We start from the raw sequence: 278,872 nt of genomic DNA on the forward strand, positions 1-278,872 counted from the left end.
CAGGTGTGCTGCAGAGACCTTTGCTGCTGGAAGCCTGGCCTGGGACACCTTGGAGAGATGAGGAATTGGGTTGGGTTCTTTTGTTATTCCTCAAGTAGTAACAAAAACTTGAACTTAAAGGTTCTTGCTGGCTTTGGTGTCCCTGGTGCTGACCCAAAGGCTGCTGACAACCCCTGCTTTCCTTACAGGTGTCTGCTGGCTGGGGGTGACCCAGCTGGGACCCCAAAGCCTGGAGGGTGAGTGAGAAAGGGGTGAAGTGTCCTGTGGTGCTGCAGGAGTGAGTGCCAGGCTCTGCTCCCCACTTCTGCAGAGCTCAGAAGGGAAGGAAAATCTTTCTTTGTGGTTGAGCCAAAGCTTCAGTGGCACTGCTGTGTTGTGAGCAGCTGCCCAGCATCCTGCCAGGGCCCCTCTGCAGCTCTTCTCTAGAAGTGCAAAAGCTCAGGTTTCTGAAAAAAAGATAGAATGTGTCTCTGTTTCTTGGTTACCTCCATGTGTGTGGTTGGGGTTTTTTTGGGGTGGTTTTTTTTCGTTGGTTTGGTTTGGGTTTTTTTGTGTGTGTGTGTTCCATGTGTTGGTTGCTTCTGTGCAAATGATTTGTTGCTGTGGAAACAAAGGAATCTCTTTTTCCTTAGATCCAGTGATAAAACCCCAGTCCTGATGAAGCCCCAGGGAGCTCCTGCTCTGGGAAGGTCAGGATTTGTCAGGACATCACCAGGATGTCCCAGCTTGGCCACCCCCGGGCAGGATCTCCCCTTCCTTTGCCTCATCCCATGGCCATGCTGGGTGTTCCTGGGGGTGGTCAGGAGGGAAGGTGCTGTGTCCCCAGCTGTGGGGACAGCAGGAGGGACACAGCTGGTGGCAGCAGGAGGGGTCTGTCCTGATGGGAATTGCCACCAGGACCTGGCTCTGGTGGGATGGGCACCAGGATGGGCACCAGAGCCTTGGAGCATCAGCCCAAACCTGCTGTGAGGGAGGGGCTGCAGTGTTTTGACATTATTTTACACTAGTTTGACTTTATTTTGACATTATTTTTACAAGTAGCTCTCCTGTGTCTCCAAAGACCTCGAGGTGTCCCTGTGTGCTCACTAAACTCAAAACCATCCCAGCTGAGGACCTGAGGGACCTCAAGTATCCTTGCTGACCTCCAGGAGTCCCACGCTGACAAAGCTCAGTAGCTGAGGAGCATCTGGTGCTTTTTGGTTCTTTTTACAGGAACCCTTCTTGTTGTCTCTGCAGGATGTGGTGGTGGCTTTGGTGACCCTGCCATCTGCATGTCACAGCAGCAGCTCCTCCTTGCAGAGCAGAAGCCATGGCTGGAACCCTCAGCTGAAGGACACGGGCAGATATCTGATATTTTGGTCCTTCCTCTCGGTGGTGCCAGCATCCCCAGCTCCCTGGGACACATCCTGGCTCAGGATCTCCCCAGATGGCCCCAGGAAAAGGTTTGCTGAGTGCCAGCAGAGCAGATTGTGTCCTGCTGGGGTGGCAGATGGCACCCAGGACACAGCAGGAGCCACAGCCCCATGGTTTGGAGACATCAGAAGGGCTTGGTCTGAGAGCCAGGGGCTGTGGAAGCCTCCAGGTGCCCAAAGTGGAAGCAAATCTTTTGGTGAATAAATGGGGTGCTGAGCTGGGGATGTGGGAGCTGAGGGGTGGTGGCACCTCTGGGACCCAGCGTGGTGTCCCCAGTGCCTGCCCCATCACTGGGTGCTGCAGGGGGGGTTTGCTGGGTCCTGCACCCCCTGACACCACAACTGGTGCTGGAGGTCCTGGGGTGGAAGCACAAATCCTGCCAGGGAGCTGAGATCCTTCTGGAGGAACTGGGGGGAAGTATTCCTGCTGCTGGGAGCTGCTGCTGCTGCTGCTCAGGGTTTGGCTGCATTGGGCTCACAAGAGGTGAAGCCTTGTCCTCAGGAAAAAAGGTTTTGCTCAGGAAAAGGAGCTTGTTCAGTTTTGTTTCTTGCTGTTCACATTTTGTTCACTTTTTTTGACTGATGTTTCAACCACACCATGCAAATCCCTGGGGTAAATTCAAGCTGTTGTGGCTGCCTTGCAGACATTAGTAAAGGGGGGGAGTGTGGACCCAAAGCTTCAGATGCCATGGCAAGAAAAAGATTCTGAGGAACCCAAGAAGATTCTTGATGGAAATTGCCTCAAGAGGGAGGACTTCAGCTCTGCCCAGTGCCCCCAGGTGAGTGCCAGCAGAAAGCTGCAACACAAGGTGGGAAATCCTTTTCTGGGGGATCCTTTTCTGGGGATTCCTGCCCTGGTCCCTGTTCCTGCAGGAGATGTTGGTGTGATCCCTCATCTCACATCAGCCCCAGCATTCCCAGCCCCTCCATTCCCTCCCTTCCCAAGGCACAAACCCATTGCTTGAGAGCTCTTTGGGGCAGGAGCTGACCCTGGCTCAGCCTCCCCCTGCTCCCCTCTGGAGAAAATACTTTGGGGAAAAAAAAAAAAACCAACCCAAAAAACCCCACTTGTGTTAAGGAAATTACTTTCCAGGCCCAGGTCCTGCCTGCCCACAGCCCAGAAGAAGAAGAAAAAAATTATATTAGAGTGCAAGAGGGGAAAAAAAATAAAAAGGAAAGGGGAAAGGGAAAGGGAAAGGGAAAGGGAAAGGAAAGGAAAGGAAAGGAAAGGAAAGGAAAGGAAAGGAAAGGAAAGAAAGGAAAGGAAAGGAAAGGAAAGGAAAGGAAAGGAAAGGAAGGAAAGGGAAAGGAAAGGAAGGAAAGGAAAGGAAAGGAAAGGAAAGGAAAGGAAAGGAAAGGAAAGGAAAGGAAAGGAAAGGAAAGGAAAGGAAAGGAAAGGAAAGGAAAGGAAAGAAAGGAAAGGAAAGGAAAAGGAATTTTTTAAAACGAGCATTTTTGACCCAGGAAACCAACTCCCTGTTCCCAGGCTCCAGCTTGTCCCGGGTCCCCAGAGCAGTTCTGGAGTTTCTGCTGTAGGTGGAAGTGTTGCAGAGCAGACAGGAGCCTCCCTGGGACACCCGGGCTGCAGCAGAGGAGGAGGAGGAGGGGAGAATGTCCTGTCCCAGGGCCAGGAGAAGCCACCCCTCATCCCTCAGGGCCCAACACTCACATGAGAACCCAACGGGAAGCAGTTGAGCATCACCCATTGCCCCCCGCTCCATCCCTGGGTCCCTGGAGCTGTGGGCTGCCCATGGCTCAGCCAGGAGGGAGCAGGGAAGGTGAGGCTGAGGGGGAGCTTGGAGATGGCCCAATTCTTCTGGAAATACAACCACAATCCCACAGGCATCTCCCTGCCACTGCTGAGCTGTCACACCTTCCCCCTTGCCCTGAGAGTTCACCTGGCCTGATGCCACCTGGCAGGGTGATGGGCAGAGAGCACAGGGTGGGGGAGAGAATTCTCAGAGGTTTCCCTGTTCCCATGAGGACAAACTCAGTGCTCTCCCATCCTCTGTTCCCATCCTCTGCTCCCAGACCCTCCCTCCAGGAGTTTTCTCCTGTACCAAGTCCCCAAGGGGCTGTTTGGAGATTCCCCCCCTCTCCTCCCTTCCCTCAGATGCTTCCAGGCTGTTTCTTGCCTCATCCTCAGCCCCGTTTCCTGGGCAGGGATGGGGCTGCTCAGGTTTGCAGCATCCTGCATGGATCTGGGATGTGGCCACTGCTTCCTGCCTTGCCTCCCCCCTTGCTTTTCAGGAGGTTTTTACTGATGAGCTCAAGGCTGGGCAGGGGTTTTACCCCCAGGTGCTGGTGATGCTTTTGCTTGGTTTATTCCTCAGGGAGCAGAGGGAATGACCCCAAAGCAATCCCAAAGCTGCTGCATGTGCAGTGAACCTCAAGAGGTTCCTCTCTGAGGGCCCTGTGACCCCCAGAGCTCTTCAGGGACTCTTCCCCCAGAGCTCCAGGCAAGGACTTGCCAGCTGGGCATTATTCATGGCAGGGAGGTGGTGGAAGGCCCAGATAAATCACTTCCCACGTCACAGAAATTGGGAGATGGAAAATCCCAAGGAGGTCACACAGTCCCTGCTCCCCACAGCACATTTTCCACAGCTTTTTTCCTGTCCCCTTGGAATGACTCAAGCCCAGGAGCTCCACCACCCTTCCCCCGAGACCTTCCGTGGCCTTCCAGGGCCTGAGGACATTTTCCTCTGCGCTGCCCTGAAACTTTCCTTTCCTAAATGTCAGCCCCTGTCATCCCCCCTGGAATCCTTCCACCCTTTTGCTGATTTTAACCAACCCCAGCTCTCACTCTGTGCCCATCACCCTTGTGTCTGGGGCCTTCTGAGCTGCAGGGCTGTTCCTACTTGAGAGGAAGAGGAAGAGGAAGAGGAAGAGGAAGAGGAAGAGGAAGAGGAAGAGGAAGAGGAAGAGGAAGAGGAGAGGAGAGGAGAGGAGAGGAGAGGAGAGGAGAGGAGAGGAGAGGAGAGGAGAGGACAAGAGAAGGTAAGACAAGACAAGGCAGGGTGGTGCCTGGTCTTGTGCACCTCGTACAAACCTTCTCCAGCCCCTGCCTCCCACTGACAAGCCCAGGAACCCTCTAAATGAAGGCCCTGAAGCAACCAGCATTGCATGGCTGGTGTAGAGGAGTTCAAACACTTGATACCCACCAACATTCAGCAAAAAAAGAGGTTCCAGGGATGAGCAGGGACCCTTGAGCAGGGTCACCCCCAGCTTTCAGCTGTTTCTCCTGCTCAGGGCCTGGCAGTGATGGGGCTGTGCTGACAAACCCCATCCAGGGGTGCTGGAGATCCCATTCCTTGCAGATGTGGCCTCAGGAGTCAGTGGCTCTGCCAGGCAAAGCTCCCTGTGAGCTTTCACTCCAGGGACCCAGCAGAGAGGGGGTTGGGGTGTTGGGTTCCACTGCTCTGCCCACGCTGGGTACCACACCCTGAGGTCTCTGTGAAATCCTCAGAGCACCCCCTGCATCCCCTGGGCTTTGCACCACATTTAAACTCCCCCGAGATGTTGACCTGGCAATAAAACCTCCAGAGCCAACTTCTAAAACCTCATTTCATCCCATTTTGTGATTGGTTTTTGTTGTTTATTTAACAATGAGGATGGCAAAGGGCTGGACCTCACGGTGTTGGTGTGATGGTGTTGGTGTGATGGTGTTGGTGTGATGGTGTTGGTGTGATGGTGTTGGTGTGATGGTGTTGGTGTGATGGTGTTGGTGTGATGGTGTTGGTGTGATGGTGTTGGTGTGATGGTGTTGGTGTGATGGTGTTGGCACCCAAACTGCTGCCAGGAAGGGACCCCTCTCACCCCCTCCTTGCTGACCCAGCTGCCTCCCCAGCTTCTTTTGTACTCTCTCCAAAAACCATTTACATCACTCACAACCTTTTCCAGCCCACTGACCACCGTTGCTTTCAGTCCTCAGCTCCTGGGTTCTACAGCCCCCTCTGAACACTTACATCAGCACCTTGGGAGCTTTGAAGGGTTTCCAACCAGAGCCCCAGGGATGATTTCCAGCCCCAGGGATGATTTCCAGCCCAAGGCAGCATTTTTTCTGCCCTGGCAGAGTTTAAGATTTCCACAAACAAGGAAAGGAAAAGTGAAACTTTCCAGCTTTGCTGCAGGAGCCTCCAGTTTCAGTTTGCATTCCAGCTGCTCCCAGCCCTGCCTGAGTCACTCACTGAATTCTGGCATTTTTTTATTGGTTGGTTTGTTGGTTTTTTTTTCCAAATGGTTTAAAATAGATTTTAAAATATCACCTATAAATCTAATCCATATAAATGTATCATCCAGCAGGGGCCAAAGCAGGGCATCCTGTCAGCTTGCAAACCATTCCAGATCTTTTTTTGGAACTAGGAGGCTCCCCCCAAAAACAAAACAACCAAAAACCAACCCCAAGCTTCCCTGGATATTTGTGGGTTTGAGGAAAGAGCCCATCCAGGGTTTCCAGGCTGCCAGGCCTCTGTGTCAGCTCTTGTGTTCTTGCTGTTTAGGGTTGGGCTGATGGCTGGAAGGCCCCCAAATCTCTGCAGCTTTCTCAGCATCACTCTGCACCCCATGAAATGAAGGGAAGAGGAGAGCAAGGGCCAGCTGGTGCCTGCAGTGGGGCTGGGGACTGCTCTGTCACCCTCCTGGGTGGCACTCACACCTCTCTCACACACACAGAGTTCTTAAATCTGATTTTTGGGGATTTAAGCAGCATCCCAAGCCAGGGCTGGAAGGGCTGGAGCAGGCTCTGTATGGCCACAGCCAGGAGGCTCCTGCAAAGGGAGGAAAATCAACACCCCCAGGAGAAGATCTGTTTGCTCCTGAGCTGTGGGGAGCTACAAACCCACCCAGGGATGTGCACAGAGCAGGGACACCCCAGTACCATGCTGCAGAACCCCCTGCCCAGCCCTGAGGGGGTTGTTGGACCCCAGCAGTCCCAGTCCCTACTGGGATGGGGCACTTGGCATCCAGAACCCTCCCCAAAGAGCCTCAGAACTGCCCTTGTGTCCCACGGAGCCTTGGCCAGCCAAGGACAGGAGGTGCCAGGCACAAGGACAGATGGGGACAAGGTGCAGTACACACTGCAGACATTTCCCCTCTGAATACATCTTAAAAACGAAGGTTTTTAAGAGCTCTGCATGGTTTTGAGGGTTTATTTCCCCAGGAAGCACCCTGAAGGTGCAGCAGGAGGAGGCAGCCTGACCCTACCCAGGGCTCCCCAGCTGCTGGAGCCTCCTGGGGAAAACAGCAATGGGCCAAAAAATGGGCAAAAAAACCAGTCTGCTGGGCCAGGGAGAGAGAGAAGGAGGGCACCTCTGGGGAGAGGAGCAAAAACCATCTGCAGGAGCTGCCCTGCTCCCTTGGAAGTCTGGTATTTTGATGGTTTTTTTCCCATTCCTTGGTAAGGGTTCAGGGTGCAATGCCAGATGCTCACAGCTTCCATCACCCCAATTCCATTTCCAGTGTTCAAAACCCTCTTCAGCATTAATCTCTTGCAGGACCCTTTTTATTATCCTATCAAAATGAACTTTGTGCTGTGCTTTGAGGATGAACAACCCTCCCCAGAAGTGCTGAGCTTGCTGCTCTCAGCTCCAGGTGTTAGCTCCTCTGCAGAACCAGGGACTCAGCCACCTACATACACACGCCCTGAGATCAAATCTGAGCTAAAAAAGAAGCATTACCTAAATAAATCCCCTTTTTTTTTTTAAATGGCAAAAAATAAAGATGCATGTGTGCTGTCTGAGGAAGGAAACTTCCCCCCCCCTGCCCATCTCATTCTTCCCAACTTCCTTTTTGTGTTACCCAAGCCCGGGGTTTCTGCAGCACACCAAGAGGAATCAAGAACTATCACCCAGCACAAGTGTTTCTTTAAATGAAAAGGGAAAAAAATGAAAAGGCAGACAGACTAATTTTTTCCTGATTAATACATTTTAATGCTCTATGACTTTGGGGCTGGCTCCAGGTTCTATTTTCATACACTTGCAGCACTGCTAGGATACTGAGAGGCATTGCTTGCTTTTCTTTTCGGAAGTCTAATTTCTTCCTTGCTGGAAAAAGCCTGAGGCTGGGATCCTGGAACACACACACACACACACACACCCCAGCTCATCTGGCAGCTTTTTGTCATTTTTTAATAGATGAGGCACATTGCTGCTTTATTCTGTAACATCCCATTAGCAGTAGAAGTTGGCTACCTCTGGTGAGCACTTAGAGCCAGGATGCAGCTGGCAGGCACCCCCAGACACACAGCAAGGAAAAGCTCCATCCCCTGCCAAAGGGGGCACAGAGAGAGAATCCCTGGATTTGGAGTCTTTGGGCACTGTGGGGAGCACAGAAATCTGGGGCAGCTGTTAGTGGGGTGACCCCTGAGGAGGCAGAGAGGGCTGGAAAAGGGGGGACTGCTCCAGGGAGGGCAGCAGGGAAGGGGGAGCGTGGGTTACCCCCCCACACCCCTTGGAGAGGGGGATTGAGAGTGGGATTAATCCTCTATGGAAAGATTTAGGGCTGCACGAGTGACTTGTCCCTCAGCAGGCAACAAGATGAGCTCTGTCAGAGAGGAAACAGAAGTCTTGGCAGGGGAGAAGAACAAGGCAGCCACGGGACGTTTGCTTGTCAGCTGGAGTGGCAAGAGGGTGGCTGAGTGCCCAGCCCCACAGTGCTGGTGCCAAGCTCAGAGATTTTATTTGTTTTTCAGTGTTCCCTGGTGCTGTGAGTCCTGGGGAGCAAGGTCCAGCACATGAAGAACTCACTTCCAGCTGCCCCTGCTGGGAGAGATGCCTCCAGGAAGGTGAATTTCCTGCAAATGTGGTGAGACAAGCAGGCATCTGCCCTCCCCAGGGTGCTTTCTGCTGCTGTGTTCCATGCTCTGACAGCTCTCCTGGGCTGTCTGAAATTAATGCAATTGTTTTGAAAAGGTTTCCTGACATTTCTCTATTTTGCCTATTGCTTAGCAGCAGGCTGAGTTCAGGGCTTGTGTGAGGGAAGGGAATTATTTGTTCTTGACCTGGATCTGAATTTGTTCTTGGTTGGGATCCATGATTTATGTTCCATCACAGAGAAACAATATTTCTGGGGCTGCTCTCATGGTTGTTTGGTTTGGTTTTTTTTTTTTTTTTTAAATGCTATTTCTTTCTTTACAATTAATGACCACACAGTCACCCTTGACTACCACAGCTGCTACAGGACATAAACACCAGAGTGGTGGCCAGGCAATGGCATTCAGTACATTTACACCAGTTTAAAAAGAAAAAAATCTCACCAGGCTGCAAAAATACAACCCAAAACTGTCATACAACTGAATTTTTTCAACTTCAGTTGAAACACAACTAAAAGCTGCAATGCTACTGAAGCTCATCTAAAAATTTGATGGAAAAATCTAGTTACTGGAGCTCTGACCCCATCGTGCTGAGAACTGCCTGAAAAATCTGCTGCTTTGGCACAGGGGGACAGGGCTGCTACCCACAGACACAATGCCCAGGAGCAGAGCCCCTTATCCCAGGAAAAAGCTCCATCTTATCCCAGGAACAGCTCCATCTCATCCCAGGAACAGCCCCACCTCATCCCAGGAACAGCCCCACCTCATCCCAGGAACAGCTCCACCTTATCCCAGGAACAGCTCCACCTTATCCCAGGAACAGTCCCACTTTACCCCAGGAACAGCTCCATCTTATCCCAGGAACAGCTCCATCTCATTCCAGGAACAGCTCCATCTCATCCCAGGAGCAGCCCCAGTGCTGCCAAGGATCACCAGGACTTCTCAGGACTTTTCCTGCCCCTCAACAACCCCACAGCTCCACAGTTTTGGCAGGAAAATAAAAATATCAATCCTCCTGGGTAACAATTTGACAGAGAACTCTGGCACTAAAAGTCACACAACACAAAGACACTTTTTTTGGTGAAATTCAGGAAGCAAGAGAGCTTTGGGACAAAACCTGTGAAGCCTGCAGGTGATGGGCAGAGGAAGGGGTGGCCCTGCCAAGGGCTGGGCTGCTGGGCATGCAGGGCTGCCCCAGGGTCATGCTGGCTGATGTACACCCCACAAGCAGAGAGTCTCACTGCCCTAAGCAGCAGAGTTTGCCAACAGAACATTAAATAGTGGCAAAAAACCTTAACTGAGCAAAGGCTGCAGTTTTCACACCAGAAAAGAGCAATTACGTACAGGGGAAAACACACAAAAACCCCAACAACACCCAAACAGGACAATTCCAACAAAAGGGGTGGGGGAGAGGGGGTCTGCAGTTGGCAGGTGTTTGGATCACACCTGCTGAAGCTGTGCTCCTCTTGGTTTCTATTTCTCCCACTTTTCCTGTGGGAAAGGCAGGCAGCTGTCACGACACCGAGACACAAGGGACGAGGAGACATCATTGCACCAAAACCACACCAAGCTGACTGAATTTGGAGCTGTAGCAACACGGGGCTGGGGGTTGGGGGGCTGCCTGCCCCTTGCCCCCTGGGCTGGGTCCCCGGGTGTTCCCCTGGCTCTCAGAGTTGGCTCAGCTGCCTCCTGACTCCCGCAGCGATGCTGCCCCGGGGCTCGGTCAGCGAAGCCGCTCTGCCCCGGGATGGAGCCGGGGGGCTGAGGGCTGGCAGGGCCACCCTGCCACTGCCTGCCCGTGTCCCTCGGGATGTCCCAAGCTGTCCCGAGAGATGGATTTCCCTGCCGGCAGAGGGGCTGGGCCGGCTTTTCTGCCCGTGGTCAGGCAGGCGGGGTGCGGAGGAGGTGAAGGTGCCCCGAGGCAGGGATGAGGCGGATAAAGGGAAGTTTCCACTCAGCTTTTTCAGTTCCAGCACTTGTTCCCTGGCTCGGCTCAGAGCTGCGGTCAGCTCGTAGCGTTCCTCGCACTCCCTGCGTACGGTTTCCTGGAGAAGGGTGTTCTGCAAACACAAACAAACACTGCCCTTCAACAAACGCCTCTGACCGGGGAAAAAAAAAAAAATCAGCCTCAAACCTTCCCCCCAACCCGGGCTGCAGCCACACGGAGCCCTCCAGACCCCAGCTGGGGGGTCTCACAGCTCACCCAGCACCTTTTGCACACCCTGCCTGCCCTGGGGACAGATCTCTGAGGGTATTTCTCATCTCCTGCTCGGGGGGGAGTTGGGAATCATAAAATCATCATCACGGAATGGAAGGGTCCCCAGAGATCTTCTGCTCCAACCTCCCTGCCATGGGGATGCTCATCCTGACAAGGATGCTCAAATGATGGTGCCTCCTTCCCCTGGGAGGCAGGGAGGGATCAGAGGTTATTTCTCAGCTCAGGGGGAGCTGGGAATCATAAAATCATCATCACGGAATAGAAGAGACCTCAGAGATCTGTGCTCCAACCTCCCTGCCATGGGGATGCTCATCCAGACAAGGATGCTCAAGTGCTGGTTCCTCTTTCCCTTGGGAGACAGGGAGGGATCAGAGGTACCAGAGGTTATTTCTCAGCTCCTGCCCACCCTCCAGCTCAGGGGGAGATGGGAATCATAAAATCCTCATCACAGAATGGAATCATGGAATGGAAGGGACCCCAGAGATCATCTGCTCCAACCTCCTGCCATGGGGATGCTCATCCAGACAAGGATGCTCAAATGATGCTCATGGAGAGAAAAATGGAGCAGCACTGCTCCCCTTCCTTCTGGGAAGGTGGTCAAGGAGCTCCCACTCCCCTCCTGCTTAAGGAATTGTGCACTGATTATTTTTTTTTATGCCAGCACTCTTGGTTGCTAATGGCTTCCCAAGGAGTTGGGATAAATGCTGGTCAGGGTTGTGGTTGGCACAGAAAAAGAATTAATTAAAAAGAATAAACTTTTTGCCTGTGTGTTCCCCTCAAAACTTGAAAAATGGTGGAGAAATGAAAAGTCCTTTGCTGACTGATTTCTTTAGACTTTTAAATTTTACTTGGGTCAAAGCATCTCTGGGTACAGAGTGACAGAACTGGACCTCAGGCTGGACCTCTGAGCCACCTGCAAGCAAAGAACCTGGAGAAGGAACACAGCTATGTGCAGAGGTAGAGGTGGGAGTGATGTAAAGATCCAAAATCAATTATTGTCCAAACACCTTTAACTCTGCAGACAACTCAGTGAAAGGAAATCAGATGTTTCTCTCCCTGCCAGCTCGATGGTCACTGATAGCCCAGGAGATGGTCTGGGAAGTCTGGGAAGTGTTACCTGCAAATCTGAGGCACTTCCCTGGCAAGAAATTTATCTTCAAACCCAGTTCCAGCTTTCCACTGCTCTTCTCTCCCCTTTCCAAATCTGTTAGAGGAGGAACTCTGCTCCAGAGTGGGGAAAGACCTCAGGAGTGAGGGAGTTCCTGACCAGGAGCCCTTTTCCATCAGCACAGAGCAGAACAAGTGCCAGCAGAGTGTTCCTGAACCTTTCTGAAGAACTAAATATCAAGCCAGGCCCTAACTCAGCTCCAGGAGTTTTATTTTCACTGTTTACCCTTTTTTCCTTCTGCCACTTCATTACTTTGGACATTCCAGCCCGATCTTATCTGCAGAGCTGGCATCACATTCCCCATGGAGCAGCACAGCTTGCTCTCCTCCCTTCCCATTACATCCCAAACATTCAGCAAGTGCTTGTGGCAAAAACATCCATCAGTCAAGTTTCTCTTCCAGTCTGATTGGGTTTTTTAGGTATTCCTGTGCTAGAGAAAGTGGCTTTGCTGGTGGGAGGTGTGACCAGCCATTCCCAACAGGATTACTGCCCTAGGGACAGCATGGAAGGGCTCCTTCCAAGTAATTTCCAAAAGCAGTGGGATTACTGGGAGGAGTGCTGCTGTGAAAGGATGAGGAATGTCCATGTCCTACTGTACAAACGTGGAAACTGCTTTAGTGGTGACTGATGCTTCTGGAGCAATGTGTGAGGCTACAGACTAAGAAATAAAAGTTTTGCAGGACCTAAAAAGTAGATGTATTTTCAAAATAAAACACTAGTTCCAGTGCCTGCTGAATTAAAGCTTTCACATGGTTTGTGGTGTATGATATTTATGTGATTGGGATGGGTAAAAACCTTTACATTTCAGTGGTTTTTTCACTTAAGAGGCTCTGAACCCTACGTGCTTTGGATGACTGCAGAACTCCCAAGTCTCTAAGGAAAACCATCTCCTCAGTCATGCTCCTACCTCCTCTTGAACTTGACTCAACTTGTGAAGCAGCTGAGTCCTCTCCTGGGTTAATTTTTCCAGTTCATCTGACTTGTGCTTGATTTCTTTCCTCACATTATCCCGAAATGATTCATTATTGTTCTTTTCCATCGTCAGCTGAAATTCAAGTTCTGTAATCAGTCTTTTAAGACTCTGAATTTCTTTTTCCTTGTCTTCATCTTTCTCTGCAAGTTTGAGCTGAGCATCTTGGAGCTTCTTCTCCAGAATCTCTGTCTCCATCCTTAAGCTATTGGTGGCACTGGATATTAATCCTGGTATCTGCAGCATTTGACAAAAATTGCACTGGTCTGGGTTCAGTGGGTATTGTTAGATACGTAGGGTTAATGGCACAAATGTTGACTTTAGGAGGAAAAAAAAACACAAATGCAAACATACCTGTACTTAGAGACCAAAAATAAATTCCTTTCATTTGCCATCATCCCCTGAAAGGACCCCTGGGAGCTGGGAGCTAATCAAAGCTCAGCCAGGACAGAAAGGTTTGTTGGTATGCCCAAGATCAAACAGAGAAAAAGAAGTAAAAATGGCAAAAACTCAACTTCTTTACAGCAAGCCAGGATTTCCTCAAGGTTCTAAAACCCCAGCCAAAAACCTGTGCAGTGACCTAAGGCAAACTGCTGGCTGCAGCTCTCTAAAATGTAATGTAACAGAATTATAAATAAAGCCACAATTTCTTCAGATTTCTTTGTTCCTGATTTCTCAAGAAATGTGTCAATTAATTTGAAAACGAAGGCTCTAGGAACATTTTTCTATTTCTAAATGAAACTTCCAAACCTTTAGGTCTGGGTGGCAAGAGCCACCAGTACAGACATGAATGGAGCTCACTGGGAACCTCTCTGGTGCTGAGTGAATGCTGAGGTCATCAAATTAATTATTAAAAAAGCAATTAATTAAAAAAAACCCAGCAGTGTGGATGGTTTTGTGACAATTTGTCACTAGTCTGAAACATTCCCAAGCTTTTAAAACCTGTATCAGCTTAAAAATAACTAACAATTACAGCCTGTGGGTAGAGATGGACTCTGGGGAGGGAAAATGTCAGAAAAGGAAGAACTTCCACAGCATTTAACTTCAACTAGAACAGGTACTTTTTAGCCTCTTCCATTTTAAAACAAGCAAAGAAAAGCAAAGTAAAGCAGAAGTAAAGCAAAAGCAAAGCTCCATGCCATGTATTAATACTGAGAAAACCACTGTCTCATCTGGTTTTTATTCCTGCACAGAGATTTGTCACTGTTTAACATTATCTGCTGCCACAAAACCTCCCTCTCGTGTCACCCACCTTCTTCTGGAGCTCCTCGTGGTCTCTCTGGTATTTTGTGATTAATTCTTGCTGCTTTTGCCTCTCAGTGTCCAGTTCCACTCTGGCCTCCTCCTTGACTTTAAGGATTGCTTCTTTGTGTCGTGCTTCTCCTTTAGCCAGATCGATTTCCATCTAGAAACAAGTTGAGAGTTATTTTTTTTTAATGAGATGTAGCAGTGGAGCTTATAATACTGTTCATGTTCCACAGGGAGCAAGGAGAGCTCCTGCCCCAGTGCTGGGAAGATGCTGTCCAGGTCATCCCAGATGCCTACATTTAATTTAGGTGGTTGAACCTCCCAGTACATCCCTATGAGACCACTGAATTCCAAACCCCTCAGCTGGTTCTTAAAACAGAGGATTATTTTGCTGGAAGCATTTGAACTGGAGCTAAAACTCAGCTTGTTGTTACTTTCAAATGCAGCAAAATGATTCAAGTGACATTTGCAGTGCTAGAAACAAGCCCTGAGCTCAATATTACAATATAAACTCAGTATTAAAATATAAATAAAATGCATTAACTCTTAGAAAATCCTTTTTTCATTCATGCTCTTCCCCCCAGTCTTGCCAGTGAATTGCAACTTCCTATGCAAAGTGTTCTGGACCAAAACCCTGGAGAAAGGTTAAAAAGAGAGCTGCAAATTCTGGGTAAAATATCCCAAACCTTAAGGCATCTCCCACCTTGAATATAATAAACTCCACTTCAGGAATTCAGCCACCACCTCCTGAAAAGCAAAGCCTGGGAGGAATGCTGGGGGCTGGAAAACGTTCCTCCTAAAAGCAGGATGCTACTGTTGGATCTCTGCAGGCTGGATTCTAATGGGCTTAATTGTAGCATATTGAGCAGGCACAACACTAACCTCATTACTTCAGATTATTAAAAGCAGAAAAGCCCAGAATGAGCTTGATTACGATTATCTCATTTCATACACCACTGATGAGCAGAAACATAACAAATGCCTTTAACTCTTTTTGGGGAAAAGATAAACTGGAAATATTTTTATTACTTTTTGAATAAAAATAGACCAAATTATGGCAAAAAATCCCCCCTGAGGCTTAGCTCAGCACTGGTGTATGTGTGAGCTCAGAGCAGGCTGGTATTGCTGTTGTTATTACAGATCCATCTTCTCCAGTGCTAGATAGGGGAATCAGGATCCTAACAGCAGAAAACCACATTTATCAGCTCTAACACAGAACCAGATCATATCCTGGAGGCTACTTGACTACAAAGACAAAAAATAATAAAGGCAGAAAAAAACCTGAGCTCAGCTTGAAGATTTTACAGACGTTTTCCCCACTTGAAGCTAACAAAGGTGACACCCAGGAAATAAACTGCCAGGTGTCTGCACAGCAAGTACAGCTGCAATTAATGGCTCCAAAACCACTTTTCTGTCCCTTATTAGTTAATACTTTTACAAAATAATCCATAAACCAAATGGTTACATCAATCTTAAAGTTTTATAACAGCTATTCTTTTGTTTTGCTTTGTTTCATTAAAATAGCTGAAGCTTCATCTGTGTTTTACAGAGAGAACCAGAACACTTGATCCTTGTGCAATGGCACAGTGACCCCCACACAAGAGAACTTTGTCTCTTTGTCACTTTTCTGGTTCTTTTTGCCTGATGAGAAGGTTTCTAGAGCAGTTTAGAGGCTATGAATCCAAAGCTCTCTCACCTGTAGCAGCCTTTATCTGGATTTAATGGCAGGATGCACAAAGAAAGGGCTGGGACCTCACTCCCAAATCACAGCCTGGGCCAGAGAGGGGAGGAAGTTTGAAACCAAACCTACCTGATGGTCACTGCTGGTAATCCTGAATGTTTTCCTGAGACTGCATAAAGCTCTCAGCCACTGATCATGAACTGAACCAAAACCCAGTCATTTTAGTCACAAACTGTGTGAGGCTGAGATCAGAAGAGTCAGAGCTATTGGTCAGCATCATTTGCAACTTTTCCTTCACTGATTTTTTTAAATCTTACTTAAATGTAACAGTTTAAATAATGTTGTAATTTAAAATTTAATTTTAATTTATTTATTTTTAATTTTTAGAGAAATTCAAAAATCAGCTGCCCACACCAGTGCTGACACAAACCAGGATGCTGGTGGCCACCCTGGCTACTGGGGCACATGCTGGCTCATGATGAACCCCCCCAGGTCCTCTTCAGGACCTTTTCAGCTTTCTGTGATGCTGCATCCCACATCCATGGACCAGGATCCTCTTTCCCAATCTCTGTTCTCCAACCAAGCCATTTTTTCCCTCGTCCTCTTGTTATTTCTTTTACAGACCTGGTTTACAATTAACAACTTCAGGTTCAGCTCTGCCTTCCCTCCATCCTGCCAGCAATGCCCAGCCTGATTTGTCCTGGGAAACTCCCTCAGCATCCAACAGACCCTTTCCTTGGAGCTTGTCTGGACATCAGACCCCAAAGCCTTTTTTTTCTTGCTGCTCCCCCCTCCTGCAGAGCCCCTGGGAAGCCTGGAGCTGCATGTTGGCACTTCAGGAGATGGGTATCAGGCTTCCTGACAGCTAACTACAGCTGGAAAAACTAATTAAAAAAAAAATAAAGAAGAAAAGGGTGCCCAGTGTCCACCCAGCCTCACCTTTTCCCTCCAGTTATCTTCATCCCGCATCTTCTGCCGTAAGGATTCCTGCAGCTGCTCTGTTCTGTTCTGATGAGAAATCAGCATTAACTCCCTAGAAACCACAAAAACTCATATGTCAATGCATGCTCTGCCCAGCCTGCTGCTCTGCCACTTCCTGGCCATGAAATCCTTGGTGCCAAAGGGTTGGTTTATCAGCATCCTGAGCCCCCCTGCCTGCAGGCACAGCAGCAATCACTCCTTAGCACCTGCATCACATCCCCACAAGCTTTCCCAATTCTTTTACACATATTTAAACCTTGTTTTTAGTCTTTCCCAAGTCAAATTTTGCAGAGCACTGAATGACTGTTGTAACATTCAAACCAGAAACTGCTGTGTTGTGTGAGCTTAGGATATTACTATTGTTAATTAACAACAATGTCATGGGGTTTGAATTAAAATCACCGAGTGTTAGAGACACATAGAGCAAAAAGCCCTGGGGAGTTTTAATTCTTGTAACTTAGATTACTGGCAGTGTACCACCTGGAACAACAGCTCACATATCTGGGGTTCCAGGAGAAGGGAAGTACTCTGAAATTAACAGGGAATATCTTCTCTTGCAGGTACACATGGAATATTCACACAGGGAATATTCAAACCCCTGCTAATATGAGAATTACTGCCTGCTGGGGCACATCACTCCCCAAACCCCCTGCTCTGCTGCAAAAGCCACTTCTCAGAGCCCCTTTTCCTCTGCAGATCAGAGCAGTAAGGCCCTGGTGTGCCCTAAGCAGGGGACAGCACTTTCTGTCCTGCCAGGGACAGGCAAGATGATTTTCAGGAAATGTCCTGGTGGGAAGCTGCCCAGGCACTGCTCCTGACCCACACCCAGGATGGGCTCATCTGCAGGCTAAGGATTGCAGCCCTGGTACCTTTCTTGCTTCAGCATCACCACCTCTTCCTCAGCTTCTCGAAGAAGAACTTTAAGTGCTTCCAGTTCACTTTCTGAGCGACCAGTTCTTCTTTTTAGATCTTCTTCTTTCCTTTCTTTCTCAGCCATTTCTTCCTGCAAATGTTTGCAGACTTGCTGGCAAATCTGAAGAGATTCCTCCTTTTCCTTCAGCTCTTTCATAAGTCTACAAATGAAATAAAGAAGTTGTTGTTACTATATTCTTATTTACAGCTGGATACTGAATAGAAATAATTTGCACCTGGAAAGGAAATAAAAAAAAAGAACTATGCATTCTTTGTGAGGTTAAATCTAGTGACCTGAACACAAAAAATGGAAACTGAAACAAGAGAAAAATGAGTGCATTTAAGCTGCATTAAAATAATAAAAGAATGGTTTTGCTCTCACTGCTCAGAAATCCCCAGGTGATGTTTGGGACACACAACTTCAGCATTTACCTTGACTCAGTAACTCCATTGTCATATTTCATTTTTTTCAGCTCATTTTGACAGGCATCAAGTTCAGTTGATTTCACCCTGAGAGAACACCAAACACACACACACACATTTGTCCAAAGGAATTACAGCCTCTCCTCAGGCAGCAACCCGAAACTCAGGTTTATTGCCACATTACCTAACTTGCATTTTCTCTTTTAGCTAAAAGGCACCCAACAGAACATTCTGGCAGCTTTCAGTAACTGGAAGTTACACTTGCAGCATCAGCTCAGCCTAACCAAGGATCACAACAAGCTGAACGTGGCAAACCAGAAAGGGAGATCTTGCAACACTGATGAAAGTTTCAAGATAAATATGATTAAAAATGAGCAAATAATAATTTAGTGGCTAAGAGGGCTGGAAACTTTGCACGTTTCTTGTCATTATGTCACTGTTCCACCAGCTAATAGCCATGGTTAAGCTTCATATTTACATTTAAACAGCTACAGACTGTGTTATTCCCTTAAATCCTACACAGTATGTTGAAATGTTAATACTTCATTTGGAATCCTGTTGCTGTTTGTTTAACTGTGTCCATGAAATCCTTTTTTCACACTCAATACTTGCATTATCATCAAAATACTTGGTTGCTAAGCATTCCAAATATTTGCAACTTCATTATGATCAGTTCTCCTGCAGGCAGGAACAGAAACCAGAAAGCACAGAGGGGTAAAAGAATGAACCCTTGTTTAAATTTCAGGAAAAGAGACAAAAAGGATGATGAGAGCTGGTGGCAGCACCATTAAGCTACTCTGCAGCTTAATGTGGTTTTTATTTCCAGTGGGGAATGACAAAGGTTGCTGCTGTTCCTGCTGTTCCCAGGTCCCAGTGGGTGCTGGATGGGACCCTGGAGGTCACCAGCCCTGATGTGGGAGCCCCACACAGCCCCAGGAAGGGCACCCCAGAGTCAGACTGAGCTGACTTCTCCCTGGTGCTCATTAATCCTTCCCCAGCCAGCTGGTTAGGAACACAGGCCCTTTAACTTGGGGATAAAATGTCTTCTCTGTTGGTCATAACCTCCTCCCATCACCCTGAGAGGCAGTGCTCTGACAAAGTGTCTTACAGCAAAGCAAAGCAAGCAGAAATCTTACACCAGCAGCTTCTTGTAGTGATCCATCTCTGCTGTCACCTTCTGCAGCTTCAGCCCGATCGTCTCCACTTGGTTTGTTAAATCTGCAAACACAGAAACGTGGCTTTAAACCTGAGAACAGAACCCATGGGCTTTGTGTCTGTATTTACACCCCACTGATGTCTGAGGTGCATCTCAGAGCTGTAACTCCTTGCCCCCAGCAGGCAAAGCAGCCCAGCCTCAGAACCACACAGACCTCCTGCCCAGGACTGCTTTTATGATTTGTTGTATTTGAATTTGATTTCTCAGTGCTCACCAACCCTGCTGCCAGCTGCTTCAGCTTAAGGAAAACAACTTGCTTTTCTTGAGAAGCTTGGAATGCTGTCACAGCCCCACAGGAGACCCTTCCAGGAACCTTCAGATTCAGAGGTAAATATGAAATGCTTGAAAAGGTTGGATTTGTAGGTTCTGCTGAGAGCACAGTTATGCAGGAGGGTGGACATGTAAAGACCCTGCTCATGCTACAGAACCAGCAGTGCCACTGACACCTGGTCCTGCAGGTTTGCCTTGGACACCCTCAGCTAAATGCTGATTTCAAACCACACCAACCAGTGTCAATCTGGAGATGGAGAGACCTGCACCTCCTCTTTTCCTACTTGGATTAGGGGACATTCCCAGGGGAATGGGGACTCTTCCCAGCTGCAGCCCTGTTCTGATGCTGGAATGATGTCCAGAAGGCAGCTGGATGCCCCAGTCCTGCAGTGCCCAGCACCCAGCTCCCCTCCCAAAAACTGCAGAGCAGACAGGGACCCAAGCCAAACCTTCACCTTCCCCACCAGCAGGACTGGTGGCCAAGTCCCCAGGGGATGGATGAGACCCCAAAATAAATATTAGACCCCAAAATAAACAGTCACCTCTGTTTATTTTAACGTCTCCCCCTGAGCATCCTTCCCCCAGGTACATGTCCTGTGCCTTTCCCCAGAGTGAAATAATTCAGCTCCAGTCTCCTGTCCCTCCCCCTGGTGGGGTAACAGCTCCAAATGTCTGCAGAAAAAGGGGAGATCTGGGGGTCACCCAGGAAGCAGATGGGAGACAGCCCCTGTGGGAAGCAGAGCAGCACTGGGGGACTGTTTTGTCTGAGCAGATGAAGAGCAAATTGTGGGAGAAGAACCCCAGGGAAAGGGGAGCTCTGTGCCTGTCCTCCCACCAGGAGCCTGCTGCAGAGCAGCTTGCTGCTGACAGCCCCTCTGGACAACTGTTATTTAAAATGTTTAATTTAAATTAAATTAAATTAATTAAATTAAATTAAAATTAATTAATAACAATAAAAAAATTATTATTATAATAGAAGTTCTCTGATAATTATTAACTGTGGTCTTTCCTCCCCCCCTCCTCTTCCTAGACGTGGGAGTATGGACACAAGTTGTGGAATAAAGGAAAAGGACAATGCACATTTGGGTTCTAGTGTGTTGGGTGGTCTCTTTCAGCTCTGTTTCCTCTTTTTGAAGAGTTTCTTGTCATGACTGAGCACTGGACAGGAGTTTTTCATGAGGGAGCAGATGGGTTCAATTAGGTGCCTGGTTTCTGCAAGTTCTCTGGAGAGATTTCCCACCAAGTCCAGGGGAGGTGCTGAGGGGTCAGAGCCCAAACAACACAGATCCCAATCAGGTTTGAAAACCACAGCAAAGTGAAGCTTTATGTATAATAAGGGAAGTGGTAAGACAGGCTGAGACTGACACTGGAAAACTTGCTGGAGAAAGAAAACCATATTCATGTGCTTCTGGAGAAACGTTCTCCAGTAATGAGAATGAAGCTTATTGCAAAACACACAAACCCAACAAGAAGCATTCATGCTTTGGAACACAGAGTTGTTTTGAGAAGTACCACATTTTAGAGACTCTTCAGTCCAAATCCATCTCACTGTTGCTTACAGAATGAAGTTTCATTTGGTTTATCTTTACGATTCCCACTGGACCCAAGCACAGCCACTCTTGGGCAGCAGATGTGACAGCTCTGCCTCCAACAGGGACATGGGGTGGCCAAGGCTGAGCTGCCTGCCCACACCTCTGGGTTTGAGCAGCATCATTTTCTCCAGAAAGTGAAACTTGGGAGGATAGAGAGCAAAGGGCAGAGCAGAGAACACACAGAAAGAAAAGGCGTGAAGAACCAAAGAGCCACCACCCAAGTTTGGGACTGTTTCTTCTTCATTTGGGCAAATTCCCATGGATGCAGCCCATGGTGTCTGCTAAACACCAAGCATGGAATCTGCCCAGAAATGGGTTTCAGGAATGCAGCCACCCAGTTTGCATCCTCTCCAGCTGGCTGATGGCACGGAGCTGAACAGAGGCTCCTGCTTCCTAAATAGCAACAAATGGAAAAGTTTTCAGTCAGGGGGAAAAAAAAACCAACAAAAAACAAAACCCAAAAGCACTGTAAACTACATTCCCATTGGGCAAGCAGCCCCTCTGGAAACCATCAGTTCTGCAGCTAATTCAGAGCAGCTGCAGTGATAGCAGCTCAGAAGCATGCCTGGGGAACTCCTTGGGCCTTTGCAACTTTTCCTTCAAACCCCCCAAAGAGCAGAGCTCTGGTGACCTCAGAGCCAGGTACCTGTTCTGTACCCCCAGGTACCCCCAGGTCCCTGCCCTGCACTGCCTCTGCCTCCCTAGGAATAAATAAATGCCTGGCTGCAAAGTGCCTCTGGGCAGCACCAGGGCATGGGTCTCCTTGGGGAGGGAACCCTGTGGCTCTGCTGCTTTGCCACATCACCCTGGCACCCCAAAAACAGAGCAGAGAGACAGCAGTTTCAGTTTCCCTTCAGCCTGGCTTGGGGAACAAGAGGCTGAGAGTTTGGTTTGCCCAGAAGTTCTGAGTCCTGGCTGTGGGGAGCACTGAGGAGGAGCTGGGGACAGCCCTGAGCAGGCTACCAACAGCTCTGGGAAAAGACCTGCAGGAGAATCACAGATTGATTGAAGTGTTCTTCATTTTCCTCCAGCTTTCTGGAATTCTCACCATGCCCCAGCTGTGTGCAGTTCACCCAGTTCACCCTGGCTGGAAGGAGCTCTGGGCTTGCAGAGCACAACCCATGGTGCTGGGGTCCCCTTCTTGGCCAGCTGGGACCAGCCCAGCTCACACCATCATCTACTTCTCTTTGTCCAATTCATCTAATTTTAGGGAAAATGTTTTTAGAGACTTGGTGCATGTTTACATGAACCCTGTGGGGTGCTCCCTGTATTACCTAAGCTGAAGATAATACTTGTCACCTTGGCCAGCTGAAGGACCCCCTGAGACCTTCACGTCCTTCATTAGGAAACTGTAAGGAACGATTAAATTCCTTTGGGCATGGAAGGGACCAGCTGGAACAGAAGCTCAAGTGCAGGAGACACAATACTGGCATGAGGGAAGAGAGGGAGAAGGGGAGCAGGACAAATGCAGCCCAACAGTGTTCCAGAGCAGAAAGAACCAGAGAATCCAAGGGGTCAGGAGAATGCTGGCAGCTCAAAGCTGGGAGATGGTCAGGAGGTTGAAATGGAGACAGTGCACAGGCCCTGGACAGAACAGAGAGACCAGAACCCACCTCCTGTTGCCAAATCTCTCTGGTATTCTGAGAAGGAAGTAATTATAGGTATCCTTTAAAACCTCCTCCATAACTGCTCCAACCTACGTGGACCTTAACCTTGGCTGATGAGCTGTGCCAAAAGGAGTAAACAAACTGCATTTTTCTTAGAATATTAATGCTAAACCAAACGTTGATGTACACTTAACAGAGATACTTTCAAGCACATTTCTTTTAAAAGCATGTTAGAGAAGCTGTAAGAATTGTGAAACACATACGTGAAAAACCAGGAATCATTTGCCTCCTCTGTGTTTCTAAGCAGACCAAAGAAGTGAACCAAATACTGAGTCCTAGCATGCACAGGACAGAACTCTATTTTTATTTATTTATATATCCAACAGACTATGATGTTGAAGATAAATTGCTTTTTGTACACACAAGAAAATACTTCTTTTTATTTGTGACTCACAAGCCTGTCTGGAAGGAGCCCAGGGACAGACTCCAGCTGTACAGATTTATTTCCTTTCTGGAGAGCTGACCAGTGCCACTGGGAAGTCTGTAAATCACTGAAAGCTGCCAGGAACTGGGAGGATGTGCCAGAAAAAAAGAGTGCCTGCTTCTTATCTCCCCCAGCATATGGTGCTGACCACTGCCAGGACTGGGCTCTCTGGACCTCTGCTCTGAGCTAGGATGCTGCCTCTTTCACATCCATACATCAAACAAGCATAGGAAAAGCAAGAGAAAGGATTCTGATCAGGCTGAGTGGCAGAAATCTGGGTATTTGCTCAGTCAAGACCAGGGGTCACACTTCAGCATCAAAGGATTTGGTCCTGAAGCCTGAATTCTCTGCAGGGGTTGCTGCCCTTCTGCACCTGAGCTGCTTGGGATCTGTCAGAACTGTTCCTACAGCCCTGCTTCTCCTTTGTATTTAAACTGGTTAGAAACAGTGTTCCTTACCTCCTGGCTGGCAGAACTGAAGGTGAGAAAGTGGAGGAGGTTCTGGCCTCACCTTTCCAGGTTTTTACAGATTATAATGTTTTTCTCAGTGTTTAAGGCAAGCAGGTGAACCAAAATGTAATAAATACATTTCCATGAGCAGGGATTCCTGCTTCTCCTCCAGAAGCAAAGTGGGGCCCTTCTGTAACCAAACCAAGGCAGCATTATCCCAGGCCCTAGCTGGGGAGAATCAGGGGGTTCTTCTTGCCAGCACCTTCATTTTTCCTCTTCCCCTCCTGCTGTAAAGCACTAAGGAGCCATCACTTTGTCTGACCCAGCTGTCACATTCTGCTCAAACCCCACACAGCTCTCAACCCTTCAACTTCTTGGTACCACAGCTGGAATTCATAAAATAATATTTCAGCAGTCCTTGGGGCATGAATAGTGGCAATTTGAACTGCAGGCTACCTAGAACTCCAGGAAACTGTTCTCTCATTGGGTTTTCAAAGCTGTCTGTAAAGTGTCATCCCAGGCACTTCACAGAGATGAAAATCCTGCTCCTTCTTTCCAGGAAGAGAGCTTGCATTCCCCTCTCAAATGCCCAGCTCCTCCTCCAGCTGCCTGCATTTTTCAATCATCTCTCATTAGTCTCATTATGTCAGCAGACCACTGCTAAATTTATATTTAGGAGCTTAAGTAGCCTGTAAAGCAGTAGCATCAAAAGATTTAAAAGACAGATTTCAAGTGCATTGCCAGCAACTGAAAGCAGCACAGAGGCAACCCTGCAGCTACAAGTGGGCTAAAATAAAACTGCAATGCCCTTTGTGAAGAAAAAATACTCTGGAGCTGTGGTTAAGTGGAGGAAAGGATTTGGCTGGCAGTAAAAATGAAAAGTGCAGATATCAGCTCCTCTCTTGTTGGAGCACATCCTATCCCAGCTCTCCTGCCACTCCTGACCCTAAGAATACACACAGAGACATCATTTTAAAACTTTTCTATTCAATTAGACAATTACTCACCAGCCTTTGCTCTGTGGTGGGCATTTTTCAAGGCCTGACATCTCTGACTAACTGGGTGATGCATCAGGAGACTGAAAAGTGGCACAGAACCTCTCTGGCAAAATGTACCTCACAGAGATCATCTTCAGAAAGTCATGAGAGGCACAAGAATGAAAAGAAAAACCACAGCAGCAGAGGCCAATGCTCAGCCTGAGTCCTGGCAGATGACTGGAATATCCAGCAATTTACAAATCTATGAAAAACATCTCCAAACATCTCCAAAGTATTGGCTGCAGAGGAGCAAGTTCTTTCAGAATGTGTAAATTACCAATCCAGCTGGGAGGTTGTTGGGTTTTCTGGAGCTCTGAACTATTTCAGCACCAAACAACCCCCCAAGGAACTCAACAAAAATCCCCACCTCCCTCCCAAACCAGGGCCACTCCAGGTCTGGCTGACTTCCTACCCACTGACTTCCTACCCAGCAATCCACCCATGGGAACTGATTTTTGCTAAGATCAAATGAAGCAATAAAAAAAAATAAAAAGTGGGTTTTGTTCCCATTAATTTAATACTCATATAACATCAGCATGGTGCTTGTTTCATGAAGAAAAGCATGGTTGGGATTTAAAGGGAACATTTATCTCATCTGGCTGTAGAAGCTCATCCAGAAACACTTCCCATGTAGCCAGAGCTCTGCAAAGGGATTTGTGGTTTATTCATCTAGTCAGGAAGGGGAGAATAAAAAAGCCCCAGCTAGCAGTCTTCCTGCCTCAACATCTCCTTCTGGATACCCACTGCAAACGTTTTACTGCTTCTTAACAACAGGTTCATTCTGAAGGAACCACTACGTGTTTGTATTCACCAAAATAACCTGCAAAATGCCTCCCACAAACCATTCACTGGGGAGCTGATGATTTACCTGCTCATTAAGAGTTCACAGCATTCCGTAGGGACTCCAGAGATGATGTTTTCCTGGTGTTTTCTCCACAAGACTGCCTGCCATTTCATGTTTTTAATCAAAGGCAGTTTAAAAAAGAAACCTGACGTGCAACCCAAGGCAGGAGTGAGCCAAAGAGCAGAGGAGATGAGCAGGGGTCAGCCTGACCCTGGGCTCCAGGATTACCCTCAGATGCCTGAGAATCCACCCAGTCACACTAAGCACCCAGATAGCTTTCAGTGAACCCTTTATACACACTTTTTTTTTTTTTTAATTTTAAATCCCTCTTCTCTGGAAACATATTTTAAAAGGGTGAGTAAGCAAGGGAGATCATGTGGCTGGGGACTTCAGAGATGTCCTGGGGGGAGGAGAGGCTCTGTAGAGCACTGCCAATTTTCAAATCACTTTACAAAGAGCAAGGAAGCAGCTGGGGTGGTGGGAGGGGTCCCTGCCCATGGCAGGGGGGGAGACTTGAATGGTCTTTAAGGTCCCTTCCGAGCCAAACCACCCTGGGTTCCTATGGGATCTGCTGCATGCATCAGATTAAATTTAGAGTTGGAGAAAAGAAGCCAGGAAGCCATGGAAGCATCACAACAATCTGTAAAACACCATATAATCTCTTCAAAAAGTTACTAAAGAATTCACAGACTGAGAGTGTTGATCTCTAACACCAGACCCAGGCAATTCTCCAGGGAGTTAAGAGATGGGAAGAAACCAGAAGGGTATTTTTACAGTGCACATGGACAAAGCAGGAGCCCCTGTTTACAGGAACCTCTGAAGTCAACAGAACCAAAAAGGGACCTCTAAGCAAGGGCAGCAGCAGTGGGGATACAGGTACTTAAGTAAGGATATTAAAGCACATATTTCAGATCTTAAAAGCTTGCCTTATTAGGCTCCAGGAGCTCTCAGATCAAGAGGAGACATGCCAGGCAGGTAGATTATCCTCTAATTGCTGTTCTAGAGCTCTGCCTTTGAAGCAGACTGTGCTTTCCTGCAGTGAGGACAGGCCACTGAATTACAGGACTTGAGCCTTGCCAGGACAGCTGCCAGGGCCAACATACCAGCTCCACAGAATGCCTGGGAAGCAGTGCCCAGCCCCCAGGCAGCTCCACATCCCCACCTGCTGCCCCCTCCCCAGGAAAACTCAACTCAGCCATCTGCAAAATTGTCCAAATTCAGCTGAACGTGGCACCTTGTAAAAAGGTAACATCTGCAGTTCTGGGAATGGGACCAAGGAGTCTTCCCAAGGAACCACAGCACACCAGCACTGACTGTTTCCATTGGGTCATCCCTCAGCTTTCTATTACATATTAAAAAAAAAAAAAATTAAATCAAAGCACTTCTCAACACAAATGAAATGCCAAAGTATACTTGAGAGGGAGCTGATTGTCACCGAGATTATTTTGAATGATTTCTCCACCTAAAAAATATGTGTGTCAAATTTGATGTTATTTCCCTCAAGGGAGGCAGCTGGTAGAACCATTCTGATAACTACAGAAACTCAGATTCCCAGAGACAAGCAAGTAAGTCCTGAAATGATTCTCTTACCTAGGGTTTCCTTCTGGAGCTCCCGGCACCTGCTCTGTAGCTCACTCCCTTGCTGAAGTGAAGTCTGAAGCTGCTGAGTTTTCAGCTCAACTGAGTCAGCCACCAGTGTCAGGTGTTTTATCTTATCCTGCAGGCACTCATTCTCTCTCTGGGATTTTGCTAGTCTTTGATTCAATTTGGGTATTTCTGAGGATAAAAATAAATAAACAAATAAATAAGTGATCCAGACTGTCAGGTTCCCCTCTTCACTACAATGTGTTCCACCCCAGTGATGTGCTCAGGACTGCAGCATCCTGTGACCCTGGGCTGGGAAAGGATCAGCAACACCTCTGCTGAGAGAGCAGATGCCACAGAAGTCCTTTGTACACCACTGTTTTCCACAGAGGACTTCTACCTACTCAATCTTGGCAGATTTTATTCTATGCAACAAGATGCATTTCCTCCAAGGGCTCCAACTCACCCTGAAATCCATGCCTGGATTCCAAATGCAATGCCAGGAGGGGACAAATATTTGATGCCAAGTCTATCGCTGCCATAGAAAAACTCCTTTTGGAATTTATTTCAGATAAGAAGGGGGTTGTGCCCAGCTACCTCTCTGCCTCTCCAGGGTGCAAGGAGAGGCTTGGGAGAGGAGAAGCCCCAAGGAGGTTTCCCAGGCAGCTTGTACTGCCAGGCACAGCAGTGACTCAGGGGGGGTCAGGGGTCTCCTACATTTTCTTCATTTCCCCCCCAGTTCACTGCTCCTTGATCAGAGTTCTGAACACTTCCAGCAGCAGACACAATTCTTTTCCAGCTCCAGCCCTAAATATCCATTTGTCCAGAGAGCCTCTGTTGCTGTTATTTCCCTCAGCAATAACCAGGTTGCAGCTGGCTGCAGCCCAGCCACCCATTTTACAAACATTTTACATGCTGCCCACAGGCAAATTTTAAATAAATTTTTTCTGGTGCAAATATTTTCATTACCTACAATCTTTCCCAACTGCTCCACACTTAAATCAATTTATTGTTAGGCTACATGATGTAAATACTGAAAGGTTTTAAGTTCTTACACGTCCTGCAACTCACCATTAATTAAAGCTGAATAATGCCCATACACAAGGGGGTTTATAAGCTGTTTGCCAGCTACCCAAGGAAAGCAGCCTGGGCATAAAGAACAGCACCTCATTCAACATTTTTCTTCTCAGTATCCGAATGGAAAACAAGTTCTGAAAAACCTTGTTGCAAAACCAGTATGGTAAAATAAACATAAAGAGTGCTGTGTGTCACCATATGTTAATAATGAGCAACTCCTAAAACAGAACAGAAAAGCTTTTGATTTGCACTCACGGGTCGAAAAAATAATAAATGATGTGTGACTAAATTGTTTTGATTTAGATTTTTTTTTTTTTTTGGTAATGCTTCCAGCAGGGCACCATCCTCAGTGGGCTGTGTGAATGCAGCCAGGGCTAAGGAGCATCCAGAGTGACATCTTTATTCCTCCCTGAGACCTCACTGCCTGCACTTCTGCTCCCACACACAGGTTATGTTTGCAGGATTGTACCTAACAATGGAAAGGAGACTCCAGAGCCTTCCTGAGGTGCTCTGCAGGCACCTTGCACCCAAGCAATGGTTTGCAGGGGAGGTGCCCGGGTTCCAGCAGCACAGTGAGCAGCACATCACCCACCTTGTCCTGCTCCTGTCACCAGCACACAGCATGGCAGCAGCTCACCTACACCTGAACCCTGAGAACATCAGCTGCAGGGCTCACTGACACACAGACAGACACAGACAGACACACAGACACAGCCACACACACACACACAGCCAGACACACAAACACACACACAGACACACACACAGACACACACACACACTGAACAGCTGTAGTTGAACTGTACACAGCCATCCTAACCAAAAAGCAAGAAGCACCCCAGGGGCTGTTTGGGAGCTCTGGCTGGCAGAGCCTGTGATTCCCCCACTGCAGCCCTGTTCCAGCAGAGCTGATCTCTTCACTGAAGCCCAGCAAAAAATGGGATTGAGGGATAAATCCCAGGGTTCAAGCCAAGCCTGAGGGCTGGGCACGACCTTCCCCAACTAACCCTGGGTTGTGATTTGCTCCCAGCTTCTCCTCTCCTGAAGGCTGCCCTTGTCTGAGCAGGAAGCAGGCTGGGGGACAAGGGAATTATTCTCAGCCCAGGGGCTGCTCCCTCTCCCTTTCAGTCCCAAAGACCCCTTGGGCAGAGACAGCTGTATTTGGGTATTATTAGCCAGGAAGGGAGGGCAGGAGGAGCTGCCCATTCCATGTGAGCACAAGAGATGCCCAAGAGGTGCCCAGGAGATGCCCAGGAGATGCTCAGGAGATGAGGTGCCCCCTGCCTGTGTGATGGGGGTGGCCCAGTAGGACCCCCCAAACAGCTCCACAAGAGGCTGTCCCACCAGTGTCCTCCAGCATCCCCTGTGGAGGTGACAAGGGAGATGCAAGACAAATGGAAAGATGGAATTCTCTCCAGGTCTTTGGGCTGCAGGCACAGCCCTGCACTCAGCATCAGTCTATCATTTATTAATCTTTATTATTCTATTATTTATGTTTCAAGGCATGGGAAGCACTTGGGTGACTCCCTGTCAGGCTGAACCCTCATCCAGCAGGAACCAGCCTGAGCTCAAGAGCTGTGTGCCCAGGAGATGCCCAGGAGATGAGGTGCACTCAGCATCAGTCTATTCTTTATTATTCTTTATTATTCTATTATTTATGTTTCAAGGCATGGGAAGTATTTGTGTGACTCCCTCACCCAGCAGGAACCAGCCTGAGCTCAGCTCCACACAGTCCCACAGCTTCTCTAGAGCTGGACAGATTTATGGCAGATTTAGGAACCCTCTAATTAATTTTTTACCTCCTAATATACAGTGTTAGACCCAACTCCCCAAAAGCAGTGTCTCCTGGGCACCACTCTTACAGGATAATGATGTACCTGTCAAAGCTTCTTTGCTGACAGTTTTGATTTGCAGGAAGATTTCCTCCTTGAGGGCAGCCCAGTTCTCCAGGTTAGAGGAGATGGCTTCTTTAATGCTGTCCAGCTCACCCCTGATGAAAGGGAAGAGTGAGACAGCCTTGTTCAGAGTTGAGCAGTGGTGTTCCAAGGTATTCCTGCAAGACACAAAAATGATGCCAGGCACATGACAAAACCTCCTTGGAAACTCAGTAACTGAATCAACCTCAGCTTTTCTGTGATATAATTTATATATAGTGGGCTACAATCATTCAGAGCTTTAAATACTTTGTATGCTGAATATAACTAATTTCTCCCTTTCACATGTTGATTTACAACATAGAACAAATGAATAAAACTTTATAGATAGCTTCACCATCACTTTTTACTGAGAAATTAGAGCAATAATGTTTCAGTGATTATGTCCAAGCTTGTGCTGACTCTTTATAAACAACCTAAATAACACCTCTTGCATTGCTACTGCATCAGGAGTGCCACACACCTGCTTTTAAAGTGTTAATTGATCATTTTAAGTTTGTGAAGAATTTATCCTGTTGCTAATACCATCATCATTTACATTTATTTTGTTATATTTGCAAAGTCCACAGCCTCTCATGATATCCTGGAAAGCCCAGGGTGGCTACTACCCCACTTCTCCCTCAGTCTGCTCCCTCCACAGAATCCTCTTGCCTGACTGCACGTGTCCATTGGCATTTCTTGGGTTTTTTGGTGGCTTTTGGTTTTTTTTTCTGGTTCTTACCTGAGCACTTGGGATTGCTTGCAGGCAGCTTCCTTCTCTTCCTGAAAATACCTCAAATCTTCTTTCACAGTTTTGAATTCATCTTGTTTGGTTTGCAGCTCCAGGGTTAGGGACTTTATCCTAGAGATGTAAAATTAAAAAAATAAATAAAATCAGAAAGTTTTCTCTCCCCTACCACCCAACCTCTGGTCTTTGGTTTTTACATCTAGCTGTAAATGAAAGCCCTGCTGAAAGTCTTTTTAAAGATGAGAAGCACTGATTCCAGATGGCAGCATCAGCTCTTCAGATGGGGAGAACCCAGCCTGCAGCATCTCCTCCAACAAGAGCCATGCCACGTCTGGGACACAGCCTGGGGATGCCAGGAGAGCTCAAGGGATGTGAGGGGAAAGCCCCTGAAGTCAGCCAACAGCAAATACTGAATATTTGGTTGCTGTTACCAGGATATTTTCCATTCAGATTGTTTATCTCTTCCTTAATTTCAGCCACCTGCAGCAGATGAATCCCAGTCAGTCACCCTGCTGCTTCCCTTGGCCCTCACTTTCACCCCCATCATCAGGAAACTGAACTTCTGCACTGCTGGAGTCATTAATGCTGCTCAGAAAAGAAAAAAAAACAGCAAAAAAATACACACATAATATATATACCTATATATATTAATATATATTAACATATATTCCTATCTTTACACCAACTGGAATTCAGGCCTCTGTTCCTTGACAGATGCATTTGAAAGAGCTAAAGAGAAACTTGTCACAGGAAAACACATCCACCAGATGTTCCTCCTCTGTCCTCAGGAGGGGCCATGAGCATCAAAACGTCAAGTTAGATGATTTTCCTACATTTTTCTTGAGAGGACAGGAAGTTCTAAAGCTGGGTTTCCATGGTCCTGGCTTGACCCACAACATGCCAGAGAAAACACAAATTCAGGGTTTTGTACTTCTTCCTTTTCTTTTCAGAAAAAAAAAACAAACAACAAAACCAAACAAAACCCAAACCAAAATAAATCACCCCAAAGATTCTGGGCCAGGGTGGGGAGGATGTAACTTGGTGGCTCCACCTGACAAAGCCTGGCCAGGAGCTGGGTGCAGGAGTGAGGGTGTCAGCTCCCTGCAAGGTTTTGCCTTCAGCAGATGTTTTCCTCCCTCCTCCTCCTCCTCAGAGCCCCAGGATGCTGCCCCCCAGCAGCCCAGGATGGGGTTTCCACATTTCAGGGCAGGTGACAACTTTCAGCATTTTCCTTCAAACCTGACAGCAAAGGAAACCTCCTGAATGTGGGATTGGGAAGGAAGAGATGAGCAGAGCAGAGTTCTCAGGCCTGACAAAGCCCTGGGTACCCTGCCTGCCCTCACAGCCTCTGTTCCCTCTCTGCTCCAGTTCTGGTTATGGAATTTGTACCTCTCAGTGCTTCATCAGGGCTGTTTATTTCCCAAGCACAGCTCTCCCAGTGTAAATAAACACGTTTTAAACTGCTGTTTCTTTGTCCTGTTAATATTTAGACAGCCTCTCCTGTTCTTTCAGCAGCTCAGGACTCATTCCCATGATTGTGATGAGAAGAATGGAGCTGGAGGGGAATCCCAGACACTTCCACCCAGCTCCCTTCCCTGTGCAGAAAACCAGCACCCAGCACATCACTGCCACTTCACAATATCACTTTTTGGGGTTTCCCATGAGCTGTTTGAATACATCCCCCCCCAAGGGTACCACTCCACCCATCCCCAGCTGCTGCCCAGCAGCCTCTCTGCAAGATTCCAGCAACCCCCTGGTTGCAAGCAGAGCAAGGGATCAGTGTGGCTGCTGGGGACTCCTTCTCAGGAGTAAAGAAATAATACTGGAATTGACAAATATTTTACAAAGTGCAGAAGCACTGCAGCCACCTTTGCTTTCGTTTTGAAAAGCAAATGAGAATGGGTTAGTTAAAAAAAAAAAGGATATATAAACATTAAGCCATAATATTTCTGTGCATTTGGTACTGCTAGCAGATAAATCACACATTTAGAGCACATTTGCAGAAAAATGCAAATTTAAAAAAATATTAGGGCTGCTGAAGACACCTGGATCTGTAGAGCTCTGCCAAAACCAGAACTGAGCAGCTGGGAGTTTAAAAGCAAATTGTTTGGGCTCAACTGTGATAACTGGGAAGAGAAAGAAAATCTTTTTAGCACAGATAAAACTTGTGTAAAAATTAAAAGACATTTCTGGCATTTACCCATAGCTACCTGTGACTTTCTTGAGAGTAAAGGGCAGGAGGGGAGAGAATAAAAGCTGTTTGATTGCACCTGGGAGCAGGATCAGCTTGGTGGCAGTGAGCAAACAGCCACCCCCAGCACTCCCAGCAGTGCCAAGCTGCTTTTCTGTGAACTACACCTGGAGCAGAAAAAGCAATGCCTGCCAGTGAGTGAGGGCAAACAAAAACTCTGAGATCTGGGGAAAACTGGATGCTCATTTGCTATTTTTACTCATTGCAGACTGAGCAGTATTAAAAAAAAAACAAAAAAAACAAGAAAAACAAATCTTTTGGCAGTATTTTAAGATCTTTTTGGTTTTAAAAGAGCTGAAAATCAGTAGACTTGTTTTAATTCTTCCCATTCCAGAGATGGGGAGTGAGGAGGTCAGCAGAGGGCTCAGAGGGACAGGATCAGTCTGTGTACCCCAAAGAAGAGGTGGGGGAGGCAGAGTTACACCCTGCCTGCTCCTCACCATGGGAAGGAAGAAAAATAAACAGATCCTGGTGGTGATATTTAGGAAAAACTGGAATGGCTCCTGAATGCTGGCATGGAGAGAGAAGCATGAGGACACACCAGTCCTCTGCTTATGGCTCATGGAATTAGAGAATCAGAATGGTTTGGGTTGGAAGGGTCCTCAAAGATCATCCAGTTCCAGCCCTCCTCAAGTTCCCAGGAGCTGTGAGCATTCCCAGCCCTTCCCAAGGGCAGGGAAAGGGAGGAAGAAGGGGGGAAGAAGAAGGGGGGAAGAAGAAGGGGGGAAGAAGAAGGGGGGAAGAAGAAGGGGGGAAGAAGAAGGGGGGAAGAAGAAGGGGGGAAGAAGAAGGGGGGAAGAAGAAGGGGGGAAGAAGAAGGGGGGAAGAAGAAGGGGGAAGAAGAAGGGGGGAAGAAGAAGGGGGGAAGAAGAGGGGGGAAGAAGAAGGGGGAAGAAGAAGGGGGGAAGAAGAAGGGGGAAAGAAGAAGGGGGGAAGAAGAAGGGGGGAAGAAGAAGGGGGGAAGAAGAAGGGGGGAAGAAGAGAAGCAGCCTGCCCCATTTGGATTTCCAGACCCCTGGTTCTGAGGAGCAATACCCCAGCAGAACCCAAGATTGTCCTCTTTGCTTTAGCACTCTGTGTCACCCCTCCAGAGAGGGCACTGTAAGCTTTTGATCCTGGTAATTTTTTACCATGTTACTAAGAGACAATAAGTAAACATTCCAGAACTGTGAAACTCCCAATACTGTGGAATTCCATTTAAAATATTACAGGTTTATTACAGAAGTGTAAGGTGAAGTATTTGAGCATTTCCCCTTGGGAGTGAGTGCAGGGGCAATACCTCTGAAATGCCTTATGATCTGCTTGGCACTTGAAATACACTGACTGGTTCTAAACTAGTCAGAATTTCAAACTTGCTTCCAGAGAACACCAAGAAACTGATTTAAATGAAGCATTACAGTATATCTGTGACATCTGACAGAAGGCAGACAAATCCCATTTGTATTTTAAACTTCTTTGGAATGAAATTACCTACTAGACACCCAGGAGGATAATGCCAGGCTAGGTGACATGTTCTGACCTTTCTGCTTTTGATTGACTGTCAGCTCTGTAGTGCTCCAGGTCCTGGTACAGAGCCTGCAGTTCTGCTTGGAGCCCTTTTTCCCGTTCTATGCTTCCTTCATAAAACTTCAGCTCCTTCTCCATTGCTTTTACTTTTTCTTCCATCACCTTAAATTCATGAAGGATCAAATAGCTGACTCCACAGTACTTGCACACTGTCTCATCCCGGGACATCTAGGGAAAAAAAAAGAAAAAAAAGGATAAAATTGTAAGAAACAAGTTGAACAGAGAAAAACTGGATCACGTTAAATAATAATAATAATAAATGGGAATAGTTTAAACTGTTTACTGCTCTGGAGCATTTATGATCAGATGATGTTATTGCTTTAACAAATAATGAAGACAGAATTCTCCACTAGCAGCAGGAACTCAAGCTATGGCAGTCCTTTAGCTTCCTGGAAACCTCACCAGATGCAGCAACTCTGCAGTTTCCCATGTGGGAACTCCCCCTGGAATTTAAATGACAGTACCTCTGGATTATGTTTGATGTACTAATTTCAAATGAAATGCTGTGTTTTACACAGTTATCTCCTTAATGAAATCGTGGTCACCTGAGCCAGAAAGATGTTATTTACTGTGGGGTTTTAACAACTCTGATCTAATTAAGAGGGCAAGCTGCAAAGCAGAAAGTGAATAATGATGTAATCCTGCAATCTCTACAGAAGTAATTCAGACAAGTAAGGGACTAATTATGGTGATGCAGTATCCATGGCACTCGTCCATGTTGTGGAAAATGCAGCTCATTTGTTAGGTATGAAGTATTTATTCATCAGTGATTAAAGAAATACAGAGTGCACAACCCATGGCTCATGGAAAAGCCATCTCTGGAACTGAGAACCTGGCTTCTGGGCAAGCCAGCAAACTCAGGGCTCCATAAACATGACCCCAGAGATGTGCTCTGACTCTGACACACACCTGCTACCCCAGGTACCTTCTGCTCCTCTGAATTTCATCATTCTCAGCACCAAAACCAACTGCTCACTTTGCAAGTGATGCACAAGCAAATAAAGAAACCAGGCAGGCTGAGCCAAGAAGGTCCAAGAGCTCAGCAGGGGACACTGTGAGACACTTGGGTAAATTAAAAGAAATGACATTAAGATGAAAGAAAACAGCTTCCAGAAGTTATAAACTGAAGAGCCATGATTCCATGATTCAACAAACTTTAACACTTAATATCTGACTTGATAAAAATGGTATTTTGGATGCCCTGGAATTATGAAACCAAACTTTATTTTCCAGTTTCTAAGTTTTGCCCCAGTTTAGAATACCCCTGGTTACAGCTGCTCTGAACGAGCTGAAAATGCAAGTTTATTTTTCCTGGCAGCTGCAAACTGGGCTTGGAAATGTGAAACTGTTCTTCAGGATAACTACCATAAAATTCCAAAGCACTAAAATTGCTGTATTGAAAAAAAAAGGACAAAATAAGGTGTTGGAAGGAGCACAGGAGGGGGCTCATGTCCCCACAGGAACATTGTGCTCTGCCCCATCACTGCTGATGGCAAACAAACAGTGCCAGAAATGTCACAAACCAAAACAAAACCATTAGGGGGCTGAGCTGAAAATGGCTTGTGCTGGAACCACTGCTTTTTAGGTTTCAAAATCAGTGTTGCTACTGAACTTAAAACTAAACCTGTAACAACAAGGGTTATCCCTCTGGGCTGAGAGGGAAATGGGGCCTGTCCTGCCTCATGTCCACTCCTGAAGGTGAAGGGAAAACTTGCAAGGATCAGGTTGGATTTTTAAAGGACAAGAAAGCCCAAGGGCTCTCTGTTATTGCAGTAAGGAAGGAAAATTCTGTCTTCTTAATCAGAACCTTCCCTCTGTGCATGCATGGTTATCCCACAGCACTGCAAGGTACTGAGCAGAGAAGGAACCACTTCCAAAACCTCCATCTGCATCTCAGTAGCAGTTTCCTAACACCAGCAAAGAACTTGGCAGGGGCTGAGAACTGCTCACAGGCAAACCAACCTGAACTCTGTGCTGCAGGACGTTCACACCAAGCACCAAGCTGAAACTTGGAAATCCAGCCCTGCATGCCCAACAGAGCCAGAATATGACCAGAGGCAGCTGAAAGGGAATAGGTTGGGGGGTTTCCCCTCTTCCTTTCCCGTTCCTTTTTCCTTTCCTCTTTCCCTTCCTTTCCCCCTTCCTTTCCTTTTTCCTTTCCCCTTTCCTTTCCTTTTTCCCTTTCTTTCCTTCTTCCCTTCCTGTCCTTTTTCCTTTCCTCTCCTTTTTCCTCTCCTCTTTCTTTTTCTTTCCTCTTTCTTTTGCTTTTTCCTTTCCTCTTCCCTTTTTCCTTTCTTTTCCCCTTTCCTTTCCTTTTTCCTTTCTTCTTTTTTCCTTTCCCCCTTCCTCTTTCCTTTTTCCCTTCCTCTCCTTTTTCCTTTCATCTCCTCTTTCTTTTCCTTTCCTCTTTCTTTTCCTTTCCTCTTCCCTTTTTCCTTTCCTTTCCCCTTTCCTTTCCTCTTTCCTTCCCCCTTTTCTTTCCCCTTTCCTTTCCTCTTCCCTTTCCTTCCCTCTTTCCTTTCCTTCTCTCTTACATTTTCACCATCACAACCCAGGTCCCTCCTCAGTGATACAGAAAACATCTCCTCAAGTTCCTGAGCTGCTTGGACATTTTTCAGAAGCTCCTGAAGCTCCATGCAGAGAGGAACAGAGAAATGCTGTCACTCAAAATAACAGCAAAGCTATCCTAGAGCCACACCAATTCAATGGGCAGAGCCAGAAAGCATTTTATAGATTAGAAAATGACTTAGAAGTAAAATTAGTTTGGGTTTTGCTCAGCTTCCAAGAGAAATAATATTATTTTGTCTGTGTTCCTCTATTGGCACCTTTGATAATCCCTGAACCAGAATATTTGCTTGTTGGCACTGAGGGAAGAAATACCTAAAAGTCTAAAGGTAGGGAAGAAATACCTAAAAGTCTAAAAGTAGGGAATAAAGGTTTCCTGAGCTCCCTCCTGGAAAAACCCCTGGAGTGGGAGTGCAGTCCTTATCAGGTACCAGATAATCCAGGGAAAGCTTTGTAAATGACCTGTCCAGGAGAAAAGATTCCATCAGACTTTGCACCTCAGGCACCAAAGTTGATCAACCACCATCCAGAGGTCTGGAGGAAACACATTTTCCTGAGTTATTTGTACAGAGCTCCCTTTCCTGGAATAACATTCCAGCTGAGGAACCACCAGGAATGTGCATTCCATACACAAGTGTTCCTGGGTTTGGATTGCATATTTCACTATTGCCATGGGATGGAAAGATTTGTTATCTGCTTAGATGTAAAGCAGGGGAAACAAAAAAAAGAGGGGGAAAAGCCAAGTTTGGAAGGAACTGAAAAGGAAACCATCAGAGCTGTAACTAGAAAGGGGACTGGGGATGTTCTCAGCAATGAGAACAAGCAGGAAGTTGAAAGAAATCAATTAGGAACAAACAACCAAAACTAAACCAAACAGAAAGTAGTTTTTGTGCTGTTTCAACCCCGAGCTGTGTTCCATTTGGGAAGAAGTGACATTATTCCATGGTTACCCAGAGTTCTTGAGGTACTGAGGGCAAGAGGAGAGCTGAGCCCAGATGGACAAGAATTCCAGGTGCAGGGCTGGCTCAGCACCCTGAGCATCTGCAGAGAAGTTGTAAGGGGAAAAAAAAGACAGATTTCTTCAGTGGTTGGGACCATTTTTAGCCTCTTGAATGACAAGACAGAAATTTCTATCATTTCAACCAAAGAGCTGCAGGGAGCATCAGCTTGGGCACTGACAGTCCCCTCCTCTGGAACTGCAGGTTCCACCCACAAGAATGACCATGAGGAAGAGCTGAATTATTTTCACAAGCCAAATAATCTGCTTTCCCACTTAGCAGTGCCTTGGTACCACAGCCTCCAGCACATGGGTGATTTTTCTCAGGAACAGCCTGTTACAAGCTGCCAATAAACAGCCACGACTCTTAAAAGCCAGAGTTAACTCCTAAATTAATGAGACTCTATTAAAAAGCTTTGAATATGTTTCTGTGCACCCTGAAATAAAAAGAGAGCCCTGTGAGCACAGATGTGCCCCTTGTACATTCATTTTACAGTGGGAGGGAGGGATGGAGAGCCTCAGGCAGGGAACAGGAGGAAAAGAATGGATAAACTGAAAGGGAAAAAAGATGATGCTGCAGCTGAGTGTCCTAAATTATTTCTGTGTATTGATTGCTGCAGTCTACCTTATCTAATCTACTTTCTTTTTTGGTTTACTTCTCTGCTGTGCTGTTTTCCTTTTCCTCATGCTCCTGACAAGCTGCCCAGTCCCTCTTACACAAGAAGTAACTCACTGCTCAGACCATGCAACTCATACCCTAGGAAGAAGGTGTAGTCTCCTGCTGTACATGCAACAACGAGGAGTTCTTGCATTTAAATTTCTCTTTTGTTATTTTATTACTCAAAGAACGATTTCAAGAGCCTCAGTACAAACTTCACTTCTTTTAAGAACAAAAAAAAAATGTTTATTATGAGTCAAGTTCCCTGTTAGAGAGTAAGCCAGACTGTAATGCTCAGCCATGCTGCATACAGAAGTATTTGTTTAACTTCCATAAAACAGCAGCTGCAAAATAAAACCCATAGTCCTTGCTTTGAATACATATGAATAGTGCAGAAACAGGCTTGTAGTGAAAACAGAATGCCCTGCTCCCAAAAGTTGCATTCAAACCATGCCCTGAAACAATCAGGTTGACACGACAGGAAATAATACTCAGATTTCAGGTAGCTTTGATTTATTTTTTTTTTTCTTGCCTGGGAGTAAAGCAGAATAATGAATCATAAAATATATATTCAATAATGAATCATAAAGCCTGTGTGACTGCACACTCACCCAAGCCCTGCAAACCCCCAAGGGGTATCCAAGAGGACACTTGCTGGTCCTCACAGCCCCTCTGGGGATGTGTTCCAGCACCCTCAGCAGAGACTTCTTATGAACTGAACCCTTGCAACCAAACAAGAGGGAATTTAACCCATTGCCCACCACCTCTCTGCCTGACAATGACTTCTCACATCTGGCTGCAAATCAACTGCTTGGGATGCAAGGGATGCTGCAGCTCCTGGTACCATGGGTGGATGCAGAAAGAGGAGAGGAAAGCCTGAGGGTCAGGGATCCAGCCCTGACCTTCTGGGAAGAGCTCGAGCAGAGTGCAGACAGCCCTAACCTTGTGAGTACAGCAGGAGATCCACGTCCTTCGTGACCCCCAGTGACTCCAGAGTTGTCACAGTAAGAACAGGATCTGGTGACCCAAGCCCAGAAGCTCTGCTTTCTGTGACACCACAAGACAGAGTGGAAATGCAGCCTGGGAGCTGGCTTTGCCAAATCAGCCACTGGGTAAAAGAAGCAGGTAAGGGTAAAGGGTAAAAAAATAACTTTCCAACATCTCCCAAGCACATTACAGTTGCTGGGAACGTTCAAAGAGCTGGAGCTCAACATCCCAAGAAAAGCCAAATATTAAATGTTCTTGAGCCAAGTGGGCACAGGGCACCAGCATCATTTTGAGAAGCATTTGTAAGGCAGGTGCTAACAGACTCTGGAAAGCCCTCCTGCCACTCTGCATGGAAAGGTTCCTGTGTTCATCTGGAGGGCATGAAGGGAATTGCTGCTGCTTCTGAACCCACATTGCTATCATGCTGTAAGCAGTAAGTCCATAGCTCTGTTGTGGTTCACTTCTGCAGAGCTCAGGGTGGTGGAGAGGACAGATTCTGTAGCTGAGTAACACAACTGAACTAGGAAAGAGCCTACGAAAAAAAACCAGCCCCGGGTTCTAAGACAGCAAGAAAAAGTAAAGATAACATAAAGTGCTCATAAAGATACCATAATGTGCTCAACCTCCAGCACAAGTGGCAGAAGGAATGAGTAAGCACTGCTCCCAGCTCTGTACGTGATGTTTCGTGGATAGCTGGATACCACGGGAACGTTCTGTCCCCAGGGATAACACTGCTCCAGAGTTCCTGCTCTGCTTCCCTCCTCAGGGGCAGGAGAACTCCTCCTCTGCAAGGGGATTCTGGCCTCTATTCATTTTATGAGTCACCTTAAGCAAGGGTTGTTATTTGCCCCTGGAGGAATCCCACAGCTCCTCTGGCTGAGCTGCCCAGAGCTGGAGTTCCGTAACACTCAACCAGAATGAGCCCACAGAGAGGTGAGGATGAAGGAGATGAAGGATCCACCATCCTCCTACACATCTGAGTATGTTACTGTGCCCTCAAGTATTTTCTAGAACAAGTAAACCCAGTTTTATTACACTTTGCCAGAAAAACAGGCTTTTTAAGCTCTTTCTTTTTGCCCTCTCCTGGATTCCCTTCAGTCACTTCATCTTTCTGCAAGCCTGCAGCTCAGAGCTGAAACCTCAACAGCCCTAACCCAAGGATTAACACAGGCCCAAGTTTCACCTGCAGTTCCTATACTGACACATTTAATACTTGCTTCAGTTGTCACATCACTTTTTTTAATCTTACTCTTCTTATGACCTCACTGGAGAGCTCAGTGTTAGGTCTGGCAATTAACAAGGAACCTTCATCAGTTACTGCTCTGTATTTGATGTCTGTGATACCAATGCACTGGACTTCCTCTTTTTGGGTATGTCTTGTTCTTACTAAAAATATGAAGTTCAAAGTTATTCCCACATCCTTCCCTGCCCCAGACTGGCATCATGTATTCCTTACTGCATCCCAAGATCCCAGCTCCATGAAACCCAGCACAGACTGACACTCCTGACAGAAACCATGTCACCCCTCTGCTGTTCCCACTCTGTGCCTGCACTCACACCTCCTTCCTCAACCTCCTCCTCCTCCTCCTCCTCCCAGTGCTTGGATCAGGAACTGATGCAAACAGAAGCCAGGCAGCTGAAGTGGCACGAAGTTACAGCCCCAAGTCATTAATGTTAAAATTCAACAACACTGGATCCAGAAGACACCCAACAAGGTGGCCCAGCTGCTTTTCTGAGCACCTTGCACTGATTTCTGCCAACCACCTTCCTTCTGGTGATGCTGCAACCTCACTTCTAACCAACCCAACCTACTTGGTATCTTCCCTGCTACCAAAACAGCTGCTAAGGAGGCTGTAAATTTCCCAGGTTCTTCCTTCCTTAGGGGCAAGCAGTCCTTTTCCCTTCCTCTGGCAATCCTACCCACCCTTGACTTCTCAGAAATCATCACTGATGGCTCAGAAATTATCTCAACAGTTTCCTGGACTATTCCAGGGAGAATTTCTCTGGGCTGTGCTAACCTGAGTACATAAAGCTTTTCAATTACTTGTTGATTATTAGATGCATTAAAAAGAAAAAACAAATTAAAAATGAGGACAGCAGCATGTTTTATTGCTGAAGTAAAAACTTGAGTGTTACAAAAAGTGCCTGGTGTTCCTCTGGTGTGCAAAGAGCCTCCCCAAAAGTGAACCCCTACAAACAGCAGCATTGTTATAATCTCCCAAACAAAAGAACAGAAAGAGAAGATACAGAAAAGATGCAGGGGAATGTTCTGTTCCTATCCCTACGGACACATCCCTGGGGAACAATCCCCTCTCCTGCTCTGCAGTTATTGCAAACTTGGGGTGACAACACATGCTGAAAGTCAGAGCTCACCTGGCAGTGGCAACACCACCACAGAACCAGTGTGTTCCTACAGCACCAGCACGTGGTGACACTTCACATGGAGTGACACAAATCACAGAACGTTCAGGTTGGAAGAGACCTCCAAGCTCCCCCAGTCCAACCTTTGACCAACACCAGCATCAACTCCTAACCCCTGTCCTTATGGACCAGCTCCAAAAGCCTTTGAAATGCCTCCAGGGATGGGGACTCCACCACTGTCCTGGGCCATCCCAATGCCTGACAACCCTTTCAGTGACAAAATATTTGCTAACATCAGCCTAACCTCCCCTGGCACAGCTTCCATCCCTTTCCTTTGGTCCTATCACAGCTCACTAAGGAGAAGAGGCTGTTTCCCTCCTCCCTCCAAATTCCCTAGATGCAGTTGAAGGGATCCATCATTCTCCAGACCAAACCCCCTCAGCCCCTCAGAGGATTTGTGCTCCAGGCCCTTCCTCAGCTTTGCTGCCCTTCCCTGGACATCCCCATCACCTCTCTGTCCCTCCTGTCCTGAGGTGCCCAGAGCTGAACCCAGGACTCAGGATGTGTACTCCCCAGAGCTGAGCACAGAGGGATGGTCACCTCCTGTCCCTGATGGCCACCAGGGTGCCACCTGGGCACACTGCTGACTCACACTGGGTCCCTGTCACCAAACCCCCAGCTCCCTTTCCAACCACACTTCCCCAGCTCTGTGGCTCCCCATGGGGTGGTTCTGACCCAGCCTTTTTAAACCTCACACCATTAACCTTGGCTCACTGGTCCCACCAGTCTGCAAGGTCCTAACACTGGTCTAACCCTGTAAGACCTCTCTGTCCCCCAGCAGACCCACAGAGCCACCTCCTCCGGTGTCACCTGCAGATTTACTGAGGGGACACTCGGCCCAAATCAATTCTGATGAAATTCCAGAGAAGAGACCCCAGCACTGAGCCCTGGGGACACCACAGCACACCCAACACCGAACCAGGAGCAGGGCACCCCAGCGGGATGCACCCGCACTGCGCAGCACACGGGCTCCGCAGGGTTCGGGTTCCGCACTTCCAGCGGTTCCGTACCTTCCGGATCTCCTGGGGCAGCGGGTGGATGGGGACGTGCCGCTCCATGGCTCCCGAAACTCCCGCGGCGGGCCGGGGGAAGCTGCCAGGGGTGACAGGGAAGGTCAGAACCCGCCGCCGGACACCGGGACCGCCCGGTTCCTCAGCCCCGAACGGGACGCAGCCGGGGCCGAACCGGCGCGGCCTCCCCAGGCCCGCAGCGCCTGCTCGGAACCGGGCCGAGGCTGCCGGCACCGGCGGGGACCCGCGGGTTGGGGCGGAGGAGAGAACGTGCCGGGCCGGTGCCGTGCGGAGCCCCCCGGGCCGGGGTGTCCCCCCGCGGGAGGTGTTGGGGAGCGGGGTGAGGGGAGGCAGCCGGGGCGGCCATTTTCTTACCGCCGCTTCCGCCGTAACCACGGCAACGGCGCGCGGCCCCGCGCCTGCGCCTGAGATTTGGGCTGAATCTCCCCTGTTTCGGTGTTAACACCGCGCTCCTTGGCCTGCCAGAAGCTTGGGCCCCGTTCAGCTTCTGGGCCGCCTTCAGGCACTGGAAGGTGCTCTAAGGTCTCCCCGTGGCATCCTTCTCCTGGTTGAACACCCCCAACTCTCTCCCCCTGGCTCCAGCCCTCCCAGCAGCTCCAGGGGCTCCTCTGGATGCTCCAACAGCTCCGTGTCCTTCTGCTGATGGGGACCCCAGGGGTGGACACAGCTTTCCCCTAGGGGGGGTCTCCCCAAGAGCAGAGGGTGACAATCCTCTGCCTCCCCTGTGGGACCCAGTGACACAGCCCAGGACATGGGTGGTTTCTGTGCTGCCAGCACACATTTTTCCACCTAACAGTACCCAAAGTCCTTTTCCATAGGAATGCTCTCCATCCTGCCACCGCCCAGCCTGCACCAGTACCAGGGGCTGCCCCAACCCAGGAGCAGGACCCCCCAAACCCCAGCTCACGGAACCAAGCGGGTGTGATGTGAATAAATCTGGGAGAGCTGCACTGCCAGGGCTGGAGCTGGCTATTCCTTACTGTAACCAAAGATCCATGGAAAACAGCAAGGACAGACACTCCTCCTGAAAGAAATCGTGTCACCCCTCTGCTCTTCCCACTTTGTGCCCGTATTCCCACTTCGTGCCTGTATTCCCACTTCGTGCCTCCTTCCCTGCCCCCCCTCTGGAGGGGGAGGAGAATGGCACAGGCTTCAGCCTGGTTTCACCCCAAAACCAAGCCTCATTCCTGGCTGGGTTACACAGCACAGCTGAGACACGTGCTCAGCCCCCGTGTGAACCCGTCCCATGCTGCCAGCACCCGATGAGATCCACTCGAGTTCACAGCAAGAAGAAGAAGACCGGGAAAAGACCTGAGAATCGGGAGGTGCCGGTGTAACCCCACTGCCATGGAATTAGTGTCATGTTCTACTTGCCTTCTCATCCCGTGTTATTCCATGTGCAGGGGGCCAGGAACCCGAGTTGCCATGAGATTTGTTTGTCTCACATCCCGTGCCTGGCAGCAGCCATCTGCTTTGTCCCCACTGTCCCCAGCGAGGCAGCTGGCACAGCCCTGCTCTCTCTGCACCTCAACCTGGCAGGGACAGGGACACGGACACGGAGTGCTGGGGATGAGGGGACACGAACACAGCCAGGCTGCTCACCTCACCTCCCAGACCCGATTCCCAGCCTCCCCCGAGCAATTCCCACATGCCCAAAGCATTTCCTAAACGCTCAGAGTGCTTTCTGTATGCCCAAAGCATTCACAGAATTACACAACCGTGGAATTGGGTTGGAAAAGACCTTTCAGATCATTGAGTTCAACCATCAACCAGCACTGCCAAGGCCACCCCTGCCCCATGTCCCTCATCCCCACATCCCCAGGGCTCTGAAACCCCTCCAGGGATGATGGGGACTCCAGCCCTGCCCTGGGCAGCCTGGGCCAGAACCTCACAACCCTTTCAGTATTGAAATGTTCCCAAATATCCAACCTAAACCTCCCCCGGCACAATTTGAGGCCATTTCCTCGTGTCTTTATCACCTAAGTGTGGTATCACCCATCACAACCCTCTGAAAAGGGGGAGTTTAAGATCTCCTCTCAGCCTCCTCCTCCAAGCCTTAAACAAAAAGACAAATGATAAAATGAAATACAATAAAACAAAATAAACTGAACTAAACTAAACTAGAATAAACTAAACTAGAATAAACTAGAATAAACTAAACTAAACTAAACTAAACTAAACTAAAATAAAATAAAATAAAATAAAATAAAAATTAGGGACCGCCACTAAAAACTGGAGAAAGGCCATCCTGAAGAAACGAGGTGACCTTCCCCGGCTTTGTTAACCTGATTTAATTTACGCTTAAACTGCTTTTAGCTGCGAAAGGCTCGGTCTCTGGGGCAGCTGTAGCGATGCTTCCAATTTGGGTTTTGTTGGGGCTTTTTCTGTGAACTGCGTAAAGGAGAGCTTGGTATTGCGGAACACAGGGAATTTTACCGCGGAGGAAAAAAAAAGCAAAGCAGGGAATTTGCATGAGCGGGAGCTGTCGGGATGATCCCAGGGTCCAGCGCGGTCCCACAGGGGATGCTCCCCCCCAGCCCTCGCGTGTGTTGCCGCCGTGACCCCGCTCCCCGTTGCGTGCCGACCTCGGCGCCGCGCCGCAGCCCTTAATCCCCGGTTTGGCAGCAACCGGAGAGCCGCATGCCCCAGCTTCCCCCCCAACCCCCCCGGCCCCGTTAACCTCTTCGTGATCCAACACCATTCTCCACTCCCCCTCCATCCCCCTTCCTCACAACCTCTCCCGCCTCGCCGTGCCGGCGAGGGGGATGCGGGAGGAGGGGGGGGGGGTGTTGCGTGTGAAGGGCTGCTCGCCCACCCGCGGAGGTATTTAATTAGGAGAGGCATTAACAGCGAGACGGGGGAAGGCTTTTGATGGGGGCGGGCGGTGTGAAGGACGGGGAGGAGGAGGAGAAGAAGGAGAAGGGGGGGTGTTTGTGCCTGGCCGCGCCTTGCCGGCATATGTTGCCTCTGCGTGATGGCGGCGGCAGGGGCAGGGGGAGCGGCGGGACGGGCGCCCGGCGCCTCTCACGCGATGGCGGCCCTGACGTGCCGGGAAAGGGTGTCGTGCGATGAGATCAGCGCCCAGCACCGCGGGGAGAGGAGGGGAGAGCAGAGCAGGGAGGGGACATGGGCGGGAGGGAGGCACGCATGGGCCTGGGGAGGAACGGCGAGGGCGGGGGTGGGGGGCGTATGCCGATGCCTCCCCCATCCCCACTGATGCCTCCCCCATCCCCGCCGATGCCTCCCCCGTCCCCGCCGCTGCGGGGAGTGTGTCCTGGGGGAGGCTGAGGAGATGGTGGTGTGAGGAGGGAGTGTCCCTGGGGAGGTTGAAGAGGTCCCATGGTGGAGGGAGAAGGGGGGACGGGGAGAGCGTGTCCTGGGGGCACAGGAGACCCTAGGCTGAGGAGAACCTGTTCTGGGTGCTGGGGGGGCCCTGGGCTGAAGGGATCCTGTGCTGGAAGTGGGGGGACCCTGGCAGGCACCGTGCAGCCAGGATGCTCCTGGGGAAGCCCCGAGGGGAAGAACAGGAGGAGGGGCTGCTGCTCCCTCCTCACTGCCCTCTGAAGTGGCTGCACCCTGGGAGCTGGGGGCTCTGGTGGGCTGAGAGGGGTCGGTCTGTCCCTGAGGGGTCTGTCTCTCCCCAAGAGGGGTCTGTCCATCCCTGAGGGGGTCTGCTTGTCCCTCCCTAAGAGGGGTCTGTCCCTAAGGGGTCTGTCTGTCCCTGCTCATAGCCCAGCAGGTCCCCCAGGTCCGGGTCAGGCCGTGGGTACCAGCCTGAGCACCCGGTTCTGCTGGAGATCAGGTTCCAGGCAGCAGGAGCAGCTCCAAGGACAAAGGACCAGGCCAGAAGAAGGAGTGCGTGACACGCAGCAGCCCTAAGCCAGCGATTTCCATTGTTTTCCAGCAGGCTTTGTACCTTCCCAAACACACGTGGAAAGCCTCCCGCTGCTCAGAAATCCCAGCCCCGGAGGAGCAAAGTCCGTGCCAGCTGGACGCCAGGGAAAAAGGCCAATAAAGTCCAGCACCTTCCTGACACAGAGCAGGGCTGGCCAGGGGGTGAAGAGGTGCTCTTGCCCCTTGAACCTTTCCTGGCTACAAGAGAAATCCCTTTCATCCCACCCCCCCTTGGTTCGGGCTGTCCTTTCATTTGGTCAGTGCAAAGTGTGAGGAGGAGGAGGAGGATTTGCAGCATCGTCAGAGAATTCCTGCTGGCAGTGGTGGTTTTCATAGGGCTGAGCAGAGCTCAAGTGCTTAATGGCTCAGAGCTGGGGGCATGGGGGGACTTGGTGAGGAGCAGGAGGGGTCCTGGTGCTGGGTGACCCGGTGGGGGTGGGCAGGAGGAGCAGAGATGGCAGGAGCTGGGGAGAGGGATGGGTGAAGGCAAGGACAGGGCGTGTGGCAGGGAGGTTCCTTCTGATCATGCTGCACATCTAGTTCCTGTCTGTAGGCTGCATGGGGTGCTGGGCTGGGTGGGTTTCCTCCCCAACCCCCTGACTGTGCAAATGTCCTAAGGATGAGCTGGGGGGTAGGGGAGCAGTTGGTGGAAGGATGTTTGGAGGAGGGATCCGGGCAGGATGGCAGCCTGGGAGGGAAGGTCAGCTGGGTTGTTCTGGGCAAAGGGACAGCAGTAGGATAGAAACTCTGCTCAGGCAGTGTGAAAATGATGGAATTGGGACAAGGAGCAGGGTACTGGTGGTGGCGTGCCAGTGGTGGTACCTGGTGTGATGCTGGCCCCACAGCAGAGTGAAAGATGGCAGGAATAGGGTCAGGAAGGAAGAGATCCCAGTACTCCTGTTGGGACATTGCTAAATGGAAGCCAGGCTTCTGGCTGGAAGAGCACACGGGGTGAATCAGGGAAGGAATCTGGATGATTAAGCAGCAGCTGAGTGCCAGAAGTGAAGAACTGTCAAGGATAATATCAGGAGTGGATGTGTAGAGGACAGGGGGTTTATTTGCCACGACAGAAAAGGATTTGAAAGGGAACACAAGAAGCTCAGTACTGAGTGTGAATTGGCAGCAAGAGGGCTTGGGAAGGGAGCCAGGAAAGTGTCACAGATACAGGGCTGGAGTGAGGAGTAGGAGCACAGAGGCAGCTTCAGGAGTCAGGCAGTCAGGAACGGGGAGGAAAGGCAAGGGACATGGGCAGCAGGAGGGGAGCTGGGGAGAAAAATCACCAAAAAAAAACCACCCTAACCCCCTGGGAGACGAGTGCAGAAGGGTTCAGGGGGTTGTTCTTTATCTGTAAGGCATTCAGAGGCCTGGGCTCAATTTATCTAAAAGATCCCCTAATGCTGTGGGATGAGGATGGTGGTGGCACCTCTGAGAGCTCCTCAGGCAACAGAGAACTTTTAGCACCAGGGTGAGGTTCAGCTGTGCAGGACTCAGCACTTTCCCAGGAGCGTGCTAGGAAACTCCCACGGGAACTCAGAAACCTCATAAATCTTTTTCCCTTCCCCCCACACATCCACCAGCTGAGTGATCTGCTTCTTCCTAATTTAAGCACACAGATCTGTAGGGAGGAAAACATTTATACTGATGGCTTGGAAAAAAAAAACCCAAAACAAAACCAAAACACAAAACAAACAAACCTGAAAATCCTGCCAAAACAGAAACTGCCCCCAAAGGCCTCCCTGATGGGAGAGGGTGAGAAGGGGTGAGACAAGACAGATGTTCCTGACAGCCCAAGAGAGCTGCTGCAAGGGGTACCAGGCAGTGAACTGGAGTCAGGGTGGAACAAAAGGGAGAAAAGAGACACAGGGAGCCTGGCTGTGCAGGGGACAGAGCAGCCCCAGGAGGATGGGGAGGCTGCTGTGAATCCTGGGGGCAGGGGCAGGATCATCAGCAGGGAAAAATGATCCATCTGTCTCCCAGCCTGCAGGGAGGGGAATGGGATCATCCATGTGAATACTGAGGCTTGCAAGCCCTGAGATTGTCTTATATCCACTGACAGAACAGTTGTGAAGGTTTTCTGGGGCTCCACTCCATCTCCTGATGCTAAGGGGAACCGTTTAAAATATTAAATAACAGCACATAAAGCTTTGAGGCAGCCGAGGCTGCTCCTGCCTCCACTTCTCATTATTACTTCATGATTTGCAATTGCAATGTAATGTCCTGGCACATCCTGATGATAGGAAAATGCAAATGTTGCATTTCCATGGCATGCCCTGACAATTTCTATTTCTCTCTCTCAGAAAGAGATAACATCGTGTGGATGTTGCTACAACCTCCTTGTTTAAACTGCAGCCACAGCCTTGTACCTTGCTGCCTGGAAACTGAGATGAAAAGAAGAACAGGATTTTTTTTTTTCTTTCACTGCTTTAGAACCCGTTTCCCCTCAGTTAAATTCAACGACTTCAAAAGGCCAAGACCCCATCCATAATGGGTGGGGGCTTCTAGTTTTGTTACCCAAAAGACAGGTAACTATTTTTATTTTTTTTTTAAGTGCAAAAAGTTGTTATTTCTGGGATCTGGGGTAAGATGATGGCCAAGGGAGTGGATTCTGCTCCCTTTGCCCCTGAGTGGAGGAGGGCTCAGCAGCTGAGACCTGAGGTGCCCCCCATCACCTTGCTGGGGGATGCTGGCAGCTCCTGAGAGCTCCTGGGGTTAAAGGGACTGTGGGAGGTGTCCCCATCACCCTGCAGGCTGGGTGATAGGAGGCCTGGAATAGAAACCAGCAGAAGGGATTGCTCCTGGAGCAGGTCAGGAGAGCGTGGTGACCTGCTCAGCATTCATTCACCCTCCCTCCTTCCCGGGACTTTGCTGTCAGCAAGTTGTGATCTGCATAATCTGTTTGCTGCTTGATTATCCCAAACCCTCTCAGAAAGGAAGCCTGAGACAAAACACTTGCTTTTAAAACATTTCCTCACCATTAGCTTGGAAAATAAACTCCTGCAGGCTGTGGGAGAGCTGTCAGCAGCAAGCCCAGGACTGGCACCAGCATGGTGTGCTGAGGGACAGACCCAAACAAGTGTCCCTGGTCCTGCCCCACAGCACAAGCTGGACTGGGGCTGACCAAGCCCTTCACCAGGCTTCTGGAATGGTCCAGAACCTCGGTTCTGCTGGTACCAGCACTGCTTCACCCCTAGGTAAGGCTCCTGGGAGTGGTTTAGCAGAGCTTGAGGGCTTGGACTGGGTGTCCTTGAGAGGTCCCTTCCAACCCAGATTATTCTGGGACCGGAGGCTCTGGTGTAGGATTTGGCTGCCTGGCAGGGATGCTGAACCCAGCCCATCCTGCTCACCTGGACCAGGACCCACCAGGGGAAGAGCAGGTTGGGAAAGGGCATTTCCCTGTCACCAGGGCAACAGCTATACATCTAGATTTCCTTCCTGTATATATCTCTATTTCCTTCCTGTTCACACAGCCTGTCACTGGCAGCCCTGCACAGTGCACCCCAGGGCTGTGCAGCTTGCCAGAGCTTTTCCTGGAGTTCCTGGGGAGATGCAGCTTTGCTGGGAGACCCCTGAGGTTGCAGCCACTGTGAGGGCAGACTGGAAAGCTGCCTGGATGTGCCAGGTCGGCTGGAATTGCTCCACCAGGAGCCCAGAACAGCAAGACACAACCTGCATCTCATTGCTACATCTGCAAGACCAAACCTTGCTGGGAAGCCAGGCTTGACCTGGGGTTCCACCAGGGTGACTAAGAGGGTGCTGCCAGCCCTTCATGGCCTCTCTAACAGTGCAGCAACTCCTGGCTGCAACCCAAGGGCTTTCACATTTCCTTCAGCACCCTCCACACCCACCTCCCACCACACCGGGGACATCTGCATGGCACAACTCACCTTTTCCTCCCAGCCCTGTGAAAAAATAAAAGCAGAATGGACTCCTGAGTGCTTTAGCAATCCTCCCCTTCACTGCAGGGGCAATTTCCTAGCAAAAGGGCTTTTTTCAGCTGGTGTTGTGGTGGTGAAAAGCAGGTGAGGCCCCAGCTGCAGCAGGCAGAGCAGGAGGCTCTGAGCATGGGGCTGTCCCAGGGGATCAGCCCCATCCCCTGCATCCTGCATCCCACAGCCTCTCACAGCCAGTTGTCCCTCTGCCCTGCAGAGCACACAAAACCCACACAGCACCACAAGCTTCCTGACCTTTACCTGCTGCCCCTTTTTTCCAGAAGGGAGAGGAAAGGCTTTGTTAGGGTTGGGAGAGCCTCCTCTAGCTCCAACCTACCCTTGGCCATCGGGTGAAGGTCCCTTTCCCCTTCCCTCCTCAGCAGGGTTTGAGGTTCCAGGGATCTGGGATCCCCTGCCCAGGACACCCTGTGTGCCACCAGCCTTGCTCTCCTCCTCCTCCTCCTCACTCCTCCGTGGGAGCCCAGCAGCAGGACCACGATCTGAGGATCCCAGGATCCCACTCAGGGGCTCTGGGAGCTCTGCAGCACCTGGGATTGGTGCTGAGCAGAGCTGGGCACTCCCATGCTGCTGTTTGCTCTTTGAGCAATACCCCTTTGAGCACACTTTACAATAGGTAGGGTTGGTAGATACTCCTCGTTGTACCTTACAACCATGAGGCAGCCACAGGGATGGAGGAGCAGCACTGGGATTCAGCTCCCATTCCCCACCCTGAGAGTAAAGCACATGAAATAGTATTGGTAGAGCTGTCACACCCAGAGGCCCCAGCAGGACCCAGGTTCATGGGGCTCTGAAAGCTCCTGCTAAGAGGCAGTCCCTGCCCCAGAGGAGCAGAGCCCCAGCTTGGGGTGGGGGTTTGTTAGCCTGAGCCCCCCTGCCATGCCTGCACCACAGAAAGAGCAGGGGGGTTCCCAGTGGTGCCAAAAGGGGAGGTTTGGGTTTCATGCTGAGTTCTGGCTCCTGGCTGCTTCACAGATGGGGAGACAGCAACCTGAGCTGTGCAAGGGGACCCATTCCTGGGCTGGGCAGGGTGGGAGCTGGGGAAACAACAGGGATGCTCTTCCCATGGAACCACCTTGTGCCCCCTGGAAAAAAAAAAAAAAAAAAGAGAATTTCTGGTAGGTAGAAGCACAGTCCTTGGCCATGGAGACCCCCATCCAATTTCTGATCCTCTGACCTGCTGGGCAAGTGACTCTGCTCCTTCCCTGTGCTCTGGGTCCCTGCTGCTCTCCCCAGAAAAGGGGGATTTGGGATTTGCTGGGGGGGGTTGGGTCCCCCCAAGCATGGTGCCAACCACAGCCAGGAGAGGCCTCAGAAGGGGAGCAGGAAGCAGAACCAGAGCCTGGAAGTGACTAAATCAGGGGGGGAGCAGCAGCTGCTGGTCAGGGCAGGCTGGGACTGAGTGCAGAGGAAATCCTGGCAGGTCAGAGGGATGTGCAGGGCTGGCATTTGGAGCTCAGGGCAGTGAGTTGTCCCCTCTGGGAGCAGAGCCTGGCCAGTAAATCAGGTCTGGCACTCAGCAGGGCAGGGAGGTGTGTGAGGTGCCCCTGACCACCATCCCTGCCCACACCAGGAGGGGTTTTGGACATCTTCCTCTTCCAGCTCAGAGCTCTCCAGCTCCAGCACAGCAAACCCAGCAAGGCTGAGCTCAGCTTTTCCTCCAGCTGGATTTGTGGCTCAGGGAATGCCAAGGGAAGATCCTAACTCGGTGCCCAGGGTGAAGCTGGAAGGCAGAGAGCCAGAGACTGCACATCCCTGTGGGCTGAGCACTCGGGGTAAATCAGAATGATTCCTCCTGCTCCTGCCTGCTTTCTGCTGCCCCTTTCCCATCACCTGCAGCTCCTCAGCCCTGGGATGCTGCAGCAGGATGAGTGAGGAAAGCTCCAACATCTCTGCAGCTCCTGGGCTTCCATCAGCCCCAGGGCTCTGGCTGGCAGGTAACTGGAACCAGCAGCGCACGGGGCTCCTGCCCCCAGTCAGCTTTGATTCAGAGCTGAGCCCAGAGCTGGCAGCTCCCAGCACCTCTGCCCAGCTGAGCTGATCCCTCTGAGCTGAGTCCTCTCAGCCCCTGCCTGCCCCAGCTGCCTGGGCTGCATCTTGGGGATGCTCCAGAGAAGAGCCAGGAGGATGCTCAGAGGGCTGGAGCACCTGGCACATGAGGAGAGGCTGAGAAACCTGGGTTTGTCCTGCCTGGAGAAGAAAAGGCTCAGGGGAGACCTTCTGACCATGTTCCTATATTTACAGGGGGCTACAGAGCAGCTGGAGACTCCCTATGGACAAGGGGAATGGGCACAAGGTGCTCCTGGGGAGACTCCCATGGGACACAAGAGGAAACATTTTCCCCATGAGGACCCTGGGATGGTTTCCCAGGGGAAGAGGTGGATTCCCCCACTCTGGAAGGTTTGAAGTCCCAGCTGGGGATGCTGAGACATCTCAGATCAACAATAATCTGAGAAGGGTTGGAGCAGATGATCCCTGAGCTCCCTTCCCACCTGAGGTTCTGGGATTCTGAGGCATCCCGAGGGAAGTGCCAGAGCCCTGCTGGGTGGGAGCCAGGCAGAGCAGTGCTGGGTGCCACATCTGCCAGTCCCTGAATGTCAGAGGGCTGCCAGGTTTGTTTATTTTAGGGGTGGCAGTGCCCAAGGTGTGGGCATCACCTTTCACAGCTCTTAAAAATAGAAGGTACAAAAGTTGCCTCACCTCATCCCTGCCACGGAGCCCGTCCTGGCTGGAGGAGGGGAACAGGCAGAGCAGCAACAGGACATGGGGGGTTTGGGAAGCAGCTCTGGAGAGGAGCATCATGGCAAGGTATTACCCAGAGCATCCTTCCCTGATTCCCCTTCCCCAGAGCACAGAGGGGCAGAGCTGGGAGAGCAGCCAGACCTCAGCATTCAGGGGATTTCACCCTGCTTGCTCACAGCCTCCTTGCCTTGTGACCACAGAATGGTGGGGGCTGGAAGGGACCTCAAAAAATCCTTTTGGGCAGGAAGAGAGAACCCTGAGGAGGTGCTCAAGGCACCAAACACACAAGAGCCATCATTTTGTGTTTTCAGGCATTTAAAGCCCCTGTGGAACTGCCCCTGCTCCTTGGTAGGGATCACAAAACACTCCCTTCCCTCTCCCTTGTCTGTCTTTTTTTTTTTTTTTTCCCCAATCTGGTGTTTCTCAGCATCCTCAGTGAACCAGAGGCAACCCCAGCCCTTGCCTCCTGTCCTGTTCCATGGCATAAATCAGGAGCCAGGAAAGCCCCAGGGCTGATCTGGAGTGCCAGGGCTGCAAGGGGGGATTAAAAGAAATGCAGATTTATGGCAGAGGGCCCGTTTTTTTGGCACCAGAGGTGGATTTCCTGGCTGAGTGCTAATACCAAAGTGCAGATCCTCTGTTCTAGGTTAGCAAAGGGAAATCCCAGCAATTCATGGCACAGCATTAAAACTCAGGAGTCTAAAAATAGCATGGAAGGCTTGGGCTGGAAAAAGCAAACAGACAAACAGACAAACAAACACAAAACCACTGACAACAATAAAAATTAAAAGGAAAACCTCAGCTTTTTTTTTTTTTCTTGCTTTTTTTGAAAGCAGGACTGCTGCATGCAACCCCAGGAGCTGCTTTCCAAGTGCCAGGGCCTGAAGGGCAGGATGAGAACAGGCAAAGCTCCAGGTGGGATGGCTGCAGGAGCAGTCTCTGTGTGCTCATTTCTTTCCATTTTCCCTGGGATCCTGACAACAACCCCACCTTGGCACCCCTTGGATTCACATCCTGGCTGTCTGACCAGCAAATAATTGAGGTTTGTTCTGCTCCAGCCCCTCATCCCAGGGGGTTTTGTGGTGAGACAGGGATGAGAAACAGCTCCAGGGCTGGACCTGCCTTCCTCTTCCAGTTATATCCCCTCAAATCCATGGGAAGGAGGAGGAGAAACAGGAGAATCCTTCCCCGTGCAGGGCCCTCCAAACACCACTGGGACATATCTGATGCTGTCCCACCATGGTGTGGGAACAACCAAGCATCCCCAGGCCAGGGAAATGGTGTCAGGGGCTGCAGGTTTCTCCCAGTTGCCTTAAATACCCCCTGGATTAACCAGTGAGGTTTCCTTGGGACCCAGAGGATGGCTGGGACACACAGCACTGTCCCAGGAGCTGAACAACCCTTGGAGCATCCTTGTCCCAGGGAGACCCTTTGGGCATTCTCCTCTGCACGAGGCCTCTTTGCAATGTGCCTCCCTCTTTGGGAAAGCAAAGTTAATGAGGATTTCTGGTGGTTTTCCCTTGGAAACGGAGTTTCTCAGGGATTTACACTCTCTGAGTGGAGGTGGTCAGGAGCAGGCAGTGGGATATTTATGCAGCTGGCTGATCAGGTTGCTGTTGTGCAGCTTTGCCAGAGGTCCCACCAATTCATTCTCAGACCTGACTCATTACAGCTCATTGAGTGAGCACTTGGGGCTGGCAGTACCCAGGGTTGTTTTGCCAGCATTTTTGAGCATCCATAAAAATTGAGCAACCTGGAATGAAACCCACACCCCCAGAGCTCATGAGGTCCCTGTCAGGCCTGGTCTCAGGGTGCACACACAGCTCCCATCAATGTTAATTAATGCCCCTTACAGAGGCCCAGCAGAGGGAAAATGCACCCCAGAAGGCAGAGGAAATCTCTGGATGTTTATCAGACAGGTAATGATCCCTGCCCTGCAGCTGGGGATTTATTGAGCACCAGAGCTGGAGCTGTTTGGGCTTCACCTCCCCCTCAAAAGCCAGGAGCTCCATTGCAGACCCAAAGACTGCCAAAGAAATTCAGCCACGTTGTGGCTGTGCCACAGCAGCAGATGATTTAACACACAAAAGAAAAAATAAAATAAATAACCCCCAGCAGCCCCCCCTGCAGCAGGGGAGTGCTCAGCACCTGCTGGGTTTGCAGCACGGATTTAAATACAGCCCTGCCTCAGAGCTGCACGGCCAAGTACAAAGAAAGAAAGAAATAGATAAATCAGGAAAAAAAATCTCATCTGCTGGACACAAGGTGCTGGGAGCCCCCTGGCACCCACTGCTCTGCCTGCAGGCTGGGAGAGGAAGGAGATGCAGAGCTGTCAGGAAGGTTTCTCCTGGATGTGGCACTTTCCCCCTCTGTCCCTGTCCCCAGCAGAGCTGAGCTGGGCAATCTGCTGCTGCTGCTGCCCCCCTTATCCTCCCCAGCATCCCAGTGCTGAGCAAAGAGCATCCCCCTGCCTGCCCCAGCACTGCTGCCCTCAGCAGGGTGAGCACACAGCCCCAGAATGGGTTGGGGCAGGATATTTAGGGACCTAAAACCCACGCAGTGCCCCCCCTGCCATGGTCAGGGACACCTCCCACAGTCCAGGGTGCTCCAAGCCCCATCCAACCTTCAACACTGCCAGGGAAGGGGCAGCCACAGCTTCTCTGGGAAACCCAGGGGCTCAGCACCCTCACCCCAAAGGATTTCATCCTAAAATCTCATCTCAGTCCCTCCTCTTCCAGTTTAAACCCATCCCCCTCATCCCATCCCTCCAGCAGATCCTGCCCATCCCATGGGTGGCTCAGGGATGTGCCACCCCCTCAGGGGACAGGAGATCCCAGGGAAAAAGCAGCTTCTGGACACACAGCCATGTGCCTGGGGTTTACCAAAGGCACCATCAGCCCCTCACCTCCAGGCATCCTTTTCTCCCCCAGCTCCCTGGGTGCTGCCACAGGACCTGGCAGAGCTGCTGCCCCCAGCCTGCACGCTCCAGAAATCCACCCAAGCTGCCCAAGCACCACTCTGGGACAGAACAAGACCTCCCCAAGACTTCTAAAGGTTTCACAACCCCTGCCAGGAACCCAAGCCTCCTTCTGCAAGAGGAAGAATTCTCCTCCTCCTCCCAGCTGAGCAGCCCGGGGAGGTGAAGCAGAGTTCATCCCATGCCTCACTGCACCTTGGGCTGTCTCAGCATTTTCAGGCTTCAGCTGTAGATCTGAGGTGATGAAAACCCAGCAGCAAAGCTTTGCTAGGGGCAGGAGGTCAACTGATGCTAGGAAGCAGCCAGCAAGCTGGGCCAGGCCCAGGTTGTGCTTTTGGTGCAATATTCCTCACGTACCTGGCATGGTGCTGGCAGGAACTGCTCCTTGGTGTGCAGTCTGGGGGGCTCCAGGACGTGGTAAAACAATGGGGACTCCTCTAAACACTCCTGCAGCTTTACTGAGATCTGCTTCAGGTGCTGAGTGCTCTGGGAAAGGGGGAGGCAAGAGGGGGAAGCACCTGAAAGGGCCCCATCAGCAGGAGAGCTCTGACCTCAGCAGATCCCAGCTGGAGATTACCTGGAGGAGGTGTCAGCCCCAGCCCCACATCCCAGGGAACATTCAAGGATGCAAACCTGGAGTTCATGGGAAAGGAGCAGGAAGCTGAGGCCATGCTGGTGTTTACTGCAGAGCTTCCTGAGCCTGTCCTTGTGCAGCCTGGCACACCAGGCCTGCTGGGAGGGGGGTTTCCAATCAAATCCTCTCCTGGTGGGCAGCTGGGGGAATTCCTGCATGGAACGTGGTGGCTCAGGACTTTTCTGAAGGAGCTCCTGGCTCCCACACATCTGCACATGGTGTGTCCTGGCATGCAGCACGATAAAGCCTGGAGGACTGAAACACCATTGCAGGGGGATATCAGGCTTTACCTTTTTCTCCCCTGAAGGGAAGGACATCAAATGCCTCCCAAACCTCAGCGTCAGCCATCCCCAGCCAGGGGCTGGAGTCACAGATTGCTCTGCCAGCACCTGGGGGTGAATTCTTCTACAAACTGAGCATCCAGGAGGGCAGGACAGGCCCCTGATGAGAACACTGGTTTAGAAATGATAGAATGGGTTGGGTTGGAAGGGACCTTAAAGCTCATCCAATTCCAAGCCCTCTACATGGGCAGGGACACCTCCCACAGCCCAGGCTGCTCCCAGCCCCATCCAGCCTTCCAGGGGAGGGGGGCAAATGGAGTTTGATCTCTCACACTGGCCAAAAACTACATAAAGGTGATGTAAGAAGATATTGACACTCTTCTGGACCTCTGTTTTCCATCTTCCAGAGCAGACTTGCTGCACCTTGGATACAGCAGGGTTTGAGAGGGTTGTGCTTGGAGATCTGCTGCATGTACCCCAGGCAGAAACAACTGAAGAGATGCTCAGAGCAAACCCCCAGTGTGAAAAAAAGGAATGCACGATGGACAAACCACACAGAAGCTGGGGCAGAAGAGGCCAGGGGCTGGGAGCAAAGGGCTGCTCTGCCCTGGGAGGGATGGGTGCTGGGTGCTGCTCTGGGAGGGATGGGTGCTGGATCAGCCCCAGCACTGCTGCAAGGGGTAAACAGGACCCAGCCCTTTCCTGCACCCATTTCCCCTGCTAGAGGAAAACCAAAACCAAAGCACCTGCAGCAACACCACAGAACTCTCTGGACTTGTGCAGTGCCCCTGCCCCGAGCCCAGGCAGCTTTTTGTGCTGAGCAGGGAGGAATAAACTGAACCAAACCTGCTCACCCTGAGCCAGGCGTTTGGTTCTGCTCCCAGCAGGGATGCTGCTGGTTCCCAGGAGGTTTTTTTGCAGAACAAAACCAAAACCACTGACAAACCACCCAGTGTTTCTCTGAAAAGTCATTTCCAGTTTCACACCATGGAAAAAGACATCAGCAGGAGCCTCTGCAACCCTTCCCATTTCCCCCTGCAGCCTTCCAGAGAAGGCAGGGACAGGGAGGTCCCAGGGGCAGAGCTGTGCCTGGGGTGTGTTCCTGGGGGGCTTGAGATGCACCCCAGCACATCCCACTGGAGACCTGGAGGGGAGGATGTCCACGGGGTGCTGGGGAAGCAGCAGAGGAGATGTGTGGCTGCTCTTGGAAAAATTCCAGCCTCAACTTTTATCCCTCTGTGTGGGTTCACAGGATCAGTGAAGGGTGAGGGGGAAATGAGGATAAACCCAGAGGCACCCAAACTTTGGTCTGTCTGTATTTTGCCAGAGGAGCAAGGAGGATCCTGCTGGGAGCAGAGCAGCCTGGCAGCAGGACAGCCCATCCCATCCCATCCCATCCCACATGGAGCCTTGCTGCTGGCAGGAAGGGGAGCAGCCAGACCCCCCAAACCAACCCCACCTCTGCTGGGTGCTTCCCCAAACACAAAGCTGTCCCCCCAGCTGCTCCCCCAGGGTGTTCTGCAGGGCAGTGAGGAGGGGACAGGGAGCATCCCCCCCTCCATTATCCTGGGAAGGGATGTACAGCCAGCTCCTGCTCATTCTCAGAGCTCTGGGAACACAGAGCAGAGCCCAGAAGGCCCCCCTGGCACACAGCATCAGCACTGCCACCCCCACACCACCCACCAGCAGCTTCCCAGAGTGACAGAGCTGCTCCCACAGCATCTGTCCTCACCTGCCATTTCCATCCTGACACAGCCAGATCTTTATCACCAATACCCAGTTTCACCTGGTTTCACCCTCCAGTTCATGCCAGGTGGCACCCCCAGAGCAGGGCAGGATGACACCAGTAGCTGCTGGAGCCAGGCAAAGCCCCCAGCCCCTGGGGGGGGGGACAAAGGACGTGGGCAGGGACCAAGTTCAACAACAACAACAAACACCTCCACCCCCAGAGTCACACAGAGCTGTGACCATTCCCTCCCTGCACCCAGCTGGGATCCCAACCCAACCTCCAGGGCAAGGGGAAATGGGGTCCTGAGCCCTCCCTGCAGGACCACACCAGGTACTGAGGAGCTGCTCCCATGGTTTGTACACTCAGAAGGGGTTGGCAGGGAAACCATGTAAATATTGTCAGGGTGTTGGCACCACCGAGCCCTGCAGCCCTGCCAAGGTGCTCAGGAAGAAAGTCTGGAGAGGGGTAGGGTCAGGAGAACCACCCCAGGAACAGCACGGGGCTGGGGGAACAGCCCTCAGGCACAGGAAACAGCTCCATTACAACCCCCAAAGAAGAAATACAACCAAAGAAATGCAACCAAAGAAAATGCAACCAGAGAAACACAACCAGTTTCCCCCTGGCCAGCCTGAGAGGGACCAGCCCACACCCAGGCTCTGCAGCCCCCCCATTTCTCCTCCCTCAGCCATGCTCCCACCTCCCCCTCACATCAGTCACCAGAACATCATCACCCTCACCCAAATCTTTGTCTCTTCAGCTAAGTGGGAAGTCCCATTTCTGAAGTCACATCATAGAATCCTGGTACCAGACAGCATGAGAGGGAAGGGACCTTAAAGCCCCCCCAGTGCCACCCCTGCCATGGTCAGGGACACCTCCCACAGCCCAGGGTGCTCCAAGCCCCATCCAACCTTCAGCACTGCCAGGGATGGGGCAGCCACAGTTTCTGGGGGCACCCAGAGGCTCAAGCACCCTCACCCCAAAAACCATCTCCCTAATACCTTCTCCTCCCTTTGCCCACGCTGCGGGCAGCAGCTCTGCACACAAGGACTTTCACCATCCCTCCTCAGCACCACCATGGCTGGGCCAAGGCCACCCGCAGCCCAGCTGCTGGGGGGCCTGGAGCTTGGGTGCCCCCAAAAAGCAAGCCAGAAGGTTTGGGAGGTTTTAACAGGAGCCAAGCTCAGCTCTCCCTCATCACCACCCCCCTTACCTTGCTGAAGCCATCCATCCCTACAGCCTGGAGCAGCTCCTCTGGGCTGCACCCCCAGAAGGTTCCTCCCATACCCCCCCAGATTTAATCCCTCCCCTGTGCTGCCCAGAGCCTCAGAAGGGATTTGGGAGTTAACTGGGAGCAGCTGCTTGGATCTTCCCCTTCATCTCACCTGCAGGAGATGAGGAGGCAGCTGGCAGGACAGCCCCAAGCAGGGGTGCTGGGGGAGCAGGAAAGGATTCTCTCCCATGGCAAACCCTCTCTTAATTAGGTGCCCACCTTCATTAGGTGCAGAGAGAGAGAGGCAGGAGGTGAACACAAACCCCAGGCTCAGCTGCAGGGCCCTCCCCACCCCACTCCTGGAGATCAGGGTGCTGGGAAAGGTGCTGCTGAGACCCCCACCACGAGGAGAGGATCCTGAGGAGCACAGAGCCCCTCTGACCCTGGCTTCAGGGACCACAGCTCCATCCTGCTGGACCACAACCTGCCTGGGACCAAACCTCCTGAGATTTTGGGGGAGTGAGTCAGGAGAGGATGGCCCAGTGGCCACGGATCAATCAGTTTTAAATCAATTTAATATCAAGCCTCCTAAAGGGCTTTAAAGCCCCCCTGGACTCTGTGCTGTACTAACCCCATCCTGAGGGCTGCTTTTGGAGTCACAGGACCAGGAGGGTGAGAAGGGGCCTCAGGGATCCTCTAAGTCCATCTGTCCCACTCCAGCAGGAATATGAAAATGTTGTATTTACTTGTGTGGTCCTGCTTAACAACCCAGCCTAGGAGCAGGGTGTCAGCTTTGTAATCACTTCCAAAATACAGGAATTGATAACTTGGGGGGATCTCTTATTTAATGCACTTGGGGTGACAATGACCTGGTTCTGGTTATTAAAAATGGCCATTCAGACTGAGACCAGGGCATACACGTTTTTTTTAGCCCTTCTAAACATGCACAGGACACAGCTGGAGTTCTATCCGTACCCATTTTTAAACATGAATGTTTACTAACATAAATAAACAGTGTTTTATAACAAAAGGCACAGATTTTCAACTATAAACAATGGAAAAATATTTACAAATTTGCACAGACATAATCAAAGAGCAAGTGCACAATTGGTCAACCCAGATCTTCTTTCCTCTATGTTGAGATTTAGTTCCTTCCAAGCGAGTCAGTTCATCAGCAATGTCCAAATTCTTTTGTTTTTTATTTATTATTTTATTTTCCCCACAAAAGCTGCTAGCAATGCCAGGTAAGCGAGCTCATCCAAACCCAAGAACTTAGCAGCAGGAGTTTTCAGATGGAGACGGTGTTGCTGAGCTCTTCGTACTGGATAATGAAGTATGGGTAGCTCTGATCATCATTAAAAATGACAAAAATCTGAGGCTCAAAATAATTGTCCACGCAGGAGTCGTAGAGGTCGCTGGTGACGCTGCCGGGGTTGACAGGAGGAGGTCTCCTCATGGTGTGGTTGCCCACTGTGTACCTTCCTGTCAGGACTTTGGCCAGGAACATGTAATGAACTCCTCTGGGTGACCTTTTGGAAAAGTTGTGGGAATAGCTGGCTTTCCTGGCAAAGTAACTGCCCTGGCCAAACATGGTGGCGTGCTTCCCGCAGACCCGCGGGTCGAAGTTGTGCTTGCAGATCCCATCCACCACGTCCTGGGAGGTCCCGTGGAACAAGTGCCTTTCATTCATTATCCTGTCAAGCCCTGACATTTTTTTGGACATGTATTCCTTTTTCCTGGAATAGAGACAAAAAAACAAACAAACAAAAAAAGGAAAGTGGAGGTGAGCATTCGCCTCAGGTCTGTGAGGAAAAGGAGAGCTGTGAGAGGAGACAGGAAAACATTTCTGTGTGGGCAGCAGGGTGGCTCTTCCACTTTCTAGTAGAGTTTTTGTGTGAAATAAGTATTTCTTGAGCTGCTCCTGGGAGATGAAGTACTGCTGAAGGTGCTCATTGGACCTACTGGGCTGGACTTACTTTCTGAAGCTCTATGAAGTTGCATTCTACAGAAGTTATCAGCCCAGCATGCATGAAACCTCATGTCAGGGTAAGAGATGCTTCAAATAAAGCTTTCTTTTTCTTCAGAAAATCTGGAGTTTATGTATTCTACTTAATGAGCAATGCCTACCTGGCAGCCCACATGAAACAAATGCTTTAAGGCATTTTCCCACTCCAGTAACAGAACAGTGTTTGCATGGCCTTACCTTTTGTACTTCTCCCAAAGGAACTGATTCTGCACTCGCAGAATTTTCAGAATTTTATATTTGGTCTCTGGCACAGTCTTGTGGAACAGGTTATAAATGGTTCTGTAGCTTTTGTCTTCCTTCAGAACAGGCACTTGGATGAAGTCCTGAGATGGATCCATGTTAATCCAGGTTTCAGGATAGAAGTTTGGAGAGGTAAGAGCAGTGGGAGATAAGCCACGTGAGGAAGGCAGCTCAGCAGGCAGGGATGGTGCTGGGGAGCTGCCACCCAAGGTCCTGGTTTGGGGAAGGAGAAAAACATTGTGTTTGAACACTCACCAGCACCAGAGCTTCAAACCACATTTATTTCCTCACCAGTGCATCTTGAGCAATTGCTGCCCTTTGGTTCTGTTACAGTTTACAGCTCTTTAATGCTGGTTTTTCTTTTAACATGATCAGCCCAGCTATTTCTGCTATTTCAGTGACACCTCCCCCATGCAAACCTGGCACAAAGCTTTGGATTTCAGGGATGCTGTTCCACATCAGGAACCTTTCCTGCTCAGTGGTGTTTAAAAGCCTCCTGTGACCATTATGCACATTCTGGTTATGAACTACAGACAGCAGAATGCTACCAAGTACAATCAGTTTGGCTCCCAGCTATAACCAACTTCTGCTTTTAATTGCAGAAGAGGAGATGCCATGCTTCCAGTCCCTTATTTTCATTATATTCAGTCTCTGATTTACATTTGCCCAGGCCAGATGTAGATTTGAATTTGCAGTTGCTTTGTTGCTTTCCTTTCCTGGGACAGCCCAACATCTCCTGTCCTGGGTGGGGAACTGGGAAGCAGATGAACTGCTGTCCAGAACAGCCCTGGCAAGAAAGCAGCATCAGTACCCAAAAAAGAAGAGCCACCAGTAAAATCCAGTGAAGGACACCAACTGGGGGGTGGCAAGACTTTGCTCTTCTTCTTACTTGCACCTCTGTGGAGTTTTTCACACTCCTGAAGGTGCTAAATTTAGGCAGAGTGTGGCATTTGTGGCTTATGCTCACTTGATCATAATCTGGCCAAGTGAGCCTTACTCAACAGAATAATCCTTCCTTACCAGAGTTCTCCCTCTTATGTCAGGGAAAACACTCTGAACATGGAAAGCCTGCAGGGTCAGGCTCTGCAGACTCCAAGTGCACAGCTCTGCAGCTCCTGCCAGACTCAACCTCAGCTCTAAACCCCACGGGCGACCTTAAATTAAACGTCATTAAATTAAAGTTTAATGCACATTAAAATTCATGACACTTCTTAGGTCACTGTTCTGCTAACACCTCACTGCCAAAGCACGAGGGGAAAACCTGTTCTGCTTCAGAGGAAAAGGGAAGAGGAGATCCTTTGGGTGTTCACCTTGGTTTGACAGCATCCAAGGCCAAATCCTGCCTCCCTGCATCCAGACTCCTGGATTTCTCTGGCAGGAGTGACAGGCAGACTCAATTCCCTGCTTGTAAGGTACCCAGAGCAATCACAGAGCTGCTGCTGGTCCCTCCTCATTAGCCTGCTCTTCCCAGCAGAGCCACCATCATTAGCTGGATAAATACAAAGCCTGCTGCTATCCCCATCTTACCTACACAAATGCCTTTCAGAATATTTCATGCCAATGACACATGAGGCTGCAAGAAGCCTGGGAGATTTTTTTTTGTGTGTGTGACTCAGAAATAATTTAATGTCATTTTTGGATGGCAGGTTGAGCTTCTCAGGTCTAGGAAAAAAAGTGTGTGTGTGTGGGGGGGGGGGGGAAAGTTTATTTCTGAACTGATGCACTTGGTTTGGAGCAGAGAGAGTAAACTGTAAGAGCACCCACACTTCAGAGCTCTTTCAAGAAGTGTTCACATGGCATTCACCTGCTGCTCAAAGCTAAAAAGAGACTTCACCTGATTTGCATGGATTTGACTCAACTCAAACTTCTTCTCTCTGTTCTGTTAAACACAGAAACCCAGAAGATGGATTTTTCAGAGCAGGATGATTAAAACAGCAGTCTGCAATATTACAGTCTGCATTTATGATTTTTTTTTTCTTCCTAAAGGCAATAGCTAAAAAAATATTATTGTAGAACTTCTATTGGTCACACTTGGACTGGAAGCCCAAGCACAACCTAACAGTAAATGAAGTATTAAGGAGTAAGATATAAAACATTAGAAATACTGCAATCTTTTGGTGTGCTTCTGAGCAGTGTAAGCTATTTGTGGGCATTTATTACACAAGTGAAGCCAGCAGGAAATCAGCATTAGTTAACCACTATCACCATCTTCTCACACTTTCTACTCAATAATTCTTTCCCAATTTTATTACCATTTTATAGGCAGGTGTGAAGGGAAGGAAATAAAAGAAGTCTCAGGTAGCACTGTGTGGCCACCATAAATACTGCCTGCTTAAAGACAGCACCCAGAAATACTTAAAATACTCTTTTTGTTCCATGCTAAGAATTTGTAGATTTTTAAGCAAGCATTTCAAGGGCTTTAGATAAAGAAAACAAGAATGATGTTTGTTTCAGAACAACAAACATTTTAGAGCTTAGTTTACAGATCTGGCAGCTGGCATGAATAATTCAGTCAAGCCCTCAGGAGTGCAGACCCCTCAAGGGTCCATTCAATTGCTTAATTTTAGCCTATCTCAAAATTAGAGATGTATACTCTAGTGAAACAGTCACTGGCAGCAAAACACCAGATTACCCAAAAACCTTATTTTTAGCAAGATGAGAACCAAAATTGCTGTAACCAGAGAAGTCCACACTTGGTCACTTTACCCACATCCTCCCACTCTCTCTTTAAACATTTTGGGGCTTCCTTCCTGTAAAACCATACCTAAATATGTTTCCAACACCCAGGTGTTTTGAGGCTGTGCCCAAACCCAGGTTCCCCTGGCAGAGAGCAGTGGTAGCTAACCCAGCCCCCCCAGCTGCCAGGCAGGCTGCAGACTCCCACCCTCCCCTCACAGAACAGGGTGTTCCTCACTACTAAGTTCTGACAACAAGACTTCCAGCTGTGCTGGTGAAATCAGAGAAATGGCATTTTTATGGGCTGTAATCAAAAAGTGACTCCAGAGCAACACTTTGCTCACTCTGCCTTTGATGGGCAAGCGTGCTCCTCTCCCTCCAGTTGAGATGACCATAAAAGCCAAGCAGGCTCTAACTGTGCTTGGAAATGATAACGTGGCTTTTCACACTCATTTTTATGGGACCTGGAGGTGACAGCCTGGCAGCCAGCAGAGCTGGTGAGGTGCTGAAGGCAGGACAACATCTTGGCAAACTCCAAGTACATCTGTGCTTCTGATGTTCCGAGATCCACGAGGTACATGATAACCTTCAAGTAACAAGCAGAGCCCTGCAGTAAGGAGTTCCTCAAGATAAATATTATCTTGAGAAATAACAAGTGAGAGCTGCCAACATGACTCAGATCTTTCAATTATTTTGTTGTTATTTCTCCTGGTTTTCCTGCCCAGCACTGCCTATCTCCTCGCCACGTTTCAAGGAGCAGTTCTCAGAGGCAGAGGACAAATGCAACCTGTGCATTTTCCTGGGATACCTACTGCAAAAAGGGCATCAGCACCACGCAGGAGCGCAGCAGGGGCCTCCTCTTGATCTCTCTCCTGAAGCAGGCATTTTGCTGGAAGCCATCCTTGATGTTGAGGATATACTGATTGTGCCAGGTAACGAACCGAACCTCCTTCAGCCCCCGGCAGCTGGCTTCTTCTATCAGCCTCACAACAGGCTGTTCCAAGGAAAGAAACACAGAGATCAGAAATTACATGGTCAAAAAGTGGTGTTTTTTGCCAGAGACCTTAATGAATCCCTCTCTGTATTCCCTCCCTCTCCCCTGCTCTGAGGCACAAGTACACTCGGACCACTAAGAAGCATTCCCACCAAGGCTCTTGTATGGAACTGGTGCTGGTGCCATCAGATTGTTCCATACCAGATGTTATTCCTAATATCCAACCTAAAACTCCCCTGCCACAAATTATCTACTTTTTTTCTCTTTGCTCTCTGAATGTGAAAAGCAGAACTCTGCTACAGACCAATCTTTATTAACATAAACTCATCATTTTGCTTTCTCTTCTGCACTAGAGGAACCCAGTTCTTCTTGCTTCTCCTCGTGGGTCAAACACCCTCAACTTCTTGTTTGTGGTGCTTCCTTCCTACCCAGTCCCTGCATATTTATTTTCTTTCACTTGCAAAGCTCCAAACTGTACTCAGTGCTGTGCCTCAAGCTTCCAGCCAGGCTCAGAAAGTCAGTGTGACTTTAGAGGCACCAAAGAGATGAACGTGACCTGGCTCACACTGGTGGGGGGACTTCTGCTGCTGCCAAAATTATAAGATACTGCTGGGGTTTTATTCAAGATATTATATACAGCTCTGGTGAGCCAAAAATGAACCCTTAACTAGCACAGGTACTCCCAAGGCTTATTGGAGAGCTTCCTTAAGTATTCTGGGCTGGGTTTGGTTTGATGCAGCATAAAACTGTTTGACATTTGATTGGGATCTGTGTGTCCAGAACTGAGGTTGAAGAGTTGACATGGAAAACTGTGGCAGCTAAAGTCCAAAGGTCATTGGTGGCACTGTGCATAAATCATCACTGAACCCATTTAACCCAGGCAGACAGGAAAAGGTCCCTAAGGAGCAGGGTGGCAGCTGGGGGACCATGAGCTGGAGCAGTGGAAGACCCAACAAGTCATGTCCTGCACTGTGGAGCTTTTGAGGCTGGGTAAATAAATGTAAAGCTGCAAAGCTCAGTGGCAGCAGTAGTAAGAAGGCTGCAGAAAGCTGTCTTAAAACCAGATTTCAAGGGATTAGAAAGGACTTTCTTGGTACTGACACAGGTCAGTTTGGTCTGCCTGTGTGTCTCTGGTGTTCCCAGGGTAACCTGCAGCAGAGAAGAGTTCTCCTTTCATCACTTTTTCAGTTCAACACTGACCTTCTGGACTATCTGCCCCCACAAGAACTCCAAGCAACTTTCCCGAACGTTTGAGGAGGGAGCAGGCTCAAAACACAAAGTCTGCAGTATATATTGTACAAAGAGATTTGAGTTACATCCCCAAAGCAGGATTCTGGAGCGTGTTTAATACCTCAGAGTATTCTCTCCAGCCAAAGTGGTCCCTGCAGAAGTATTTCCAGACTGTGTAGTAGCTGGAGGTGGAGCTGGGGCAGGAAGGTGTGGACAGCCTCCTCATTTGGTCAAACTCAACAGTTTCATACAATTTCATAACATTCAAATCCACCCAAAACTCGTGTCCTCTGGAAAGAAAGAGAAAAACCAGGAATTCTCACCTCTGGTAATCCATTAAGCAAAGCAGACAGTCAGAACTACAGCTGGCCCAGTCACAACCCAGCAGGCTTCCTGCTCCAGTGGCGTTCACTCAGCATGCATGAATGGGACAAAAATCAATATACAGCTCCTCCACATTCTGAGCATACTAAGTAAATACATCACAAAACTATTTGCTGAAAGCAGGCACACACTATTCAAAAGGTTGTTCTTGTGAAAGTTGGTGCTTCAGGGAAGAAAAGAAAATGTAAACGGCTCCAGATGAGGAGCATCTGCTGCCAACCCACCAGAGAGCTGGAGTAGCTTTCATCACATGCAGCAGAGGAGAAGTAGCACGATATGAAAGAAACATGAGTTCACATTTTGCAGCCCACACTGAGGAATACTGGCTTTTTTCTGAGTGGCTGTGTTGCTGCTACAAAACCCAGCTTGCTAATGTGTTTCTAGGGCTGTTCCACTGGTCAGTGTTCAGAGACAGGAAAGGAAGGAGCAGCTTCAAGTGGAGCACAGAGCAATCGCTGCTTTATTAGCAATCAACAGCTGCAGAAACTCAGAGAAACGGAAATAAATGAGAGCAATACTCACTCCCTGCTAAAGGAACTTTTTTTTAGAGCTGGAATGAACACACTTCTACAGAAATACTGCTTATATGATTATTTTTCTGCTTCTGAACTCTCTGTACCAGTTGTCAGCTTGCTGCAGTTCAGGAACAGCCACTGACCACTGGGTCAGTAACTGGAACAACAGCAACTGGAAATGCAGCTTCTCAGACCACATACAAGTATTTCCTTTCCCTTCTTGACAGTAAACACATATCAAGCTGATACTTCAAATCTACAGCTCATTTTTAAAGCTTTGCCACACTGAGAGCAGCAACATAAAAGGCTGCCACATCAAGTGAGAGGTATTCTACACATCTCCATCAGGGGAGGAACACAGCTTTGCTTGGGGAGCCAGCAAAACTCCTGCCAGTTTCACACTGGGACTGCTTGGGATGCTGGAGTTTTATTACTTCCACAGAAAACTACTGCAGAGTTCCCACTTCAAAGAAATGGTGATCAGCTGGAATGATCATCCCTCCCCAGGAGGCAGAGGGGCAAAGCTGGTACCAGCACCAATTAACCACATGTGGGTCTGGGAAGTGCTAGGCCCAGTTTTAACACTTCAAATAAATTCAGATTGCTCTTTGTTTTCAGTAAACATTGTCAGAGACTTAAAGGTGCAGAGCTGTCCCAAAACTCACATCAAAATGTCCTCAAAATGCAACTCCAGGAGATACTTTTAAAATCCTTATCACACAGAGATCATTTTTTCTGCAGCTCCCCCAGCCCAAGCATGGGGTTTGTCCAACTCATCCTGGGGACCTTTCCTGCAGCAGAAGGAGCTCTGGGCAGCTTCCTTCAGTAACCAACCACCCACCAGCAACTTCTCCCCAGCTCCCTGCCTGGGCTTCTCTGAGGAACAGGCACAGGTTAATGCAGAGGATCAGTTTCTGTCCAGAGGATGCTATCACAGGACATCTGCCCAAGTTTTCACAGCGTGTTCCCGACGTGCGTCAACAGCCTCCTGAGCAGAGGGGGGAAGCAGCTTTCCTTCTCATCACCCCTGTCCTCCCAGCCCAGTGCATCCCACTGCCACCAGTTTGCCAGGGGAATGGTAGAGGACATTCCCAGCCCAAGGACTCCATCAGCAGACAGAACAAGAGACAAGTGGGACAGGGCAGAGGGGGGCAGGAGGAGAAGCAGCACCCAGCACAAGAAATGATCTGCAGGGAGGGACTGAAAGTAAATGGGAAAAAAACCCAAAACAAACCAAGAAAACCAACTTAAACACACTTTCCGGAGTGAAAAAAAGTCATGGATCACTCCACCTTCCTGGTATGTGGTCATTTTGTTCCATAACAACAAGCTGCAATCTGTTTTATTTGAAAACAATGTGTGAAACCATGAGGAAATCATCCCCTGCAGTACCAAGCTGTGCTGTTACTTCTGGTCCTCACAGGCACCACCAGAAGGATGATTTTTTCAGGTGGATTTCTTCAGGATTATATTTTCAATGCTGCTTTAGGGACAACTTGCTTTTTCTCGTTAAAACTTAGGTCTTAACAGTTCTGAATGTCAGTGCCTAATAAAACTGTAACTTTTGAGAGAAGTGTGTTTAGTGGTTGGGATGGTTGGTGTTGCCCTTCTGGGGTGAGGAGAGGGACTCACTGAGCAGGGCTTCCCTTGCACCTCCTAATCCCAGCACTGAATAAAGACCCCCAGATGCTGTGCTGCATTATGGTGTGAAACAAATCCCTAAAAAGACATTTCCCAGTGCAAACCCTCAGAATCCCAGCATTCCTTCTCTCTTGGAGGTCTCCTCAAGCCTAATGCCTTTACACAGTTCCCTGTACTCCAAAGACCTGGGGCCTACAAGGAAGTGCCAAGAAATGGACCTTTTCTTGTTGAATAAGTCAGTTGAAATGAAAGGTGGTAAAACCCAGAGAATTACTTAATTTTATTATCACTTTGCACGTTGCATGTGTTATAAGTGAAAACTGATAATGAGAAATGTTTGCAGTAAGTAAAATGAATCTGAAAATCAACATGCACTCTCAAGACCATAAAGATCATGCACCAGCAGAGTGAACTCCCCTGGAAGGAACCATGTGCTGCTCAGCATCCTAAAAGGGTAAGGAGCTGTAAAACTCTGAAGAGTAGAAAGCAAACTGCCCAGGTTTGGATGTGGCTGCTTCTAGCACTGCTGCACCACCCCCCAGACTGCACAGCCAGCTCCAGGCAAACAAACTCGGGTAACTTTCCTTCCCCTAAACAAACAAAACCTGTGCACAGCTGAGAGTGCATCTGTGGATCTCCTAAGATTGTGTTTGAGATAAGGCTGAGAGGCAGTGACAGCTTCCAGGGAGAGAGCAGCCTCTCTGGAAGCCAGGCCTTTGCCTGCAAAACCTGTGGAGAACATGCCAAATGATTTCTCAGTCCTGAAAAATGTAATGATTGTCTGCTGCTTCGGATGTCTTGCATTTTTGTAGCTCCCTCCTTCTGCTTCTGCTTTGTCAGCCTCCTCTGTAAGCACACTGAGGACAGGGTGGCCACTACTCACAGAAGGCTTTGGGCTGGAAGGGACCTTCAAGCTCATCCAGTTCCAGCCCCCTGCCATGGTCAGGGACCCCTCCCACAGCCCAGGGGGCTCCAAGCCCCATCCAGCCTGGGCTGAGACACTGCCAGGGAGGGGGTGTCCACAACCTCCCCTGTTAAGGGGAAAAACGCAACAAAAATCTTAAATAAATGCCTATTATGGATACTGTGTAGAAAAGCAGCTCTCTCCAATGATTTCTCCAAGAAAAACAAAGTCAAGGTGTTTTCTTGCTATTGTATCCTCCACCCATTCCCCTCAGCTGTGACCAAGCAGAAGCTCAGCAGATTCAGGATGTAACAGCAGAATGTTCCTGAAGCTCACACTTTGGTTAAATTGGGTCATTTTTCAAATTCCTAAGTGTCCAGAATGTTACACCCCATTAATTTCAATGGGAAAAAAGTGGCCAAAATACCTAAATACCCTGAAGTTCACACAATTATTTTATCCCTGAGTACTTTGACTAGGAACTTTTAAACTACACATTGTCTACCTAGCAAAAAACCTCTTTGGAATATCACTGCATTACCAACTCCTTCAAGTTCCAGCATTTAAGCTTTGAAATCCTAAAACCAGATCTAGCCAGGTTGTTTAACACTCACCCTTTGGCTAAAGCCTTTCCTCTGTATATCAGAAAGCCAGCTTACATAAAGCAGAGCCAGGAAGGGAAAAAAAAACAACCAAAAACCTAAAAAATGAGCTGTGATCCCAGCAAGCGATTGCGTGATAGCGTTCCTGGCTTCAGCCTGAAGACAGCAGTGATGAAAGCAAACCCGACAACTCTACCTCTCAGCTTCCCTGGGGCCTGAGCACGGGGGAAAAGACAGCACCAGCACCACCCCTCCAGAACAATGAGAACGGGAGATGCTGCTGGAGATGTTCCCCAGCATCACATCACTGCCTCTCCCCACCCCACAGTGCCTGCCTGCTTGTGGGCACCGTGGCCTCTGGGACTCCCTGTGGCTTATGGGCAACGCAGAGGAGGAAAAGCCAAAAAAATAAAAATAAATCAAGAATCAAGGACCCGGTGGGCCTGCTTTGTGCCCTGCAGGGAGCAGGAGGGACCAGAACTGCCATCCCAGGCAGGTGATGCACAGGTAACTGCACCCCTGGGACAGGCTCACGTGGCAACCAAACCCCGGGTACCACGGTGACAGCAGCAGCACAAACACACACACAAACACACACACACACACAAACACACACACACACACAAACACACACACACAAACACACACACACACACACACACACACACACACAACCTGCAATTAAAATCCTTTCTGCTGTGTTGGGGTGAGACAGACCCAACCCAACCCAACACTTCCTCTCAAGCTCCGTGTGTGTGGGGTCTGTGGCTCTTGACCCTTTTCTGGGGCAGTTTTGCAGCTATCACAATTAAACATTCAAAAAAAGATCTTTTGTTAGTCATGGGCTTTGAGGTCTCCACCTGGAAATACCAGTCTGGAGAAGAGGGGGAAGGAGCTGGGGAAGGTTACAGTTTGTCAGCTGCTTGGGAGAGCAGGAAATGTATTCAAATACCTTGGTGGGGCAAAGTGCTGCTCCCACTGCCTCTGCAGCAGGAACAGTCTCCAGCACAGCTTGGAACCAGCCAGGAAAACAACGCTGCCTTTTTCTACACAAAAATGCACTAAACCTCTCTGCAAACACCACAAAACTTCCTATCCCCACAGAAGCAAGATCACCATCCCCACTTTTCCTGGGAAAGACAGATGCAGGAAGAGACTAAAACAGCTTCTCCAAAGAATCTGCTAGGAGATGGGAAGAGGGATTTCTTAAAAATTTCTCTTCAGCAACTAACCAAATAAAGGTCTCTCTATACAAAAATAAATCAGTTCCATGGAATTATTTGTTCTGAACAAACAAGCACACTGAACTCTCAAGAACACAGCACACACAACCCCAAATTTGGTGGAGTACAAGAGCCTGGTTCAAAATAAGATTCCACGAGGGTTCTCAATAGCAGAACCTGGTTCTCTGGTTGTATTTTCTGCAGCTATAAGAAATAACACAAAGACAATCTCTTGAGGACACTGATCTGAGGAGCCACCAGTACTAGCAAGAATGTAGCAGACTAAAATAAGGCTGCTTGGGCTCACTCTTCCTTGCATTCTCCTGAAGAACTTCAAACGTGTGAATCTCCTGTGCTCTTTCCACCCAGCAGGACAAATGTTGGTTAAATGTTGAAACTACAAATACATGACTTGGAGAAGTATTTTGTAAGGGCTATGAGCAGTCATGTGGTTTCAAACTCTTCTCCTAAGTTCAGTTACGTGTCATGAGTCTTACCGCAAACTGGGTTCATAAAAAAAAAAGAAACCCGGTGATCAACAAAGGTCTGTGCAGGAAATGAAACCCTGTTCCCATCAGAACAGCTGTGATACAAAGCACGACTGAGAGGCAAACACCACTGGATGGTGAAACTGTTGATCTTCTCTCTCTGACTAAGCCAGTTCCTCTCTGCAACAGCAACAACCTGAATGCCTCGGGGGAAGCGAGCTTGAAGGATGCAAACAGGTATGAAAAGCTTTTGTACTCCAGGTTGAAAGATTAGTCAAATCCAACACAGCACCTGTAGGTCTAAGTCTGGCATTTATACTTTTTAGTGGCCAAAAATTAGCAGCATTTCATAGTACTTGTGGCAAATTGTTTGAAGCTGGAGGCTCTGGTCCAGCTTTGGATCAGGGACCAAGTGTTTAAGCTCCACTGTACAAAACCAAACTTCATTTAAAGTACATGCTCTTGGCATGATCTTTCTTCTTAAGCAAAGCTGATGAAATAAGGACAGCACAGCTTTGACAACAGCAGCCAAAATTTGCTCCAATGGACACCAAGAGCCATTCCATTGGAAGTACCAGCAAGGACTCAGGTTGAGGGGACACTCTTCAGTTCTAAAAATCTGTAGCAATGAGGACATCAAACACATCCAGATCTTCCAAAGATCAGTGCATGTACCATACTTCATAGTTTTTAGGATTCTATCCACTCTCAGGACTTATAATAAGTACCAAAACTGCATCCATTTCATCAGTGCTTTCCATCAGATGTTCACACACCAGGCTACCACTCACCAGTGATCACCAGTTCTGGATGGTCCACCCACTGCCTCACATCACACCCTCCACACACAGCTTCCCCAAAAAGGACTCCTTCATCCATCTGACTGCAAGTGTCAAATCTTGCTGTTACTGCTCAGTCCAAGTCCCTGCTGATTTCAACAAACACAAGCACCAACCAGGAAGGAACTTCATGACCACAGCTCTTGCTAAGTAAATAACTGTACCAGACTCTTTCTGCCCCTCATCCTTCCCAAAAGGGACAGGCAGACAATGCCACAGGGCTGTGCCTGCTGGATCACCTGTAAGCAGCTCTTCTGTTGCACCCATCAGAAATCTTTGTTTCAGGAAGGGCTCTTTTATTACCCTCAGCACACAGGGAACAGACTGACCTCAACCTGAAGCCAGGTGACAGCTGTTTCCAAAACTGCAATCTGTTTATTGGTGTGAAAGAAGAAAAGGGATCTCTGAGCGACTGCTGATTCCTAGGGCTGCTCCACAGAACACTTCCAGCTTCCCTAGGTTTGTATAGCTGGAAGCCAATTAGCTTTATTTCATATGTAAATGACACTATGAAGAGGAGCAAACAGGAATTCATTGAAACGTGCTATTATCAAGCACAAGGCAAACACTTCTAAAATCACTTCACATGCTTTTCATTGAGTCTGTCTCCAATTCCTTCTAGCAAAGGACTACAAGAAGTTCAGACCCACTCAGCTGTGTGTACATTGAAGAAACACCAGGCACCAAACCAGCAGGCACAAAACCAGCAGGCACAGTGCATTTCAGCTGTCTCCTCATCTCCAGCGTTATCAATAACACATGAGTTATCTCAGAGGCTGTGGCAGCTGTGCAGATCAGAAAGACAACTTCCTAAATTTAACTGTTCCACTGGCCAGCCGACACGCAGAGGCCTCTGAATGACTGAGATGCTTCCACCCTGCATTTTAAGACCATGCAAGCATATTCTAACAGCACCAGAGAAAGGAGTTAACCCGTGGCTGCAAGAACGAAGCAGAACCACTTTCCTTGAGATTTATTTTTGTCCTGGCCTTTCCTTCCCAGGTGCCTGCACACAAGCACAGATAACTCACTGGGGAACACACAGTTCCTCCTCTGACTTCATCCAAGAGCCACACACGCACACTGAGTAATTAGTCAACTGCTCCCAGGCAGAATATGTACCACTGAAGACCCACCTGCTTTTTCCCTGCTTCATTTTGCCCTCTCTCTCCTAGCTAGAAGGAGCCATTTCATAAAACTTGCAGAAATTACAGTAAGAAAAAAAAAACGTAATAAAAAAAGAAGCAAAATCAAAGTAACTCTGAGGAGGTGCTGTCCCACTTGAGATGGGACACTCCAGGGCACACAGAGTTGAACAGACACTGAAGTTCCTGTGGCACACAGGGATGTCTCTTCACCAAGAGAAGGTGTGGGATTTTCAGCCAGAGAAGGGGAAACTGGTGGGTCAGGAACTGCAGAGTTGTTTTAGGCAAATCCTCATGTCATCAGCAATGAGGTTGCTTATTTTGAAAAGCAATGTATGCATGACGGGACAGGTGCCTGTGTGGGGAAAACCTGCTCAGTTCAGCAGCCAAGTATTTCCCCTGCCTGAAGAGCATCTTAAAATATCCCAGCTCGGGTTCTCTCATGCTGAAAAGCAGCACTTGGCACTGTCCCCTCAAATACTGCAAGCTGGACCTTCTCCAGGGCCTCTCCTCACATACATAAAGAAAACCAAGTGCTTCAAAGTATTTTAACCTGCTCAAGTGCATATCTGCCCATTTATTTGGCTCTAAATACTGGCTAAACTTAAAGCAAAAATATAAACAACTGATGACAAAATTGTATATTCAGTTTGAGGCCAAACTGCAATAAGTACCTGAGGCAGATGTATCACAAAGAAGTAACTAAACAAGGTTTAGGATCACATTCCCTTAGGTGAAAGACAACAACTGAACGTATACTTCACATTACTCATCCCAACAACACCGAGATGAAGAAAGACTTCATATAAATAGCTACTTGAAGAACATCATATTTTCATTTAGAGCTCATTCTCTAATTGAGCCAAGAGCCCAAGACTCTGTAGAACAGCCCAGCTTCCTTGGAGCAGCACACAATGGCAGCACTATGCAGGCAGGCTGTAATGATTACTTATGTTTTAAGCAGGGTTCATATGGCATCAAAGGGGCATAAACAACTACCACCCACTGGTTGTCAGGCTGGCGTCTGCACGGCCTTTCTTGGCCAGGCAAACTGCTGAACAGCCATTTCCTTGTTGTATGCAATCTGCAGAGATAGGCCTGCAAAGCCAGTCTGACCACAAGAGATTAATAGCTTTAGCCAAATAATGCGGGAACCATGTGGGTGATGAGCTGCCCCAGCATGTTTGAGAGCCTCTCGGCAAGGCTCAGCACGCTGCTCTCCGCATCTTGTTGCCAGGAGACACAAGAGAGGAACAGAAGGGAAGGCAGCTTACACTCACTGACCACCAGGGAACTCTGTGGAGAGCCAGGCCAAGGCCAAGCAGTCCCCAGCAAAAGGGTTTAGCAGGTTCTCCTGATCCCAGAGGGGCGCTGAGCAAGAAGGGACTGGTGACAACAGACAGCAAAACATTTACCCCCCTCGCTTCAAAAGGGGTTTCAAAACCATGCTAAGCCTAAGTTTTATTGTAGGGGAGACATGATGTTCTTCAGCCTGAAGAAAAGAAGGCTTTGGGGAGGCCTAAGAGTGGCCTCCCAATCCCTGAAAGGGGCCTACAGGGAAGGTGGGGAGGGACTTTCTACAAGGGCTTGTAATGAGAGGAGAAGGGACAATGGTTTTAAACTGGAAGAGAGGAGAATTTGGCTAGAGATTGGGAGGAAATTCCTTAGTGGGAGGGTGGTGAGGCATTGGAACAGTTTGTCCAGGGAATTTGTGGAAGCTCCATCCCTGGAAGCATTCAAGGCAAGGTTGGATGGGGCTTAGGGCAACGTGATCTACTGGGAGGTGGTCCTGCCCATGGCAGAGGGGTTGGAACTGGTTGATCTTTAAGGTTCCTTCCAACTCTAACCATTTTATGATTCTATGAAATTAGAAGCTCTAGTCTTAAAAAATAGGTTCTGATTGACACTTATCCACAAGCATGAAGCTTTACCAAGGGATGAAATCCATGCAGGAGTTACAGAACTTGCCAATATGTCATTCTGTGGTCAGAGGACATTAAGAATTGACAACCATGCACTAGGGCATGAATCTTCAGCACTTGCTGAAACAAAGGTCTTCACAACACCATTTAAGAGAAGGAAGAAGAACACAGGCTGTAGAATTATCAGCTCAGTGTGGAATGCAGCTAGAAGACACTGCAATTTTAAGTAATTTTAGCCTCAGCGGACTAGTTTTACCCACAGAAAACAGCTACCCTCACAGGGCAGGCAGCTGGACTTGGTGAGAGGAAGCCTATTTTGCATGCCTGTCCTTGGAGAGCAGCCTCAGGCTGAGCTCTGGCCCCACACACCTGGGTTTCCTGTGCTCACACTGCTGCTGCCCTCCTTCACCCTACCAGAACACCACCACGTGTCTGGCAAAGCACCCCAGAAGTTTCCTCCCGACCGGTTCAGACAGACAGAAACTCTGTGTACCAGGAGACCAAAATACTCACCAGACTGGAAACCTGCAAACTAAGTGTAAAGGCAGCCGAGGCCACTCAGCCAATTTGCAGGCTGGAGATGACTAAGCAATTACAGAGCATTGTTTCTTTCAAAAATTAACCATTCTGAACTCCAGAACACCGAGATCGTCTGCGGAGTGAGGGAGTCGGTGACACAGGCTTCAGGAAGAAAACTCTGGGCTCATTTGCACAGAGCTCTCATGTAAACTGCTTCCTTACTTGTTCTCTTATTTCTGTACCTGCTGTTTTCTTTTCAGAGATCAAATACTGGAGAAAATGGAAGTTCCTCTGTTGTAAAACACAGCAAATTCTATCTGCCATGCAGTTAGAAGGGGCTTTTTGTTTTTGAAACAGACTGTTCTATAAAATACAATTTTTCCCTATTACATAGAATTCTTATTTCCTACTTCACTTTCATTTGCAGTGTTGGGTAACTCTGCTGGTATTGCCTTCTGCAAAAAGGATGAATCCCTGGGCTGACAGAGCCTGAGTTTCAGTGCCCAACCCACCACCCAGTGAGGTGAAAATGAAGACTCACACTGACCTGAAGCACTAGATTGGGTCTCTGGCACCTGATGAGGAATCTCAGCTTAGTAAATAAAAATTAAAAGACTGAAGGAGAAGGGCTGTACTTCTGCAGGAAGAGGAAGGGAGAAGAAGCAGTGGGAGTGAATTCAGAAGGACTCAGATGGCAGAGGCAATTTGAAGTTTTCACTACACCACCAGGGCAGTGCTGCTTTGAACTGTGATGTTGCACCAGGCTCACAGGTTACGACAGGAGAGATAAGATGTGAGAAACCTGCATTGCACCCTTAAGAAAGAAAGAAAAAAAAAAAAAGAAAAAAAAAGGGGGGGGGAGGAGGGAGCAGGCTACACCCTGCATGGACAAGAACACAAGGATGATATTGATCTGTTGGACTTGCAAACATCAGCACTCCCCACTACTATTCAAAATGGAAGCTGCATCACAAAAGTTGAAGAAGTTTTGTTCTAGATCTCAGGGTGCAGGATCAAGCCTAAACTGGTAGGATAACCAGGGAAACTTAGAAGCTGTTTTCTAACACTACTTTATTGTAAAGAGGAAACAATAACTTCTTTAACATTTTTATGTGACAACAGAAACAGATGATCAGCATTTCCAAAAGTGAAATTAGCCAAACCTTCCCCAGAAATTAGCAACCTCACAGAGCACCCATCTGATTTTGGTTGCTTTGAATACAGTCATGAATACTGGGTTTGGAGGGCAGTCTACCTGGATTACAGTGACAGAAAGCAACTGCTCTATCCTGCCTGTTTCAGACACTTCAAAGGCTCATTTGTCCTGCCCCTGTTTTCTAATCCAGAGGGGAGACTAATTAGGAACATCAAGAACAAGTACAATGTTACACAACAGTCTCTCTCAGCTCTCCATTTCTACAAAACTGAAGTTTTCTTATTTCACACACTTCAAATCCTTCCCCTTACAGGAATACTTTCCAGATGATAAAACAGCAGTTTTAATCCATGTCGTGCCAAACTTGTTCTTCAGGTAATATCATCACAGGGTTCATAAAACACTTACAAACACGGAAAAAGAACACACATTCTGTTACATTTCTGCACCACTGCTCAGTTAAGCACCCTTGACTTTGCTGGTAAGGGAGTAAATTGTGTTACTTACTGGTACTTCACTTTGATCCTATCATTGTCAGGGTTGCAGTAGAGTCTTTCCAGATGCTCCTGGGAATCGTTGGTTACACTTTGCCAGCTCTGGGTTGCTGTCCTTCTCACTTGCCAATGATAAGGCAAAACTGTGTGATGTTTGGGACAATCACTGCCATAAACACAAGTGCCCTGGAGAAAATCCACACAGATTTCTATTCCATCTTCCTGATGGGTGTGATATTGCAACTGGTTCAAGAGCTCAAACACCAGATCAAGAGAAGCTTCTTCACTTTTATCCTGGAATATCCCAGCACTGAATTTATTGCTCGGGTTCAAACTGTATTGCATTGGGCAGCTATTCTCCTGGAATAAGCCAGCTGTGTAGCTTTCCAGAACCTTGTCTGGGAACACAGGAGAAGCTGCACCATCACTGGAAGCTGCGTGCAAGGGGTGATCCTGGAATGATTCATTACGATTATCAGCAGCAGCAGTTCCAGGAGTAGTTTCTGCTGAGAAGCCTTGTTCTCCTGCCTGCACATCCTGCTCAGGGTGCCCAGAAGAAGGACAAGCTACCTGCAGCTGACTCTGCACATCTGGAGCTGCTGGCACCAGCACAGTCACGTTACTTTCTGGCTGAGGGCACGACGTACCCAGGTCCAGAGCCTTTTTCACAGCAGGTTCACATAAATCACTGTGGCTGCCACCTTGGCCCCGGGGCACAAAGACCCTATCCAAGGTCCCAGCTCCCAGCAAACTGGTGAAGATTGGCCTCAAAGCCCGGAGAGTTTCTGTGTTCAGCCTCTTCTGCACTTGCTGCTTCTTCTTGAAGCAAGGCTTCACTGGTGGTATCTTTTCAGACAGTCTTATCTGAGGAGGAAAGTTCTCTGAAGGAGGGCACTTCATTCCTGGGCAGTGAGCCTGCTGCACAACACACGCTGGCTCTGGTTCGGTGTCCATCAGACACAGACTTTGCTCTCTCCAAATCACTTTCAAATGTCCCAGAGCCTCCCAAGAATCAATCTAGGGCAGAAAGGAAAACAAGACAGTTAATCTCTCTAATTGCTCATGGTTGACACGAACAAGATCACCCCTGGAGAGGATTTTGAGCCAGCAACAGCAAACTCCTCCCTTCTCTGTGACTGTGGGTTGCCCCTAGGCACGTAAAGCATGAAACCAACTAAACTCAGGCTAATTAATCCCAAACACACTCATCATCTCCTCACACATGAAATCACAGAGACGCTCAGGCACGCACACACTGTCCCCAGAGGAGGGGCAGGAAAGGGGGGATGGTCTGACGTGCTCCTTGTGATGGTGTTTAATAATAAACAGCACTTTAGGTCGTTATATTCCCCCAAAGCTAGCACTGCATTGTTCCTTTCTGTGCCTCCCTCACAGGCAGACCTGAGAACAGAAGCACTGGCAGCTGCACAGCCCTTGGTGTTCCCACCACACTTCAAACATCCATGCACTGCTTCCTCTCCCAGCAGATCAAGGGGCAGATGAACAGTCCCATCCCCTCCACATCCACCTTCCCTCACACAATCCCCCACGATCTCAAGAAGAGAACTGCTGGCCCCGCTTAAAACAAAGAACAAACACCATCCTGCCTGCTGCAGGGGCTGAATCCAAGTGCTGACACCCTGGTTCCTCCTGCCCAGCATCTGACACTGACAGTCTGGTCCATGTCCAGACCCTCCCACATCCCACACACTCCCCTGCTCTGACTCAGGCTGCACTCCCTCACCCCGCTGTCACACACAGACCTCCCCTGCTCTCCCCAGCCCCAGCAACAGGAATTAAAAAACAGGCAGCAAAGAACATAAATGGGTTCTAGTTACCCAGGAACATGAGAAAAAGTCAGCTTATTTGTAAGAAGGATGGTAGTACTTATTGGCTCTCAAGATAAAAAAAAAAAATACTATGTCTCTCACGTCACCAGAAAGCATGCTGTGTACCTTTTAATCAGGAATTTTTGATTACATTTAATTAAGCCCTCTTCAATCTCCTCACACGTAGCCTGGAAGCTCAGAGTGGGGCACATTAAGGATTACTTCCTGGATAAATACATTCCGAGCAAAGTAACTTCTCATGACAAAACAAAATCCCGGAAAACAGATAAAATTTGGCAATCATTCCTTACTACTGACAATTGCCTGGGATTTTTCTCACTGAGTCTCAGTTACTGTGGAACATTCATTTAGAAGGCTTTTGTGTTATCCTGGGAAACAGCACGTCCGGATCGCCAGGAAAAAAAGCTGTACCTCTCCAGTTTCCCTTTTTTTGACTGAACTCGGAGCAGTTGGTATATTTGCTTAGCAGATAAACTCCAAAATTACTGTTCTCTCTTATTCTTCCACAGACACAGCAGGCAATTTTCTTTTTAAACCACCAAGGGTACTTTAAACCAAGTAACTTCAGAGGTTTAAGAATGCTCAACCCAGAAAGGAATTGGATGCTTCACTTCACCCTGCCCGGGTTTAAGAGCCCCTCTGAAATGCAAGAGGGTTCAAGGAGTCCTGCTGTGCCAAGGAGCTCAATAAGTGATCTCTGGTCATTCTTCTGCCCTGTCTTTAATGCTGTTCCAATACTGGTATTCCTCACACGATTACCATTTAAGTTTTGCTGCTCTTTATAAAGAACTGCCTCGCTGTATGGCATTGAATCCCCCAACAACTCTGCAGATAGAAAGCAGTGGGGATGAGGAGTATCAGCATCTGTTGGCGTTTCTATTTCAGCATTTCAACATCCTAAATCAGTCGCTATTATTTAGAAACAACACTAAGGATCACCCCGAGCAACGCTGTATTTGCACAGTGTGTTTCAACAGAGGGAAGGTCTCTTGCTGGGAGGTTTCAGTTCCCGGGTACTCCTGAAACACACCTCCCCCTCCTTTGCTGAAGAAAGCGAAGGTCCCAAAATTAGTAATATAAAAATAATAAAAATCAAAGCCAAAGAGCCCGAACACCACACAGGCGAGCAGAACCTGACCAACCGACGCAGCCTCACAACTTCCCGCAGGTTTCCCCGCACCGAAACCTACCGGCTCCTGCGATCAGCTTCCTGCCTTCCGACCCGACTTCAGGGCTCTTCTAAAAACCAGATCAGCCTTTCCACCAGGTCATAAAAAAACCCAAAACCAAACCATAAACAACACACGCACCCTCCGGAGCTCCGCAGCGGGGCTCTGGCACTGCAGTACCTCCACCTGAGGCTGTGCCTCCCTCCAGCTGCTTTCAGAGGCGGGAGGGAGCGGGGGCCGCCCAGCCCGGCCCGGCGGGGCTCACGGCCGCCCCTGCCCTGCCCTGCCCTGCCCTGCCTGACACACCGCCCAGCCCTCCCCACAGCTCCCTCCTCTGCTCCTCACATCTTCTCCTCGCTGTTTTAAATATCGTTTCCCTCAGAGAAACCACGGCAGGCAGCTGCGAGACCCGGCCCGGCCCGGGGAGGAGCTCCCGGGCGGTGGGAGCCGATGTTTCCCGCCTCTCCTGACGGGAAGGCGGACACCTCCTCCGCTCCGCTCCGTTCCGCTCCGCCCCGCCTGGCACCGCCGGCAGCCTCCCCCCGGGCCCCGGTAACCTCGGCCCCGGCCCCGATAACCGAAGGGTCCCGTGGATGAAGAGACAAAGCCGATCCGTGCTGAATCACGCCCCGTCCCTCACAGCCGTAGCAAGGATTCGTGTCCTTCCGTGCGCGTTTGAAGTCCTTGTCCTCAATCCTCACCTTTTTTAGGGACACCGGAGAAAACCGAAAGCGCATTGACCAGAGAGATCATTCCCGGCAGCGCGAAGGGATAAGGAAATTCTTTTTAACTTTTGATTTACCAGGCGTTTCGGTTTTCACCTCCGTACACCCCGCCCCACAGTCACGCACAGCCCCACGGCCACGCACAGACACACTGCCCCACACAGACACACAAAGCCACGCACAGCACCACTGCCACGCACAGCACCACTGCCACGCACAGCCCGACAGTCAGTCACACACAGCTACACTGCCACACACAGCTTGTCACGCACAGACACGCAGCCACACGCAGCCCCACTGTCACACACAGCCCCACAGTCACGCACAGCCCCACAGTCACGCACAGCTCCAGTCACACACAGACACACACAGCCACGCACAGCCCCACAGTCAGACACAGCTACACTGCCACACACAGCTTGTCACGCACAGACACGCAGCCACATGCAGCCCCACTGTCACACACAGCCCCACTGTCAGTCACACACAGACACACAGTCATGCACAGCCCCACTGCCACACACAGCTCCAGTCACACACAGCCCCACAGTCACACACAGCTCGTCACGCACAGACACGCTGCCACACACAGCCCCACTGTCAGTCACACGCAGCCCCACACAGACACGCGCAGCCCCACACAGACACGCGCAGCCCCACACAGACACGCGCAGCCCCACACAGACACACGCAGCCCCACACAGACACACGCAGCCCCACACTCACACGCAGCCCCACACTCACACGCAGCCCCACACTCACACGCAGCCCCTCCCTGGCAATAAACAAGCCCTCAGCAAAGCCGAAGATAGCAAAGCACACCCTGCTGCCAGACGGCCCCCGGCTTGCTCAGTGAAGTCTCTGAGAAGAAGGGTAATTAATGAATTAATGACCAAGAAGCAAGGCAGAACGCATCCTGGAACGCTGTCACCCTGACTCACGTTCCTCTCGCACCTACAGGGCTCGCACAGCGCTCGGGGCTCTGTGCTGGGTGCTGCCCGTGCCTGGGAAACAAAGCACGAAGCGGAGGGAATGTACCGAACCCCAGGCAGTTTCTATTTATTCACACACGGGGCACGTTTTACCGGCGGAACTCGTGAGGAGCACGGTTGACTTTCTTTCTCCGAAAGCCATTGTCATGCTGTCACCTCCTGGCCGTGCGTGTGGGAGAGCACGGTGGGACAGCCAGCTGCTGGGGTGACAGCCCGGGATGCCTCCCCGCTGACTCACACCCTGCCGGGATGCAGGAACCTGTCCCCGGGACGTGTCTGTCGCTCACACGCACCCCACACCACCAGAACGAAGGGCAGCCGGCACGGCTAGCTTGGCCACCTCGCTTACAAAGAGGTAAAAACCTGGAGAAGCTAAAATTTATCTTGATGGGACGCCCAATAAAGCAAGTCGTGGATTCCTTGTGCTGGGTGATTTTAGGAGATCACCTCCCCAGGAAACACATTGTCTGGAAAGAAGCTGCCATGTGAAGATGGCACATTTTATGTGTGCCTCGTGAATTTATAGCACGGGGAGGAAATGCCATTTCTACAGAGAAATTACAGAAAGTGAGCTTCCTGCAGCTGGAGCTGACTTCTGGCTGAATGACACAACAGAGGCTGAGTGAAGAAGACACCCGTATCGACAGGAGCTGAAAACAAATTAGCCTCTGTAAATTAATTGAACTCTTGAGTGTCTGAAACATCCGACAGGCACAGCCTTGCACTGCCTGAACTCAACAGAACAAGAGCTTTACCAAGTAGGGTGACTGGCAATGTGTCATATCCTCCCTGAGAAGGAAAGAGCTCTGCATGCACTTATCTTCTGTTACCAGAACAGAAGTCATCTGTTTGGAAGAGCTGATTTCATGCACAAGATATGAAGAAGGAGAACATATGGCTGATGTACACACTCAGGTAGGCAAAACTCCCACGGCACTGGGATTGCAAGGATGGAACTGAGGGAAGGCAGAGGCCTGGAATAACCATCTCACTCCAAACCAATGTATAATTAAAGGAAACAGATCACATACCCATGGGTGTGCAGATCATACACCCATTTCTGAGGCTACCCCACACAAATATATAAAGAAACCATGACCACCGTGAGAGTATGATCTCATTTTTAAGTACACGTTTAAATCTTAAGCAAGAGAAAGAAAGCTTTAATTACTTCTTTCCGAGGGTAAACTGCATCAGTGAATGCAGCAATTTACTATTCTGACTTGCAAATAATGGAGTGATCAGTATGCACACTTATTTGCTGATGAAAGAAGGGAAACGTCTCTGACTTAAATGTTCATGCTAAAAAAAAAAGTTCTCAGGCTCCAACACGTTTTGTTTTTTTTTCTGGTGGCAGAAACAAGACCTCCTGTTCTACCTCCACACTGGCACAATGAACCCTTTTCACTTCCTAAAACACACCCCACTGAGGAAGGCTAAATGTCCTCTCCTGATGTTTTATATGAAATGAAGTCAAACCCTGGGAGGAGCTGGAAGGATGCTGGGAAGCAAGGTGGGACAGAAAAGAAGGGCTGCATCTTCCCAGTCCCTCTGAAGCCACAACATCCCAAGTCACTCTCACTCTCTGCATTTTCAGCAAGAAAAAGGGAGAGGAGCAGTCACTGCCACGACCTCTTGTTTTAACTCACTGTACTTCTCCCAGACAATCCAGCAGAAACCTGTCAGACTCCACATTCTCTGTCTCCCACAACTTCTCCTCTCCCAACACGCCACCATTTTAAAACCAGGCAACAGTGGGAAGGTTCCAGTACAACACAGCTGATACAGGGACCCAGAAGTCAGTGTAACCTTCTCCACAGCTGCATTTCACACCTCCTCAGGATGCCTTCACCTTCCAACCTGCCCTCTTGCCAACCTTTGCTAGGCTGTGCTCACGGAGCACTCTCTGAAAGGTACACATTGTGAAAGAAACAAATCAGAAACTACTGTCAAGTTACTTTTCAAGGAAAAGTTAAAAATTCCTGAAGGAAACTTAAAAAAAAAAAAAGAAAAAGAAAAAGGGGGGGGGGGGCAGGGTGGGGCTTTCTCCACATGGAGAAAGAAAACCTGGGTCTCATCACATAAAGGTAAACCTGAGCTATAGCTTAATTCTGCCCCTGAATTATAGGGGAAAACCTGCTGGCAGTGGCTAGCAGTGGGGGTGGGAAAAAGCTCTCCCATTAAGGATCCAGAATCTCTGCAGATGCAGTTTTGGGCAGTTTGTGTGTTGGCATTTTGGGGAGCAAAACCAAAGCAGTGAAGCAGTGTATAGACCAATGTGTTTCAAACCCTTTTTCTCCTGATTCTTAATAACCAGACAAAGAAGTTAATGGAGCTAAAAATACTTGCCTGCCTTCAGGATATCTTTCTGAACTGCACTATCTAGTTCAGTCAGTTGTGCAGAACCTCTAGTATGCTTTTGTTTTCTCAATTACTGAGCAGGTGAAATAGTTACATATCATTATGACATAAAATATTGAAATCTACAGTTCCAGGCTTTTTTTTTTCATTCTTAATATTGCCATTATTATGTAATAAAATTATATTAGTATTTCCTTAACCTTAATTGTCTCCTATAACAATTAAGCAAAAATACAAAGTTATACATGTCCAAGGTTAAGTCAGTGCCAGCTGGAAAAGGACACAGGTCTCCTGACTCCACACACTGGAAAAACCATTTCATACTTCAAAGAACAAATGTATATGACTCTTTCTTTGCTGTGTAGAGGCAGACACAAAGGCTGAAAATAACAAGGAATGAAAGTTATTATTTGCAGTACAAAACAGACTATAAAGTTACACCACCTTTATTTTAGTAAAAATACTAAACTTTGGTTTAGTAGTGGAGAAACAAATCAAATCAGGTTAGGAAAGCACCAAGGGACATTTTTTAAAAGTTACCATTAGAGCATCTCTGATTAGTTCACCCTCTTAATCAAGATGTTTGAACTCTTCCATAGCTACCAGACTTTTGCAAATAGTCCATTTCCCACCACATGGTGAGTTACCTATTATACACAGATTTCCTTGTTCTACCTTACCAGTTGCCTAACTAAATAATTATAAGGTTTATTTTCTGTCCTCCCTCTTAACACTAAGAATGGTGACTCAAATCCAGATTTTTAAGAAGTGAAAAAAAGTCCTTGCTGTGTTGATAAGAAGGTGAAATAATGCAAGCCAGTTCTCACTAATGAAAAGGGGGAGGGGGGCAGCAGAGGTTTATTCCACAGCTATATTCTCTTGGCCTTTTCTGGAGTGACACCTACTGGGCTACATCCACTTCGGGCCCTCCTGAAGATGATTTATGTTCTCCTAACACACTGAGATGAATTTTTCTATCAATTAAAGTCTCCCTCCACTGGAAACCTTCAATATTGACTGAACTTTGGTCAGTTACATATAAGTAAGGCTTTCTGGGGGGGACAACAATGAGCCCAAACCCACAGTGTTCTTAGGAAAAATTTAAACATGGATTATTCTGCTGGTATTATTCACAAGCAAGTAAAAAAACCCAAACCCTCATCTGCTTACACATGATAACCTAGAACTGGTGTGAATGGAAGAAGGTGGCTAGCTTATAGCCCTTAGAATAACAATCTTCTTGCTAGTTAAATGATATGGTGATTTTTTTAGTAAAACCTCATATCCCTCTCTTTTGCACTGCTCAAAGAGAAGTATCAAAACTAAAGTTGTTCCAGTTCATCAATCCTATTAAATGAAACCTTCTGAATCCAAAGCAACTTTTACATTTGCAGCTATCAGAAACAAAAAGTAGTCATTTCCTTAGTCTTAAATTCACCTTCTTTTAATACCTTGTATTAGCAATTAAAAGTTCTGAAAGCACACCATTCTGTTTCTCCTGCCTCTTACAGCCTGAAAGATTAGCAAAACCAGCATTTCTCAGAAAAATAAAACCCAACATGTATTACACATATGAATATCACCACACTGCTGCTTTATTATCAGATAAGGTTAACTCTGTAAGTGATTTATGGTTCATGTATTTGGACAGGGAATGCTTGATTCAAAAGCAAGCCTTTTTTCCTGGAAAACCTGTTAATCATTTCTGCAGAGATCTCTTCCTAACCTAGCACTGCAGACTCAGAGGAATGGACCTGGAACTTTGGCAGCAGAACACTTCAATGCTTTCAGTGTATCAGTGCAGTAATGCTACATGACTCGAGCTGAAGCATTGCTGAAAGTTTCCACCCACCTCAGGAAACAAGAAGTAATTTTACCACAAAATGGAAACAAATAAAAACTGCAGAAGCCATATTGGAGCCAGCACTTGCTCAAGAAGCCACCTTTCTAGATACAGATTCTTCTGCAGCTGTGCAATCAATCCAGTCTTATACCCAGAGAGGAAAACTAATGATGCTTCAAAAGCAGAACTAATATTACCCCAAAACCTTATTCTTCAAATACACACAGGGCACCAGGCATAAATTAGGAACAGGTAACATGTCTCAGTACACTACAAAACCCCAAATGTCTAACTAGCATTTTGTGATGGAGCCTGAAGGCAGCTTCCAGCACTGTGAGCACGACTGCTGGACACAGAACCTCCCCTTCAGAACCAACCTTCCTGACCTGCTGCCCCATCCATTCCTGGACCTGTTTGGGCTGGAGGGATGCTCTGGAACATTAAACAGGTTAAAACATCCACCCAGTTCTGAAACTGATTTAGACACGAGTTAATACATAAAACGATAGGCTCGAAACCCACAGTGGGGACGGCTGCAGGGGATTTTGTTGAACCTGTGCACCCTCTTGTGGAGGGCTCTGAAATCAGGATTAATTTCACCCTCTATTTCTCCAGTCACACAAAAGGCCACTGCGAGCTGTGAGAAAGCTTACAGCACCTCCAGGTTAGGTGGCACATCCAGAGATCCATGTCTAGGGGAGTCCCCTGGAGCAGATGACAATTCCAGTTGTTCCCCAGTGGCCTCCTGGGATGACACCTAGCTGGGCAGCTTGCCTGTCTGCATCAACCTCCACATACCCCAAACCAAGGGATCTTCTACTTGACCAGAATAAAAAGTGAAAGATACACCACAGGATAACATTAACCACCACAACTTAGCATTCTCCTGCTTTTATTTGGATTATCTGTGGGATGTACCTGCAGATCTCAAAGCAACATGGGAACTAGACCTTGATGTTTGAGAAACAGGTGCCCCAAATCTCTGATATTAGGTTGATTTTTACCTGTAGAGTTCAGTTACTCTCCCAAATATTGCATTGGATTCTGCTTTTCAAAACTGTAGTGAGATTTAAGCTCTCTATATGGGATAAGTGCTGAGCAAGCAGCCCCCTGAGATCTATTTACAGACACTATTTCATTCATTTGGGCTACATGCAGAAGAAGCTGTCAACCAAAACTTAAAAAATGCTAAAGGAGGAAACTGGAGCAGTTGAGATCATTTCAAGACATCAAAAGTGGGTCACATATGCTACACTCAGCTCCCTTCAGATACAGCAAGTGTTGCAGAAATTCAGCAAGTCCCAGCTTTAGAAATGAAAGGTGAGTACAGCAATCCATCATTCCAGTGCAGAAACCCAGAAGATAAGAGAGGATACAGCACTGGATAATGTAGTGCTCTTTTTCACCTCAGTGGCTATCACAGCTATCTTCCCTTTCCCTAACACAGAGAAGGGTAATTCAGATACTCCCTCCCCTTACAGGGTCACAGATTCTTCCCAAACTCACCCCCAGAGAGGGAAGTCACCCTCTCACAGCTGTGTCTGGAGCACCACTGGTTCCAGACAGTGCCATTCCTTACCAGCCCCAGTGTCCCTCCAGCTGTGCTCTGCTGGAGGCCACGTTCTAAACCACTCCAAGGAACTGATTTGGCTGAAATTTAAACCTCAGAATGCTTAAAAAACAAAGCAAAACCAACCAAACAGAAAACCCAACCAAACAAGACAGCACGCAGAAGAACTGGAAAGCTTCTCATCCACTTAGTTCACAAAGAGATGGCAGAAATCACTCTATTTATGAGCAATTATTTCTTTTGTATTGCAACAATGCCCTAGCAGCTGATCCCAACCTCAGAACACTAATCCCTCATGGCATGATACATTTCAACACATCCAAGAAAACATGGGGATTTGGGGATATTAGAAGAGTGCAGTTTTTAACAAAGAGGGGGTTTTTCAGTCTTAAGTATAGTGAAGCTTTCCCTCTACTCTGGTTTAATCCTTGGACATAGCTTAGTCCACTGACTGGAATGAATGTCCCTGAGAAATCAGTTTGAATTGCAAGTTAGATGTGAGTGTGGAAACCTAGCAGTATTCAGAACTATGGGATTTATTTCCCAACTAACAAGTGCTGGGGAAGGAGAGGGGGTGTAAGAGGAAACATGGAAAAAAAACCTGTCCAGATTTCTTCTCAGCAGAATGAGGACAACAATTTCCCCTGAGAACTGCAGCAGAAAGCTGCAAGATTAAGACTCAGCCATTAACATTTTAGGATGTATGTTGGCTACAAGGAAATGTTGCAAATTTCAGTGGATTACTTAAGTTAAAATAAGAGAGCAGACAAAGATCTTTCATGTAACTGAAGTGAAATGATTCAGCTAGAAAAATAAGTGCAAAAGGAAGTGATCATCCCCTGGAGGACCTGGCAGTGAAGTGGTTGCTGGAAGCAAATAATAAATACTGAATCTAAATCTTTTAGAGAAAAAGATTTAGCAAAAAGGCAGCAAAATTAAGGGCTGGAGATAATTTCAGGATGTAGCTTTGGATATAGGTTCCCAATGTAGTTGCATATGGGGAAAAAAAAGGTATTTTCATACAAGTGGGGTCATTCCTCTGGCTGTGTTGTGATTCAAACTACACTCCATGTAGTACTAGCATAGTGATAATGAAGTGAAAAAGATGCAGGAGACTGCAGATGCTTCAGCTCCACAACAGAACATCAAATCCAGAGTGAACACAAGGCCAAAGGCACCAGAGCACCTTAGAGGAGGCAAACACACACCCTCAAGTAGAACAGTATATTATACACCACTGGCACTACTGAAAAAAACATGTGCAAGCCTCTGGAGACAACATCAAAGAAATGAGACTCTCCTGTTCTGAGAGACAGGTGCCCTCACTACTGGCTTACACCCCCTACCCAGCTGAAATCAACAATTTTTAAATATCACAGCTCTCATAAATTGGTCTCTGAAGATTCACCCTGACAAGCTCATGTTATAAAAGCAAAGAACACGGAGGGGGTATCAAAGTCCACGTGGAGAACATTTCTTTTGTTACAGAGCTATTAAAGGGTTGCAGTGTAACTCCACATGCTCTACATTACCCTAATGAACATGAGCTGTACAACCCCCCAGAGATCAGCTGTATTTTAATCACAAATATTACTAGCTGTGGATCTCAGAGAAGATTCTTACCACTCAGTATTTCCTTCTGGTATAACTGTTACTGCTGGAATGTGATAGGGATCACTAGCCTGAAAAAGGCACATTTTTGCCTGAGAGTTTTTTAAGATTTTTAAGAAGTTGTTTAATCACACTCCACACCACAAAGCAAGTTTGCTCAGATGAGTGGAAGGGAGAAATCTGTACACTACCAGAGTCAACTGAATCTTGACACAATCCTAAACTTAACCTTTCCCATGGTTTCCAACTACTTCATGCAACTCTAACAATGAGAAGATTCTTAACATTGCTGACACTGATCACAGTGATGTTCCCTGCTCCACGTTCAGTTTTAACACCTTTTACAAAGAAGCCAAGACTGACCTCCACTCCTGTGGGAGTGCCATCCTCAGGATGGACTTCAGAGTGCCATCAAACTGGTGTTCCTGGTGGTGTTCCTGGTGGTACCTGGAGCTCTGCATTTCATCTGGGCAGCTGCTGTGTCTGCTAACCCAGCCAGGCAATCCCTGCTGGCATTTCCAAGCCATGAAGGATGTTCTCACTAGCATGATCCCCAGAGTTGCCTGTAGGTAAGAGGACATAAGTGAAACCTTTCTGCTACCACACTGTGTTCAGTACACGTTGAATCATGAAAAATCCACTCTCATTTGGGTCTTGCCAATTTCTTACAGGTTCAAAGGGCTGCACTTGAATTTTTTATACATTTCTATCATAAAGAATTATGACTTTTGATCACACAACTTCATTTCCAGCTCACGCTTCCTCGCTGCCTTCACCTCACGTCTTCTCTTGGAAGCAAAGACTATTAGTAGCTGGGGGGGAGGGGGAAGAATGGCTTTAATTAAATTTTAAAAAGCTCGCACACGTTGCTAAATAAACTTTCCTCAGAACAACGTTACAAATATTGCAGAACAAGCACTGCCCCAGGAGACAGAGTGCTGACTGCTGCCTCTGGCTTCCCAAGGGGGAAGGTGGATGGGTGGAAGGGGGGGCTGGAGGAAATATAAACAAACTTGGACGTGTTAAAAATGAACAACACAGAATCCCAGACTGGTTTGGGCTGGAAGGGACCTTCAAGATCATCCGGTTATCCCCTCTCTGCCATGCCCAGGGACACCTCCCACAGCCCGGGATGCTCCAAGCCCCATCCAACCTGAACACTGGTTGGGGATGGGGCAGCCCGGGCCAGGGCTTCCCCCTCTTCCCAGGGAACAGACACACAGGACCGACACTTGGACCCGTTCTGCGGGACCTGCCGGAGCGCGGCTGTTACCGGACAAGCCAAACCTTAAGGGGAAAGACACCGAGTCCCGGCGCTGCTTCCCCTCCTCAGCCATCCCGAGGGTACTCACCCGCCTCAGCCCCCGGGATCCCCTGCGCTGGGCCGCGGTACCGCCCGGGGCAGCCCCCCCGGGATCCGTATCGAGAGACAGAACCATCCCAGGTACCTCCGGACCGCGGCCATCGCCACCGCCGTGTCCGCGGGGCGGTTCCTGCCCGCTGCGGGAAGTGCTGAGCCCTGAGCCCGCCTCCGGCCCGCCCTGACCCGGCAGCAGTCCCGGAGCGCTGACGGTGGCAGCGGCCGCGTCTCGCCATGGCTCCCAAGGGCGGCCCCGGCGGGCGGCAGCAGTCGGAGGAGGATTTGTTGCTGCAGGATTTCAGCCGCAACCTCTCCGCTAAATCCTCCGCGCTCTTCTTCGGCAACGCCTTCATCGTCTCCGCCATCCCCATCTGTGAGCGGCGGGGAGGGGAGAGGAGAGGAGGGAGCGGGGTGGCGGGGAACTGAGGCGGAGGAACGGCCTTGAGGAGGGGGGAAAGGCCCTGAGGAAAGGAGGGAACGGGACTGAGGAGGGGGGGAACGGCCCTGAGGAGAGGGGGAACGGCCCCAAGAGGAGGGAACGGCCCTGGGGAGAGAGGGAACGGGACTGAGGAGGGGGGGAACGGCCCCAAGAGGAGGGAACGGCCCTGGGGAGAGAGGGAACGGGACTGAGGAGGGGGGGAACGGGACCGAGGAGTGGGGGGACGGCCCCAAGAGGAGGGAACGGGACTGAGGATAGGGAACGGGACTGAGGATAGGGAACGGGACTGAGAAGGGGGGAACGGCCCTGAGGAGTGGGGGGAAGGCCCTGGGGAGAGGGGGAACGCCCTGAGGAGAGAGGGAAGGGGACTGAGGAGGGGGGGAACGGCCCCAAGAGGAGGGAACGGCCCTGGGGAGAGAGGGAACGGGACTGAGGAGGGGGGGAACGCCCTGAGGAGGGAGAACGGCCCTGAGGAGAGGGGGGAATGGCCCCGAGAGGAGGGAACACCCAGAGGAGAGAGGGGAATGGCCCTGAGGAGAGAGAACAGGCCTGAGGAGAGGGAAAAGGCCCTGAGGAAAGGAGGGAACGGCCCAGAGGAGTCCCGGGGAACAGGCAGGGTCTCCCCGCAGCCCCCTTCAGGCTCCTGTCCCAGAGGGGTTCCCAGGGGTGCCGGGTCCCTGTCGCAGCCCCCGGGGATGGGAGCACCAGGCCGGGCGGGTGCTGTGCAGATGGAGGAGGTGCCAGTGGAACACTGACGTGTCAGCTCCTCAGCACCCACCCACCCATCCCCTGCACCCCTCTCAGACAAAACCCAAGCAGATTTTCCTGCCCAAAAGTCTCTCTGTACCCAGTTTGGTGACTGCAGGAACTGGCTTTGCTCTGGCAGAGCTGGTGCCCAATGACCGAGTGAGCTGTGCAGGACTCCTCTTGCAGTGTTTTTTTTCATGCAGAAAGAAACCTTTTTTCTGTTTTTTCTCCCTTTAAGGGCTTTACTGGAGGATATGGCATATGGATCTTGTTCAGTCTGCAGTCCTGTATAGTGTAATGACCCTCATCAGTACTTACCTAGTTGCTTTTGCATATAAGAACGTCAAGTTTGTTCTCAAACACAAGTAAGTCGGGGCGGCTGTTTGGTGTAGAGTTTCTTATTAAATAGTTTAACAAAAACAGCACTTAAAACTTTTTCTTTAATGAATTTTAGTCTGAAATTTTAGTCCCAAATGTTTAGTGTGTTTTACACAGAAGTATCTCTTAATTGAGTTTTTTTTCCCCTCAACTTGTTACAATGACTAGTGTCTTGTCAGCTAAGAGTAGGATGAAACAGCAAAACTACCTTTTATTCCCAGTGGATGTTGTCACAAACTGTAGAATCACAGAGCTGTTCAGGTTCCAAAAGCCCTGTAAGAGCACTAAATTTGACTGATGCTTTTAGTAATTTATCACTTGTCCCTTCCAATTGGCAAAACTGTTCAGTGTCTTAGCAAAGTTTTCTTCCTCACTGGAAATTCAGCTTCCTATGATCCCAGATGTGGGGTTTTCTTTCATTTTCCAACTTGACCATCTATGGTGTTTCTTACAGAGTAGCCCAGAAGAGAGAAGATGCTGTTTCCAAGGAAGTCACTCGCAAGCTGTCTGAGGCAGACAACAGGAAGATGTCTCGTAAGGAAAAAGATGAAAGGTAATTCCTTTCTTTCTTCCCTCTTGTAATACTCCCTGGTAGCTTTAAGGCTCTAGGTAGGATATTAGGGAGTGCTGCTTGGGCTTTTGGGGTTTTTTTCTGCATTCTGGAAAGTAGAAGCTGTACTGTCAGCTCTTTGTTCATCTGTGAAGCTCTTTTGAGGAGAGTTATCAGTGAAAGGTCTCCAACATCAAATCCTTTATCACTGAGGCCACCTCAGTCCTTGAGCTGCAGCAGTTACCTGTTACCCCTCACAGGTAGAGATGGTTTTGTCAGCATGCAGGTTTCCAGTTAAATAGCTCAGACTCATCTCCAGGCTGTGCCTGTGGCTATCAGGAAGCACTTGGGATTCCTGTTACACACCAGACAAGGAGGTGAGCTGCCAACTTTTTGGAGGAAAAAGTCCTGTTTTCTCCTCTGATTGCCAGGCACCCTCATGACATCTTAACCAGTTCAAACTCACCAAAGTTCAAAGGACTGGGTTTGACTTAAAGGTGCCTGAAATAATGTCTCTGCTTGTGCCTAGAATTCTCTGGAAGAAAAACGAAGTTGCAGATTATGAGGCAACAACTTTTTCCATCTTCTACAACAATACTCTCTTCCTGGTCTTGGTCATCATTGCTTCATTTTTTGTGCTGAAGAACTTCAACCCCACTGTGTATCCTTTGTCACCACACCAGAGACAAGTGGGGTCCTGCTCCTCCCTGGGCTCACCTGGGTGGGGAGGTTACTGATATGTGCAGTACCTCACCTTAGAAACACTGATTTTGGGGTACTTAAGTAAATAAATACTGATAGTCAGGGCTGCATCTGTTAAGATCTGCAGCAGAACAACTTTTAAGAGAACAGAATTCTGAGGTTCAGTGCATTTCAGGATCCTGCTAAGGCCTGGATTGTAACTTGCATTTCAGATGATGATGTTAAAACCTTGAAACTTCTACAAAGACAGACATTTCATTTCTCATTTTTCCCAAGATGCTGCATACAAAACAAGTTGTACCTTTCAAAGTACACGTCCTTAACCTTCTCCTTACAGAAACTATATTCTTTCTATTAGTGCTTCATCTGGACTGATTGCTCTGCTATCTACAGGATCCAAGTAGACCAAGGGATAAAAAAACCCACAAAAAACCCCACATCAGATTATTCCTATGAGAGGGTTTAACTGCCCAGCACCAGTTTAAGGGTGGAATAGGAATACTTTTTTTTTTTCTTTTTACAGCATGACTGCTTGAGGGCATGGGGGGAGGGCTGGGATCTGAAATGAGTGGATTGTATTTCTTCTGGTGTCTTGCCATGGTATTATTGACTAATTGAATTACTGAGTGGTGTTACTGAGCAGTCCCAGCCCTCACCTTCTGCAGCAGCTGGGCTGGGACCTGTCACAGAACTCCCCTCTGCCTTGGGTGGCTGCTGGGAGAACCAAGCTCAGAGCTCACCACAAGTGACAATCCACCATTTAGCAGTGTAACTTCACAAGTTTTAATAAAAAGGAGGCTTTTTTTTTGTCATTTAATTCCTTGTATTTCCATTCTTTTTGCAAAGGGTATTTCAGTGGGCAAGCACTCTATAGCTTTGTCACCTTCCTGCTTCCAGAAGAGGGGAGCCTTTTACAAGTCAGCATATGCACTGTGTTCAGTGGAAATACTACTCATTTTTAAGGAGTCAGGACAAAACCTAAACCTAGAAAAATGCTTTTGAAGTGGGCTGAACACACTGGGCTGGGTTTTTTTTTTTCCTATTCATCTCTACAGCCATAAATTAAAATAATGATAAATACACAGTAGTTTTACTGGCAGTCATTTGATACCCTTCAATTAACTGAATTATCCCTTAAAATATGAGGATTTTTCCTTAGTGCTTCTGCCTCCTTTGCTACAGCAGGAAGCTTTTCCCTAGTGCAAAGTTGTACTTCCCTTGGCCTAGAAAGGAAATTATTTCTTTGTCTCCAGGTATTCAGCACAGGTAAAAGGAATTTCTAGCCAGCTCCTACAGATGCTCAGAACCCAGCAGGCCCCGTGGGCAGCTGTGTCAGCAGCAGGAGGTGAGTGTTGCTGCTTTGTTGGTCCCTGGTGCTCAGCTCCCCCCAGCTGCGCACAGAACCCCCCCTCAGGAACCCCACACCAGCACCCCAGTGATGGGTCAGTGCTGCAGGAGCCCTGGTGGGAGGCTCAGGAGGTCTCCTGGAAGCCTGCCCTCTCCAGAGGGGTGTTTTGGGGCAGCATTTTGTGTTTGCTGAGCCTCCTATGAACAGCTTTTCACCTTACCTGAGTGGTTTGGGTGTTGACAGAGCAGAGCACGTGTCAGAAAACGTTCTGGAGAGGGAACTTGGCAGTGCTGACAGCCTGAAACAAAAGCAGGTGGGTGGTTTCTGCAGGGAGCCTTGTCTTTTCTGAGGCCTGGCAGGTTTTTTTGGTTGATTTTCTTTCCACTGTTTTAGTTTTCTTTTTGGTTTTACCCTTGCAATCCCCACTCCAAGCTGCACACAGTCTCTTCAGGATGAAGCTGCAGGTTACCCCAGAGCTCATCCCATTGCCCTCAGAGCATGAGGCAAGCTGCCTTGTGAGGGATGCTCCCTGAGGGATGATGCTGTCTCCTTGTCTATAAAAAAGATTGGGAATTAGTGTTTTCTAATCCATTGCTGGATTCCCAGGTGTCTGAGATGGGGTAGAGAGAACATTAAATGGCACCTCTGGAGGTAAGAAAAGGAACCAGTGTGCTACTGGGAAAGGAATTACACTGTTAAAATAATAAAGCTCCATAAGGGTCAGAGCCTTTGTGCTGCCCCAACAGCAGAGTTTTAAAACACTTAATGAGTCAATTGTCCCAGCAAATACTGCAGTGACAGCAAAGGGACAATGCAGTGCTGTGGTGGCAGCCTCCAGCTGGGCACTGGCCAGCCCAGTGGCATCTCCAGTGGTAACTGGGCTGGGATTTCAGTGCTCTGCCCACAGCACATCGTGTGCTCACCCCCAGGGCTGAGGTCTGAGCCCCACAAGTACCTCCTCTGCTCACCCTCCCTTGGCTCCCCTGGGGACAGCTGCAGCTCTTTCTTTCCCTGGGGAATGACCCATTTTCCAACCAAGCTTAGTAAACAGGTCTCTTCAGTATGAAATCAGATGCAGAAAATGCTTTTATTGAGTCCAAGCAGAAGTCAGACTGCATGGCTGGACACAGAGCAGCTAAGTTCACTGACACATACCACAGCCTGGGGGGTTCAATGCAGGGGGAGACAACTCAGGCACGCTCAGCAGACACCCTGGGGGGGACCAGATGTCAGGGTTCCACCAACACTGTCCATAGCTGCACCCCTGGGAAGGGGGTGCCCCCAGGACACAATTCCACACGAATGAGAAACAGGGAAATCATCGGGGTGTTTCACAAAGCAGCTGATGGGAAAGTACAGTCTGGTTCTCAGGATGGGCAAATGATAGAAGTGCTTGCTCTCACCTCCTCTGGAGGGATGAAATGCTCACCAAAACAACAACAAAAAACCAACCCTTACCTGTTTACAATGTGACTCAAAAATCCCATGCATTTACTTATACCTGGTTCCAGAACAAGTTAAAGCAAATATGACCTTCCCCCAAAGTACATACCTGAATTTTTCTGGTATTTTTCAGCAGCTATACATTACATATAAGTATCTATATCCTTAAAAGCTCAGGAATATTGAAATTTGCAGTAGCTATGTCTACAGGCAGGCAGAAGTAGAGGCAGGTTGCTCTAGGTGCAAACCTCAGTATTGTTCTCATGGCTTTCTTGGTTTAAGGTTTCTGCAGAGTTAGGGTTTTGCATTGTTTTCCTTAACCTGATGTGGTTTGGTTTCCCTAAGGGTGCTCTGCTGGCTTGGGCTCAAATGCTTCCCAGGAGCACTCCATGGCTGCAGTAGCTCTATGGTTAGGAGCTGAGCTATCTAATTTCTAACTAATTCTCTGTCTTGCATCCTTTGCTCAACTACAAATGAATTCTAGACCACACATTCAGCTTAAAAAAGAAAACTGAAATTGGGCTTGCCCCTTCTATCCGTTAACCTGAAGAAGCTTCGTAGTTGAGATTTCCCATCTGTGGTTTGATTAAGACCTTAAGTTGTATCTGGCTTTTCTTCGTTGAAAAAAACAATAAAATAGATCTGTCCATCCTTCTGTAATTACCAAGTACCTGAAGGTTAGAAATAATTTTTTGCTTCACCAGTGTTTTTCACAGCACAAAGCATGAGGTGCTAAGAGGAAAAGTAAACAGTAATGGACTCAGTCGAAGGTAAGAAAATAGGAGATTATTCTCAGTTAGAAGAGAGAGATCAAACTGTGCTTTGAAATTTCACTGCAATTAGTAGCAACAGCAGACATCTCCAAGGACCCAGTGACAGCAGACACCGAGCAGCAAGCTGCTGAATGACTCTCAAGGCTGGAGAGGAACTCGGGGCTGGACCTCTGCACAGAGCACTTTTAAACCATGCAGTCCAGGGAATTCATGCATTGCATTATGATCTGTAGTCCTTCTTGCTGTAGGGCTTGTTTCCCAGAATATTATCTATTTCATTTACGATGTGGGATGTCATCTTTGGAAGGACCTGGGAGCAGAAGAAACCCCATGTTTAATCAAGCTTCCTTTAAAAGTTTTTCCAATTTAAATCTAGATTTTACCAACTAACATTCCTCTTTTTTTTTTTTCCCCCTTTTTTTTTTGGTGTGGCAGCTAAACATTCATCTAATACCCTTCTCCCTTAAAGGAAAAACTCCTGGAGTGTCTTCACCCAGGGAGAGAATCACAGAAGTGCTCCCAAACATTATGTGCACAGGAGTGCTGGGCTGCAGCTGGAGGGCAGAACATCAGAGGAAGCTCTTGTTTGTGAAAAGCAACAGAGAATAGTAATTAAGGTGGGTGCAAGTGACACATGCCCTGCAGGAGACCTGGCACAGAATTTATCACAGCATGTCCTGGAATCAGGAATCTTGCTTTTGCAGACACTTTGACCCTGCTGATGCCACCTCTCACCCCTGGTTATGGCTCCAACTACCACAAGCACTGCTCAGTCATGGTGAGGCACCCCAGGGTTGCTTAACTAAGGTGCAGAGCTAGAACTGGAAGGTGCCTATAACAAAAAACAAAGTGGTAAAACTAAATTCAGAGAAGGTGGGTGCTGGGCTAAAGGGATAGTGGTGTTTCCCACCCCCTGTACTTACCTGGATGGCTCCAAGGTTCTCTATCAGCTGCTCAGGGTTGGAAGATCCTAGGAGAACAGAGCTCACCCCCTCGTTTCTCAGGCACCAGGCTGGAAATGAAGTCAGAAAACGGTGAGGAACATGGGCTCCACCACATGACATTCCTCCAGATCCTGATGTTTGGCTTCTATCTCCAGTTGAAAAATAATGACAAACTTTCTTTGTCTGAACCTTCACTTCTGCTACCAGGGAGAAGATGTGGGGTTCAGATAAACCACAGAAAAAGCTCCCCCAGCATCCTGCCTGCCCCTGGGACCTGCCCCAGCCTGGCTTCCTTGCAGGCTGTGGTTCTGCCAGGCCACAAACCGTGGGGATTCACTCACTCACCTCTTGGCTCCTTGAGCCAGGGATCATTTTCCTTAACAGACCCATGGGGTGGTTTTCAGCCCCAGCTCTCAGCAGTGCAAAGATAACTGCTTGCTTGTTTATTTGTTAAAAAAAACCCCACAACCCCGAGGATGCAAGCCAGGTGATGCATTTGTGACAGCAGCCAAGGCACAGGGACATTTGTCCCCCTTGCCATCACCTACCAACAGCCAGCTGTGGCAGCGTGCACCCCAGGCGCTCAGCGATGGGCGACAGGTCCTTCAGCTTCACCTGTTGCTTTCTGCCCTCCTCACTTATGATCTTCTCTTTCAGCCACTGGTAGCACTGAGGATGAATTACACGAGCTTTAATCTTCCACAATAGAAAGTTTGAGGCAATTATAAACAGCTCTTGAGAGGTAAGGGAGGCTGGTAACACCAGGCTCTGCTACCCAAAGTCATGAGAGCAGGAGCAGGGTGTCTCCTGACAGAGCCCAAGGCTGGGTCTCTCTCTGGCTTTATGCAACTAGTAGGCTTGAACCTCCTCAGTTTTATTTTTGGGCCACTGGATCTCATCACAGAGCCAAAAAAAAAGAGTGGAATATTAGTCAAGTCGAGAAGATTTTGACACCCTCCCCCAAAAAGTATTGAGAAGGTCTGGTCTTGTTGAAGCTTTGCTCTTAGGGTTCAAAATTACAAAATTAAGCAAAGCTGAGATTTCAGCTCTTCCAGCTCCAGACTTGAAACTTGAGTCTACCTCACCCTCAGTTTTATCTGGATCCCTCTCTTCAGTGCTCCCTGCTTAGTTAGGTTCTACCAAATCTTAATCATATGGGTTGTGTGGGGAAAAGAATCCCAAATGCAACAAAATGGCCCCTTTGAAAGTGCTGCTTTTTGTAAGCAAATCAGTGCAGATTGCATCTTTCCATTAAAAAGCACCAAGCTGGGCAAAAACCAGCCCTGGGGACATAGGCCAGCCTGCTGGCACTTGCCAGGCAGCCTGAGCTTCTGTCCATCACCTGATACAGGGGCTGAAATACCCTGATTTCCCCAAATCCATGGCATTTCAACACACCACTGTTTTTCAGACCATATGCCCCAGGTATGAGATGGGAGGAGGCCCCATAATAAGGTTAAGATCAGGATAATAATGGGGGAAAACAAGTCCTGTGGTGAGAAAGCAATGCTGAGCCAGTTAGAGTTGATTTAAACCAGTCAGAATTAAACCAGCATCTTTCTAACCCAGATTCTCCTGCACTTTGGAGCGTGGTTGCCAGAGAAACAGAGCTGATCTGTGACAGAGCAGCAGGCAGGCCAGCCTTCTCCTGAGGGATCCACTTCCCCATTGTTACTTTCCTGCCCTCACAAAAGCAGCACACCTGCTCTTCTCAAACACAAAACAACCCAAAAAATACCTTTAGAGCAGCCCTGGAGCTCTCAGGGACCCCGTTGCCATATTTCCCTGAGATGATCCCACAGGCCAGCGGGGACCACGTCATTGCTCCAACCCCTGCAGGGAATACAGAGAAAGAGCTTTTAGGGACTGGGAGGGATCAGAGTTGTGTCAAAAATGGGTCTTGCCATTAAAAAAAACAACACAAAAGCCAAACAATAACAGGCAATAAAGTGCTGCTGGTTTCTCCCTGGCAGTGATGTGCAGACTGTCTCTTCCAGGAAGATGCTGCTGATGGCCTGAAGGGCACCTCAGGGCACAGACAAGTTTATTCATCCCAAACCTTATTGTGAGAGCTCCCAGCTCCCTCCTGGCTCCTGCTGCAGAGAATTACCTGACCTCCTGCCCAGGTGTGTCCCACACCCACCCTGTCTCCCACCTTTCCTTTCCTCCTGTGTTGGGTTGGGGCATCACCTCCCTCCCATCCCTTCTCAGCCTGCTCCTCAGACTCACCAATTTTGTGATAGAGTTCTGGGAGCTGAACCTCCACTTTCTCCCTCTGGAAAAGGTGGTACTCAGCCTGCTCACACACGGGGGGGATCATGTTGAACTGCCTGGCTACAGAGTAGGCCTCCTGAGGAAAGAAATCAGGAAATATGGCATTGAGTAGAACCATGGAATTATCATGGTTGGAAAAGACCTTCAGGATCATCGAGTCCAACCATCAACCCAAATAAAATCCTCTTTGGGACATGAGGTACCAAGGTGCCTGGAGGTTCACTGTCCCTTAGCAGGGCCATGCACACACCTTCAGGGACATCTCCAGCCAGGTGAGTAGCAGAGCCCCATCCAACCTGGTCTGGAATGTTTCCAGGGATGAGGCTTCTAGCTGGGCAACCAGAAATGCTGTGCCAGAGCATTCGGGACAATGCCAGCAGTGCTGGCACTCAGGTGACAGAGCTGCTGCTGGGAACCAGCTCCTCAACAGAGCCACGAGCATGGGCATCACACCAAAGGCTGGGAGTCAGACAAACCTCAGTGAAACAGCCCCCAGTCCAACAAGCCAAGACACCCAGCCCACTGGACCAGCCCATCTCCTCATTAACAGCAGCCTCACCCCAGGACAGGTTTTAAAAACTATTGAAAAAGGTGAAAGTGCAAAAGCTGCCGGAAGGAGTAGAACACAAACATCTCCAGCTCAGAGATTGCTTCAGGTCCCAGCGTGGCTTTCAGCAGGTTCTGCAGCCTGGAAGCAGAATTCCCAGTTGTCACCACTCCCAGAACTGCCTCCAGCCCCCATCCTTACCATGATCTCCATGGCACTCCAGCGGGATGTCCCCCAGTACATCGCCATGCCTTGGTTTATCACATGGGTCATGGCCCTGACAATCTCTGAAAGGGGGAAAAATAAAGTGTGAGGGCTTCACAGAGGCCAATTTGTCAGCACCAAACCCTCCCAAAGACACTGGGAAATGCCAAGGACAAAAGCCCAAGCAGCTTTGTGTCAAACTTCTGTTGCCTTCTCTTGCTGGAGCGTGGAGGAAAAGCTTTGGCAGTGCCAACGAGGGGACTCCTAACCTCAAGTCCTTTAAAAACTGCTTTTACCATCCCCACCACCACCTTGTGGCAGTGTTTCTTCTCCAATTTAACAGAAGAGGGCAGCACGGTTGAAAAATAAAATAACTGATAAATTAAATTGCCCTTTCAGTTTGTTGACTGAAAGCTCCTGGCTGCTCCTGCTGCTTCTCACTGGGAATATCAGGATGCTGGGGGTAAAGCTGGAGATGGTTGATCAGGTCCCCCAAGAGCCTTGCCTTTGGGAAGCTGGAAAGCCTACACCTCCTGGGACATCTCCTTCCGCCCATCAGCCCAGTGCTGCCTTCTTGGAGGGGGGGAAAACATCAAAAACTTCAGGGGAAGAACTGTCAGTCCCTGCTGCCTGCCCAGGAGGTGCCAGAGCTGGGTGTGAGGCCTCTCAAGGCTGTAAGGAAAACCATCTGCAGCTCTTTTGTGTGTTTGTTGTGGTCCTCACTGTGTCTGCTCTTGGATGATGAGCTTGGGCATCACTGTCTCCAGAGCAAGAGATGTTATATCTTGTGGATTCTCAGCCTATTTGTGGGGGGAAAAAAAAAAGAAGAAAAAGGATCTTGGCAGAGGGGAGGTCGTGCTGCCAATCCCTACATTAGTGTGAGATTTCTCCTGCAGGCAGCATCAGGGAGCTGAAGATGCTGGAGTCTCCACTGGTACCCTCAGGGACCCCACAGGAGATGCTGCCTCCATTGGGCTCCTGCCTTCCCCCTGGGAAGGAACATTGAACTGGGGGGAAAAACCCCTCAAGCCAAAGCTCAAATGTCAGAATGTTCCTCCTTCTCCTTGGCTGAAGCCATGCTTACCTCTGTTCCTAAGCATTTATTCTCAATCCCTTTAAAAGCCCCATTACCTGGGGGTGCTTTGGGCACCCATCCCTCCCTCTCTCCCTCCCTCCCTCCCTCCTCAGCAGCTCTGCTTTCACACTGGGCTCAGCTTTCTATTTTTTGCTGCACTACCAGTTGGAAACTTTGCTAAGCATTTCACCAGCCGCCTCTTACACATCTCAGTCCATGGCTGGTTTTGTTTCTCCCACCTCTACGCCTTCAAAGAAAAACTGAATTCAACTCAGGGGAAAAAAAAAAAAAAAGGAAAGAAGAAAAAACCCCAAAACATGTACACTTTCTTGTTTCCCAGCACCTGCTCCTGGGGGCTTGGTGATGGGATGGTTGGTGAAGGGCACATTCCTGGGTGGCACCAATGGCATCACTTAAACAGGGGAGATTTAAAACCCAACCAACCAAACAAAATCACATATAAATGAAGGTTTCAAACCCCAAACCCAGCCCCCCAGCACTGTAAGAATGACATTGAAGTGATCTATGGTTCCCTGCTGGCAATGACATCACCTTGGCTGTGGCTCAGGCTGCCTTGGCAGCTCTGGGACTTTGGGGAAGGGCAAAGACATTTCAGAGCCCCAGATGGAGCAAGGTTTGGTGGCCACCTGGGGGACCAGAGCCCCCCCCCAGTACATAAATGTGTATGGAATTGCATCTTTTCTCCTTAGGTCTCCATCACCTGGAGGTGGCTGGGGAAGAGGGGACCCTTCTGCTCTGGGCCAGGGAGGGTAAAGGAATCCTTTGGGGTGAAGGTGATGAGCCCCTGGGTGCCCAGAGGAGCTGTGGCTGCCCCATCCCTGGCAGTGTTCAGGCCCTGGGCTGTGGGAGGTGTCCCTGGGCATGGCAGTGGTGGCACTGGGTGAGGAGCAGTGTCAGGGCAGGCTGAAGGTCACCTCAGCCCCATCAGAAGGGACTGTGTGTGCCCCTGGGAGAAGGGGAGGTAAGGAGAGGCAGCAGGGAGGGAATGGCTCAGCTCAGCTCAGCTCACTCCCTGAGCATGCCAGGGAGAGCAGAACTGACAGATGGTCCAACAGATGCTCTGGGAGAGAAGTGGCTTAGTAGGTGAACCATAAAAAAAAAAAGCCATGAAGGAGATGGGAAGAATCAACACCACACCATTCATAATAAAAAAGTGTCCCTTGTTTCACCCAGCTCCCAGTCTCACCAGCCCAGCCCCACCACCCTGCCAAGCCCCAGCTCCAGCCAAAGCATCCTCAGAGCTGCATCCAGCAGGGAGCATCCCTGTCCTGCTCTGCCTCCTCAGGGGACACCTGGCAGCAGGGAGGTCACTCCTGTCCCCAGACACAGCATCTGCCTTCACCTCAGCACCTCCTGCAAAGTCTGCACAAGACCCAAGATACCTGCACCCCTCTGCAGCACCCACACTGCCCAGCACCCTCAGCTGGTAAAGGAGGAGCTGAAAGCCAAGCCAGGAGCTCCAGAGGAACCTCTTGTGCCCAGCTGGGTTTGGTTTACACCTGCTGATCCATGGCACTCTCTTTTCCCCCCATTTTTTATTTTATCTATGGAGCTCATCTCCTGCCATGGCCTGAGGGGGGGTGGGAGCTCCGAGGGGAAAAGGGAAGGGATGGGAAGTGGTGTCCATTAAACAGGGCACTAACCCTACAAGACACTGATGGGAATTCCTGGGGAAGTGGGCTGTACCCCCATGTCCCAGGCACGTGCATAGGGTTGTCAGCAATTGTGAACCACCAGCATTGTGACAGGGATAGTCACAGGGCTTGTTCCTTTCTGAGCCTGGCCCTGGTTTGAGCAGCAGGAGAAGCTCTGGGGATGGGGACAAGGATGGGGACAGCAGAGCTGGCACACCCCTTCTCTAGAACAGCAGGGTCATACAGGAGACCTGCCCTCAATACCAACACCACTTCAGCTGCAGGGATCAGGAAAGGGAAATAAAACCCCAAAGAAGTGGAAAGCCCCCCCAGGGACATACAGGAAACTTCTGTTTCCTTCCAAGAGACACAGATTCCTGCAGTGATGGGTAAGAACCCAGGGGACACCAGGGAGCAGGTACCTCCCATTGAAGCTGCCCCACCACAGGGGTTAATTAAAAAAATGTTTTTTCCCTTTCCTCCCATCAGCTGCCTAAGCCCTTAAGCCAGGCTCAGCCAGGTTAAAGCCTGAACCCCAGTTTCCACCAACCTTCCATGGGGGTGTTGTTGTCCGGGCGGTTGGCAAAGACCACGTCCACGTACTCCAGCTGCAGCCTCTGCAGGGAAGCCTTCAGCCCTGGGGACAGCAGGGGGACAAGGACCTGCTCAGACACAGCTCAGGGAACACATGAATACTGATATAATTGATGTACAGACACACACAGCCACGGGGCAGAGGAGCAGCGTGCTGCAGGCTGCTGTCCCACCCCTCTGCTGCCATGCTAAGGAGAAAAATTCCCCCCCTTTTCCATGAGAATTTGCTTTATTTTTGAATTAGATTTGGATTGGAAGGGATGGTGGTCACCAAGTGTGAGACCCCTTCATCCCTCTACTTCTGGGCACAGCTCATTGAATCTCAACCCTATCACACACCACCCCCATCCTGTCCCACCCAGCACGTTTTCTTAACGTGCTAATTAATTTCTAAAAAGGAAAGCAGGGAAGCACTGACTGTAAGTTTGCTAAGCACCAAGACAGAGACAGGTGGACACCCTGTGTTCTGTTTTATGGCTGTAATTCTTATCCTTTGTGTAAAAATCTCCAAGCTTCCTCATCCACTCCCTGGGAATGGTCAGATCAGTGGCACTGAATAAGGTAACACTTCTCCCTTCTGTAAGGTGTAGGATAATGCTCTCCTGCCACTATAGAAAAGCTGAGACACTTAGAGAAAAATAAACATTAAGGCAAAGCTGACACTTATTTTCAAATGTCCCACCCAAAGCTCAGCCCAGGGGACATCCCAGCAGTGCCAGCCTGGGCAGGAGGCTGGTGGCACTTGGGGACACATGTCCTGGTGAGCAGCTAAAGCAGCAGGGAGGAGGTGACCCTGGGGACAGGCTGTGCCCACCAACACACAGCTTCTCCCTGAGCATCTGCTGGGAGATGGCATCAGAAGCCTCCATCCATCCATCCATCCATCCATATATATATATATGTGAGGGAGAAGAGGATTACTAACACTTATTTTCTATGTATCTTCCCAGGAACAAAATGTTTTTATGAATGTTCTTGAAGAATGAGCCAAAATAGAGCAGTCTGAAAACAGTCACTGAATCCTGGGAGGGAGAAGGGGGGTAGAGAAGAAAATATGGCCATTTCTGCCAAATGTATTTATAGAAAGTAGCCAATGTCAACCTGACGTTATTTGCTGTTTGTTCTGGGGAGCTGAAATAACTCCTGACGGGATTTATTCTATCGTTTCATGAAGCAGCTCCACAAGAAAGGGAGAAGGGAAGAGTTTGGGCTGCCTGGGATGTGGCTGCAGCCTCCCCCACCCCCTCTGGGTCTCATACCATCATACCACCACCTCCTGGTGGGATTCATCAAGTCAAAGTCAAAAAAAAAAAAAACCAAACCCAAAAAACCCCACTCCAGCCTTCCCTTGGTATGAAAGCCACATCCTGACACAGCTGAACTCTGCAAATACTGAATAACTCCCCAGGACAACCCCAGGCAGACAAAGTGGTTGTGATGGGATAAACCCAGCCCTGCTCTGGGGATGCTCCTTGTCTGGGAGGAACACCATCCCTGTGGGCTGGGAGCTGAGGACAGCTTTAGCCAGGGTGTGATGAGGGTGGCAGTGATAAGAGAAATAAAATATAGTATTTTCCCTATCATCTATGTTGTCATCTCCACAGAACAGATCCTGGCTGCTGGAAGCTGTGACAAACAGGAGCTGGGGACAAGCAGGTGCCCCCCCCCACCCGGTGCCATCCAGCCCCCCATAATGGAGATGAGCTGGAATTTCCCTTTGCTGATCCCTCCTGGCAGCAGCCACTGGCTCAGCCAGGCCCCACGGGCAGCAATTAGGGGTTCTCTCATTAATTAAGAGGAAGGCTCATTACCTGGGCACAGCAGCACTCACTGTACTGGGAGGGGATCCACGTTGCAGCCCCTCCTGCCTCTGGGACCCCCTCCCTCCCCATCTGCCCCATGGAGCAGCCCAGCCCAGCCCAGCCCAGCCCAGCCCAGCCCAGCCCAGCCCAGCCCATGCCCCCTGGCTCTCAGCAGCCCCTACCTTCTATGATGTGCTTCCTCGAGAGCCCTCTTTCTGTTTCAGCCCTGCAAAGGAGAACAGAGATGTGGCTGGGGGTGCTGACCAGCAGGGTTTTGCCTTCTGGTTTAAACAGCCCCCCCAAAAAATGGAGTTACAGGCTTGAGACCTTGCACCTCCTGGCAGGGTTCCCAGCCTCAGACAGCAGTGCCTGGGATCAGCATCTCTGAGCTTCTGCTGGGGCCCCCAGCAGCTCCAGGGAGAAGCAGAGGGAGACAGAACCCCCAGGCTGGGGCTGCTGCACGATGCAGGCACAGCCCAGCTTACCCCCAGGATCATGGACACTCCATCCCCAGGCAGGTCACCTCCTCAGGGGGACAAGAAACAAGACCCCCAGCATTTAGCTACAAATGAGATTCAGGGGCAATCAGTTGCAGGAGGAAGACTCAAGGGTTGCAAGGCAGAGGGGGTTTTACCCCAGCCCCTTGGGGCCACAGCCCTGGCAGGAGCATCCCAGGCCCTGCCAAGCTCCAACTCTTGGCCAAACCAGGAGAAAGGCAATGGGAAGAACACCCCCCACTCCCCCTCTGAGGTGCCACCCATCAGCTGGGATGGGGGCAGCAGGAACCAGCTGGGACTGACACTTACTTTCCACCCCAGTACAGTTTGGTTGTTATGACCAGACTGGACCTCCTGCCAACAGAACAGAATAATCAGTGGTAATAATAACAATAATTAAGATGACTAATCAGAATAATCATTGTTATTAGATGTTAAATCAAAGATTTAGCACTTGCACTTTACCACCTTGCTGCCTCACTGCACGTGTCCAACCCCCCCTCCAGCTTTTCCTGGACTGAACTGGATTTCTCCCCCAGCACCCAGAATATTTCTGTACCCCTTAACCCTGCTCCCAGCAGAGGGGATACTGGTTCTGGAGCCACTCTGCACTTAAAGGCTGAGCACAACACACACAGGGAAGGTCTTTAATGATTCTGCAGTTGCCCCTCAAACCCCAGACCCCAGCCCCATGCTGGGACTGCAAGGAGCTCTCAGCATCCCCAAGGTGAGGATGACCCCCTGGGCATGGGCTCCTTTTTCACACAAAAGCTGGTGGACACACTCAGAAGTTGTGTGCAGCAATCAGAGGCTGCTCCCTGGTGGTCTGAAACCCGTGTGGACTCCCAAAAAACCAGGAGAATGTTTTAACTGGGCACTTGGAAGCTGTCCTGCTGCAGGAGCCCTGGCTGGCTGCTCCATGCAAGGTCCTGGCACCCACAGGTCCTGTTCCTGGGCCAGCATCACCCAACACACCTTGGGTGTAACACCCAGGAGGATCATCTCCTGCCTGGCAGGGGGTACAGTACCTCCAGCCCTTCTTCTTCAGGATGTTCCCCAGGATCACCTCAGCCCTGTGCAAAGAGAGAGAGAGCTTTGCATGATCTGGGATGCTTGGCACAGGGGACACCAGCACCTGCCCACCACCCCAGGCAATACCCCCCAGCCCTGACCCCTCTCCCTGTCACCCCCTGGGTTGGGGGGTTCACCCCTGAACTGCCCAGGACATCACTGCTGAGCCCCTGGGCTGCCCCCAGAAGCTGTGGCTGTTCCAGCCCTGGGGGTGATCCAGCCCAGCTTAGATGGGGCTTGGAGCAACCTGGGCTGTCCCTGGGACTGGCAGGAAAAGGGGGATTCCCCAGCACCCCCAAAGTCCTCCCATGGGAGCCCAGGGCAGGGGACACCCCGGGCACTCACTTCCCAGCTGCGTACACCTCGGCCGTGTCGAAGAGGTTGACCCCACTCTCATAGGCAATGGTCATCAGCTGCTCAGCCACCTGAGAGCAGAGACACAGAGTGAGGGCTGGGACATCCCATTGCCCCAGCAGGAAAACCCCAGGAGGGTCAGGAAAAAGGGGGAGAGGGGCTGGAAGGGGTCAGCACCCTCTGCTCCAGGCTGGACCCTTCATCGGGTCCCAACCCACAGGGTGGCATCCAGGGACTGCTCCTCATCCTTGGAGGGACTGAGTTCTTCCCAGAGCAAAGTCCTGGGCTTTCTCATTGGAAAGCAGCCAAGAACTTAACAGGGTTAGAGGAGGCACTCTGCAAATCTGGGGAGTTTAATGCAGAAGGGAGATTTCTATAGCAAGAGGTTGGTTATTTATTGAGCTTCTTAGCTACCTGGCAGGCTGTCCTCCAGCTCCCCAGCCAGGGGCAGCACTGGATCTGGTGTTTTGTAATGAATATTGCTGCATTAAGCTCCTCACAACAGAACTGGTCATTACAATCTCGTGTTTAAACTATTGTTAATTTTACATGACATATTCTGCTCATCTTGTAAGAAATCTTATGAAATAATAGCGAGATATTTATGAAATGTGTAATGAGCAATATAGCTTTAATTTGTACCTTCCTCTGCACTGCAAAACAAAACAAAAAAACCCCCCAGTACCCCCTGTGGGCTGAGCCCCCTCCTGTGGGTACCACTGATGCTGCTGGCACACACCAGGCAAAAACAATCCCCAGCTTCTGCCTCAGGAACGGTGCCAACAGCACCAGGGAGGAGAAGAACACTGCACCAGAAGTTGGCCAGGCTATGGGGGAGATGGGGAGGGTTTGGGTTTTGTTGTTTTTTTGTTTTGTTATAATTGCAGCTGCCCCCTGGCTGAGGAGTTGTGGAGGCAGCATCGTGGCTCTCTCTGCGCAGGAGCTCCCAGCCACGGCTCCTCCGCTTCCCGTAGCCATGGTTGCATTTAAAAATACCTCCTGGTGGGTTTGCTTCATGCATTCCATTGCCGCCCAGTTACTACTTACCTCGTCAGAGATCTGGCCTCCAAAAGTCACCCAAGTCCCTAAAGAGAAGGAAACAATCCCGTCACTACCCCGGGCGGTTGTCCAGAAATATCTGCTCGGCCGAAAGCCGGGGTTCAAGGGGTTTGGAAAAGGGAATAACTGGGTGAGGGTATGGGCTTGGGACCAGCACATCACCCCACTCCAGTCACTGCAGCCTGGAGTTCCTCACAAAACCCAATCCCTTCCCCAAAGCTGCCATTTGACAACTGGGAGAAAAAAAATCATGAGGATGCTGTGGCACCGAGAGCTTCGGGGGAGGAAACTCTGCCTGAAGTGGTGCTTCAGCAGTTAGCACTGTGCAAGGCAAGGTCAGGAGAGAAAAAAAAGAAAAAAAAGGATAAAATTTGAAATGCATTTCTGTTGACATGAAGTATTTTAAGCCACCCAAGGCAACTCCATCCCAGGAACTTTTCCCTGCAGCCCATGAGCAGCACCCGGGCTGGGCTGAGGCTCTGACTGAGCAATGGGGAAACTTGGGCATCACTGCTGGGTGGGGTTGAGTTCAGTGCCTGACAGAACAGAACATCCTGTGGTGGGAAACGTGTGGGTTTTACTGGATATTCCCAAACTATAGTCCTATTATTTGCTGGAGACATTTTTAATGTATATATATATATATATAAGGAACATTTTCCCTAGGCTTAATTATGAGTATAAAATAGGAATATTTTCCCTAGATAGAATTTATGTATACATATTAAGGATATTATTTCTTATATATGTATCTCTCTATATATATAAATAAAAGGGATATGTACTTCCTAACCTACAAGAAGGAAGCTTTGCAGCATGACTTCTCCCTGCACTCCCCAAGCCCCACACCCCAGCCATATCCAACATTACCTTTTACTCCCTGAACATATGGGGCTCACACAAAACCCTCCAGAGCTGGAAACTCTGCCTTGGATCATCACCCCCCAGGAAGGGGACAGAGGGGTTGAGACCCCAGAACAGAAAATTCAGTGTGATTTGGGCAAGAGGGAGGAGAGGGAGCAGTGCCAGGCAGGGCTCAGGCTCCAAGGCTGCTGCAGGAGGAGGAAATAAAATCAGAAAGTGCTCCCTGCCTGCTGTGCCTGCCAAAGGGCTGGTGGGAAAGGGGCACGAGTGCTCCCACATCTTCATGAGAAATGGATTCTTTGGCTCAGAGCAAGCAGACAAGGTGAAGCTGGGTGGCTTTGAGCAGCCCTGCCTGGGAGCAGAAGAAGAAGAGTCAGCTGGGCTAGGGGAGGCTTCTGCTTCTGCCCTCCAAAGAAAAAATAAAAATAAAGCTCAAACTGATAAACTGATTTTCTTTTTGTACATCACATTTCTCCAAGTTCAGATAAAGTTACTTTTAAAGGCATGCACTCCCTCTGCATTCAAACCCAGTCTCTTCTTTTCTTGCAGACCACCCCAAACTCTGCAATAACCAAATTTGCCCTGACCAGCAATGCTGCCAAGATAAACGATGAGCAAAGAGCACACAAAGTGTTTCTAACACCCTGTGCTGCTTCCTGCAGCATCTAGATCCTTCCCTCCACAAAATTAAGGGAAAAAATGACATTTTTTTTCCTCCTTCCAGCCTGCTGGTTGTCTCTCCAAGCCCTCCAGGAAGGAGGGCTTCTCTTATCACTGGACTAAAACACTTTGGTCCCACACAATAAAGATAAGAGAACAGGTTTCAGTCTGCCATGAAACTTCTTTATGCAGATGAGAAGAAAAAAAAAAAAAAGCCCAAGCGAAGCCAAATTTCCACATTAAAGCTTCAGGAGTGACATTTTTGTAGGAATACATTAAAATGCATTCCAACTGCAAAAAGTATCATCCAGTATCATCCAGTATCATCCAGTATCATCCAGGCTGTTTAGCCCAGTCCCAGCTTATGGGGGGTTGGGGTTTTTGGTTCTTTTTCTCCAGTGTGCAGACAGGAGCCCAGCAGAGGTGAAGGAAAGGAAGAATTCCCCCTCCCTGGTGGGTTCACAATCAGGAGGTTACACCAGACCCTGCCTGAGCAGCAAAGGGCAAAGCACTCAAGTGTCTGGGCACAGGGAAGAGCAGCCCCAGAGCTCAGGTAAATGCCCAACAACCACTTCATTTTCTTTAAAAATAAGTCAGAAATAGAAGGTATCTGGTTTTATTGCCCTGGGTTTGCCTGCCTGCTCCCCCAGACCTCTGTGGGGGGACCCCTGAAGGGCCAAGCATCAACCAGCACCCCAAAATCCTTGGGGGATTTTTTTTTCCCTTGCTAACTGCAAAAAGGAAGCAGGGAGGGGAGGGTTTGCTTGGCAAGGGGATGTGTAAAGCAGCAGGAAGATGCTGTGAGGGTCCCGGAGGGATGGGAGCAGAGGAATCCCAGCCTGGGGCTCTCAGGATGGTCTCAGCACCAAAGGGGCAAAGCACAGCACCCACTGCTCAGCTCCCATCAAGGAATAGAAAACCCTTTGAGAGCTCAGGCACACTTGGCATCTCAAACCACCAGCCAGGAATGAATTCACAGCCTCAGCCAAGAGGAGTATTTTGGGAAGAAAACACACTAAAAAAAGCAATATTTTTTTTTTTTTCCAAACCCATTAACTTTTCCCCTTTCCCCACTCCAGCCTTTGATCTGCCCCAAGAGCTGCTTGCCCCCAAGCTGCCCTCCCACTCCTGCCCTGCTCCTTCCTTGGGACACAAAATCCCTCTGCATCTTTCCCCTTCCCCTTCCAGAGGGGATTCCTGTATCTGGCTCCCTTTCCTCTCCATCCTACCAAGGTGTGATGGTTGCTGGGTGAGCTGCTGATGCAGAACCCACCAGGCCAGTGATGTCCCTGCCAGCAGATGTGTCACCTCTGCAGGTTCTTTTTTAAAGTTTAAAAAAAAAAAAAAAAGGTTCCAGACTGCAAGCCAAAGCTTTGCCTCCTGCCAGCATCATTTTATCCCCAGCTTGCTCCTGGCCAGGATGAGCCCACATGGAGCTGTGACAAACCTTGGCCACCACCCTGGGCCAAGGGAAACTTGGGGATGGCTTCTCTCTCACCCACCAGGTCTGGAATGTCAGCAAACCCCTGGTTTGTACCCAGTCCTGGGGTGTCCTGCTGCTGGGACTGCTCATCTGGGAAGGCTTTTTCTGTGCTGTTGTACAAGATGTGGCTGTGGGGATGGCAGGTCCCACCCTGGGGCTGATCACCTTGTTGGAGGCTGTCTCAATATTTTCTACAAATCAACAGGCAGCCTCCAGAGGCAGAATTAGCTCTGATTTAACTGCAGAATTAACCATGACCTTTTCTTTTCCCCACCACCTCAGCATCACATTTCAGAGGAAGCATCACAGGAAGATCCTCATCTGGAGTAAGGGTGTCCCAGAGCCAGGGAATAACAGCTTGGGGGGACCTCAAGGCTGATCTGTCCCAAGCTGTGCAGGCAGGAACATGGGCAGAGCCCTCAGTTCAAGCCAGGCATTATTTCACCCAAAGGGAGGGGAGAGCCCAGCCCCCTGGGCTCAGCACTGGGATGCTGGAATCATAAAAATAACATCCAGAGTGGTTTGGGGGTGAAAGGACCTTAAAGTCCCCCCAGTGCCACCCCCCTGCCATGGGCAGGGACACCTCCCACAGCCCAGGGTGCTCCAAGCCCCATCCAGCTGGGCTGAGACACTGCAGGGATGGGGAGCCACAGCTTTCCTGGGCACCCTGGAGCTCAAGGACCCTCACCCCAAAGGAATTTCTTCTAATGTCCAACCTCAACCTCCTCTCTTTCATCTGAAGGCCGAAAGAGGTCCCAGAGGAGCAGTCCCTGACCCCAGCAGGAGGTTCAGCCCCTGCTTTGCCATGGAACCCCTGCAAGCCCCCCCTGCTCAGCACCCCCCAACACAGCAGTGAACTCCATGGGGAGCAGGATGCAGCCCAAGGGCACACATCACATCACATCACCACCCCACTGCCTGCCTCCTACCCCTCTCCTTCTCCACTTTCTCACCCTACAAGGATGCTCCCACCCCTCGGAGGCCTTGGGAGCCTCTCAAGGGAGGTGCTGAGCCTTCAAGAAGCTTTACTAAACCTTAAAAATTAGATTTCCATGCTGCAGAGAGCTCCAGGGAAACACTTTGATCCTATATAGGGAAGGGCAAAGAGAGAAGCTCCTTAGGAAAGCCACCTGAGCTGGTGCTGGGGACACACAGGGGATGGACCCAAACCAGTCCCCACCTGGGTGTTCAGGAGAGGTGGCAGCAAACCCCAGGCCCCAGTGCTCCTGTCCCCAGTCCTGCACTGCTCCCAAGGGCTGGGAATGCTCAGCCTCCAAAGGATGCCTGGCCCCAAAAGTGATGCTCCGGCCCCAAAAACAGGATGCTCTGCCCAAAATGGGATACCCAGCCCCAAAAAAGGGAGGCCCTGCCCCAAAAAGGGATGTCTGGCCCCAAAAAGGTCCATGAGGCTGCTGTCCCCATGCCTGGAGCAGCCTCCTCACCCTGCCCAGCTGCTCTCACCGAGCTCTCCGGGTGTTCAGCATGCTGCTGCAGTTGCACATGCTTGAAATTAAAGGAAAGCTTTGCAAACCCTTCAGGCTTTTCCTGTGTTGGATTTTTTTCTTTTCCTCTTTTTCCCCCCTGCTGCTCCTTCCTTCCCGTTGCTGTTCCCCACCCCAAACCCAGCAGCTCTCAGGGAAGCTGTGGGATGGCAAGTAGAAGCCTCCACACCCAATAAGAAGAGAAGTCCTTTCAAAGCCTGGAGCTATTTTAACCAGAAGAGCCCTTCTTGCCCAGCCAGGCTTTATTCCTGACACTTCCCACTCAGGGTGACTTTCACATTTCCTTTTTTTTTTTTTTTTAAATAATCAAATCTCAAAGTTGTGTTGGAAATAACCAAGCTCAGCCCTGGGGTACCAGCTGGGGGGGGTCCATGGCCACAGCACCCACCCAAGGCATGCAGGGCCCAGCTCCTGCCTTCCCCTATCTGGAAGGGAACATTTTTTTTTATTTATTTTGTTGCAAAAATCCTCCTAAAGCTGTGCTTGGGTGCTGTGGGTGCCACTAACCCAGGGCAGGGTCCCATCCCAGAGCCCCCACGTTCCCCAAACCCCCCAGGGCAGGGAGGATACTCACCCAGACCCAGGCAGGAGACTCTCAGCCCAGATTTCCCAAGGTTTCTGGAAGGATAAGGAAATAAGAGAGGTATTTGTGAGCCCTCCACACAAATAACCCAGGGGGAGCCTGAAGAACAGACCCAACTTCTGCCCAAAGCAAAGCCTCACCCTGGGGCTGCCAGCAATGTGGAACCTTGGTGGCATTTGGGGTCCCCTGGATGAACCCCAGGATCCCCCCCACACTCTTTCCTTATGGCAAACTCAATTAAAGGAGCTGCCTCACCCCAATGGTCCCAACCCATGGAATTTCTCCCCCCAATCCATGATTTCCCAACCCCAACAACTCCTCTGCCCCAGACAGGACAAAGTTTTCCCCTCCCAGAGCCAGGCTGGAGACCAGAGAATCATCCCTGAGGCCATGGGGTGTGTGAGCACAGCCCTGCCCTCACCTCATCCTCTCTCTGGAGAGCAAAACTCCCTTTTAATTCCCCCCTCCTGCTGTAAACCTCCATGGCAACAGCAGGATCTCTGATATTTTTTATTTTTTTTTTCCCCTGCCAGATCAAGGTATAATTTGGAGAGCAGCTCCTCTGCCTTCCACTGCCAACAACCACTGCCTGCACTGTAAATAATTCATTAGGAGGAGCAGGAAGGCAAAGCAGAAATATTGTCAATAAAAAAAAAAAAAAAAAAAAAAAAGAGAGAAAAATAAAAATAATCCTTGCAGACTGCTGGGGAAAGGGGTCAGACAAACCCTCCCCATCCTCACAGCTCCTGCCCTGCTCTTACACCCTGGTTTTGCCCCTGAAGGAGAATTTCCAAGGGCATCCCCAGGCACTGCTGCACCCCAGACACAGCCTGCCAAAGGGGGACTGAAAAATCCCAGGAGAAAGAGGAATTTGTCCTTGAGCAAGCTCCTGGCAATGCTGCAGCCTGCAATTCCAGCACCACAACCCTCAGGCTTCCAGCACTGCTGGGGCAGGCACTGACCCCATTCTTATTTTTATTTTATTTTCCCATTTGTATGGGGTTTTTGTTTTTTTTCTTTTATAGTCTTTTCCTTGTCTGAAAGCCCAGCTGGAGCCCATCCTCACAAAACCCAGCCATGCAGCACATGGCCCAGCCCATCCCCCATCCTCCCCTGCTCCCCAGCACAAAGCCTGAGCAGCCCTCTGGAAGCAAAACCCCAATCCCTGGAAGTAAAAACCCCAATCCCTGGAAGCAAAAACCCCAATCCCTGGAAGTGAAAAACCCCAATCCCTGGAAGCAAAAACCCCAATCCCTGGAAGCAAAGAAACCCCAATCCCTGGAAGCAAAGAAACCCCAATCCCTGGAAGCAAAGAACCCCAATCCCTGGAAGTAAAAACCCCAATCCCTGAAAGCAAAAAACCCCAATCCCTGGAAGCAAAAACCCCAATCCCTGGAAGCAAAAAAACCCCAATCCCTGGAAGCAAAAAAACCCAATCCCTGGAAGCAAAAAAACCCAATCCCTGGAAGCAAAAAACCCCAATCCCTGGAAGCAAAGAAACCCCAATCCCTGGAAGCAAAAAAACCCAATCCCTGGAAGCAAAAAACCCCAATCCCTGGAAGTGAAAAACCCCAATCCCTGGAAGCAAAAACCCCAATCCCTGGAAGCAAAAAAACCCAATCCCTGGAAGTAAAAACCCCAATCCCTGGAAGCAAAGAAACCCCAATCCCTGGAAGCAAAGAAACCCAATCCCTGGAAGCAAAAATCCCCAATCCCTGGAAGTAAAAAAACCCAATCCCTGGAAGCAAAAACCCCAATCCCTGGAAGCAAAAACCCCAATCCCTGGAAGCAAAAAAACCCCTTTCCTGGAAGTAAAAACCCCAATCCCTGAAAGTGAAAAACCCCAATCCCTGGAAGCAAAAAAAATCCCAATTCCTGGAAGCAAAAAACCCCAATCCCTGGAAGTGAAAAACCCCAATCCCTGGAAGTAAAAAAACCCAATCCCTGGAAGCAAAGAACCCCAATCCCTGGAAGCAAAGAAACCCCAATCCCTGGAAGCAAAGAAACCCAATCCCTGGAAGCAAAAAAACCCCAATCCCTGGAAGCAGAAACCCAATCCCTGGAAGCAAAGAAACCCAATCCCTGGAAGCAAAAAAACCCCAATCCCTGGAAGCAAAGAAACCCCAATCCCTGGAAGCAAAAAAACCCCAATCCCTGGAAGCAAAGAAACCCCAATCCCTGGAAGCAAAGAAACCCAATCCCTGGAAGCAAAGAAACCCCAATCCCTGGAAGCAAAGAAACCCCAATCCCTGGAAGCAAAGAAACCCCAATCCCTGGAAGCAAAGAAACCCCAATCCCTGGAAGCAAAAAAACCCAATCCCTGGAAGCAAAAAAACCCAATTCCTGGAAGTAAAAACCCCAATCCCTGGAAGTAAAAACCCCAATCCCTGGAAGCAAAAAATCCCAATCCCTGGAAGCAGAAAACCCCAATCCCTGGAAGCAGAAACCCCAATCCCTGGAAGCAAAGAAACCCCAATCCCTGGAAGCAAAAAAAATCCCAATTCCTGGAAGCAAAAAACCCCAATCCCTGGAAGTGAAAAACCCCAATCCCTGGAAGTAAAAAAACCCAATCCCTGGAAGCAAAGAAACCCCAATCCCTGGAAGCAAAAAAACCCCAATCCCTGGAAGCAAAAAAACCCAATCCCTGGAAGCAAAAAAACCCCAATCCCTGGAAGCAAAGAAACCCCAATCCCTGGAAGCAAAGAAACCCAATCCCTGGAAGCAAAGAAACCCAATCCCTGGAAGCAAAAAAACCCAATCCCTGGAAGCAAAAAAAACCCAATTCCTGGAAGTAAAAACCCCAATCCCTGGAAGTAAAAACCCCAATCCCTGGAAGCAAAAAATCCCAATCCCTGGAAGCAGAAAACCCCAATCCCTGGAAGCAGAAACCCCAATCCCTGGAAGCAAAGAAACCCCAATCCCTGGAAGCAAAAACCCCCAATCCCTGGAAGTGAAAAACCCCAATCCCTGGAAGTAAAAAAACCCAATCCCTGGAAGCAAAGAACCCCAATCCCTGGAAGCAAAAAAACCCAATCCCTGGAAGCAAAAAAACCCAATTCCTGGAAGTAAAAACCCCAATCCCTGGAAGTAAAAACCCCAATCCCTGGAAGCAAAAAAACCCAATCCCTGGAAGCAAAAAACCCCAATCCCTGGAAGCAAAGAAACCCCAATCCCTGGAAGCAAAGAAACCCAATCCCTGGAAGCAAAGAAACCCAATCCCTGGAAGCAAAAAAACCCAATCCCTGGAAGTAAAAACCCCAATCCCTGGAAGTAAAAACCCCAATCCCTGGAAGCAAAAAATCCCAATCCCTGGAAGCAGAAAACCCCAATCCCTGGAAGCAGAAAACCCAATCCCTGGAAGCAAAGAAACCCCAATCCCTGGAAGCAAAGAAACCCCAATCCCTGGAAGCAAAAAACCCCAATCCCTGGAAGCAAAGAAACCCAATCCCTGGAAGCAAAAAAACCCCAATCCCTGGAAGCAAAAACCCCAATCCCTGGAAGCAAAGAAACCCCAATCCCTGGAAGCAAAAACCCCAATCCCTGGAAGTGAAAAACCCCAATCCCTGGAAGTAAAAAAACCCAATCCCTGGAAGTAAAAAAACCCAATCCCTGAAAGTGAAAAACCCCAATCCCTGGAAGCAAAAAAACCCCAATCCCTGGAAGAAAAAATCCCAATCCCTGGAAGCAGAAAACCCCAATCCCTGGAAGCAGAAACCCCAATCCCTGGAAGCAAAGAAACCCCAATCCCTGGAAGCAAAGAAACCCCAATCCCTGGAAGCAAAAAAACCCCAATCCCTGGAAGAAAAAAAACCCCAATCCCTGGAAGCAAAAAACCCCAATCCCTGGAAGCAAAGAAACCCCAATCCCTGGAAGCAAAAATCCCCAATCCCTGGAAGCAAAGAAACCCCAATCCCTGGAAGCAAAAAAACCCAATCCCTGGAAGCAAAAACCCCAATCCCTGGAAGCAAAAACCCCAATCCCTGGAAGGTGCCTGGCAGCAGAGAGGAGCCCAGGTCCCAGGCTTTGGGGATGGGTGCAGCCCAGCAGGCTGGGGTTCATTTTTAGGGTTTTTTTTTTAAGTCCCTGAGCTGTGTGTTGTGGGCTGAGGTTGGCTCTGGCTGCAGGGGCACGGCTGGGCCAGGAGCTACAGATGGATAAATATGTCCATGTCTGTACAGATTTCTATGTGTAAACATAACCAGCCTCCCCCTGTGCATAGAGATGCACATACGTGTGCTTTACATACACCCCATTTAACAGAGATACTCAGATACAGGTTATACACACCCTTTTATACCTATATAGATATAAATCCCCTTTAGCCATACCTTTTTGTCCAGATGTGCAGATAAACACCTTTATCCATACCTTTTTGTACAAATGCAGATAAATCCCTTTATCCATACCTTTTTTGTATACATCTATGCACATAAATACCTTCATACCTACCTTTTGTATATAAATGCAGATAAATCCCTTCAGCCATTCCTTTTTCAATACATATGGAATACACACACCCTTTATACATACCCTTTCCTATAGCTGGCCATATAATACCCTTCAGACCTCCCCTTTTTAACACATATATCACACCCGATAGATCCCCTCCTAGATCTGAACCTGCCACCCAGGGTGAGTGGAGCCCCAGGCGTGCAGTGGGGTTTGGGTTGGGTCCTTTTCCCAGCTCCCTGCTCTCCACCAAAGCACAAAGTGCCCATGGGGAGGGCAGCAAACACCCGTGGGACCAGTGATGCTCCAGAGAGACACACCAGCTCTGTGCACCACCAGAACTGGAGAGAAACCTCCCCTGGGCATTTCCCAAGGTGTCTCTCTGCCACTTGCTGAGCAGGAATGTGCCTGGGACATTAATTAATTATCTGCCTGGGACATTAATTATCTGTCTGGGGGGCAAGAGCCACCCCTGGGGATGCCAGATGTCTGCAGAGCAGGAGCCCTCCTGCAAAAACCAGCCCAGGAAGAGGAGGGTGCCAGAGCCCAGGAGCATCGTGGGGTCCCCAGGTCCCCCCTGGTCCCAGCTCACTGAGATTAATGGGAAAACCCTAAAGCTGCTCAAACCCTCCAGCCCAGGAGAGCTCACTGGTCCTGGGCTGAAAGAGCCCAAGTTGGATCTTGAGACCTGGTTGTTCATCACCCCACTATAAAAAAAAATATATATAAAAAAGTTCAATCCCCAGCAGAAGTCAGTGTGCATTCCCTGGTGGCTGCAGGCCCCAGGTGGATGTGTAGGTACAGCACACAGGGCAAGGTTGCCAAGGAAGCAGTGGGTTGGTTTCCAAGTAACCAGGCACTAAAAACCCTCTCCATTTCCCTGAGCACCTGGGAATCTGAGCTCCACAAGGAAACTGTCCTCAGAAAGGAGCGCTCTAGTTCTGTCCCTGCTTGGATGCCACCCAAGGGGGGGTGAGGGTGGTACTGAAAGTGATAATTTTTGGTTCACAAGAACTGGAGGTGTAAAGCTGAGATTAACACTGGAATGGCTGAGCAATTCCAGACCCATTTAACTCTTCCCCAGGCAGGGTTTTGGATGGGAATTGCATCCTCCAGCCCTGCCCACAGTCTGAAACCCTTCCTGTACCCATCAAGACAGATGCCCTACAAGTCAGGTGGGAAGTTTTTCCCCTCGGTTGCCAGTCTTAAACTTTTAAAAGCCCACTTTGGGCACCCAACAGCCTCCTGGGGTTTAACCAAACTTTTGATTTCCCCAACACCTCTAGGAAAGGCTTCTTCTCTCTGGAGGAGCTGAAGTCAGCCTCTTCCCCAGCCAGCTCTGAGCTACCCACTTTCTTGCAGAAAAATCCCCCTGCCCCCAAGCACCCCAGGAGGGCTCAGTGACAGCCCCAGCATCCTCAGAGCATCCCCAGCCCCTGCCCCTGGGGTGCCACAGACCTGGAGAAGTCTCCATGCCCCACTTGGAGCTGGGACCCCACCAGGCCCCTCCTCCCAGTACCTCTGCTCCTCCAGAAAGTCTCCAAGTGACCAGGGATTCCTTAGGGGCTTTATGGCAATTTTTAGTCTCAAGGACCACCAGCTCCCTGTCCAGAAACACCCCTGGGGTCTCACCCATGGGAACCCCTCCAGGCTGAGGCTCTGAGGATTCTCTTAATTAAAAGGAAAGGGGAGGAGGAGGAGTCAAGGGAAGAAAAAGCCTTCTAAAGCAGCCATATGGCAGGACAGTGCCTGTCTCCTGTGGTACAGGGCAAAAAGCAATTGCAATTATTCACTTTTAATTAATTCTGGTGCCAGGGAACCAGTGAGAGATCCCCCAGAGGCAGCAGAGGCTGGAGGCAGCTGGAACACCAGGCTGTGGGGACCACAGAAACTCAGGTCCTGTGCCCAGCCAGCACTGAGCACCCCCAGGTGCCTTCCCCACCCCTCCAGGACCACATCAAAAAGCAGCAGAAAAAAAGCAATTACCTTCTGCCAGACATCCTCCACCTTCTGCCAGACCCCCTTCACCTTCTGCTTCCCCCTGCACATAGCCCAGGGGAGCACCCAGAGACACCCCCCCCAGGTTCCATAGCTGAGCCAGCACCCACCCCTGCAGCTGGGATTTATAGGCTGAGCCCCTGTGCTGCTTAGTCAGCTCAGGAACCACAGGTGGCTCCTCAGACCCTGGGGGGAAGCAATTATTAACAAATACATCTTGGCTGGGCTGCTCAGAGTGGAGCTGCTCTGCTTCACTGCGGTGTGCTGAGCACACCCTGCCCTAAGCATGTCTGCTGTCAGCATTTCCATCTGCACAACAGGGTTAGGATAACCATCCCATCCATCCACCCATCCATCCACCCATCCAGCCAGCCAGCCAGCCAGCCAGCCAGCCACTTATCCACCCATCCATCCACCCAACCATCTCATCCATCCTCCCATCCACCCATCCATCCATCCATCCACCCAGCCATCCATACATCTAATCCACCCACCCATCCATCCACCCAGCCAGCCAGCCAGCCACTTATCCACCCATCCATCCACCCAACCATCCCATCCATCCATTCATCCATCCTTCCATCCATCCATCTAGCCAGCCAGCCACCCAACTATCCCATCCATCCATCCTCCCATCCATCCATCCTCCCATCCATCCATCCATCAATCCACCCAACTATCCCATCCATCCACCCATCCATCCTCCCATCCTCCATCCATCCTCCCATCCATCCACCCATCCATCCACCCACCCACCCAGCTACCTATCTATCCATCCATTTACCCATCCTCCCATCCATCCAGCCTGGGAGTGAGAAGTTTTTCTCCAGAGAAACAGAAGTTTTACATAAAAGCTCTGCACTAACACACACAATGACTAAACCACTTTTGACTCCACACCCCCAGCAGAACCCTCATGCAGAGCAGAGCTCCCCACAACTCAGATAATGTTGGTTTTTCCCTGCTTTCATTGCTCTGTGTTGTGGGGGTGCCCACAGCAGCCACCCCCCAGCAGAACCCCAGGGGCTGTGGGGCTGTCCTGCAGAAGCCCCCCTGGTGCTGAGGGACCCCCAGGACCCTGCTTCACAACCCTTGGGAGGGATGGGGGGGGGATCCTGCAGGGATGGGGCTCCCACCACCAGCTGGGGGGGTCCCACAGCCTGGGGATGAGGGAGATGTGGGGGAGAGAAACCCAGAACTCCCCAGGAGTTCTGAAAAAGCTGGGGGGAAGGAGGTGGGAAGGAGCAGGAGGAGTCAGGCAGGGCAGAGGCAGCAGCATGGGCAGGGGGCTCCTCATGGGCATCCTCCAGCCTGCAGCACCCTGGGGGGTGGGGAGAGCCCATCCTGGTCAGTATGACTGGCACAGGGAGCCTGGCTGTGGACTGCAGAGAGTTGGGCTTCTTGCTACAAAAAAATGTGAAAAAAAAAAGAAAAAGAAAAAAAGAAAAGGAAAAAAAAAGTGGCTGTTCCTCAAGCTGGTGGTGGTGGGAAAACAACGTTGCTTAGAAACATTCCCATTAGTGCTACAGAACTGTTCCTTTTGCACAGAAAATGAATAAAATATATAATTTGCTCCCCGAAAAAAAATATTAAAAAAACCATAAAGAGAAGAAGGCTGTTTCCAGCTACCAACAAAGCCAGTGGAAGGAGAGACCCTGTCCCAGGGCAGCATGGCCCCAGAGCTCACCCTGCAGCTCCAGTCCCAGCCTGGGCCTCCACTCCTTGCTGGTCCCCAACCACACCAAACCCTCAGGGTTCAGCTGCTTCAGGATCCCTCCTCCTGCCCCAAGGAACTCCTGGTGGAACAAGAGGGAACAGCCTCAAGTTGTGCCAAGGGAAGTTCAGGTTGGAGCTGGGAACAATTTCTCCCTGGAAAAGGTTGTGAGGGCCTGGCCCAGGCTGCCCAGGGCAGGGCTGGAGTCCCCATCATCCCTGGAGGGGTTTCAGAGCCCTGGGGATGTGGTGATGAGGGACATGGGGTGGCCTTGGCACTGCTGGTTTCAGGCTGGGACTCCAGGATCTGAAAGGTTCTTTCCAAGCAGCAGAGCTGCAGGATGGTGTGAGCCTCAGGTGCTCAGCTCCAAGCTGGGTCACTGCCCTTTGTCTCCATCCATCAGGACCTCAGGATGGTGAGGAGCTGAGGATGAGGCAACTTGGAGGTGTCCTGCAATAACTGGGATGCTTCCCAGTCAGCATCTGGAGCCCCAACCCTTGGGAAGTGAGAAGGGGGATGTTCCACCCAAATCCTACCGAGTTTTTTCCCCTTCCTCTCCCACCACCAACCTTTTCTCCCCAGCTTGGCAGGAGCTGGGAGCCCACCCATGGGCCCAGCACAGCCCAGGGGGGTCTGGGTGCCTCTCCCTCCCTGCACCCTGCTGGGAAGCAGTGGGGACAGGAGATAAAAGAGGGGCAACAAACCCCAACCCTGCCACTCCTGGAATGGCTGCGGGGCTGCAATCCAACAGCAGGAAAGGCAGGGGGGGGGGGTCCTGGGAGGTGGGAGATGGAGCCAGCCCCAGGGGACAGGCAGGTGCCTAAGTGTCACCTGCTCCCTGTCCCTTGGCTCCCTCCAGGCTCCCCAGCTCCTCATCTCCCGTACTCCCGGGGTGTGTGGGTGGTGGCTTCAGCTGAAACCTTTGAATTTATTTTTTTCCTTTTCTTTTTTTCTTGTCTTTTCTTTTTTTTCCCCTTTGGCTGCCTCCCGAGCAAAGTTGCAGCTGCCGCATTAAAATGTAAATAAGGCAAAAGAGCTGGGGCTGGAAGCCAAGCACAGGAGCTGTGGCAGATGTGGCTGCTCAGCCGGGATCCCTGCCTGGAGCCAGGCTCTGCCCGGCCCCCCAACCCCACCAGGAAAGGTGACAGAGACCTTGGTGTCCCCAGAGCTGCCCCGGGGCCCCGCTGCATTCCCAAGGGATCAATTCCAGCATCCTCAGCCTGGGAGGATGGGCAGCCCACAGCTCCTGCCCCCCAGCTTCATCCCGGGAACCCGAGAGGAGGGAGAGGAAAAGGGAAAAAAAAATAGGAAAAATCCGTGTTGGTGCTCAGCATTCCTTTGAAGTGCAGGGCTTCAAATGGCTGAGCTGTCCTTGTGAAAAATAATATACATATATGTAAATCCTGAGGGACTGGAATGAATCAGGTGACATCCAGAAATAAGGAGCAGGGAGGTCTCCATCCCAGCACCGTCTGGAAGGATCTGGCCCAGCAAAGTCCTGGGGAACCTGAACCTCCTGCTCAACCCCTGAGCACATCAACCCCACTTTGGTCAGGCAGGAAATCAGGAAGGAAACCATTCCCAGGAAGTAAACCATTCCCAGGAAGGAAACCAGTCCCAGTGCTGGGTGCTGACTGTCCGTCGTCCCCCCCCCCCCCAGGCCCATGAAGAACTGGTGCCATTTTCTGTCGTTCTGTCGTTATTTTGGGCTGGGAGAGACAGAAATGAAAACCTGAAAACCCCATCCCTGGTTTCCCCATCCCCTGGCCCACCTTGGGAAGGGTTTGGTCACTGAGCTGAAGGGACTGAAGGAATGAAACTGGAAAACTTGGGTTTGCTCCAGAGGCTGATCCTGGCCAAAAAGGATCCCAAAAGGGATCCCAAAAGGCCAAACAGGGAGAAGGAGGAGGGGACACCAGGCACTGGGGATGGGGCTGTCATCTGGCAGAGGTGACACCACCAGGAACCCATGGGCATGCTGCAAAAGTTCTGTAACTTCACTCCCAAAATATTTCCATTTACACCCTTGGCACATTTTGGGTGGCAGGGACACCTCCAACCAGCCCAGGGTGCTCCAAGCCCCATCCAGCCCTGGAACACCAGCAGGGATGGGACCTCCCCGGGGGTTCACTCCCCAGCAAACCTGTTCCTGATCCCAGCCCAAAAGGAAAAGAAAACCTGCTCAGAAGTCCTGTTTGGATTTTGGGAAAGCAGCTGGGCTACCAGAACACACTTTTAATGCCCTGGTTTCCTCCTCAGCTCCCCCCAGCACCCTCCAGAACGGGATTCTCCCCGAGCCAGCCCTCCCCTAGGGAGTGACAATTAAACTGCTGGGCAGATGCTTTCCAAATACCTGCTAAAGTTGGAAACATTTACAGGAAGGCTATTAGGAGACTTGGAAATAACAGTAAAAATCCATTTTCCAGTTAACCACTGGCTGTAGGAGCTTCTTGGACTGGCTTGGTCTGCAGGAAGAGAGGGGGGAGGAAGAAATCCTGAGGAGGAGAAACCCTGAGGAGGAGCAATCCCTGTGTGCAGCCAGGGGCAGAAGGATGGAAGCCAGGACCGAGCCCAGCTCTGCCCAGCCCCCGTTTTCCCAGGAGAGTGCCGGGTTCAGCACCACAAGGTCACAGCTTTTGCATCCCTGGGAGGAGAGGAGAAAAACCCATCCCAGCCGCAGCAGCTCCGGCCTCCTGGGGAGCAGCACAAAGCACCGCAGATTTTGTTTGCTCAGCTGGTTCCTTTTCCTCCTCCTTTGGAGTTATTCCTCCCTTCTCCGGAGCCACATTCCTGGGGGAACACCCGCCCTGCTCACCGGGCTGGCCTCAGCAATGCAGGTGGGGTGATGAACCCCTAAAACCCCATCCTGATGGGGAGAGCTGCAGGAGGACTGTGGCATTTGATAGCAAAAGCTCTGTGCTGTTTGCAGAGGAGCACTGAAGGGGACTGATAATTGCAGCAGGACTTCAATAAACCCCAGACTCCTAAAAATACCATGGCTGGTGCTGGGAGTTCAAAGGAGTGGAAGAAGCAGCCGGGGGGCAGGGAGGCCAAAGCCATTTTCCTGGGGGCAGTGCTGGGCTCAGAGAGGGCTCGGGGGGCTCAGAGGGTTTTGGGGTTCCTCCCCCTCTGCAGCAGCCCAGCAGGGAATGGGAATGTCTCAGGATGCTCCCCAGGATCCGGGCAGCACTGAGCCCTCCTTGGGGCATCACTGCCCTGCCCAGGGACAGGGAGGTTTGGAGGTGTGAAGGTCTCTGCATCCCACTTGGGTGTTTCTGTAGGCAGAGAAGTGGGCTGAAGCATTCCTTCTGCAGCTGAGTCCTTATTGTGGCTCTTCATGCCTGGGGTTGGTGTGCAGAGCCCCCCGAGTGCTGCTCTGCCCCTGGCCAAGGCAAGAGGAGATCTTAGGATGAAATCCTTTGGGGTGAGGGTGCTGAGCCCCCCTGGGTTGCCCGCAGAAGCTGTGGCTGCCCCATCCCTGGAGGTGTTCAGGTTGGATGGGGCTTGGAGCACCCTGGGCTTTGGGAGGGGTCCCTGCCCATGGCAGGGGTGGCACTGGGGGAGCTTTAAGGTCCTGCACACCCCTTCCCATTCTATAATTCTCTGATTTTTGTCCATCAGGGTGTAACAGCCTCTGTTGGGATGTGGCTGGGACATCGCCTCTGTGCCACCAGGGACACAAGAAGGTCCCACAGCCTGGCAAGCAGCAGGACCCTGCAGCAAGTCAGAAAACACCCCAAGCAAGGAAAGGATGACCCAGACCCCCTGTATGGGGCTTGCCATAAGCACAGACACCAGAATTTGGAGATGCCCCCCTTGCTCTAGGAGAAGGGAGGGGGCAGGCAGCAGTCCCATGTGTCCAACCATCCCCATCTCCTCCAGACCTTTGGGCTTCGTGTGCTCAGAGGGGGCTGGGATGGGGCTGGGCACCTGCTGGGCTCACCCTGGGGATGGTGCCCATCCTCCCTGCAGCCCAAACACGGGCTGCTGAGCTCCCCCAGCTTGCCCTTGCACTTAGAAACCTTTTTGTTTAGGCTGGTGCTGGAATTAATGGTCAAAGCTGCCACCATCAATTATTTATGAACACAAATAGATAGTGGAGCTTGGCAAATTGGGTCCCCTGTGCCCCTGTGCGGGCAGAGCTCTCATCAAGGGCTATTTCTGAACTGCTGACAGCCCCAAACCAGCAGCACAGCCCCAAGCCCTGCCTGGCTCAGCTCCCTGACACCTCCTGGGCATGGACCAGGAGCTGGGGGGCTCGGGGTGAAGTTCTGTCCTCCTGCCAGGGCTGAGCTGCTGCAAGGAGCTGGGCTGAGCAGCTGGGGTGGCTGTAAGGACAGCTGGCTGCACATTTTAACAAAAAAGAGAAAAGAAAAGAAGAAAAAAAGAGAAGAGAAGAGAAGAGAAGAGAAAGAGAAGAGAAGAGAAGAGAAGAGAAGAGAAGAGAAGAGAAGAGAAGAGAAGAGAAGAGAGAAGAGAAGAGAAGAGAAGAGAAGAGAAGAGAAGAGAAGAGAGAAGAGAAGAGAAGAGAAGAGAAGAGAAGAAGAGAGAGAAGAGAAAAGAAGAGAAGAGAAGAGAAGAGAAGAGAAGAGAAGAGAAGAAGAGAAGAGAAGAGAAGAGAAGAGAGAAGAGAAGAGAAGAGAAGAGAGAGAAGAGAAGAGAAGAGAAGAAGAGAAGAGAAGAGAAGAGAAGAGAAGAGAAGAGAAGAGAAGAGAAGAGAAGAGAAGAGAAGAATGGAAAGAGGAAAGAGGAAAGAGGAAAGAGGAAAGAGGAAAGAGGAAAAAGGAAAAGAGAAAGAGAAAGAATAAAGAAAAGGAAAAGAAAAAGGCAAATTAGAAGGCAGCTTTTGTCTCCAGCAGCTCTGCAAGGCAAGCACAGCCACCACATCACCTCCAAAGGAAGGTTTGAAGTCACCCCAAATATTCCCCCATCTCCCAAGCACCTGGGGCATTGATCCAGAGCATTCCAAAGGCCAAGAGGCCAAAGCCCCCTCCCCGTTTGCTCCTACAGACCCAGGAGGAGCTGCCTGGGGGGGTCCCCTCTGCCTGAGGTTACCACCCAAGAGGGCAAAGGAGCTTTGGGGCTGCAAAGCTGAGGTCCCTGAGCTCCCTGCTGTCCAGATGTTCTCCCATGAACAGATGTGCTGCTGTCAACTTGGGCTTTTGCATTCCAAGTTGGTTGCATTCAAGCCTGAGCTGCAGTGGGTCCACCAGACCCGTGGGGGGGTAAGGAAAAAGCCCCCGAGTGGGCTCCTCCCCTGCCCCCAGCCCTGGCACAGCCCCTGGGCCTCTCTCTCCCAATCTTTTACATATTCCCACGGGCATTAGGCAGCACCAGGGGCCAGCACCATCCCAGCACCCCCTCAGCACCACCCCAGCACCATCCCAGCACCACCCCAGCACCATCCCAGCAACATCCCAGCACCACCCCAGCACCATCCCAGCAACATCCCAGCAACATCCCAGCACCATCCCAGCAACATCCCAGCAACACCCCAGCAACACCCCAGCAACACCCCAGCAACACCCCAGCAGCATCCCAGTAACAACCCAGCAACACCCCAGCACCACCCCAGCAGCATCCCACACAACACCCCAGCAGCATCCAGGAGCATCCCATCACCACCCCAGCACCACCCCAGCAGCATCCCATCAGCATCCCAGCAACACCCCAGCAACACCCCACACAACACCCTAGCAGCATCCAGCAGCATCCCAGCAAGACCCCAGCAGCATCCCAGCAACACCCCACACAACACCCCAGCAGCATCCCAGTAACACCCCAGCACCACCCCAGCAACACCCCAGAGTCATCCCAGCACCACCCAGTGCCATCCCCAGAGCAGGATGGGGGCTGCAGCATTGCCCAGGGTCAAAGGGGGGAGCAGCTCTTGTTATTTTTAGTGTAGAACAAGGGGCAGCTCAGCTGGCATGTCAGTTTAAGCAGCATCAGGGACATAACTCGAGCAGAAAATTAATTGGGAAGGACTTCAGCTGCAAATATGAGGGAGCTGAGGAGTTCACAGGATTATTGCTACAGCCGTTGGGAAAAGCCTCTGGCTTGTCCAGGCACTGGATTTCCCTGGGGATGAGGAGACAGGCCCGGAGATGAGTCTTAGGGAATTTCAGCTCCATCCCTGTTGGCAGATGCCTTCCCCAGCTGAAGGGTTCAGCAGCACAAGCCTGGAGGTCACTCAGCTCTTCCTCCCAATCCCCCTTCCCTGCTTCTCTTAGGGAAGAAACCAGTCCTGGATACAGGGAGCTCTGGGAGCAGGCACAGGGAATTAGTCACACAGATAAAGCAAGAGCCCTGCCACCCCCCAGATGCTGTTCTGGGTGCTGTTCCCCAAGTCCTGGGCAGCCCCAGCCCTGGGTGCTGAAACCTCACCTCGAATTAATCCAGGGAGGATTTACCAAGGCCCAGCCTGGAGCCTGCAGGACAATTTGTGTCCTGTGGGTAGCAAAGAATGGCAATGACCCAGAGCCCAGGGGAGATCAGCAGAGAGAACCCGTGGTGTCTGTCAGCCTAACACCTGGGAGCAGATCCTGCCTCTGGTGACATCACACGTATCCCACAGATCTGCTTCCAGGGGAAACTGAGGCAGGACGGTGCAACGGCTTGGAGAGGGCTGTAGGAGGGGAATTGGGGGTCACAGGGAGCTCCTGGCTGACACCATTCCCCCAGATCTCTGCTCCACTGGGATCCCACCAGCATTCCCCTAATACTGCCCTCCCTGCAGTGCCCAGGATCCCCCCAGGAGCACTGAGCCTGCCCACCACCCCCCAGCACCTGGAGCTGCCTCCAGGAGACACTGATCAGAACTGTGGCTGCCCCATCCCTGGCTGGATGGGGCTGGGAGCTGCTGGGAGGTGTCCCTGCCCATGGCAGGGGGTTGGAACTGGATGGTCATTAAGGTCCCTCCCAACCCAAACCATTCTGTGACTCTGTGATCTCTGCCCTGCCAGCCATGCCAGGGAGCAAGGAGCAGGAGGGTGTGATGCTCCTGATAAAAGTTGGCCATGGCTGAAGTACAGGAGCAGGCAGTGGGAAAGGCCAGGCTGCCCTGCAAGGAAAGCCTCCAGGTTGTTATCAGTCCCTCAGATAACTCCCAGCACCCCTTCCCTTCACACCCATACACCCCAGCTCTGCAGTCCCCAGAAGGTTAATGCTGGTATTTGCAGCACTGGAACCAAGTTGCACACTGGACTTCCATGCAAAAGCCATCCTGGCTTCAGATCACACCCAAGGACCCCAAAATCAGCCTCACCACAACCCTGCACCCTCACTCCCCAAGAGGACACCCTGGCAGGGCAGCAGCCACCAGCCCATGGGCTGGGAGCCAACACGGCTGATGCTGGCATTTTATATTTATTTTCTATGTATATATATCAGCCGCTGAGCCCCCCTACACCCACCGAGACCCCCCCACACACACCGAGCCCCCCTGCACCAAGCTGCTGGCAAGGGGGTGCTGAGCATCCCCAGCCCTGGGCTGCTGCGAGGGACCTGCTGAGCAGGCAGAGCCAGCAGCCCAGCTCCCAGAACCCTTCTCACTCTCAGCTGAAGGCGTGACAGCACAGCTCATCACCTGCCCACACGGAGCAGTTCACGCTGAAGTCACAGCCGTTCATTATTTTTCCTGCCTCGGAAGAATAAACCCCCCCCAGGCGCACGAGGCACTTCAGAAGAACACCCACGCAAAGTGGGGTTTTTTGGTTGGTTTGGGTTTTTGTTGGTTTGGTTTTTTTGGTTGGTTTGGGTTTTTTTGTTTGGTTTGCTTTTCTTTTTTTTTTTTTTTTTTTTCTTCCCCCTTTCATGTCACTTAAAACTCGCTTCCAGCTCCTCTTTGCTCAGTGCACCGGGCAAAAAAGTCCCGGAACCCCCCCAGGATGAGCTGGTACCCAAGGCAGAGGCTTCTTGTGGAGCTGCTGCAGATGAACTTTCCCTGCCCGGCCTCGCTTTGCTGACTGCTTTTCCTGCTCCTTAGCACTAAGTTACAGCCAGCGCTTCACAGGAACCATCTTTACACCGCCGCTGGAAATTCACAACGATCCGCCCGGCCGAGAGGTCTCGGGAATAAAAATCCCACATCAACACGCCCGGCAAAACCATCCCCACCCCAATGCCCGAGTTTCAGGATCGCTCCACAAGCCCAGCAGAGCTGCCCCGCAAAAACCCCGCAGCACCCGGGCCGGCAATTCCGTACAGAGAGAGAGCAGCGTAACAAAGAGCACGGCGACCATACCTATATTTCATGCCCGTTTGCTTTGCGGTGGATTCTTTTAATGAAATGTGGTGCTGAGGGGTGAACGTCCCCAAACTGCGAGCGATAATCGCCACCGTCCGGAATTTTGCCCGGGCTGCATTGACTACGTTGGGGGCACTGGTGTTCTGCTTGCTGATGTGCCGGTCTTCACCATTGCGACTCTTCAAGTTGTGCTCTGTGCAGGCGATGGACACTTGCATCGCGCCCCGGGGACACCTTCAGCCACCCTGCGAGGTGGCAGCCCCAGCCCCCGCCCCGGGGGGGGCTCCCGAACACGCCGAGCTGGGCCCCTCCGGAGCAGAACCGGGTCTCGCTGGTCCCCGCGGTGTCGGCCAGAAAGAAAAAAAAAAAAAGCCTCGAAACGAAGGAGGAGGAGGAAAAAATAAAAAAGCAGAGCAAAAAAAAAAAAAAATCCCAGCGGCTCTCGGCGTTCCCCGGGCAGGATTCAGTCAGAAGAAAGCATCGGTGCGGTCGGGGTGGTGGTGGCAGCTCCGCTCCGCTCCTTCCCCGGGAGCCGCAGCCGCCCCTCTGCCTGCCCGCAGCCTGGCTCCCGGTTTTTCAGCTCCCGGTTTTTCAGCTGGCTGCGGGCATGCTGCAAGCGCTGGCTCCGGGATCTGCTGAGCAGGCAGGACCCGCTGGGGAAGGGGCTCGGAGGGGCTCAGGGACCCGCAGCACCCAGCGCTGCTCCGTCCCCCGGGAGCGGCCGCCTCCCACCCATGGCAGCGGGGAGACCCCCGGCAGGACCCGGGGGGGAGCGGGGACCCGGCCCCCTTTGTGCTCAGGGAGGAGGGGGCAGGCGCTTCGGGAGGATGCTGAGCATAAAAATAGCAGCCGGCATCGCTGAGCAAAGAGAGGACTGCTTAGAATTCCACGGTAAAATGGGTTAATTGTGAAGAGGAAAAAAAAAAAAAAAGGAAAAAAAAAAAGAAAAGGGAGGTGGGGAGGGGATGATGGGGAGAAAAATCGCTGTGCTCCAGCGCTGCGGAGATCTGAACGGTTCTGCCCGTGTTCCGAGCCCCCGGAGCCGGGCTGGCAGCAGGGCAGGGGTAACCCCGCTCCCCCCGGCACCCCCCGGGCCCCACAGCAGGACAAACCGCAGCGCCGAGCCTGCGGAGCAAACCCAACCCTGTCCCTGTCCCTGTTCCTGTCCCTGCTGCAGCTGCACCCCGAGCCCCCCTCGGGGCTTTGGGCTCCGAGAGCAGGAGGCCCCCGGGGACCCCCGGGCTGGGCAGTGGCTCGGGGTGGTGGTGGGTGGGGGGAGGCTCAGAGAGACCCCTGCCCCTCACTGCCACCCCCCAGAGCAGCCCTGGGGGAGGATGGGGGCAGAGCCAGAGGAGGGGGTGCCCCTCGGTGACAGCACAGAGCGGGTGGGTGGGCGAGGGGTTGGCTGCCCCCATACTCCAGTCCTAAGCAGGACGGTGAGAAACGCTCCACAGGGGTTCCTAAATCTGCCCCCCAGGTCCCAGAAGGGCTGGGCTGAGGTTGGGGGTACCTCCGAGGGTCCTGTCACCCGCCCTCTCCTCAGTGACCCCAATCCCTGGGGGGTGAGCAGCCCCCAGCCCCCCGGGGACCTGCCAGGCTCTGCCCTGCTCAGGGCAGGAGGAGGTGGAGCAGGACGGGGTGGCGAGGAGAGGGGAGGGTTTGTCCCTTTGTCCCCCGCAGCGGGGGCACACTGAGGCTCCCTCCCCCCACACACCCACCCCACGGAGGAGGGGAGTGGGAGAGTGGCTGGGGGGGCCCGGCAGCCAAGCCCACCCCCCAGCCCGTTCTTTGAGCACCATCGCAGAGCCACGGCAGCTCCTTCGTGACGTTTCCCCCAAATATTTAAAAGGTATTAAAAGCTGTGGAGCTCTTTCAAGGGGGGGGGGGTCGGTGCCTTGGCCTCCAGCTCTCTGCACCGGTCCCGTTGCAGCCATCAGTGAAAGGTCCTGGGGTCACTGTCACCCATGTCCAGGTCCCCATCCCGGGGCTGCCCATGCCCTGGGGTGCCAGAGGAGGGTCAGGATGGGGACAGAAGGGGACAGCCACGTTCTGCACTGGCACAGCCCTCGGAGCACATCAGCTGAAGCTGCTGAGCTGCAGTGGGGCTGTGCCAGGGGAGTGTGTGTTTAAACACGGGATTGATTTCATTTCCCTGCACAGGATAATCACTGTGAGACGTTAGCACAGCATCCCTTGGTGCCATGAAAATCCCCCAGCTTATGAAACCACGGGAAGGAAGGTGACATCCTCAGTGACAGCTCCAGGCCCAGGCTCCCCGTGCCACTCCAGTGCCACCAAACTGCTGGGGACACACAGCTGTGTGCCCAGATACGTGTCTGCATCCATCCCCCTCACACCCCCAGCCCCACAGCAATTCCTCATTAAATAACTCCCTCAGAATACTTCATCCTCACATCTGGGGACATGCAGATGCTCAGGGCCATTCCAGGAGCTGCTGCAGCCACCCTGGGGCTCAAAACAAACCCAGGAGCCAGGCAGGGACCCTCAGCAAGAGGGATGCTGGAGACACACACAGGAGCCAGGAGATGCTCTTGGGGCTTCTCCACAAACCCACGTTTCATAGCCTGGGTTTCTTTGGGCAGGAGCAGGGTGACCTGCAGCACTGCCACAAGCAGGACAGAGCAGAAACCTCCAAAAAGGAAAAAACCCCACTGTATTCAGGGCAGGTTTGGTCCCTGCAGGGAGCTGTGCAGCTGAGGGGGTGATGGACAAACCCTTCACAGCTGCTGGGATGAGCAGGGGAAAAGATGCCCCTGCAGCCCAAAATATACAAATAAAGTGAGGTCTTTGGGTCTGGGCTGGAGGAGACACCTCCAGCTGATGCACAGCCAGCCCCTGCATGGCTCAAGCTGAAGGCATGGCTTTCTTCTGCCTTTTTTTTTTTTTATATTTCACCTTTTAAAGGAAACTTTGAAATATTGTGCCAAGTCTGGCTGGAGGTTTTTCTGCACAGAAGTTCTCAGGCTCTGTCAATCCTGTGAAGTGGCAGGGCTTAATTTCCTGCCTCTCCTGTGCTCAGCCCTCAGCAGCCACCTCTGCCACAGCCCCATGTATTAATTGAGCACTCGTTAGCTACATTCATTAATCAAACGATGCTGACTGCACCTGCAGGTGAGCCTGGGGTACAGGGCAGAGCAGACCTCTGCCTCCAGCCCTCTGCTGTCCATGCTTTGCCAAGTGAACCCTTTCAGTGCTTTCTAGAAAGTAAAATACTTTTTTGTTTTAATCACTCATTGCAAAGCTCACGTTTCTACCAAAAAAAAACCTCAAAACAAACCAAACAAAAACCCTCCAAACAACAACAACAAAACCTGGAATTTTTCAATTGATCTATATAAAAATATTCAGCTTTTACATAAATAGTCTGAGCTTTTCTCAGCTTTCACCTTCATTTCTCACAGAATTATCTTCTAAATTTGGAGACCTATGGACCCCTGGGGACCACAAGCCCAGGAGGTCCCCAGTGAGCCATAAGATTGGGGCACATTTGCAGGGGGAGAGGATCCTGCTCTGGGGAAGCCACCTCAGGATGTTTGCTGCAGGTTGAGAGCCAGACACCAAGGGCCCCCCAAAATCACTGAGGCTTTGGGCACTGGTCCCCAGGATTGCCCTTCCCCAGAACTGCCCCTTCCCTGGCAGTGCTGAAGGTTGGATGGGGCTTGGAGCACCCTGGGCTGTGGGAGGGGTCCCTGACCATGGCAGGGGTGGCACTGGGGGGGATTTAAGGTCCCTCCAGCCCAACCCATTCCATGAATTACCTTGCAGGAGTGTCCCCAAGCCTGGAGGTGCAGACAGCCCCTGGGGACTGCTGGCAGCACAGCTGGGCAGGATGGGGTCCCAATAAAAGCTTTGGTTGGGCCCCAAAAGCTCTGCTCAGGAACCCAGCCTGGTGCCTCCCACAGCCACTGCCCTCCCACTGCAGGGCTGGGGGGTTTCCTCCTGGGCTAATTACTCCCAGCAGCTCCCTTAATTGGGGACACCCATGAGATAAGGAGTGGGACCAGGTGGGGGAGTGGGGAGAGGAGCCCAGAGCTGGGGATCCCCCTCCCTAGGACTCCCCAACCCATCCCCATCAGGAGGCTGGGAGGCACCAGAGCCCTCCCTGGGGAGGGACCCTGCCCACAGGGGCAGCACCCAACCCTGCAGCCTTGGGGACCACAGCTGCCCCCAGGAGGGACACTTCTTTTTGGTAACATTTGGGTATTTTTAACAAGAGCTGCTGAACAAAGGCCCCCAGGCCCAGCAGCATCACTGGTCTGGCACCCAGAGCTGAGCTTGCATTTGTGATGGCACCTGAGGAAGGCTGAACAGCATTGCCCCCAAATGGGTGGGGTTTTTTACTTAAAAGGGTGTCTCTCTGGCAGGTTTTCAGCCAGGCTGTCCCCTTACCCACCCCCCAAGTGCCACCAAACCAGAGGTGACCCCATGCCAGGAGGGCAAACACACTCAGTGTCATTTTAAGGGGGATGAGGCTGTTCCCCATGGTTTGTATTTCACTTCTCAGCACCTGGAAGGCAGTGGGTTACCAAAGAGCCCCCAGAAACACCCCATTATTTTCATGCCTTGTGCCAGGCTGCTCAGGGCTCCTGCAGAACCCAGCACGGAGCTGCAGGAAGCCGCAGGGATCCCCAGGGAACAGGGTAAGGAAGGCAGAAAGCCACAGAGACACCAAGGCTGGCACACCAGAGCTTTCTTGCTTTGCCACATGTATTCTAGACAGAAAATGCAGCTTTTTCCCAGGTGCTTTGGCAGAACTCAATGAATAAGTGGATCCCAAAGACAGCTCATTGGGGCAGTGCTGACTGAGCAGGAGATTTTGGGTAACTCAGTGTATTGCTGGTATCCATACGTGTCACATGTCACCCAAGCATTACTTGTAACTCTAAATTAACTCTGAATTAAATTTAGATGAAGAAATGTGTTGTGAGGTCTTGCTTTTGGCTGCTGAACAGCACACAGCTCCCTCCTGCCCTTCCCAGGGAGATGCTGGAGGATACGCTTATCACCCAGGAACTCCTGATTCTCTGGGATGAGCTGGTGGAGAGTCAGAATGGAGGTGAGCTACAGGAGACTGTCATCTGCAAAACTTTATTCCCACAGCTACCCCTTCAGCAAACCCCCTGGGAACCCTTGGCTTTCCCTGGAGCTGCATCCTGGGGCTGGAGCAGGGACCTGCATCCCTCTGTGGGCAAGGCAAATGTGTCTCCTCAGGGATTCTGTAAACCAGGACTGAATAATGAGCACTGTTAAAATAGCACCTTCCCAAATAATATTAAAAAATAAATTAATTCTTCTCCTGAGGTCTTCTCTTTTGGCTGTAACATTTCTAATTACTGAAGTGAGCAGCACAGAGCAAGCATCCATCAGCTACATCCACCAAAACTGGCACAAGTTACAATCACAGAATCATTTGGGTTGGAAAAGACCCTTCAGGTCACCAGGTCCAAGTGTTTGCCCAGCACTCCCTCAGCACCACATCTCCATGGCTCTGAAACCCCCCAGGTCTCCCTGCATGGCAGAGAGAGCTTCCCAGGGACCAGCACTCCCAAAATAACAGGAATCTGCTGGAATCAGTCCCTGAGGAGAACATCCCATCATCCAGCAGTGTCACATCACTAAGGAACCATTTCCAGCCCCTTGAATTTCATGGTTGCCTCTGGATGCTGCCAGGAGCCTCTCATGGGAAGGGGAGGCAGCACAATCCCAACAGGTCAGCACTTCCCCTGACACCTCCCTACCACCCACACCCCTGTCAGCTGGAATCACCACTTCAGGCCTTCAGGAATCTGGTTTTTCACCTGGCCAGGGCATCTCCTTCCCCAGGAGGCCATGCAGAGAGGGCTGTGCTGGCCCAGGGTGCAGCAACTCGTCCTCTCCCTCACTTTCCCTCTGCTCCTCGTGGACTCAGAGGGAAATTATTGCTCTCCCCTCTTCCAGAACCCTCTGCAAAGACTTTTCCTGCACCAGAGCAGGAACAGGATGTACCTCCCAGAGACATGATGTCATTTTAGTGAATTAAACACATGGCACTGTCAGGTCTTCAGGTCACCTCCAGGCAGGGCCAAGCCCTGGGGAGCCAAGGAGCTGCTGTGCTTCCCAGAGCCAGGCAGGGAGCTCCCCCAGCACATCCCAACCTGTGTAGAACAACCACTCTCCCACTGGAATGGTGCCCGTTCAATTAGCAAAAGGACTTACAAGAGGATTGTTACTTATTGCCAAATGCATAACCACTCATTAGGTCCTCAGGGGGAAAGAATAATTACTCCACAGTCCCTTCCACAGTAAAAAAAATCTGCATTTTGTACCCCCAGGCTGGGCTGGGCACCCCAGGGCTGCTGGTGGGGAAGATGCTCAGCTGGGGTGTCCCCCAAGACACCCCCCAAGAGCTGCCCCTGGGCACACACCAGGGACTGCCCTGCACTTTGCAAACACCCCAGGAAAAAAATGAGCAGAGGTGCTGGTGGGATGAGAGCAAGGCTGTGCTGTCATCTGGAGCCTCTGGCACGGGGCTGGAGCCAACCAAGCAGCTCTGGAAACACAGACTGGAAATAATGGGGGGGAAATAAAGAGCTTATCAGGCAGCAGCAGGCAGCTCTGGTGTGGGGAAGCTGGGGAAGCAGAGGCAGCAGTGTCACAGCAGGCAGGATGAGGGGGACAAGAAGCAGGACCCCAGGATCCCCCTGCTCCTGTTCTGCCCCTGCTGGGTTTGTTATTCCCAGGGGATTTTTGTATTTTTTATACTCCCTCAGACTGTTACTCTGATTCTCCTCAGCCCTTCCCAACACCCCCAGGTCTCAGAAGGACATTTGTTATCCTGTGTGCCACCTCTGACACCTGCTAGCCGGGACAAAAGGTGGCATTTTCCAGGGAAGTCTCCTCTTTACCCCAATCCAAGTGTTACCCCAGCAGTGCCAAGGCCACCCCTGCCCCATGTCCCTCATCCCCACATCCCCAGGGCTCTGAAACCCTTCCAGGGATGATGGGGACTCCAGCCCTGCCCTGGGCCAGGGCCTCACAACCCGTTCCAGGAAGAAATTGTTCCCAATCTCCAATCTAAACCTTCCCTGGCACAACTGAAGCCATTCCCTCTTGTCCCATGCCTTGTTCCTTGGGAGCAGAGCCTGATCCCCACCTCTTCAAAGCCCTGCCAGAGCCTGCTTTTAGGATCATTTCCTGAAAGATGGAGCCTTGAAACACCCCAGCAGGCTGCCAGCTGGGATCTGCCTTCCCTCCCCAGCAGGGATGCACTTGGTGTCAGCATCCAGCCAGGTCCCAACCTCAGCAGATCTCAAAGTCAGCCCAAAGACACAGAGATTAAAAAAACAAAAAACCAAAAAAACCAAACCAAAACAACTCTTTCAACCAAGACCACACAGCCTCACCCCTGAGCAGCCTGCAGACCTCAAACCTGCATAGAAACACCCCCAGAACTCCATCGTGGGTCCCCCTCAGGGGTGCTGGGTGCTGTGGCAGGGAGCAGGGATCCAGCTCAGCAGCAGCTCTGCCCATGGAGCCAGGGATTTATCCTGCAGCTGGTGAGCTGGGGGCTGACAGGGGCACAAGGGGAGTGAAAAGCAGCAGCAAGAGTGAAAAAATCCTGCGGGGCACCCAAGGAGCTGCTGCTCCCCAGGCACCCAGGGGGGATTTGGTTTGGGGGTTGGGGGAGGGCAGAATTTTGTCTTCCACCTTAGAAAAAGGTGTGAATAACCCTGGGAGGTCCGGGAGGGAGGATCTGAGCTTCCACATGGCCCTCATGCAACAAAAGGACACATGAAGCATCCCAGGAGCTGCTGAAGAGCTGAGCCCAAGCAGGGAGCAGGGCACAGGCTGCCCCAGGCAGTGGGCACCCTTCCTTCAAAGGGTTAAACCAGTATTTCTTACCCTGGGGAGGAAATAAAGGCTGCACACAGGAGTAAATATTCAGTTCCCATCCTTCCCTACACACATCCCCTGTTTTCATCCTGTCCTCCCCCCTCCTTGTGTGGTGTGGGCAAGAACCCTTCAAAGGTAACAAAAATAACTTCCAGAAGCACGTGGAAAAAGGAATGATTTGGACTAAGAGGATAGAGATGGGAATATCAGCCATCCCTGCTGCCTTGGGGAGCAGGCTGGGAAAAAAGGGAATAAAAAAAGAAAAGAAAACAGAAAAAAGAAAAAAAAGAGCCAGCACTTCTGAAAAATTGGGCTGGGTATTAAGAGAAGGCCCCAGCTGGATGTGGCTCTAGAGATCAGTGTGCCCAGGAAGCAGAGAAGGGGAAGGCTGTAAGCTATATCCCAATAAATATAATGCAGCTGTGCTGCAAACTGAGCAGATTAGGGCAGGATTATAGGACCACACCAAGTGCTCTCCTGTATTTTGCCATCTAAAGATGAGATGCTGTAAAGCTGTGATGGCTGAAATGAGGCTGGGAGCAGCTCTGCCAAGGTGAGTGCTCCTCAGGTCCCTTGCTGTGGGGGTACAGCCATGACCCCAGAAGAAGGGACAAGGGACACTGAAGTGTGTGACCTAGCACAGAGCAAAGCACCCCACAGCCCAGCCCCATGGCCCAGGCAGTGCCCACCAGCACACACACACACAAAAATTCAATAAAACCCTTCCCAGTTTATCACCTTGGCTTCTCACCAGACCCTCCCTCTGTAGGACACAGCCCTCGAGGGCCTGGCCAACATCTGGAAGGTGCTGGGGGCTTTCAGCATCCCCCACACCCCACTGAGCTCCCCAGCTCCATCACCAGAGGCAGGGAAATCCTTCCCTGTGCTTTAAACCTTTTGTTCAGAGATGTCATTTGCATCCCCCTGGTTCCTGCCTCACGGGGGGAGGGATGGGAAGCTCCCTGCTGTGGGCTGCTCCTGATTTTTAACCACATCTGCCCTAATCCCTGCCACTCATCTTTTCCCTGGGCTAAAAACCTGTTTAATCACCCAGCACAGGGACAATCCCATCCCTCACAGCCCTCCCTTCCCTACAGCCCAGCTCCCACTGCCCCTTTCAAGCGAGACAGCCAGAGGTTTTTTTAAATAAAAACGTAATTAGCAACACCTGATTGCCTCATTTCACTACATGAAAAAAAAAAACAAACCAGTATTTTGCTGCTTTGCATGTTACATGTTCTTAAAAGGCAAACAAACCCAAAGCTGCAGGAGGTGCTGTGCATCACCCATTGCTCAAAGCAGAGCTCAGGGAAGGGACAGAGAAGCTGCTAAAGCAGGTGACACCTTCACCCCACAGAATCCTGAGGTGGGCAAGGTCCCTGGGCACCCCCTGGCCAAGCTTCCCCCCCCTGCTTGCCCCCCTGCAGTCCCCAGGCCATGCAGAGGTACCTGTACTGCATCCCGCTGCGGGCTGGGATGCTCTCCTGCAGCCACAGCCCATGCAGGTGCAGGAACTGCTCCAGGTGCTTGAGCTCAGTGCTGGGGCTGAGCCTCCTGGGCCAGCCCGGGGCTGGAGGAAGGGTTCTGGGGACAGAACTCAGCTTCCTGCCCTTCAGCAGAGCTTCACTGGCCTTCTGCAGGCTGGGCTTGGGGGCCGGCACCTCCGCACAGGCTGCTTTGTACAGGTGCATGGCGGGGGCTGGGGGGTCCTCAGGAGCTCCCAACCTGCTGGCTGCTCCTTGCTATCCCAGTCCCTCCAGCACAGGACAGGAGGAGCTGGGCTGGGTGTCCTCCCCCCCAGAGGATCACAGGGCTGTGGAGCAGGAGGTTTCTCCCAGGCGTTCTTTCTGCTGTTGCAATTGGCTCCTTTTTAAGTGATGCCCAAGGTGGATTCCAGCCAAGATCAGCAAAGTTGTTCCTCTGCTGCAGCCTCTCATGGTCAGGCACTGGGGGGATAAGGGCTGCCAGTGGGAACAGAGCACAGACCCCATTCCCCAGGCCTTATATTTAGGTAATGAGAACTATTTGTTTGGGATTCAGTTCAAGGCCAATAAAGGAAATCTGAATGCTCTCAGAGGGCTTGTTTCAGGCCTGGGGCTGGGCAGATGAAGGCTGTACAAGCTTCTCTTAGACAAGCCATTAAAACCTTTTGGTTTCCATTGGGAACTCTCACATCATCTGTAAACTTCCCCAGGATCTGCAGCCTCCCGGGGCTTCGATGATTAATAAGGAAACAAAGGCTACAGAGCACTCAGACATCAAGAAGGACAAAACGACCTGAAAACAAACAGACCAGGGAAATACTTGAGAAAAGAACAAATTCTGGGCATCGGGGCAGGGAACAAACACCAGATTTTGGGAGGCTGTGTGTCCCTCAGGAGGCCACGAGTGGATCAAGAGAGGCTGCAGGAGAGGAGCCAACAAAGCCCCTGAGATGCCACCAGCTGCTACCAAACCTCCAGCAGGTGAAGTACCACCCAGCACAGAGTTCATCCCTGCTTAATATTAAATCCAAGCCTCTGGTTCTCAGGGTCTTCATCCCCAGAAGGGTGATGGGAGAAGCAGCACAGGTTTTGTGGCACCACCAAGGGCACCCAGCACCCACAGGTGAAGATGACAACCAGGAGGACCACAGTGACCTTCACAGTGACCTTCACAGCACCAGCCCACAGTGAACAGACCATGATGACATCTGAGGCACGCCGTGGACACAAGTTTCTCTTTTTTTTACGAACCCAACCCATTTCCTTAATGTCATCCTATCCAGAGTACACCAGGAAAAATAAGTTAAATAATCAAGTGATGGATGGATCATTAACTCAAGTAATCCTTAAATCTTTCAAAGCAGATAAACAAAGACTGATCCCAAACCCAGGACATATTTTTAAATGGTTATAAGTCAATGTCACCCAGGGGGTTTGGCATGGGATCACCCTGTCACCCTTTCCCTGCAGCTGCTGTGCCAGGGCCCTGAGGGGACCAATGAACCCCATGTCCCTGATTTCCCATTAAACTGGGGGGCCTGCTCAGTGCTTTTATAGCTCTACTGAACACCTCAGGGGTCTGACCATGAGGAGAAACTGCTCAGCCTTACCCCCTGCCCCACTCAGATTCCCTTCCCTGGCCTTTTCCAGGCATCTCTGTACTCAGGAACTCCTTGCTCCATCTCTCACACGTTTTATCTTGGTTTCCTTTCAGCTCCCTGCCTGTAATTTCTATTCTAATGACATTTTCATTAATTTCTAATCCCAGGGTATCTTCAAGATTGCTGTGCTTTGTGCCAGGCACTTCAGGCATCCCCTGTCTGTCTGGGATTAGGGGAGATTCCACCCAATGTCCCAAATGAGATCCCCCCTGTTACCCAGGCATTTGGGTATTGCTGGGCAAAACACCAAAAATCCCCTTTGGCAGCAGATCTGCCCCTCGGGGTGAACAGAACTCACCTCCCCCCCTCTGCCAGCCCCCAAAAACCCCTGGGGACTGAGCCAGCAGCACCCATCAGCTCCTGTTCCAGCTCCTGTTCCATCAAGGGTCTCCCTGGGGGCAGGAGATGAGTGAGCTGCAGCTCTCATTTCTGCTGATGCCACGAGCCCCTTATCTATAGACTTATTTATTTTATTTAATAGGGGTAAGATCTGATTCTGGAGGCTGCAACCTTTAAGATCAATGGGATTAGAAATTCAGCAGCTGGAGGTTTCCCCTCCCTGGGAAGGAAGGGGGCAAAGGGGGGACAGCAGCCCCAGCAAAGCCTTCCCTGCCCTTTCCCTCTCTCCCACCCATCCCCTGCAGCTTTCCCACTGAATTCAAACGGGTTTGACACCCACTGGGAGTTCAGGAGAAAGGAGGCTGAGGAACCCCGGGTGCTTTGTGCTGCAGGAGGCACAGGAACTCAGAAAGCAGTCTGCAGAACTTCCAGCTCTGTGCTGTGCACCCATCACAAAACAACCCCGCAGAACCAGAAAAGTTGGGCTTGGGCAGTCAAAAAGCTTTTCTATTATTGCTTTTATTGCTGTTGTTCTTATTGTTGCTGCTGTTCTTATTATTATTTCTATTATTAATAATCATAATCCAGTGGGAAGTGTCCCTGCTGATGCAGGAGGGTTGGAATGAGGTGATCCTTGAGGCCCCTTCCAACATAACCACTCCATGAGTCTCTGATAAGGGCTTGGAGCAACCTTACCTCTAGCAGGAGGTGTCCCTGCCCATGGCAGGAACTGGAGGAGCTTTAAGGTCCCTTCCAAGCCAGTCTAACTTACAACTTCTATGACTCCAGGATTCCATTATTTATTATTATTGTTGTTGTTATTAATAATATTGTTAATTCATTATTAATAATACCATTATTAATATTATTGCTAGTAGTAGTACTACTATTTTTACCACTACTACTGTTATTACTACAATTATTATTACTATTATTACTATTTTTACTACTACTGTTGTTATTATTACTACAATTATTATTACTATTATTATTACTACTACTATTATTACTACTACTACTACTAGTCTTATCGCCACTATTCCCACCACTATTGCCGTCGAGGGTTTTTTGGGGGGTTTTTTTTTTGTTTTTTGGGGGTTGTGTGGTGCCCTCCCGTCCCGGTGTGCGGGTACCTGTGGGGCATGCCGGTGGTGTAGGCGATGGTGAACTCGCGGGAGAGCTCGCAGCCCCGCAGGTACCAGTTCATCTCCAGCTCCCGCAGCAGAGCCAGCCGCCGGGCAGAGGGCTGCAGGGCGGGCACGGACCGGGCCCCCCTCTCCTTCCCGCTCTCCGACGAGCTCTTCCTGGCTCTCTCCCGGCTCCCCAGGGAAAGCACCGACTGCTTCCTCAGCTTCAGGGCTTCCTCGGCGTTCTTGTTCCCCATGGTCCCGGTCCGTGCCGCCAGCATCTTGCTTCTCGCCCTCTTTGCCCCACGTCAAAGAACCCGAGGGGGTTTCCTGCTCCTCACACGGAGCTGTAACGGGGGTTTCCTGCCTTTCCCCGGCCACCTCACACGGAGCTGTAACGGGAGATGGGTCTGGGGAGCTTCGCCAGACAGAAGAGCTGCGACCTTCTCATGGAAACACCCCCGGCAGCTCCCTCTGGCCAGCGGGCTCCGTTTGGCGAGGGAGCAAGAGGATGAGTTGCAATAGTTCTTGGAGAAAAAAAAAACTAACCAAACAAACCCAACCTAGAGCCACGTGCAGTGCAGAGCACCTCAGCTGGACCGCTCCAGAACCAGCTGGTTGGAGCTCTGGAGATGGGCGGGCTCCCACCAGCACAGGTAAAGCCCAGAGCCTGCTCCCCTCCATGGCAAAGCCACGGCCACGTCGGCTCCTCCCAGAACACTGCAGCATCCCTGCCACCAACCATGCCACCAGCCCTGCCACCAGCCCTGCCATCATCCCTGCCACCATTCCTGCACCATCCCTGCACCATCCTTGCCACCATTCCTGCACCATTCCTGCCACCATCCCTGCACCATCCTTGCCACCACCCTTGCCACCACCCCTGCCACCACCCCAGCCATTATCCCTGCCAGCATCCCTGCATCATCCCTGCCTTCCCCCATCCCGCTGCCCTTCTCTTCCTCCTCCTCCTCCTCCACCAGCTCCTCGGGCCGCCCCGTCCAGCAGGGATTCCCATTCTCCGAAGGATCTGTGTCCACTCGGGGATCTGAGCACCCGTGGGATGAGAGCAAGGTTCCAGTTTTCCCTACATTCTGGAAGACGTCTGCAGGGAGCGGTGCTGGCGGGGAATGAATTTCCCTCTGGGGCTGGGGATGTGAAAGCCGATGTGGAGATTACAGCACTAATCACAGCAGCCACTTCAGGAGCACAAACATATCCCGGGGGGGAGGGAGAGACAAAGCAAAGAGGGGAAAAGCCCCGGGGGGACGGGCAGGATTTGAAAGCCATGGGACTGGGGAGAGGAGCAATCCCCTGAGCAGAGGAGAAAGGCACCAGGTGAAGGGTTTCCTGCAATCAGGGAAAAGAGAGCTCTGGAGGTCCCTGGCCCAGTGTCCCACCCACAGCAGGTCTGTCCCCAGCCCTGGATGAGTTTTCCCACCCAAGACCCCCCAGCCCTTCTCTTCTCCCACTGATGGAAAAGCTTTTCCCAAGGCCCAGCCCAAAGCTCAAGAGCTGTGGCTGTTGTTCCCTGCCTTCCCACCGTGTCCCAGGAGAGCTTGGATCCATCACCACCCCCACCTCCCTCCCTCCCTCCCTCCCTCCCTCCCTCCCTCCCTCCCTCCCTCCCTCCCTCCCTCCCTCCTTCCCTCCAGCTGCCCTTGGGTCCCCTTGGCCACCCAGGACCAGCCCAGCTCCCACCACCCCCTGGACCTGGCTCCCTCCAGGTTCTGGTCACTAGGGGAGCCCTCACTGGGCCCCCCAAGCCATGAGTTCTGGTGGGGGTTTCTGGACCCCCATGGGTGTGGGGAAAAAAAAAAAGCCCCTTTTAGGTGCTTTATAAATAAGCAGTTCCATCCCCTTTAGGAAGAAGTCCCACAGCAGGGGGGTTGGAGCAGATGATCTCTAAGGTCCAACCTAGGCCATTCTATGATTTTAAGCCCAGCAAAATTTCCCTTCCACAGGCACTGGTGTTACCCAGCCTGTTCAGCAGAGATGGCACCAAAATGTTGTCTGGAAATCTGTCAAAACTCAAGACTGGGGCTGTGAACACATTCTAGTCCTGTGCCTGCTCTCCAGTGTCACCTTGGTGGTCGTGAAGAGAACTTCCCAAAGAGGGAAAGGTTTCCAGCAACCCCAGAAGCCCTAAAACCAGCCCTGGGCAGCTGAAGCCATCCCTGCTGGTTGGACAGGGAGGAAGCCTCCAGCCTTAGAGAATTCTGATAAGATTCTTCAAGATCTTTCCCTTGGAAGTTGGCAACAAAGAAATAGCTGCACAACCCTGCAGTCCCTGGTGTGTGGGAGGCAGCCTGTGCTCACCCAGCCTCCCTGCCCCTGGTTAGCATTGCCTTAAGCACAGAAACACCCTGCTGCTCCCCAGGCCTGGGGGGGGGGGGATCAGGGACCTTCAGAGAGCAGGAATTCCAAAGCAGCTGCTGGTGATTTGTCCCAGCCTCAATGGGACATTGTTGGTGGCACAGAGGCTGGTGTGAGGGCAGGTGTTCCTGTCATGGCCCATTTAGCCAGGTAAGGGATATGGGGCTGTGGGGTGAGCCTCTGTTCTGGCAGGTAAGGAGACCCTGGCTCACCTGATGAAAAATGCAGGAGCTTGCTGTCCCTGAAATGGTGATACAGCAGGGCTGGGGCTGGTGGGGCAGCTCAGCCAGGTGGGATTCTGCTGGGCCACTGGGACCTGTGAACAAATCACAGACTTGTTTGGGCTGGAAAAGACCATCAAATACAACCCCAACACCACCAAAGCCACCACTCACTCTATGATTCTTAAAACACTTTCTAAAATGTGAATTCTATTCCAGCTGCTGTCCCTGGAGTCAGACACACGACATAGAAACCATCTCCAGACTGCTCTCCACATCCCCCCACGGTCCTGGGGCTGAGGGGGGGTCCCCAGCCCTGCCATATCCCCCCGGGTTAATCTCTGTGCTGCCAAGAATAAAGCCCTGCACTTATCTGTATTAAACACACAATCCCGGGCTCTCTGGAGTAGAAGGAGGTTACAGCACCAGGAGGGGTGCAGGGTACAGAACTGCCACCAAACACCAGGCTCCATGTCCCAACAGAAAGTCCTGGTGGCCCCCAGCCTCCCACCATGGGGCTGACACCACATTTCCCTCTGGCCCAGACACCCAAATTCAAACTTTTTTTTTCCCATCTGTAAGTACAAGAAGCCTTTCTGAAACACCCATAGGCGTTTTCTGTTCAGAAGAGCACAAAGCTCCAGGCTGAGTTCCTACCACTCACACAATCTGTGGTTTTAAACTTTTTTTTACCCACCTCTCAAGCAGGTTTCTCTCAGGGTGTGCATTTCAGCAGCTTGAGCTGTGTGTTGGCAGCAAGGGCCCCACAACCTCACCAGGGGAATTTCATCCTGATTTTCTTCCCCATTTATTGAGAAGAAGGAAACACAACAATTTCACAGTGAAAACCCATGACATTTATTGTGCCTCCCTCCAGAACAGGGGAAGGCAGGGTGCAAATCCTGATGGGGCAATTCTACTACAACTCATGTAAAATCCATCCTCTCCTTAACAGTGATCATAAACCCCACCCCAGCTTCCAGATCCCCCCCTGCCTCTCACTGAGTGCTCCCCTATCATTATTATTATTTCTTTTCAGCCCGTGTGTGCAGACATCTCCAGCCTCTGGCTCACACAGCCAGGGCTCACCACCCCACGCAGGATAAACGAGCAGCAGTTAACAGCCCGGCAGGTTCCATTTAGAGCTTTTTAAGCACAAAACCTCCCGACTCGTGCGGGTTCAGGTTGAGCTGGAAAATATGTCAGTGATACCCACGGAAACATCTAGATTTCATCCCAGAGGAGCTGGGCAATCTCCAGAGGCAGGATCTAATTAGCAGGGGCCCAAATGATGGGGTGTAGCTGGGCAGCATCCCTGCCCTGCCTTCTGCTGCCAGGAACTGAAACCCCCCCCGGGAAAGCTTCATTAAGGTTTTTAATTGCTTTTAAATGTAATTGCATTGGAGTGCAGGGAGGGCTGGGTCAGGGGAGAGCCCCGGCAGCACCCAGGGGCTGGAGGAGATGAAGTCCCCTTCCCAAACGCATCCCCGAGGGGAATTCCAGCTGCTCCCTTGCCACGTCCTTGTTCCGCCCAGATTTATTCCATCAGCTGGAAACACAGTAAAAGTGGCAGAGGGTAAAAAGCGCTGGATCGCCTGATGAAAGGGAGGTGGAGCAGTTGCTTCTTGCAGCAAACTCCATAAATCCCCAAGGCAGCCCTTTGGAAAGCTCCCAGCTGCGTCCGGGAAGGACGGGTCAGAGCCAGGCAGCTCCGGGAGCACGTTCAGGGATTCCATCTGCTGAAATTAAAAAAAAACAACCTGCAGTGGAAGTAGGCTCCCTTCAGCCATTTAGCTCCTCAATTAAAATTAGCTATAATCTCAGAGCCAGCCCTATCACATCCAAGCAAAAAGGAAACATTCCTGGGGATGTTAATTAACTTTTTTTTTTTTTTTTTCCGCCGCATTGGGACTTTTCTGTGTTAGCTCCGGATCGCATCAAGGTGCTGGAGAGTCTGGAGAGGGGATGATTGCCCAAGGTGAAGGGGAATTGGGATGTTCAGGGCGGGAAGGCAGGGGAAGTGATGCCAGGCTCTGCCCTTGCACCCCTGCCCCAGCTCTGGGAGCTCGAAGATCCCTCCATGGTTCAATATCTGCTTTCAAACAGTAACAAAAGGTGCAGAACCACCCACGCTGTTCTTTACTTTTCTGCATAAATTTCAGACAAAAAAAAAAAAAAAAAAAAAAGAAAAAGCTGATCCGCTTTGGTCTCCAAGGTTCCGAGCCGTTAATCCCCGCTGAGCAGCTTTCATGCTCCCAGGTTGCATTTTAAATTCTTCCTGGATGGATTTTGTGTGCTTGGAGGGTCGGGGTTGGGTTCCAGAGGTGGGGAATGCAGCCCCCCCGCAGATCTGACCCAGCTGAAGCCATGGGATGGATCGGACACGGAGCTGTCCCCTCCCTCCAGACCATGGCCCGGAGCCCTGTCCCCACCTCGCTCCTCCTGGCCAGCCCAGCACCACATCCACAAAGAACCCGCTCCATGCCCTGGCGTTACCATGGCAATCGGCACCACAAAACGGACCGAAAATAAACCCCGGCTCCACCAAGGAGCTCAGGAGATGGTCCTGAATCCAACCCTGCCTCGTACACCCCCAGACCCAGGCAGATGGCACCAGGTCCCCCCGGGGCAGCCGCTCCCCTCGCACCGCGGGGATGTTCCCGCATGGTGCGGGGATGCTCCAGGCTTTGCCCCAGCCCAGATCCACCACCCCGCCAGGAGCTCCACCGGAGCAGGGGGACATCCTCCCAGAGCCCTCACAGGGATTTGCCGGGTCAGCAAAGAAACCTCCTTTATTTTCCCCAAACCTCCTAAAACCCGATTCCCTCTGCATTCCCGAAGTCCTGAGCAGCATTCCATCTCCGTGCCGAGGATCCCGACGAGCTGAGCAAGCCCCAGGCACACCAGACATGAGTTGTGAGGTTTTGTCACCCCAGGAGACACCTCTTTGTCACATGTCACCTTGCCCAAGCAATAACCGAATTAACCCCTGGAGCAGATTTCAAGGAAACTTGCCCGAGAAGGGGAATTCCGGGCTCAGGAGGAGCTCAGCACCCCTCGGGTGGGCTGCAGGTCCAGGAGGTTGGGATGAAGTGTTCCGTGTCCGGGCAGGAGCAGCCCCGGGGCTCCGGTGTCGGTGGTGTCCGGGTCACGGAGCCCCGGGAGTGTCCGATCAATTATTCATGGGGCTGGATTGCTGCTTCATTAGGGAAAGTGCCGGCACCAAGGGGCTGGCAGAGCTGCCCTGCCCTGAAAAACACAGATAAGAAGAAATAAAGAGAGGAGGAGGCTGGGCCCGGGGGGCAGCAGCACACGGGCAGCAGGGACAGTCCCCAGACCCCTTCTCAGCTTTGTCATCCACCACCAGGCTCTGCAAGGAGCAGAGTGTTGCTTATTAATTACAGTTACTTTTAATTAACACAGATCAAACTCCAGCTGTCCAAAAGACTGACCCCGGAATGTATCCTTCCATATGGTTGGGTTTTGGTTGGGTTTTTTTTTCACTCTAAAAGACATTTTTAAACGGGAGAAATCCTGCAGGCAGCTCTGTGTTGGCCTTGCCATCTCAAACCACTCTGGAGAAGGATAATGAGCAAAATATCCCAGCTCCAAGGGGCTCCTGGACACCCCTTTCAACCAATCACACCCATAAAACCTGAACAAGTGGGAGTCACACGGGGATCTTCAAAAGCAGTGTGAGCAATGCCAGAGAGGAACCAGCAGCACCAAAGCCAGACAGACTATTCCATCCTGTAATGAAGAAACTGGGTTCAGTTTTCTGCTCAGGCAATTAAAGCAGCAGCAATAAGCCCCCCCTCCAAGGAGGCTGCTATCCTGGGGACCCCCCCAGCACCCTCTCTCTGTTCTCTGAGGTGGGAAATTCAATGGGAAATTGAACTGAGGAGGAAGAGTCCCCGAGCCTGATCTGCAGGCAGAGCTATGGCCATGTTCTCCTGGTGCTGCATTATCCTACCTCATGCTCCACACCCTTCCCCTTCCTGTGACACCCCCTGTGACACCTTGGCAAGTGGGCCAAGGTCCTGAACCTCACCAAGAGCAGCTGGGGCAGCTCTGCACAACCCTTTGACCCTTTGCAATCTGCTGCTAATTGGGCAGAGAACTCATCACGATGTGGAACTGCATCCCAGCACCCCCAGAGCCAACCCCAGCCCCCAAGGTACAAACCTGGAGCTGCCTTTGCTGTAAAGTGCAATAGAAACATCTGAAGGGAAAAGCTTTTTGTTCTGCTGAAAAGATTATTTCTGGGCTAAAGGAGAGAGAGAGAGATGTGGATTCCTCTAAAAGAGTCAGTGCAGGGCAGGAGCAGCCCAGGACTCGGTGCCCTGCAGGAACTTGCCTGCTGTGATGGCACTAGAAAAGTGATTTATGTATTTTTAACCAAGGGAATGAAAGCAAGGAAAACTCCAGCATGACACAGAAGGGGCAGGATTGCAGGAATAGCCTGGGCTGGAAAGAGAAATGAACGTGTCCCAGATATACGTAATAAAAATAATAATAATAAAAAACTTAAAAAGTCAGTAATCCAAAATTCTTCTCATTTTGTGGGGTTTCTGGAAGAGGTTTTGTGGGAAGTTGCATTCTTGTGAAGACAGTTCTGGGATCATTTCAGCAGCCACTCTCCCCCTGGCTGCTTTCAGAGGCTGCTGCCAGTCCCCTGTCCCTGTCACACAGACCCCAGGCAGCTCCAGCCCCTGGGGACAGCCAGGCCTCAGCAAGGGACATATCCTCACCCCACCAGGGTCCACAACCAGGAAGCATGACTGCCACAAAGCAGATTTTTCAAGCCCAAACAGACAGTTCTTTTTTATAATATATCATTTTTTACATGGAAGCCTTAAAAAAAAAAAAAGTCACACCAACATTCAAACAATATTTTTATTTGTGGATAAAAATTAAGGCTCACAGTACTTTTATCATTTCACAAGCAGAAAAATGTTAAAAACTGAGATTGCTAGGGAATGGCCCTGGTACAAATCCCTCTAACTGCTGATATGATTTGCTGAAGACTTGAGGTGAACAACTGTACAGGGCAGCTACAGGGATTAGTTTGTAAACTAGGTGCAAAATATATATATATAATTTGTTTTTAAGAGCTGTGAACAGAGTACTATTATGTTTCTCTTCACATATGGCTGTCCAGGACACATGGATTCCATAAAAACACTCAAGAACTGCTGGGATCACACCAACCTTCCCAGGAACAACCCTCCCACATCTCTACTGCATGGCACAGGGGTCAAACAGGGGAAGGGAGCTAAGGTTCCACTTCAGCAAGACATTCTGCATCAACTCTCTGGCTTAAAGAAAAGAAAAAGACCCCACAAATCCCAATTATTTTCCTAAAGAGCACAGGAATCTGTCCAGCTCTGCTCATTGCAGACATGAAAGCAACCCAGGCAACTCAAAGATGGCAAAAGTGTAATGCCACACTGGAGTATCCTCATACATCCAGGGATCCAGCAGAGCTACAGAATCTCAGGTAGGTCCAGGTAGGACCTCCAGGACCACCTGGTTCAGCATCAGCTCCAGCTGCAGCCCCAGGTGTGCAAGGTGCAGCAAGCAGCAGATTTCTGCCCAGGGATGCTGCAGGGTTGTGGCCCAGAGGTACAACAGTTATGGAAACCCCAACCCAAGGGGCAACACACACACCTCCACCACCCCACACCCCAATTTGCTCAGGAACTACACCATAACTATGGGACTGTACTGCAGACTGACTGGCACAGGGATCAGCTCAGTATCTTGGGCACAAGTGAGAAAGGTTTGGGTTTCAGAGGTGCTCTTAGCATTACTTTTTTGTAATTCCTACATTTCTTCACATCACTCTTCAATAATTCCTTCGGGTTTGCCCCTCTGCTGTCCAGCTGGTGGTGACAGCAGCAGAACAACCCTGCTCACAGTCAGCAGCAGTGCCAGCCTGAGCTGTACCTCATACCAAGGAGATCCAGCTTCTTGTCACTGCAGCCTCTCCATCCAAGATACCAGCACAATAACAGAGACAACTATCCTCAGCTTCTCCTGACACCAAGCTCCAGTCTAAGGCCATGACTTCATCTGGGAGCTCACTTTTGAGATAAGCTGCAAGGAAAACTCATTTGCTGCAGCAGCCAAGGTGTAGCAGGCTGTGGCACAGCCAGCCCAGCACCACAACATTCCCATGGTGTGGGAATGTTCACACCACTCCTCACACCACAAAAAGCTCATCCAAAGGTCTCAGGGAGGTTTCAGTGGGTGTGAATTCCAACCCCACTTCACACAGGAGGCCACCAAGACGAGGATGAAGGTGCCTTTGCCCAGCCAGGAGCCAGGGCCTGGCCACAGGGCTGCTGCTCTCCTGCACATCTGTGTCCCCAGAAAAGGGCACGACATCTCCTGCCCCGTGGGATAAACCACCACCTGAGGACAGGGCCCAAAAGGATCCATTCACACAAGCTCAACACTCCTATCAGCAGGAATGAAACCCAAATTTCCATATCCTGTAGGCAGCAAATGCAAGAACATCAGGAGAAAAGGTGCAACCAGAACAGAGAACAAACACCCTCACCCACTGTTCCAGTCCACAGACCTCTAGAAGTGGGAATGTAAGTAGGTACAGCCACAGAATACTCCCTGCTACTGAACAGTTTAAAACAAGTATTTCAAGCCCATCACACGATGGTAATTTTGCAGCTGAATGAAATGCAACTGCCTGAAAAAGAAAGGGCAATGAGGGATGAGCCTGGGTGATGGTCCCAGCAGGCACTCAGCAAGCTGCTCAGCTCAGACTTGACCTGTGCCTTCCACAGCCAGCAGTTCCACATGCCCCAACTTCTCAGGTGGGTGGAAACAGCTTTGCCTCAATGCATCAGCAAAGCAGAGGTGCCAAAAGGAGCCATCTCTCAGATTATTGCTTATTCAGCTACATAAACAGCAGAACACAGAGGATGCAGGGGATCTACAGGGAGTGGGTCAGTCACTTCCCACACCATGACTCCACACAAACAACTACAATGGTCTGAAAGATCAAGCCAACTACAATGCATACCCCAAAAAAATAATAATTCCTGTGAAAGCAAACACACAGAAAACAACCTGCCATCAATTGTAACAAAGCCCAGCAGCAGCAGCCAAGGGACTGCTGGGGCACAAACAGAACCCACAGACCCAGCAGCTCTGGGGCACAGCTTTCCAGGCTCCCCTCCCAGCCCTACACTCCTATCTGAGACCCCAGAAGACACAAAGATACCTCACTGCCTGGAACTGGGCATCTGTGTGTGTGCAGCAAGTGTCCACTGAGGATCAGGCAGGGTACAACACACACACACACCCCTACCAAGTGGTGCCAGAGGAGCCAGGACAGACTGACTGACAGAGGTCATTTCATGTCTCAGCACTGCTCCCTTGGAGCTCCACCTTACTGCCATGGGCTAATATGTCAAACAGTCTAGAACAAGCTGAACAGCACACAACAGATACAGAGTAATTCCACAACTCAGCAGTACCCACTACTCCATTTGGCAAAATATTTATTTATAATAAATCCGTTCAAAAGCAGTTGGTCACAAAGAATTCATTGTACATGTCCAGGCTGTAACAATGCTCTCGGTAGAAGTAAATAAACTGTCTCTTTTTACACAGTGTACAAAAACAAAGAGACCTTGAAATGACAGTTAACAACAAACCACATGGGGACAGGAGGGGTGGGTGAGACAAAGGCAAAAGCGAGAGGAATCCGTCTGCTGGCACCGCCATCCCGTACCCGTACACATCCTCAGCATCCCCAGCACAGCTCTCATCTGCAGCCTGCTGCTCCAGGAGAGGAATCTGATGCCATGGAGCAGCTCCAGTCACTCCTTCAGAGTACTGCATGTCAACACTGGGAATGGTTTCTGATATGATTTAGACTGCACACAGTACTTGGGTAGAAAAAAAGTTAATTACTCCCACTCTGTCGTGCCTGGTGGCTTTGATGTCAAGTCATACATCACCCGAGAGATGCCAGGGATCTTCTTAATCTCTGACACCATTTTTAACACAACCTGTTGTGGACAAAAAAAAAAAACACACAACAAAAAAACCAAACCATCAGAAGAAAGCATTGAAAGGAGATCTGATGAAAACTCCCCGAGAAAAGCTGAAAAAAGGGAAACTTTGCTCACAGGAATTCTGTTCCACACCAGGCAGAAAGAGCTGATAGCCAATGCCCATGAAGAAATAAAATCAACTTAAGGAAAACCTTTAGCTTCGTGGTGTCTGGAGTTAAATTGGGAACTTGCTGGGGTTTGGCACTGGCAATAAACCAGGGTTTGATCACAAGACACTTCCCCCAGGACAGCAGCTCTTCAGCTTCAAAATTGTTTCTTGAACAGGACCACAGTTCCCTGTACCCAGAAACCATTCTGAGGTTTATCCCAGACCATCACCTCTCCAGCTGAGCCCCCCTCAAACACAAAGCAGCAGCCTGAGTGAAACCCCTTCTGAAATAAAAAAGGGGAGAAACCCAGCAAGCAGCACCCAAAGGAAAGAGTTATTCTCCAGAGCTCACAACCAGTTCACCTTGGCAGAAACATTCTAGGTAAGAAACTGCTGAGCCTTAGAAATTCAGCTTCCTTGAAAATCTCATGGCTCATAAGGATGCCACTCACATGAGATGCTGGTGCAAGCAGAAACTCAACAGTGGAAAATCACAAAAGTTTCATCAAATATTCTTTTCCCCAGTGAATACAGGTATTTTCCACAGCTTCTGTTCTTCTCTTACCACACTATCACCTAGGTCTAAGGTGACTCTTTTACATTGTGAAGTCTGTGGGTTTTTCTCTTTGGTTGGGGCTTTTATGGTGTTTTGATTTTTTTTAAACACAAGCTTCAAGCTGAAATGACTGCTCATTGTATGAAACAGGATGGTTCACATGGTAACTTAGCCTTGAATTAGTTTTAAAAATGGCTAGTCTGCTTTCAAGTAGAAGATAACAGTGACATACAATTCCTAACCAATGCCTACATGCTTGTCAACTATGTTTCAAATAAATAAATAAATAGATAGGTAGGTAGATAAATAAATTTTGTTCTTCATCTACACTGCATTCCCGGAGAGACAAAGTACTTGAAACTGAAGATAAAATTTCCCAGAAAAATATGGCTAAATTTCACTCCTAAATCCTTTTAGTGACCTAAACAGAAACCAGGACATGTGATGTTAAACAGCAGGCTCCAGTAAAATCAGAACTGGGGACTCAGGGCAAACCTGTAAGGCAGAAAGTTTCCAACTACTAATGCAAAACATGAATTTCAAAGTCCCAAGGACGGTCAGGGTATTCTTTCTTTTTAAATTGATGGTATTTTGGCTCAGCTCTTCTGGAAAGCCTTTACATTTGTCATACCCATCTGCCAGCTTCTCATTCTGTTACAGTTTTTTCCCCAAAACACCACCAGATTCTTCTTAATGAATAATGAGAAAAAAAAAAAAAAATCAAAGTCAGGATAAGCAATCAAGAGAGAGGAAAGAAAGTCAAAATGAGTCATCTTCAGTACTTCACTCATGGCAAACAAACTTGAACACCCCCATTACCTCTTCTGGCAGCTCACTGCCAGGGGTTGCTGCAATCCCAGTCATGAAGTCACTGGTGATGAAAGTGCGGATGACCACGGAGCGCTGGCACGAGGGCTGCTTCTGGAGGGGGTCCCGGTCAAAATGCAGGGGGGTCAGGATTATTGGCATCTGGCTAATCTTTCCAGCATAACCTTGGGGAAACAGCTTTGCATTAATTGGCTTTAAAGGCACAAGAGTGATAGTTTAGAACCACAGCCTTCCCAAGCTGGGCACCAAGCTGCGTTTACGGCTGCTGGGAGGATTCCACCACGGCTGCCACAGCCCAGGGGGTGTCCAGACACCAAAAACTGTGCAGACTGGCACAGGAAATCACCTCTGGTGTCTGCAGGGGTGCAGAGCAAACCCAGAACATCTCCATTATCCTTGTAGTTGGCTGTGAATGCAGTTGAAGATCTACTTGCTTTCCCATACAACATAACCAGAGGGTTTAATCCCTCCCAAGCCCAACGGAGAGCCACTCCTCTCACTTTGATGTGTTTAAAAGGAAGCTCTTACACTTCCCTCTCACTGGTGTTTCTTAAATATCTCCCTCTGAAAGAGGGAGTTAAATAACTCCCTCTGGTTGTGTGTGAAAACACAACCCCCCCCCAATTTCACTATCGAACTATTGACTAAAAGTCTGAGGTTGGGGTGTGTGGGGTTCAGGCTCTCACCCTCCACCTCCACCTGAGCTGGTGGGACAAGAAGGATTTTTTTTTCCACTCAACAATAATTTAAAGTCTTATTTTTGGGAGCCATTCATTCACACAAAGCCAAGTGTCACCAAAAGCTAGCGAGACACATGTACAGCTTTGCAAACACACCCCAGAGTGTTATCTCAGCCTGTTGAGGCTATTTCTGTAGGAATTATGGTAGAGACAGCCTTGCCAATAGGATGGGTGTTTTCAAAAGGAGGCATCCTTTTTAACTCAATTCATACAAAATAAAAGCAAGTCTGATGAACTGCTTCCCACACGTATTGTTTTATTATTAAAAAACCAAACCAAAACAAAACCCCACACTACACAAACCTCTGCACCTCAGAACTGCTGTATTGCCAGAGGCTGTCAGGGGGTACTGAATGCTCTCTGGGTGTTACTGATTTGAAGGATTACACTCTGTTGGCCTGAACTGGTTGGGTTTATAAACACAGCTTATAAACACAAAACCACCACAGGTAGTGAGAGCATCACCACCACTAGAAACCTGGCATTTGGACTCCTGTTTTTTCCCCACAAAATTCCCCCCCCCCCCCAAATTACAAACCATGTCAAGTTTCTATACACAGCTCATGTATTTGAGGTAAATACTGATAGCTGAGATCAGAGAAGTTATTTGGTTGCCTTTCAGCTGGCTGACAGTGCTTTGTTTTTTTTTGGTGGAAGTATGCACTGAAGCTGCACATCTGAGCTTCATGACTTATCAAGAGGAAAGCCTCAGTCCCCAGAAATCCCCTAAAACTAATGCTGCTAGCAAGCAGGCAAGCCATGCCTGTCCTCTATCAGCTTCCACAACCTTCAGGAAAAGCTCTTGCCTGTCATGCCATCAATTTATCACTTCTCTGGAGACATTCCAGAAGCCTGCAGATTTTGACACTGTACCCACACCCAGTGAGCTCTGCAGGGAACTTGGGCAAGAGTCTAACCCAGAGGCCAAGGTGAGGCACCTACCAGACTCCCTGAGGATATTGTGAGCCTCAAAATCAGCCTGACGTAAAGTGCTGAGGACTCCTGTGGTCAGGAAGGTGGGGGTGACATCTGTGGGAGGCTCTTTGACTGGTGGACCAAACACGTACACAACTCTAGAAAACAAACAGGATTTAAAAACAAAAAAAACACCACGAAACAAAACCCAAAACGTTTTGCACACGTGGAGCAAACCCGATTGCCTGCAGGCTGCATCTCTAGGACAACAGTGAGGAAAAAAGACCCAGGAAAAGAGCAAAATGGTTTTTCTTCTTTTTAGCTACAAACTAGAGACCAATGTAGCTTCATGCATAGTCTGTGACCATGACATACACACCAGCTTGTGAGGTCAAATGAATTAATTTATTTGGCTTGGCTGGAGACTAGCAATAACCCAAATACTACTTACTCATGAGAATAATCCTTTGAAAAAACTAGAAATACTAACTCAGCAGTATCACAAAGGGGTTTTTCAATATGACTTTGACATCAGTAAAAGGTAAGATTATTCTAAGAAAGCTGCTTTGTAAGTGCTCACAATTTCTAACTTCTCTCCTAAGAGGGAACCAACACAAAAATATCATCAAAACCCAACCATATTTAGCTGTGCTTTCATTACAGGGTACTAACACTGCTATTTATAAATCTACATAACTACATTCATCATAAAATATCTTCTGAATTCAGACCAGCCACATCAGCTTTATCTTTTTAATTTCACTCTTTGTGTTATTTATGTTGCAGAACAAAAAGTGAAGTCTAACATTGTCTGACAGGCCTCATACTGGGATTTACCACAATATATTCAGACAAGTTATTTGAGTTTGTAGATACAAACCAAGAATATTTGTCTAGAACTCAAAGCAGAAAAATCTGCAAGCTTTACATTCCCTGTTTTTTGTTGATAATATAAAGCCTGAAGCATAGCTGGGCAGGAGACCAACTATCTCAGTGCACTCAAACTGCCAGCTTCCCTGTGCCTCCTGTAAACACCAGGAAAGATTCTGAAAACACACCCTGGTACAGCAGGACTCCCAGAAGTGGGGTGTATTCTGGAGGGCAGTATTAAATCCAAAAGGTTTAAGCAAGACAGCAGTGCTGTAAATCCAGCACTTACAACTGAACACACAGCCCTGATTTTATGTAACTTTTGCATAAGCTTCACTGGATGCTGTCTGATCAAGTGCTTAAAAATGAGGAGACAGGCTACAGTTTCTTTTCCAAGCCAGTAATTCCAGAAATAAGCCTATGTTTTGTTTCTCTCTGCATTTGTAACCTCTGCATGATGTGTCTATCCAACGTACAAAGAAAGGCATGCCCTAGATCAAGCAGGAGAATGCCTGTGCACACCAAACTGCCATCTCTTGATAAATCACAAGAAATCAAGGTGATTCAAAATCCTTACCTGTTTATGTTGTGGCACATACGTGGTATGAGCCTGGCAAGGAACATAAGAGACTCCCAGTGTGGAGCATCTTTACTGGAGATCCCACAGACGTAGCTATACGAACGACAGTCGCCCTGTAAATTAAATTTAATTCATTAATTAATCACTGGATGCAAACTTGGCTGCCAAAACAGGGCCTGACTGTGTATTGGTATTTTCATGACACCATCTGACAAAGCTTAGACATCTGCTGATGACACTGCTGTTTAAACAGAACAAAAGCTGACTGCAAAGAGTTGCTGAGGAGACACGCAAGATTCAGCAGCTGATAAAAAAAAATAAAATAACAAAACCCAAGAGATGCCAAGAAAAGCACTTCCCAGCTATGACTGCTCAGTAAAGGAACCTTCCCAGTTATTGCAGGCAATTCCATGAGAACACCAGCTCAGGAACATCACAGCAATCTATGTTCTTGAGCCAAGCCCTTCATTTGCAATCTTCAAGCCACAGTTACTGGGTTTCCCTGTAGCTTTCAGAACATCCCTGGAATGGATCCTTTTACCTGCACTCCCACAGTTTTGATTGGTAACAAGAAGGCATTCAGTGAATGTAGGCTGGTGATCTGCATCAGCTTCTCCTGGTCTTCTTCACTTGTACAAGCTTTGACCCTTTGCAGCAAAGTATGTGGCTGTGCAATGGTGCAGAGAAAGAAATTTTAATTAAATAAAGCCTCCAAGCACCCAAAAACTAATTAGACAATGTAGATGAAATTACTAAGCAAGTAGAAGTAGTTGTTTGCTTAAATTTAGTCCATATTTACTCCTTGGAACTATTTAAAAAATAGATTTTATTTAACAACTACATTTTAGCAAAAGCAGTTTTTTATTTGGTTGGACTGCACGCAGTTTAAGGCCAAGGTCTCCAAGGTCCTGGGCAAAGTTCTTTATCTGTGCTCATTCTCTCTTTCCCAAAGCTATAATTTTGATTCTGGTTGTTTATTTCAGACACAGAACAAAGCAATATCAACAATTTTTCAAGGATATGCCCCCCTCAGTGTTTTGGAATTAATTTTGTACTTAAGACTTAACCTTAGAGTGTGTCTCTGCTAACAACTTATCAACCCCTGCAGTGAGTTTACTGAAATCATGAAGGTCACAATAGTTAAGAGATGGAAAACTTAAACATTATCAGTTAAAAACTTGAGTTTTCTGTTCAGGGCATCTGGCAGGCATTGTTTCCTTGCTCTGACATTCAGGGATGGTTAGGGCATGAAAATCTAGAGTTACAGTTATTTCAGAAAGAAGAAAATCTCCAGGAATCCTCATCTGCACAAAGTTTAACTAAAACAGAAATTATTTACTGTCTGAAGGGTATATAGACTTCCATTTTCCAGAAATCAACACTTGCATCAGCCATGGCACAAAAAATTCTACTGTGCTGCACTGTATGGCTCCAAGTGAGTTGTACTGGAATGCATTACTCCTTAAAGAGCATAAATAAATATTTTTAAACTCTTAGCAGCTTAAAGCTCATTGCAGGCCACTACAGGGTGACCATACTGCTTTTCTGCACATCAGAACTCAGCAGGTTTGTTACCTTCTTAACACTTGCAGAGAAATCTGCAACTATTTTCAAAATGTTGTTTGTTTCAGGGAAGTCTTTGCAGACGTAGGGCTCTTCAGCACATATCACTCTGATGGCCAGACCAGGGCCTGCAATGCAAAGTTATAAAAAACAGGATGGTAAATCCCAGGAAAGGTGACTTTCATCTAAAAACACCAACAGCATCTGGAACAGCAGGCCAGTCCCTGAGTCCAGCATGCTTTGCCACTGTACCCAGGCTTCAGTTGTCTGAACACCCTGCAAGACAAAACCCCAGAAGCAGTTTACTCCAGAGCTGCCCTGCTCTTTGGTACACTTCAGCATCATTTACCCACAACTCAAACTGTCTGGCTGTGTAAGGCAGCAGGCAGTGGTGCTCCAAGCTTGGTGGGTGGCAAACCAGCACAAAGAGGAACCTTCTCATCCCCTCTGCTTGGCAACTGGGATGGAAGGGTTGGTTATAACCCCCAATTGAGTCTCTGTTATTTTTAAAGACCCCTGAAGGCTGTTTGGCCTTGCAGGTACTGAACAGCACAGCCCAGGTGATGTGGAGCTGCCTGAGGGCAGCTTCTTGCATTTCATGTGCTGCAGGAGCAGCAGTACCACAGCCCAGGTGCTCTGCTACACACCCTGCAGGACAGCCTGGAAACACAGACAGGGAAACATCACCCCCTTAAGGGTGTGTGGGCTTGGCTGTGTTAGAGACTGTGATATATCCTTGGCTTTGATGTCTCCTGGTGGAAAACTCCTCTTGTTCACCATTTTCAAAACAGCAAATGCCCCTTTGAAAGGCAGACACAAGCCATGATTTCAACTGAGATACATTTGACAGCTCAGACAGCATTCAGCTGCACTTCACTGATAATTCTTGCTTTGGCTCATGCAACTAAGAAGAAACAGATACAGCTAAAAGCAAACTCAATTATTAAACTTTGCCTTTCATCACTTTACAGAATTAATCTGCTCTAAATGTCCATTTCATGAAAAAAAAGATCCTGTTTACATAAAAACTAAGAAATCCATCATTTTTTTCCCAAGTATCATGCTCCAACAAATTCATTCTACAGGTTAAGTACATTCTAGACAATCCTGATGTGTCCCAAAGCCCTCAGAGCAGCACAGAGCAGCTCATACCTGGGAAGGGATGCCTTGAAACCAGCTCCTCAGGAAGACCAAGCTCTCTCCCCAGCACTCGCACTTCATCTTTGTGAAAGTCTTTCAGTGGTTCTATTACTTTGCCCTAAAAAAGAACCAAAAACCAAAACAATTTACACTCCAGATTACAGGTTCAGACAAGAAGCCTCCAATGTTTAGGTGACACTGGCCTGCTTTTCACAACTCTTGCATAAAAAACTGGATAGAAAAGTCCATCTGTGTGTGGGCTTTGTAAAAGCAGCTACAAGAAAAGGATGTTTCTTTGTGCCAGAAGTTGGCTCAGGTGGTGTAGACAGAAATATGGATCAAGCCTGCTCTGACTGACTCCAGAAATTCAGACCCTTCTTCTCCTTCTAGGTGGTTCACACCAACCTAAAAGCCTTGACAATGCTTTGCCCTGTACTGGAAGTGTGGGTCAGGAATGATTACTTGCTCTCCCATGGCTCAGCACTTACTAATTAATTGTGTACCTTCCAACAAGGCTCTGATGTGATGTCTCCTGCTAATTCTGTCTGTTTATAATATAGTTAGAGAACTTAATGTCAGAAAAGGCAAACCAGGGCAGTCTCCTACATTTGTCCCATGTGCTAACAGTTAAGAGTATTCAAAAACCTTTTCTGGAGTTCAGAATTAACAGGGTGCAATCAACAGGACAGGACTTGGGCTGCTCAGCCTCCTGTGGTCATCATCTGTAGAAGTCCATGTTGGGCCATTTCAGACTTGTGGGTCCTTAAACTGGTAACTGTCCAACAAACTGTGTTCCTCCAGCACACTGCTGGCAGGCAGCCCATCAGGTTACTGGTGACAAGATGCAGAAGCTGCACAGGAACAGAAAGAACTCCTCCCTGCAGGTACTCAAAGGAACCATCTCTAGATTCCAACCCATGTGAATGTGTTATTCTCTTGCTCTCACAAGAGACAGGAGAACACTGCTTCCAGTGATGAAAGTTACTAGACTTTTGAAAGCAGGAGAATTTTGGTTCTCTCTCTCAAAAGGAGCCAGTTATCTTTTCACAAAAGATCTGTCTCTGCTCTTGCCTGAATCCATAATGTGCCAGACCTGGACTATCAGTACCTCAGGGTTACCCACTGACTAGTCTTCAGAACAAGATAAACCAGAAGGAATAAGTGACCCATTACTATCAGAACCAGAATAAAGCTGTCTGAGAAGTCCTGAACTCCTGCTGAAGGCATGTGGCATTGCTCTGCTTCCTTGCCAGAGTGCAGGCTTGCTTTGAGGGTTAAAAAGTAAAAGAAACAGCTTTCAGCTTGCAGGCAAGAACACCATTCTCACACTGAATCCACGCTCAATCTGTGACAATTCCCTGAGTATCCAGTGCTGGACAAAATTCAAATTATTTTTACTACTTTGGGAACAAAGCAACTAGAAAGAAGTGTCAATACATTACAAGAGCTTCTAAAGGGCCTCATACAAGAGGGTCCCATCAACATGGGACAGTTATAGCAGCAAAACACAGAAGCTGATATTTTCATACTCAGTTCCAGACATGAGAACCAGGAGGACACTCCAGTACCCCCATTTCCATTTACCTCTTCTCTCAATTTTCGAATCAGCTCCGTGTCATTATGATGAGTTTTGATGACTTCAGCTTTGCCACTTGCAACAAGAGAAGCACTTTCAATGAGATCAGGCCTGAGGGTACCCTGAGCAAGAAAAACCTCTTCTGGTTTCAGATTCATTTCTCCAATAACTTCATTGGCAATCTAGAGGGAGAGAAAAAAGAAGAGCATTCTGATCTACTTCTCGGCTGTTGCAGGTCTGCCAGAAGATAATGGATTGCCCAACAAATGCTAATGAGCTGCAAAAGCACAATCAGGAAGACTAATTAAGACACTAGCCCACTGCTGAAACACCTAAACATGATGGTGGATCTAGTACCCTTGTGAATCACACTGTCACCATCAACAGACTGCCAAGTTCCAGGCTTTGGGTGAAGCACCAAAGGCTTCTTAGCTCATCCCCAGCTTACAAGATCAGTGTTGCCACTGAGCTTTAAAATGAAACAGTCTGATGTAGATGTTGTCTTCTTAAATTCACAGAATGTCAGGGGTTGGAAGGGACCTCTGAATATCATCAAGCCCAAATCCCCTGCCAGAGCAGGGCCAAGACTAGAGCAGGTCACTCAAAGCAACCAAGGAATCCTTACAAGCATTACCTTCACAAAGGTGTCACCAATAATTTTTCTCTTTTCTTCAGGACTTGTAGTCATATTTAAAGTCTTGCTGATTCTTTTACGGGGAGTTCTGTCCTCATCTGAGATGGGCAGAGTTGTTGTACCATTATAGAATGAGTGAGCTGCATTCACCACTGCATGAAATAACAGAATGTTTTTGGCAAAGTCAGTAAAGGTTCTTATGCAAGGCTGCAAAAATTTGTCACTCTGTTGCTCTAGTAAAATAAAAATCATTACAGCACTTTGACTACTAACTGCATTAAAAATGGCTGTTTGATACCTCAATAATTAATTGTAACAAAAGCATTCTGTTGCTGTAATTAAACTACCTACTCCAGAGGGCAATTTTTTTAATGTTAGAAAGCTAGGCCACTGTGTGAAAGTTCAGCTCTTGCTTCCCCTCTTAGATTATGCTGTGCTTGCTTTATTTAAATAGTTTACAGGACAGTATTTCCCCAAGGCCCTTCTGTAACCAAAATTAAATGAGGCACTATTTACTCATGGCACATTATGCTTCTTAATTTAGAGAGGTTCTCAGTGCAGAGATCAGCTTGGAGGCTTTGGCATCTTTGACCAGCACTGAATTCCATGAGCTATGGGAGCATTCACAGCAAAGGGATTCACTCAGTTTGTTACTCTGGGAGAGTAACTCCCAGAGCCCAGGTTTATTGTCTAGAGAATAAAAGAATAAGACTAAAGATTTTTCACTCAAAAAAACCCCCAAAACAATACTTACAAAAACCAAAATGTGTGTGTAGAACCAAGTGTAGACTTTGCTGGATCAGGATATTACAGCCCAGCCTGCTCATGTCCAAGCTCCCTGCACTGCTTCACACTGCCAGGCTCAGCTCATGCCACACTTCCTCACCAAAACACACATTACTTGCCAGCATTGCTTAAGCAGAGCCCTGGGAACAGGCACCAATTACTCAGGAAATCAGCCAGCCAGGCAGTATAAGGCAGCTTTCACTGTTTGAACAACTCAAACACACACAATTGGTCTTCTCTGACCTCCTCCTGCTTCAGACACCAAGAAAACCCCAACAAAACCACTAGACCTTCTCATCAGCCATGACAAGTACCTTCCTCCCTCTCATAATGTTTTACTTCTCAATAAACTCCAAAAAATAACTAAAAAGCTCCTATGTGGGATGATCACTTGGCCATCAGCACCCTGACTGAGGCACTCACCAGCCCCACCAGCAGATATGGGCTCTCAGCAACTGCAGAGAGGGCTCAGCTCATCCTGCATTCCACACAAACATTTTAGGTGTGAAATCTTGTGAATGGGCCCAGCTGGGTCCAACCTGACAACCTTGAACCTTGGTACGTGAAGTCTGAGAACTGCAGAGGTCAATTCCAATCAATGAAACAAAACACCAGACGTGTATTTTTAGGAGACTGGCTGCATCCATAGTGGCATCAAGCATAATTAACAAAACTGAGGGTACCTTTCACTTGAATCCCAAGTTTTTTGAGTGCCTCCTCCACAGACTGACTCTCCCTCTTGCGCATAAACCCGTTATCTATGTGCACAGCTATCACCTGCTCCCTGTTCAGGGCTCTGTTCAGGAGAGCAGTGCACACTGTTGAGTCCACACCACCACTGAGTAAAACCTAAGGATGGGGAAAAAAAAAGAGAAAAAATCCCATGATTTGGTCAGCTGCAGGTAAACTGGTAACAGATAATTCAGATGCAACTTCCAGGAGCAGAACATTGACTTGCAGCCAGGGAGTGGGAAGAAAACAAGAAGTCAAACAGTGTATTGACCCAACCATGCAAACTTTCTAAAGTCTGATTAATGTATTACCCAAACCACAACAATTCAGAGCTTTTCAAATTACCCTGGGTCGGTGTTCCTGTCAGCTTTTGCAAATACTTTTTTCAGGTTCAATTCAACCTACTTACCAGCACTTTTGATGAGCCCACTTTCTCTTTGATGTCCTGGATGCACTGGAGTTCTCTGTTCTCCACGGTGAAGGTGCCACTGCAGCCCGCAATATCGTACAGAAAATTCTTCAGGATCATTTTCCCATTCACTGTGAGGCTAACTTCAGGGTGGAACTGTGCTCCATACAGTTTTTTGGATTCATTTGCTATGCCTTTGTTGGTGCAAAGAAAGAAGCATGACAAAAAAACCCAAACCAACCCCAAAACACAGTCTGGAAGTGAAATGTGTACCCAAGAAAGCCAAGCATTCACTTTTTGAGTGATTTATTCTGCCCCAGTTTGGCACAAATCACCATGATCTGAGTCTGCATGAGTTCTAGATCCCTAGAATGCAGGCCAGGATTGCTGCATGTGATCTTAACAGTACTTTGGAAAGAATCTTTCTATAAAAAGCCATCTTTAAACCTTGCAAAAAGGTTGTTCTCAAGTTAGTTACCTGTTTGATTTAAGAGCATTATTACAAGGTAGACATTTTTTTTAATGAAAGGTGAATACTTTAAGATCTTACTAAGCAAACTTAAGACCTCTCCAGGACTCCCATCTCCTAGGAAAGGGACACGGAGTAGAGCTTTCAAAAGCCAAATCCTAAGGTCCTACGTTTTTCTGTGAAAATTCTGAGTGCAATGTTTGAAACACTGCTTGCTTTAGCAAAAGAGAACTTCAGTATAAAATAAATACCTGCTATAATGTTCCCAGACTGTGCAACCACTTTGAATCCATCAGCTACTTTATCCACGCTGTCTCCATGTGTGAGGAGCACAAGCTCTTCCTTCTGAAGGCCCCTAAATAAAGATTAGAAACTAGAATCAAAGAACAGAGACCTAACTACCTGTGTTTACAAGAGAAGTCCTTAGGGATCCCAAGAAAACATCTTAATTGACCAGGTCCTCTGAAATACATGCAGGGTTTCCTTCCCAGAAAGTCACCTTCAGCTCTGAGATGCCTCCATCTGGATGCTGCATAAGTTCTTTGTGCAAGTGGTAATTTATCTTAATGCTTGTGGGCTTATTTTTTTATAAACCCCTCTTTTTTTACATATCCCCTCTCTGCCATGCAGAGCCATCTAGAGTCCATCAGGATACTTGAGTCCTGGTTTCTACATCAATGAACTGACTATTTTTTTCTCAAAACTAAGTGTTTCAGGACAATTTGGGCACTTCAGACTTCAGACAGGGTATAAATTTCTGCAGCAGCCCTACAGGGGAAAGTTAATGACATTGGAATGCCAGGTATGAGCAAACTATTAGAATTATTAATGGGAGGTAATAAGAAACTACTGAGATACCTAATCCTGGTATTGTAAAACAAAATTATTTTAAAGGTAGATAGAAAACAAATAGGTCCAGATTTTCTATTAACTTTCCAAAACTGGAATCAATGGAATTAAAAAACAATGGAATCAATTCAAGAGTAAAGCTCTGTATAGCAGGATATAGGAGTTTAACACAAGGATTCCCATGCTGTGGTACACTTCATAGTGTCTCAGTGATGTTATACTCTGAAGCAAGGGGTTCACATAATATTACAAGCAAATATATTTGCATTCCTGGAATTTATGCCTAAAGCCTTTGCTCAAATGAGTAACCTGCTTACTCATGAGCACAGCTGTAAAAGTTTTATTAGAAATTATCAGATAAAAGCATGGGTTTAATTGAACTGTTTTCTTTAAAATTAACTTCCTCTCATTCCAATTTTCTCCTGATAACTAAAAATGTCTCTGCACCTGAACAGTGAGCAAGTGTTATCCAGAGTGATGCTGAACACTCCATCTTCTCTGACACTCTTCTTGTGCACTGTGCCTCCAAATACCTTATTCATCATCTGTCAAAACAAAAAGATTACATGAAAAAGCACCACACAGTCTAGTACCACTTTAGACCTCAGTCTGCCTATGATGAGCACACTCATTCAATATGTCATTTTTCAAAAAGATAAGAATTCTCTTCAAAATTAATAACTTTTCTGTATTGGGCTCATTCCCTTCTGTCAGCCCAGCCAGGGACAGCAACCACACACAACCAGCAGAAGAAATCCACAGCACTAAAAAGCAGGCAGAGCTTTGCAAAACAATGCCTGTTCAATAATGTGCATCTACTTGCACTTCCAGCTGCTTTGCAGAGGAGAGAATCTGAAGGCAGTTAAGCTGCTGAACAAAAATCCCATTTATCTATCCTTTACTTATGGGCTCTCAGAGAGCCTAAACTTCTCAAAACCCCTTAGTGTTACTTGGATGGATCTTAATAATCCTTCCTGTATCAGTGCAGTACGATTCCCAACAGGGTTTTTTCCTTAGTAAAACCTCACCTTGTCATTTGGAGTTGGATATCTGCATTTTAGGCTTCACAAGTTTCAAAATAAGCTTTTTTTTTTTTCCTTGCAAATGTAACTGCTAACTTAAAAGAAAATATTTTTAGTTTCACCTTCCAACTACTTCAGTTTTCAGAGATTTCAGGCTTCTTTTGATGTCTGATGTTAGATGTGCTGTGCTTGCCTGATTTCAATCTTTTATAATGAAGTGGTGGTGTGATAAGACACACACTTGACTAATTTCTGTGAAGTCAGTCTAATGGAACTCCCCCTGCTTGAGGCTACCTAACGTGGTTTTCAATTTGCTTGGCATTTTAAGGCACATTTTAATACAGCACACGTTTCCCTTTAGAACAGGGAGTGCCAGCATTGTTTCTGTAATAACCAGCCTTTCTAAAGGAGTTTTTCCAGCCATTATTCAGCACCTCTGAAGGGCCAATAAATCACTAACCCTGGAAAAAAACAAGATGCACAAGCAGAAGTCATGCATATAATCCATCCCTTGTGTCCTTGGAAGTTTGTTTCTTCATTCAGCTACTAGATCACTGCAGGATCACCAAGTCAGGCCTAAGGTAAATAAGTGTTTTGGGGAGGCAAAGAGTTTAAGCACTCTTAAGAACTATGGTAGAAACATTCCACACTTGAAAACCAAAGGGAAAAACTATTTCACTTGTTTACAGGAGGGGCAGATTTTCCAATACCAACAAGACAGTCTTAGTTAATGACTGCCAGGTTGCATTTATTGTGCCAAAACCCAAAAAACCAAACCAACAACCCAGAACAACCAGACAGATGGAACTCAGTTCACGGCACCCAAGGAAAAAAAAAAAAAAACAAACCAAACTATTTCTGCTCTCCTTATGGCAGAGCCAGGAGCAGAACAGACAGCATGCTCAGTGTTCCCATCAGCCCTCCCAAGGCATTTTTTGCACATGTGGCATACTGCTGCTATTTGAAAAGCAGGGCCTGCAGCAGTTCAGCTCCAGTTAGCATCAGACAGGAGGCCTAGGAGACAGCTGGAGACAAACAGCTCTCTGACCAGCACCTGCATGCCATAGCAGATCCCAAGAACTGGTTTTCCTATTGTAAATATGGCAGGGTCAAACCAGGGTGCATCTTCTGCATACACAGAGTTTGGTCCTCCAGATATGATGATAGCTCTGCAGGGAAAAGATAAAGAAAACATTAACTCCAGCAGATCATTTCCTCAAGATCTCTTGATTTCTTTCAAAGGTTTACATTGTGTCAGAATGCTCAGAACTCTCTATACTGACATAAATTTTAATGCAGATGTTGTAACACACAGCTTCACTTTGCTGTGCTACAGATGGCACAGCCAGCAGCTGAGCAGAGAAGTATTTCATCAGTTTAAGCAAAGTCTCATACAAACCACCTGAAAAAGTGACTGTGTTTTGAATTCCTCCAAGCCAAGTGCCAAGTACCAGAGAAGCAAGATGACTAGGATGAAGTGGAGGATATTCCCATAAAGATACAAACACTTTGTGATGTTGGAGCCAGCTGGAGGGGAGCTGCATTCAGAAGACAGACTCCCAAATCTCCAGAGCTGCTGAGAAAATGTCCCTTGGTCTCCACTGATGACAAAGTGAGAAGGCATTTGGCACAGGTTGTTAACTGCAGGTCCAAGACATGCAGGTATTTATGGTTTGACATTAGTACTTCACACTGTAACAGAAACTGACATCTTCTTAAAAGCTGCTTCCCAACCATGATGATTTGCAGGCTGGGAGCTGCAGAAGGCCCAGCCAGCTTGAGCAATGCCTTTTGGCCTCAGCCCAGGCTCAAACACACCTGTACCAGACCTTGGACTTGTGGCCTCTCTATTTCCCTGAGAACACCAAATCAATTGCTCAGAGCAAGAAATGGAAAAGGGGATGAGAGAAAAGCTGCATACTCAGGATTAAATGCATTTAATAAAGCTTTTTTTTTTTTCTCTAGCATCACTTAGAGAGTTTGTCATGCTGACTAAAATGTAATTTTTCTATTTTTAAGCAGCAGAAATGGGCAGTGCAGTTCCAACATCTGTACCATGGGCACTGCTGGGTGTCCCCTGCAGCCCACCCCCACCTGGGGCCCTTCCTCCCAGTGCAGGGGGGCTGGAGGGGGAACCCTCACAGCCAAGGGCAGTGGCTGGCAGGTTGGAAGCAGCAGCATCCACTTCTTTGTGTGTTGGGATCTACAAGGGAGCTCTGGAATAAGCCCAGAGCTGACACGGGGGTGGAGTTTTACACTGAGTAATCTCAACAATTAATACCTGTTGTACATGTGCAGGAATTCCCTGAACTCAGACACTGCTAGGAAGAGACTGAACACTCTCAGTGGTGTTACTGCCTCTGATAACACCACGTACAGAAGCATTTGCTGATGTTCCTAGAACACTATTTAGTATTAGATAAAGGAAATATAGCCAACGTTGGGATGGAACATTTTTATGAGAAGTCAAAATAGTTACACACTGTCCTATTCAAAAAGCAGAGTCTTAAGAGCTGCCTTTTTCCCTGTATCAGTCAAAACCCCACAGCATACAGAAAGGTTTATCCAGTCTGCCAAGGTATTAAAGAGAAAAATAACTTAAACTAATTGAGGGTGAGATAAGAACCTGCATCTTCTCAACTGTCCAGGAGAAATTAAAACCAATATATGATGTAGACCTTGAAAATTTCACTGCAACACCTTTTAATTTCTTACATACCTTCTTGCACTGGTATGAATATACATTTTCTCATTTACCTTGAAGCACTTCCAAAACAACCTGACTAGTTTTGGGAAGCCTGTGTGCAGAGGATTAAAGGCACCTCAGGAACCAAGGGCAAAATGCCTGCACTGACAGGCCAAGCTCAGGACTCACACAGAGCCCAGGCAGTGCCAGAATTCAAACCAGGGCCAGCAGAGTCCCCAGCTGTGGCACCTCCTCACCCCAGGACCAGGATCTTGGGGAAACTGCCAATGCTGATGTCACAGTCAGATGAAATTTGTTGCTAGAGATTGTTCTGCAATTAATGACAACTGAGGGGCTGGCTTTTTAAACACAAGATGTAAAAACAAAAAGCTCAGCCTTGCTGCCAGCCCCAAAGCTCAGCACAGCCTCAAGCACAGCTCCCTCAGTCTGCTCAGAGCATGGGCTGCAACAAAGGTGGAACCCTGGCTATTCCCATGACATGTGGAAAATCTGGAAGTAAAATCATGGTCTTGTCTTCCCAGAAGTCACTGATGAAGGCACCCAAGGGCTGGTGTGAGTCTCTGCTGAGCTCTCCTGGATGCAAATGACTGACTGAGGCTGTGGACACAGCTTACTGACCAAGCTGGGTGACTGATAACCTGCAGGCAATGCCTTCACCTGCAGAATTGACCTTTTGAATGAAGAGGTCTTGCCACATGTTAGAGAGCAATTATCTGGAAGGACAAGTCCAACAGGTCTCATCATAAGACTCTGAAAAGCCTTCAGGTGTGAAAAGAAAGGGAGAAAAGGCCTCCCCACTGCAAACCTGCACCAACACAGCACAGGGCTGAGATCAAACACCAGCAGTGCTATGACCCACACCTCCCACCCAGCAAACAGCAAAGGGACAAATTCTTTTCAAACCCAGTAATGAGGTGCATCCATCTTTTGAAGACTTGCTTGTTGGAGAATTATAAACAAGATCTCACAAAGGGAGGCATTTTTCAGAACATTTCTGAAAGGTAAATTCTTCACACAACAGCTACCTGATGGATCCAGCAGTTCCTGCAGTCTCTGTGTTTTCACAAGAGACCATTAAGTTCCAGTTGGACTGACTGTAATATACTCTTTACTAGTTTACTAATTCTCATTGATTAGAAAAACTCAATTTTGCAACAAAGCTCTGTCTTATCTGTCACCAGAAGCACTGGTGCACTGGGTTTCTGGGTTTGTACCAAAGTGACAAGTAAGGTCTTTGATGATTTATAGACTTCAGGGTACTTAATTTTCCCACAAAAAAGACAGGCATACCCTGTAAGCCTACTAAAACAAGAAAAAGAAAGGTACAAAGTACCACATAGTTGTGAAGCCTTTTCTGGCTGCAAAAAATTAGTGGTAGTTCCAGTTAGTTGTTTTTCATTTTGTTTTCTTTCATTGCTTCCCAGAAACAGTTTGGCATCATTTACCACAATATCTTCATCATCCAAGTTATTTTTTTTTAATAAAGAAAACAATTTTTAGAAACTCACAAGGCTTGTTTAGTTGATGAATAGTTAATAGGGTTTTTTTACCTGTTAATAGTTTTACCAGGTAAAACCACACAAGAGCACCTCAGTTTTTGCAGATGCATGTTTAAAACACAACCTCTTAAGTGTTACAAATAGAAGCTATTAAAATTACATTAAGGAAATTAAGAAGCAAATGTAAATAACAGAAATTACACTGCTGGGCAAGTTTCCCCAGCAAAACTTCAGGTGTTCCTGGGGATGAGCTCAAGATGCAACCACCAACGTCATTGCAACGTCGCTGTCGGGGAAGCCCAGGCCACCGGCTGCCGGGCTCCACGTGTCCCCTGAGAGAGGAAGGGGAGGAGAAGCAGGAGAGGCAGGAGGTGGCAGGGGGGGACATGTCCTACCTGAAGCCTTGCTCCCTGATGGCAAAGGCTGGAGTCTCCAGGGGGAAGATTTCAGACTGGACGAAGAGCTCGCGCACCCGGCGGTCGATCACCTTCCCGTACTGCGCCCCGGCGTCGAGAATGACCACGGCTCCCTCGTAGTGGTGCTGCCCATCCTTCAGCTCTGCTCCAGTGTTCTCCAGCTGTGAACAGCACTCACACTCAGCACTCACGGCAGGGGTGACACACTGCAGACCCCAGGCTTCAAGCCAGACCTCTTCACTAACAGCTTCATCTTCAACAGCTAACATCTGCCCGGCTGGCGGAGGCTGCCTATAGGGTCATTCATGATTGAGAGGATAAAGGCTGGCCAAGAAACTTCTAAATTAAATAAAAATAAATCCTCGAGTTTATTCAGAGTGGTAGATGTTTTGGCAAGATCAAGGGGCTATGCATTAACACAGCAGCCACACAAACAGGACAGCCCCATTCCCAACACCAAACATGCTACAGCAATGTTAATAAGCTGAAGAAGGCAGAGCTTTCTGTAAACAAGGAGCCATATGTCCTGCTCACCACTCCAGCTTCTTGGCATTTTACAGTTCCATACAAGGCCCAGCACACTCTGTGGTAATTGAGAGCATGTGCCTTTCTCTCAAGCAGAGGAGGGCAGTGCAAAGTCAAAGGAAAAATAATATGGCCTGATACACTGAGCTTCCACTTGACATTACCTCCTGGAGAGGATAAAAAGGAGAAAAGGAGAACAAATGTCTCTGCTAAAGTGATTTTTCTAGACAAACAAATTTGGACTGCAGCATTCAGGCAGACTGCACACTGGAACAAAGCAATGGTTCCCCTTGACCCTGTCCCAACTTCAGCTGAATCTGAGAGAGACCTAGAAAATACAAGGACAAGTTTATTCTTTTTTAAAAGAAGCTGTGATCAGAGGCAGCCCTTCCATGCAGTGTCCTTACCAGGGGATCCTCAAGGAAGAATGTGAACTCAGCTGCACTGTAAGACATCACAAAACTAATGCAGAAAAAACCTTTGCTGCTTAAAGAAGTGATTTAAATTTACACTGCTTCCTCACTAACATAACCTGATGAAGGAAAACCTGGGCAATGCTTTACATTGGCAAACACTGTCACAAAACACATCAGGAATCTTACGACCATTTCAGGTTTTAATTATGGCCCACTGGAGTTGTTCTGTATGTTGGCAGCAGGCAACACATCCTCCAGCCTAAAGCCCAGAGCAGTCCCCCCCCAACACTGCTGCTCAGGGTCCCAAGGAAGCTGGAGCAACCTGCAGCATCCCCATGGTGTGTCCATGGGGTCAGACAATCATCCCCACACCAACCAGAGTCATGCTGGAGGGGAGCATCAACCTGCTGGCACAAAAAGGACACAGCAAAGGCTGCCTTTGAGCTTTCTTCCTCAGGAAGGCAACCACACTGGACACTTCCCAAGTTTGCACTAGCTGGAAAAGGCTTTATCTAAATTAAAGAACATAAGCAGAAAAAAAAATAATAGTGCTAAATCCCTCAAAAGCCTAAATCCAGGTTAGAGTCAGTTACTTAATCTCCTTCCTTCAGCTGGTAGCTGAGTGTGCCTGACAGGGAGCTCTTAATGACTTTTTAGTCTTGGGTTACACAACAACAGAGAAGGGAGCAGACTTCAGCAGCAAACACCCCTTGGCACCCCTGGCCACCAGAACTTCCCTTCCAGTGGAAGGGAGGGAATCACTTCCAGGAAAATTCTGGGCATTTTCACCTAGCAATTTCCAAACTGCAAGAAAAACCAACACATCCTTATTCTTTCCTCATCCCACCTTGTGGCAAACACTATTCCTTCCCATCCAATATTTTTTTTTTTAATTAAAAGCCATAAGATGTCCAAAGCATGCATGCTAGAGCTTGTACCATGAATCTCTGCAGCCCTTTCAGCTCAGTGTTCAGACCCACAGCTGGGTCCCACCTGCCAGCAGTGCTACCCACACATCACCCCCTCCTGTTTCCCAGCCTGCAGACCACTCCTGAGGACCTGCAGAAGTCATCTAGTTCTGTGAGGGCAGCTTTTACATTTTAGCATGGGTTTAGCACCCTGTTGGGAATAGTTTGAGCAATATTGCATAAGGCAGCACAAGTAGGTCTGCACCTCAGAGGAAGCTGCACCTTCCTCAGCAAAAGCAGGACAGTGAGACAATTCCTGTCACCAGGACAAGGCTCTGGGCTGCAGCCAGCCAGGTGTGAGCACTGCAAACCCTGCTGCCACTGAGCCCTCCTGCCTCCTTTTTGCAGAGCATCATTTTGCACAGTGATTGGGGGAACACTTCCACAGGCAACTGCATCACTGCTAGAATTACTTCTTAATCATTCATGTGGCCCTGAAAGATGGCTGTTTCAGGCTTCATGGAATAGCTCCCTGCCTGAGTTTCCCTGGGAGCCCATGAATACTCTCCCAAAATCTCAAATGCTGTCATCTGTTCACAGCTCAGAGGGTTTTTCCTCAGATGATGCTAAAGGCATTTGGGCTGATATCCAGTAAAAGCACTGTGTCCATCAAACACACACCTCCTTACAGGGAACACGAGAGATGAGCAAGGCAACATGCACCTCACCCCACACAGACTGTGCCACAGGAGGTTTTGTACTTCACCTCTGAGCTGAAGCAGAACTGTAAGGAGGTTCAGCTCCAAAAAGAGCCAAACAGAACCACTGCTGTAAATCGGACGGAAAAAGGGGAAGGAGAAAGGCAGTAAGTCAGGACAGGATCTGCCTTTATTTATTTAAAGGCACCATTCCAAGGCTAGAGATCCTGAATCCAAATTTAATAAGGGAAACTTCATTTAATAAAATCAAAAAAAGGAACAGATGCTGTTAATGTGCAGCCAAGATGGCAGCTCAGCTCCCGTGTTTGTGTACCGTACGCATGCCAGAGAGAGCTGGAGAGGAGAGCAGACAGCCCAGCTCCCGTGGGGACAGGCTGCATGGAGCCAACACCTCTCCTAGCAGGGATTCTCCAGTTTCTAATAAAAGCTCCTTTTTCCCCTCAGGAGGGGTATAACTACAATTTCTTGTCTTCACCTGATCTATCTGCACAAAAATCTGGGAATTGCCCTGTTGTTGGGAAGGGTGGAAGGGGGTTTGACAGCTGCCCAAGGGGGTTTAGAGCAGGAGGCACCATCCTGAGGTTCTGGGGCAGAGCAGGAGGCACCATCCTGAGGCTCTGGGCCAGAGCAGGAGGCACCATCCTGAGGCTCTAGGGCTGAGCAGGAGGCACCATCCTGAGGTTCTGGGGCTGAGCAGGAGGCACCATCCTGAGGTTCTGGGGCTGAGCAGGAGGCACCATCCTGAGGTTCTGGGGCTGAGCAGGAGGCACCATCCTGAGGCTCTAGGGCTGAGCAGGAGGCACCATCCTGAGGTTCTGGGGCTGAGCAGGAGGCACCATCCTGAGGTTCTGGGGCTGAGCAGGAGGCACCATCCTTGAGGTTCTGGGGCAGAGCAGGAGGCACCATCCTGAGGCTCTAGGGCTGAGCAGGAGGCACCATCCTGAGGTTCTGGGGCTGAGCAGGAGGCACCATCCTGAGGTTCTGGGCCAGAGCAGGAGGCACCATCCTGAGGTTCTGGGCCAGAGCAGGAGGCACCATCCTGAGGTTCTGGGGCTGAGCAGGAGGCACCATCCTGAGGTCCCAAGAGTGGCATTAAGAAAACAGAGTGGGACTGGAGCATGCCAGGAAAAAAAACAGGGGCAGAGGGGAAGGCTACATTCAGCCAAATTAAAAATGACAAGAGTCAATGTGAAAGCCACATCATAGGAGCAGGACTCCTAATGTTCTCTGGGACTGATGACCCAAATAAACTGTGATACCGAACCTCAGAACCTCCGGCCTGCTGTTTGCCCACTGCTCCACAGACCCAAGACCTAGAACCCAGGTCCCCAGAGCCACCTAAACCTTCCAGTCAGATCTGACAGCGTTGCTGGCAGGGCTCAGCCTCCATCCACCAGTTCAGCTCTGCTGGTTACACAGAACTTTTTGTGTCAAAAGCAGGGAGTTCTGTAATGAGCTGTGGTAGGAGACGTGCCACCAGGCTTGCATTACGTGCTCAGGACACAGTGTCTCCCCTCAGTGTACCTGCTTAGTGCTTTAACCCAAGTTAGCAGCCTCCTAACAGCCACTGCTGCAGAATCAGGGCATTTTCCAGCATTTCACACACCCACACACTCACAGGATTTTCATTAATGTAATTTATAGAAGACATTAAAACAGCAGTCATATGCTGGAGTACCTAGAAGCACCTGGCAGAACCCAGTCCCTCTGTCCGAGCCTTCAGCCTTTCACAAGCACTAATAACCTGGGACAAGCCTAAACCAAGAGCCTTGATCTGGCCCTTTCAAGCCAGCACAGGTTTTACAAGAGTTTAATTGTTTCCCTGTGGTATTAAAATTAAGCAGGTAGAAGAACACTTATTCATATTATTTTTTTTTCCAACGTGTAACAGGAAAGCAACTCCTCCACACTCAGGCAACCCCTGAGACCAACAGAGGAGCCCCCAGCCTGTTATCTCAGCTGAACTTTAATTTACAGATTTCCAGTGCCTGCTGGGACCCGGACCCTGCGGAAACCGCTCTGGTTCTGTGCTTCCTGCCAGAGCATGGCTGGGGGAGATGAGCTGCTCATGGCACAGCTCCCTACAGGGGCTCCTCAACAGCAGCCTGGCCAGCAAAAGAGGTTGTGTTGGCAGCCAGGTGAAAGCTTGGCCAAAGAATTTAAGGAGGAACCACTGGAACTAACCCCTCAGAGTCATCTTTGCTTGCGAGATGTAGAGAAAAAGTCTAGAGTGGGGCTTTAATCCCGCTACAGAAGAGACTTGAGACAACTTGAAGGGTGAAGCTGCATTACCAAGAACGAAACAACTTCAACTTCATCACACACACAGCCCCTCCATCTCTTTTGCCACTGTCGCTGCCCCAGGGACATGAGGTGATGCTGAGGGTCAGCAGGCCCTGGCAATTAAACCATTTTAATGTGTTTTTTTCTCTCCCAAGCTGGCCAAAACGAGCGGGGAGCCCACACCCCCAGAGCGTGGCGAGCTGTGAGGGAAGCTGCTGGCCCTACCCCCACGGCGGTTCCACCCCGCAGGCAGCGCGGGCACTGAGGAGACCCGGCCCAGGCGGGCTCGGCCACACCACGAAACAGCATTTTAAAGATGATTTTTTTAAAAAAGACAACACAATCTTATCAGAATGAATTAATTTCCTCAGAGGAAAAGCTGCTGGGACTGCGGTGAGGGGGCAAGGCAGGCGAGCAGCGGGCAGGCACCGGCCCTCCCCGCCACCCCCGCGGCCACCCCCGGGCCTGCTCGGCTCCGCAGGGCCGCCCGCAGCCCCCGGGGAAGGCCAGGCCCCACCGCGCCATGTGCCCGCCGGCACAGGCGGCAGCCAGGCCGGGCCGAGCCGAGCCGGGCCCGGCGGCACAAAGCGGCCGTCAGGAACGGGCTGGCGGGCGGGCAGCGTCCCGGTCCATGGCGGAGGGAGGTGGGGGAACGGGGCAGGGTGGGGGAGGTAGCGCGGGGGCACTGACCTTGGCGTCTCCGTTGCAGAGGGCCATGGGGACTGCCGGGGCGTGGAGCCGCCTCCGAGCGGCGGGAGGCCCCGAGGCGGGGACGGGGGAAGAAAGGGCCGAGAGGAACCGCCGCCGCGCTGAGATGAGCTAATGCCGCCCGGCTGCGCCTCCGCCGCGGGGAGGAGGAGCCGCCCGGGCCGGCCCCGCGTCCCGTCCCGCCCCTTCCGCCGGAGCGGGGCCGGGCCAGGCAGCGGCCTTGGCGGCAGAACGCGGGGTTTGGGGTGCAGGGGTGCTCCCCGGAGGTGGGGAGGGATGAGCGGAGAGGCCGCACCCCGGCCTGGCCGATCCTCCGGGGCAGCGCGGGCGGCTCGGTGCGGGGGTAACGGTGCGGGGGGGGGGGTGCGCACCCAACCCCCCACAGAGCCCCGGTCACGGTGGTTGAGCTCCCCGGGGCTCGTGTCATTTTTACAGGAAAAAAACCAAATTGGAAAAACCCCTGAGACTGCAAACACGAAGTGTTTTGCGTGAGGGTGAGACCAGAGCCATCTCCTGCTCCTGGCCAGCTGGGATTCCTTCAAAGGCACCGAGGGGAACGACGGCGTCACTGGAAGTCTCCCGGTAAAGTTCCCAAAATACCACATAAACCCTTCTGTGAAGTTTATTATTAGACTTTCCGCTTAAAGAAACGTTTTCTCTGAGGTTCTGTCGTTATGATGATTTAAAGAGGGGAATATGAGTGGGCATACAGGAACTCGCGTTACCCGTGGAACTAAGCACAAGCCGGGACCTGGCTGCGCTGTCACATCCCCAGCGGTTTGGTCCTTAGGATTAATATATCCGTGTGCAGTTTGTATTCTAAATCTTTTAATTGTGTTGTGGTTGGAGTGAGTCTATGAGGAATTTAAAAATAAAATAGAAATACTTCAGACACCGAAACCAGAGGTGACACACACACACACACACACGGTGCTGATTGTCATGGAACTCTGCGAATAGTAGCTAAAAGATAACGGGGAGGGGAAGGGGGAAGTGGCACTCCGTTAGCTTGGTTATTATTTTTTTTTCATAGTACGGGAGAACCAAAACTTAAATAAAACGGAGCTTAATCTTTGTTAAATGTGCAGTAAATGCTTGAATAATAGTTTATCAGCCTGCGGCGGGGCGCAGAAAGCACCCCTCAGAACCCCAAAGGAACAGTGGGAGCTGTTTGAGCCCCGCGGGACCGAGTTCCTAGCGGCTCCGAGACGGAGCGGGTCGGGGCAGCCCGGCAGTGCCCGTTCCCTCCTAACCCAGCGGGTGTTCCCGTCCCACCGGCCCCGGCACAGCGATGGCGGCAGCGGCGGCTCCGCCTCAGCGCGGGGCGGCTCCCTCAGGCTGAGGGGAGGCAGCGGGGCGGGGCTTCTGCCTGACGTCATTCCCCGGAGCACCAATCAGGCGCAGCCACGCCTGCAGCCGGCTCCCGCGTGCCCGGAAGGGGCGGTGCCTCGGCGGTTGGCGGCGGGCGGGTTCGCGTCTCCTCAGGGGCGCTGGAGGCGGTGACCGCTCCCGCCCCGGTCCCGGCCCCGGTCCCGGCCCCGGTCCCGCCGGGCCGCCGCCCGCCGCAGAGATGTCTCCCGCCATCACCGCCAAGGAAGGCGGCCGGCAGCGCCGAGCCGGGAGCCACCACCACTGCCTGGACGTGAGGAGCGAGGCGCCGCGCGCCCTGACGCCCTGCGGGGATGGGCTGCCGGGCGGGGAGGCCGAGGCGCTGCTGCTGCCGCCGCCGTCGCCGCCGCCCGAACCGGGCTTGCGGGTGGCGCGGGGGTTCCGGGCGGAGCTGGGCAGCATTCTGCTGCTGCTGGTGCTGTACGTGCTGCAGGGCATCCCGCTAGGCCTGGCGGGCAGCGTTCCCCTCATCCTGCAGAGCAAGAGTGCCAGCTACACCGACCAGGCCTTCTTCAGCTTCGTCTTCTGGCCCTTCAGCCTCAAGCTGCTCTGGGCACCCTTGGTGGACGCCGTCTACCTGCGGGGCTTCGGCCGCCGCAAGTCCTGGCTGGTGCCCACTCAGTACGTGCTGGGCTTCTTCATGATCTACATGTCCACCCAGGTGGAGATGCTGCTGGGCGACGGGAAGGACCGCGGCCCCGACGTGGTGGCCCTCACTGTGACTTTCTTCCTCTTCGAGTTCCTGGCGGCCACGCAGGACATCGCGGTGGACGGCTGGGCACTGACCATGTTGTCCCGGGAGAACGTGGGCTACGCCTCCACCTGCAACTCCGTGGGCCAGACGGCCGGCTACTTCCTGGGCAACGTCCTCTTCCTGGCCCTCGAGTCGCCCTCCTTCTGCAACAAGTACCTGCGGTTCCAACCCCAGCCCCGAGGGATTGTTACCCTCTCAGGTACAGCCCGGGTACCGCCGGCAGCTGCGTTCCGAGGTTGGGATGGGGAGGTGCTGCCCTGAGCCTGGACCCAAGCTCGGTTTGGTGGTTTCAGTGTGGAATTCACACGCTGAATTTCCAGGCTTCTCAGGGCTCTAAGAGTGTAGGAAACCTGCCTTGTCATCATCTTGGCTGACCTGAACACTTCAGAGAGATGTTTTGGGGTTTTTTTGTTCCCACTAGTTTAATGACTGTGGAATAGATTAATGTATATATATATATATATATATATATATAAAAGAAATCTAAACAAATCAGAAGTTTTGGCTCTTTTTAAGAAGGCCTTTCAAGCCTATCTTCTTCTGGGAAGAAGGAAAGGGGAAATGAAAAGACTAGATTAACTCTCCCAAGATGGTATTGTTCACAGAAGTAGGAATAATAAGTGTTCAGGGTTGACCCCACAGACAATTTCTGCAGGAAGGCCTTATTGTAGTGAAGGAAGGGGGGGGGTTGTTTTCTCTTCAATAAATTAAACAGAGTCTGGTAACCCAGCTGTAACTGGCTGGTACTGTAGGCTTGTCTTCTGCTGGGTGGTTTTTGGGTTGTTTTTGTTGTGAGGGGTTTTTTCAGAAAGTTGAAATGTAGTGGTTGCTGTTAGGGACATCACCAAGATGATGCTTAAAATGCAGGGTTGTGGTTGCAAGGTTGAGCTGAGCCAGCTCAGCTGGTGGGAGGAGAGGAGAAAGTGGGAGCTCAGAGTAATCTTGGCTGGCAAAGAGGAGTGAGTTCTCCTGGGTTTGGTTTCTCCTCTCTGCCTTGCACTGATTGCTCTGCCTGCATCATGTCAGAGCAGAGGCATGCCAAACTTGGTTGAGTTGTTGTAGTTTTTGCTCTCTAAACCAGACCTCTCCACTGGTAAATCAGTTTCCCAGACTGCTAACTAGCCTTTCCCCTTGCTTCCTGTGGATAAGCCCATGTCTGATCCCTGTGTCAGTGAGCACAGAGTAGTCCTCTGAGTAACCCCCTTGCTTTAGTGCTTTCCTGTGTCTGCCCTGGCCCCAGAGTTCAGCAGTGCTGCCATGGCTCTTCCCTCCAGCACCACACTGATGTCTCCCACTGCTGATGCAACGTGCAGGTCACTGCTGTGGTTAAGGGAGCAGGGTTTGCCTGTGCTTCCTCCACTGGTTTTTTGCTCAGTTCAGTTTGTATAAGTGGAGTTGTTACTATTACAAGAGTGCTGGCTTTGGGGTGGGGGGAGTGTGAGGAGCTAAGCCCCAAACCAAAAAAAAACCCCACCAATGCAACCTGTTTAACCTGTCCTGGAGCACCAAGAGAAGCAAATAGATCTTGGCACTATCATTGCAGGTTATGGGGGGGGTTTTTGGGTGGTAAAGCCATGACCAAGAAATTTTCTTGTTCATGTGAGTGTGTGCCACAGCTTGCTGTGCCTGCACTTCTCCTGAAGCACCTGCAGAGCAGCACTGTAGACTTGGTCACTGAAATGAGGAGAGGGGCTCTCTTAGTGCTGGGGGGGACCTGGGCAGGCTCCATAAAGCAGCAGAAAACTTTCCAGTTGGAAAAGCTGAGCAGTTTTCTGCCAGGTCAGCTCCCTGAGTGCTGCTGTTGTAGGCTGAGTGCCAGTGCTAAGAACAAGTCAGTGCTTCATGGTCAGCTGGAAGCTGTGGAGAAGCATCAGCATGAGTTGTTTGGCAGCAGCCACGTGTGCTTCTGGGGGGAGACATCAAGTGTGGGGAGAAGGTGCCCTTCCAAGGCCAGTGACTGCAGCCCCCTTCTTCCTGCCAAGAGATGTGGAGCTTTAGCAGTCCCTGAAGCTGGTGTGGGGAAGCCCCCCGTGCACACCCCTTGCTGGGGGGTGTTTTCCAGCCCTGATCCAGTTCAGAAGTTTGCTGCTCCTAGAGGCAGAGACATAGGGATGGGGTCAGGCAGCTCTGGTGGCACCAGGAAGCTTTATGCTAGGAATTCCCAGGGTAAGCTGTCATTTTAAAGTTCTTCTGTTTGTAGCCCGTTAGTGGACTGGTTTTTATTTATTTTTGCTTTTTGTTTTCCTTTGCTAATCCACCCGTGGCTGTAGTGCAGCTGCCAGGGCTGTGCCCACCAGGAGTGTTGATGTGATGATGCTCAAAGCTATTTCTATTCCCATCCTCACACTGTAAGGCTCTCTCTGCCATCATAATGCCTGGTGCTATTATTAGAGTACCACCCCTGCCTGGCTCCTGCAGACAGTGGCTGTGATTAGCACAACTCTCTGAAAACTCAGCTTTTACAGCAAAATGTGTGCTCAGGCTCCAGGCTTTTAACAGCCAGAGAGCAACCTGACAGGGTCCTTATGTGATCCTCTCCTTTTCTTTAGAGAGCAACTGATGTGGATGTGGCTTTGAAATGCCTTTGTCTGGCACTGAGGATGCCAGGCTCTACCTCCAGCAGTCTTTCCATGTTATCTTCCCTGCTTCTTGTGCTTTGCTCCTCTCCTGTGCATAACAGCAGCTAATAATTACCTAAACCTTTGCACTTTGCCCTTTCCCCAGCCCTTGCCACTTACTTTCAAGTCACCAGGAGGCTGTGGGAGTTGCTCAGAAGACAAAAGGCTTCCCCTCTGCATGTTACCAAGTTCTTCCTTGCCTCTTTCACAAAGGGAGAGGGTAGGATTATCTTGGATTAATCCATTCACTGACTCAGAAAGCTCTTGCCATAAGATATTGGTGTTGTTTTCAAGTCCAGATCTTAGCCAATGTGCCTGCTTCAGCTGGGGCACTGGAGAGTTAGCAAGTGTAGTCACCACTTAACCCAGGCTTATTTGAGTGACTCTTTACTTGACAGCTGTGTAAGAGCTTTCATCAGGACATCTTTATACTCACAGGTATAAATCTTTGCTCCCCTCCAGTGTCCCATATGTTCTGTATTACACAGGGAGTAGAGAAGTGAGGCACAGAACAGGTAAATCAGCTGGAGCATTCTGAATGACTTCTTCCACTGGAGTTATTTCCCCACTTTGTAAATATGAAGTGTTTCATCCTCCTTTATCACCTTTTGGTGGCTGTGTATGTAATCCTTCAACATTTTAGGTTTTGTTAAAATCTCAGGCAAAGGTGGCTACAGAGAGAGGGGCAGGGGTGAGCTGTGTCAGTTACTGTGTTTGTGGTTTGCTTGGGTTTAGGAGGGTGAATGAGTAATGCTTTGATTCCATTTGTTATTATTTTGTTCATATTTTCCAAAATAACTACATCCTAGGTCCTCAGTGAGCTGTTGATGATGCCCTGCTAGAAAGACTTTTTCATTATTTCCCCCCTGCCCCCTCCAGATTTCCTGTTTTTCTGGGGAGCTGTCTTTTTAATCACCACTACACTGGTTGCCCTTTTGAAAAAGGAAAACAAGGAACTAACACCAACGAAAGAAGAGACAAAAGGCATCACTGATACCTACAGGCTGCTCTTCTCAATAATCAGGATGCCAGCAGTCCTTACCTTCTGCCTCTTGATCCTCACAGCAAAAGTGAGTAAATACTTAGATGAAGGGTTGATGCTGATGGTCCCAGCTCTGAGAGGTGCTGTGTGAGTTTTGCTACTCTAGATTTGAAACAAATTGCTGGTGTCATGCTGCTAAGTAAGACTTTACAGCAGGAAGCATTGTTTGAGCTTTTGTGTTTGCACAAGCATTAAAGAGAAGTTTGATGGCAATCTAATATTCAAGTAATGTGTTCTTAAACATTTGCAAACAGGCTGTTTGTGTAGTCTGCAATTCAACCTACAGAAAATGTTTCTTTTAACCTAGCTGCTACACCCTGCATCCCCAGCTCTGTAGGAGCTACAGGAATCCATGGCTTTTGTTGGCCAAGGGATGGGCAGGGACATCAACACTGTGTGTCATGTTCTTGGTGTAGTTGTGGCACTGCTGAGCAGGGCAAGCACAGAGCATTTTCCAGAACAGGTCAGGAAATCAAATGAGACACAAAAATGATTGTGCTCTGTCATATTTCTCTGTTTATTTAATGCTGAGTGATTGGATGTTGAGCTGAACCACTGCTGCTTTCCCAGGTTGATTTTGTTTGTGTTGCAGGTTGGATTCTCAGCAGCAGATGCTGTGACAGGACTGAAGCTGGTGGAAGAGGGTGTTCCAAAAGAGCACTTGGCTCTCCTGGCTGTTCCCATGGTTCCTCTGCAGATCATTCTGCCTCTGATCATCAGCAAATACACAGCAGGCCCCCAGCCACTCAACACCTTTTACAAAGCTATGCCTTTTAGGTAAAAACAAATCTTCTGTGACAGAAACTTAGTCGTTTGCATATTCAGGTTGAGTGTGGGATTTCTTGTGTAGCTCTTAAGTTTCCAGATAAAGGAATTATGTCAGGAGTTTCACAGCAAGGTGCAGTCTGTGTCTGCTGCTCCAGTGTCCTGTTCTGTGTTCATTCTGGATTTCCCAGTGCTGTTACCCAGTACAATCTGCCCTGTCTGCAGCAGATTGCTGTGACTGCCCTGTGTTCTTACACCACTCTGTGCAGTTTTGCCAAACCCCAACAAAAAAAGGTTTTGGTTTGGCTCTGAATTTGGCTTGGTATCTTAACACTCTACAGAAATTTCTGTATGAGGGGTGGGGGAGAAGATCTGGCAGGGAGTTATGTTTATATGGAAAACAGAATTGTTTAGGTGTGAAATGTTCACAATTTCAGTGCTTGTCAAGTATTTAATATCTGATTTTAGCAGAGATACAGCTGTAACTATTTAGCTATAAACTAGTTGAATGTATTCTGCATGTATTAATGCTTAATAGTTGCTTTCTACTCAGGAGACTCATGGGGCAAGTTACTTGAATGACAAATTATTTTCCTTATTCCTCCAGGTTACTCTTTGGTCTGGAATTTGCTTTTTTGGTGTGGTGGACTCCTAAAGTCAAGCATGAAGCAGGGTTTCCTGTCTACTACTATGCTGTGGTGTTGCTGAGTTATGCTCTACACCAGGTACCTCAGAGGGCAGGGGGCAGGAGGGTGTTCCCTACCAACAAGAGGACCAGAAGTGCTCTTTGTCCTTGCCCCAGGATGCCTCCAAGTCTGACCCGTAGCCTCTCTGGCTGTGTTTGCTTTTGGTTTGATACTTTTGTATTTTACTGTTTCTCCCTCTTCCCTTTGATGTACTCCATCAAACATCTGTGAAGTTACTTAGAGCTGACCCATCTGCTTTTGTTTCTCAGATTGTTTCTTTTCCCCCCAAGGCAGGAGCAAAAAAGCATGGTGGGGTTGGAGAAATCCCAGCATTCTGCCTGGTTTTCAGAGGCATGATGCTGCAGATGCATCATCCTCAGCCTGGGTAAAACACTTGATTTTGTAGGAACATCTTAATGGATCTGATCCAAAGGCCTGGAAGACAAAGGCCTGATACAAACCAGGCTGTGGAGCAGAACTGAAATGTGTGCAGTGCCTTGGGAGTTGATTTTATCTGGAGAAGTGTTTATTAGGCTGTTTTAGGTAGCTTTATCCTTCAGTTTGATATCCTGAGCTGGGCTGGCTCCATTTCAGGGCTGCCACAGCTGCAGCAGTCACTTCTCTTGTGCAATTCTAACCTCTTGAGGGCACTGTGTTTCATTCAGTCGGTGCCTGTGACTCGGGGTGGTCCCTGAGAGCAGTGTGTGTGTAGGGTTTGTGGTGTCAGTGCTGACTGTGGTGTTTCCTCTCACAGATCACTCTGTACAGCATGTATGTGGCCATCATGGCTTTCAATGCCAAGGTCAGCGACCCGCTGATCGGAGGGACCTACATGACACTCCTCAACACTGTCTCCAACCTGGGGGGGAACTGGCCTTCCACTGTTGCTCTCTGGCTTGTGGACCCCCTCACTGTCAAAGAATGTGCAGGGGCCCAGGACCAGACCTGTAGGACCACAGTTGCTGCAGAAGTAAGTTCTGGAGGCTGCAAAGGTCTCTGTTCAATTATTTATTGATTAAATGGCTTCTTTTAGTGTTGTTTTCAACAACCTCCTCAAACCATCACAGTGCATAGCTTATGCTTAACATTTCCCACTGATTTAATTAATTTTCCTGTCTGATAAACTTAAGTCTCTGTATCTTACTAACTAACCAAAGATCTGGGATTTTTGTGGTAGCTTTTTGCTCCTTCTCTCTTTCTGGAGGCTTCCTATCTGGACACCTCAGTACTTTCTGCATGTTGTTACTTTACCCAGTTGCTTTGATCTTCACTTTCCACGTGAAGCTGAGCAGTAGGACTGGCTGCCTTCCTGCTTGGGGGGAGGAGGAGAACACAAAGAACACACTGTGTACACATCAAACACCAGGACACACAAGTGCCCCAAAAGCAAAGTTTCACAGGCATGAAACAAATGTGAAGTTATAACATGACTCTTGAGAAGAGTGGAAATGCTTGAGGGGGTTTTGTTGGGTTTTCCTTTTCTCCTTACTCATGACTGAGATTTACTTCACCCTTGAATGCCAGGACTGTGAGATGTTGAGGTTCTCTAAATAAACAAAATGTTCCAGCAGTCAAACATGACATGTTTGAACTGGAGCTGCAGTTTCCAGGAGCTGCAGAGAGGAAACTGCTCCCTCAGTGTGGGCTTTTCCTCTGCCTTGGCCTGCCATTGAGTTCCCTGTGCCTCTGCTGAACATGACTCCTTCCTCCTTCACCTCACTCCTCTGATCTTTCTGCACATCCTCCCAGTTGGTAATGTTTCACCACAACCACTCCCTTCTTATTCCTGATCTGATCTTCACATCTCTGAACAATGACAATGCTGGCACAACCTCATCTCAAAGGACTGATTTATCTTGGGATTAGAGCAGCAGTGAAAATGAACAACAGCAGAAAGGGATGTGTGCTGTGCTCTTTAAATGCTGGAGTTGTCTTCCTCCAGTTACACAGTTAAAAACCACCCTGGGCATGTTTTGCCCAGATATGCCTGTTTTGTACTGTCCATCTGCAGAGTCACTGTGGGGAGGTGAAAGGGTATTATTTCTAAAGAAGCAGTTTGGATGGCTAGGGGAAAAAAAAAAGGAGTCTTCTCTTCAAGGGATTCAGAGCAGTGACTGCACCTCCAGGCCAGCCTTAGACAGCTGGAGATTTTTTGTTTTCTAGAGCCAGCCTCTTGGGCCAACATGCTCCAATTCCCAGATGTTTTATAACAATTTTGATACTTTTAATACTGAGGTAAGCTCAAAAGCCTCTCTTATTAACTCCTCAGCAAAGAAGGAAGAGTAAACAAATATATTTAGTCATGAACAAGAGTGAGTAAACAGCAGTGGCTGTCTCCTGCCTACCTTCTAAATGTGTGTTTCTCCCAGAGAATACTGAATGCATCAACTTCTGCTCCTGTGTTTCAGCTCTGCACACAAGCTGGGGGTTCCTGTGTCACCACCTTGGACGGGTACTACGTGGAGTCTGTCATCTGTGTCATTCTGGGCTTTGGCTGGTGGTTCTTCCTGGGGCCAAAATTTAAAAAGCTGCAGGATGAAGGACAGTCTTCCTGGAAGTGTAAGAGGACCAATTGATGCAGTTTAAATATTCGATGGACTGGCAAGGTCATTTTAGTTTTATTACAGAGACATATCCCATAATCAATAAGCAGGAATATAGGTATTTTAAATGCCACGTCACTGACCAAAGGGGTGGCTGAGTCAGTGGTGTGTTTGTATGTGATACCACTTGCCCAGCAACAGGAAAAATTCAGAAAGTAACTGTTAAAAACTGGCACCTCTGTACTACATACATATCCCTGAGCTGTAGCTTCAGAGTCATGGCTGCTGATGTCACCAATGTCCCCATTTCATAGAGTACCTATGGAATTCTAACTGTGTCAGGTCTGTCTAAGCAGCAGCAGCAGTGTCAGCTAAGCCTCAGCTCTTTCTTTTCAAGCAGAAATTATCTGACACGGGGAGTTGATCCAGGAAAAGAGATCCAAGGCATTTGGATGTGTAGGTGAAACGTTTGGTACCAGGAGATTTCTGGTGGGAAGATAAATGTAAAGTGTCTGGGGCTTTGTTCCTCCTCACCTCCTGAACTGTAACCACACCTCAACGGATGAAATGTTTCAGAGATTCTTTTAAATGTATTTTCTGGCTTTTATAAGCTTCAAAGATTTATAAGAAAATATTTTTATAAACAAATTACATTTGTTTAATTTATTTCTGCTGTTTCAGAGCATTTTGATTTACATTCAAGGTACTTTCTTGATGAAGAAATCACTGTAAGGTAGGAGTTAAGAGTAACGCACAATACTCTAAGCCTTGATTCCTGAAGATGTAAACTGGACAGTGCGGCTTCTAGCACACAAGCACAGGCTGTGGAAGGAGAGGGTGTGCCAGCCTTTGGAAGGCTGCTGCCATTTGGAGGGAATGATTTGATTGTGCTGGGTCCTCTGGCACTCAATTTTGAACACTCTTTTAAAATCAGTGGGGAAAAAAAAAATGTGACTCTTCCCAGGTAGGGGTAAGAGAAGATGATCAGTGCCTTTGAGAGTGATTTGTTGATGACCAATTTGCCAAATTCCCAGTGAGCTGGTGTGCAGCTTGGTGTCACAGAAATCAGAGGAGGTAAATCCTGCACTGCTGATGCTGTGTAGTGAAACCTTGCCCTTGTGTTTGTCAGAACTGGCTTCCCCCTGAGTGCTGTGCAGCCAGCAGGCTGTATGCCAAGAGGGGCACTGGGACATTGTTGGATGTGGATGGTACATCGTTATTAAAATAACAAAACTATTAAAAATACCTTTGGAAGGTATCTGATTTCCATTCTGTGTGTCTTGCCTTGTCTTGCATCCTCAGCTTTGGTGTTCCAAACCCCTGAGGGGGTTGTGGAGGTTTTGTTTACTGCATGCTTTAGGAAAAAAAGTTAAATGAAGACCAACTTTTGCCTGGCTGGAGGTGTCCTGGGTGTGTACAAAGTGTCTGTGTGACATCAGGAGTCAGGAGGTGTCCAGAAGAAGACAGTGTGACAAGTGGTTCCCTGGGCACTGCAGCCTCTTCCTCCTTCTCTTCACTTCTCCCTCCCCAGGGACACCCCTGATGGTCAGTGGGGGACAGCCAGAGCCTGGGCTGTTGGTCTCCCTGACTGTCAGCTGCTGCCCAAGGTAAATAAAATCACATTGCTTTTATTCCACTTGCTAAAATTCCTCCCGTTTCACCTCTACAGATGCACAAAAAGAATATAAAAATGGGTCAGAGATTCCTAGTGGAAGGTGGATGTGTCTTTCAGTCCTTGGCAGATGATCTCCACTGGATTACCTCCCTGTGAGGCGCTCCAGTTCTGTGTCCTCTCTGGATCAAGGGGCACTGGAGTCACATCCTGTCCAGACATAGAGGTTTCTTTCTTTTTCTTTTTCTTTTTTTTTTTTTAACTTTCTTGACATTGACAAAAAAACTTCTCAACTCTAGAAGATTAGAAATTAAATCATAAGTGGCTTAGAGTTGGCTTTTACTTGGCAATTTTGTTTCACTCATGCTGAAAGTAGCAGTGAAACTACTAATTCTAGATGTGCTGAGGGTTGCTGACCAGGAGGTTGGATGATAGTGATGATATCAAAGATAAACTCCAGACCAGTAGCAATATATATGAAAAGTGACCTCACTTAAGTAGATCTGTCCTTTTCAGACTGCAGAACCAACTGCTGGCTAAGGGTTTTTAATCTCTTGCTCTTCTGTAACACATCAGGAACCTTCCTGCTGCACCAGCTGATGAGCAGGCTGCTGAGAAGAACTACTAAATGTTGGGGTTTGCTGCTTTTCTCCCAACTCTTTTTTAAAGAGATTTTTAAAGATCAGAATTACTGTAGACACTTTTAACATTAAAAAAAATGTTTAAAAAGGACAAGAGCAATCCAACCTCTTCGTGGGTGTCAACAAAATGGAAACTCCAGTCCCTGCAGGGCTTTGTGGGCCTGGGGAGGGTCAGATGACATGACAGAAATTGGGTTTCTGTAGGTAAAGGGTTTTTTCCTGGTTTAAATTCCCAAGCAGGATCATTGTCGAGTGAGACAGATCCCTGAGGGAGACGGAGGGGTGAAGGGTGGGTGCAGGGAGCAGAGGCAGAGAGCAGCTCCCCCCTGTAGTGCTGGGTGGACACAGCTGTGTAGGGACAGTGTGCAAGAGAGACATTGTCACCTGCACTCCTGAGTGTGACAACAACCCCTGTGCTGATGTTAAACCAACAGTTAAAACATCTGCTGCATCCACACCACATAAAGCTGGTTTTGTCTTCTGGGTGCTCAGCCTGTGGTGTCATGTGGTGAGAAGCAGGGCTGGGGAGTTGGTGTTCAGATGATTTCTGAGCTGATAAAACAGGGAAGAGAGGAGAATCCTGTCCCTGTGTGAGCACTGTGGGAACACAGAGCACCCTGGCAGCAGGAAGCAGAGCAGCACAGTTCTTGCAGGCAGCAATCTTGTTTGGCTCTCCTGATCCCCCCAATGAGCCACCAGGGTTTATTTAGCATCATACCCAAAGTACACATGATGGCAGAGTCAGCACTGTGCTTCCACTTGGTTGTGCTCAAATGTTTGCACTACATCTATATTTATTCTTAATAAAAAATAAAGCTAGCAACCATACTGGTTTACACAGGGGAGATGTTACTTGTTCAACTTACCTCAGAGCCAGTGATTTTAATAATTGTTTTACTCTGGACCTTAGAGAAAATGTTTTAATTATAGGTTTTGCTGCTGTGGATTATAAATTCCCAACTAAATCAGCTTTTCCTGAAGTCTGGAGTTGTGGCAGTTTCCAGCCCCATCTCTTACACTGCCTGTTCATGTGGAAACCTAGAGCTGGTTGGAATGGAGACCTGTGGAAACAAACCCTGTTTGAGCTCCCTGGTTATTTTCTGCCCCTGCCTGTGTTTCTTTAAGGACCACGGGGGTGCAGTGCAGAGGTGGGGGTTGAGTCAGCCAAGGGAAATGGATGGTTTGAGCCGTCTGGTAATGAATTAGAAATTGTTAGCTTTGAACTAAGGGAAAAGGATAAACAATTATGACTACGGGACTGTTCAGAGGCTGTTTTGGGGTTTTTTTTGTTAAGATGGTAGCCCAAGGCACAGCCTGGGGCTGCACTGTAGCATCCATCACAGGCTCAGAGAGGGCTTATGTGTGTCTCTGTGTGTATGTTGTATATTTATGCTATATCCTATCACAGAATGACTGGGGTTGTGAGGGACCTTAAATATCATCTGGATCCATCTGTCCTGCCATGGGACTCCTGCCTCTGGATGAGGTTGCCCGGAGCCCCATCCAACCTGCCCTGAATGCTGCCGGGGATGCGGATTCCACTGCTTCCCTGGGCAGCCTCAGCGTCTTACTATCCTCATAGTCGAGAATTTCCTCCTAATATCTAATTTAAGGTCTAATTTAAGGTCTAATCTAAGGGCTGAAAGGTTAAGGTCACTCCAGCTCAGTTCAAGCACAAACCAGCGCAGCGTGGGGCTGCAGCAGCTCGGGACCGAACCCGAACTTTGGCCCCGTCTGGAGGAGCCTTAACGCGCCTGACAGCCCCAGAATCCGCTCCGCCCGCGGCCCGGCTCCCCGCCCCGGTTCTGCCCCCATCCCCGCCCCGCTTCCCCTCGTCCCCGCCCCGGTTCTTCCCCCATTCCCTCCTCGGTTCTCCTCCCGTCCCCGCCCCGGTTCTGCCTGTCGCGGAGGCGGCTGCGGGCCGGGCGGTCTCGGCCATGCCGGAGCGGGGTAGCGGTGCGGCCGGGGCCGTGTCCCGCCTCTCCGAGTGGGTGGACGAACACCTCGGCCTCCTGCGGGTAACGGGGCCGTGGGTCCATGGGGGCCCATGGGGGGGCCGGGGAGCCCCTCTGAGCCCCGCTGAGCCCCGCTCTCCTCTGCCCGCAGAGCCTCAGCGCCGGGATGGCGGTGGCGGGGCTGCTGGTGCTGGCCCGCAGTGTCCGCATGGTGAGTGCGGGGCCGGGACTGCCCAGGGAGGGGTGGGGAGGTGGGAGGTGGGAGATCCAGCAGGGCCCGGGGACTGCTGGTGCACGGGAGTCCCCTCCCAAGCCGCATCTCCAAGGCCAGAAGCGAGACACCTCCTTTTCTCCCCCTTTTGATGTTTTCTGCTTGTTTTCTAGCTTGTTCTGGAGCTCAGGCGCAGCTTCCTGCAGCCCTTCGTGCAGATAACGCGCGTTTATCTCTGCGGGTGTACGGCCCAAGCTGCCTGGTCCAAATAAAGCTGAACTAGAGGGGGCTTCCTCACATCTTTTCTCCGTAATTCCATGAGCTGAAACGCTTTTCAAATATTTTTCAATATTATCCGGAAGCTTCCTTCAAATAGTGCTTTCCCGGCAGGTACTGATGCTTCACCACTAACTCCAGCCAAAGTCTTTTCAGACAGGGAGCTTCCCACCCTCCCACTCCCTTCCACCTGTGCAGAAATTCACGATTTCTCCAATCTTCCCTCTGCCCAATTCCAACTGCAGTTTGCTAGGAGAGATTATTTGTAGAAAGCTTTTGTTTTAAAATCTTACCAGAAAGCCTGAGCTACAAGTATTGCCAGAATTCCTTTTCTGTCTTGTTTGGGTCTGTGGATTTGTTGTTTTTTTTTTTTTTTTTTAATTAAACCACAGGTTTGTGGATCTTTACCAGGTTGTTGGAGCTTCCAGTGCAAATGAGATCTCAGCTGAGCAACTTCTCTTTGTAAAAACCCTCAGGCTTTCTGCCCACAAGATCCTGAATTTCCATATTCCTGTGGACCACAGATGGGAAGATTCACTGAATAAGTGACATACAATAGAGAGATCTTCGAGTTTAGTCGTGGTGGTTTGGTTTTTTCTTTTCCCCAAGGGCTGGTGTTTCACAGGGGGGGTTCACAAGCAGGTTGGTGCTCTTCACAGCTGCGTAGCATTAAGTCAGTGTTCCTCCAAAGGCTCCTTACAGTGGCACCTCCAGGCATCAGTGCCTTAATCCAGGGTGTTGGCGTGTGTGTGTCCCCTGGTGCTTGCCCTTCTGCCTCCACCAGTGGCTGCCCCATTCCTCTCTGCTGCTGCTGAGCTCAGTTTTCCTGGGTGATCATGTAGCTGTCCCTTTGAATCCCCCTCCTCTTCATCCAGGGCTGGGGGATCAGACTGAATTTTCCTGTGATCTTTTTAAAGGCTCACACCTGCTTTGGTCTCTCCTCTTTTAGTCCCTGATCAAAACCTGTGTTCTTTCTGTCTTCCCTTTGTTTTCAGTGCATCAGTTGTTTGCCAGCTTCTTTAAATACCTCTTGGCTTCCCTTCACCCTTATCTTGTCACAGCTCAGGAAGCTTCTAAAATACACTCAGGTTCTCAGGACACTTCTAAAGCGTGGGGAGTCAAGGGGGCTGTGATAACACTGCTCATACAACACCAGGCTCTTTTCTTTCCCCAAACCTTGCTTTGGTGCCCAGCCCTAAGGTTGCAAGCCCTGTAAAACAGAGAACACCCTCAAAAAAGAGCCTGGAGAGGCTGGTACATAATGGCTCCTGCAGCTGATGACTGTTAAAAAATAGATACTTGCTCATGCTATCTAATAATAGATCTGCAGTGTGCCAAACTGTTTCCAGAAGTTGGATTTAATGCAATTGTAACTGCTGGGCTATTTTTTGTATAACTTTTATCTTGCTCTTCTTTCCATCACTAGACAACCAAGTTTACGAGGGCTTTGGATATACCTGTGGAGTTTGTAGAAAAGAATGTGAAGCTGCGGGGGAGGTTACATCACATCACTGAGAAAGGCCTGGAAGTGGAGCACATCCCCATCAGCATTCCTTTCTTTGCATCCATACAGAGAAAATGTAGGTAAAAGGAGGTGGGGAACATGGGCAGGAAAAGGAGGTGGTGGTTGTTGATGCAGCTACAAAGAGGGGGGAGCTGGAGAGGAGGGGCTGGGGTACAGCTCTGGCTCTGCCTCTTGTGTGCTTGTGTCACAGGGGGGATGCTGAGGAGTGAAGGATTGCAGGAGAAAGAGCTTGGCAGAGCAGGACTCATGTTCATCACCAGCATTATTGTAGTGTTTCTCTAGCAGCAAAAGCTGGCACCCATGCAGCTGGTTTGCTTGCATAGCTCATCTCATTCCTGGCCAAAAGGCTGCTGGGGTGGTGCCTGTGTTCCCAGGTGAAGATCTGGTGACTACCAGACACGTTCTTGTGGTCAGCTTTCCTGTGACTGTCCCTCCAGTCTGAGTCTCACACGTGCTGTGTCTGTACCTGCAGGCACTGATCCTCTTTGCCTGCTGTTTCTGCCCCTTCAGATAAAATTACAGTGCCTGATAAATTAGTGCAGCTCTTTCTGTGTGTATCCAAAATAAAACAAAAGTAGCATCTTGAATTACTTCTTCACTGAAAGAGCCATGAGACCAAATTCTTCTTTGCAAATAATGAGTGCTTTGGGGAACTAAAATGAACAAGTTCAGTACCAGCAGGAGCAGGGCTGTGCAGAGCATGGTGTTTCCTTTGCTGCACCCAGTAACCAGGTTGTCTCTCTGTGTGGTCAGGGCAATCCAAAGGACTTCTGCTGGTGCGACTTGCTGGAGTGGAGTTGGCTCCTGGTGGCTTGGCCTGGTTACAGCAAGAGCTAAAACCCAACCAAATGATCTGGTTCCAACTTCTGGGAAGGGAGGAGTTGGCACTCGAGTGCCTTGTTTTAGTAAAAAAGGTAAATACAGTGACAAAAACTTACTTTCATCTGCAGTTTGGAGTTTGGCTGTAGTTAAACAATTCCACTGTCTCAGTGCATTTGAGGAATTTTGCTATTCAGAATTTATCTGTTTTGATGCAGATTTCAATAAATGTATCTGTAAATCTGATTCCTAGGGCAGTGCTTTCTCAGACTGACTCATGACAGGAGTGGATTACTCTGTCAGGCAGGGGTACACTATATCTTGGAGTTCTGATTACCCTGACATTTAGTCTCTTGCAGCAGCAGGGTGTTTGCTCAGGCAGTTGGCTTCCTCTGAGCTTTAACTCTTTCTGCCAGAGAGTAGATTTAGTCAGAATGAGGGCTTGTATCTCAGGGTTCACAACAACAACAAAACCAGTGAAGCTGTTTGAAGTGTGATTATGTTTATTGTGCCTTTTCACAGGGACTGTTTTTCAGCGTGTGCTTAAACGAGCAGATCTTGAGGCAAGGGCTTGGCAGAGCAGCACGTATTGAGGGACTGCATCACCATTCCCAGCTGTACTGGCAGCTCCACAAAAGGATGCTGCAAGCAGAGTTCAAGGCCTTGAAAAAAAACAAAGGAATATGGAAAGAAGCAAACTACCCTGGAAGAGTTAGAGATCGGATAAGCAACAACAGATTTGTACAGACACTGAAACAGTTTGTGAGCTGGCTGAGAAGCTCTGTTTAAAGGGGGACTTGCCTGGAGGAATGCCAGGTATCTGTCAGGTGCTTTATGTGCAGTTGAAGTCTGATAAAAACCAGTGCCCATCATTGTGGGGATCCCTGCCTTGAACAGACAGTCCATAGTTACCTAATGCCACGGGGAAACCCTTAAGGGACCAAAATTCAGTAGTAATATGCAGGCCACAAATTAAAATGTCCTCAAGCTGCACTTCTCCATCAGTGTCTTAAAGGAGTTGTCAGGTTTCTACCTGCACAGCTGTGCAAGCAGCCAACACTCCTGTTTTTAAGAGGGGCAGAGTGTTGGTTCATAGTGTACAGCCTCTGCTTCTCCCTGACACATCAGTATGAGGCAGCCCCCAGTGTCAGAAAACTCCATTTCACACCTTTACAAAGTGTCTGGGCGTGTGTTTGCACATGCATTTTGTTTGACTTCTGTTCTTATGCTGCTCTTGTGTATATTTTATGTTTTAAAAATCTTTCATCTTGAGTAATGGGTTGCATTGCTACAGAGATAAAAGGTAATTTGTTATGGCTGATCTTAAAGCTGATAAAGTCATAACTGGGGAAAAAAAAATCCCTTGTATCAAAGAATGAGGCTGTCAGTAATCCACATTTTATAAGACAACATTCCCTTCAAGATAAACTGCTGTTTTTTCTGATAGTTCTGTAAATATCTAAGGTTTGATTACAATGCAACTTAAACATGAGATTTGAAAAGGCAGGCCATACTGTGCTAAGAACTTAAATCCTTGTTTTCTTTTTGAGAAACCTTAAGTGTATGACTATTATTTTGTGAATATTCTCAGACTAAAGCTTTAATTTCTTATGTTCATTGTTACATGTTTTCTGTACCAAGCACTTGACCTTTGTTTAACCTTCACAGTTCCCAACACTTCTTTAAATGTGTTTTACAGATTTTCTTTCTTTCTGTGTGATTCCTTGCCAAAGAAATACTACGGAGAAGAGTGTGGTACAAAAAAAAATCTTTAAAACCAAGCATTGCTTGTCTGACCATGAGTTGCTACATCATCACTTTCTCTGCTGACTTGAGGGCAAAATTATGAATCCTGAGGCTCATAGAAAACTGGATTCTGCACTTCTGGTTGCTAAAGGAAGTCATGGGAGGATTTATCACAAAAATCCACTGTAAAATTGAGAAAAATCTCAGGAAATGGCGTGCTACGTTTCTAGCAAGTAGAGGTGAGGTATAGGCAAGTGTGAACCAAATCTGCTCACTCACAATCTAAATCCCTTTTTACCCTTGAAGTTCAGAAAAGCCACAGAGATTTTCCTGAATTACAACAAAATATGTTATCTTTTCAGTTGTGCCTTGTATTCTCATCTTTTTAAAGTCTTTCACAGCTGCTTTATCACTTACTTAGCCTCCTCTTCACTTGAGCTAAATTTTTGAAGCTTCCTTCCCTGTATTTGTGGCCATGAGGTAGTGTAACAAATCGTTTCAGAAGGAAGTATAGAGAAAGTTACCTAAAAGCATTTAATTCAAGCCTCTAACTTCTTTCCACATTTGTTGCACGTTACAAGTTTTGGTGATGTGCTCTGACTATTATTCTTGGTCAGCACACAAAGCCAGGGAAGCAGCTTCTTGTGCAGGATCAGTGCTGAAAGGGACAATCTCAGAGAGTTCAGATCCCTCAGAGAGGCTGCAGTGACAACTGATTTCAAGAGACTCAACTCCTGTAATTGTCAGTTAATGCTGTTTCCTTATCAGCCAGGGCTTATCTGTTTTAAAAACAACAACAAGGCAGCCTCCCCCCTGAAAAGAGCACAGCTGAGTTCAAAGCTGTGCTTTCCATCTGTGCAAGGCTTGAGAGGTTGCAGATCTTGTCTCCGTGGGAGGCCGGTCTATTGAAAAGCCGGTAACAGGAGTCGGAACAAATCGCTGTGTGGAAGCGAGCTGAGGAGCTGCCTGGGAGGTCAGGGGGAGAGAAGGCAGTTTTCTCCATTGTATACAAACCCCCCAGGCTGCCCTCAGGAGCACCATCCCATTCCTTCAGCCCCAGCAGCGATCAGTGTCCTTCCAGGCAGAGCTTGCAGTTCTGTGATCAGGAATAAGGACAAGAAATTAAATAAACCTGTTAGCTCTCCTGCCCTCACCCCTGCAACTCCCAATACCCTGTGAGCAAATACATCTCAAAAAGTTTGTAGAGGGCGAAAAGCTTCCAAATGGTGCCCCTAAGAAAAATATCTTCACGTTGCACAGGCTTTTTATGGCTGGTGTGGCATGTGGGGCAAATGGCTGTCATAAACATGGCCAGGCTGCTCCAGGGGGACAGGAGGGACATGGAGCCACCTTCCTCTGAGGGACAAGAGGGACATGGAGCCACCTCAGAGGGGCAGGAGGGACATGGAGCCACCTCAGAGGGGCAGGAGGGACATGGAGCCACCTCAGAGGGGCAGGAGGGACATGGAGTCACCTCAGAGGGGCAGGAGGGACATAGAGTCACCTTCCTCAGAGGGACAGAGGGACATGGAGCCACCTTCCTCTGAGGGGCAGGAGGGACATGGAGCCACCTCAGAGGGACAGGAGGGACATGGAGTCACCTTCCTCAGAGGGACAGAGGGACATGGAGTCACCTCAGAGGGGCAGGAGGGACATGGAGCCACCTCAGAGGAGCAGGAGGGACATGGAGTCACCTCAGAGGGACAGGAGGGACATAGAGTCACCTTCCTCAGAGGGACAGAGGGACATGGAGTCACCTCAGAGGGGCAGGAGGGACATGGAGCCACCTTCCTCAGAGGGACAGGAGGGACATGGAGTCACCTCAGAGTAGCAGGAGGGACATGGAGTCACCTCAGAGGAGCAGGAGGGACATGGAGCCACCTTCCCTGTTGCCCGCTGTGTCAGAGCTCCCACTTGGCTGCTGCCAGTGACACACTCGCCCCTCACCCGCGGGGCCAGGGGTACACAACGTGATACTTTCAAAAGCGGAGATTTAGACTTAACCTCAGGCTGAGTCCCCTCAGGACGGGACTCTCAGCGGCCGCCGCTTCGTCAGGGAAATCGGAGCCGTGAAGTGTCGGTTATCGGCTCGGGCAGCCGGCGCGGGTGAAGGGCGCTTAGACTTCACCGTAGATGATTCAAGGAGGAAAAACCAAACCGAACCAAGCCCAACAGAACCTCGGTCGGACCGGACCCTCTCCCTGCCGCGGGCGGTGCGGGACCGCTGTGGGGAGGGGCGGTGCGGGCCCGCGAGCGGCAGGTGCGGCGCTCGTGGCGGTTGCTGCCGTCCCGCGCGTCTCCACGGCACCTGCCGCCTCCCTCAGCCCCCGCGGGCCGCCCCTCGCCTCAGCCCGCACCGCTTCACCGCCGCTTCGGAACTTGGTGAGTCCCGCCCTCAGCAGCTTTCACCGGGACGGTGAGGGGAAGGGCCCCTCGCCCCGCGGCAGCCGTGAGGCGGGAGCCGCCGTGAGGCGAGAGCCGCGCCGAGGGGCAGCGGCTGAGGGGTGGGAGCGGCCCGGGGGGCTCTGAGGGGCGGCTGGGAGCGGACACACAATGGAGCAGGTTGAATGGGAGCGGGCAAGGGGCCCCCGCAAAACCGGGGCTGGATCACTAGGCTCAGCCGCCACCGCCGCTCTGCCGGCGGGCGGGAACGCGCTCCGCTCCGAGAGAGGCAGCGCTCCGGGTTTCCCCTGCGCTCTGAGGCGGAGGGCGGGCCGGGCCGGGGCGGGCCGGGCGGCAGCGCCGTGCGTTTGAACCGCAGGAGAGCAGGTTGAGGCGGAGGCGGTGCGGGACCGGACCGAGCCGAGCCCGGAGCCCCGTGGTGGGTGAGTGCGGGCGAGATGGAACGGGCTCCGAGCGGGACGGAATAGGCTCCCAGCGGGCCGGGCTCCGAGGCGGGAGCCCCCGGTCCCTGAGGCGCGGGCGGGTGTCGGCTGTGAGGCGGCTCCGGGGGGGTCCTTGTGGCGGGGCTGAGGCGAACTGCCCGCCCCTCAGGGAACCTCCGCCAGGTTCTCGTTTCGGGGATGAATTCAGGGTTTCCCGCTGTTTGCGGTCGAAGTGAAGTTTCACTTTATAAAACTTTATGATAAAGGAACCGCGACCTTTCCCTCTCCTGTGGCCGCAGGGGCCCGGCCCGGGGGGTCCCAGGGGCACAGCCAGGACCCGTGGTACCTGGGGGGTACCTGGGGGGTACCTGGGTCTGTCCCAGCCCGAGTCACAAGGGGCTGCTCCGGCGGCTGCCTTGGCCGTGTTTGTTCTGTTGGTTAAATAATGAATCATGCCTGATAAACTTCCAGTCTTCTTGTGGGCTCTTTGCTCCTCTCTCTTGGGGGTGTGAACCTCCTTTTTGCCGTGGCGTTCCGCTTCAGGGCTGTGTCAGAATAGCTGCAGCAGCCGGTTCGGTGATGAGCTAAAACCGGAGGAAACTGCAGCTGCCCGGTGTGCCTGGGGCTGAGAGCAGAGCGTGTTAAATGAGGCTGAACGTAAAATACTGACCCCAGGGAGAGGAGTGGAGGACATCACCCCAAGAGAGTGGCAGAGCAACCCTTGGTCCTGACCCTCTGCTGCAATAGGTGGGAGTTGAGAAGAGCCAAGCCTCTTGCTGGATTGAGTCTTTCCTAAAATACCTTGCTTGAGGGCTGATAATCTAGTCCATAAGACATTTTTTTAAGAAAAAAAAAAAAAAAAAAAAGTAAGTACAATGAGGTGGAAACTTTATTCTGTTCGCATTTTGTTGTAATTAAGCAATTGTATAATTCTGGGAACTTCAACTCTAACTGACTGAAAAGTGGTTTTAGAAGAAGTGTTATTAAATTCCAGGGGGAAAGATATAAGCCTTATCTGATGAACTGCTCATAGGCTCTTTGTTTAAAGTGTGCTTTAACTCCTGAGTTGTAAAGCACGATGTTTGCCTGGTTTTGGTGCACTCTCCTGATTTACTTGTCCTTGGGACTTCTGGCCCGTATGTTACACAACTCGGAAGAAGCAAAGGAAAACTTTGGTTGCCTGTTGTTATGAAATGTGAAAGAAAACTGCACATAAAGTTACTGAAAAGACAGGATTCAACCCTGCAAGGGGACACCTCAGTTAAGGATAACATGGTACATAGAAAGAAAATGTGGAGTTTTTGGGAGGTGAGAGACAGCACTGTTATAAATCTTCCTGTTTCTTTAAACATTATCTCCCTGGAATAAGCTTGAGAAAACTACCTTTTTTTTTTTTTTAAATCTGAAGGATGCTTTTTCTAGGTTTAGAAATGCCAGTTGGCTTCTGCAGAAAAAAAAATGTTACATTTTATCTGTTGAAGATGATTTGTGAAAAATGATCTGACTGGTAATAGACAGTTCCTGGTTTTACGCTACCTATTGTCTATAAAAATGGGGATCAGCTGGTGGTTTTGGATCAAGTGGTGCACAGCTCATTATTTTAACAATAGTGGCTGAGCTTGGGAGGTTGCCTAGGGAATTGATTTAATACTCCTGCCCTTTCACCCTTTGAGGCGGGTGTCCCACGATGTCTTTGATCAAAATCTCCATCCAGTGTTTGTGAAGGAGAATAAAATTTTTACTCTGTAAAAGCAAAGGAGAGGCCAGCTGCTATTAGCAGATCCTGGTTGTGCAGGAGTCAATCTGTAATTAAAAATATTATCAAGAAATACCAGTGGCACTGAAGCTGTTTCATGAGCATCAAAATGCGGAAGGAAAATGAGTCCTCTGTTCAATATTAACTTCCTCTTGTTCTGGGGAAAGGCTTTAACACTGAAGCTGGTTATTTCTGCTGGCTCTGCGGAAGAATCTTTCTATAAATGAGTGGTTTTCCTTTAATGAAATCTGAATAAGGATTTTCTTGTTTTGAGGTGTCACCTAAGAACCAATTCAATTTAAATTGATAGCCTGGATGGCAAAGCCAGGGCCACAGCTGGTGGTGGTGCTCCTTTTCTTTGTTGTTTGTTTTCTTGGTTTTTTAGAAAGTTTTAAATAAGTCTGTTAAAATATCCCCAAAGTCTCTGGATCTGGAAAGCAGGGGTTTGTTTCCAGGTCTGTTGGAGACCTCCTGTATTATCCCTAGTAAGACAGGTTTTTTTCCTGTGTCTCTAGGGGAGGCAAGACTGACACATGTAATTGCCTTGTGGGGTCTTAGAGAGACATCATTTATTAGTGCTTCAAATTCACTTGGCTGTGTTGAAACCAGGGTGCTTTAGACACAGAGTTATTACAGCATTTTCCTCTGGCACAGCAGGATGCAGAGCGTGTTCCAAGCAGTATTGGGGCTGTAGTACTGTCAGGGTGCTGCAGGCACTGCCCAGCAGAGCGTGGTTCCCTTGGGCTGAACCACTGGGGCTGGAGCTGGCTCTGTTCCACATCCAGAAACAGAAGGTGCTTCCCCTGGAGTCCTGCTGAGGTTGGCCAGCATTAGTGCATGCTGATCTAATTGCCAGGAGGAGTGTGTGTCTGTTCTCTTTTCCTTTCCTTTCCTTTCCTTTCCTTTCCTTTCCTTTCCTTTCCTTTCCTTTCCTTTCCTTTCCTTTCCTTTCCTTTCCTTTCCTTTCCTTTCCTTTCCTTTCCTTTCCTTTCCTTTCCTTTCCTTTCCTTTCCTTTCCTTTCCTTTCCTTTCCTTTCCTTTCCTTTCCTTTCCTTTCCTTTCCTTTCCTTTCCTTTCCTTTCCTTTCCTTTCCTTTCCTTTCCTTTCCTTTCCTTTTTAATTTAGAAAGCTGGAATTGTTTTTCTGTGACAGAGGTGATTTCCTTGTCCCAGGCTCCATGGCCACTGAGGGCATTTATCATTGCTCCTGAGATCTTAGCTTGCCCTCTGCTTTCCTGACTCAAGAAGCCTTTTGCTGGTCATCTGGCATCACAGAAGCACTATCTGGTTGTAGCTGATGTGGAGCAGGTATCTGGGAGATGGAAAGGCAGGTTGGGAGATCCAGAAAGAGAGGAACTACCCACTAGTGGGGATACACAGACTGCAATTCCCAGAAGGGCAGTGGGAGTGCAGAGGAGCAGAAGGAAGGGGTGGGCAGAGCTGGTGACAGGAGTTTGAAGCAGGCACCTGTTGCAGTGCTAGAAGAAGCCACAGGCACGACACAGGAGATGCAGCAGATGCCTCTGGGGAGGCTCAGGACTGCAGGAGGACAATGCCAAAGTGCTGCAAGGGTGCTTGGCAGCGTTGTCATTCATGGGAAGAGATGTCCCCTGGAGTCTCTTCACCCTGAAATAACTCAGGGCTGCTTGCATGATGTTTCAGGTGGAGACAAGCTGTTGTGTAAAGCAATCTGTGCTCCACTGCAGACCTGATTTATTGGAGCTGACACAAAGCTGAGGTACCTGTGCACACTGAGCGTGACCAAGCGTGTCCAGGGGTGGAGTAGGGGATGTGCTGACTGTAACTGCCTGCCCCAAACAGGCATTGCTGAGCCTCTCACTGATGTGTTGCCCATGTTCTTTACTTGGTCTAAATTTCAGTCGTGGGTGATTGACCTGTTGGTTGGTAGCCAAACTGGCAGTGTCTGCCCACAAGGAAAAATGGAAGAATATTGGCAATTACTGTGTCAGCTGCTGACATACAGAAAGGGTCTTGTTGAATGAAGTGTCTGCTCTCTGGGGGAATGCTTATCAATCAGCAAGTAGCCAACCACCATACAAGATGCAGATCATCCACACACATGAGTGGCTGTGTTGGCACAACTCCTTTCCAAGCATCTTGTTTTTATCTTCCCATTTTATCACATTGTTTGAATTATTCTATGGTACAGCTCAGCAACACTCAGAGTTTCATAGGTTCTGGCAATAGCTGTCTGTTCAGCAGTAGCTGTTTTAGCTAATGAAATGGCAGGGTTGCCTGTTACAAGGAATAGGGTCTCTCATTAACTGTGTGTCTGAAAATGACTTGTCCAAATTCCTAAATATTTACTCCTGGTGAGAGATGGACACTTGCAGGCACAATCTGGTGTGCTGTGTATACATGCTTTTTACAGGTTTTGTTCTACTGAGCTGTAGAGGAAGAAAAGACTTTGTGTCTTTAAAGCATCATTTTGTTGTCAGGAAAAGGTCTTAAAGATTGTGCCAGGTATTTCCAGCATAAAGAACTCCTTGCCTTTTTGGTTTCCCACTCCAGGCAGAGATGCAGGTGGTGATGCAGTTCTGACCAGAGCTCCAGTTAAAGCATTGCTGGATGTGTTCTTTGGAGACCGTCAGTCTGCTTTTGCTGGCACTTCTGACAGTTCACCCCAGTCAGCATCACCACTGGACTGAGGGCTTTGAACCTGCGTTTCTTTTCTTGACCACATGCACTTCTAGAATTCATTAGTCCATGGAGATTTATCATCTCCAGAAAAAGATCCAGGTAAAGTTGGATGATTTTTTTTTTTCCTGTCTCAGTTTTTACTTGGGAATTGAGGCAGGAGCTTGGAATCTCTGAGAGCTCACAAACTGCCTCAGTTTAATCAGTTCCCCTGATTTTGGGACCTTTGGGCTGGGTGGCTCTTGGAGCTGACAGTTCTGGGCTTGCTGTACATTCCTCTGCTTGCTTTGAAGGGAGCAGTCATGTTTGTGGAAGAAATTGGAGAAAACATGAAAATCTCTAAGAGTTTAATAGAATCTGAAGATGTGTTGTTGATGGTGCATAAAAAATAGTTGGCAATGTGGTGAAGGGAGTTCTCTGCAGGTAAAGATCTCCAGTGTAGGAAGACTCCTGTGTTCAACAGCTGGAGTTTGAAAACTTCTGAGCAGCAAAAGCAAAAAATTATTTGCATTAATGATTTGGTGTACAGAGGGCTGGCAAAAAGCAGCCAGAAGGTGTGCAGATACTGGAAAGATGTGTAAGGAAAACAGTCTTGCACATTTATTCATATTTATCAGTTCCATGTCAGGTGGGATGAATGTGACACTGAACACAGGCTGTGCAAGGTAGGTGTCTTCTGAAACAGTGCCCACTGAGCACTAGAGGCACCAGCATGCTGCTCTCCTGGAAAGAATTCCTTAAACAGGAGAAAAAGAAATTCCATGTAGGCTTCTTGAGGAATGGGGAGCAAATGCTAATTCCCTCTCAGGGTCTGTTGCCATGGGGAGTCAGTTCAAATCCTTTCTAATGCCTTCCTCAGCAGCAAGTTGTGCTGACACATGCTTTTCACCACTTCTCAGAAAGAGCAGAGAAATGACTTGAAACAAAAGCACCATCAGAGGCAGCAGCAGGGGAAGCTGCAGGTTTGCTGTGGGGTCACTGTGGGTGGGACAGGTAAGGAAGCTGTCACTGCCCATGCTGACAGCACAGCTGCCCTCCTGCCTGCATGGGGTGGGCTGTGTGGGGGCAGGAATGAATCATAGAATCATAGAATTGGCTGGGTTGGAAAGGACCTCAGAGATCATCAAGTCCAACCCTTGATCCACTCCCCCCGTGGTTCCCAGCCCATGGCACTCAGTGCCACATCCAGGCTCTTTGGAAATCTCTCCAGACACGGAGAATCCACTACTTCCCTGGGCAGCCCATTCCAATGCCTGATCACCCTCTCCAGAAAAAAATTCTTTCTCATCTCCAACCTAAACCTCCCCTGGGCACAACTTGAGACCCTTTGTGCCCTCTTGTCTTGCTGAGAGTTGCCTGGGAAAAGAGCCCAACCCCCCCTGGCTCCAACCTCCTTTCAGGGAGTTGGAGAGAGTGATGAGGTCTCCCCTGAGCCTCCTCTTCTCCAGCCTCAACACCCCCAGCTCCCTCAGCCCTTCCTCATAGGGTCTGTGCTGGGCAACCTGTCAGCCAGACACCATGTACGGTGCCCTGCAGAGAGCCCTGCCTGCTCCTCTCCTGACTACTGAGAGGGCAGTTTGTGGAGCAAACTGGGGCACCCATCCTCCAGCACCCAGCAGCTTAGCAAACACATTGCAGTGGAAATCAGAAGAGACTCTTCTCCTGAACATGCCCTCCACAGTCCAAGGCCTCAACCCTTTGTTATATTGATATAATGAAATTGCAGATCCTGGAGAGAGGGAGTGAAGCCACTTGCAATTGTTTGCACCACAACATGCAACCAGGAAAATTTATCTTCTCGCCAACTTCCTTTCCCTAGAACATGCCAAAGTATGTTGCAGGGTTTCTCCTAGGTTAGTTTAGCAGTAGTCATTGTCAGGAACTTCTTCCCAAGCCTTACAGGTTACAAAACATCTGCTTTCGAAATAAAGTATCAACAAATCCTCCGGTGGAACAACCTCCAAGCTTTCAGAGACCAGCTCCTGCACAACGTGGGCTCCATTTTTTCTAAAAAGTATCCACAAAACACAGTATCCATCTGATGAAAAGCTGATGTAGAGCTCTGGAACATGTCTTTAAAGTAATAACAGGACCAAGGATCCCCTCTGGCAGCCCTGGTCCTGCTCCCGAGGTGTACAGGTGAATCTTTTCTTACTCTCCAACTTCAGGTACATCAGTTAACCTCTCTCTGCTTTAATAATGTACGTAGGTCTGTTATGAAGCACAAGCACTCAGCTTTGGGATACCACCTCAGTGTTCTCCAAGGAAAGTTCAAAGCAGTCTTTGTAGTGTGATTTGGTGTTTGGTTTTTTGTGCTTGCAATAACTGGAAGCTAACTGGATGCTCAGGCAGCAGAGACTCTGGGTATCCTCAGCACAGTTAAGCTTCCAGGTTGCAGACCAATGTTTTTCCTGGACAGTGTATTCTGACTTCAGTGTATTCTGACTTCATTGGGCCAGCCAGATGGTCTGTCCACCCCCCTGTACAGGTATCTCTAATGCTTATCAGAGTGCTGTCTGGCCACCTCTGGAGCTAATGCAATATTATTTTCAATCACACATTTAGTGTGTCCTTTCCTTTACTCTGTATTGCTCTTCTCAGTTTAAACAATTTATTTTTCCCCTGATATACTTACCTTGTGTCACTTGTATCCAGTATCTCTGAACTATTTTTCACTGTAAAATTGACCATTAACAGGTATCTGAAATAGATGCAGCCTTCCAAAATCTACTGCCCTCTGAGCATTTCCTGGACTTTCTTTACAGTTAGAAGTAGAATTGCTAGGCACGTATGGTTTTTAAAAAGCTTAGGCAGGACTTCTTACAAAGTTATTGTTTTTACTGTGCACCATTTTGTGCTAAGGAAAGGAACAATTTTTTTTAGAAATCAAAGTTTCAAAATGTGTTCACTGGGATACTGGAACAGCAAGTTTGGAACTGGATCTGTGGTTTTGTCAGTGAAGTACTGGTGAGCAGCAGTAGCTGTCCTGTTAGTAGGAGCCATTCATACTATCTGATTGAATTAATAATGTTATCTGTTGAAGTCCTTGAGAAACAAGGCAGGGAGAAGGCAGCTGAGAAAAGGTGAGATTAACAATCTCTCCACACTGTTACCACTCACTTAACTACCCATTAATCTGTACTCCAGAGAGCTGAGCACAGGCACAAACCCAGTTTTTATCTGATGCTCATAAGTATCTGATGTATAGAAGTTTAGCTTTTTTTTTTTTTTTTACCAATTTTTTTTTTGAGCAAATTGAGTTTACTTCCATTAATAACTCTTTTTGTAAAGTGCTTTTCAGTAGAAGTAATCTTCTCTTTGGAAGGGCATCTCTTATGAAACACTACTCAAAGTACTAAAATAAGGCAGCTGACACACATTGAATGGAACTCAGCTGAAAGGGAAGATGTCCAGTTCCCAGTGTCTGCAGGTTGCACAGGGCACCCCCAGCTCCATTTCCAGGTGACTACAGTTTATCCAGACACAAAATAGACCAACTATTGCCACAGGGGAGTAGTGAAGCAGTAGCAGATGAAGTACACAGGCAGTGAACACCCCTTGCTTTACCTCTTGGAATGAATGTGCCAGGCTAAGGGCAGAGCCTGCAGGAATTCTGCCCATGGTGAAACTGTGATACCCTGAAGCTGAGAAACCTGCAGAGTGGGAAAGTGAGGAGTGTGTTCAATTCTTCCTGAACTGGTTGTGTTATCAAGTACCCACAGAAACTAATTTTGAGCTCACGTTTTGATCTGCTCAGGATTATAGTAACTTTTTGCCAAAACAGTTTTGGTGGTACAGTCCTTTCCCATTTAACCATGTAATTACAGGCTTACTGGCACTTTTACTCCTCTAGTTAATTCTACCTTTATAAAAGATGTTACCCAGGTTTAGCCTGCACAACGTTTTGGTCTATGAGGTGAGCAGGAGGTTCTTTCTCCTGTGTCATTGTTGAAATGGTGCAAGTTTGTGTACAGCTAAGTTCCCAAGTGCAGTTTCATTTGAAATTATGGTTTTTGCCCCAAAGTGTGTGGTTGTTTGTTTTTTTTCTTTGCATTTTGGTACCATATGGTAAGGTATGATCCTGGCTGGGCTCTGCCAGAACTCTATAACTAAGGAAATAACTTTGAGGGGCATCCTAATAACTGCTAGTGTCCTGGTTTTCCTACAGGATGGTTGTGTCAGCTGATGCAGCCACTCTGGGATTCTGCCTTCATCCCTGAGGTGCCAGGGAGAACCATTGTTCCAAGGGGCCACCGTGGTGTGCAGAACCCTTTGTGCAAGAACAAAGGAGTATTGTATCAGCATGAGCCATGAGAGGGAGGGGAGGGGGCTGAAGGGTTTCTTTCAGAGGCACTGCACACATATATGTATCAATAGCAACATTTTCCCCATGAAACATGAGTTCTGTGTGGGAGCAGATCAGGAGTTAAGATCTCTTTTCATTTTGTGTAAATTCTTAGTGATGAATATTTGATATGGGTTTCCTTCATTAAAACGTGGTGTGCCACTGTATCTTTTATAGCCTAAAGCAAAAAGCCTGGTAGTAGGCTGGACCATGATGCCCAAATAATTCCTACACATTTAAAGTAACTGAGAGCCTGTGCCTTACTAATTGGCACTAGAAGAGTGGCCCCAGTTATGCCAAGTTGTAAGGAAAGTTCATGGCTGGTGAGGGCAAAACTCTAAGAAATGTAGCTGAAGCCTGGCAGTAGTGATGGGTATTGCTGCTTAATGTTCCAGATATTACACTAAGGGCATATTTAACTAAACAATACACAGGCCATACCCAAAAACACATCCTGTGACGGAGACTGAGATAGTTTTAGGATAGAGCAAAACAGAAACAGAGCCTCCCCCCCACCCAAAGAGGCAACAGTTGTTTTATGAGGAACCTTGGGCAGCAGAGTCCTTACATCCTGCTTGTGTGGAGAGAGCTGGTGGTGTTTGTGCCAAGTGTGGGTGAGAAAGCAGCTGGGCTGGTGAGAATGAGGGTGGGAGTGAGATAAAATGGGAGAGCAAAGCAGGGGTGGAACAGGAAGGGGTGTCTGGATTGCTGAAATCCCAGTCCTGAACTTGATACAGCAGCAAAAGGAGGAGGATGCAGCCAAAGGATTTGGTGTCAGAACAGGGCATCAAGGAATCCTTGGCTTTTTGGTCTTTGGTTTTGTTTGTCTTTTTTTTTCCATGAGCAAATATCTAAGAAATCCAAAATGCTGGTTTGTTTGGCTGTAACCATAACTGTGCATGCAAAGTCCTGCTGGGTGGGATGGGTTTTTGTAAGGTCCAGCTTGTGAAACAAAGGCTGAAATTCTTTGAATGGAAGTTCAGTGAGATGGCTGAAACAAATACAGCCTTGTCTTGAGTTATAACCACCAGCTTATTAATGAGTTAACTTCTACTGTTTAGGTCTCTGAAAAATAATTGTTCCTCTTGTTCCCATTGTCCCAGATTGTGGCAGTGGAACAGTGGAGTGGCTGTGATGGAAAGGGGGTTGTTTCTCACCTCTCTGCCAGCCTTTGGCTTTGGCCACTGGCTTTCCCCTCGCCTGGCTGGGCTTTGTTTTGGGCTTGCTGTGCCATCTCCATTTTAGCTGGTTTATTAATGTGATTAGCTGGATCCAATGCAGAGACTGGCTGTCAGGGGCCTGTGTCCAAGAAGACTGCTCTCCACTCCCAGCACTTCTGGTGATAGCATCTGTGGCACATTCTGTGATGGGTTTGTCTCTGCTGCTGGCCTTGAGGCAGAACTCCTGCTGGAGGCCAGCACCCACCTCTGCAGGAAAGGATTGCTGCCCAGCTGCTGTGTTCTCCTGGGAAGTTCTGGGAAGTTCTCTGCAGGCTGCCTCTGAGGAGTGTGCAGTAGGTTAGAGAAGAATCCTCATCTTCCTCCAAGCAGCAGGTTGGGCTTCAGTCTGCTGCCCCGGGCACTTGGCTCAGGCAGCTGTGGAGGCTCCCAGGTGCTCTGGGATGTCCTCAGCTGGTGGCATTTCCAGGAAGGTCGTTACTTTATTACTCCCACCTCTTCTGGTTGGTCCCATGGGTGAGCTGTGAAACCGGCGTGTAACGGAGGCAGAAAAGATGGTAAAGCAGATTGACAAGCTGCCCTGAGCCTCTCAGATGAGAGTCTCTCTTCCCTGTGCAAAGCTGGGATCCCCTGGGGCTAGAGGACACAAACTTTGCATGGTTGCTGTAACTGTGCCTCTCAAGGATGCTGCTCAGACTGTCAGAGCGCATCCCCCAGCTGGATGTCTGCCAAGGGCAGGGGGAGTGTTGGGGGGCTCTGTCTCCACACGCTGCTGCTCTGGGCTCTCAAAATCAGGAGGAAATTACCTTTGATCCCCCTTTCTCCTCCTGCCTTGGCCCTCACCGACCTTTACTGGGGATAATTTAGTTTAGTGGTGTTCTCTGCTATGGTCTGTAGCTCGGGGCAGCCTCATTAGATGGATTACATTGATCACCAGGGCCCTGCGGGGGGCTGGCTGGACCGGCAGGAGCACCACAGCCCCTCTACAGCTCGGCCCAGGAGACCTCGGGGATGCGGGTGTGTGGGGTGCGGGGCCGAGCTGCTCCCGGGGCTTTGTGTGAGGCTGATGAACTGTTCTGCATAAAGGGCACAAACAGATCCTGGCGGGAGCTGTGCGGTTCTAACCCTCCCCTCTCTGTTTCTCTCCGCAGGGTCTCTGCCTTTGATGCTGAGCAGAAAGTCACCGTACAATGAGTTACTGGAGTCTGGATAAGAAGAGCTGTCTGCAGTACTGCAGACACTTCTTGGTGGACAACGGTGTGTTTCACGGTAAGAGAAAAGTTCCGGGTTTGGATTTTTGTGCTTCCTCCTCCCACCTGCAGCTCCCGAGCCGTGGGGTCTGGGTCTGGGTACCGCTGCTCCGCGGCTGCACCGAACTCCCCCCTGCACGGCTGCGGGGCTGCTCCGGGAACACGGACACACACGGGGTCCCACGGACACACAGGGACACACACGGACACACAGGGATACACTGGCTGGCTGCCGCTGCGCCGCGCGGTCCCGCCAGGGGGAGCTCCGGTCCCGCCTCCCCGCTGCTAGCCGGGGAGGTTCGGTTCGGTTCGGTCCGGGGGACTGCCCGGCTTTGCAGGCAGCGACCAAGGGTTTTGGGGGTGCTGACAAGGAAAGGGCCCGAGGTCTGCGGCGTGAACGCCTGGAGGAGAGCAGAGCGGCGGCTGCAGTGCCCTGAGTTGTGCCGGCGGTGGCCGCGTTTTGGAGTGAAAGGGTTAACTAGAAGTTTTCCTCGTGAAGCATTCCTAGAAGTGCTCCCACTGAAATCTGCGGCTTTTCTCAAGGAGGAATTGAAAGTGTCCGGAAAAGCTTGACTTTCAAGTAATCAGGCGTCTGTGCAAAATAGTGATCTCTGGTTCTTTTGTTACATTCGAGACAGACTTACCTGTTCCTGAGACCAACTTTTCTCCAGCAGACATAAGGAAATTGCACTTGTTTAGAAAGAAAATCTAATGTGAACTCCAAGTGAGAAGGGTACCCTGTGTTAGCAGGGAAGGCATGATGGACCTGAGGATTTTAAAGATCTTTGCCAACCAGAAAGCTTCTGTGGTTCTGTGATCCAACCACTTGTGATTTGCTGACCTTTGGTATTTCAGTTGCATGTGTCCAGCTCTACTCATTACTTCTCAATTATGCAGTGTGTTCTGATTTTAGGTAGTTATTACTACTATAGTTTCATACTCTCACTGAGAGCATGGCTCTTCAGGGAGCAAGCACACAGAGCCATTGATTAGTTTATTTTTCTGCCTTTATGAATGCTAATATCCTGTAATTGTTAAACAGAAAGAAGCTGTGACATGTTTAGCAAATCACTGATTTGGTCTCAGCACTTCAGAAAGTAGCTGTTCCTGGTTATCATATTAGTTACTTACTCCAGTTGCCTTCTCTGAAGTTCTCTCAGAAATCTCTTGTTTAAATAACATTTCCACAGTTGTAATTAATTCTCTCTCTCAGTTTCTAAACTTACCTTCTGGCCTCTCCCCCTCTTCCCAGCCTGTGTCAATCAGGACTTGACCACTGTTGTTAGGGTGTTGTGTTAATTCAGTCTTGCTCACATGATCTAAACTGAGCTGCTTGGTTTAGAGCAATGGACTAATTCAGCTGTATCAGACTTGTCTGGAAGGTGGCACTGTTCTTATCTGTAACTGAGCCTGTAATCTGGAAGAACTGTTGCCCCTCAGGTACAAGCCATAAAAAATAATAAATCTGTCCCACTGCATCAGTTGGTGGTGATCTAAAGCAAAGGAGCATCTTTCTCTGTAGAGCACTCAGGGCTGGAAGCCTCTGCTGGGGCACAGGATGAACAGTGCTGCTCAACTGTCTTCATTTCTGATGTTTCCTTCCTGCCCCTCTGGGACCTGCAGTGCTTTAAGAACCTCAATAGATGGTATTCCATTTGTTCACCTCCAGCTGAGGTGCTTAAATGCAAGAAGCTTTCATGGACTGCATGAATAAGAATGCTGAAGCTTGGTGTTTATTTGGAGTAGTTTAAACTTCTTGTTTTGTGTAAAAAAAGAAAAAAAACATTAAAAAAACACAAAGCCAACCCCCACAAAAACAACCTCAGGGAAAAAAAATGAAGGAAAGAAGGGAGAGAAGAGGACTACAGAAATGAAGAGGGGATGAGTCTGGTTTGTTTAGCTTGGAAAATCAAAGAGGGGAGATGTGACTGCTGATGACAGATACCTTGTGAAGGGAAAGCTCAGGGGAGAAAAGGCTTATTGGAACTGATGGGGAAAGTTGGTACAGGAGCAAATTGAAAATTTTTCATGAGCTTATAAATAGATGGGGGGAAAACTAAGGTACCCTGAGGTGGAGACAGGTAAGTTTTGGAAAGATCTGTAAATGTGATTAGTTGCAAGCAATACATTGACTAATGTGAATTGAAGGCTGGGGAGGGATTTAAGTGGTCCCAGTTCAGTTCATGTGGATAGCAAACAGCAGATACAAACAACAGTGTTTCCACTGCATTCTGGAAAATCCTGCTGTACACAGCTCAGCCTGCTCTCTACCACATTATCTTGATGCTTTGAGACACTTCCATGTTGTTAGGAAAGAAAAATATATTGCTACCCAACTGTGTGCCTTTCCACAAGGCTTTGATGGGTTACCTTTGAGTAGTGAGTGAACAGTCACGTGTGTAAAGCTGAAAGACTCTATGCATCAAGGTTGCCTAAGGATTTATCATGATTTTATAATTTTATTAGGAAAAACTCCTATTAGCTGCATTTGCAGGATATTAAAATTCTTATCTGTTTGTGTCTGAAAATTTGGGATACAGCAGTGGAGGCTGCTGCTGTGTCTTGTACTCTAGGGAGCCTCAGCTGCCTAGAAGCAAAAATGTCAGTTTTCTTCAGTAACAGTGAGATACAGCACTGTGTGCACACAGAGAATAACAGAGGACAGATCTGGGTTTAAGCTATTTTAGCAGTTTCTGTAGAATAGAGCAGATAAGCAATTAGACTGTTCAGAATAGCCTTGAGGATTTGATGAACCCACTTTCTTTTCCTTCCTGTTGCAAGCCATGCCAACATCCATAGTACATCATGCCTCTAGGCTTGGAAAAAGATTCTACAATTTTCTGGGGGTTTTAAAGCTGTAATATGTATCATGTTTTGTTTGTTTGCTGCCAATAACAAGGTACAAATGACTGTGTTGTCAGACCAAACATCCATCTACTTTGCTACCTGATGTTTGGGGCTAAAAGTATAAAGGGGGAAGAACCTCAGTGTGGATGCAGTAACCCTTGTGGCACACACAGTGCCTGCAGCTGAAGTACTTCCCCAGCCAGGAGCTGCATCTGCAGAATTCCATTTATTAGATGTGCATCTGAAAAGGGTTTTTTTTTCTAAAGTTTTTTGGAATTCACTCACACTTGTGGTGACCACCTGTGGGCATTAACTCCAGCCTTTGTTGGTTGGTGTAAAGCTTCTCCTTGAAGGGAAATAGTACTTTCTTACAGCCTTGCCACATTCAGACTGCAACAGGTGAAGCAGGGTTGGTTGCTCAGTCACCTCACCTTTGAAAAAGCACTGACTGGATGTGCTGAACCAAGGGCCAGGGTAGGTACCTCAGTTGTGTTAGGCATGTTGGGAGCTTCCAACATCTGCCTTCTAGTGTCTTACTGAGGAAATGGGCAGAGAACATTGGTTTGGTAAGGCTTTCTTCTGGCCTTGGGCAAGGCAAAGCAGCAAGAATGGGAACTTCATTCTAGGCTTCAGAAGTGAGGTCCTGAGCCACTGGTACAGTGCTGCTGGAGATCAGTACTTGTACTTCAAATGGCACTTTGGGATACTTGTCAAACATTTGCCACAGGGTATTTGTCAGTAGTTATTTTGTCACACCAGGCAGTGAGCTGTCTGTCCAACCACAGCCAACTGAGAGCAGAAATTGCTGACTGCTAACCAGGGTTCCTGCCTGGGCTCTCAGTAATGCCCAGCTCATCCTTCAAAGGGTTCTCCCAAGTCACCTCCTTGCATACATCCCAAGTCAAGGGGGGGAGAGGGAGGGAGAGGCAATTGCTTATTTTGAAAGATCATCTCCAAGATTTCCCCGATGCAATGGGTGCTGTTGCTCACCACCTTTATAAGCTGAACACCTACTGCTGTGCCAGCTTCACAAGAGACTGCTCGTGGCAGGTGTTATTGCAGTGGGTTTCTGTGCATTTCAGCCCAAGAAGCTGAGCTTTTCTGCAAGTTCTTGTAGGATGTTTTTTGCTTCAGTGATCTTGAACTTCTGTGCCCAGTGAACAGGAATGTAAAACGCATTATGTTTTACTTTTTAGACAGTAAAATGGCCTGCTTTGGTTATTGGAGCACAAGAGTTTTGGGGGAACAATATTAAATCTTTGCTGGCTTGCTCTCATATGTTAGGCTGGATGCTTGCTGATGGGCAATGCTTTATAATTAGCTCTGCTGGAGCCTCATGCACACCCTGTGCTCCAGGCTGCAGTGCTAAGGATGTCAGCTCTAGACTGCAGAATTCAGGCTTATATCTTAATATTCAGCTTCACTTTAAGTTTTATAACGATGCCTGGGAAAGCAGGACAAGTTAGTAGTGCAGTAATTTATATTTTAGTCTATATCCTGGTTTATGAAGTGAAATATCCACAATTCATTCCTTGAGACAACCAAACAGCTGAAAATGTATATGCAAGGAGAGCACTATTTATTCACACATAGTAATTCACTCAGGTAAGTTAAACCAGGTTTAGATTAGTAGGTTCACATAGAATTAAAAAGTGCCTAAAATGCCTGAAAAAACTGCCTCTTGGTGCTTTGTTGGATGTGTAACCTCCTCCAAGGACCCTGTCCCTATCACTAGGGACATCCTTTGGTGAAAGCAGGAGTTTCAGGTAGGGAATTTGTCTCAGGCTGGTGTGCAAGGTGCTTGAGATGTGCTGCCAAGTGGTTTTCCCATTCCATCTTTGTGCATTTGTCAGCTTCCCAAAGAACTATGTCTTGTTAATGGCAAATAAGGGGAGCTGGCAAAAGCTTTAATCTGATAAAGATGACAATATAGAGTTTTATTCATCTCTAGCTGACTTTTCACACAGAGCTTGTATTACAGTTTGAGTCTAAGATTACAGTTGGATGATGAATATGAAGATGTTATCTTATTTCATGATCTATTTACTGTAAGAGGTAGAAGATCTCTAATCAGCTGTTCTTGCTCTTTACCAGAATTAGTCCTTGTGCCAGTTTCCAGCTGTTTTGAGAGTGAAAAAGGAAAAAACAATGAACCAGAAAATTAATATTCTTCTGATGTTTCTTCTTCAGAACTCTTAGTTAAATTGTATTCTCATTTATTAGAAATCTACTCTTTTGCAGTAGAACTTTCACTGGTCCAAGCCTTGTGAGGATGCTTCTTCATCTTCATAAACTGGGCTTCCATCTTTGTCCATTTGGGGAAGGCTGAAGCTTGTGGTCATTGGGTTTGTTTACCTTGTGCACTGGGGATTGGATGCAAAACCTGGCTTGTCGGTGAGGAGTTGCCATGGTGATTTTGTTTATGTTTTGGAAGGTGAATAGTCCTGCAAGTATTCTCACACCATTTGGCATGTGTCTTCCTTTGTTTACTGTGATGTTCTTTCTAACCCCATATAGTGTGCTCTAATTTCTTAAGTTGTAAAGCATTTAAGCATTTCCAGTTTTAAAATTAACTTTATTTTGAAGACAAAATAATAAGGAATGTATTCATAATTGGGAAAGGTTACTGACAGAGCAGCCTTGGTGTTAAAGATATTTCTGTATAGTTCTCCTACTAATTGATGAAGTGATAGGAGTGTGGAGTCATTTGAACTCAACATATTATCAAGAACAATCTGATCTATCAATAATTAAAATATAGAGTGGTGACACTGTATTTTTTGTTGTTGAATGGCAACTATAGCACATAATTAATTTGAATGTGGATGTATAGATAACTGGGGAGAAGCTTCAGATTGGGGACTTCATCCCTGGTGACCTGAGGTGTGGCCCCGTGGTGGGATGATGGAGCTGTACCTGGACATGGGTGATGTTTCTCTTGGCAGAGCACAGCACAGCTGCTGCCACCTCCTGCTCTGCTCAGAGCAGAAGCACAAACTGACTGCAGCCAAGGACCCTACAGTGGCCTGGGGGGGTTGTTTAATTTTGCAGGTCGCTAGATCTCCTTGGCATGTGTCTTGCAGATGCTGTGGCATGTGCTGACTGGGGGAAGTCTTATTTGTGGTAGCAACAGCTAAAAAACGATGGTTTCTCAGTGAGTGAAGTGTGTCAGCTCCACTCCCAAGTTCTGCAGGCATGTGGCACTCTAGGGTTTTTGTAGCTTTTCTCCTCTTGATCACACTGCTGCCTAACTTTTTCCTAGCATGCACTAGACAAATTCTCCTGCTGTCACAATCTTTGAGATTACCTCTGGGGATTCCTTGGGTGCTCTGCTGTAAATGTCACTGTGTAAAAGCCAGCTTGACAGGGAAGCAATTAGGAGATGCAATAAATCAGAGATGTAATGCATCCTATATGGAGGTTGGTTTATTCTTGCCATGTTTCCCCGAGCTGCATCCTCTGTGGCTCTGTCATAAGCAAGTGCAATTTTTGCAGGTTTGAGTATCTCTGTACCTTGTTCCACTCTGACTCTAAACCTCCTCATTTCAGTAGCATGGAGTTGGCTTAAACCACACAGTATTTAGCAAGCATCATGGTGATTTTTTTACAGCTCCTGGGAGGGTTAGAGCTCAGCATCTCACAGACTACTTTTTCTTATGAAACGGAATGCTCAGTGATGCAGAGCCTGAACCATTTGCATGCTTTGTGCTGTAACTGGCTGCTCCCCTTCAAGTCAGCAACAAGATCAGAGGAGGGGGCACAAAACCTGGGGAGTGAAGTCCCCAGGGATTCTCTCCTCCTTCTGCCTCTCAGAACCCTGGGGCTGCAGAGGGTGGGAGTTACTGTAGAGCGGTTTTTCTCTTCTTGTTCAGCCTCTGTCACTCTCCATCCGTTCTTCACCTGAAGCATGGTAATCCCTTCTGAGCAGCTCCCGAGGTGCCAGCAGGATTCCCTTGGGCTTGCCTACAGAGCTCTCCTTCCCAGGCTTAATGCCTGGAGCATCTTAATCACAGTGCTCTGCATGTGTGGCTCACACCAAAAGTAGTCGCTGCTCCTGCGAGCCCCCAGCAGCAGCAGCAGCACAGAGCAGATGCTTCCAGCTTCCCTCTCTGCCTCTGCTGCTCGGTTTTGAAGAAAGTTGCCTGGTGTTGTCTCTGGATCTGTGCTTTCCTGGCTTCGTCCTATGGATCCCAAAGGTTTTGTTGTTCCTCCTGAAGAGCAGCACTGGCAGCATTCTCTTGGACTTCTAAGGATTGCTTTCCAAATATTTTAGCTCTGGTGGCATGAAGATGGAATTGAGGCTTTCCTGCAGTGAGAATTTCCATTCTGCTCACCAATAAGGCATGAGTTACAAATTTAATGGCAGACCTTGAAGTATATAAAAATTTAAGTCCAGAAAAAGGTAAGGATTTGGTTTGAGTTTGGAATGACTGTAGGACGAGCTTGTAGCAGTTCTGGAAGTGCCTATAGAAATAAGGGCTAACTTTAGCCTTATGATGGGTAAGCTACATACAATATTTATGTGGACGTGATTAGCATGAAAACTGTGTGTGTGTCTTCCTGAATACTCAAAGGGAAACCTTGGTATTTTTGTATTGGCTTGGAAGTACAATTCTCCATGAAAATGTGTGGATTGTATGTGAGAGATTGGTCCTGTGATATGGGCAGACTGCACTTGGGTGTTACCTTAAATTATTACAAATATCTTTGCCTTTTAAACAAATATTCCTGACATTTTCATCTAGTGGTCATTTTGCTGTGGCAGAGCTTTCTGTGGAAGAGAGTTTGTTTGTTTTCTAGTAGCACGTATAAATATTAGAACATGTAAACTATGCATCTGTGTATAATTCTGATCAAACAGCATTGGATGAGAGATGTCTTCTCAAGAACTGCAGAAGGATGACACAGAAAAGGTGGACATCTTGAATAACTTTCTTCATTAACTTGTAGTTTATAATGTCTGTTCTTTTTCAATTTAAGGCAGTGCTGGATAAGAAGGTGGTAATTAGTTTAAGCCTCTAAGTGGATATAAATGCTGCAGAGAGGAGAAATCATGGTAGATTAAGTTCGTTTTTGCATTTTACTCATCTTTAATGAAGTTACATGTTTTTAAAGAAAAAACTTACAAAATACAGTTATCAAAGATCTGGCTTGTCAAAGTTGGGTAGTACAGAAGACATTTCCTAACATGATTATCTTGTAATTTAAAACCAAACTAATCTAAATAATGCCACCAAAAGTCATGGGTTGTACTTTGAAATCTTTTGCCTACTCTGAAGCATTTTAAAAGAATTTAAGGGCAGTGTTAGGGGTTGATATATATTGATTTTTTTTTCTTTGTATGGAACAGGGGCGATTTTATTTGAGAAATATTTTTTTTACTAGGGAAAGTTACTGGAAATAGAGACAGCTATTGTAGAGGAAATTGAGACTGTTTTAAGAAAAAGTCACTTGTTCAGACATTCTCTGGGGAAGGGCCTCCTGTGTCGGAGCAGTTGGTATGCTACAGATCCCAAGGCTGTGCTTTTATTTTGGAGGTTTTGGTCACACAAACCCCTCCATTAAGGTTTGATGTGAAGGTTGGGTAAGGAGCCCAGGTGTTACTCCATCTGCTCTCTGAGAGGCAGAAGGTAATGGATATGTCCCCACTGAATAATTGACAAGAGCTGGTGTGGTTGAAGGGGGGCTGGAACAGTCCTGGAAGGAAAGCATCAGGTTTAATTTCTGAAGCTCTTGTGAACGTGTGTGTGTGTACATACCAAAGTGCTGATGGTGAATCTCCTATTGAGGTCATTTTGCCTTTTCCTCAGCCAGGTATAACAGCAGGTGCCAGATTTCTGCCATCCCTTTGGTAGCTCCTAGCACTCCTCTTTGCCTGGCTGGCAGGGGTGGCTGCGGGATGCAGGAGGGTGGCAGGGCACCGTGCCAGCAGGGCCCTTGCAGCTGGCACTCTGTAGGCATGAATACATTGTCCTGCTGGGATGGATGGTGGCAGGAGGCAGGGTGCCTGTTCTCCCCATCACTGGGGTGAATACTGCAGCCTGCCAGCAGCAGGATCCCAGCCCTCCCGGGATTCCTGCTCACAGGAGCAGTGCAGTGGCAGCTCCAGGAGCCCTGTGCAGTGGGTGCAGTGTCGGGGTGGCTCAGCTCCACCATGAGCAGGCAGCACAACCTCCACCTCTGCCAAGGCTTTGCCCGTGAGTTTTGCGGAGCGGCGGGACCCAACCGGGCACGGGAGGAGCGGAACCGGCTGTCCGGGGGTGGGGCTGGGCTGGGCTGGGCTTTGCTGATGGGTGGGGGTTCTGAGTGGGTCTCTCGGTGGTACAGCTAGAGCAGAGTGCTGGGGTTGGAGGTGGTACAGCTACAGCAGTGTTGGGGCTGGAGGTGGTACAGGGGTTGGAGGTGGTACAGGGGTTGGAGGTGGTACAGCTAGAGCAGAGAACTACTGTGAGCTACACCCGGTGTCATTCCCAGGGACTGTGGCAGCAGCCTTTAGGGTCATCACTCCTGCTTCCTGGGGACTCTGGTATCTCTGCAGCTGTCCAAGCACCTGCAAAGCTGTTGTTAAGTACAGACTCTAGAACAGTGAGTGATATATAAAGGACTGAGCTCAGAACAGCATGCCCTTCTGTGTGGATGTTGGAGGTATCAACCCTTCCCCATGAAGAACCTGGCTTGCCACAGGTCTGATTCCAAGGATCACTTAAGTCTATCACAGCTTTCTATGCACTCCCCATAGATCAGCACATGCACATAGGAGCTTTAAAGGCCTGTGGTTTGCTTGGTACATTCTGCAAGGAGTGAAACACCTCACCTGCCAGCCCAAAAGGAGCTGTGGTGTGTACCTGGGGAGTGCTGGGTCCTGCCTGTGGTACCAGTGAGGCTTTGGAGGACTCTGGAATTGGATGCTGCTGGCTCCTGAGAGATCTCATTTGCTTCTGCAGAGCCCAGGGCACAGTAGACCAGCTAGGAACTAGATGATATGCTCCTTGCCCCCTTCCTATTCTTTTTTGGTATGCATGCTTATGAATTAAATTCATTAAATTAAGCTTACTGTTGTTTCAATAACTCTACAGCACTCTTCAGAAACTGAAAAGGCACACGGGGTTTGCTGAAGAACTTTGCCTTTATGAAACTACCTAAATCTGTGAAAGTAACTCTGGTGCTGCTTTGAGAGCTGCCATGGGCAGCTGCTGTGCTGGGCTCAGCGTTCTGGTGTCAGTGCATGCAGTACCCTGCTGAAACCAGGGGTGGGTGGTGGGAGCTTGCTGGAAGGAAAGTTCACTGCTTTCCCCAGCACTGGGCTTACCTGCAAGAGGAAATGTCTCTGCTTAGTTTTCCTCTTTATCCTACATTTTGGAGCAGTCCCTTGAATAGCTCATGCCTCAGAGGAGAGCCTGTTGGTGTGCAGGCAGCATTCTGTGCTGGGGTGTGTGCCTCCTGGATGAGTGAAATGCAAGTTTGGGGGAGCAGAAGCTGACTGTACTGCAGTGACAGGAAGCACAGCTCCTGTGTCAGGTTATTGATATCCTCAGCAGACTTAACAGGTTTCTGGTTTGGGGGCATTTTCACATCCTAGCAATAGAAACATTGATCAGCGTGAATCTGGGATGCATAAAACATCATTGGTTTTGGTAATGAAATTACTTTGGTGTTTGAGGTTGTCAGTTGATTACTTGTTCCCCGGGTGACTCACTGTCAGAGCCTTGCACCCAGGTAATTGGAGAACAGAACAGCTAAACGTCTTGCTCTAGCAAAATAACTGTTTCTGAGGAGTGTGAGTAAATTAGTTGATACCATCAGTTGTGCTGTAGTATTCATTCATTACTTTTAAAGGTTAATTAATTCTGCCTTCAGTTCTACTCTGCTTTTCCCCCTCCTGCTCTCTAGTGGAGCCCCCATGGTGGATTTATCTGGCAGCCTGAAGGGGAAGCAGTGGTGTCACAGCCCAATGTGATGGGCTGGCTGCAGCTCCTGGGGACTGGATCCCACTTCCACACACTCCATCCTGCCCCTACAGCTGCTGTTGTGCTCTGGGCTTTATTCCCCTCACTGGGCTGGGATACAGTACAGGTGCCAGGGCTGCTCTGACATTCTGCTCTTTGCTGATGGAGTTGCAGACATGAGAACTGACTGGTTTGCACTGGAGCTGGGACAGTTTCTCCTCTGCATCTCCAGTGTGGAAACAGGAGCAAGCTTGATGAAGGGCATTCTGCTGGGGTTTTTCTAATTTTGCTTTTTTTTTTGACAAATTAAGGAAGAAAAAGTGGCTTTTTTTGGGGGGGTGGGTGAGAGTTGGACTTGATGATCTCTGAGGTCCCTTCCAACCCAGCCAATTCTATGATTCTATGATTCTGATTCTAAGCTGAATGTGTCTCTGCCCTCCTGCTCCCTGCTCCTAAGGCTGTCCCAGCAGCAGCCACAGACCTGCCCACTCCTCCTCCTTGCTGGCAGGTGTCATGGAAACTACTGCTCTCCTCCCTTTCTTCCTCTCTGCTGCTTCTTCCACCTTGTTCCAGTTGTGTCCCAATCAATTGCTGTGCTTTGTGCACTCTTATTAACTGTGTTTGCTTAACAAATCGACGTTCCTTGTTCACTCTGGTGATGTGACAACGTGTTTTGGCAGCTGGCAATGTCTGTACTTAAATGATAGTGCTTTGAAGTGTTGATAAAGGACTCGTTTTGCAGTCCTAATGGAAACCCAGTTATTCTGGGTTGCAGTGGCACCAGAGGTCTTAATATGAGCAGCTCGATACAATCTCCTTCTGAAGGAAGATGATCTTGGGGATGTTTATTGTTATATTTCTGGACCCAGAAGTAATAATGTTCCCAGAGAAGCTGTAGCTCTGGGCTCTGTGCTAGCAGGCAGTGGCTTCCCCAAGGTGTTTCTTTATGGATCAAACATAGAGCTGGGGTCCTGGAGCTTTGTGGCTGCTCAGGACTTCAGGATGCTTCAGCAGTATCAGTGTCCAGCAGGACTGCAGAGAACCTTCACTTGCTGAGTGCTCTGTTCATCAGCTGCTTTCCAAAACACTTCCAGAATGAAACCTGGGCTAATTTTTTGAAGATAACAGTTTGAACTAGCAGAAGCAGGGGATCCTCCAGCAGGATGGAAAACATGCATTATTCATCGTGTCCAGGGGCTGCTTGCTCAGATTTCAATTGCTGTACTGGAGATCTCAAAAAGGGCCCTGGAAATAAAGCACGGTCCTAACAAGTAATTTTCTGCATTCCACAGTGCTCTGCAGAAGGTGATCTCACTGTAGGAACAAGATTTATGCATGAGAAGGGTTAAAAGTCTTTTGGGCTCTCTGAAGTGCAAAAGGATAGAGGAGGGCTCAGGCTGGGAACAAGGTCTGGGTGCTCCCATGGCAGGAATAACTCAGGGTCAAGAGTCAGCCGTGGAGAAGGCATAGAGCAGAAACTTTTCACTTGTAATATGAAAATCAGATGAGTTAATTCATCATCCCAGAAGCATTAAGCCAGCAATCTCAGTGTGGTAGGCTGAAACAGCAGTTAATGTGAAATATGTGCTACTTATAAATACTAGGGCTGGGAGTTACTGTTCCCAAGGTTTGGTGGGGGCTTTTTTGTTTGGTTTTGTTCTTTGTTTTTAAGAAGAGAACACCAGACAGTTTCCAAACCTAAAAAGTTAAAACAAAGGTTTTGGTGTTTTTGTGTTCTGTTTTGTTTTGGTTTTTTTTCCCTTCTGGGTAGTATGTTTTTAGGTTTCACTCCTTTTTACAACAGCATCTTCTTTAGTGAATTCACAAGCATGACTTTTTTTTCCAGACCTAATGATTGTCATCAATTTTAGGCCATTTGCAGTTGTTCTGGTAGTCACAGATTGTGCTTTGCTGATTCCTCTGCTTGTTTTAACTCCCTGCCTTCTGGAGGTCTGAAATGAAATACCTGTGCTGTTGGCAGCTGGGCCTTGCCAGGACCAGCACCAGCACCAGCCTGTGGGGTTCTGCTGGTGTGTGCCACTTCCTTGAGGAGTTCTGGAGATTTGCAGAAGTATAGGGGACAGTCCAACTCATGTCCCTGGACTTCACAGAGATTATGATTAAATCCACTGTAAGAAGCTTAATGTAAAATTCCACGAGGGGTTGGAAGAGTTGCTGCAAAACAAATGTAAATCTGGAATGAAACAGGAGATGTGGCTATTGAAAATGGTCCTGAGTGGGGCCCTGGATTCCTCCAGACTCAGCTCTGTGGGTCCTGCTCTCCTGGGCTTTTTGGCCACTGGGTTACAAAACAGCAATCACAATTTGATGCCATTAGAGGTAAGCTGTGTGCTGGATATTAGTGCTATTCTGTGGGATTTAGAGAAAATGTCTCTGGGGGATGGGGCAGGGAGTAAATGGCTTTTAATGGCATTAATGTAAATGCAAACTTACAGCATCCTCATGATAAATAAACGACTGCAACATAGGGTGATGGGTTCAGAAAACTGAGAGAGATTTTTGTGGTTGCATCCAGAGTATTTTCATTACTTGACTCGTGATATTTTAGCTGTAAAATAGTAAAATAATAATAACAATAAATAATAATAATAGTAAAATAATAGTGTAAAATTAGTTGTTCTCTAGTTTGGGGGCTGTGCACTTCTCTGTCTTTCCATCTTTGCCATGGCCTCCTTCTGGAAATGTGCATCCAAGCTGGATGCAGAGATGTGATTCCAGTGATATTTTGCTGCTGCGATGTGCCCTGTACATCAAAGTGAGCTTCTATTCTACTGAAAACACTGCCAGGGATAACGTTCTAATTCCCTAAACATTTTCCTTCCAGTCTCAGCTAAAGGGTCCCATGTGCCTTGATGGCTTTGTGGTGCAGCACAGCAGCAGGCAGAGCTGCACACCACGACTGTCACTGCTGAGGATCCAACCAAATTAATTGCAAACCATTGTCAGAGAGGGGTTGTGGAGGGAAGGGCTGTTAAACCTGTGAGCAGAGCTGTGACTTTGTGTGAGGGCTCCTCCTGGGACACGCTGGTAAGCTATTCCCTGGTTATTAAAGACCTGCTAGCACATGGGGCTAGATTAGAGCAGAGTTGGATGGAAGGTAGCTGTGCCTGATTTGGGGCGGATTAGAGTGCTTTGAGACATAAGGTCAGGCATGGGCAGTGGTCAGTCCCAGCTTAGTGACTGCACACAGCAGCTTCGTTTGCTCAGCAGAGAGGAGCTGGGTTGTCAGGTAGAATAAATAGCATCTGTCTAACCTGCAAGATTTCAAGGAACATCTGGACTTAGCAGGGGCTCAGATGGCTTTCCTCCTGGCTGCAGAGGTCCATCGTGTGCTGGGGAGTGTGGCCACCTCAGAGAAAGTCCAGCTGGCTCAGATGGGTTTGTATCTGGTTTACTATTCAGTAGAGAATCAGGTCCTCCTGAAAAGGAGATGTGTGTACTACTAAGAATTTCCTATCCTTGATTGAACTTAAAAAAAAATTAAACTGCTCTTTGGAGTCAGATGTCTGCTAGGATGACTTTAGACTCAGGAATAAGTTTGCATAATTCTGCAGACAGCAGTTACTGTAGCTTTCAGTTGGGTTTTTTTTCATTTGCTTTAAGTATTCAGTGCATAAGCATAGTATTTTATTTGAATTTAGATTAATTCTCTTTGTTGTAACACAAACTACAGTGTGTTTTAGTTTCATTCATTTCATTCATTTTCAGACTGCAAAAATGCACAGCTAGTTCTTGTGTTAAAAAAATACCATATGATGGAAACCATGTCTTGCTTTCCCAAATTATAATATATATCTGCATCAAAGATCTGCTTCATTTACTCAATATGTGTGGTTTATCTAGAGGATTAAATGTTGTGGGTTTCTTTCTAGAACCAGTTTTTCTATTCCTTAGTGAGAGGGTTCTTGGATTGCTCTTCTGGAGCTGTATTCTGCACTGGCTCTGTTCAATCACTCCATGTTATTCAGATGCTAATGTGCAGCGTTGCTATATTGTGAATGTCTGGCTGGAGACTGAAATTAGCATATTAGGAATAGATTTGGAAAAGGCTGTTTCTGTGTGTGTTTATGTTTTATAAATAGCTTACAGGGAAGGATGGTGAATATTGTAAATGGTTTCCAGAGCTGGAATCCAATGGGCCTTTGAATGAGGTGGCATTTCTGTTACCACAGTCTGGTCTGTAACAGATTCTGTCTGTTACTGACACCTTGCACACCAGGGAGGATGCAGTGAACTTCCTTACACATTTAGGAGTCTTATTTAAGTGTTTGCATTCTGATGGTGTTTTCTCAGAGCTGGAAAAGTGCAAGCCAAAAGGCTGGTGCCTGCACACTTCTAGTGCACTTGTTTGCTGTGGTGGATTGGGCTGCCAACAAAAAGGGCTTTGTGGGAGGGAGCCAGGGGAGGTTGGTCCAGCAGCACTGGGGCTGTGTGCCCCAAATGTGAGCAATGTTTAGGATGCTGCTCTGGCTGTGTGTGACCCAGAGGGCCTTGGGAAGGAGCAGCAGGCTTGTCCTCTTGCCCTGATGGCCTCGGGGGTGTGTAGATCTGCTGGAAGATGTGCTGTGGCCACACTTGTGCTCTGGAGCTGAACTGAGCAGGGTGACCCGGCCATGGTGGGGAGCACTGCAGGGTTCAGAGAGGCCACTGCTGCTGGGGCTGGAGCTGAGAAAATAAACCCAGCCCTGGCCAGGAGGAATGGGAGGGAGCATCGGTGTTTGTTGTGAGGAGAGTGGTGAAGAGAAGTGGTGAAGAGAAGGGTGATAAGAGGAAATAAAGACAAACCCAGATAGTATTTGGAAGCCAGCCAGAGTGTAAACAAATCATCTGGGAGGTGAATTTGGAGTGGTACCAAGTGAGGAGAGGCTGCAAATGGATAAAAACAGGAGAAGGTAATTTAAGAGCAGGGATGAGGAGGAAATGCTATCTTAATTCCAGTGTTTGGAAACCTGTAGGAGGGAAGACATGAGATGAAATGGAAGAGATGAGTGTGTTTTAGTCATAACACAGAGAAACAAAGCCTTCTCATCCTGGGTGGGATGGGTGCATAAAAGGAAGTCATCAGAGTGTGGGATTGAAATTTGGTAGCAGGGCTGGAGAGGAGGGTGTATGTGTGTGTGGTAGAGAGAAGGGATTGTGTATTTCTAATTCTGATAACAGTTCTAACAGTGTCAAAAGCACGAGATAGAAGCTAGAGGATTACTGAGCCCAGAGGAACGTGGAGTTTGAATGACAGCCTCACCATTCCAAATGTTCAGAGTGCCAGTTTAAAATTACAGCATGGAACAGCTATAAAATATTTTCCTCCTTCACCAGTATATGGTGAAGCTTTCTTTTCCTTATTTCTCATGAGGGTGTTTTGACAGATGATTTTTTTCTTATGTGACAAAGCTAGTTGCAAAGAAAATACACTATGTCTCTTCCACTAGTTCCTGTCTAAAGGTGCAAGTCAAAAGATTTATATGTTTGCAAGATGCTGGAAAGCCAGCAGGCCATTTTATTAGTGGAGTTAGATGGCCATTTAGTTGGATGTCTTCTTTTCTGCTTTGCAGTTGAAAGATGCATGAGTGTCATGCAGTCTGGGACTCAGATGGTGAAGCTGAAGAGTGGAACCAAAGGGCTGGTTCGTCTCTTCTACCTGGATGAGCACAGAACCTGCATCCGATGGAGACCCTCCAGGAAAAGTGAAAAGGCAAAAAGTAATTTTTTTTCTATTTCTTGTAATTTCTTCACTCAGTATGATAATGTGAATTACAGAGGGAAACCAGAACAATGGGTTTTGAAAAATCAATTTAATAAATACTTTTTAATGCTTATATTAAATGGGATGTGATACTTACATGAAGGTTTTCAGGAGTGTAGTAGTTTATAACCAGCCACTAAAAGTGCAGGATTATGAGGGAAGAGGAGTGGGGCTCAGGCAGATGTCAACATTTTCCACAGGTTTATAGAACTTGTGAGCAAACTGGAGAGTGACTGTGTAACAAACTCTGCTGAACCCTTCTCAGTGCATGCATCAAAATTGAAATGCAGAACCTAGGAAGGTTTAGACTGAGGTTTCTTAATCTTAACTGTGAAAGTTTTCTTTAGGCATTATTAGCTCCTGAAGCTGCTGTGCCATGTTATTTCTCATTGAAACGGCTCCCACAGCACCGTGCTCAATTGGAAATTCAAATCAGTGGTTTATTGAATGAAATTAGGGCTAGAATTTCACAGAACTGCCATGGAGGCTGGAGATTAAAAAAGGAAGAGATCAGGAGGATGGATGGATGGATGGATGGATACCCAAGCAGGGCAGTTTTTGTTCTCTCCTTTCCCCCCAGTTGTCATCGATTCCATTTACAAGGTGACGGAAGGCCGGCAGTCCGAGATCTTCCACCGCCATGCAGAGGGCAGCTTTGACCCCAGCTGTTGCTTTACCATTTACCATGGCAACCACATGGAGTCCCTGGACCTGATCACATCAAACCCAGAGGAAGCTCGCACCTGGATCACAGGTCTGAAGTACCTGATGGCTGGGATAAGTGATGAGGACTCCCTCGCCAAGAGGCAGAGAACACACGATCAGTATCCTTTGAGGAGCCTGAGCTCCAGCTTCTGATCCAGTGCCTCTGGCTTGGCTCTTGGGGATTTCACCTCCTGTCCAGAGTCCAAGCACCTTGCCATTGATTGTGATGGAAACCTGAGTTATGGGTTTGACACAGACACTTCCTTGTGCAGTAAAACAGCTGCTGTGGCTTAGGGACTGGATTAAACTCCAGTGTGAAGTCAGGGGGTAGACTTGCATTTTGTTAGTGAAATTCTTACTGAAGAGTCAAAGCAGTCATTTGTAGTTATCTCAATAAATACTAACCCCAGCACAGCTTCAGGATTTCTGTCATCTTCTCTTTGCACAGCTGTGCTTTTATTCTGCTGCTGCAAATTGCAAGGTCTGACAGAGGACAGGGCTTTTAAGATATCACTAATTGAAAACTCGATTTTGTTAGCTTCTGCACAGGTGAAACCAGAGCAGTTTTGGAAAACTCTGAGTAGTAACTCCTGGCCAGCTCCATTTCTTTTGGTGTACACCAGCTACCTGTGGTGATGTCTGTGTGTACTTGTCAGCCTCCATCGATTGTCAGGATCAGAAATCTTTAAAGCTCCTTCAATATTTATTGCAGCCTAGTAACAAAAGTGAACTTCTTCTAAAGATCAGATCTATTGAATATTTTCTTAAGTGTGCTTTTTTTCACAACAGTGCAGACAAGCATGGTAAATACAGAGAATTCTTCCCTAAGCAAAACAAAACCCACCAACCCACAAACAAAATCAAAACCAACAAACCCATCTTGATGAAAACTGCACCTTTCCCTTCTGGCACGCAGAAATCTATAGTGGTCACTTGTACCTGCTCCTTCTGGAGAACATACACACTTCAGGCATTTTTAATTTAGATTTTCAGTCTTTAATTATGATTCAAAGATAGGCACATATCCATTTGGGGGATATATTGCATGCTCTGTTGCACACATACTCAGCTTGCTATATTTATCCGTTAGTTTTCTGTGTTCTCTACTGCTGAAAATCACTTCAAGTCTTGTTGGTGTTATCAAATGTGGCAGCTGGGAAACTGCAAACAAAATGACCCTGTACCAGTTCCAACTAGTGTGAGAACTTGGCAAAAGCTGCAAAGAGGGGGTAAAGGGTGGTGGTTAGGGAGTAGAGAAATTCAAGTGGATGAAAAGAAGAAGTGGAAGAAATCAGAGCAATATTTGAAAAGTACATTCTGAGAGGAGAAGCCAGTAGCAGAAATGAGAGCACAATGGGGCTGGTGTTGTGAACCAAGCTGTAAATAATGGTCATGAACCAGTACCAGTTTTAACCATTGCAGTGAAACTGCAACAAGGGCAGGGAGGAAAAAACTGACTCATTGTCACCTCAAACCCATGTAAGCCTGCAGAGCACCCCAAGAAAAGATTGTTAAAGGTCAGGCCTTTGCTGTGTGAAGATTTGCCTCCTGTTCTCTGAACCTGACAGCTGGTGGCTTTGTGTGATGCCATGTTGTCCTTGTGAGGGGAGAAGCAGCAGATCTATGAACCTCACCCATTTTCTCTGTGCAGCTTACAATTTGTGGAAGGTGTGGCACAAGGTAAGGGCAGAGATATCAAACAGAGAGTGGTGGACAATGAAGTTGTCCAGAGATGGAAGAGTTATAAGTATATTGATGAAAGAACTGTGTGACAGTCTTGGAGGAGAGAGCACAGAAAAGCAGGAGTGGTAAATCTTTAATGAGGTTCTTACAGAAACCACAGGTGGATAATAATGTACTTGGGTCTTTCACAGTTTTCCTTGGTCCATCTTCCCACACTAGGTTAACATCATCCCTGCTACAGGTGGCTGTTGAGCTTGATTCCTTTGTGTCCAGTCACAAAACCAGTAGCCCTCAGATAGAATTCCATGGAGCTTAACAGCATAGTTGTTCCAGGTAGGAGGTAGAGCAGCAAGTTGTACCAGGTGGCATGCAGTAGTAAAACTGCTTTGGTTTGGCACCAGTGTGGGGAGAACCACGTAGATGGTATCAGACCTTTGCCAGCAATGACTTTATTTCATGGTGTACCCCAAGAGCAACAATGCAGACTGTGGGAAGGCCTAATTGAAGTGTTTTGCCCAGGGATGCTGACTTGGAAAATCCATGTTTGTGAAGGCTGGATTCAGTAATGCTGAGCTCTTCTCCCTTGAAGCTGTTACTCTCCTCTGCTAAGCAGAATTATCCCTCTGCCCAACTGCAGAGCTGGGATAGTGACTTCTCCTGAGTCCAAGTGCCCAACTGCTCCATCTCTCCCCTCTGTGAGGAAATCCCTCTCTTGTACCTTCCCTTGACACGTTTGCAGCTGGGTCAAGCAGACCTTTGAGGAAGCTGACAAGAATGGGGATGGTTTGCTGAACATTGAAGAGATCCACCAGCTGATGCACAAGCTGAACGTCAACCTGCCCCGCAGGAAGGTCCGGCAGATGTTCCAGGTTGGTGGCCTCTAACACACTGTGTGCTGCCAGGTTCTGGTTCTGGAGAGATCCAGAACAGCAGCTGCAAGATGGGACTTGAATTCTGCCCTTTTCAGCACCTCACTGATCTCTTACAAGTCTTAACACTGTAGACAAAGATACATCAGAACGTTGTTTTATTGACATGAACCACATAGAAGACAAGTTATTAATGTTACTTTGCAGATGCATTATTGTTTTAATCCCTGAACTGAATTGTTCTGGGCTAGCACTGATAGACAATGAAGTTAACCTGTTTCTATTGAAAACCTTTTTCATTTCCTTTCTGGAAAATTGTTTATAGGAATTAGCTTTATGAAAATAATTAGAATTTTTAGTAGCTTCCTCTTACTTAGCCAGAATCAATTTTTTGCATATGTTGTCTGCAAACAGTTACCATTTTCCACCAGCCCTGGTGCTAACTGCAGGAAAGCAACTATAAACCAGGGACGTGACAAAAAGCAAAATAAAATTTTCTTAATTCTTCAGAAACAGTGCCAGGCAAAAGCTGGTTTGCTAGGAAATATGGGCAAGTTGAATAATCTACTGTGGTTGAAAGTGCTTTGTTTGTCTGGCATAAATTCTGCACTGGAGTTTGTGTAGTGTAAGTTACTCCCTAAAGACCTGGGAAGTGTGGAAACCAGTGGGGTTGTGTTGCAAAGGTGAAGCTGGGTTGTACTGATTCCCACAAATTAGAAATGCCATTTAAGATGCAGAGTAGGTACAAAATGATTTAAAATTTTATATGACACCAAATAGGGAATTATTTTCCTCATAACTTACTTGTGATCAGATGCCACAGCAGGGAGGGTGTGATGGGCTGCAGCTCCCTGAGACCCATGGGGTTTGGTGATGCTGTTGGGTTCTGCAGGAGAGGCAGAGCTGTGAAGCTGTGTTCTGGGGGAAGGACAGTGTAGTTCTCTCAGCACTTCCCAAGTGTTAGTAATGAGGGAGGGATGAGCTAGCAGCCCTCAGCCTTTGTATCATCAGGGCCAACTCCCAGTTAAAAACAACCAGGTTTACTTATTTGGGGAGCAATAGCATGTTTCTAAACATTGGTCTTGCTTTCTCTCCATTATCTGCTTACAGCCTGAAACTTGGCAGGAGTTGTAGCTTCCCTGAAGTCTCTTTTTCATGGACACCTACCTAACATTTGACAGCAGTTGTCCAGAATATATTCTTTGTTTTGAAAAGCCAAAGCAATCCTCTTAGGCAGATGTTCACAGTAAAAAGCTTGTATTAACATGTGTTAAGTGCTGTTTTCTTCTCTTCCTATCTCTGAGGATAAACAAAAGCTGCTACCAAGACTGGTGCTCTTTGGCATGTTTTTTGGTGTGGAATCTCATTGCTGCTGCAGCAATGAGACAAACCTGGTTGTCCTCCCCCACAGAGTGCTGTCGGGGGGCTGAGAGTGTTGCAGTTTGAATTACAGTGAATTTAAGACTGTGACATTGTCCTAAATGTTTTAAAATGTTAGGCTCTGTTGTCAGAGGAAGCCACAGAGTGAAATTACCATCTTCCTCCCTATGCTTTAATCCAGGCTGACTGCAGGCATACAGGAGAGTAACAGGGAGCAGAATAAAGTCCAGGGTGAGCCTCTTTGCATGGGAAACAAATTCAAAACTCAAGATGTCATTGAGACTTTCACAGGGGACCTCTGGCTTTTGTGTAGTGCCTGTTTGCACCAGAAAAAGCCAAGAGATGGTACTAGAATTTTGCATTTATTTTAGCCCACTAGACTTTGAGTCTGAGCAGAATCTTGCACACTAGGATTTATTAAATTGCTGTTCATGTCCATAAATGCTGTTTGTTCCCTGAATTCACCTGTGCTTAGCATGCTAACTGAGTGTCTTGATTGCTTAGGAAGCAGACACAGATGAGAACCAAGGAACCCTAAATTTTGAAGAATTCTCAGTGTTCTACAAGATGATGTCCTTACGTCGAGATCTCTATTTATTGCTCTTAAGCTACAGTGACAAGAAGGATCACCTCACTGTTGAGGAACTTGCTCAGTTTCTAAAGGTGGAGCAAAAGGTATGGGAATACTGTGCATCCATATGTAATGTAGATATCACCATGTAAATATATTCCATATAAATATAGGGAATATATACATCAATATATTCCCTATATTCCAGTATAGGGAAAGAATTTTATGGAGAAGTTTTGATTACACTTTTGTGATACAGTACAAAGTGGGATATTGCACCAACCTGGCCAAGGGCAGGGTGCCCTGGATTATATCTTTTTTTACTCCCTTTACGTTGTCTTTCCCAATTTTTCTTCAGGAAAGTCTCTTTTCCAGGCATTCCTCAAAGATTTGTGGGACTTGTGCAAAGAAAATTCTGTCTGGAGGTTGTGTTTCTATCTGAAGCTTCTCAGAGAGAAGCAATTCAGAGGGAGGGGTCCAGGGAACCACAGGAAAATGTGCACTGATAAGGAATTTAATAAAGAAAACTGAAATTAAAACATAAGTAATTTAGGAAGCCACGCTGGGTAAAGACTGGCCATTTCCCCCTGATGTGCTTGTGAACAAACTTGCTGAACAGAACAGTCTTTAGCCACCCCTAAAAATGCTGCTCCAGTGGAGATTTTCATGCCCATCCTGAAAGCTGCAGTGAATGACTACAAAGAACCTGCCAAAGGAGCCCAGGGAAAGAATTTATGCACTGGACAGTGAGGAACACAGAAGTAACTGATCCCTTGTTTGCTTCTGGTGATTGGTCCTGGGTTGTCTGTTTATATTGTGAGTCCTTGCTGAGTCTTGTTCCAAAACAACCTCACAAAAATAAATACTAACACCTGACCTAGGAGAGCATCCTGGCTATAGATGGTGTGTTTTTCCTGCAGTCACTGGGTAATCTCCTGTGCCATTCTGGGATCCTGCCTGTGATGACTGCTTTTTCTGAGTTAGCCCTAGCATCAAATCTCAGCAGTTTTCCCTGGATTTCCCCCTGATGGCCATTGTGGGAGTTCTCTGGCATGTTTGACTTCTTGCTTTTCCTCCTCCCCCTTGACACGTGGAGCACTCTCACTTCACACATCTTGCTGTGACAGACCCAACATGGATTCCTTCAAGCAATCTGCTCCTGATAATTCTACTAATTACAATTTTAAAGCACAAACTGTTTGGATGTTTTCCCCTTTATGCTGTTTCCCTCAGTCTTCCTTAGCTCACTGCTTTTTCTTTTGTTCCATTTTTAATCACTGCTTTCTACTTGGAGGCCCTTCAGTGCCCTTCAGTGGAGCACCCTTGACAGCAGCAGCAGCAAGGTTGACACTGATGAGAAAGCAAAGCAATGCTCCAGGGAGGGCATGTTCCCAGAGATGCTGCAGTGCAATGGTATGAGACAGCTTTCAGGGACCTGGAGCAGGGAGACAACATGTGAAAGAGGCTGAAGAGCACATTATGAAACTACTGATAGAAGAGAAAAAACAAGTGGGTTGTTAAGTCAGGCATTCTGCATCCTCTCATCTTTCTGTTCAAAATGCTGAGTGTGGAGGGGGTCAACAGCTATAAGTGCTCAACATTATTTCCTCCTTCCTCCCCCCAGAAAATTAAAAAAAAAACAAACTAAAACAACTAAAAAGAAGCATGATCTCCTGTGCATGAACCCCTTGGTGCACACTTCAGAAGCACTTGCACTTCCTTTGCCTCTTGTCTTCCCACTTCCCAGTATTCACAGTGTGAGAGCAGATTTACTCTTCAGTGATTTCAGGACCCAGATGTGATAACAATGTCCTTGGGTAAGATAAGATTGCCTTCTAAAGCTGACAATGGTTCAAATCATAATGCTGCTCTCAAGTGCCTTCATCCAAACAGCATTTTGGTTTTGCTCTTGTCTGGCTGCTTGGAAATCTGTGGACAGTCTGTCCAACTCCATCTGCTGCTCTTTTGGCAAGACTTTTAAGTAGCCTGCAGCCTGAGGATAGAACAAAAGGCTTTGTGGTTTTTGTTGACTTGCTAAAATGGACCCTTTTTTATAGGAGAGCTCCCTGTTGCCTCCACAGAGCTTGTGAAACAAATTATTTCCACTAAGGTGCAGTTAAATTGAGCTCATTCCCACTGAAATTGCAGTTATATGGCTTCAAATGTCAGATGAGCAGAAGGTAGGCTGCTTTCCCTGGAGTGACTTCTGATCCTGCTGCCCTCTTAGCACAAGTGGCTGTGAGTGAAGAGCATCCCTGGCTGTCCAGTGGTGGCTGAGTGTTGTCCCTTTGGGAGTGTCCTTTCTCACTAAGCCACATCCATGTCTGAGCTGGTCCTCTCCAGAAGCTGAAGTTTCCTTCCACAGCAGATCTCCAGGCTCCTTTGCCTGACAGTGCTTGTCTCATGCTTGTCCTTGAGTGGTGGGGCTTGGGTGAAACAGGCTCTATAAACATCACCTTCCTGCTGAGGAGCAGCTTTGCAGCTGCTGGGCCCTCTGGAGCTGCATGGTGAAGTGACCAACCTCATTCTGCCCTGGCCTGGAGAACAGTTCTGCCCTGTGCTGTCGTCTGATTGCTGCCTGATTCCCTCCTCCCTCCAGATCACACCAAGTGCTTTTATTTCAGTGCCAGCAGAGACCTTTCTGACTCCTGTGCTGATGGCTTTGTGCAGGTCCAGGGCAGATTTGGTGTGACAAACCTGAAACCTTTAGTTTTGCCTTTTTGGGGTGAGGTTTCCTGAGTGCCTGCTTGTCACCTGCTGCCTTGCCATGGATCACTTACTTTACAGCACAGTTTTCATCCAGCTGAGCTGTTGCCTCCAGCAGTGATCTCTGCATGCTCTGGGCAAGTGCTGCAGGTTTTATGATGTGTCCTGCCACACACCCAGTGACAGCAACCAGCTGGAAGTGTTAATCCCTCCCCATCACCTTGGTACCACGCTGTGTCTGCTCTGGTTATCAAATGGAACTGGTGGCAAAAATTAATGCCCCAGGTCACATAAACTGAGCTGAAGAGGCAGTCATTATATAACAGTTACACCCTCAGAACATGCACATATAATTATGTAAAGCTTTCACTCAGTGATTCCATACAGGTCAGTGCATTTGGAGAGGGTGAGTTTACTCTCAGTGCTTGGCTGGGCTACAGTGTCAGAGGAATGCTCAGTGATGCCATGAACAGTGAAAACCTGACAAAAAGTAGTAAGAAGTGGGGATTAAATACACTTTCAGAAAATGAATGTTTTGAAGTGACTACACCTGCTCTCTTGGAAGTTTTCAAGCAATATAACGAGTTCCTGTATGCCAGGGAATGTCAGTGTATGTGAGGCTATGGTCAAAAACCTGAAGAATTTCAGGAACCAGTACCTGAAAAAACTAGGAAATCATAAATATCTGTACATGGACCTTGAAAAGAAGGGAGACTGGGGAGCTTGTTAATACCAGACGAGGAAGACAGTGCCAGATCATCATGCCTGGTCAATCCTCACTGCTTTCTGCAAAAAAACCCCTTTTTGGCTAACACAAACTCTTGGTTGGAAAGCAAGCTGGTGCTTTCTTCCCCCTCTCATGCTTACACAAAAGGAATATCAGTCAATTGATTTATGTGTTGACTTGGTAGGTCCTGACATTTTACATTGACATCTTGCACTGGAAAGAATTGGAAGAATGTCTTTGCTTTTATTATTTATATTTTGATTTTTCTTACAAATTGATTAACTGTGACCAACTACAGCCTAAACCATCAGAGCTCTGATGAGACACTGGGGGGTTGGCATCTTCTCTAGGAACACCTGGCACTAGCATTGCACTTTTCTAATTTCTTCCCTTTTTTCCCCCACTACCAAATCCTCTACTTTGTATTCCTTTCTCTTATTTCCTTTCCCATGAGAATGGGAAGTCAGAACAATTTCTCATCATTGGAAATGCAGTGTGCTGCAGCTTCAGATCACAGTACACTTTGGGCAGTAGCTTTGCCTGACCTGCTTCCAAGGAGACTGGTGAAATCAAAAGTGATTTCTTCCTTTTTTTCTCCCACCTCTGCACTGAAGATTAAGGCTAGCATAGGTCTCATTGCTCATTCCAAGGGTGATACTCTATCAAAGAACTAATTTGCATCAAAATTAAAGCTTTAAACCAGGAATATAGAAAGTAACTCTGTATCAAACACATTCTGGAAGCTCCACTACTGCCTGTATCAGTAATCCATCTATCTAAATGTTCAGCTATCAACATTGATCATTACTATTTGATATTACTTTTAGTGGAATAGCTTAAAGCTTAATGAAAACAAGTTTAAATTAGTATCTGAAGTTGTATCTCTTAAAGTACAGTTAAAAAGCAGAAATCAGCAGAGTTTTCTCAGCTTTGGACTAGGTTAGATGTTTTCATTCCTAGAGCACACAAGTACCCTGCCACTCAGCCATCAGGGAGCCCTGGGGGATAAGGGAAAAGTTAATTCCAAACAGCTTGTGCTGAAGGAGGACCTGCTATGAGCAGTGTGTGCAATCAAACAGCAACCTCTACTTGAGCTAGGGGAATCAGTTATCTTCTCCACTGAATTGTTCTCATTCCTATTATCCTCTGTAATTCCTGCAGGCATCTTGTGATCTCTGGCTTAGCTAGGAGATAAAAATAAAATGTTTGGAGAAGGAATTGGGCTGAGCCATGCCTTCCCTGTGCCAGAGGAAAAACAGAGGGAAGGGTGAAGGGAAGAAGGGCTGGACAAATCTCCAGCTTGTTCAGCTTGGGTCACCACATGAGCTGAGCTGCTCACTTGGTTGCCTTCCATTGCTGTACTTCTAATGTTGGCATACCCAGTTTTGCCCCTCTGCCAGTTTTTGATCCTTAGGCCATAGCCTTTTTGGTGCCAGAGGTGTGGTTACTCATGGCACCCACATTTCTTAGAAGGAACTCAACACTTGACTGGTTCAGGCCCTTAGAGAAGACCACAGAGTGAACCTGGTGTGAAGAGTGAACCTGGTGTAAAGAGTCAGCCTCAAGCAGTGAATGGAAAGGTGCTTGAAATGAACAGCCAGAGGGTTTGGTGTCATCATTGCCATCCTGTGATTATATTAGCAAATAAAACTGACTGTGCCCAATCTTAGTTCTCCCTTTGGTTCTCTACAAGTGAAGAGAGGCAGGAGGGTAAGAGAAGATGAGTGACAGAAGCTACTTTAATTTTCGAGGTAATCTGTGTATGGTGGTACTCTGGCTCTGCTTGTCAGTTAGGACTGCAGTTGTGGGCTAGGTGAAGCTGATGGCAGAACTCTTATTTGTTTCAGAAGAACTGCTGGGTTTCATTTCAGAATCTAATTACTTATCTCCTAGCCTGTATATTACAGTGAGCTCTCTTCTAAATAATGAAATCACAGAACTGGAAAATGCATGAAAATGAAATCAAACCCTCCAAATCCTTTTGTATGTTAAAGTCGATTATATTAAAGAATACAGTTTGAATTCCAGTGCTATTGCCCAGTACAACCATTATTAAATGTGTTTAACAGCTAATTTTCATCTTTAGACTAAAATGCCACAGCTTTTAAGTGATCACTACCTCTCACTCTTATTTTTCTACTCAAAGCCAAGAGCTGTGAGGTTGGTGCAACACTGAAAAAGTAAAATAAAACCTTTGAAATCCTTTTGCAGTCAGTGTTCCTGACTGTCCTGTTCATGTTTGACTGGACTCAGTGTCTGGTCATAAGATTTTTCAGCTGGACCTAAAAACCTAAAGTAGATTTTGCCATGTTGGTGGATATGGTGACAAAAATAATTGTCCCAACACTGATGTTTTTTGCAGATGAATAATGTAACTCCAGAATATTGCCTTGACATCATACAGAAGTTTGAAGTATCAGAAGAAAACAAGAAGCAAAATGTTCTTGGCATTGAAGGTAGTGTTTGATTTTGATACTGGTTTTGTCTTTATATAATACAGTAGAATAGGAAAACTATGCTGCAGAAATAGAAAATAGAATAGGAAAACTACAGTAAACTCTAGAGCAGAATAACAGGGTTTTGGTTGTAGCTGCTCTGTGGTTCAGTGGTTCTGGAGACACGAGTTAGCACTGATGGGCAGAAGCAGAAGGCAGTGCTGGAGTGCAGATTGTTGGCTGGGTGAGAGCTGCTGCAGCCCTGGCAAAACTCTGTCTGTGTTCTAAGGTTTCACCAGCTTCATGCGCAGCCCTGCCTGTGATGTCTTCAATCCCCTGCACTGTGAGGTGCATCAGGATATGGACCAGCCCCTCTGCAACTACTTTATTGCCTCTTCTCACAACACATACCTGACAGGGGACCAGCTGCTGTCCCAGTCCAGAGTGGAGATGTATGCACGGGTGCTGCAGGATGGCTGTCGGTGCATTGAAGGTACAGTGAGTGCCCTGAGGGCTGGCTGGAGCAGGAGGGTGTTACTTATTTCAAACACAAAGCCAATGGTGAATTCAAGTTAATGCTGTGCTGTCTGATTAATTGCAGTAGTAAACTCCTTTTATAAGGGGAGGAAAACAGTTTTATGTTGCAGATCTCTGATTTGATATAAGAAAAGACTGTCTTATTAATCTGAACTCAGCTGGTAGGTCATGATAGGTTGAATGAAATTCTAATGATGAAGCAGGAGTTCTGCTGGCAAGCCAGATCAACAGGAATGGATAAGATCTTGAGCATCTCTTTGACACATAGCTTTTTCTTGTCTTACTAGTGGATTGCTGGGATGGTCCAGATGGAGAGCCTGTAGTGCACCATGGCTACACTCTGACTTCTAAAATACTCTTCCGTGATGTGGCTGAAACCATCAATAAATATGCCTTCATCAAAAATGAGTAAGTGCAGAAACAGTTTTGAAGCTGCACCTGTCTGTCTTGTCAAAATCAATGGCACTGGGAAGTGTGTCAGTTCCTTTAAACACACTGAGAAATTATCAAGTTGGTTCTGTTCCCCTCTACATTGCCTGTGTCATATTTATTGTTTGTCTGTGTGAGCTCTTTCCATTCATCAAGTTAGAAAGTTCAACCTCAATTAGGAAGCTCTTTCATGCATTGTAAGCTCAGTAATATTTTGAACAGTCTGAGACTACTGAATATCTACAGATTAGTTTGATCCTTTGTTTGCAGAGAGCTTCCCACTCATATCCACAGGGATGTTCTTAAGAATCAATATCTTAATATTCTCTGCCTCAGAAAAACCCTTTATTTCAGTAGGAAAATTGAAAAGCTGTCTCAGCATGAGGAAATACCAAGATGTGGGGTATGCTCAGGTTCTGTTTTGTTTGCCATGGTACCAGCAGTAGTTTAACAAGACAAATACACCAGTCTCAAGTCATGAGGAGGTATACAGAATTCTGAGTAGTCTAGAGAGAATAAAGGGAAAAGGCTTGCTTCTCTTTATTAGAAAAGAGAAGAAAAAAAATCTGAGCCATCAATGGACACGAGGGAGGGGGTTAAAAAAGCCAAATAAAACACAGAAAAAGCCCAGAGCCATAAGTTTGGTGTTATTGATTAGAAATAGGGGCTGGTGAATTCAGAACTCAGAGCTGTGGTTTCTTCAGTCAGTGTGTAGTTGGGCTCTGGGGTTCCTTGCCATAGGATTCTGGGACTTGTAAGAGGTAAGAAAACAACTGGGCAAATTTGTGGGAGAAATGGGCTTTTATATACAGGAACAACATCTTTAGATCAAGGATGTCTTGAGCTGCAAATTTCTGGAGCCTGAGAGAGTCTTCCAGATAGTGTTGCTAAGCTGTTCTCCTCCTTCAGAGTCTGGGCATCTCCAGAGATTTGGTCTGACTCACTGTGGCTGCACTTAGTAAGGCAAAAGCAAATCATTCCTGCAGCTATCAGTCTTTGGAAGGTGAGCAGAAAGCAGTCAGCATTTCCTTTAAATCTCTTGATTCCAAAACCCAGTTCTCCAAGAGCCTGTTGATCACTTACAGCTTATGAAGACTTTGTACGTGGCTTGCAAAGGAATAGTGTAAGTTCTGCTCAGCTCCACAGAACAAGCCTTTGCACTGCTGATGAGCTCTATTGCAAGTTTCTCTGTGCCTCACACCCAGTGATCATCAGCTTCAAACTTGGTCACCCTGTGTGCTAGTGGGAAGGTTTGGAGGAGAGGGCAGAATCCCCTGGAGGACTGTCTGAGGGATTCTGACAGAGCAGGGGTTTGGGGTTCATGTGTAGAGTCCTTTCTCCCAGAGTGAGTTTGTTTCCAGACTACTGACAGTGCAAAAGCAAACTGTTTACATCAGTTTATGTATTAATCTGTGCAGGTCTGCTCCTTTAAACACGTAGTGGTGACAGCTTCTGGTGGTTTTGTTCCTAGGTTTCCCGTGATACTGTCTATTGAAAACCACTGCAGCATCCAACAGCAAAAGAAGATTGCTCAGTACTTGAAGGAGATATTTGGTGACAAACTTGACTTGTCATCTGTAGCCACTGGAGATTCCACACAGCTTCCCAGCCCTCAAAATTTGAAAGGGAAAATCCTAGTGAAGGTAACTTGCTACTGGTGGCATGTTCACAATGCAGCAGAGCTCAGCAGGTGGGATTTATCAGACATTTTCCTTGGCTTTGGAGAACCAGTTCAGCAGAACTGTGTGGAATAGTGTAGAGGCACTAAGTCAGCTCAAATCTGAGTTTTTTGGAGACACTGAAAGAGTTTACCTTGGCCTTCATGAGTGTCCTGGAGTATTTCTGTTAAGTGTTTCAACAGGGAAGTGGTATCAACAGTAGTGGAAGTAAAATTGTTTCTGAAGCATCTTAGCTGAGAGCCTGCAACTTGGAGGAGCTTATTTTTAAATCTTCACACTAAGTCTGGAGAGCAGAAAAATTATATGAAATGAATTGTTTGAGTAGAAGGAACTGGGACAGTTACCTGAACCTGATATGTTATCCTTTTGTTTGTCTGTTTTGTTATTAGTGCATATTAATCTGGATGGCTCATTTCCCTGTAGCATCTAAACATTATCATGCAGTGCCTCCTTGGGCCAAGTATTTTGGTATAATATAAAAGTGCCTGAAAACTTCTTTCATTTTCTTGCATTCCCCCTCACCTTGCTATGAGCAGTAATTCAGGAAATGAAACTCTTCATGGCTCATCAGCTGTGCTTGTGAAGGAACAGCACTTCAGAAGGTGGCTGCAAGGAGCAGGGAGAGAGGCCCTGGAGCTCTGTGCTCAGTGTTGTGTGCAAGATTAATTGTTTGAGCCTCCCAGTGTAAGTGGATTTGCTCTGAAAGGGATTCAAAGACCAAGATGGATAGAATAAGAAAGAAATTCAAGGCAGGCTTTTGAGAGGCTGATTAATAGAGTTGTGGCTTATTAGGTTGTCTAAATTTGACACATGGGGGCAATTCCTCCACTGTTCTCTCTTTGGATACTGGGGTGTGTGTGTGTGTGTCCATCCTCTGTACCAAGCTGGCTGCAAGGACTCACAGTTTTTGTTTGATGTTGGTTTGAACATATTTCAGTGTGCAGAATAGAGCTGACTGAATTAGAAAACCTTTGTGTACTCAGCTGTGATGGTGAATTCCTCTGAATCCATTTGCTTGTGGAACTTCTAGTTAATGAACCCTGCAAGCCTGTGGTGTGGGTGTGGCAGGGAGTCAAACAAATAGAATGTAATGTCAGTCCTGCCACCACACCTGGCTTGAAATCCTACTATAGAAATGCACAAAAGGCAAGAGAGATTTGGTTAGCTGTTAGCACCAGGGTGTTGAGCTGGTCTGGAGCACACTGGAGTTTGTAACTTCAGGCTGGTTCTTCAGCTGACAGTGCTGAAACACTGGGAGTAATTGCAGAAAGGTGTGGAGCTGAGCTAGTGTGATCAGAATGAGGAATGCATTTTTAAATGTCCCAGGATCTTTCCACAAAGCCCTGCCTCCCATTCCCTGCTCCATGTAAGCAGCCCTCCTGGAAAAGCTAAAATCATATTTAGGAATTAGCATCTTGTTGAGAAGTAAGCATAATTTTTATCTCCTCACTATTGTTTTGTTCTGGGGTTTTGTGTCTTTTTGTTAATAATTTTTTCCTCATTTTAGGGTAAAAAGTTGCCATGCAGTCTTGGAGCAGATGCTGAGGAAGGAGAAGTTTCAGATGAGGATAGTGCTGATGAAATTGAAGATGACTGCAAATTAAAGCCCTGCTATGTATGTGCAAACACACGTTTCCCAGGACTGTTTCATCTCTACATTTCTTACATGCATACTCCATAATCCTACTTGAGGCAAATTAGAGGTTTTAACTTTGATTTTGAACTCAGGTCCTTAAGATGTGGAAGTTACCTAATTCCACGTTTCCATATGGAAATGCATTGTCTGGAAATGCACATTTTGTCACTGAAATCACAGAAATAACAGAGCCAGGTACATGGGGAACACTATACAGAAACCACTGATGCCAGCACTGTGAGCATGGGAGGCTTTGTCCAGATTCTAATGTGTAGTACTCAAGGTAATGACATGAGGGAATTGCTACACAATTCCTAGATGAAAATTATGCAAGGAGTTGTACAAATGAAAAAAATTGAGATGTGAAACATTGTTTTTAACCCTTCTGTTTCTTACTTTTTCACACTGATGACTGTGTTCTGTTCCCTCTATTTCTTAACTCCTTGTTTATTTTAATCCTGTTAGTAGCACATGTAATGCTCCCTCAGGCTCAGGTCCCAGGAGTGATGAACATAATAATCTATGTTAACTGGATTTCTTAATGTCTTTCAGAGTAATGGTGCAACTGAGCACCAGGTGGAATCTTTTATAAGGACTAAACTGGAATCTCTGATAAAAGAATCCCAAATCAGGGACAAGGAAGATCCTGACAGCTTCACTGTGAGAGCACTGCTAAAGGCAACTCATGAGGGTTTAAATCTTAACCTGAAACAGGTATGTGGGGGTTTCCTTTTGACTACTGAACTATGCAAGGGGCATTTCAAAGCTGATGACTTATGAACAGCTTCTGAGTGTTTTATCCAAAATGAAAACTTGGACCTAGTTCAGGAAAATATCTAATGAAAGAATTTAAATGATGGTATTTGAGGAGTAAGGTGTTTCAATACCTGCTAATTTGGTTTGTTCTTTGTAAGACTGGGAAGGAACTAATTCTGTAAGTAGCAATACTGCAGGCATGTGTGGAGCAGTTTGGTTTGTGCCTGGGGTGTTGGGCAAAGATCCTTTTCTGCTGCCCTGGTCCTATCAAGACCAGCCCTGATAAATGAAAGCAGCAGCTGCCTGGAATGTGGATGGCTCTTTTGTAGAGCACTAAAGCACAGGATTGTGCTTTTGCTGCCCCAAGCAAGGTTCTGTTTTCTCATGCCCAGCCTCTTCCCTCCCCTCCCCTCCAGCCTCCCTTCCCTCCCCTTTTATCACTCTGGCTATTCCCAAGAATGGTATGTTTCTTTTCTTTTATGACAAAAACTGTTTTTGTAAAACAGTAAAATATATAGGAATTTTGAGAACATCACTAGACAGTTCCTGAAATCAATGGTTACCAGACTTGCACTGCAGCTGGATGCAAACCCTGGTTATCTGAAACTACAGAGGAAATTGTTCTGTCTGCTCTGTTACCAGTGTAGTCTTAAAGGTCAAGTGCATGTAGCTCTGGTTTCTGCACACCCTCCCACTCTGTAGGGTTTAAGTAGTTGTATCTTTCTCCAAGGCTCTGGATCTTTGAGTTTTGCCTGAAGCCAGGCTTGACCATACTCAGTTTGTGCTTGTGCTTGAGACATCTGGTCAAAGCTGCATTGTGGTAGGAAGAGGCTGTCAAAACTCCACATTTATCTGTTAGGGGAGATCTCCCCCTCTCCCTTCCCTCCCCTTTTACCACTGTGGCTCTTCCCAAGTACACTTTCAAACCTTCTACTTTGTTGTTACTTGCCTGGTTTTGCTGGAGTGTTTTCACTACATCATTGATTGTCTTGAGCAGTGTTACTGCTAGTGTTTTCCCCTCACTGTTAGAGGACTGCTGAGCTATCAGGTTTATAAAAAAGAAAAATCCTGTAATGATTCTTTGGTTTTTAATTTGTGTACACAGATCAGTATTTTGTGTTTAGATTTTAACTCATTTCTGTTGTCATGTGCAAACACTGTTCTCTTGTAATAGTGAATCAGGGTCCCATACAAGTTTCAACATGCATTAGGTAGACACTGACTTTCTGCAGAGGCTGTAGCAGAGCCTTTAAAAATACTTCTGGAGGTATCTAGTGACATCTTTTGTTTCCCTCTCTCTACACAGAACCTGGACACAAAAGAGAGTGGTAAAAAGTCCCACAGTCGATCATTAATGAGCAACTTTGGTAAACACAAGGTAAGTAAAGTGAGAGACTGTGCTCCTCAAGGACTGCCAGCATTCTAGGGACTGTGTGTGAGGGCAGTGAAGAAAGATTGTGGTTACACTTGGTGTATTTATTGCTGTTCAGAAGAACACAGCTGTTAGCAGTGTGGAGATGCCTTTACACTGGATCATGCAAACTCAAAAAAGAAAACCCAAAAAAACCTCACCTGACCAAACAGATCATCTGTACTAGGGATGTGAAACTGCTGATTTTCTGATCAAACTTGCAGCAGCAGAAGAGCAATGCAGACAAATGTCTTGCTGTATTCTTGTTTTCCAGAGCTCTGCCCACAGAGCTGACAGTGCTTGTTCCAGTCACAGTCTGGTTTTACCCTATTTTACCCTGTTTTACCCTTGGCAGTGCCATTCTTACTGTCTTTCCTCTTGCTATAAGGGAGTTCTGTGGCTGAGTCCTGGCTCTGGGCTCCTGCTTTCTAAAAATGTGTTATTTTCTGGTCTCTTCACAGTTTTGCACACAGCCTTTCTATGTTTGTGTAGCTGCTAGGTCAGATTGTCTGCTTCACTGAGTCTTCACTGTGGCACCTCTACTGAACCCAGCCAGAGCTGATGGGATTCAGAGGGTTGTGAGGTTTCATCTTACAACTGGACAGACAGCAGCCACCAAAACAGGGACAGTGTTTCCAGCTTTCCTCCCACTCCCATATCCGGACAAATGTGTTCCTGTCATCTCCCTCCCCTGTTCCCACACTCCCCTGGTGCCTTGAGGCTTCTTTATTTTATTGAACATACAGGCTCAGCATGAGCTGGGTCAACTAAAATCTCCCTCCCCCCCAGGGTCGAGCAGCAAATACCAAGTAAATCAGGAGATGGGGTTGTGAGAGGCATGGGGCAGGTCTGCAGCCGAGCCACTGTGCCAGCAGTGCTGCCTCTGCCTGTGCTCCTCCTCAGTGCCATCCCTCCTGAAAGCTGCAGCCCAGCAGGGAGCAGGCTCTGGAGTTTGTAATCTGAGCAGCAGTTGGGGAAACACAGTAATTATGAAATTCTTTATCAACCTTAATTAGCCAGCAGCTTCTCAGCCCTGAAGCAAACCAGGAGCCATCACAAGAGGCAGACATTACCAGGACTCACATTTACACTTCGATTTTCAGCTCACATCAGTTCAAAGTGCTCCTTTTTCTTTCTGCAGCTTTAGCTTTGTGCACATTATTCACTCCAGGCTGTGTTGAGATCTGCAAGTACCTGTTGTGCATGAGAGCAGACACTTCACATAGCAACCTGTGCTCACTGAGGGGAAAACAAATGCTCTGGCATGAGCTGTCACAGATAGAAGTCAGACACCAAAACTGCTGATTGCACTGAGGGCTGGGAAGTATGTCAATAATTTAATTACTTCAGCTAGTTATCCTAATGGATATAAGTAGGTTGGAAAGCCCATTTGTTTAATCTCTGCTGAAACAAGTAAGAGAATATATATAGATTTTTTTAATTTGTTTGTTAATAATGGTTGTATTATAGACTGAGTCAACAGGAGCATCCAGTAATTTTCCCCTAATGCCTCACAGCTAGAGGGATGCCTGGAAGAATGGCTGCTATTGGTATTTTTGCAGGTACAGAATTACCCACCCAGGAATAATGACTTGTGATGACTTCAGCCAGCTCTTGTGCCAAATGCAGCCATATATAAACCCTTTAAAAACTGCCAGTGGAAGGACAGAGACACTAAGGCTGGCAATTCCTGCAAGTGATCTGCCAGAAACCTCCACAGACCTTCAAATTTCAAAACTGAACCAAGCCAGTGATTTCTAATATAGTCAACTTTTATTCCAGCACTAAACACAGCAAACTAAATGTTGTACATTATTGGTGTGTCACAGCAGGAGAAAAGACATCTGTGCTCAGTTAGCACCTTGCCTTATGAGCAAAAGGATAGGGAGCTCTTAGTTACATTGTTAATTACCTCTTGAGGAGAAGGGAATTAAAGAAGCTCTCCCTTGAAGTGAGTTAGTATCACAGAAGAGATAATGTTGATAGAGGAAGCTTTGTTAATGGATGCTTCTTTAAAAGGGGCTTTGGAGATTTCAATCTTGTTATCATCACTATTTACTGTATACTGCAATAAGGTTGAATAATGAGAATTCTTGTACATGTGGCTCAAAAGGCAGCAGAAAGATGATGTTTGGAAACTTTGCCCAGGCTCTTTTCTCAGCTCCATGAATAAACTTGTTAAATTTTCAAAATGGGTTGGGACTGGGAGGAAAGCAGAGGTAGGTGGAAGCAATGCAGTGTACACTTAGATCCCATGGAGTGGTGCTGGTTGTTAATATGGCCCATTAGAGTACCAGCAGGACCAGTGCCAGTGTACTGGAGACAGTGGAGGAAGTCTGTCCTCTGACATCAGGAGGGAGCAGGGGAGGGAAACTGCAGAAAACAGGGTGGCTGGCAACAGCCTGGCCAGTGTGCAGAAATAAGTTATCTTCTGGTTTGTATTTGCCAGCTAGCCAGCAGATAAGCCTGCTCCATGGCTCCAGGCTTGAGTCTGAGGAGTTGGATGGAGTGAGATCAGGGCAGAGATGCTCTGTGTTGGCTTTCCTTCTCCACCTGTGTGGAAACACTTGGCATTCTGCTGTCAACCCCCCAGGGATCATTTTGTATCTTTGTAGGACACTGGGCCTGTGCTGTAAAACCTGCTGCCACTCACCCACCCACCTGGTAATGGCAGAAATGTGAATTTATGGAACCAGTCCATAAACTGACAGAGCTGTGCTTGGTTCTCTCCCAACAGAAAGCTGTGAAGGCAACATCCAAAAACCACAGTGCATCTGATGAGGAAGAAAGCCAGCAAAACTCCTCTGGGAAGGAGATGGGGCAGCTCCACAGGTGAGCTATGAACCACCATCATTTTACAGCTCAGTTAAAGCTAGAGGCATGGTACTACTGCCAGAATTTCTATGTCACTGCCTCAGGGAAGTCTGTTCTTAAGAGCAGGTCATTTCTGACACTGCTGTTGGGATGTATTTTGCTGGGAGTGCTGTAGCCCAGTATTTTGATTGTGTAGTTTCTCATAGGCTACAAATAGCAATTACCCTTAAACTGAAAAGAAGTGTGGTAGTAATACATTTCTAATGGAAAATGCCAAACTAGGTTTTACATGCTGTAAATTGTGCTCAGAGAAAAGTGTTTAAGCTGGGTGTGGGTGCATCACAGCCTGACCAACCTGATCACGTCTGAGAATGCAAAGAAAAAGCAATCAAAAAAGTGCCATTGAGAATACATTTGTTGTCACTGACATGCTCCATTTTCAGCTACAGCTCAGAGCTTTCTGCTTTGCTTTTGCCAGCAAAACAGTGCAGCTACTTCAGTGTGTTTTAAATGAAAAACTTGGTGTAGTGCGACTCCAGAGGTAGAAGGGGAACTGTCCTTTTGGAGCCCTTTCTGAGGAGATTTGCCACATGATTCACAGTTGTTTATTTCCTTATTAATGAAAAGAAGAGAAAGGGGGATAAAAGTATGCTTTGGCTATTGACAATTTCCTGGTTTGTCTGAGATGTCAAACCTACCCCAGCAGGCTGGCTCGTCGCAGGAAAACCGTGAAGCTTTGCCGAGCTCTCTCTGACCTCGTGGTGTACACCAACTCTGTGGCAGCCCAGGACATATTAGATGATGGTAAGGCTGCTGGCACCAGCCACATCTTCCCCTTTCCTGTTTGGATAGGAAACTTCTCTGTCTTCTCAAGGTTTCTTTTGTTTTTCAACTATGTTTTAAAAGCAGAGTGGTTGGTTGCCATCCTCTTTATTGAAATATCGAGGGAGAGTAAAGCACCACCTTCCCTTCCCTTCCCTTCCCTTCCCTTCCCTTCCCTTCCCTTCCCTTCCCTTCCCTTCCCTTCCCTTCCCTTCCCTTCCCTTCCCTTCCCTTCCCTTCCCTTCCCTTCCCTTCCCTTCCCTTCCCTTCCCTTCCTTTCCTTCCCTTCCCTTCCCTTCCCTTCCCTTCCCTTCCCTTCCCTTCCCTTCCCTTCCCTTCCCTTCCCTTCCCTTCCCTTCCCTTCCCTTCCCTTCCCTTCCCTAAGAACTATCATTTCCCTTGGTTTCTTATGCCACTCATGTTCTAGTAGGAATTTTTAAAATGAAGGTTTTCAGGAGAACCCTTTCCTGGTTTCCTGGGCTGATGGAATTTGTCATCATGTTTTATCAGTCTAAGTTTCATTTGGCAACGTGACTGACTTGCATGGGATACAGAGGTGTGTGACCTGCCATGTACCTGATCTGCATGTGGCACACAACCTAGTGTTGGGACTTTGTAGTAAACCTGATGTTCCCCTCCACTAATAGCAGTGCAGCTGAGGTCTGAGTTCAGGCCCCTGTGTCCTAGGATTGCTTTGTGACTTGTTTGTTGCTTTCACACCACACACAGGCTCAACAGGCAACGTGCTGTCCTTCAGTGAGAGCAGAGCCCACCAAGCTGTGCAGCAGAAGGCAGAGCAGTTCATGCTTTACAACCAGAAGCAGCTGACCAGGATCTACCCATCAGCTTATCGGATTGACTCCAGCAACTTCAATCCTTTGCCTTACTGGAATGTTGGCTGCCAGCTGGGTAAGGCTGCAGGAGGAGCTTCCCACTTGTTGTGGATGTGCTAAGCAAACACCTTACACCTGGATCTTCTCTTTCAACAGTGGCACTCAACTATCAGTCTGAGGGACGTGTCATGCAATTAAATGATGCAAAATTTCGGGTAAATGGCAACTGTGGTTATGTCCTCAAACCTCAGCAGATGTGCAAAGGTAATGTGCTACTGTACATTTACTACAGTAAGTGTCAAACCTTTCAGAAAATGGTTTCATGGTGAGGTTGCTAAGGCACAAGAAAGAAAAAAACCAAACAAGCATATGCAGAAACTTTTATATTTTCATAAATGCATAAGCCTATTTTACTTCAGAATTCATCTTTTTTGTCCTCAAAAAATGGTGTTTAACTCCCAGCCTGTGTAAGGAAGCAGCTTGCTCAACCCTAGTTGTTCTCATTAACATCTGAGCAGCAGTGCAAAAACAAGAAACATGATCACAATGCTGACCTGAGTTATAACCACTGGTTTATTTGAAGTTACTGCTTTACAGAAGAAAGTGTTTGCTTTTTATCCAAGGGAGTCTTAGTCTTGCAAAACCCTACAATTAGAGGTCCTTTGTGTCTTGTAATGGTGTAAGCAAGGGCCACTCAGTTCAGGAAAGGCTCTAAGGGAGTGAAACAGAACGTTAAAATTCATGAACAGCTGCTCCATACTCTGTAAGTTACTTGCTTAGGACTCAGTTTTGGCTTTGGGCTTCAGTCTTGGGGGGTTGATATTTATTCTGTGTATCTCCTTATTTTCACTTCTCATTCCTTGCCATCTTTTAGGCACATTCAACCCCTACTCTTCTGATCCACTTCCTGCCAGTCCTAAAAAGCAGCTTATCCTGAAAATCATCAGTGGACAGCAGCTGCCTAAGCCTCCTGACTCAATGTTAGGGGACAGAGGGGAGGTAAGAGACTGATCCCAACAAATACTTCCACAAGGGGTCCTGTGAAGTAACATGACAGCATGTGACTTACAGAAACTCCTTCCCTATTTAATACACCACTGAATTTCAGCTATCATCAAGCTTTTGCTCACTAAATACTACATTTTCCCCCAAACTATCCTACACACAGTGTTTAAGAATTACTTGGTTTCATCTTTTGAGGATAACTTCTCTTTTTTGAAAATCAGTCACAGTTGTTCATACCATACACCAGCTTCATGGGGTCATTTCCTATCATTGTGCTGCTTAAAAATTCATGGGAAACAAAAGCATTTGACTTCTCATATGAATTTAAATTAATTCTCTGCCTGAATTTCCTTGAAAATTGACCTTCAGCTGTATCATTGACTTGCTTTTAAAATGCTTTCTTTTTGAAATGTAGATAATAGATCCCTTTGTTGAGGTGGAAATTATTGGGTTACCTGTTGACTGCTGTAAGGATCAAACCAGGGTGGTGGATGACAATGGTAAGAGAATCTAGCTCATTTCCTCTTCTTAGAGTAAAATACTAAGTGATTATAAGTGATTCAGTATCTGTTATTACTTTCTAAATTGCAAAGCTTCTTCCCTGATGCAATCAACTGGTTGTATTTTAACAAAGTAGTACTGCTTTCTAGATGGAACTTCTGGTGTAGGTAGACAGACAAGGTGTCAACAGATCTTTTTCCTGGGTTTGCTCTTAAATCACCTTTGCATATGTTCCAAATGTTAATTTTTATATATAAAACACATGTATAACTTCAAATGAAATGACAACAAATCATTTCCTAAGCAGTTTCACTGCCCCCTCAGTCTTCATGGGGAGGAGATGAAGAACAGAGTGTTGCAGCAGGAGAGGTGGCATCAGTTCTCACAGGCAGCTGCGAATCCCCAAGGGGAAAGGGGAGTAGTTCTGTTTGGTTTGGTTTATCTTGAGCCCACCATAGTTTTGCCTTGGTATCCCTGCCACCTGCCCAACCAGAAGAATGTCTATAAATGCAGCACAGGAGAAAGATCTCATGTTTAATTACTTACCTAATGGAGACTGAGAGCACCCACAGCTGGATGAGCAGCAAGTAACCAGTGTTCATTTGTGACTTCGGTCTGCTTGTTTCCTGTGCCTCTTGCTGTGCATCATGAAAACTGAAGACTGTGCTGCCTATGGCTTTGTTTCCCAGCCTTTCTGTTTGTTTTACAGGGTTTAATCCAGTTTGGGAGGAAACCCTCACTTTTACCATCCACATGCCTGAAATAGCTCTGGTGAGATTCCTTGTCTGGGACCACGACCCCATTGGGAGAGACTTTGTTGGACAAAGAACTGTGGCCTTCAGCAGCCTGGTGCCTGGTTAGTCCCACTTGGGTCCTTGATGTACACATCTAGTTGAAGAGCAAACACCTGTGAACTCAACACAGGCTCCATAGATGTACCTCTGAGCCTTCACACAGGGGCTGGACAACTCCCCTGATCTCTTAGGGTGGTATATCCAGCTCTACTTGAAGGAGTTTGGGTGCTTTTGGAAGTTGCTGCTTGTGTCTTATTTGTAACTTGGAGGCAATTTGTGTTGGGGAGGGAGGGTGACTTGGAAAACCTGTAAAAACATAAGTTTCACTAAAGACATAAGGTTGTTTAGTGTATAAATTTCATTTTTATAGACAGTCATTGCCACTTCTGCATGAAATGCAAGCTGCTGATAGTTTGTGGTGCAACATCTTGTTTTACTAGGTTATCGACACGTGTATTTGGAAGGGCTGACAGAAGCATCCATATTTGTTCATATAACCATTAATGAGATCTATGGGAAGGTAGGTATATTTACATCCCTCTTGGCTTTTTGTGGGTTTAAATCTTCTGGTAAAAATGGATTTAAGCATACCACAGAACTTCATGGGGCTTGTGTGGTTTCTAAATGATTCTTAGAGCTTAGATTCATAGTATTTTGTTTGTTGGATGAGCAGTACCTGGCTCTCTGGCCCTGATCAAAAATTAAGCCTAAACAAATTATTTAGATCATGACTGGATGACTGCTCTGTAACCACTTTAATGTCTGCCTTGCCCTTGGCACCCTGGTCACAGTGCAGGGACCAACCTTGCCATGCACCTGCTCTGGCCTCTGCCCTGTTCCTCCTGCCAGGGAGGAGAGCAGCCAGGAGCAGCACTGACCATACCCAGCTCAGGCATGTGCTGTGCACAGAGACAAGCTTTTAGCACCCAAGGCAGACTTCATTACAGTGTAAAAAGAAAAGCAGTAGGAACCAGCTTGTGGGTACACCTCTACCTGCACACATCTAGGTACATGTGTGGAATCACATAGAGCTTTGGTGACAGTCTGTGCAGGAGCTTGTTTGGCTGTTGCTCTTGATTCACGTGCACTTCGAAGAATACACAGTTTCCTAGGCAAGACATGATGATAAAAGGAGGGGAGGAAAGACCCAGTGGGATTTGATCTCTACCACTTAGCCTATTCTTCTACTGTGTGCTTTAATGATGGGCTGTATTATTGTTCCTAATGAAGCATGAATGTGCATTTTGTCCATACCAGTGAGGGTATCCAGTCAAGTTTCTAAGAGAGTCTGACAGCAGGCTAAGAAATAGCTTTAATTTATTTACTGTAGAGGGGTTGGATTTACAGCTGATGTACTATTACCTTGCTTGCTTGTATCACAGTCTTGAAAACATTAGCCAAATGTATGTGCATTTTTTTGCCTTTCAGTGGAGCCCTTTAATCCTCAATCCCAGTTACACAATATTCCACTTTCTAGGAGCCACAAAGGTAGATCCATTAGCATGCACTTTGCATTTGCTGGGCAGGATGTCTCAATGGTTCCTAATCGCATGATCTGCACTCCACACTGTCCCTCACTCTTCATCCAGACTCAGACATGTGGATTTTGCTTTGGTGAAGCCCCTGCAGACCAGCCCAAGTGTAGCCTGGCGCTGCAGTATGCTGCTTACAGCCTTGTCATCTCTGATCAGGAGACTTGGAGCAAACCTCTCTTGTAATTGTGGCAGGTGCCATCCTCATGAGGAGCAGTGTGACCATGCATGAGGTGGTGGGGACCTGTGCTGAGCTCCTGGGGCAGGGATGTTCAGATGTTAAGTGCTTGGTGTGAATTTTCGCTTTGCCGCATTTTAAACTCTGTCTTCATCATCCATGAGTCCTCTGAAAGCAGAAAGCAGCCCTCGGTGTGGGCCTCCTTGTGGAACAGCCTCTCATCACCCTGCTTGTTTCTCCTTTCAGAATAAGCAGCTGATAGGACTCAGAGGGCTGTTCAACAAGACCCCCAAGCACAGCTCTGCAGAAAGCAGCGGGCACTACGTGCGCAAGCGCTCCATCGGCGACCGCATCCTGCGGCGCACGGCCAGCGCACCAGCCAAGGGCAGGAAGAAGAGCAAGATGGGTTTTCTGGAGGCTGCTGACATCAGGGACAGTGCTTCTGAACCCACAGACCTGAAGGACAAAGAAGGAGTCGTCAGGCGCTCGAGCAGGAGCTTGCAAGCGCGTCCTGTGTCTATGCCTGTGGACAAATACCTTCTGGTGGGATTGCCCTGCCCGGGAGATGAAGCTGCCCAGGATGCCAAAGGAAAAGAGAATGCATCTGGTAAGATGCTCCCAAAATTGCTTCTCGTGTAGTAATTTCAAGCAGTCTATTGAAAGGCTTAGTTCTGCAGTCCCTATGCAAGTAGCTTTATTCATCCCAAAGAAGATTCTTATATTTTAACAGCTCCTTATACTCTTTGATAAATGACACCCTGGGAAGTTGTGTCTACTCCCCAAACTAGACAAATGAATTACAATAATGTCTGGAAGTGCTCTTAAAAGGACACTTGCCAAATTTATTTTGATAATTTACAGACCAACCTTCAATTACACATCATGGATCTCTGGTTTGCTGCTGTCTGTTTCCTTCTGAAAGCAGAGCTTTTGGAAACAGAGCTGTTTACTTACAAAAAACAGAGCTGCTGGCATGGTGGGTTTGCTCTCTCCATTTCTAAGGAGGAAGAACAGCATGCAGAACATGTTTTTGGCTATAGAAATAATAAAGGCTAATGCAGACTTCCAGACAGATGTAAAAGGGGTAAAAGTAGGTCAAACTTTGTATACATCAGTCTTGATACTCTTCTAAATTAATCAAATTAAGTAGCCTAGGTTATATGGAAAGCATGTGTCAGGATAAAGCTTGGCCTTACTGATACACAGTGCAGTTTCATTCTTAAAATAGCTTTTATGTAAGTGTCTTCAGGAATAACAGACTTGGTTTTGAAATCCAGTTATTCCCATGACTACTGGAAGGTTAATTGTTTGACCTGCCTAATATTTTATTTACTGGAGTATTTAAATAAGGAAGCACTGAATACAAAGGCTGGAATTCATTAGACCTGCTGGCTCCACCTGGAATTTATCCCCAGTCCAGGGCTTCTCTGGTGCTTTTTGGGGGTGGTTTTTTGGGGTGAAGGGAATACTGCTCAGCTCTAAATGTTTTCAGCAGCTTCCAGCAACCACAGGAGCCACCCCAAAACAGGAGCCCTACCAGGCACAGATGAGGAGGGGTTCTTGAGCCACCCTTGTTCTACTTACCCATAGCTGTGGCTTTGAAGGAACAAATAATCTGGGCATCACCTTGTAAAAGATATTACTGAGGAGAAACAGCAAGTGAAACAAAACCAAATTTTTTTTCTACCAGTGTAAGAAGAAGCTTTAGACAGGAAAAAAGATATTCCTGGAAATGCTGCATTTAGAATGGAAACATCCTCCAGACAAGCCTGTGAAGATAATACTGTTCAGCTGTTCTTTGCAACAGATGTATTCATTTCTTAGATATTGCCTCTTAAAAAATGCTACAAACAAGGAAACAAAATTCTTTTAGAAGAACTTTCCACAGGTTTTCAAGGTCATGGGTATTCACTTAAAGCAAAAAAAAAAGTTGCAGAAACCACTGGTCCTGGTGAGCTGACTTCAAAAGCTCTCAGAGGGAACGACCCCTGCCTCTTCTAGCTGTGAAAGGAAAAGATCCTGTCCCTTGGATCTCTGTAACCCCTGTGGAGGAGGCCAGGCCACCTCAGACATGTAGAAGTGAGAGGTGAAGGAGACACAATTCCAGATGGAGTCCTCTCCTGTCCCCAGGGACCCTTCTCTGTGCTGCAGGGCCATCCAGGGCTCTCCTGACTGCACTGTGCTGGGAGGAGATGAAAAAGGAAAACCTTAAATTGTAATGTTTTACAATAGCTCCATGTAAAAGACACCCTGGAGTCCCTCTACTTGATGCTTTTTACTCAGCTCTTTTAAGCATGCATCTTGTTTCAAAGTATTATGTTTTAACAGAGCTGTTTTGTTCTGTCTTTATTGCCATGCTTCTTTATAGTACAAATGTGAATAGGAACACAGCTGAAGGTAATGCCATGTGCAAGCTATGATCTGGTACCTCATCAACATTATTTGCAACAAGTATTACATCACCTGCTTGATGTAATAGACATCCAAAGGAAGTTTCAATGAAGTGCCTGCAGTTGTATTTTTCCATTTATTCATATCACTCAGATAATTTGTACTAAACATGCACAACCCCATAGTTAAGTTCTGTCACAACTGTGCCTAATTTTGCGTTCTTCATTTGTCTGTCTGAGGACAAAATAGTTGTTGATAAACAGAACACACTATTGTCTGCAACTAATCTGTTTCTTATTTAATTTAGCCAACAGTGCTGACAATACAAATGGGAAGGAAACAAACTTGAAAGAGTCTGGTTTTCCATGTTCTGACAAAACAGCAAATACTTCAAATTTGGCATCTCAGTTTGAGAAGGAGAATGACCAGAAGGAGACTGCAGTTCACCCCTTGGTACCACCTCTACAGGAGCAGCCTGAAAATTTAAGATTTGCAAGTGGTGTAGCTGAAACAAATCAGGAAAATAATCATTCTGGTGAAACTGCCCCTCTAATGCAGGGCTCTGATTTTGAACTTTCCACAGAAAAAACACATGACAAAAACTCTGCAGACACTGGAAAGAAAGATGGCACAAAGGGGTCTAAGGAGCAAATGCCTCCTGTAGGGACTTCCCTTTCTCAGAAGGTAGAGATGGAAGCTCACAAATATGATGCCCTCAAGCCAAGCACTGCAGCACCTCTTTCTGTGACAGATATCTCTCCTACCCTTTGCTCTGATGTTCCTCATGTGCCCTCCAAGGTAAGGATGGAGGACAGTGACATTTCTCTCCTCATAGATGAAGTTTCTCTAGCGACTGAGAGCGAGATGGATAGTGCTGTGTCAGCTCTGATTGGGCAGTTTGATGTCACAGGTGACCAAACTGATGTCACCCTGCTCTCAAGTCATGGCACCAGCAGCCAGACTTCTGGTGTGGCAGCTGCACACACACACATCCTTACCATGGATCTCAACAGTCCCTGTAAGCACAACTTTACTAACACAAATCTCACCAAATCCCCTTTATTCTCCACCCCAGACACTACCATGTTCTCCAGCCCTGGGACTATGGAGTATTCTGTGTACACGATCATCCAAGAGGCAACTCTCACCCCAGCTACTGAATGCAAGACCCACAGTGAATTAGCTTGCAAGAAAAAGTTCAACAGTATAGAAAATAACTTGCCTAGCTGTCCCTGTCCTTCACCCCCCTCTTTGCTGGAAGCAGATCCCAAAAGAAAATGTGGAACAAGCTGGGAAGCCCCAGAGCCTGCCAGTTCTTTTGCTTCCAATAGCCTCATCTTTGAGGAGTTACTTGTTGACCCTCCCACTGGTGAAAATTCAGAATGCAGCAGTCTTGTGGAAGTAGATGGGGATCCACAAGATGTCTTGGTGACCGCATGTGAGTACAAAAGGGAAGACATGAGCCAGCTGGCTTCCCCTTTGAAGCTGAGGCCAAAGCAGGGTTCCACCGGGCATGGTGGTGAGAGGACCTCTGGGAACAGTGCAACTGTTGAGCTCCGTGCTGCTGCCCTGGGCTGCTCAGATAACTTCAGGACTGCAGGGAGTCAGCTCCCGTTTCTGATAAGTGAAAATGTTGGCTTTTTGTATCATCATCACTCAGAGAAGCAGAAAACTGTGATGTGTGATGAGAGGTCCCAGCACACCATGCACCCACCGGTGCTCAAATCCACTTTGGCTTTCCCCCCTCCTCCAGCCTTCAAGCAGACCAGCCCTTGCAAATCCAAGAGCCTCGGGGACTTGACATCAGAAGATATTTCCTGCAATTTTGAAAGTAAGTACCAGTACATAAGTAGGAGCTTTATCTCATCAGGCATGAGAGACAAGAAGCTCGCTGCTATGAAGAGCGTGCGACCGCATTCCACAGATGCTCTGACGGAACAGCTGAGGAAGTTGGTGTCCCTGGACCAGGAGGAGAGCTGTCAGACCCTCTGCTCCAGGCAGATTGATGAAGACTGCCCAAAGGCTCTGGTCAGAAAACTCTCATCCAGGAGCCAGAGCAGGGTGAGGAACATCGCCAGCCGTGCCAAGGAGAGGCAGGAGGCTGCCAGCAAGCAGAAACCTTCCAACCCCAGTAGTGTGGCTGGGGTGATCCTTAGGAACAAACCCTCAGCATCTCCTCACCTCATCAACAGGCACTCCACGGGCTCCTACATAGGCAGATACCTGAGCAGCTTCCCCGGGGGGCAGGTGGGGGTGGAGGGCCGGGGCATCCCCGAGGGCTCCTGCACCGCTTTGCACTACAGCTGCGGCGACCGCCTCTACGCGCACGATCCCGTTCTGCAGCTGGAGCCCCACGGGGATGATCAGCCTGAAATTTACTTCCTGCTGAGACTGTAGATTGTATAAATGTACATCTTCAATGTTTACAAACTGTCCCATCGAAGTGAAGGATTTTTAACAAGAAGTGCTGGGTCTGAGGGTCTAAATTATTTAGAAACACAATTCTGTGCTAGTGATTCAGTCGTGACTTAATGTGCCCTTTCCTATCAAAGCTTATGTACATAGAAGCCACGTTCTGTCCTTATTGTATGTGTTACTTTGATTTAGAGATGATAAAGTGAGGTAGTCTGGGGACTATTTGCATGCAGCAAGCATTTGCAGCATTTTGTATTTGCCATGTGTGTCATTTTGTAGTCGAGCACATCTCTGCTCCTGGCCCCCCATCCCAGTCAATACAGCAGTGTTCTGTTTTCCTGGTGTTTTAGCCTGATTGTTTGGAAAATCATGTCCAGTGATCACCTTTTGGCCTTTTTGGTGTAAATTCTGCTAAGCACAGTGCTTTCTGCAAGGTCTTTGGGGTTAGACTGCTGAACTGGAACTTGTTCTGCACAAGTGCAAGGAGGCTCCGAGTGAGACCCTTCATTAGCATCACTGTTTTCACTCAGAGTTGTACTTGATAATTAATGTTGATCTTACATGTTTCCATGTATGAATTATGATTTTACAGCAAGCTGTAGAGTTTGGGTTCTACAGCAAGATTTGTAGAATTAGGGTTGGTCCATATTTGTGAGTAATGTGTAGATTTGTCCTCTGCCCATTCTGTGAAGTATCCTAAGAGCTGTCTTCCTTTTTGGTCACCAGGCTGAGTGCTCATGTCAGGACAGCATGGAACATGGGAGTAATTATGCATTTATGACTGGAAAACACTTAATTTCTGCATTTTTTTAATATATATTTTTTTACTGGTTGTGTGTGTAGCTTCAGCACAGTAGCAGATCTGTTTTCTGTATATTTGTAATTTTATTGCTGAATTGTTGACAGTCAGTGGAATATTTAAAGCTGACATGGTAGAGTAACAGTTTTGACTGTCCATCTTCATGTTTTTCTATGAATGCTGAAAGTGAATTGAGCAAGTAATCTCAAACACCCAAACCTTCCCTGTAGGGAAAAACATAGCTTTATTTTGGTTTTAAGATACTCTTTGTCTTCAGTGTAAGTTTTTTCTTATATGTAAAAGACATACCTTTTACCTCTTTCTTTTGTAATGCAGAGTATTATTCTTCTTGAAAACATAATTAAAATAGATTTTTAAGCACTTGCTTTCATGTTTACTGAGACTGTTACCAGCTACCTCTGGACAGAGATGCTTGATGCCCCGATGAAGTGTTTTGAAGATTGGAAGCACTTGCTTCCATATAATCCATTTTAATTTAATTTAGTTTTTTGTATTAAACCAATTGCACCAGGTATCTTTAGATGACAACCATTTGACCATCTCTTTCTTAATTTGCTAGAAACGGAGAGCATTCAGACTCTGGAAGGAAGAACTTGAGGTGCAGAGGAGCAGAGCCCATACTCCCCTTGCAGAATAGGCAGGTGAAGAATCTCCCCAGGACTGACCCACGTTCTGTTCTCCTACCTGCTCTGCAGGGCCCAGTCCAGAGCAGTGCTGCCTTTCTTTGGGTGCCAGGTAGAAAGTATGTTTAACCCCCCAAACCTGGGAGTTGTTCCTCTCCTTACTGTTAAGTTTGTAGTTAAGGAATGACTGAATTAGGAACTGTTCTCTAAGCAGATGTCAAAGATGCTTGAAACCCCAAGTTCAATTTCACTTTCTGGATGAGAGGCTGTATAAACAGTAGTTTGTCTTCTGCTTAAAACTCTACATGTTGCTGCTGAGTCTGGAACTTGAAAAAGAGTAGAAATGTAAGGCAAAGACAAAAGGTGGAACAGAAAGTTAAAGACCTTGCTTAGCTGGTGAACTTTTGAGTGTGCTAAGTGGGAGGTTAAGATGAAATGGAGATGAGCAGACATCATCTCTAGTGAGCTCACTGGTATAAACCCATTATTTTAAAGGGCACTGAAGTCTCTACCAGGTTATATTCTCACATCCATTGGATTTTTATCTATTAGTTCAACTGAGTGAGCTTCACTTTTTTTCATGGAACAGAAGGTATACAAACAAAGTCCATCCCTATGGTGATGGGAGCTGTACCTAGTGTGTAACACCAGGCTGTTGTGGGCAGTCTAGTGTCTAAGGACTGGGCCAAATGCATCTCTGGAATAACTAAAAAGTGTGATACACATTTGCCTTACTGGTTATAAACTATTTCTGTGAAATTCTGATCCTGGGCTTACACTTGAAAATAAGGCAGGAATGGTCCAGACATGCCTGTGGGAATCAGTGCTGTGGGTGTCCCAGAGAGCAAGCAGCTGGGTGAGAGGGGCTGGCTGCCTGGGGATCAGCCAGAAGGAAACAGTGGCATCTTTGGGGTGCTTTTAGGAGCCTGGAAGCATGCTGCCAGTCCAGCTGCTCCCATCCTGAAGGTACTTCTGACAGCTCCTGCTCCTCCTGTGTCTGCAGGGTGATGTGGTCTCACTGGTGGGTATTGGTAACACCAGCCCAGAACTGGTGGGAGGGGATGTAATCATGGTCTAATGTGGTGATACTCTCAAACTGACAGACAGCAGTTGGTCTCATCCTGAACTTGTGCTGCAGGAGTGATTGCAGCATCAGAGAAAATCTCACCCAGGGGTGATATGCTTCATACAGTGATGCTGAAACCTGGTGCTGAATAGCAGCAGGAATGGGACAGTCAAGAAATCCAAACTCATCTCTGTCTGTAAACCTCACTGAACATCTGGTACCTAGATTACAAGAGACATTTTGTAGAGCCAGGATTTTTAGGTGGATGGCTGGAACAGACCAGCAATCTGCAATTCAGGCATTCATAAAGCCATCCATTTTTTCAATCCTTCCCCAAAATGAATTAAACAGGGTATGAGCCAAGCTGCAGCTTCTTGAAAATCCATCTAGTGAAGGCTTTTTTAGTGCTGAATCTGTTGCAAACTGCAACTTATTCCACCACTGATTACTCTCAGTGCACAAAACCAAATATTTGTGGTTATGTTTGCCTTCACTTGCCAGCAAGAAATTGTTTCATCTGACTGTTCAGTTGAAGGCCCTCTTACCACACAAGTTTCTTATCATGTCACAGCCTTTCCTTTGACATCCTACCTGGAGCAAGCCCCTGAAGTCTCTCTTTTTAACATAATGTGTTCATTTCCAGGGAAATTATAATTTCCAGCACTGTTCAGGAAGTGTAGGCACCAGAACCAGCTGCAGCATGTCAGGGGCAGGTCTGTTAGGGGAAAGCTCTGTCATTTTCCACAGCTCTGAACAGAATAATTGATTGCTGGGAACTCTGACAAGCTTTTGTGTGTGTCTGTCCCTAAACAATCAGTCCAATGGCCAGGACCAAGGTTTCTTTTGCACAGTGAAGGAGAGAGCTATAAATAAAAGGCATGAATGGGTAAGTGCTGTTGGAAACTCTGACAGTGTTAGGATCATGCATTTGCTGAAAGAGGTGATATTTATCTTTTTTTCAAAAGAGTGAATGACCTTGCTGGAAATGAAAAGCCAGTGCACTGAGAATGATGCAAAACTTGTGATTATTTCATACTCTTCTTTCAGAAGCTTGGTCATGAAGTAACAGAACACAAAAGGAAACAAAGGTATTATTCACTTCAAATGCTTTAACTTGAAAGGGAAGAAAAAAAAAAGCTATTTAGCAGATTCCTAACTTCTGTAGTATTTTGTTTCCTATACATTTAGTAGCAACTCAAACCAGATTATTTTCCTCTAAAACTTCATTTTCAAACTGTCTTCTGTCCAAACTGTATGTAGGTATAAACTAGCTGGAAGAAACATTTTCTATCTTCAGTTAGGATCTCTACTCTTCCAGTGTGTATTTTAAAAAGCAAGAAGCTGTTATGAATGCAGAGGGTGTTTTTACTCTTTCTCATTTAATGCATGCATTTGTTCTCCAGCAGGACAAATCAGAAGAGGGGAATAAGCAATTATTTTCACCTAGCAAAGGCTGTTGGTTCATGTCCTGGGCTAGCAGGCCTGAATTACTTTTTAACTTAGTGAAAGGATGGGTAAAGTAATCTCTTCCAGCATCCCCAGAGAACATTCAGCAGCAGCAAAGATGAGAATGAAATGTTACTTGTAAGAAATTGAATTTTACTGCTGCTCAGAGGAGCTTCAGCTTTTCCAAGATAGCTACAAAAAAACCCAAAAAAACCCAACAACAAAAACAAACAAACAAAAAACCAAAACCAAAACCAACAACTGAGCAACCCCAAACCAAACACCAGACTCTAACCCAACAACCCCTCAGGTGTTCTCCACTGCAGTTCCTGTATCAGTTTCCTGCCAGGAGGGCCAAGTGGGAGTTCCCTGAGGATGCCGAGGAGCCCAGGAGTGGCTTTGTTGCCCTCCCATTGCTCAGTCATTAGTGTTCCTCTTTCTGCACACATTTAAAACATTAGTTTTGAAAAAAAGTGAAAGCCATAGAGAGAACAGCCAGGACTTCCCCCAGAATCATGGTGAGTAACTGATGGTTACTGTGATTGGGTTTGGGAAGGGCTTTAATGCAGTTCCTGTTTGCAACAGGGAAAACAATGCCCCAAGACCCTCAGTCCACAGGCATGAACAGTGTGGCAAAGGGATTACACTGATTGCAGAGCTGCTCAGACATGCAGAAGGAGAAATTAATTAAATTTCTAGCAGAGATTATCTTTCAAAGTCCCATATTGACTGAGACAGCAACAAATGAAAGCAGGCAGTGCCCACATGGGCCTAGTTGAGCACTGGGGTTCTTGTTGTTATTGGGGAGCTGCAGTGTGTGTGTTAGTGTGTGGATTTAGTACCTTTTGTAGCTGTGGACTTAATGGGAGAACTTGCAGTCCAGGTCCAGCTTGCAGCTGAATTACCTGGCCTCCTCTGGCTGTGTCAGTGTCTGTACATGCAAGGAGTCCTTTGCCTAGGGAACTGTTGGGTTTTGTAAACCCTTTGCAGCAGGGGCTTGTCTCTGGGTGTGCCTTGACTCAGTCCCTGCTGTACCTCTGAACTTCAGACTTGATCATGATGTGGGAATAGTTCCTTCACATTGGTAGCAGATCCCATCCTGGCATGCAGGTAACATGGCCACATCCAAAATGATAGCATGGGACAAAACCTGGGGACAGGGACATCTCCATGAGTGTCCCAGGGAGGCTGTAGCACCCCCCTGGCACTGTGGGGTGGCAGGAGAGAGGAGGTGGTTCCAGGAGGGAAGAGTCCCCAGTTCAGACAGGACATTGCTGCAGCATTCCATGGGGCTTCCTGTTGTTTCCCTGCTAGGAGCAGTGCTGGAGGTAAAATGCTGGATTAGATCTGCTCCATCAGCTCCATCAGCTTCTCCTGGAGCTCAGCTGTTCCTGATTCAGGCATTCCTGTAATGGCTTTACTTGGATGGTTAATTTAGGTACATCTGGGAAAGGACTTAAGTTTGTAAAGTCAGAGAGTATTTATGTGATCCCCTTTTAAGGAATAATAGTCTCAAGGGAGCTCTTTTTTAAGGGAAACAGATGTCTTGAAGCAGATGATTAATTCATGCTTAGTTTTCAAGCCCTCATTTGACTTATGGGCTTTTAAAAGTGGATTCTTTCTTTTAATTTAGTGCTTTAGTTCTTAAACATTTGCAGCCAAAGTTGTGGTGCAAGCTGTATTAGTCTAAAGCTACACTTTTAAATTAAGTGGAACAGTTCTGATGACATTAGGACTGCTGAGAAAATAGAGTTGCAGAATGTCTGTGGGTGATGTTAATTTGACATATTTTCAGCACCACTAATGTTTTTTTCAGTGAAATGAAGATTTGCTTGCAGCAGAGCAGATCCTTTTTCATGGCAGAGTTCAGCAGAATAAAATCAAGTGCTGAACTTGGGTGAAGTCAGTGTGGATCTGGGATGTAACCACTGAAGGTGGTGGAGTTTCCCCAGATGTGTGCTAGGATGGAAGTCAGTTTCTTGACTACTTTTTCAGGGTCAGTCCATTTAAAGATGTTTGGAAGACAAACACTGGAGATGCCAGATTGATGTGGGATGTGGTTTTGAGGTTTCTTGTGGTTTTCTGTGTCTGAACTTCAAATAGAGGTGACAGTGAGTAAGGGAGATGGTAATGAATACTGTTGTACTTACTTTGTCTTGGGACTTGGATGCTAAATATTTAAAACATGTGCTTAGTCATCCTAGGGGTGAGGGCACACATGCTGCTTTGAATTAATTTAAATAAATAGTAACTAGATTGACCTGCACTCCCACTTTTGTCCTGTAGTTTCAGTTATGCATAAAATGAGGCTTTCATATTAATCAGCTGCATTCCTAATCCTGGAAGATAATCATTAGGATTTCCTGGTTTGATCTGTGTAGTCAGTGGGCCAGGGTTCAGCCCCCTGCACAGGTCCTGCCCTCTGGGGAGACTCCTCTGTCCCTGGCTGCAGGCAGTGGGTGCTCACTGGGTGCTCCTGAAGCTGGGGTGCAGCCCCAGGGCTGGCTCTGCCCTGCACACACACACAGCACATGGTGTTGGAGGGGATCTGTGAAGAAGGAGCAGAGGGGACCTCCTGTCATGTCATCTCCCCAGGTGAAGAAATGTAATGCTACCACAAAGTCCCTGCTCTTCTCCAGAGAGCTTGAAACAAACACAGGGAATCTACTAATGGAATAAAAAGACAGATCTGAGAGCAGTTTGGAATGAGGCTGCCAGCATCCTTGGAGGGATAAAGGGGGCAGAGACAAAAATGTCTCAGGGCTCTGCAAGTGAAGCCAAATGTCTGAGCTTGATCCACCCCAGGTCAAGGGTGGGACCACTGGAGCCACGAGACCTTTGCTGCAGGGGGACCCTTCCCCATCCAGCAGCGTGAGAAGGTTGTGGAGGAATTAATGTCTGGATTTCTCTGAAGGCAATATGTGCTTTCATGAGATAAAACAAGATTTACTTATTCATATAGTTTTTAATTGGAAGCTAAATCCTCAGCACTCTCCTTTGCCTCTGGTCTCCACACTCACTCTCTGCCAGGCACAGTACTGAGCCAGCAGAACCCTGCTAGACATGACAGAAGGGGTGAAGGGAAAAGGCCTGATCAACACATGTCCAGTAAATTGTCCCTTTTATTTCCTTGCTGAAAAGCATTTCTTGTTTTACTCACAAGATGTGAAAGTGTGTTTCTTTTGCCAGTAATTCAAGTTCATGCAGTATCAAGGCAGGAGGATGCAAACTCTTCTCTGCTGTAGGTCTTTGCTAGGGATCAGGCAGAGGGATTCAGTCCAGTGCCAAATGAAATGGTTTCTATCACTTCAGCAGTTTTGGCAGCACCTTCTGCTGCACTTAATAGAGATGCTAAGTGCTTAGCAGGATGAATAAATACAAGCAATGGCTGATTTCTGCTCTGAATGCAAAGCTTAGAACAAGGAATAACTTTATGGAGCGTGTTTCAGCTACAATAGTATCAATTAGACCAGAATTCTGAGTCATTGGTCATACACATCAAATACATTTTCATTGGTTTTGAAGTGAAGTATTTGTGAGGAAAGCACTGGTGTGACTTGTAGAAACAATGCTGTAAGCATGACAATTCTGTCTTTCTGATGTGTTAAAGCTTTGCCAGGCTCAACAGGCTAGAGACTGCAGTTCCTGAGTGGATATGTGTTCTAGAAAGACTTAAGAGTTTCTGCCAAACAAAACTTTGCTGTGGGGTTCCAAGTAGCTGATGTAAGAAAATGTCCTGTTTTGCAGCTGCACTCCCAGGTAGGTGGCTGGGTCTGTGGGGGTGATGGGCTGAGTTGGGGGGCTGGAGGAAGGGGGTGCTGGGATGGTCTCACATGGCTACTAACAGAGAAAGGATGGTAAGGCTCAGCCCAGAGCCACAGCCACTCAAGAATCCAAACAGAAGATTTGTGTTCCAGTAAGTGACCAGGGAGAATATTCCAAAATGTCTTAAAACTCCTTTTGGATTTCCCTGAGAACAATTCCTCTGGAAAAGAGGGAAAGCACAAGTCAGGAGGAAGAACTTCACTGGTGTTGTTACCAGGTTCCAGACCTTCTCTGGCTCTGAACTTGGCATTGGTACTCCTTTTAGAGAGAGATCTGCTCTCCTGTTGGACACAGATGGATACTAAAGCAGCTAATGATTTTCTTCCTAAGAAAAAGGAGTTAAATTGGTTCTTCTCAAGAGATTGTTTGGTTTGATGATGTGGCTCTGAATTGCTCCTCTGGTTATATTTGATTCCAAATACTGATAATTGGCAATTGAAATATCTAAAAACCAAAAAAAAAGCCAGGCTACCTCTGGAAAATCCTGCTTCTTTTTCTTCTTTATGTCTTTAGGCCTAAGAAAAAGCAGCTGCCAATACATCCAGCAGCTGGCAAGTGAAGTGCTGTCAGTGAATCTGACTTGCTGTGAAATATTGGTAAACAATCAGTTACGTTAAGGGGAGCCAAATTTGACAAGATCTCCACTTATTATCCTGTCACTTTTGTGGGAGACTCTGCCACTGCTGTCAGATCCATCTGTGCAGCTGCACAGCCTGTGCATACAAATCACTGAGTCTCACACATGAGGAGAGATGCTGGAGAAACCTGAAGCTGAGGAGGGAAGATGAATAGAAGAGCTGTAAATAAGTAGTTAGAACTGAATTTAGATAACTGACTGGCTGAGACCAGCCAGACCTGAGCTGTGGTGTGTGGAGTGGTGAAAATCTGTCTGGCCCAGTGCAAACATGATTTGATGTAGTGTGTGAAGATCATGTTATCTGCTGCTTGGTTCATCACAAAAAGACATGGAGAATGACAAAAGAGAGTTGTAGCTGGGAAAAGCCATGAAAGAAAAGCAGGTAAAAAGGGTAAAAAGGTTTCAATTTAAACATATTTTCTTTCAAAAACCGACAAATTGATCACTTTGCATCAAAACCACTGCTGGTGTAGCAGAAATGCCTTTCTTGGAAGCATTGGCATGGAAATATGAACAAATGCTAGAGAAATTTCAAGGAGTTAATTTATATATCCATAATTATATTATATGATTGTTCATTCTGTTCCATCAAAGAGGCTGAAGTTGTTGGGTAGCTGACTGAATGATCTCTTCAACAAAAAGAAAGTGATCAGATGTGCTCAGGATCAGGTGTGTATGAAAGTGGAGAGCTAGTGAGAGGCTCTGCTGCTCTTCTCCTCGGGAGGAGAGACCTTCCCTCTCTGGAAAAATAACTGGGAAATTCAAACTGGTTGTCATGATATTTCAGTCATCAGCAACAGGTAAATAAACATTTGACTAATTCTGAAACCAGCTCAGTAAAAGATTCATCCTATTGCTGCTCTCTTCCCAGTGGTGAAGCCATCTCCCATTGCTGCCAGACCTGTCTGCTGCTGGGGTACCAGTGCACAGCTCATACTGGGAGGACCTGCAGTGGGAAGGGATGGAGTGACAGCAGAACATGGTAGGATGTCACAGAAACTGGTTGGGGTTCTAAGCTGGCTCCCTGAGCAGCACCAACACCTCTGGGCAGCTGGGCAGAATAACTAAATAGCTGCAAATAGGCAGCCATTAAAACTTAATAAGTTACTTGTTGAGATGTTAATTAAAGACAGGTTTGTGCCTTGTGCTCAGCAGATCTGGGTTATCTCAGCTCTCTGAGGCCTCTGGTGCAGATGCTGGCAGGGACTGCCACACATTTGCAGTCTTCTCTCAGCACCTATATTGCCATTCAGGTGCCTTTGGCAGTTTGGGATTTTTACTTGCCTGTCAGTGCAAACCTGAATAATATATTTAGCTACTCTAAATTTAAATGGATCCTTTCATTTCTGTGCCACTGGTTCAACCCTCAACATATTAGATCTGTTTGGAGATACTTAGGGGTATCAGGCTTGGAAAATGTAGTGAACTGGCATATTCTCTACTGTCTGAACTTATTTAGAATTTTCTCCCATCATGGGTGTTGTGGTTCCTCTCCTTTTGGCTATTCTACAGCACAGAAGAAAAGTTGCAGAAAGTGTTTTGTAAAACTTTTGCTGTGAGAGAAGCTACTGAGCTAAAAAACCAGAACAAACCCAACAGCTATTGAACAGCTTCTCTTTGATTTTAGAAAAATAATGCAGCAAGCTGTTTCCTAGTCAAATCACCCTTCAGCCAGCAAAGATCCTGTTGGAAAAGACCACATCTGAGGACTTCTTTTCTTTGCCACTGGCCTACCCATATGGCCTCTCCATGTGGCAGCCCTGGCAGGTGTCACTTTGCCCTGGTGAATTTATGGCATTGTTCAGACCTAATGCATGTGTCCATCAGCAGCTAGTGTTGGTAGGAGGAGAGCAGAAATGATCTGCCAGAGCAATCAGCTGGTGGCTTTGAGAGCCAGAGAACATCTGTGCTCTGCTTGGTGGTCCAAGTGAAGCAACTGACCTGAGGCAGGAGGATTCTGGTGGCAATTCCCCCTCCAGCCTGGGTGAAGCACTCAGAGGGGTCCAAAGGAGGGCTGAACACAACCATCCAGATGAGCCTTGTGTCAAAGCAGGCTGCAGTGTCAGCCCTGCCCCTGGGGAGTGTCTGGGCTTTGGCACAGCTCCTGCTCCTGCAGGACAGCTGAGAGCAAGCAGGTGGTGTCTGAAATGTTTGGGGATTTGTAGGCTTTTTTGTGTGGCTGTTGTTGGTTTCTTGTTTGGTTGGTTTTGTGGGTTTTTCCCTTTCTCAGTCAGCCTTTGTTCTTTCCCCTTCTCTAAATGAAACCAAGATTTCATCTGTGCAGGAGCAAGCTGCAGGGTGGCTCTAGCTGCCCATGGCATGTGCTTTCCCCTCTGTTTGCTCAGCAGAATGAACAGATCACAGCCTCCAGTCCTGGTTTTGACACAGGTCTTTCTTGGAGCTTTGGAGATGGTCCCTGAGCTTCTCTCCCCTCTTGCCTCTCAGAGAGGTGTGAGGTTTGGGGGCATTTTACTCCCCCCAAAGGGCAGAAGCAGTGGTGGGCTGGGTGTCTGCAGGCAGGACCTGGCTGAGGGTGCAGGGGGTGCAGAGGTGGCAGCAGTGCCCAGGGAGGGGTCCTGCCTGATAGAAGGCACCCAAAGGAAGTGAGGGATGTTTATTAAAACCCAGTGAGATCTGCACGTGGATGGGGGAACAACCTGCACCCTGGGCTGCTGCAGGGATCAGGGATGTGTTGCTCTGCCCAGAGCAGCCTGAGGAGTGTCCAGCATCACCTAATCCAGAGAGGGATGGAGTCATGCTCCAGCAGGCTGTCAGAATGGGAGTTTCTGAGCATTTTTATTTTTTCATTCTGGATGGGAGTATTTCAGGTAACATTTGATCATTATTTTTCAACTTTTTTTTGTTGCTATGGAGACCGGGAGCTTTGTGAAGCCAGACAGAAGCTCTCTAGGTGCAGTTGGAGCAGGCTTAGACATTTCTGTCTCTTTTGGCCCCTTGTCAAATCTTTTAACTTTCTGGAAAGAGGAAAAAAGAATCAGAATGGCATATGCAGAATATTATACTTTAGATTAAAATTCAGTGGCATAAACATGACTGAATCTGCATTTGAAAACAAAAGCTAACTCAAAATTCCCTCTCCCACAGCCACTGCTCTGAATATGAAAGGTTTGTGCCAATAAAAGCAGCAGGTATGGCAGCTCTGTCAGACAGGCACCCACCCCTTTTTAAAACAAAGGCAGAAGGAACCTACCTGTACCTGGGAATGGCAGAAACTGAGGAGGTGGAAGAAGATGGTGGAAAATGTCTTGTTTGTCATGTGTATTCAAAGCCAAGAACTGTTGGATAGGGATGGAAAAATCTTATCTCTTCAGACTTGCCATGGTTAAATACTGACACTGGGACTGCAGTGTGCCCAGCCCTGGCTGAAGCCAAGAGCTCTGGTGGGTGAATGCAGGGAGGTTTTACAGCTCCTGGGTTGTGGCAGCAATCCTCAGCCAGGGAGCAGGGATCAGCTCAGTGCTGAAGCTGCTCCAGGGGGAAGCTGGGGAAAGGCATTTGTGGCAATGAAAACCCATTTATTTGTCATGCCATGAGTTTTGGGGTGTCAGGGGACACAAATAATGAACGTGATGGACGTGGGAGAATTTGAATAGGATTTGAAAAGTTACTTGGCAACAATCCTCAGTGCAGGGACAGTGCTACAGTTCTGGGAGATTTCATCCTCCACAATAATCACAGAAAGGTTTGGGTAAGAAGGGACTTTCAGTGCCATAGAGTCCACCCCCTGCAGTGAGCAGGGGCATCTTCAACCAGATCAGGTTGCTCAGAGCCCCTCCAACCAGACCTGGGATGTTCCCAGGGATGGGGCATCTACCACTGCTCTGGGCAGCCTGGGCCAGTGGCATCTGATAGAATCATCTGGCTGTGAAAACTGTTACATAGGAAGTTTGAGTAGTTATAGGAGAATGGTTTTCTCTTCCCTGTATTACAGAGAATGCTGGATTTTATGTCAGCTTAATAAACACCAGGAATAAATCAATGACTGTAGCAATAGTGCTCGTGCCACAAAACATCAATTAATAAATGACAGCTGCTTACACAGACTTGAGCCATGCTTACTTTGCAGGCATATTAATTGCAGAGGGAAGGGGTTTTGAAGGGTTTTTCATAAAGCCAAGGAACCACTGGCAGTACTTGACAGTAAGGCAGGATACTGCACTGCAAGGACTTGATGGTACAGTTTTATTAAGTTGTTCTTTTCCCCTCCTGGAGCAGCTACTGCTTGTGAGATCACTACATGCAACCCAAAGATGAAATGGTATAGGAAGGGACAGTCCAAAACCAGCATTGCTTATGTTCTGTGTAGCTCCTTCTGCTGTTCCATACTCTAATTTGTATTTAGGGTACTCCTCCTGGGAGGGATTATGAATCAGATGTATAAAGGACTTTTCATTTTGTAAGTGGTCCAGCTGGATTTCTCTCTCCTTTGCAGTTTGATCAGTGAATGTGACCCTACTGCTGTTACCTGTCTGCAAGGGGATGCTGTGTCTGGGCCAAGGAGCCTGGCACACAAAACCAGGTTTGTACAGAGGGTAGGAAACCCCAGAGCACAATGCAGGGCAGCACAAAGCCCCCCAGGGAAATGGCCCTACATCTGCCTGCTAACACTGATAGCTTTTAGGTAGCTTCTAAGGGGTGTACATCTGAGAACACAAATGTCACTTAGCACATAGAGGTTTAGGATATATTGTTGGATGAAAGATGGTTTCACAATTTAAGATCCATATTTTGTGTCATCTATGTCATTATGGTGATATTTTACCCAAAACAGGAAAGATTAGAGAAGCAGCACTATACTGAATGGTTTCAGTGAGGATCCTGGCTTGCTAGAGACAACTTGATATTGGTCAAAATTTTCAAATTGTCAAAAAGTCAAAGAGATTCTTTGTAGCTGTGGCATCTCCTTCAACAAGCATGGAAATAACTGAACAGCAAATCAGTTAACAGCACTAATTACACTAGAAAAATAATAGAGAGGATTATCATAGGCCAGGAAGTAGCTGAGGAGTATAATAGTATAAGACAAAGTAAATCTGTCCAATCTGCCCACTAATACAGTTCAGAGGCAGCACTGACATCCTGGGTTAGGGAGGGCTGAGACTGGAAATGAGTGGATTTAATGGGTTTCTTAAGGCCTGGCCCTGAGCTGGCAGGGGAAATTAGCAGTCTGGCTTCCTGCATGCTGTTGGGTTCAGGGGTGATGCTGATAGGGACTGAAAAGGCAGCTGTGTCCCTCAGGTGGCTGGAGCCTGCCCTGCTCCAGAGAGCTCCTCTGGGCTTTGCTTGATGAGCTCTGAGACCCAGACATCCTCCTGGCAGTGTCCTGCCTGCAGGCGAGCTCAGAACCAGAACCCTTCAAGCCCAGTGTAAGATCTTGCCCTGCATCCCATCCTTGCCCTTTTTGCTTCACCTGAAACTGTCTCCTCATGGTGTGATCCCAGCCAGAGCTCTTCCACTGGGTGGGGAGAGCAGGAGCTGCAGCTGCCCTCCTCTTGTAGCTGTGCAAGCCCTGGTTTGTCCTCTGATTTGTCACCAAAAGCAGCAAAAGAAGTGAAAGAATATGCACCCAATATAAATGCATGAGTGAGGGAATGCAGTGGGATCATTCCAACACAAGGGTTATTTTCTACTTGCCTTTTTAATTTGAAATATTCAGAACAGTTTGAGAGTTTTGACGTGTAATCAAATCCTGACCTGTTTTCCACCAAATTGCAATTGTACAGCCTTGGCTTAATAATATATTGCCATCTGGAAGGGAGTCAGAGCAAATCCACATACATTATATAACTTGAATTGGTTTATACAAGGAGAAGAGGATATAGGATCTTAAGCCTTTTAAATAAGGGATAAGTGCAATACTGGGAATTTGTTGATATTATCTCATGCTGAAAATTTAAAATGCATTTCCAGGTGCAGTATTTAAAGATGAGGCTGTTTATTTGGTGGGATCATTTCCTTGCACATCTCTGGGAGTTGTAATTGATAGGGATGCCAAGGGGCTGTCCCCTGGGGGTGGATATTACTGTGGGCAGAGGGGATGAGCTCAGTGGTTGGCAGAGGTGACAGGAGGAGAGCTCTTCATCCCAGCCAGGAGAGGAAGGCAATAAAGGATTTCCCAGAGTGAATAGAAAGAGCTGAGGTTTAAAGTCTAAGCTCTCCTACACTGGTCATGAAAGTTAGTCAAGGACTCCAAAAAGAGCTCTTTCTGTCTTGTACTATTATTTACTGGTATTCCTGTAGCATTACTAGTATTCCTAGAGCATTACTAGTATTCCTAGAGCATTACTAGTACTACTAGAGCAAAACTGCAGAACTCTGATCCTGATGACTCCATCTCTGCATAACTTCATGTCGTGGGGTGGTTTCAGGGAGGTGGCTGGGGAACAGAACATGGGGAGTCTGCAGCAATGAGGGCAATGCACAGGCCAACCAAAAATACCCTGCATGTCAGCAGCTCCTGTGTCCCAGCCCAAAACATGACACCTGGCCAGTCACTTGCCATCAAATCAATCAAGAGTTCTGGTGCCACAGTGCTCTGACAATGAGTAAAGGGCACACTGCTGCTCAGCTGCTGCTGCCCTCGGGGTGCTCCAGGAAAATAGTGGCTGGGAATGGTTTCCACATGATGACACAGGGCTGGTTTGGGAAGAACTGTTGTCACACGAGCCCCCTCTCTCTATGCTTGGTGTGTAGGTGGTTGTCAGGCACAGGGCAAAGGCCAAAGAGGGAGTTTTGGGACTATCTGGAGTAGGTCTTTCAGGCTGGGGTTGCCACACTTGAGGTCACACCATAATTTGGTTAAAATCTGAATGTTCTGGTTTGTGCTGCTCTTCTTCCTCTCCTGAGGAGACAACTGGAGCTGTAACATGTGGGACAGTGGTTGTGTCCCAGGTGCTGCTGTGCAGTTGTGTTGGCAAGGACAGGAGGGTGTTTGGGTGTTTGGAAGCACTCACAGAAGTGCTCACCAAAAGCTGAGTTTGGGCTGTGTGTGACAGACCTTGGTTCAGGTGGGAACTTTCTGGGATCATATTGAATTCATCTGAGCTTGTTTCAAACTTTATGGAGCTGTATTTCCAAATCCTGCCCTGCCATGCAAACCCTGCCTGGCCTCGGGATGGCTGGAGAATCCATCCTGAGGGGATGTGCCCACTGCTCCTCCTTGGGGCAGCAGGACCTGGCACCAGCAGCTTCAGCACCAGGGGCAAAGGAGCAGAGTGAGCCAGGAAACAACCAGCATGTAATAGGTTGTTAATGTAGTAACTTCATACACCCCAGAGAGAGATGTTAAATATATGTTAATATCCCAATAAAACCCCAAAAGGTATAACTATTTATTGTCACTGAATCTCACATAATATACACAGAGTTTAAGGTCAATGTCATCAGCTGTACTACTAATTTAATTAGCATTTCATTTTACAAGAAAACATCCTTTGACATTTGACAGCATTTGAACTTTGAGTTTGGTGTTCAGAAATAGCTGCCAGGGGAAAAAAGAACCAAGTCAATGTAGGGAATGTCTGAAAAATTCAAAGTCTTTTGAAATCACAGTTTTGTGTCACTGCTTCATTCCCATGCATATGCTCATACAGAAATAAGCATCACAGATTTACAGTTCTCATTGTGCATGAATAATTGATTTGCAGAAGAGATGGCACTGTTGGTAGTCACAGAAAGTACCTGAGTCAGTTATCAACAGCATCAGGTTTCTGGAGAGGAAAAGTAAGTGAATTTGTGCTGCTTTTGGGGTTTCAGGATGCTCTAAGGTGTTGCTGGGAGTTGGTGATGCTTCTAATTGCTCAGGTAACACATGGAGTGTTTTCACTTTGAAATGTTTTGTGATTTATAACCTTTTCACTAGAAAAATGAACTCACAAAGACATTGGCCTCAGATAAAAATAAATCAGTAATTCTAAGGGATACTCACCAAACATGAGCCTGTTGTTATCTGTCAGTAATGTCATCTAGTATAGATTGTAACCCAGGAGGGTTGTTTGCCTGCACACACTGAATACAGTCTATATGCAGATTTTGTTTTAAATGAAAATGTCAGGGTAATTTATATAAAAAGCTATTTTTAGCCATCATCCTGCTATAAAAATCTTCAAAAATATCTTCTTTTCCTTTTAGTCCTAGCTTTTGGGCTTATTTCTGTGTCTTTTTACTTGCAGCCTGATTTTCAAGCATTAAAGACATTACAGCAGATAACATGTTCCTGATGAGGTTTCCAGATAGCTTATTTCAGTTTAGGGTAAGTGAAACAAAAATAAACTGAGGGAAGATTTTCTGCATTTTGCCCTAATTAAAGTGCTGTTTCTGTGTCTAAGAAGGGCTGTGCAAAAACCACCACTGACCTTTTGTATTTTGGATGAGGAATTTATAATCCCATCTGCCTTCAGCTGGCAAGGGAAAGCCAACTGACTCTGCTTCCCCATCAGGGGTGTTCCCTTGATTCTGTAACACACAGAACAAAGCAGAATAACCCATTTTTAAAAATGCAGGTTTTTTCCTGTAGAAGAGGTGTATTCAAACATCCCCTCACCAAACCTCTTGTCTGAGATGCAGGGGGGTGCTGAGCAGTGGCTGGCAGGGTAGCCTGGCAAGGCAGAGCACCCCTGGGTTGTTTGAGGCTGGGCTGGAGCTGAGGAGCAGTAAAGGTGCTCAGCACAGTCAGTGTCTGAGGCCTGAGGCCACTGCTGATGGGCTCTCAATAAAACAGCTGTCCCTGTGAAACTGCTCACCCAGGGGCTGGCACACACGATGCTGATCCCTGAGGATCCCCTGTGTATGACCATGGGCAGCAGTGACCCTGAAGGTGCTGGTAAATAGATTTAAAACAGCAAAAAATAACACTAATTTTTGGCAAAATGACACCTGTGATGTTCGTTGCCATTTGGGGTGTGTTACAGAATGTGCTGATGCTTTGAGGAGAGCCAGGTGAGTTCTGTCCTTTACTCCTTGCTCCTTATAAACAGGGAGGGGTTACAGGGAGTGGTGTAGCAGAAATGCAGCTCATGGAAACATTTTCTGTTGCAGAAAGAGCTGATTTCCCTATGGGAAAACGCTGGGGTTAAATTGGTGTTAAATTGATGTTAAATTGGGATTTTTTTCTCATGTGGTGATTATTTTAAACAATTTTCTGATGTGTGTGACTATGATATATCATTGGGAGAGTGCAAAAGGAGCCATCCCTCAAGTGCTTAAGAAACAAAACCTTGGTAAGAGTGTGTATGTGTTTGGGGGAGGTGAGAGAGGAGGCAGAACTGGCTCTTTATTTTTCTTCTGTAGGCTCTGTATCCAAAGTGGAGAGCTTTGTGTCCAAGAACCCAGGACAAAACAGTATTCCTCCTCTGTAAGTAATATGTAATGTAACTCATTATAGGAATAGTTAATATTTTAAAGTTTTTTTCTAATCCCTCAGCTGTGTTTCCCAGCACTGTGCAGAGGGGCTGGCCTGGCTGCCTGACTGCAGGGAGGGGTTGCCATCTGCTGGCAGCAGCAAGCAGCAGTCTGCAGCCTGACCAAGGCAAGAGAGAAGATTTGGGGTAGTGGGACCTGACTCCTGAAGCCCAGGAGAAGTTGGATGGCTTAATATCACCCCAGCAATCCCATCTACCCTGAATAGCAACAAACGGGTCATGAATTTTGTGTAGGAAGTGAGGATGCAGCTGGGTGAGTGGCTCCTGCTTAAGGCAGAGCCTGACCCTGCTGCAGTGCCCAGACTGAAGTGGGGCTCAGGATCTGCTGGGGAAAGGAGAGGCTGAGGAGGAGGCAGTGTTGGCCCCTGGCTTTGTGATGATGCCACAAGGGCTCTGAGACGCAGGAAACAAACACCAGCCAGCTCATGGAGCTCAGACTGGGGCAAAACCTGTCCTCTGCAAAGAACCTGCAGAAATGAGAGGCAGGGGAGGATGAAAGTCAAACAGGCACCAAAAGCTGTGTTCCTACCTCCAATGACTCCAGCCATGTGAGCAGTACCCAAATGTCCATGCTCAGACACTTGTGAGCATCTCTTGCCTTGTGCACACCAGGCTGGGGCCAGGGAGGTTCAGCACCCTGCGTGGTGTCCTGTACCTGGGGTAGGATTCCTTTGAACAGGGGCCAAGACAACCCAGGGTGAGGAAACACTGAGCTTTTTCAAAGCCCCAACCCATTTAGTGCATCCTTCCTGAGAAAAGGTTGAAGCACAGCGTTTTTAGTTTTTTAAAACTAAACCAAAGCCCATCCCCACCCCTTTCTCACTGGAGCTGCAGCTCCAGTGCCCCAGCTGAGGGATGCAGCTGAGCATCCTCTGAGCTCCCTCTTGCTGAAGTTGTGCTGCCTGGCACAAGGGGGAACTGCAGCACAAGTGTAGGAGCTGCTG

At 48.2% G+C, this 278,872-nt stretch overlaps 8 protein-coding genes and 1 long non-coding RNA gene across 21 annotated transcripts; 5 read left to right on the forward strand and 4 right to left on the reverse strand.

Annotated features, from left to right (window-relative positions):
- Positions 1 to 7,422: 7,422 nt before the first annotated feature.
- LEKR1 (leucine, glutamate and lysine rich 1) lies at positions 7,423 to 43,289 on the reverse strand. The gene is made up of 12 exons (XM_030456488.1): positions 43,098 to 43,289; positions 34,413 to 34,627; positions 30,637 to 30,756; positions 29,859 to 30,034; positions 26,911 to 27,096; positions 18,958 to 19,039; positions 17,831 to 17,908; positions 17,356 to 17,559; positions 16,445 to 16,538; positions 13,829 to 13,981; positions 12,514 to 12,813; positions 7,423 to 10,280 (listed from the first exon to the last, which is right to left on the reverse strand). Exons 1-12 carry the CDS (start codon positions 43,143 to 43,145, stop codon positions 9,888 to 9,890), a joined length of 2,049 nt encoding a protein of 682 aa, XP_030312348.1. The 5' UTR covers positions 43,146 to 43,289; the 3' UTR covers positions 7,423 to 9,887.
- Positions 43,290 to 47,062: 3,773 nt separating this feature from the next.
- On the forward strand, positions 47,063 to 50,895 carry LOC115598777. Its single transcript, XR_003987913.1, has 3 exons — positions 47,063 to 47,268; positions 49,316 to 49,534; positions 50,480 to 50,895. It is a non-coding gene; the product is annotated as an uncharacterized LOC115598777 (long non-coding RNA).
- A 10,612-nt stretch (positions 50,896 to 61,507) lies between these two features.
- On the reverse strand, positions 61,508 to 93,134 carry TIPARP (TCDD inducible poly(ADP-ribose) polymerase). 10 transcript variants are annotated; one of them, XM_030456480.1, is made up of 7 exons: positions 93,004 to 93,071; positions 92,015 to 92,214; positions 79,544 to 80,547; positions 67,820 to 67,988; positions 66,287 to 66,468; positions 62,736 to 63,011; positions 61,508 to 62,268 (listed from the first exon to the last, which is right to left on the reverse strand). In XM_030456480.1, exons 3-7 carry the CDS (start codon positions 80,482 to 80,484, stop codon positions 61,821 to 61,823), a joined length of 2,016 nt encoding a protein of 671 aa, XP_030312340.1. In that variant the 5' UTR covers positions 80,485 to 80,547; positions 92,015 to 92,214; positions 93,004 to 93,071; the 3' UTR covers positions 61,508 to 61,820. The 10 variants fall into 10 exon arrangements, with proteins under 10 accessions (XP_030312340.1, XP_030312335.1, XP_030312341.1 ...); XM_030456475.1 differs by lacking the exon at positions 92,015 to 92,214 and having other exon boundaries at positions 93,004 to 93,134; XM_030456481.1 differs by lacking the exons at positions 92,015 to 92,214; positions 93,004 to 93,071 and adding an exon at positions 84,233 to 84,302.
- A 1-nt stretch (position 93,135) lies between these two features.
- Positions 93,136 to 96,644, forward strand: SSR3 (signal sequence receptor subunit 3). The gene is made up of 5 exons (XM_030456495.1): positions 93,136 to 93,384; positions 94,436 to 94,562; positions 95,030 to 95,128; positions 95,655 to 95,786; positions 96,165 to 96,644. Exons 1-5 carry the CDS (start codon positions 93,246 to 93,248, stop codon positions 96,229 to 96,231), a joined length of 564 nt encoding a protein of 187 aa, XP_030312355.1. The 5' UTR covers positions 93,136 to 93,245; the 3' UTR covers positions 96,232 to 96,644.
- A 1,599-nt stretch (positions 96,645 to 98,243) lies between these two features.
- Positions 98,244 to 142,636, reverse strand: KCNAB1 (potassium voltage-gated channel subfamily A member regulatory beta subunit 1). The gene is made up of 14 exons (XM_008500213.2): positions 142,311 to 142,636; positions 116,551 to 116,594; positions 111,456 to 111,493; positions 110,400 to 110,479; positions 110,012 to 110,056; positions 109,293 to 109,337; positions 108,669 to 108,712; positions 106,641 to 106,727; positions 103,358 to 103,443; positions 102,565 to 102,685; positions 102,074 to 102,168; positions 100,884 to 101,004; positions 100,315 to 100,403; positions 98,244 to 99,701 (listed from the first exon to the last, which is right to left on the reverse strand). Exons 1-14 carry the CDS (start codon positions 142,550 to 142,552, stop codon positions 99,612 to 99,614), a joined length of 1,227 nt encoding a protein of 408 aa, XP_008498435.1. The 5' UTR covers positions 142,553 to 142,636; the 3' UTR covers positions 98,244 to 99,611.
- Positions 142,637 to 155,578: 12,942 nt separating this feature from the next.
- Positions 155,579 to 180,280, reverse strand: GMPS (guanine monophosphate synthase). Of its 2 annotated transcripts, XM_030456486.1 has the most exons (16): positions 180,095 to 180,280; positions 174,533 to 174,714; positions 170,986 to 171,100; positions 169,357 to 169,454; positions 168,312 to 168,415; positions 167,592 to 167,785; positions 167,134 to 167,299; positions 165,665 to 165,816; positions 165,039 to 165,212; positions 163,467 to 163,572; positions 162,327 to 162,442; positions 161,293 to 161,418; positions 160,749 to 160,864; positions 159,329 to 159,459; positions 157,638 to 157,810; positions 155,579 to 156,108 (listed from the first exon to the last, which is right to left on the reverse strand). In XM_030456486.1, the coding sequence occupies exons 1-16, from the start codon at positions 180,119 to 180,121 to the stop codon at positions 156,007 to 156,009; spliced, it is 2,082 nt and encodes a 693-aa protein (XP_030312346.1). In that variant the 5' UTR covers positions 180,122 to 180,280; the 3' UTR covers positions 155,579 to 156,006. The 2 variants fall into 2 exon arrangements, with proteins under 2 accessions (XP_030312346.1, XP_030312347.1); XM_030456487.1 differs by lacking the exons at positions 174,533 to 174,714; positions 180,095 to 180,280 and adding an exon at positions 170,392 to 170,507 and having other exon boundaries at positions 155,774 to 156,108; positions 170,986 to 171,057.
- Positions 180,281 to 181,639: 1,359 nt separating this feature from the next.
- Positions 181,640 to 191,178, forward strand: SLC33A1 (solute carrier family 33 member 1). Its single transcript, XM_008500245.2, has 6 exons — positions 181,640 to 182,454; positions 185,753 to 185,943; positions 186,508 to 186,692; positions 187,288 to 187,405; positions 188,121 to 188,336; positions 189,775 to 191,178. Exons 1-6 carry the CDS (start codon positions 181,683 to 181,685, stop codon positions 189,940 to 189,942), a joined length of 1,650 nt encoding a protein of 549 aa, XP_008498467.2. The 5' UTR covers positions 181,640 to 181,682; the 3' UTR covers positions 189,943 to 191,178.
- Positions 191,179 to 194,017: 2,839 nt separating this feature from the next.
- Positions 194,018 to 199,028, forward strand: C9H3orf33 (chromosome 9 C3orf33 homolog). Of its 2 annotated transcripts, XM_030456494.1 has the most exons (6): positions 194,018 to 194,180; positions 194,269 to 194,328; positions 196,031 to 196,184; positions 196,883 to 197,043; positions 197,471 to 197,764; positions 198,648 to 199,028. In XM_030456494.1, the coding sequence occupies exons 1-5, from the start codon at positions 194,100 to 194,102 to the stop codon at positions 197,735 to 197,737; spliced, it is 723 nt and encodes a 240-aa protein (XP_030312354.1). In that variant the 5' UTR covers positions 194,018 to 194,099; the 3' UTR covers positions 197,738 to 197,764; positions 198,648 to 199,028. The 2 variants fall into 2 exon arrangements, with proteins under 2 accessions (XP_030312354.1, XP_030312353.1); XM_030456493.1 differs by having other exon boundaries at positions 197,471 to 199,028.
- A 13,617-nt stretch (positions 199,029 to 212,645) lies between these two features.
- On the forward strand, positions 212,646 to 260,189 carry PLCH1 (phospholipase C eta 1). 2 transcript variants are annotated; one of them, XM_030456472.1, is made up of 23 exons: positions 219,912 to 219,954; positions 229,072 to 229,218; positions 229,843 to 230,086; positions 232,390 to 232,519; positions 234,404 to 234,574; positions 240,266 to 240,359; positions 240,628 to 240,831; positions 241,163 to 241,283; positions 242,776 to 242,947; positions 244,491 to 244,598; positions 245,172 to 245,333; positions 246,682 to 246,753; positions 249,524 to 249,618; positions 250,307 to 250,404; positions 251,152 to 251,331; positions 251,412 to 251,519; positions 252,130 to 252,254; positions 252,676 to 252,760; positions 253,471 to 253,617; positions 253,996 to 254,075; positions 254,984 to 255,043; positions 255,512 to 255,872; positions 257,964 to 260,189. In XM_030456472.1, the coding sequence occupies exons 1-23, from the start codon at positions 219,912 to 219,914 to the stop codon at positions 260,051 to 260,053; spliced, it is 5,097 nt and encodes a 1,698-aa protein (XP_030312332.1). In that variant the 3' UTR covers positions 260,054 to 260,189. The 2 variants fall into 2 exon arrangements, with proteins under 2 accessions (XP_030312333.1, XP_030312332.1); XM_030456473.1 differs by lacking the exons at positions 219,912 to 219,954; positions 254,984 to 255,043 and adding an exon at positions 212,646 to 212,724.
- Positions 260,190 to 278,872: the final 18,683 nt, after the last annotated feature.

The sequence above is a fragment of the Calypte anna genome, chromosome 9 (genome assembly GCF_003957555.1).
Source record: "Calypte anna isolate BGI_N300 chromosome 9, bCalAnn1_v1.p, whole genome shotgun sequence".
Taxonomy (NCBI): Eukaryota; Metazoa; Chordata; class Aves; order Apodiformes; family Trochilidae; genus Calypte; species Calypte anna.

Excerpts from the sequence above, each read along its gene's own strand:
- TIPARP (XM_030456475.1), bottom strand. The coding sequence starts at position 93,090 with ATGGTTCTGTCTCTCGATACGGATCCCGGGGGGGCTGCCCCGGGCGGT. Across the intron at positions 66,469-67,819 it reads GCTGGAGAGAATACTCTGAG|CCTGTTGTGAGGCTGATAGA; the intron begins GTATTAAACACG and ends TCCTTGGAACAG. Across the intron at positions 63,012-66,286 it reads GTGCTGATGCCCTTTTTGCA|GACCTTGGGTGGCAGCTCCC; the intron begins GTAGGTATCCCA and ends TCCCCAAACCAG.
- SLC33A1 (XM_008500245.2), top strand. The coding sequence starts at position 181,683 with ATGTCTCCCGCCATCACCGCCAAGGAAGGCGGCCGGCAGCGCCGAGCC. Across the intron at positions 182,455-185,752 it reads AGGGATTGTTACCCTCTCAG|ATTTCCTGTTTTTCTGGGGA; the intron begins GTACAGCCCGGG and ends TGCCCCCTCCAG. Across the intron at positions 188,337-189,774 it reads GGACCACAGTTGCTGCAGAA|CTCTGCACACAAGCTGGGGG; the intron begins GTAAGTTCTGGA and ends CCTGTGTTTCAG.
- LEKR1 (XM_030456488.1), bottom strand. The coding sequence starts at position 43,145 with ATGGAGCGGCACGTCCCCATCCACCCGCTGCCCCAGGAGATCCGGAAG. Across the intron at positions 17,560-17,830 it reads AATGGAGTTACTGAGTCAAG|ACTTATGAAAGAGCTGAAGG; the intron begins GTAAATGCTGAA and ends TTTCATTTGTAG. Across the intron at positions 12,814-13,828 it reads ACGAGGAGCTCCAGAAGAAG|ATACCAGGATTAATATCCAG; the intron begins GTGGGTGACACG and ends CAAATGCTGCAG.
- GMPS (XM_030456486.1), bottom strand. The coding sequence starts at position 180,121 with ATGGCCCTCTGCAACGGAGACGCCAAG. Across the intron at positions 168,416-169,356 it reads AACACTTGCTCACTGTTCAG|GGGCCTTCAGAAGGAAGAGC; the intron begins GTGCAGAGACAT and ends ATCTTTATTTAG. Across the intron at positions 156,109-157,637 it reads GCAGTGAGCTGCCAGAAGAG|GTTGTGTTAAAAATGGTGTC; the intron begins GTAATGGGGGTG and ends TGTCCACAACAG.
- KCNAB1 (XM_008500213.2), bottom strand. The coding sequence starts at position 142,552 with ATGCACCTGTACAAAGCAGCCTGTGCGGAGGTGCCGGCCCCCAAGCCC. Across the intron at positions 110,480-111,455 it reads GAGGCCAGATCTCTGACGAG|GTGGCTGAGCAGCTGATGAC; the intron begins GTAAGTAGTAAC and ends CTCTGCTCTCAG. Across the intron at positions 110,057-110,399 it reads GAGGTGTACGCAGCTGGGAA|GGCTGAGGTGATCCTGGGGA; the intron begins GTGAGTGCCCGG and ends CTCTTTGCACAG.
- PLCH1 (XM_030456472.1), top strand. The coding sequence starts at position 219,912 with ATGGCAGACCTTGAAGTATATAAAAATTTAAGTCCAGAAAAAG. Across the intron at positions 232,520-234,403 it reads AGGTCCGGCAGATGTTCCAG|GAAGCAGACACAGATGAGAA; the intron begins GTTGGTGGCCTC and ends TTGATTGCTTAG. Across the intron at positions 240,832-241,162 it reads TGGCTGTCGGTGCATTGAAG|TGGATTGCTGGGATGGTCCA; the intron begins GTACAGTGAGTG and ends TTGTCTTACTAG.
- C9H3orf33 (XM_030456493.1), top strand. The coding sequence starts at position 194,100 with ATGCCGGAGCGGGGTAGCGGTGCGGCCGGGGCCGTGTCCCGCCTCTCC. Across the intron at positions 194,329-196,030 it reads TGGCCCGCAGTGTCCGCATG|ACAACCAAGTTTACGAGGGC; the intron begins GTGAGTGCGGGG and ends TTCCATCACTAG. Across the intron at positions 196,185-196,882 it reads TGCATCCATACAGAGAAAAT|GGCAATCCAAAGGACTTCTG; the intron begins GTAGGTAAAAGG and ends CTGTGTGGTCAG.
- SSR3 (XM_030456495.1), top strand. The coding sequence starts at position 93,246 with ATGGCTCCCAAGGGCGGCCCCGGCGGGCGGCAGCAGTCGGAGGAGGAT. Across the intron at positions 94,563-95,029 it reads AAGTTTGTTCTCAAACACAA|AGTAGCCCAGAAGAGAGAAG; the intron begins GTAAGTCGGGGC and ends TGTTTCTTACAG. Across the intron at positions 95,787-96,164 it reads AAGAACTTCAACCCCACTGT|AAACTATATTCTTTCTATTA; the intron begins GTATCCTTTGTC and ends TTCTCCTTACAG.